This window comes from Balaenoptera borealis (assembly GCF_965194805.1).
Source record: "Balaenoptera borealis genome assembly, chromosome: 1".
In the NCBI taxonomy this organism is placed as follows: Eukaryota; Metazoa; Chordata; class Mammalia; order Artiodactyla; family Balaenopteridae; genus Balaenoptera; species Balaenoptera borealis.
The window spans coordinates 155,310,822-155,594,736 of record NC_138860.1 but is presented as its reverse complement, the minus strand read 5'-3'; the positions used below and the strand labels follow the sequence as shown (position 1 = coordinate 155,594,736).

The window sequence follows — 283,915 nt, the reverse complement described above, 5'->3', positions numbered from 1 at the left end:
GTGACTAACCCAGCCTAGAGGCTCCAACCCTCTGACTCTCATGCTGTTTATTAAAGGTTTAGGCGTGTTACAGATTAATGACCTGGTTGAACACGTTCATTCATTCATTCCGTAAATATTTATTGAGAGATTACCATATGCCAGGAGCAGTTCTACCGCTGAGGATACAGCAATAAACAAGATAACCACTATCCTTGCCTTCCTGCATAGGGTTGCCCAATTTAGCAAATAAAAATACAGGATACTCAGTAACGTTTGAATTTCAGGTAAACAACGAATATTTTTTTAGTATAAGTATATCCCATGCAACGTCTGGGACATCTTCATACTTTTTAAAGTTAATTCTATTTTACCTGAAATTACTTTTAACTGGGTGTCCTGTGTTTTATCTGCCAACTCTATTCCTGCAGCTTATACTCGAGTGGGAGGACAGCAATAACATATAAAATGTCAGGAGATGATAAATATTATGAGGAAAACTGAAACATGATAAGGGGACGGGGAGTGCCTCTGTGATAAGGGGACCTTTGGTTAGAGATCGGGAGGCAGTGAGGGAGTGAGTTGTGCAGTGGCCAAGAGGAAGGAGTGACCTGAAAGAACTGCTGTGGCTGGACTTGAAGAGCAAGAGGAGAGCGGTAGAAAATGAGGTCAGACAAGCATCAGGGGAAGATCTTGTAGGGCCTTATAGACCACTGTGAGGACTTTGGAAAACCCTTGGTGCTTTAAGCTCTGGCTTAGATTTTTAAAAGATCACTCTAGCCAATGTGTGGAAAAGAGAATCAGGGAACAGTGAGGGACAAATAAAGATGATGGCAGTTGTGGAGATGGTGAGCATTCTGGATGCTTCTTGACCACAGAGCTAACAATATTTGCTGATGGTTTACAGAGAAGGTGAGCAAAAAAAGAGGAGTAATAGATGACTCCAGGGTCTTAGGGTGCAACAGCTGGAAGAAAGGAATTGCTGTTTACTGAGATGGGCAAGAACAGATTTGGGGCAAACTTGAGAAGTCAATTCAGTATTCAGATGGACTGTTTGGTATACCTATTTGGAGTTCTGGGCAGAGGTTGGGGCCTGAAATGTAAATCTGAAAGTCATCAGATGTAGACGGTATTTAAAGCAAAGTGCTTTGAACTACTTGGAAAAGGGTCACTTAAAGTAATTTTTATACCCACATTCTTATTGTGGCAATCACACTGTCTTTGTCTAGGGATACCCACCCAAAGTCTGGGTCTGTCTCTTTTTTATCTTTATGTGTCTAGACCAGAGGTAGATGATCCGATATATATGTGATGCCTACATGAGTGGGCAGAGTTATACAGAGGTATAAGTGGAGTTTTGGAATCAAGAGATCTGCAATGAAATCATGCTTTGAATATTTGCTAACTCTGTCAACATGGAAGCCATATAAATTCTGAGCTTCAGTTTTCCTCTCTGCAAAATGAGGATTAATATCTATTTCACAGGACAGACAAATGAGAAGATGCTTGTGAAAGTGCTTTTGAAGCCCCCAAACATGGGCAGTTATTTTGGTTTTTTTTTTTTGTCTCCTTTTGTTTCTAGAGCTGCACTGCCCAATATAGTAAGTAGTCATTAGTCACATATGGCAATTTAAATTTACATTTAGCTTAATTAAAATTAAATTAAAAGTTTAAATTAGTTCCCCAGTCTCACTGGCCACTGTGCTCCACAACCATACGTGGCTAGTGGCTATTGCGCAGCACAGAACAGTACATTTCCATCATTATAGAAAGTTTTATTGGACAATTCTGCAGTAGCACCTCCCTGAAGGTCTGGGGATGGACAAGAAAAGGTCTTGACTTCAAGAACCATTTCACAAACAAACCCTATGGTCATAAGAAGACACAGGCAAAAGGGGTGACTGGCCCAGGATGGCCCTTCCCATGGCCCTCCTGTGCTGTAGATGTTACATGTTCACCAAGGGAACCAGGGGCTGAGGAACCCAAGGGAGTAAGGTGGAGCCAAGGATGTATCACCTAGTTACAATGACATCTGGTCAGCCAGGCCCTGCCCTTTCATGCAATGGACTGGTCATGGGCGGGGAGGCTGGAGGAGGGGAGTTGAGAGCTAATGGGATGCTTCTGCTGGACCTATCATTCAGTCCCTCTGTCTGACTGTTTGTCTATTGGTCTATAGATAACACACCCTTCTGTGTTGGGTAAACATCCCATGAGATGCTGAGTCATCCTTTGAAAACTGATGGCCAGAAGTTTTTTTCTCTCAGGAGCTCTTGGTACCTCTCTAGCCTCCTCCCTCATACCTGGGACCCTCAAGGCCTGCGATTAATCCAACCGTCTCAGAGCGAGGGCTCCTGCACTGAGGAGCCCATGGTGCCCTCCTACACCAGGACTCCTCAAGGTTGTAACCCATCTTTTCATTTGGGGATGTTCATATTATGATCTTGTGTCTAGGGAGGCCTGTTACCCATTCAAAACTTGCCTGAAACGCAATGTGATCTTGGGTAAGTCACTTTGCAGCTCTGGTACTCCAACTTTCCTGTCTGTAAAATGAGAATAAGAATATTCCCTGCCCAGCCTTCTGCTCTGTGCTTTTTGGGGGAGGGAGCAGCATGAAAGTGTTTTTATGCTGTGAAGTGTCATGTAGGGTGGGCAATGCCTGCTGAATCCTCCTAGCAGCTCTGTGGGGAGAGTGAGCAAGGATGACTTCCCTGTGCTCAAAATTCCATCCTGTGTGAGTGGCAAAGCCTCTTGAGATGCTGTGCTATCTTAGAAGACTCTACAGAGCACTTTCACTTGGGAAAACTGAGGCAGGGAGTGGGGGCAAACTTGCCTAGGGCCATGATCAGAAATGGGATCCAGGACTTCTGATTCCTGGGCTGAAGCTCTTTAAGATCTCAGAATCCTCTCTTCTCTGGGGTCGAAGTCCACATCTGAACTCTGCCACTTGGCAGCTGTGTGACCTTGGGCAAATGGCTGAGCCTCTCTGAGCCTCCACTTTTGTGAAATGGTGGTAATAAGAGTACCCAGGACCAGCCATATAATTTGTGGGGCCCAGTGCAAAAGAAAATGCAAGGCCCCTTGTTTAAAAATCAGGAAAAAAGCTTTTTTCCGTTCTCTCATGATTTCTTGTTCAGCACATCATGCTGTTTATTGCTCACTAGTTAATGTCGTGCTCCCTTGGGCATGGGGACCCTCACGGGGCAGGGGGGGCCCTTCCTCATGAGTTGGCATGCACCGCCAACCCAGCCCTCTTTGTGCCTGCACCCAGGCTTCTGTCTAGGATGACGCGGGGCAGGGGGACAGGCAGCTGAGAACCCATCCTGGGGATGCGGAGAGGGAGGTTAGGAGAGGCAGGACTATGTATGAGTGGAGCTTCCAAGTCCCCAGTGTATGCTCCATGTTCCATCAGACTTCACTTTCAAAACAGAAATTCAAAAATAAAATGATTAAGAATTTCAAGATGGCGACCACAGAGCATTAAACCCCAATTGTGGGGCAAACTTCTGAGTTACGGGTTCTGTGCAACTGCACTGGTCACATACCCACGAAGCTGGCCCTGACAATACCTAACTCACAGAATAGCTGTGAAGAAGTAATGTGCCTGACTCATAGTAAATGCTCAATAAATGTACCTGTTCCATTAATGTGATTATTAATTATTAAATGTGATTTATTACAGATTTATTAAGTGTGATTTTGATGATGACCCAGTTGTGGCAATACATCTTCATTTACCCAATAGAAAACGCTGCTTCCATCTGCTACAAGAACCCCCTTTGCCATCATCTTTCTTGGTGTTTTTCTGTGGTTAAAGTGGGGGGAAGGAACAGAAATGAACTTTTAAAAATACTCAGGTATTAGGCATTTTTGTGTTAATTGTGACTGCAATAAGCTAATCCTCACTAGGCAAGCATCTTATCCTTGCTCTAACTGAGAAGAAAATTGATGCTCAGAGATTGTAAGAGGCTTGCCCAGGGACACACAGCACATCAGTGGCAGATACTGGGGCTTGAATCTGGATCTGAGCCTCTGAAGCCTGAGTTCTGCACCTGGTGCCCAGCTCCATACTGGCGGAGTCTGCTGCCTGGGCCTTTGTCTGCAGCTCATCTAGGAAGGGACAACCAGCTGAAGCGTCTTACCTCTCCTGGGATGGCCTCATCTGCTCCCCCCAGCCCCTTCCCCATTCTTTTTGCTGCTGTGTCGGCAGCTGCTTCCTGTACCCTGATGAGAGGCCTAAAGACAATGGGAAGGGGAAGGATTGGGTGGTAGGAAAGGGGCCAAGCTCCAAGCTAAACAATGGTTTTTCTCCCGGTGGGTCCCAGGCAGCAGGAAGCAGCACTGGTTCCCAGCATTATTGTGGGCAGGGGTGAGGGCTGCCCCCGCCGGGTTTCTTCTTCTATTCCAGGCACAGTCTCCTCCGAGTTGCTGCAAGCTTTTGTCCCTTGGCTACGTAGTAGCCTCAGTTTCCCCATCTACTGACTGTGTCTTAGCACCCAGAACAGGGTCCAGTGTTGGAGGGACCTCAGGGACTGTTTGCTGAATTAAATTATTGGAAGAACAGAGGAGACTCTAAAGAGTTTCCAGGCATTGTCCTTCATCTTGGTGACTCCATCCATCCATTCATCTGACAATCCTGCCTTAAGGAAGCCCCTACCATGTGCGAAGCCTTGTGTGTGGCCCTGGAATACACCAGTAATATCCAGGTTCTGTTCTGTAAGAGTTCCCAGGAAGCAGGCAGTGGTCCCCAGGGTTTATATTGGGGCGGGGGGGGGGGGGAAAGAAAGTCTGGAGTGACTGGGTTTATTTTAGGATGAGAACAATAATCCCGGAAGGAAAGTATGTGCACCATGGTCTCCAGACCACCTGCTCCTGCCCTCTTCCCTGGGGGCTTGAGCTGGAGAGGGGATTGCAGCTGGACCAGAAGGAGCCCTGGACCAGTACAGTCTGCTGTTGAGTCTCAGCCTCTTCACCCACTAAACTGTGTGATCTTAGGTGAGTTCCTTTTCCTCTCTGAGTCTGTTTTCTCATCTGTAAATTGGAACTAACAATGCGCACCTCCTGGCAGTGCCTGTGGTAGGATTAAATTTAAATGGTAGACATTAAAGGACTTCAAGGGAATTGCTAAGTGCATTGAGTGGACAGGGAGGCCAGGAAACAGACCTCTGAGAAATCCTATTTGGAGCAGGGAACTTAAACAGCACAGGCTGGAAGAGAAGGTGATGGGATCGTGAAGGGAAGGCTCTTCTAATTGAGGAGGGGCTGTGTGTGTGTGTGTGTGTGTGTGTGTGTGTGCGCTCCATCCATCAATGCCGGGTGTGAATGAAGGCGTAAATGGCAGGAGATGCTGAATCAGCAAGGGGTGGGGGTAACCAGGAGAGGCTGCCTTTACTGAGGGAATAGCACTAGCTCTGTGTGTCTAAGTCAGCCTGAGACTACAGTCCAACTCCATCTGAGACCAGTCCCTACTTACCTGAGAAGACTGGCACTAGAAGACAATAGACATGCATGACCTCATGCTGCCCTCTGCTGGTTTCCTGCACAACTGCACCTCTTGGATGGGGACAATTTCCATTCAACACAAATGATAACTCTCCTGTGTCCAGCCCTGTGTAGGGAGATGGGGACACACAGATAGACATGATCACACTCCTGTTGTGTAAGAACTTCTGGGGTGTGTGTGTGCGTGTGTGTGTGTGTGTGTGTGTGTGTGTGTGTGTGTAAGAGAGAGAGAGACAGAGACAGAAACAGAGAGAAACAGACACATGAACAATAAAGATGTGATCAGCACCATGATACAAGATGCAGAATGGGTAGGGATGGCATTAGGGAAAGATTTTGAAAGGAGATAAGCTTTCCTCCATCCATTCATCTATCCATCATATATTCATTGAGCACTTAATGTATTCTAAGCCCTAATCTTTGTGCTAGAGCTATAACAGGGAACAAAATATACAGATATCCTTGCCTGCATGGAACCTACGTTCTAATGAAAGGAAACAATTCACAAATAAGATGGTAAATATATACAGTGTTGGATGATGAGTACTAAGGAGAAAAATTAAGCAAGAAAGGAGGACAGAGAGTATTGTTGGAGTGATTACAACTTTTGAAGTGAAATTTGAATAAAAAGACCCTAGGGAGAGGGATTTTAGCTTCTGAACATGATTAAGTTGTACTGGGCTTTCTGTCCTGCGTAAATAACTAGAAAACTGGACAAATATATGAAACAACTTTTCAGTCATTGGACAACTGTTAGCACAGAACTATGATCCTTGAGAGAAGGAAAACAAATAAGATGATTCTGATGATCACCCTAGCTTTATGCCTGAGGCACTTTCTGGCAGAGCAGGGAGAGAAAACCCAAGTAGACCACAGGGGTATTTTTGTGTTGATGAGAGGGATATTGGAGTTTGGAAAGGCTGACACATTAGAATTTGCAGGGTAAGAGTACCAGAGAGGAAGCAGCTACTCAGAAATGAGCTCAAGAAATATGTATAGGGGGTCTCACTTGAGTCTTTGTCTAAATGCTAAGTTGTGCATGCACAGGATGAAACTCCATGAGTGTGGGTAAATAACTACTGGGGAGCTATACTTTCCAGAATTCAGACTGGGCTGGGAGACATTCACGTTCCATCTGTATAGAGTGGAGAGAACTTGTTGAACCAGGGACATTCAGTAGAGACCTCAAAAGAATCATAATAGTAGGGCTAAAGTAGCCTTAAAGACTACTCTAGAGCTACCTTAATAAAGCTTGAAAAAGGATGGAACTGATCCACAAGTAACTTAATTGCCTGCCCAAACAAAACACACTTCAACATTCTTTAAAGAAAGGAAACAAAATTCAGACTCTCAACAATGAAACATTTACAATGTCCAACAACCAATAAAATGATTAGACATGAAAAGAAGCAGGAAAATATCATCCATAAACAGAAGAAATCTTAATTCACAGAAACAGATCCAGAAATGACAGAGATGATGGAATTAGCAGACATAGACTTTGAAGCAACAATTCTAAATATACATTAAGAGATTTGAATGGAAACATGAACATAATGATGAAAGAAGTTGAAGTTACCAAATGGAACCTCAAGAGTTTAAAAGTATAATATCTGAACTAAAGAATACATTGTATGTCTTTATAGCAGATTAGATACTGAAGAAGAAAATATCAGTGAATTTGAAAACACAGCCATAGAAAATATTCAAATTGTAGCATAGAAAGAAAAAAAGACTTAAAAAAATGAATAGAGCCTCAGTACCTATGAGCACTACAAGTAATCTAACATATTTGTAACTGGGGTCCCAGGAAGGGTAGGGGTGAAAAACATTCGAAGAAATAATAGCTCCATTTTTCCAAACTTGAAGACTATAAACAACAGACCCAAGAAACTCAACAAACCCTAAAAGGATAAGCACATAAAAAAAAACCATACCAAAGCACATCATAACCAATTTACTAAAAAACTAGTGATAAATAGGAAATATTAGAGGCAGACTGAAAAGAAGATCTGTATTATATACAGGGGAATAAAAAAAGAAGCATTACTGATTTCTCACTAGGAACAATGCAAGGCAAAACACAATGGAATAACCTCTTTAAAGAGGTGGGAGAGAGAGAAAGAGAGAAGAGAGACAGAGAGATCAAACTAGAATTATACACCAGTTAAAATGCTCTTCAAAATCAAAGGAAAATAAAGACATTTTTAGAAAAACAAAAGCTGAGAGAATTTACACAAACTACTTTGCACTAAAAGAAATGCTAAAGGAAATTCTGCAAGCTGAAGTAAGGTGATACCAGATGAAAATTTGGATCTATACAAAGAAATGACAAACACAGGCAATGTTAAATACAGAGTCCTTTTGTCTCAGTTTAAAAAAATTTAAATTAACTATTTAATGCAAAATAATAACAAGGTACTGTGGTGTTTATCACATATGTAGACGTAAAATGTATGGCAAAAAAGGATAGGAAGGAGAAATGGAAGCATATTATTATTTCCTTCAATATGTGTGAAGTGGTATAATATTGTTTGAAGGTAGAGTGTGATAAGTTATGGATGGATGCATATTTTAAACCTTAGAGAAAATAAAAGATGCATGACTGATAAGCCAATGGTGGAAACAAAATAGTAAAACAAACAAATAAACAAACAAAAACTCCTCTATCCAAAAGAAGGCAGGAAAAAAAAAAGACATCAAAATTTGAGGGTGGTGACTAAAATTACTTAAGATGAAATCTGTAATTTTAAATTCTTGCATTAGAAAGAAACAAAGGTTGAAAAGTAATTATATAAAAGTTTACCTTAACATAATAAGAGGGACTTCCCTGATGGCGCAGTGGCTAAGAATCTGCCTGCCAATGCAGGGGACACGGGTTTGAGCCCTGGTACAGGAAGATCCCACATGCTGTGGAGCAACTAAGCCCCTGCGCCACAACTACTGAGCCTGCGCTCTGGAGCCCGCTAGCTACAACTACTGAGCCCATGTGCCACAACTACTGAAGCCCCTGTGCCTAGAGCCTGTGCTCCGCAACAAGAGAAGCCACCACAATGAGAAGCCCATGCACCGCAACAAAGAGCAGTCCCTGCTCTCCGCAACTAGAGAAAGCTTGAGCATAGCAACGAAGACCCAACGCAGCTAAAAATAAATAAATAAATAAAAGGCTTTCCTTAAAAAAAAAAAGCATAAGAAATAATTTTAAAAAACATAATAGGAGGGGCTTCCCTGGTGGCGCAGTGGTTGAGAACCTGCCTGCCAATGCAAGGAACACGGGTTCGGGCCCTGGTCTGGGAAGATCCCGCATGCCGCGGAGCAACTGAGCCCGTGAGCCACAATTGCTGAGCCTGCGCGTCTAGAGCCTGTGCTCCGCGTAACAGGAGAGGCCGCGACAGTGAGAGGCCCGCGCACCGCGATGAAGAGTGGCCCCCGCTTGCCACAGCTGGAGAAAGCCCTCGCACAGAAACAAAGACCCAACACAGCCATAAATAAATAAATAAATAAATTAAAAAAAAAAAACAAACCACGTGCGCAAAAGGTTAAAAGGTTTTTCAGAAGATAGAATTTCAAAAAAAAAAAAAAACATAATAGGAAAAAAAAGGAGCAAATTAAGTTAAAAACAAATACGGTTGACCCTTGAACAATGTGAGGGTTAATCTGTGTATAACTTAGAGTGACCCTCTGAACCCGTGGTTTCTCTGCATCCACAGATTCAACCAACCACGTAGATCTGTGGTATTTACTATTGAAAAATATCCGCTTGTAAGTGGGTCCATGCAGTTCAAACTAACGTTGTTCAAGGGCCAACTGCAGAAGGAAGGAAATAATAAAGATATGAGTGGAAATCAATTAAGTAGAAAACAAACAATAGAAAAAAATTAAACCAAGCTTGATTCTTTGAAAATATCAATAAAACTGGTATATCTCTAGTCAGACTGATTAAGAGAAAAGAGAGAAGATGTGAATTATCAATAACAGAAATAGAAGAGGGAACATCACTACATATCCTTCAGATGTGAAAAGGATAATAAGGTAATATTTTGAAAAACTTTATGCCAATAAATCTGACAACTTAGATGAAATGGACAAATCCCTTGAAAAGTACAAACTGCCAAAACTTACTAGAGAAAAAAAACTCTGTATTGAATAGCCCTATATCTATTAAAGAAATTAAATTTGTAATTAAAATCTCTCCCCACTTCCCCCCAAAAATAATAAAGGAGAAGAAAATCCAGGACTAAATAGCTTCTCTGGTAAGTTTTATTAAACACTTGAGGAAGAAATAATACTAATTTAACACAAACTCATTAAAAAACATGGGAAGAGGGAAATTTCTCCAATTTATTTTTTGAGATGAATATTATCCTGATATTAAAACCAAACAAAGATATTACAAAGAAAATTACTAATTTTCTCTTATGAAAATAGGTACAAAAACATTTAACAATTGTTACCAAACTGTAACCAACTACAAATAAAAAGCATATATCATGACTAAGTGGGGTTCATCTTAGAAATGCAGGATTAGTTTAACATTTGAAAATCACCATGTTATAAAATGAAGGAGAAAAACAAAATTTATCACAATACATGCAAAAAAAAGAGCATTGATAACATTCACCAACTACTTACAAGAAAAGATCTAAGAAAATTAAGAGTAGAATGTGATAAAAAGCAACTATGAAAATCCTACAGCTAATATCATATGTAATGCTGAAAGAGAATACTTTTACTCTTAGATTAGGAACAAAACAAGGACGTCTGCTCTCACTATTTCTGTTCAACATTGTACTGAGATCCTATTCATTGCCATAGCCAAAAAAAAAAAAAAAAAAAAAAGGCACATAGTTAGATATGAAGAAGTAAACTGTATTTACAGATCAGATGATATGATCATATACTGTAAATAAAAAATCCTAAGGAATCTACAAAAGAGCTATTAAACTAATATATTAGTTTAGCAAAGTCACAAGATAAAAGGTCAATGTACAAAAGTTACTTGTATGTTTATATACTAGAAATGAACAACAGGAAAATAAAAAATTTAAAGTACCATTTACAATGACTTAAAAACATGAAATATTTATGGATAAGTTTAGCAAATTATGTGTAAAATCGGTACACTAAAACTACAAAATATTGCTGAGAGACTAAAGTAAGACCTAAATAAATGAAGACATGTACCATGTTCATGGATTGGAAGACAACATTGTTATGATGTCAGTTATTCCTAAATTGATCTATAGATTCAATGCAGCCTTAAGCAAAAAACCAGCAGGCTTTTTTTTTTTTTTGGATAAAAATTGACACGCTGATACTAAATATACATAAAAATGCCAAAAACTTATAATAGTAAAAAAAATTTTGAGAAAGAAGAACAAAGTTGGAAGATTTACAATATTTGATTCTAAGACTAGCCCCAAGGTGGGAGCATGTTTGCACGTTTGAGGAACAGTGAGGATACCGGTATGGCTGTAGCAGAATGATTGATGCAAAGAGATAATGGATTTCATTCTAAGTGAGTTAGGGAGCTATTAGAGGATTTGGTAAGAGGGATTATATGATCCCACTTAATGTTTTAATAGGATCACTTTGGCTGCCATGTTCAGAGCAGAATGAAAGGTGAAAGAGCAGAAGCAGAAAATCAGTTTAGAGGCTACTGCAATAATACAGAGGTGATGGTGATTTAGACCAAGTGGTAAGAAGTGGTTGGTTTATGGACACATTTTTGAAGGCAGAGCTGACTGAATTTCCTGATGAAGTGGATATAGGATATGAAAGAAAGAAAGAGAGAAGTTAAGGCCTGGGCAACTGGACAACAGAACAGCTGATTACTGAGATGGGGAAGCTGGTAGGAGGATGAGACCATGGGTTTTGTGTGGCTGAACCACACTGACTCCAACTTGTCAGCTTCATCTTACACCTGAAGTCCTACCCCCTCCCCTTTCTGCATGACTGAGCTTTAATCTACTCACAAGGACTGCGCCCAAGCCAGATAAGTTCTCTATCAACTTTTACCCTTGCCTCATTTCATATGAGAACTGGAAGAATGCTTTTTGCTGACACAGATGGTTAATGGTCATGAGAACCTGGGGGAAGAGGAAAAACGCCCAGTTCTATCTGGTGCTGACGTGCTTCTCACTTGGTAGTCGGGTTCTACTTTTAGCTTTGGCCCCTTTAAATCCTCCTGTACCCCTTCCGCAGTCCGGTGTGCAGCACCGCTACAAATGCCTCTGGATCATAGTCTGCCCAGTCCTGCCTGTATGTAAGTTACCCACAGTAAACTTCATTATTGCACTTTTTGGAGTTGCCTGCTGTGTTTTTCAATCTTAAAGTTCCTTCTCAATTCAGAGGATATTATTCCATATCCCTCCTCCCAACAATTTTGTTAGAGACGTAAATCTGAGATATCTATTCGTTACCCAAGTGGGGCTATCAAGTAGATAGATATATGAATCTGAAGTCTAAGGTAGAAGTCTAGGTTAGAGATGTATTTAAAGCCATGGGATTGGATAAGATGACTAATGGGATGAGTGGAAATAGAAGAAAAGTTCCAAAGACTGAGCCTTGTGGATCCTCCAATATTTAGCACTTGGGGGGATAGAGGGGTTCATCAGAGAAGTAGGAGGGAAAGCTTTGCTAGGAGCAAAGGTGTTAGGAAGAGAAGAGACTGATAATAGACATATGGGCAGTGGAAGTCATGAAGGGCCTTGAATGCCAGGATAGGGATATCACTGAAGGGTTTCTAAAAAGACAGAGTCATGATCCGATTCAAGACATAGAAAGATTGTTCTGGTAGCACTGTGGGGCTGGAATGGAGGTTAGGAAGGTGTGAGGCTGTAGACAGGAAGACCAGGGAAGAGGCAAAAGCAATCATAAGGTCATCCAATCAAGCCAAATCAGGACTGATGATCTCCTGATCTGGGATTTCCCTGTCCTTGAGCTCCTGGAGCCCAGGGATTTGTCTGCCAAAGATTCCAGCTGGGTGTTCCTGGCTTGACCTGAACCCTGAGAAGAAATGAATAGTCGAGGCCTCTGTCCGTGGTGCTGATTTGTAAGGTCCTCTCTCCACCTCTTGAAGGCACTTCTGTGTTCCTATCTCAGCTTTCGGGGCTGGCACAGAATCAACCAGCCCAGCATCACTCTGCATATAGCCAGAGGCTCAGAGCCTTGGGGTGTGATAAAAGATGTTTTTGGGTTGTGTGTCTGGCTCCACCTCTTTTCAGATCTCCCAGGGCATTGTTGCTTTGATAGAGTCTTGCTGGCCAGACAGATTGAGAAAGCCTTCATACCTAGGCAATGGAGGGCCCTGACCCAGTTACTTTTCTAGGCACCACCCCACCCATGTGTTTGAGGTTGTTGGACCTGCATAGTTCCTTAGACTTTTTTCTTATAGGGACAGTTCCTTAGCCTATTTCCCATTCTGCTCAGCAATTATCCTTAACAATGCAAGCCCAAACTTTCTGGCCTTTTATATTTGCATGTTGACTTTTCCTGAAAAGCCTTTTTATGCCTCCTTCATCTGAATCAATCCTAGGTGCTCTTCAATGCTCAGATTAGGGATACCTTATTCCAGAAAGCTTTCTCTGATATCCAGGGTGCTTAGGTGTCTCTTTCTTTTCCTACTCCTCCTCTTCTTCTTAATTGACACCAGTTGCACAAAATTGGCTTATCTATAATCTTGGCTCATGACATTGTCATCATTAGTCTTTGCATAGACCTCTTTTCCTTCCTCCTTCCGTCCTCTTCCCTCCTTCCTTCCTTTCTCCCTTTCTCCCTTTTTCCTTTCTTTCTCCCTCTCCCTCCTCCTTCCATTCCTCCCGCTCTCTCTCTCTCTCACACACACACAAACATACACACACACAGAGACATACAGAAGCTCACAACCCAACCCAGCAAGTAACATCAACAATAATTACAGAGATTGGTTCAAGATGGCAGAGTAGAAGGGTGGGTGACTCACAAATTGGAGAACAATTATACCACAGAAGTCCACCCATTGGAGTGAAGGTTCTGAGCCCAACGTCAGGCTTCCCAACCTGGGGGTCTGGCAATGGGAGGAGGAATTCCCAGAGAATCAGATTTTTAAGGCTAGCGGGATTTGATTGCAGGACTCTGACAGGACTGGGGGAAACAGAGACTCCACACTTGGAGGGCACATACAAAGTAGTGTGTGCATTAGGACCCAGGGGGAAGGAGCAGTGACCCCATAGGAGACTGAACCATACCTACCTGCTAGTGTTGGAAGGTCTCCTGAAGAAGCAGAGGAGCGGCTGTGGCTCACCAAGGGGACAAGGACACTGGCAGCAGGAGTTCTGGGAAGTACTCTTTGGTGTGAGCCCTCCTGAAGTCTACCATTAGCTCCACCAAAGAGCCTCTAGGCTCCAGTGCTGGGTCACCTCAGGCCAAACAACCAACAGGGAGGGAACTAAGCCCCACCCATCAGCAGACAAGCGGATTAAAGTTTTACTGAGCCCTGCCCACCAGAGCAACGCCCAGCTCTACCTACCCCCAGTCCCTCCCATCAGGAAGCTTGCACAAGTCTCTTAGATAGCCTCATCAACCAAAGGGCAGACAGCAGAAGTGAGAAGAACTACAGTCTTGCAGCTTCTGGAACGAAAACCACATTCACAGAAAGACAGGCAAAATGAAAAGGCAGAGGACTATGTACCAGATGAAGGAACAAGGTAAAACCCCAGAGAAACAACTAAATGAAGTGGAGATGGGCAACTTTCCAGAAAAAGAATTCAGAATGATGATAGCGAAGATGTTCCAGGACCTCAGAAAAAGAATGGAGGCAAAGATCAAGAAGATGCAAGAAATGTTTAACAGAGACCTAGAAGAATTAAAGAACAAACACCTAGAAGAATTAAAGAGCAAACAAACAGAGATGAACAATACAATAACTGAAATGAAAAATACACTAGAAGGAATCAATAGCAGAATAACTGAGGCAGAAGAACGGATAAGTGACCTGGAAGACAGAATGGTGGAATTCAAGGCTGTGGAACAGAAAAAAGAAAAAAGAATGAAAAGAAATGAAGACAGCCTAAGAGACCTCTGGGAGAACATTAAACACAACAACATTCGCATTATAGGGGTCCCAGAAGGAGTAGAGAGAGAGAAAGGACCTGAGAAAATATTTGAAGAGATAATAGTCGAAAACTTCCCTAACATGGGAAAGGAAATAGCCACCCAAGTCCAGGAAGTGCAGCGAGTCCCAGGCAAGATAAACCCAAGGAGAAACACACCGAGACACAGAGTAGTCAAACTGACAAAAATTTAAGACAAAGAAAAATTATTAAAAGCAACGAGGGAAAAACAACAAATAACATACAAGCAAACTCCCATAAAGTTAACAGGTGATTTCTCAGCAGAAACTCTACAAGCCAGAAGGGAGTGGCACGATATATTTAAAGTGATGAAAGGGAAGAACCTACAACCAAGATTACCCTAGCCGGCAAGGATCTCATTTAGATTCGGCAGAGAAATCAAAAGATTTACAGACAAGCAAAAGCTAAGAAAATTCAGCACCACCAAACCAGCTCTACAACAAATGCTAAAGAAACTTCTCTAAGTGGGAAACACAAAAGAAAAAGACCTACAAAAACAAACCCAAAACAATTAAGAAAATGGTAATAGGAACATACATATCGATAATTACCTTAAATGTGAATGGATTAAATGCTCCAACCAAAAGACACAGGCTCGCTGAATTGATACAAAAACAAGACCCACATATATGCTGTCTACAAGAGACCCACTTCAGACCTAGGGACACATACAGACTGAAACTGCAGGTATGGAAAAAGATATTCCATGCAAATGGAAATCAAAAGAAAGCTGGAGTGGCAATACTCATATCAGATAAAATAGACTTTAAAATAAGGAAATAAGGAACGTTACAAGAAACAAGGAAGGACACTACATAATGATCAAGGGATCAATCTAAGAAGAAGATATAACAATTATAAATATATTCACACACAACATAGGAGCACCTCAATATGTAAGGCAAATGCTAACAGCTCTAAAAGAGGAAATCGACAGTAACACAATAATAATGGGGGACTTTAACACCTCACTTACACCAATGGACAGATCATCCAGACAGAACATTAATAAGGAAACACAAGCTTTAAATGACACAATAGAGCAGACAGACTTAATTGATATTTATAGGACATTCCATCTGTAAACAGCAGATTACACTTTCTTCTCAAGTGCACATGGAACAATCTCCAGGATAGATCACATCTTGGGTCACAAATCAAGCCTCGGTAAATTTAAGAAAATTGAAATCATATCAGGTATCTTTTCTGACCACAACGCTATGAGATTAGAAATAAATTACAGGGAAAAAAACATAAAAAACACAAACACATGGAGGCTAAACAATACATTACTAAATAACCAAGATATCACTGAAGAAATCAAAGAGGAAATCAAAAAATACCTAGAGACAAATGACAACGAAAACACAACAATCCAAAACCTGTGGGATGCAGCAAAAGCAGTTCTAAGAAGGAAGTTTATAGCAGCACAATCCTACCTCAAGAAACAAGAAAAATCTCAAATAAACAATCTAACCTTACACCTAAAGGAACTAGAGAAAGAAGAACAAACAAAACCCAAAGTTAGTAGAGGGGAAGAAATCATAAAGATCAGAGCAGAAATAAATGAAATAGAAACAAAGAAAACAATAGCAAAGATCAATAAAACTAAAAGCTGATTCTTTGAGAGGATAAACAAAATTGAAAAACCTTTAGCCAGACTCATCAAGAAAAAGAGGGTGAGGACTCAAATCAATAAAATTAGAAATGAAAAAGGAGAAGTTACAATGGACACTGTAGAAATACAAAGCATCCTAAGAGACTACTACAAGCAACTCTATGCCAATAAAATGGACAACCTGGAAGAAATGGACAAATTCTTAGAAAGGTATAACCTTCCAAGACTGAACCAGGAAGAAACAGAAAATATGAACAGACCAATCACAAGTAATGAAATTGAACCTGTGATTAAAAATCTTCCAACAAACAAAAGTCCAGGACCAGATGGCTTCACAGGTGAATTCTATCAAACATTTAGAGAAGAGCTAACACCCATCCTCCTCAAACTCTCCCAAAAAATTGCAGAGGAAGGAACACTCCCAAACTCATTCTATGAGGCCACCATCACCCTGATACCCAAACCAGACAAAGATACTACAAAAAAAGAAAATTACAGACCAATATCACTGATGAATATAGATGCAAAAATCCTCAACAAAATACTAGCAAATAGAATCCAACAACACATTAAAAGGATCATACACCATGATCAAGTGGGATTTATCAGGGATGCAAGGATTCTTCAGTATACACAAATCAATCAATGTGATACACCATATTAACAAATTGAAGAGTAAAAACCATATGAGCCTCTTAATAGATGCAGAAAAAGCTTTTGACAAAACGCAACACCCATTTATGATAAAAATTCTCCAGAAAGTGGGCATAGAGGAAACCTACCTCAACATAATAAAGGCCATATACGACAAACCCACAGCAAACATCATTCTCAGTGGTGAAAAACTGAAAGCATTTCCTCTAAGATCAGAAACAAGACAAGGATGTCCACTCTTGCCACTATTTTTCAACATAGTTCTGGAAGTCCCAACCACGGCCATCAGAGAAGAAAAAGAAATAAAATGAATACAAATTGGAAAAGAAGAAGTAAAATTGTCACTGTTTGCAGATGACATGACACTATACATAGATAATTCTAACGATGCCAGCAGAAAACTACTAGAGCTAATCAGTGAATTTGGTAAAGTGGCAGGATACAAAATTAATGAACAGAAATCTCTTGCATTCCTATACACTAACAGTGAAATATCAGAAGGAGAAATTAAGGAAATAATCCCATTCACCATTGCAACAAAAAGAATAAAATACCTAGGAACAAACCTACCTAAGGAGGCAAAAGACCTGTACTAAGAAAACCATAAGACACTGAAGAAAGAAATCAAAGATGACACGAACAGATGGAGAGATATACCATGTTCTTGGATTAGAAGAATGAATATTGTGAAAATGACTACACTACCCAAAGCAATCTACAGATTCAATGCAATCCCTATCAAATTACCAATGGCATTTTTTACAGAACTAGAACAAAACTTAAAATTTGTATGGAGACATAAAAGACCCCAAATAGCAAAAGCAATCCTGAGGGAAAAAAACAGAGCTGGAGGAATCAGACTCCCTGACTTCAGACTATACTACAAAGCTACAGTAATCAAGATAATATGGTACTGACACAAAAACAGAAATATAGATTAATGGAACAGGATAAAAAGCCCAGAGACAAACCCATGTACCTATGGTCACCTAATCTATGACAAAGGAGGCAAGGATATAAAATGGAGAAAAGACAGCATCTTCAATAAGTTGTGTTGGGAAAACCGGACAGCTCCATGTAAAAGAATGAAATTAGATCACTCCCTAACACCATACATGAACATAAACTCAAAATGGATTAAGGACTTAAATATAAGACTGGACACTGTAAAACTCTTAGAGGAAAACATAGGCAGAACACTCTTTGACATAAATCACAGCAAGATCTTTTTTGACTCACCTCCTAGAGTAACGGAAATAAAAACAAAAATAAACAAATGGGACCTAATGAAACTTAAAAGCTTTTGCACAGCAAAGCAAACTATAAACAAGATGAAAAGAGAACCCTCAGAATGGGAGAAAATATTTGCAAATGAATCAACGGACAAAGGATTAATCTCCAAAATATATAAACAGCCCATGTAGCTCAATATTAAAAAAACAAACAACCCAATCCAAAAATGGGCAGAAGACCTAAATAGACATTTCTCCAAAGAAGACATACAGATGGCCAAGAAGCACAAGAAAAGCTGCTCGACATCACTAATTATTAGAGAAATGCAAATCAAAACTACAACTCACACCGGTTAGAATGGGCATCATCAGAAAATCGACAAACAACAAATGCTGGAGAGGGTGTGGAGAAAAGGGAACCCTCTTGCAGTGTTGGTGGGAATGTAAATTGATACAGCCACTATGGACAACAGTATGGAGGTTCCTTAAAAAACTAAGAATGGAATTACCATATGACCCAGCAATCCCACTACTGGGCATATACTCAGAGAAAACCATAATTCAAAAAGACACATGCACCCCAATGTTCATTGCAGCACTGTTTACAATAGCCAGGTCATGGAAGCAACCTAAATGCCCACTGATAGACCAATGGATAAAGAAGATGTGGTACATATATACAATGGACAATTACTCATTCATAAAAAAGAATGAAATTGGATCATTTGTAGAGACGTGGATGGACCTAGAGACTGTCATACAGAATGAAGTAAGTCAGAAAGAGAAAAACAAATATCGTATTTTAACACATATATGTGGAATCTAGAAAATGGTACAGATGAACCGGTTTGCAAGGCAGAAATAGAGACACAGATGTAGATAACAAACGTATGGACACCAAGCAGGGAAAGCGGGGGTGGGAGTGGGGGTGGTGGGATGAACTGGGCAATTGGGATTGACATGTATACACTAATATGTATAAAATGGATAACTTATAAGAACATGCTATATAAAAAAATAATAAAATAAAATTCACAAAAGAATAGCAAAAAACAAAAACGAAAACAATAATTACATTTAAGTGTCCATCCCCTTTCCCCATCCCATGTAAACACCATCCTGAAATTTCTGTTTGTCATTTCTTTGATTTTCAAAACAAACACACATACACACTTTTTGTAGTTCTAGCTTTTTTTTTTTTGAAATTTACGAAAAGAATATCATGCTGTAGGGCTTCCCTGGTGGCGCAGTGGTTGAGAATCTGCCTGCCAATGCAGGGGACACGGGTTCGAGCCCTGGTCTGGGAAGATCCCACATGCCGCGGAGCAACTGGGCCCGTGAGTCACAACTACTGAGCCTGCGCTCCGCAACAAGAGAGGCCGCGACAGTGAGAGGCCCGCGCACCGCTATGAAGAGTGGCCCCCACTTGCCGCAACTAGAGAAAGCCCACGCACAGAAACGAAGACCCAACACAGCCAAAAATAAATAAATAAATAAAGTGTAAAAGCGTTACTGCTAACTTTAGGAAAAAAAAAAAAAAGAATATCATGCTGTATACAATCTTCTGAGACTTGCTTTTTTCTTTCAATAAATATTACCAATATTCAACCAAAATTGTAATATGAGCTATAGTTCATTCAATTTTGCTGCTGCATATAAAATATCCTTTTCTGAAAATATATCACAATTTATCGATTTTCCTGTCAATGGATAGTAATGGAGTTGCCTCTATTATTTTGTTATTACAAACAGTACTGCTAAAAATATTATTGTACATGTATCCTGGTGCATCTCTCCTCATACACACCCACACTTACATACACACACATACATATCTTGAAGTGGAATTTCTGGGTTGTAGAATATCTGAAAATTTAAACTTATAAGATAATACTAAATTTTTAATCAAAATGGTTGTGTAAATTTACACTCCCACGAACAGTGTATAGTAGAATAGTTGACCAACATTCTTTCTAACATTTGCTATTGTCAGACTTCTTTGTTTATTTTTTATTTTTAACCATTTTTAATTGAAGTATAGTTAATTTACAATGTTGTGTTAGTTTCAGGTGTACAGCAAAGTGATTCAGTTATATCTATATGTCTATATCTCTCTCTATATATACATAAATATATTCCTTTTCAGATTCTTTTCCATTCTAGGTTATTACAAGATATTGAATATAGTTCCCTGTGCTATGCTGTCAGACTTCTTAATCTTTGTAAATTGAATGGGGTTTTTGGGATTTCATTGTAGTCTTTGTTTTCCTTTACCTGATTACTAATGAGGTTCAGCAAATGTTTATTAAAGATATGGTTTCCTTTTCTGTGAAATGCCTAATTGTGACTTTAGTTCATTTTTCTATTGTTTTTCCTTCTATGAATGACTTGAGGCATTTTATACATTCTTGATATAAGTCCTTTGTTGGTTTTCTGTTACAATTGTATTTTTTCCAGTTTGTAAATTATTGCTTATCTTTCTTTAAAATGTCTTTTAATGGACAGAAGTAATTATTTTAATATAGTTCGCTATTCTTTTTCTTTTATGATTAGCTCTTTTATTGTAAATTGTTTAAGAAATTATTTCCCAGGTCAAAGTTATAAAGATATTAACCTGTATTTTGTACTAAATGCTTCAAAGTTTTATATTTTCCGTTTTGGTCCTTAGTTCATCTTGAACGGATTTTTTGTGTATAGGGCAAAATATGGATCCAATTTCACATTTTTCATTTCTGTCATATTACATGATAGGTCTGTTTGGGGATTGTCTATTCTAATTCATATTGGCCAGTTTCTATCATCACACTGTCTTAATTACCGTGATTTTATAATATATTCTGATAACTGGTGGGGCAAGTCTTTCCTCCCTTTTCTTCTTCAGAAATATGTAGGATATTCTTGGCCCTTTCCTCTTCCATATTAATTTACAATCAGTTTGTTAGGTTGAATTTTAAAAAAGCTCTATGGAGATTTTGATTGAGGTTGAATTGAATCTAAAATTAACCGTATTAAATATTTCTATTTGGAGACATGGGATAGATATGTCTCTATTTATTTAGATCTTTTATATCTTTCAGTAAAGTTTTCCCCCCAGCTTTTAATTTGGGAACAATAATCAGGACTATATATATCCACAAGAGTAGTAAATCAATACCTGCGCACCCTTGCAATATTTGCTTTAGCTCTCTATATTTATATAAGTATTAATGTGTTCTTTTGTTCTGAACAATTTGAGGGTAACTTACTCTCAAATTATGAAATTGTACTCCCAAATATTTCTGCATATAACTCCCAAGTACATAGACGTTCTTCTGCATGAGTGCAGTGTAATGATCATATTCAGGAAATTTGACACTGATGCATTATTATTTTCTAATATAAAGTCCTTAATAAAAATTCTTCAATTGTGCCTTTAATGCCCTTCATAGCTGATTTAAAAACATCAGGATCAAATCAAAGATCTCACACCATATTCAATTGCTTTGTCTTTTTTTTCCTTTAATCTAGAGAAGTTTCCCACCTGTCACTGACCTGTGTGAATTTTTGTCTTTTGTGATATTTTTGAAAGTATAGGCCAGTTGTTTTGCAAAAATGTCCTTCAATTTAGATTCACAATGGTTGTCAAATATACACTCCCACCAAGAAGTGTTGTATGATTGTTTCCTCAAGGTTAGATTCAGGTTAAACACTTTTTGCAGGAATACTATAACACTGAGATGTCCATCTCAGTGTATCACATTTGAGGGTACAGTGTCATCTGTGTAATTATTGGTGAAGTTAGATTTGATCATTTGGTTGAGGAAGTATCTCTCAGTAATTTATTATAATTATTTACATGTAGATCTTACACAACTTTTAGTTACTATTATGCCTAAGTACTTTATAATTTTGTTGCTATTATAGTTGGACTCTTCTAAATATTGTTTTCTATGGCAATTGTTGGTTGCTGGTGTATAGAAATGCAATGACCTTTGTATATTGCCTTTATGTCCAATTGCCTTGCTCTCCTAATAATTCTAATAATTTGTGGATTTTTTGGTTTTGTTTCATTTTATGTGGACAATCATATTATCTGTGTTTAATGACAGCTTTATTTCTCCCTTTCCAGTCATTTATGCCTGAATGTCTTTTTCACTTATTAGGGTTGAAGTTTCTCCTTTGTGCTCTCTCAGCCCCAGTGCTTCCCTGTCATACAAAAATTTTTCTCTTCTGAACCTAAATTCTAAGGAAGAACCAAATATGTGTGTTTCCCTGCCAGTTGGCCCCTGTCTGTTGTCTTAACTTCTTTCTGTCCCTGTGAGTCTTTGTCAATATCCATGTCCTAAGAAATTTCTATAGGTTGTGGGAACCAGGATAAATTTCTCTGGTGGAAACCCACCCGTGGAGTCTAACAAGATTAGTGGGGTGAAGTTAAAACAAAGCTTTGAAGGTGAGGGCAACTCCTTCAGGAGTTGGTCCAGGAATTCCAGTGAGAAGGTATTACAATGTGTGGCAAGGTCTTGAGAGCCTTACCTGAATACAGGGTGGGCTTATACTCAGAGACAGCTGTGGCTTTGGCTGGTTGACTCTGTTGACCTCCTACCACACTTCCCTGTTCACTGCTTTGGGGGAGAGGGGATTGAGGAGCAGAAAGAAGGATTATGCCAAGAGATGCTCTGATTGGAGACCTGTAGGTCATCCTGGGCTTGGCTCTATCCTCTGTTGTTTTAGGGCTGAATAACTGGGTCCTTGGGACAGGCTGGCACAACGGCAGGTCTTTCCTTGACTCCTCCAGTCATGCACAGTCCTCATCCCACCCCATCAATACCTGCCTGAAGCACGGCTGCCTCTCCCACCAGATTGGAGCTCCTCAAGGGCAGGGCCAACTTCTTATATCTTCCTGTGGTCCCTAGCACCCAGCACATTGGGGAAGGGACATCAGAAAATGCTTGATCATTAACATTTGTGGGGTAGCTCAGATCATGTCTGTCCACAGGCATTATCCAGGCCTAATCTCTTTTCCCAAAAGTCACGACAATTCTGTGAAACATGGTAGGGATCATCACCCATTTTATAGCCAAGGAAACAGAGGTGCAGAGAGGTGAGCGATACATCCAATTTCACACCGCTGGTAAGTGGCTGGCAGTCTATATGCTGCTTCACATCTGCTGCCTCTGGAGGGATCCACATCTGGAGGGAGGCTGGTGTCCTCCCACTGGGGAATGCTCAGTGTAGGGAGATTCTTGCTGTGGGTGGGGAGATAGGGAGCTCTGTCTGGTTTCAGCCTCCTGTGATTCTTTCCCTGGTGGTGTCTGCTCCTTTTGGCCAGCAGAGGGAAGCACTGAAACACAGAACTTTCTAAAGCCCAGGACAGCTTTGGGTTCACCCTCCCTTTCCATGGTCAGAGCCTCGGCAGAGTTCTAGGCAACTAATAATGACTGCCGTTTACTGAACGCCTACTATGTGCCACAATTATTATCATATATATTATTTTTAATCTTTAAAACAACTGCACGTGGAAGTGAGGACAGTCTTCATTTTCCAGATGGGGAAACTGACTCAGAAATTAAGTCACTTTCCTGTGGCCGTGGAACTGGTAAATGGTATACCTGGGATGTGAACCAGGTCTGCTGGTTCCAAAGGATTGGTGTGTCTCCCTTAGCAAGTTCAGGACAAATGTCTGTTGAACAAACTTGTTGAATGAAGTCAAGGCAGGGTCCTCCTCCCTCCCAGACACCCTATTCCTTCAAGCCATCCTACTTCTTGGGGTTGACACCACACAGAGCTGAGTGCAGATCTCCAGCTTGAGGAGGAAATCATCCTGCTCCCTGCCTTCTACCTCCTGATTCTGTCACTGCCCAAAGTCTCCCATAATGTCTTTTTCTTCTTTCTGAAGCTGCCTCCAATGCTTCTTTTCCATCCAAAGCTGGGACAGGAAACAGGAGCTTGGCGCTAGAGTCTGGGACACTGGACTGGACTGGACTGCTGACCTCTGACCTCTGGTCTTGCTGCTGCTAGTCTTACACCCAGGTGATCCTCAGTGGCCACTGCCCTAGTATAAGCCTCCACCCTCTCTTGTCAGCCCTCCTCACTGCTCTCCTACCCTCTAGGCCTTTCTACCTCTCCACATTAATCCCCACATTAGCCAGAGTGGCTAATGCCTCAGTTCCCTTCAAATCTTTCAGCCCTCCCCATGGCCTCTAGGGTAAAGCTCCAGCTCCTCAGTCTGGCCTGCAAGGCTTGGTGTGATCTGGGTCTGGCCTGCCTCTGCAGCCTCTTCCCTCAGTCTGCCCCATCCTCATGCCCAGTGCCCCGGTATTACTCAACAACTGGCTGGCTGTCCCCTGCCTCTGTGGTCTTGGCCATCCACATTATTTTCTCTGCTAGGGAAGGCTTGCTTATCTTTCCAGACTCATTTCTAGTGACTCTCTTCTGGGCATGCTTCCATGACCTCTCTTTCCACCCCAGCTGGAACAAATTCCTCCTCCACTCCCTTCCCTGTGGTTTCAGTAATGGGAAGCACTTCACTGCCTTAATTCATTCTGTGCTTTTCTCTCCCACTCCTCTGTGAGTTCCTCCATGTCTGAGATAGTTCTGTGTCCCCAGCCCTCAGTACGGGGCCCAGCACATAGTAGTAGCTTAGTGGGTGTCTGTTGAAAGCATGATGGCTTTACTGCTCAGGCCTGTGGCTTCAGGCTCCTGCTGCTCCAATCTCCTCTGAAGTTACGGGAAAACTGAGCAAAGTTGTATGAAGAAAGAGCTGGCTTCAATGTCCCTGCTGGTCAGGCTCCCCCTTCCTCTGGATACCCTTCCACAATGAGTAAGCGTCCCCCACCATAGCCCGCCATGGCCAGAGGGAGATCCTGCCTTGGAGTTCTGCCTTGGCATAAGCCTTGAGGCACATTCCCTCCTTCCTTCTCTCCCAACCACTTCCCTCTCCAAAAGTCTGCCAAGAGTCTATAAAATGTGCAGCTCCTGGCATCCCCTGTTGCCTCCTGGCTTTACTCACCCTCTGTTGTCAACTGTCAGGAGAGAGGGAGAGGGAGCGGGTGGGGTTGGAGATAGGAGAGAGTGGAGGTGGGGAGGGTGAGTCATACCTTGATGTTCTAGGGCTTCCATCTTCTTGGTGAAGGGGCAAGGAGAAGTAACTCCTCCTCTTTGGCACTTTTTGCAGGGAAGGGGATGAATGATTTAATATCAGGAACCCCGACATCTTCCCTGAGGGAAGGTCCTCAGAGGCGCCTGGAGCCAGAAGGTGCCTGCCTTTTAGCAGAACCTGATTCACATTTTCTGCCCTTGTCTTGTCCTCTCCCACTCACAGACATGTTTGCAATACATAAGTTCTGATTTGCTTTACTATTAGACACTAACCATGTTGTGGAGGGATTCACTTTTCAATCCATCTATGCTGATTTTAACTGTCTAGTTTAGTCTGTGAGTTTTGATCGCTGGAGGAACCATCACCCACCTCTGGGTGTGTCCAGCAGAGTCCTGGTCAGTCCCAAAGTCAATTCCAGATACTCATTCCCAAGTCTGCAAATTGCTGTACCCTCTCTTGTAGCAATGCTTGTAGTGAGCGCCACAAATTTTACACATTTGTCAAATTTTAAGCAACCATGTGCATATTATGGAAACAAGCCCTGAACAGTTTCACTTGCTCTGGGTTACTCATTCACCAGTGCAGTCCAACGTCCAAGGCAGAGGGTAGTGAGTTTACTGCCTTTTGGGGGGGTGTCAGACAGGCAAACTGGCAGCAATTCCCTGGGTTCCCCAAAGTCCTCTAGCCTCTGGGGTCACACTGCCTTTTGCCACTCAAATAGAATCATCTGGGATGCATTTCCACACATGGTGGAAGATTAGCCTGGCCCTCACAATCAATATTTTCAGGGATTCTCAGGGCCTTGTGTTTCTCCTGGTGATTTCTTGGTCTTTGTGGTGATCTTAAACTTGTCTACAAATTCTTTCTATCAAGAAGTGACGTCTAGGGCTTCCCTGGTGGCGCACTGGTTGAGAATCTGCCTGCCAACGCAGGGGACACGGGTTTGAGCCCTGGTCTGGGAGGATCCCACATGCCGCGGAGCAACTAGGCCTGTGAGCCACAATTACTGAGCCTGCGCGTCTGGAGCCTGTGCTCCGCAACAAGAGAGGCCGCGATAGTGAGAGGCCCGCGCACCGCGATGAAGAGTGGCCCCCACTCACCACAACTAGAGAAAGCCCTCGCACAGAAACGAAGACCCAACACAGCCATAAAATAAATAAATAAATAAATAAATAAATAAGTTAAAAAAAAAAAAAAAGAAGTGACGTCTAATTCCCTTCCCCTTGCCTATGGGCTGTCCTCAGTGATCTGCTTCTCATAAACAGAAAGAGGCAAGGGAATTCCCTAGCGGTCTAAAGGTTAGGACTCCGTGCTGCCACTGTAGGGGGCATGGGTTTGATCCCTGGTTGGGGAACTAAGATCCCACATGCCACATGGCATGGCCAAACAAAACGAAACAAAACAACCGGAAAGAGGTGAAGGTGATGCTGCTTGATTCCTGAGTCTAGATTATACAAGATGATAGAGCTTCTGTCAGGCTCTCTTTCTGGATGCTTGCTTTTGGAACCCAGCCGCCATGCTGTGAGGAAGCCCAGGCCACACGGAGAGGCCATGTGCAGGTGTTCTGGCCAATAGCCTTAACTGAGGTCCCAGGTGACATGTGAGTGGTGAGTGAGGAAGCCTTTGAGAGGACTCCAGCTCCAGCCACTGTCTGACTGCCACCACGCTATATCCTGGCAGTGCTATCCTCTTTCTTTGCTGCTTGGGTCCACACACACCATTGCTCCTCCTCCTTCATCCTTGCAAAGCATTACTCATGCAAAGCTAGTATGTGCAGTGGATGATACTGAAGGTTTGGGGCCACAGAGGGGAGCTGCAGCAAAGACCAGGACAAATGAGAACTTGAATTTGAGTATATTAAACTCCCTTTAGGGAAAATTCACAGGCATTCCCTTCCACGGGGGATTTTTGCTGGTCCTGTCTACCCTTGGGTCAAGGCTTTCTGCCATCATCTTGGGCCTCTCTTTCTCCCTCCACCCTCAATCCTCCTCTCCCTCTGTAGCTGCATTAATTCTTGTTTTCACAGGCAGAGCCATCCAACTGTTACAGTCTTAGTCCATAAACATAAGGCTGCAAGAAATGAAAGATGATTTCTCTCCATGTAAACTTATTTCCTTTTCCCAGCACCCTTCCTATAGGTGGCAGAAACATATCTCAGTCACCTCTGGGTATCCTCACTCCTCTGCCAGGTGTGTGTCACATTCTGGGAGTCACTGCAAGACTAGTGCAGCTGGGGTGTGGTGTCTGTTCTTGGGGGGTGTGCCCTGAGTGTACAAGGCTCTGCCTCACTGTTATTGTCAATTAGCAAAGGTGGCCACTGTGTCTTCCTTTGTGTCCAGCCGCAAGGTCTCTCCAGGTCCATCTCCCTCTCAGCAGCCCCTGAATCCCACCTGGGTGCACAGAATACTCATTTGCTTCCATGCTGCGAGACTGTTAAGACCCATCAGCCTAGAAGCACCATGCAGCCCCTTCCTCACCACATTTCCAGAGCCACCTGGGCCGTGCTGCTTTCCTGGGCTTGACCTCGGGAGGGCGTGTGTCCCTTTTCTCTCTCTGAGTTCCCACATAGGTAACAAGAGGACTTTCTCAGGGACTCATCAGAGTCTCATCTCTTCCTCACCCCTGGCTCTTTCTCTGTCCCTGCTGCCCCCTTCAGTTCGGTTCCAGTCTCAGCTGCGGGAGGGTGGCACCGATTGTTCGTGTATTCCTTTAAATCTACTATATATGTTACAGAGCTTATGCTCCAAATGCTTCAGGGCTTAGGCTTTTGAAATTAGAAAGCCTGGGTTTTTGCAACTCCAGGCCTTGGCTTTTGAATCCCCAAATCAAGAATTTCACTCTGATTGCAAAGAATTGCAGGCCTAGCTGCCTGGGTGGGTACTGGGAAGGGGATGGGGAGAGCAGTGCATAGAGACAGAAGAGTCCTGGGAAGTAAACGTCTTACACGGTGGTTTTAAAAAAAAAAATTTTTAATTAAAGAATAGTTGATGTACAATATTATGTTACAGGTGTACAATATAGCGATTCACAATTTTTAAAGGTTATGCTCCATTTATAGTTATTATAAAATATTGGCTATATTCCCTGTGATGTACAATATATCCTTGTAGCTTATTTTATACATAATGGTTTGTACCTCTTAATCCCCTACACCTATATTGCCCCTCTCCCCTTCTCTTTTTCCACTGGTAACCACTAGTTTGTTCTCTGTATCTGTGAATCTGCTTCTTTTTTGTTATATTCACTAGTTTGTTGTATTTTTTAGATTCCACATGTAAGTGGTATCACACAGTATTTGTCTTTTTGTGAGTACATACTTTAGTTCACTATATGTGCTAATATGTTTATTCAGGTTATTTATATCAAGTTATTTAGATAGAAAGATTTTTAAAATAATTAAAATTAAATAATATATATTTATTTTCCAATAACCCTAAAGAATGGAGAAAAGGTAAGAAAATCTGATTCCCCAAAACTTTGTTACCCCTCATGTGCTTGTTTCGAAGGAGGTGAGGCATTTTGATGGCTGCAATCTTCAGTTATTTTCTAACTACACATTTTTCCTTAAAAAAAAATTCCAGGGCTTCCCTGGTGGTGCAGTGGTTGAGAATCTGCCTGCCAAGGCAGGGGACATGGGTTCAAGCCCTGGTCTGGGAAGATCCCACATGCCGCGGAGCGACTGGGCCCGTGAGCCACAACTACTGAGCCTGCGTGTCTGGAGCCTGTGCTCTGCAACAATAGAGGCCGCGATAGTGAGAGGCCTGCGCACCGCGATGAAGAGTGGTCCCCGCTCGCCGCAACTAGAGAAAGCCCTTGCACAGAAACGAAGACCCAACACAGCCAAAAATAAATAAATAAATTAAAAAAAAAAAAAGAAATGTTCTTGAGTACCAGGCGGGGTGTGCTGGTGATGCGGGGATGAAGCAGACCCTATTCCTGCCCTAAAGGGGCATATAGTTGGGGGCGGGGGGGACAGATCCATGCTCAGCTTGTTCTAATGCTGTGGCAAAGTGGAAAGGACGGGTTTTGTGGTCAGACTGACCTGGGCAAATCCTGGCTGAGTCATCTTGGGCAAATGTCTTTACCTCTCTGAGCCTCAGTGCCCCTTCAGTAAAATGAGGATGATAATTCCTGCATATAGAGGGTGGGTGATGAGGGTTAAATGAAAAGAAAAATCAATAATGCTCCAGGCATTATTTCAGAGATTATGATTATTAAGAGGGGCCTGTGGGGGGCTCTCAGGAGGGAGGGTTCTCTCAGCTTGGGGTGGAGGTGGACTGGGGAAGGTCGCCAGGCTGGGCCCTGAAGGATGAAGAGGAGCCCCTGGGGAGGAGTCAGCTGCGCAGGTCCTCAGCGCCCACCCTCACAGCACGTTCCTCATAGGCTCTGCCCACCCTGCTCCAGGCAGGGCCTGCCCTCCCTCAGCTCGCTGGGCCCCAGCTCACGCTCTGCCTGTGTCCTTTCTCTGCGACTGTCCCCGAGTTTCTCGGGCTGGCCACCACCTCCCACTCGACCCTCCTACTCAGGGCAGCCTCCCCTCTGCCCGAAACCTGTCTTCTCCAGCTCTGAGAAGGATTCTACGTCCCTCTAGGTCCCCTCAGAAGCTCACCTTCACCCCCACCCCATTCTCATGGTCCTTTGCCCCCTGGGTGTCATCAATCCTGCCCCACAGTTCTTATGTTTCCTGCCTGCTTGGGACCTGGATCCGTCTCTTATTCCCCCCTCTGTCCTGCATTCTCAACTGTGTTCTCTACCAGCACCTTCCCTTCAGCAGTAAAAAACACTCAGGTTTCTCCATCTTAAAAGTTAAGCACCCTTTGGTGTTCCTCAGCTGCCCCTCTTCACAGCCCTGCTCAGAAGGGTTTATTACTGACCCTTGCTGTCTACAGTCTTCCCTTCCCACTCACTCCTCCATCCACTCATTCTGATTTCTGGTCCAGGGTTGTTCCCCGACATAGCTCTGTCCTGGGTCATCGGCGCTCCCCACCCCTCCCTTCGCTAAACCTGCTCAGCTCGTATCAGCAGGGCTGAGGGCCAGCCAGTGTTTGCTGACCACAGAAAGGGGAGCTGTTCCCAGGGCAGGGCTGGAGACAAAGGTACTTAGCACATTCTCTCGGAGGTTTTAGAAGCCGTCCTAAGCCTAAGTATTGTTTAATTGCCTGAGCTGCTGCAGGGCAGGGGCAAGACCCACAGGATGGGGTTACCAAGTTACCTGAGGCAGGTAACTTGGTAACTTGGTCCCTTGCCTGACCTGCACCTGCCCCAGCGATCCTTGGTTGTCCTTGTTGGAGATTGGGCCACCATCCGGCCTGTTTTGCTGAAGTGGAGCCCTGTTTTTTGAATTAGAGAGAAAGGAGTTTCTGAGGGCACTGACTCAACCCCTCTTCCTCTCCCCCACCCACTAAACCTCAGCCCTGCTTGCCCACTTCCAGTGATGGGGAGCTCACCACTCATGGCTCAGAGGTACCTGCCTGGCAGGCTGGTTTTGTAATGGGTCTGGCATGGTAAGAGTTTTCTGTGAGTTCCTGTTCTCTTGTCCTTTTCCTGTCTCCAGGCAGTGCTACAGGTTGAAGAGTTTTTGCCCCATTGGGTCTGATACCAAGCCTGTTATCTTTTTGATGAGTCTCTACAGTTGGCTCAGCCCTGCCCTTTGGTTCAGGGGAAACCCAATGAAAGGCCCGCTAAACTGCATGGAACCCCTTCTTTCTACGCATGTGCAAATTAAATCTTATTATCTAACCTTCACAAGAACCCTGGTTGGAATGGGTGGTATGTTTTGGGGGTGGAGTGGGAAACATCTAGAGCACTTTTTTCTGCATTTTCATAACAAATGCTTTGCTTTTACTTAAATTGTTTTTCTGAGGGACACATTGGCAGGAGATTCTTGGAAATTATCGGAGATTGGGGGTTGGCTGAGACAACCAGATTGCTTCTTGGGCATGGTCACAGGACACCGGGCACGGGAAGCGGGCTCAGTGTGCATCTGTAGCACTTCCCTCACTCTCCCCTCTCTCAGCAGGGTGCAACATTGCCCCTCCCCCCTTCCCTCCCCCTTGGAGTCATAGCATCTTTCTTCCATTTTATTTTGTGCTTTCTCTTTTCTATTTCCATAAAAGGTGGCTTTCCCCTCCTTTTCTATATTTCTTTTTCTCCCCTTTCTTGCTTTCTTTTGGGCTGACTGAACATTTTTCTCTCATTCCATTTTCCATATTATACTCTTACATGGCTACTAGAAATGTTAACATGCATCAGGGCTACTAAGGCAGGCCTGTTCCTAGGAGACATGGAACTCCTCTGATGGCAGATTTTGGCTCAAGGGCTCTTTGCCAAACTTTCCTTAGACTATATGGCAGCCCAGGACACTCCTCCCCAACCCTGCTTCCCTCTCTCCTTCACTCGGTGTCAGACTTGCATCATTCTGATGGCTCTCCCAGCCTTTTCAGGCTTCCTCCCCATTTTCCCATATAGGCACTTCTCCAAATAAAATCCTTACATGTTTAAACCTGTCTTGGTATCTACTTTTTGGAGGACCTAGATTAACTTTCTCTCAGACTGTCTCTTTCTCTCTCTCTCTCTCTCTCTCACACACACACACACACACACACACACACACACTCTACATACATATATCATATGAATTATATGTGTGGTATATGCATTATTATGTATTATATACACATACATATATATTACATATACATATATATTTTTTTCTGAACCATTTGAAGGGAAATTACATTCAGCATGATACTTCACTCCTAAATACTTGGGCTTTCATCTGAAGTATGTATTGGAATGTTCCATAAATAAAAATTATAAATTTATCATAGACAAGGCATTTATTCAAAATTTCATTTTTCCATTTCATGACCACTGAGAAATTTCATATAGGATTACATAGTTCTGACTTAATGGTCCAAAAAGGGAGGACCTGGGCAGTCCTGAGGAGGAAGCATCCCTGGAGGTAGGTCCTGGAGGGGGAGTAAGATGTAAAGGGGAGCAAAAAGGGAAGGATGACACCATGAGTAGAGGCTCAGAGGCAGGTGAGATGGGGGCAAAGAAAGAAGGTAGCCCTGAGAGCAGATGGCCTAAATCACATCCTGGGAAACTTGTTTGGAAGGGAGATGGGGTTGGACTGTCAGGTAGAGGAGGCCACACTGGGTGAGGTGGTGATGGGGAGGTTTGGTTTTGTTTCGCTTGAGAAGATTTTGGTAGAGGCATTATTCTGGGGAGCACCATGTTCCGTGGCCTGACCTTGGACAAGTCCCTGCTGCTCCAGTGTTCTGACAGGCATCGGTGGCTATGCTCCTTGCTCCCTGGTCACCCGTGATGTTGAGAAGGAGTGGGAAAGACTGGGAGTGGTTCTTGCCACCAATGGGGAAGTGAGGCGTACAGCCAAGGACTATGGTAGAGGCAGGTGGCCTGAGGTGGGGCAGGTGGCCTTTCACCTGAGCTGTTGCAAGAGGAGTTGGAAGTCAGATTCTTCAACTTGTGTCCTGAAAGGTCAGGTAGGGATGCTGAACCCAAATAGTGGTCCATCAAAGAGGCACAGAAGCCAAAATGAGAGGGATGGAGGAATCAGGAAAGATGAGCAGGAGGGGAGCAGGCCAAGGAAGAGTGGGCCCCGGTGCACAGTCCTGATTGAGTGAGCAAGGTCCATTTAAAGAGATGATAATGGGATGGAGCAGATTGGGCTCAAGAAAGCTAATAAAGCCTGAGAAGGGTGAGAGGCTTTGAGGCTATGTTTGCATCAGGAAGGATTGGGTAAGATATGTCCTGAGCAGAGGATGGTAAGAGCAATGGCTTCATAAAGCAGAGGGATGAAGGTAAAAGATCCTCCTTGACTTCCATCTTCTCTGTCCAGAAGAAAGGTCTTAATTTGGAATGGATAGAATTGACTTCGCAGAGAGACTAGTCCAGAATTTGGATGAGCCAGGAGGTTGTCCCAGGTCTCTGTTCTCTGCCTTAAATGAGCACGTGGAAGACCAGCTCTATACATTGTCAATAATGCAAAGCTGGGAAGGAGAATTAATGTGATGGTTGATCAAATGTACCCTCAAAGAAGTTATGAGAAGCCAGAGAGAAGGACTAAACTTATTAAGATGATATTTACCAGGGACAGGAGCATGAGAGAGACATAGTTCATCAACAACACACATGAACAAGATTGAGGCAGGTTTAGCTCAACATAAGCCAAGGCATAATTCAGCCAGGGGCAGCATTTAAAGAAAGTTCTCAGCCCAGCACTGTGGTCGCTGTCAGGCTTGACAATCCTGTGAGCTTCTCACTTCTGTCTTCCACCTTCCCTACCCACCCGGTCATTCCCGTCAGGTTGCATGCTCAGCACTTAGCTGCCTGGTAAATCAAGCTATTTTGTCCCCTTCATCTCTTCCCTCACTTGCTTGAGACCTGGAGGGACTGGTTTGCCCTCTCATGAAGCTTCTGCCTGTAAGGGCTGTGCTTCCCTTGATTAGGTGTGTCTTCCGCTATCAGTGCGATGTGGGGCAAAGCAGTGTGGGTATAAATGCTCTGCTGATGAGATATGTATGTGTGTGTGACTGGAGATGGTTGGGGGTGACTAAAGGGGGCCTTGACATCTCCTGGGTGCTCAGCAGTTGCCTGAAAGGGAAAGGCATCAGACCCATTAAGATATAGGACAAAATCAGGTCCCCAGGTTGGTGGGCAGCTTCATAGAAGAATACCAGGCGATGCAAAATGATTGATGAAAACTAGACTCTTCTGAGGAAGCAACTGTGGCTGTGATTCTCAGTGTCCGCTTCAGCTTCTAGGGAGAAACAGGTTCCGAGGCTCCAAGTCCCAGAATCTGAGTGAGCTTGAAGGCAAGTGACCTCTGGTGAGCACAGGAAATATCAGGAAGTAGACCCTTTGTGCTCCTCTTCCTCTGTCTCTGTCTTCTCACTCTGCCTACACAATGCATGGGATCTTTCTCATCTCTACAGCTTCAATTGCCACATGATGGCCCCTGAATGAGACATCCTGGCTGTTTCTGACCAGCTTCCCTTCCCCCTTCTTCTGGTTTTCTATATGCATCACTCCTTCTCTGGTTGGATATAATCTTGGTGGAACCATTTGCCAAGATGCCTACCCTTCCCTGGTGAAGGGGTGAGCGCATGACTCCAGTTGGACAAATCTGAATTTTGAGATGTTTCATCTGGGCAACAGTATCCTGATGAGACTGACCGCTAGTTCTTGCTATCTGAATCCCCAGAGCTCCCTTGAGTCTTCTCATTTCTGAACTGATACAGCTTCCAAAACTTTACTGCTACTCCAGGCTCCCCACCCTGTGTTAAAACCTTGAGGAACGTACATCTCCATGGGGAGCCCAGAGGTACCTCATACTCATTGGTCAGTTCTGATCATATCATCTCTCATCCCTTTGCTGCTTCCTTGCCCCTCTTCCCCAAACTTACTTCTCTCTCAGCATTTCCATCTACCCAGATGCTCAGGTTAATGATCCGGGAAACATCCCTAATTCTTTCTCTTCATCACCTTCAGCCTCTAATCAGTCATTAAAACTAATGGTTTCTTCTTTCTTAATATGTAGTATGAGCTCTCTCAAAATCCTCTCTCTACCCTCAACTATAAACCTGTGAACATCACACCCATCCTTATCTCCTCTCCCCTAGTTTTAGAGAGTGAGGGGTCCCTCCTCCTGTTTAAGGTCACCCGTTACACGTGCCGTAGACTCCATCCTTCCTACCTCTCCCAGACTCTTTTCATTGGTCATCCCCTCTCTCCTCTATTTTCTCTCTTGTTTCTAGCCTATAAGCTTGCCCAAGTCCCTAAAACACCCTTACCTGACACTACATTGCTTCAAGAAACCATCCAAATCTCTGCTCTTTCCTTCCCTTCCATACGCCTTGAAAGAGTTGTCTGCACTCCCTGACTCCTCTTCCATACCAGCGTCCTGTAATCATGCTTCCAGCCCCATTATTCCACTGACATGGTGCTTGCCAAGGTCACCAGTGACTTTCTAAATTCCAAATCCCAAGGCTGCTTGTCATCCTTGTGGATTTCTTGGTGGCTTTGGACTCAGTTCTCTTCATCATTTCCTCTTCCAACCAACTAGTATTTACTAAGTGAGGGGAGATAACAGTGTGAGAAGACAGTCATGGTTTCTCCCTTTGTGGAGCTTAAATTGCACTCAGGAGACAGACATTGAACAGGCAAGTGAAGATATGCTGAGAGTCAGGAGACACAAGTGCAAGGCCCCATGGACGTATATAGAATAGCTACACCCAGTTTTGTGCAGAAATTCATAGAACGATTCCTGGCGGAAGTGATGTTTAAGCTGAAAGATGATTAAGACTTAGCAAAGAGAGGGGAAAGAGGATTCCTGGCTAAGGGAAGAGCATGTGTGAACGTCTGAAGGCAAGAGGGAGCAGAGTGCCCTGGCAGACCTAGAGGCAGGTAGGTGGGAGCTAATGGGAAGAGGACGTGGACAGAGGAAGAAGCTAGGTTGTGGGAACAGGAGCTGGATTGGCAGTTCCATGAGGGTTGCATTCCAGACTTTATCCTTTAGCTTAAGGGCAATGGGAAGCTGTAGAAGAGTTCTCTCTGGAGAACCCTGCCTAATACAGGCTGTACCTCTGCCGTCACATCAGGGCAACTAGATAGTGTTGGAGAAAAAGATAAAACCAAGGGTGGGACTTCCCTGGTGGTCCAGTGGTTAAGACTCCATGCGTCTGCTGCAGGGGGCGTGGGTTCGATCCCCGGTCAGGGAACTAAGATCCCGCGTGTGGCGTGGTGCGGCCATAAAAAAAAAAACAAAAAACAAAAAACCAAGAGAGTGGCCAGCCGCCGTGACCATCTCTGCTGTGACTCGGCCTCCTATCAGCTTGTGGAGTCAGCCATGTGAACTCTTGCTGGCTCAGGCCCTGTCCTCACCTCCCCACTGTCCTTGCCTCCCCATTGCTTTGTAGAAGCTAGAGACTTGTCTTTTCCCCTTTAGCCTCAGAGGTTGCACCCTCTGGGGAGACTAGAGAATTAGAGAAAGTCCTGGAGTTTGTCCCTAGGACCCCTGTCCTCTGGGCCACGGAGCTTAGGACCCTCTGGCTACTCCCGGTTGCCAAGGACTCTACCCAATGAACTCTATCTCCTGACTGGACTCCATCCCTGACAAGCTCTCCTCCCTTTTCTGGGAATTTACCCTCAGGGCTGTCCAGCTCTGCCAGAGACTTTCAGTGTCAGAGATTGCACAAATCTAGAGATGAAAGTTCTCCTCCCAGGTCTTTCAGTGATTTGCTGGCCAAGTCAGTCTCTTCTCTAGGACTTATCCAGAAACTGAAGAACTTATCGTTAAGGTTCCCAGCTCTGAACTCTGTAGTTCTGATGACAGGAAACCGATAAACTGACCAATAGCCAGAGAGCTGGGGGTAAGGATGGGGATGTTTTCTTGTGTTTTTCTGGAGACAGAGCAAATTTGAGGGAGGTATCTGAGATTCTCAAGGAACTTTAGGGGCTTCATGGCAGAGAGAACTGTCTTCATTCCTCAATGCTGTACCTGGTAACTCTAGGCAACAATCCCACCTCGCTGCCAAATTGGAACCTTCCATGATGCTGGGGACTGTGGGATGCTGGGCATTTGCTGAGCTGGCAGTAGTGGGTTAGCTGGGAGCCAGGACTCTGAGCTCTACTCCCAGGACCCTCTGGGTCATCTCAGTAAGAGAAAGTGCTTCTTAGCCTGGGGCCCCAAAGCCGAGAATGGGATCCTCTAGCACTTTCCATTCAGAAAGCAAAATGGAAGTGGCACTACTTTCTTTATATTCCCTTTTAATATTCCAGTGAAGTGGCTGGATTTTCCATCTCCCCAGAATCAGAGAATGCCCTTTGCTCCTCCCTGGCATTCTTGCTACTGTGACTATCTCAGGAAATCCCCAGGAGCTTGCTGGAGTCGGAAGACTACTTCTGGCTGTGTTTAGCTCAGACGGGTCCCCCTGGATCCAGGAGGACATCATAACTACCACCGGAACGCAAGAGACCACCTCCTCACTGCACTGCCACGCTGTTGCTGACACCCGTCATGGCATCACTTCCCGTCTGCAGCTGCTCCCCACACAACTCTAATCCCTGCCCCGAAGCTAGTGCATGCAGTACCCGTACCAAGGTAATGTTTCAAATTTAACTTTTAAATTATGAGACGATTTCAAACACACTGAAAATATAAAAAATGATATAACAGAAACCTATGAACCTAACTCCCAGGTCTAACTGATGTGAATATTTTGCCATATTTGTTTCAGATGCCTCTTTCTCCTTTAAAAACAATTAAATGCTAGAAACAGCTAAAATCCTACCCTGATCACTCCTCTTCCCTCCCTCTCTCCACAAAGTCTAACCTGAAATAAACATGTTTTCATACATATTTTATACTTTAAAAAATGTTATGTGTGTAATACATAGTATTGCTTTTTGTGTGCTAAGATTTTACATAAATGCTTACTTGCTTTTTCAACTTCCTGATCTCCCCCTGGCTTTGTTTTTGAGATTTATCCATACTCATATATGTAGACCTGGGTTATTCATTTTAACTGCTATACGGTTTTCCATTGTATGGATTATTCAGTTTGCATATCCATTTTCTTACCAAGGGAAAGTTGGAATGTTTCTACTTTTTTACCATTGTAAGCAGAGCTACAAGGAACATACTTGCATGGTCTCCAGGTACAAGTGTGGAAATTGGGTACATGTCTAAAGAATTGCTGGGTGATGAGGTGTGCACTTCTGCAACTTTGCCAAGCATTATCACATTGCTCTCAAACTTACACTCTTACTAGAAATATATGAGGGTTTCTGTTTCTCTGCATCCTCACCGATACCTGGTATTTTCAAACTTGAAAATTTTTGCTAATTTGATGGATGTGAAATGGAATCTCATTGTAAGAATAAATTTTCATTTCCCTGATTTCTAGTGAAGTTGAACGTTTTCCCATGCTTCTGGCCATTGAGGTTTTTTCTATGAATTGCCTTTTCATACCTTTTGTCAGTTATCCTTAGGATGTTTGTCTTTCACTTATTATTTGTAGATTTTTAAATATTTGGGAAGCTAATTTGTTGCTAGTTACATGTTTTGTAAATATCTGATTCAGTCTATGACCTGCCTTTTAATTTGCTTATTATATCTTTTGTATGCAAAAACTTCAAATTTTAATGTGGTCAAATTTATCATTTATCAAAGCTTTATGGTTTGATATTCTTCTATAAGTTTTAAAGTTTTTTTTTAAAGACTTAATGTTCAGGTCTTTGATCCATTTGGATTTTTGTGTATGATATAAGATGCAGATCTAATTTTCCCATTTCCATGGGGACAGTCAATAGTTACAGCACCATCTATTGAGTGTTTCATTTACCTTTACTGATTTGTAATGCTACTTTTGTCATATATAATGTTTTGATATTCTTAGTTTTTCTGTTCCATTATATGAGTACATTAAAAAAACATTACTAGAGCTTTAAAATGTCTTGATATCTTATGGAGGTAAATCTACTCTTATTCTTTTTCAGATTCCTCTGGCTATACTTAGCCTTTTATTCTTCCATAAGAATTTTAGGATCAGCTCATTAAGTGCTATGGAGATTCCTGTTGGGACTGTTTGGAATGGCATTGCTTTAGGAAGAACTGCCATTTTGTAATATTAAGTCTTCCCATCCATGAATTTGGTATATTTCTCCATGTATTACCTCTGTACCTCAGTGACTAGTGAGAAAAATATTAGGTTTCCTTCTTTAATGAGCTCACAGAGTTTTGTGAGAATCAGTGGATATTATGCTCAGGAAAATCTTTCCAAAGTCTGCAATTCTGAACATATTTGTTGCAGCCTTGGCATGTTATTAAGACCAAACAATTTCTGGCCCCTATCTCCCTGAGATGAAAATTCATAGAAATGGGTGACAGGAAGGGAAGCTCCACATTCACAGGCCTGCGAAGAGTAGCACACATTGCTGAAAGGAAACTCAGAGGAGGGAACCACAGAGGAAATTGGCCATGGACCAGATCCCAAGCTTTTCCATGGAAACCTGGGTTCTCCTGGCTACCAGCTTGGTGCTTCTCTGTCTACATGGGTCTTATTCACATGGGTCTTTTAAGAAGCTGAGGATTCCTGGGCCAACACCTCTGCCTTATTTTGGAAATATTCTGGCCCACCATAAGGGTATTTGGGATTTTAACAATAAAAGTTTTAAAAAGTATGGAAAAATGTGGGGAGTTTATGATGGTCGACAGCCTGTGTTGGCTATCGCAGATCCAGACATAATCTAAAATTTAAAAAAAAAAATCATAGAAATGGGCCACCCCTTTTTTTTTTTTTTTAAAGATTTATTTTTTTTTATTGATTAATTGATTGATTGATTGATTGCTATGTTGGGTCTTCGTTTCTGTGCTAGGGCCTTCTCCAGTTGTGGCAAGCGGGGGCCACCCTTCATCACGGTGCGCGGGCCTCTCACTGTCGCGGCCTCTCTTGTTGCGGAGCACAGGCTCCAGACGCGCAGGCTCAGTAGTTGTGGCTCACGGGCCCAGCTGCTCCGCGGCATGTGGGATCTTCCCAGACCAGGGCTCGAACCCGTGTCCCCTGCACTAGCAGGCAGACTCCCAACCACTGCGCCACCAGGGAAGCCCTGGGCCACCCCTTTTGCTGACAAATTTCCTGTGCTTTTAGTTTTTCTCTCTTAATTGAATCCAGTAAGCACTTATCTACCCAACTGTGGAGCAACTGGTGATCAAGCACTGCAGTATGCCCAGGACTTTCTTGATTTTATCACTGAAAGTTCTGTTCGCTGGGAAACCTCTCAGTCCTGGGCACCCTGGGATGGTTGGTCACCGGGTTCTGTGCTGAGCCATGGGCACCCAGAGAGGTGAATTGGATGTACCCCTGCCTTTGAGGAGGGGGGAGGGTTGGAGGGTGAGAGGAGGGAGACTTGTAAATAAACACACTTAGATACAACACTCTAAGTGCAGGAAGGGATCACTCACAGCCAAACACAGTAGTGTGGGGGTGGGGGTGGGCTCACGGAGGGCTTCCCGGAGGAAGTACACTGTGTACAGAGTGCCTGGAACTAGGTAGGCAAAGGTTGGGGGTTAGAGGAGAGAAAGAAACAGCCTTGTTTTTCTCCCAGCTGCCTCCAGACTCTCAGCCACAAGTTTAGGCTAACTCTGCTCTCTTTCCAGGCATCAGACTCTTTCAAATATGATGTCTTAGAGCGAGATGGGACCTTGTCCAACCCTCCCATTGAACAAACGGGCAGATTGAGGACCTGAGAAGGAACCCACTTACCCAGGATCACATAGTGAGTCCATGGTGGAGGTTGGCCCAGAATTCAGCTCCCAGCACAAAAGGCTGCCTGGCACACCCCAAACTGTTTATTCCGGAAACCCGATCCTGGCCCCTTAGCCAAAGGCCTTCGAGGCAGAATCCTGGCTTGCCTTATAGGTTGTGCCTGAATGGAACATGGCCAGCTTGCAGGCCTCCTGACCCTGCTCTGCCCTGCCCACAGCCCATAGCCCGAGCCATCTCCCTCCGCCTTGCACATACCTAGGCCTGGGCTCCAGCCAGGGGCGGCTGGGATTACTCTGAGGCAACTCTATCGCAGTGAGACAAGCTGTCTGGAAGACAGAGAAACCCCGGAATCCAAGCTAAAGGTTGTCTCACCCATTCTCCTTTTATTGATCACCACCCACCCCCAAACAACTACAAGAATATTAAGCTTAAATGTACTGAGCACTCAGCGTGAGAGGTGGGTGCTGTACACATATCCTCTCATTTAATCTTTCAAACAACCTGATGAGGAGGAGACTATAATAACCACTGTGTTACAGATTAGCAACCTGAGATTTAGAGAGGTTAAGGAACTTACCCAGGGTTGGACGTGCACCTCAGGCCAGTCAGAAACCCAAGATGGCGCTCTTAACTGGAGCTCTTGGCTGCCCCAGGCAGCTAGTGTGTCTGATGAGGAGGTAGTGGGGGCCAGGCAAGGCTTGGTCGGTGTGTGGCTTGAACACCAGGTGAGGGCTTGCCCTTCTCGTGGCTGCCTCAGCCAGACCCCTGAGAGCAGAAGGTATTGGGAACTTACATCTGGAAAATGCCAAGAGGGGTGGAGCTGGACAGGGCCTGAGGGGAGGGCTATAAGGGTCCACCCTCGTGCGCAAACATGCCCTCCTACCTGGGTTCCTCCAGAGGGGAACAGAAACCCTGTTTGCCTGAGGTCATACTGCCAATGGGTCTAGCTGAGGGAAGGCGCTGAGTCATCATCCCTAGTAGGAGAGGGAAGGGAAAAGTAGGAAAGAAGGGAAGGGAAAAGTAGGAAAGATGAGAAGGAAGGAGAGAGGGTGAGAGACAAGGAAATTGGTCTTTTTGGAATGTCAGATGGAGTTTTCTCTGATGTGCAAAACACACCCCTCCCCCCTATGTGTTCTAAAGCAATTGAGAACTACTCATATCTCTTTTCTTGGTACCTGGGAAACTGGGTATTTACGCAGGGTTCCCAATTTTCCTGACTCCCCAGGACCAAGCTGGTAGAGCTGACCATTGACTCGGGGTCCACTGAACTAATCAGGGCAATAAAATGGGAGTAGCACATACATTTATTATTTATTTATTTATTGGCTGTGTTGGGTCTTCGTTGCTGCATGTGGGCTTTCTCTAGCTGCAGTGAGCAGGGGCTACTTTTCCTTGCTATGCACAGGTTTCTCCCTGTGGTGGCTTCTCTTGCTGTGGAGCACAGGCTCTAGGCACGTAGGCCTCAGTAGCTGTGGCACGCGGGCTTCAGTAGTTGTGGCTCGCAGGCCCTAGAGCACAGGCTCAGTACTTGTGGCACACGGGCTTAATTGCTCCACGGCATGTGGGATCTTCCCTGACCAGGGCTCGAACCCATGTCCCCTGCATTGGCAGGCGGATTCTTTTTTTTTTTTTGCAGAGAAGGTAAACTTGTATTTTATTTTGCCCAAGGAGGGGAACAGAAATCACCTTAATATAACATTGCCTTTCCTGTTGCAGTCACAGTCACATCAGCAGGCCAGAAAAGCCATCCCATTCCTGTGGTAGGCACTTGTGAATGGGGAAAGGGGGCCAATCTTGTGGCCGTAGCATCGAACGGCCTCTCTGATGTGACAGGGCTGGATGGCATTGCTGTGAGCCTCAACACCACAGGCCGCGGTGCTCTTTTTTCTTTTCCTTTGTTTGGTTTTAGCTGGGTCTTGTCTAGCACTCCCATTCCCTAGGGATCCTGATGTGGTTCTCCCTGAGAGCTGTGAGCCAGATGATGGAACGTTTGGTGTAGGAGGAGGTGTGTTCTCAGGAGAGTCTGGGTAGGACCTCAGGCAAGATCCCTCAGCAGAGCTGTGATACTGAATGAAGGTGGCAGAAATGGCATGGCTGAAGGGGTCTCCTGCCTTGGTTACCACGTCCTGCCTCATGAGAAGAGCCAGATCCACTAACTGTGCCACAGTTTCGTACGCTGAAATTTCCATAGCGACAACATTGGGCTTTATCTCCATACTGCTGCGGTCCAACCAGTCTCAAAATTTGGAGGCTTTTCTGGAGGAACTTAATTGTCGACTTTCACAGAATTCTGCATATTGAGCTGAATCCATAATTCGAGTTTGTCTTTCTGCTCTCTCCATTCTTTCTTGTTTAACTTCATCAATTTCATCATCTTCAAACATTGCCAAGAGTTCTCCTGTTTGGTCAATAGAGTTGAGAAAGTCTTGAGCGATTTTTTGTCTTTTGTTCACATTATTACTGCCACTCAATTTGTCTTCCAGAAGATCATCCTTGTCGATGCCTTTGACAATCTTTGATTTGTAGTCTCGGAAAAACATGTACTTTAGCAGTCTTCTAAGTTTTGTCTTATCTTTGTGCATCAAAAACAGAAGATCTTCAGCAGAGATTACCCTTGCTCCCCGAAGCTGAGAAACCTCAGCAGCTTGCTGTAACAGGTTAATTAACTGAGTGTGTACTACACCTTCTACCAAAACTGCTGTTTCATGAAGAGGCCTCCTAGAATCACCTAAAGAAAACCCATATATTTTGGCAAGATGCACTTTCTCCAACCACAGCTAGATTCATCTAAATGCAGTGGCACTGGAGAGCCTCTGTCTCGCATCATACTCTGCAATTCTGCTGCAAAGCTTATAGACTTCCCTGTTCTTCTTCCACTACTTGAAGTGGCAGTAGATATTGGGCTGGCTGCAGTTATTCATCTGTCGCTTAAATGGACAGGTCACTTGCTGGCCTTATTCCAGATAGCTCATCTCTGTTCTAGGAACGCTTGTAGACCCGGCTGCGCGTCGCACGTGGAGAATGTGGGGTTAGAGATGGTTCGGTTTCGGCGGCAGCGGCCGGGGACACGCTTGCAAAAGGGCGGGGGGTGGCGGGGCTGAGCGTCTCTAAATGGAAAGGGTGGCTGGGCGCGGACGGGGGGACAAGATGGCGTGAGCCCGACTCTCTCTGTGGGGCGGGGGTGGCGGAGGTGGAGGAGGGAGGGCTACGAACGCCCCCACCACTCTCCGGCAGGCGGATTCTTAACCACTGCGCCACCAGGGATGTAGAATTAACATGTAGGCCCCACCCCCTGCCTTCTGACCCCTGTCATCTCAGCCCTGCCCACGCACTCAGTTACATAACCAGAAGGCACAGAGCCCTAGGTCTTAGCTTGGGTCCCCCCAGAATGCAGAGCAGATGACTCACCCCAGAAAATAGGAGTGGTGGGTGGCTGGGAAGAGTGACCAGGGGAGGAGGCAAAGCCAATCGGAGGTATATTATTGAGCTGGTTACCCCTGGGGCAAAGGGCTCAGCCCTGCCGGGGACCCTCTGAGGGACTGTTTACACCTCCGTATTGCTTGCCTGGGGCATGGGAGGGGAGGGTATTTGTTTATCCACTAGCTCCTGTTCTTCATTGGTCATGTTGGGGTCCAGGGCAGCCCACCCCAGAACATGCCTCAGTGGCATATTGATTATTTTGAATTGAAGTTATTTAAGAAACAGTCCGTATGTAAGGGGGCCACTTTGACTCTCCTCTCTGTTTCCCTGAGAGCGGGAAATAAATCTCCCATGTGAAACTTGCCCTCCCTGTACGAGGAGGTAGAAGGATGCCCTTTTCCCCAGAGATAGGGAATTCAGGGCTGAGCGTTCACCTCTTTACTGATTTGCTACCCAAGCCCAAACTTGGCTTAAATCCTTTGCTAATAAAGCACCCAAACCTAAGTTTCTTTGTCCTGTCAATTCCTCTCAAGTTCACTGTCTCTTTGTCTAAAAAGCATAAAAGCTTTGGCTTGCTTTGGCCACTTCTCAGGCCCTATTTCTATGAGACCTCTGTATGCACGCACGAATCATATTTGTTTCTTTTTCTCTTGTTAATCAGTCTTGCATCAATTTTATTATTAGTCTAGCCACAAGAACTCAAGATGGGTAGGCGGGGAAATTCCCCTCCGACAGTCAATGTTGCCTCAGAGGTGTCAGCTGTCTGGTCCAACCAGGTGTGTGCACCTGTGCTGGCGTGGCTGTGCACACCCCTCCGGGTGTCCCACATGGCAGCTGCAGGGACGTCCTAGGGCAGAAAACTGAGAGATACCAGAGAGGTGAGGTGCCAACAGGCTACACCTGTGTGCAACTGGCTGCTATAGAAATGGTCAGAGCACAAAGGCGGGCAGAGAGGCAGTGAGATGGGGCATAAATGCTGCTGGAGCCGAGGTACCATCATGTGCCCCCTGGAGAGCACAGAGCATTGCCATGATCTCAGGATCCTCACCAAAGCCCCGTGACACCATCTGATTCACTGACAGGGGACAAACGGAGGCACCAAGGGCAGCAGGGTTTCATCTGAGGTCACCCAGTGAACCACAGAATTGAAACCAGAACCCACGTTTCCTGACTCTCACCCAAGGGTCTTCAGTCTACTGGGCTTACACAGAAATGATCTTCCCAGGAACAGGGTCACCTGGCAGGCAGGGGAGTGCCTGAGTTCTGGACCCAGACTCCTGGGAATACTGGGAGAAGTCTTTTTTTGGGGCGGGGGCAGAACAATGTTAGAATGTGAGCTCCTTGTCTGTCTTGTTTATCATTTTATTTCAAGTACCCAGTGAAATATCCGGCACATAGTAGGTGCTCAATACATACATGTTGGTGAATGAATGAATCAGTTTGATGACTGATAGGAGAAAATTGGCACCAGTGCTGGCTCCTCTTCTCATGTACACAGATCTCCTCTTTGATGTTTATCTTCTCAGGCACTGACAGATCTTTGTTCACTTGCTGTATGTAACTTAGGTCTGCTGGGTTTTATCTGTTCTGCTCCCTCACCTCTTTTTCTCCTCCCATTTGCCAAGACTATACTCATATTTCCGAGGGATGCGTCTCTTACTCATTTCTTTCAGAGTGTTACACAGCTCGCTGTTTTACCCAGAACCTAAAGTACCACACCATCCCAGATGGAAGGGCTGGGGTCTGGCGTCCTTGGAAGATCAGGGATTCTAAGACAAGTCCTCCTCCATTATGCTGCATCCTTAGCTGTCCCTGTGGCAAAGCCATCCTTAGGGTGGATCAGAACACCTTGGAAGAAGACCCCTCCTCTCTCTGGTCAGAGCCTGCAGAATAACCAACTTCAGTCCAGCCTAGCGCCTTCGCATTCCTCCTGCCCTCCCCATCTACACACTCCATACTTCCCTCCCCTACTTCTCACACTTTCAGTACCAAGATACTCAGCCAAAGGACTGTGAGCAAATACAGCCCAGGTGGAAGGAGCGGGGCTGACAAAGATCAGGAAGCCCCGGATGCCAGGGTGAGGAACCATCTCCCCTGCCTCCCCCAACTCACTTTGGGCACTGACTGTAGTCCAAAGTGAGTAGCAGTGAAAACCGGCAACGTGCACAGAGCATTGCCATGCTCTCAGGAACCCTATCACCACCCCATGAAGAGGGCCATGTGAACAGGAGACAGAGGTGGGTGAGCTCAGAGGAAGGGATGCGTCGAGGACATCAGATGTTTCTGAAACTTACTCGGTGATTCCAGCGTGCAGCCAAGATGGAGAACTATGATTCTAGGGACAACTTTTCTTCCCATGAACGTAATCTGATCCCTCCTCTCCCCTGTCACGAATTCACACTTACCACTCACTCTATTTGCCTGACATCCCCGGGAAACTGAGGTAAGTGTCAGGTTGAGGATGGGGTGAGCTCTGGGCTCCCCACTAGGCAGCGGCCACTGGGACCCAGCCACAAGAGGGGCCAAATTCACTGTCCAGAGGGGCACCTGTATGGCATTTCCAATATATTTTGCCTTTGGTCAATCAACCTTTTCCCCCTTTCTCTTCCCCACATCCCCTACAATAATAGCCAATCCCTTCAAAGTCCATTCAACAAACAATTATTTATTAAGTGCCTACCGTATGCTGGGTGCTGGGGAAGAGCCTGATACAGAGCCTCCCTTGAAGATTTACAGAGCTATGGGTAAGAGTGGGGCAGTGAGGTGGGTGCACGTTGCCAATATTCTCCTAACTCCAGCAAAACTCGGTGCCTGCAGAACCCTGCAGGGTATCCATCCTTTCACTCATCCACCTGAGCATGGGTTCACTGAGTGCTTGGGTCTTGTCTGCCTCTGCTCAGCCATGCAAACAAGGGAAAAGACTAGCTCAGTCTCTGGCTTGCAGCAGAATGGGTAGATCTGAGGCTAAGGCAAGCATTCTTGATAAAACAAGACAACTGCTGCAAGGGAAAAAGTGAACAAATCCAAGAAGAGCTGCAGACTCAGTAAGAAGACTGGCTCTCATTTGTGTTTCTGAAGTGGAGGAAGGGTGTGGAGGAAGGCTTTCTGGCGGAGAAGAGCTATTGTAAAACATTTGGATAAAGGCAGAGGCTCAATGTCTCCATCCCCTTAACACACATACTACTGGATAGGGGGTTATCTCCAAGCTTTTCTTTACAGTTGACATTTTCTACTGGGCCCTTGAGGACAGAGCCAGTGGGAGCTCCACGGAGGCACATTTTGTCTTCCAAGAATCACACTGCCAAGGTAGCCTGAGGGGTAGCTGGTAGGAGCAGGGCTTGGGAATTGACTGCTGTCCAGTCTCTGATTCTGGCAACATGGTGACCTCTCTTTGGCTCTAGAAGTGTGGATGGCTGCCAGATTTCAGCCAGGGAGTGGACAGCAGGGTGTGTGACAAATAGACCATGAGTGCTGGGTCATGCTTCTAGCAAGAGAAGGTATGCAGCACCTCTAAGGCCATAATCAACATCCACCCTGCTGGTCCTCCCTCTGATTTCCTCCTCCTGATTGCCCACCCGGGCTGCAGGCCCCTTCCATGCCAGGCCGGCTCAGAGCCACTGCACACACACGGAGGGGGAGATCTTCCTGGAACACACCTCCAACCACCCTTTCTCCTCACCCACTCTGTGGCTTGGAGCACCTAACACAAAGTTCAGTCCACTTTCTCCTCTGTCCAAGGCTCCATGTTAACACTTGACATTCCGGTTTCCCAACATGCTCCTCTTTGTGGTTTCGGCTTCACAATACCCCTGATGTTTTCTTCTCCTCCAAGCCACGCCCTTCATCATAATCAGATTGTTTCTTGTTCCCTCTTATGGAGCTCTGCCCAAGCTCACCTCACTTGTAATTCCTTCATGAGCCCTGGCTTGGGGAAGTAAAAGCTGCTGCTGCCTTGCTATGAGCCTTTGGACAATTCCCTGCCCCTCTCTGGGACCAAGTGCCTCACTCCATCAGTCCAGGGGTCATTGAGCTTGATGATCTCTCCTCATCACCCTGAAAATAATGTTCCCAAGTTCAAGTTTGTACTATGATCTTGGGAGTGGGGTTGGCGTTTTTCTGACACAAGCTCTCCCTTCTGGGGCTAGAATCTTGCCCCTGAAGGTGCCTCACAAAAAAAGACTTAAGCATCATGAGCCTGGCATAAATGCAAGCTCTCCCAGCGGTCCATGTTGAAGGGGACAGTGGAAGCTCTCTTGCAAGAAAGCACAGGCAAGTTGAGCCTCAGTTTCATTATCTGGAAAATGAGTTTAAAGAGTGAGTACCTATGACCTCCTTGTTGGGGTTAAATGAGATAGTGTGTAGAGAGTGCCTGAAACATCCAAGGTAGCTTATATGAAAAGGTAGTCATTATTATGCTGATGATTACACCAAGAATTGCCTTCCGGTTGCTCCTCTAAGGAACCAAATAGGGAAACCCATTGCCTCATTTCTTTGAAGCCCACCATCTAGTTTTTCTTCTGTTGAGTTTTGGTAGAAATCAGCCAGGCTGTCTCCTCTGTTGTCTGTGAATTTGAGGGCTGTTGTCTCTGCCCTGTGGAGCTCAGACTAGCCTGGGCTGCTGCCGACAGCAGGGCGTGGTTGGAGTGGGAGCTGGCAGGGTGCCTGGGTTCACGGTATAAGGGAACTTGAGGGCATCAGGAGGCAGGTGGGAACCTGGGTGGCTGTGACTCAAGCCACGGTGCCTGTTTTGCTCTCCCCGAGCCTCTCCCAGCTGAGCCTGTGGGCTTTTGGACTCATCTTGGTCTTAGGCTTCCTCAAGCTCATTCGTCTGCTGCTGGGGAGGCAGATGCTGGCCAGGGCTATGGACAGCTTCCCAGGGCCTCCCACCCACTGGCTCTTCGGGCATGCCCTCGACGTAAGCGACCAGGAGGAGGAAGGAGGAAGAAAACAGCCTCCTTACCTTCAGGGAATCTGGCCTAACCCCCTGGGGGCTATGGAGGGAGGCCCTATGCTTGGGCAGAGGAATGGGGTCCTTGGAGCCATGGTTCCCATTCATCTTTCCCACTGGGTCTCCCCCTCGCTCTTGTATTCCAAGCTGGCATCAGGCAGGGGTGGAGGATGGGGACACTTAAAAGCTGGGACCCAAGCGGGCCATTATTCTGTCCCATCATTCTGAGGCTCAAGGTTCAGACAGAGCTCTGCTAAGGACTTGGGGATAACATGGGAAAAATACCCCTGGGTAGTCTGATACAACTAGGCAATCTTGTTTAGAGCTTAATCAGTGTTCTCTTTGTTCTGTGCAGTATAAAGATTCCTTTTTTTAGGGCAGAAAATGGAAGTGAAGGCAGGGACGAGTGGTCTCACCTGAGAGACCTCCGGACCATTTAAACAGTTGGTGACCCCAGAGGTGGTGTCCTCCCTGCCATGCCTATGGACTGGGTCGGGAGCCAGGCATCTTCCTGGGATCAGATTCTGACTCGTACTTCCCAGTTATCTCAGGGCAGTGGGGACCACTTTAGCACACATTGTCAGGAACAGCTCTTAGTTTCCTACCTTCATGGGGATGTAGACCAGAGTTTTCTGAACACAGGGCAAGGGACAGCTGCATTGGAATCAACTGTGAGAAGCAGATTCCTTGACCCCCAAGCTCTGAAGACCCTAATTAACATATTGGAAGTAGGAGTCTGAATTAAAAAACACCCCCAAGTGTTTTGATCTGCAGCCAGGGTTGGGAACTCAGGTATAGCTGCTAGAGATGAAGGTTCAGAGAGAGGAATAATGACTTCTACTACCTCCTGAGTACACTTTTCCCACAAGCAGTCTAGAGAATTGCCTTTCCTCCATGATTGACACTAGTGGTGAGCTTTACCGCTGGGTGAGGACTACCCAGGCTTATTTTTGCCCATACAAATAACTGCCCTCTCAGGATGGCCTAGTAATCTACCTGCATCCTGGAGACACCCTGAAAAGGACAGGATGGGTCTGGGCGATGAATCAGCCCCCGGCTCTGCTCTCAAGGAGCTTACTGTCTAGGGGGGAAAACAGACACCAGAGCCTTCCTTGCCCCCAGGCTGATGGGCTGCCTCACCAGCATTTTGCATCAGCCCCAGGCTTGGTATCTCAGCACTTGTCCCATAGGGTTGTCCTCTTCTGTTTACTTGTTCATTTTCCCCACTTGACCATGACCCCTGGAGGATGGAGATCCAGTCTGATTCTTCCCTGTCCCCTCAGGGTCCAGCACAGAGGCTGCCCAGAGTAGGCATCACTGGATGAACAGACAGCGAACACTAGAGAGTAGGGCGGGGTACCGATAGAGGAGACAGTGATGGAGAAGACAAGTGGAGGGGCCAGGAGGTGTTTGGGGTGACTGTGCTAAGTACAGGGAAGTCTCCTTCCTGGGAAGGTTGAGGTCTGACCCTAATGTGGGTATGAGAGGCATTTAGGAGACCTTCAATCCCTTTCCTCTCATGTCCCCTCCACTTCTCCTTGCCTCCATCAAAGTGGGATTTGCCATCAGCCTGTGGGCTTCCCTGGGACAGAGACCTTGCTCCCCCACCCTCATATCAGAGCCAGCTGCCCTCTTCCCCCCATATGCTCCTGTCCCCACCTTGAGAGTGCGCGGAGGACCTGGAACACAGCTTAGCTCTGGCTTCTTGGCTCTAACACAAGTTAGAGGGCCTTGGCACCAGGAAGGGTGGGCAAGTCCTGGAGGGGTGGTTTCTCTCAGACACTACAAAGGTTTCCTGGGGAACCATGGCAGGCCCAACACCCCTGCATTCCTCCGGGGATTGGCACCTCTGTTCTCAGCTGTATGGACTTGTGCCGTTTCATTCAGGACATGGTCAGTCCGTACAGAGTAACTGCAAGTTTGATTCTCAGGCCTAGTGGTGATGGAAATAGGAAAGGAAGGGCCCCAGGGGCCAGGAAGAACTGTCTATCAGGATTAACTTCTCCCTGCTTGGCCTCCAGTTACAGTCTGTCCTCTACCTGTCAGTCTCCTCAATTCTTAGAATGTGTCACCTTGAGGCAGGGTCATGTCCTAGTCTTCCAGGGCCCGCATCATTCCACTCTGGGGCCCAGGGAGGACCTTGCACATAGTAGGGGCTTAGCCATACTGTTGGCCAGAAGATGGGGCCCCTGGGAGGGGCCCGTGACTCTGGCCTGTGTTGGAAAGGGGGAAGGGAGAATGCCAACTTCAAGCCCAGGAAGGGTGATCCCCTGAGACTGTAAAGCCCTCTTCCCCGGCCCTGCTCATTGCTGGGACAATTCCCTTGACCTTGTGCTAGGTAGTGAAGAGCACTGGTCTGGGGTGTGGCTTATTTTCACTCAGCAGACATTGATCATGGGCCTTCACTGTGCTTCCTCTCTGTGTTTCCCTTTCCTTGTCAATAACATGGAGAAAAGCATTTTTACCTTGCTGGGTTAGAAAAGGATCAAAAGAGATAAAGTACAGGTACTTTGCAAACTGCTGGGCAGATAGACATCAGGTGCCAGTCATTGTAGAGGAATTCTTGCTGCAAAACACACTGAGGCGTTGCTTTCTTCATCTTCTTCCTTCCTCCCAAATCAACCTAGTTTTTGGGAGCTAGATAAGGTCCCTCTGTCCCCAAGCAACTAGTGTTGTCTGATCGATTACTCTGGGTCTGGCCCTATGTTGAGGCCAGAGGAGAAAGAAATAAGACTAGAGCGGGCCCTAGAGGAACCCTGTCTGGTAGAGACAGATAACCCAGCACAGTGTTCCCGATCCTTGGGCCCAGGGAAGGGTTGCTGAGGTGAGTTCTAGAAGATCTGGATGTAGCAGCCTGCGGAAGTGCAGAAGGAAGGGAGGAAGATGATACCTGTGCAAAGGGAGAGACTGGAAAAAGTGTTGGGTGTTTAAGAAATTAATTTGTTCAACAGATATTTGTTTCTCAAGGTCTAGTATGTGCCTGTGTTAGTAGCTCTGCGCTTCTGGAGGGGTGAGAGGGAGGGCAGAGTGGAGAGGGTAAAGCAGAAGTAGGAGGGGCAGATCACATGGGACCTCGTAGGCAAGGTCAAAGGCTTTACTTTATCCTGAGCACAACAGGGAACCAGGGATGGGATTCACGCAAGGGAGTGACAAGCTCAGATTTGTGTGGTAAAAAGATCACTTTGCCTTTGGGGTGAAGACTAGATTGGCAGAGACTAAATCGGAGGCAGGGAGAGCAGGGTGGAGGCTGAGGCAACGATCTAGGCAGATGCTGATGGAGTGAGCCAGTGAGATGGAGGGAAGTGAGAGGCAGAGCAGGTTGTCTTGGTGTCGTGGGTGTGTGTGGGAGTGGAGGTATTAAGGCCTCCATCGTAGCCACATGTGAGGGTATCAGTGAGGCCCCGCTTCATGCACTAGGAAAAGGGGGGCATAGGATTGCTCTGGGAGCTTTGTTAGACTGTGACATCAACATAGCTGGATCAGAGCAGAATCTGGCAAAGTCACTTAAAGAGAGAAAAGTACCCCTTGAGCGTCAAGACTGGGTTGTAACCTGGAGGAATCAATTTTTATGTCTAGGGGTAAAAATGTGGGGATCTGAGAGCCAGGAAGAGGAGGCTCTGGGCCTGGCAGCACCTGTCAGTGTCTGGGCACGGGAGCCTTGGATTCTGGATTTGGAGTGTTTCATGGCAGGACCCACGCCCCTGGGAACTGCTACATTGGGCTCTCTTTAGTTCCCGTTTGCTGATTCCAATGTAAAAGTCACTTGGTGGATCTGCAGGGGAGAGGGGCAGCTTCCACAGGGCATCCCCCTTAGTATTAGTATAAATCTTGGGGAAACCGTCATTTCATGTTTCTGGCTGGTATCAGCATGGATGGTGTTTCCGTTCCCAGGTAGGGGAGGAGGGGCAGATTTGGGGGGCAAACAGGCTGTGTTCACGTTCGGAAATGCTGGGTTTGAGGGGCCTGGAGGAAGTCACGCAGAGATGTCCAGGGGGTGGTTGGTCATGTTTCTGGAGCTCAGAGAAAGGTAAGCTGGGACGAGCAGTCCATTTAGGAACCAGTGTCAGGTAGATGGCAAAGGAAGCCCCGGGAGTAGGTGAGAGCCTGCAGGAAGAAGGTGCAGCGTGGGAGGAGGCCAGGGGCTGGATTTGGGGGAGCCTCAGTCTTTGATTAACAAATGACAGGTGAGGAGCTGCTGAGAGGGGGCATCAGGAGAGGTGGGAGGACATCCAGGAGACAGTTCCAGAAAGAGGGAGGAGTTGACTGTGTCCCAGCAGAGTTGGAGAGGTGGGGGCCGAGGCAGGAGCAAGTGGTAACAGGGAGGCAGCTCTTTTGAAAAGTTAGGTTGTGGAGGGAGGAGGGCAATGGGGTGTTAGCTAGAGGAGGAAGCAGAACCAAAGGAGGTTTTGTTTGGTTTTTGAAGTGTGAGAGACTTGGGCATGTTTTAAGTGCAGATCAGAAGGAGCTGGTAGAGAGGCTGGGGTCTGTGTTAGGAGAGAGAGGTGCTAATTGATGGGTGAGGTGCCTGATGGGAGGGTTGGAATCTAAAGGGATTGGCCTTGGGTAAGCCCTGGACGCCTCCTCTACTGGAACAGGAGGGAAGGTGGGGAGGCTGGGAGGAGGCAGGTGGTTCTTCAGGTCTGGTGGCTGACTTTAAAGGATCTCTTGTCTGATAGCTTCTATTTTCTCTGTGAAGTAGAGCAAGACTGATTTGCCGGGTGCAAGGAGCAGAGGGGTGGAGGGGACAGTTGAGGAAACAGAATTTTTTGAGGAGCAGATAGTGGCCAACGGTATGGGGTTTTCTAGAAGGTGTTTCTGCCAATCTCTGCTCAAATGTCACCTAAGAGAGGGCTTCCCTATATATACTACCAAATGTAAAATAAATAGCTAGTGGGAAGCAGCTGCATAGCACAGGGAGATCAGCTCGGTGCTTTGTGGCCACCTAGAGGGGTGGGATAGGGAGGGTGGGAGGGAGACGCAAGAGGGAGGAGATATAGGGACATATGTATATGTATAGCTGATTCACTTTGTTATAAAACAGAAACTGACACACCATTGTAAAGCAATTATACTCCAATAAAGATGTTAAAAAAATAAAATAAAAAATAAAATTCATTGTATAAACAGCAAAAAAAAAAAAAAAAAAGAGAGAGGGCTTCCCTGATCTCCCAACCTCCTGTCTATAGTAGCAGCCCTGACCCTTATTCTGCTTTATTTTTCTTCCTCGAGTTATCACTACCTGAAATTGTATGACTGATGTATTTGATTCTCGTTTATTTCCTTTCTCCCCACTTGGAATGTAAGTTTGGGGAGGGCACGGCTTTGTCCTGTTCACACTGTGTCCCCAGGAACAAGCACCATGCCTGGCATTGAGAGTGGGTGCTCCATGCCCATTTGTTGAATGTGTGAATGAATCCCTGGGGGACCCAACTCAGGGCAGTAAAGCCACTCACACAGAGTGAGGACTGATCTCTGCATCCCCCTGGGCTCTTGGGCGCTTCTTGGGCCCCTGCCCTTCTGTCTTCCTGGGTGTTTGGATACTTCCCTGTACTCCCCTCCAATCTGGTTATTCCTGGTGCTGGAGTTCATCTTCGGTGCTGAAGACAGGGAGGTGTTGGGGGCAGAGCATACACAGGCTTTGGAACTGAAAAACTTGGACTTGAAAGTTGTGTGACATTGGGCAAGGCCCACCATATTTCCCAGCCAATATGTGGTGGCTAGAAGAGTCGTGGTGGCCCATGTCAATCTCACCCAAAGTTTCTAGGGCTCCTTCTGTTGAGCCAGGGGTTGCTTCTGTGTGTTGTGCATTAACTTATGTTCTCATACACGTGTGTATTGGTACACTTGTCTCTGAAAGGGAAGATGGAGGATGAAGTCACCTATTTGTCACTAGAGTTGGGGGGAAATCATTTCTCTGCTTCTTGGGACATTATTCACGGATCCCCTTCCTCCAGGCTCGCCATGGTTCTCTGCTCAACCTCATAGTTGAATCTCCAAAGAGCTTGTGTAAACTGAGTCCATTTTTTTCCCACTGATTTTTATGGTTATTTCAGAGATGCTGCCTCATCTCAGTTTTTGTTGGTTCTTCTTGGCAGGCACTCCTAACGCTTTAGCTTTGATGACACAGATTTGCTGTCCTTGACACTGTCTGGGGCTCATGCACACACCGAGTGCTAACCAATCTGGTGTGTGTGGAGGCAGTGCCCACGGGGTGGGGGGGAGACTGAGAGGAGAGCACCCAAGGGCACCTAGAGATGTCCATCCTGGAGGAAATAGGACCCGGGAGGATCTGACCCCCAACTCCCAATGGGCAGTGGGAGCCTATGTGGCCCCAGAAAGCAGACCAGAGACCCATGGGGAAGGTCACAGGCAGGCTGCTTTCAGTTCGGTGACTGTCTTTTTTTTTTAAATTGGAGTATAATTGCTTTACAATGTTGTGTTAGTTTCTGCTGTACAATGAAGTGAATCAGCTATATGTATTTATATCTCCTCCCTCTTGGACCTCCTTCCTACCCCCATGCCCCCAATCCCACCCATCTAGGTCGTCACAGAGCACTGAGCTGAGCTCCCTGTGCTATACATCAGGTTCCCACTAGCTATCTGTTTTACACATGGCAGTGTTTTTATGTCAAACCTAATCTCCCAATTTGTCCCACCCGCCTCTTCCCCCCCGTGTCCACATGTCCGTTCTCTATGTCTACGTCTCTATTTCTGCCCTGCAAATAAGTTCATCTGTACCATTTTTCTAGATTCCACATATATGCATTAACACATAATATTTGTTTTTCTCTTTCTGGCTTACTTCACTCTGTATGACTGACTCTAGGTCCATCCACATCTCTACAAATTACCTAATTTCATTCCTTTTTATGGCTGAGTAATATTCCATTGTATATATGTACCACATCTTCTTTATCCATTCATCTGTCGTTGGACATTTAGGTTGTTTCAATGTCCTGGCTATTGTAAATAGTGTTGCAGTGAACACTGGGGTACATGTTGGTGTCCTTTTGAATTATGGTTTTCTCAGGGTATATGCCCAGTAGTGGGATTGCTGGGTCATATGGTAGTTCTATTTTTAATTTTTTAAGGAACCTCCATACTGTTCTCCATAGTGGCTGTATTAAGACAGTCCAAAGATGATTAGGCCATTTTGAAAAGTAGTAAGTTTCTTGTCACTAGAGATGTTCGAGCTCTTGCGGCGGGGATTCCCACAGCGTGAAGGAGTTGGGTCAGGCAACTCTGTGTCCTGGGATCGGAGATCAGCATGACCTGCCTCGAGGAAGCCCTGACATGCTGAGGAAGAGGGTAGCTCACCCTCTTCCCTCCCTATCAGTTTGTTTTTCTGAACTGCTATCCCCATTGTGTGGGCAGATTTATTTGTTCCCTGAGGGAGGGAGAGCTGTGGCTGCAGCAGACTGGCTTAGCAGGTATCTTGTTTCTTGAACACTTGCCCACTGAGCTTCAGCTCAACCAGCTGACGGCTTGGGCAGGCTTACTAACAGGAGGGGCAGCAGAAAGGGCCTCAGTCAGGATCCCAGTTGGCCTGACTCATGTGGAACAGTTCTCTTTGTCTTTGGGATGTCCTGTTCCCACCTATAAAGATTGGGTGAGGTTTGACAATGTTGAGGTCTCTTTCAGACCTACTCCTCCGAGCAAAACTTCCTCCGGTTCTGGGGACCAGAGGAGAGTGGGGTCTATGCTTGCTCTTCCCATTCCCTTCCGTTGTTTATTCTTGGCGAGGTCTACAAGGAGTGCAAATGTGAGGATGAGGGCCATGCGGCTGTGGAGCCAGGGCCAGTGAATTATCTCCATGACTTGCTCTTCCTGCTTCCTTCCTTCTGGAGAAAGACAAGCTGGCCTAGACCTCAGAGCCCTGTAGATGTCCCAGCTTGGGGCATCTGAGGATGGGTCTGAGACATCCAGTTGTGTAACCCAGAGAAGCTACCCAGGCAGCCATATGCCCCTAGAGAGAGGATGCCCCAGTCCTTTTGACGGAGCTGCAGCTCCACTAGTGGGGCCAGGTGCCGAGAGCTATCCTCACTCCTGCTAGGTTCCTGGGGCGATCAAGGGCATGGAGGAGAAAGCTGGGCATGGGGAGGCAGGGCTAGCTCAGGCTGGGAACGTGTCAGCCTGAGGTCAGGGTCTCCTGTCCTGGGTGGGGATGCTGCAGGCAGGGGACACACTCATGGCTGAGGAGAAGGAGAATGAGGCTCGATGAAACTGATCAGCCAAGGGTTCCTTCCAACCCTGAGATCCTGTGAGTCAGGCTGCTTTGTGACTTAAGCCTCTCCTTGTCCCCTGTCAGTTGGGCTCCCTGGACCTGAGAGGGATGGAGAGAAGGGGCACAGCCGTGGTGATCAGAAAGTTGGCAAGGAAGACCCAGGAGGGCAGATGGAAAAATAAGAGAGACACAAGGGGAAGGGGGTACTTCCAGGGACACCAAACAAGAAGGAAACAGGAAAGGGGTTAGGGACACCAGGAGGAAGTTTCCCTTTTACTGATGGGCAGAGATTATGTTGATCACTTGTAACCTTTTGGACATTGTGTGCACAAGGGCAATGAAATTCTTACAACACTGCTGGGTTGAACTCAGGATAATGAGTTCAGAGGCAGAGAGGGAAGGGCTCTATGGGGACATTCCACTGGACTCTACAGAACACCTGGAAGGAGAGGAATCCCAGAGAAGCCACAAATGGGTGGCTGGAGACCAAAGTAGCCAAGTCCAGGCCCAGGGACCTTGGGAGAAGTGGCTTGGGCTAGACAAGGATTCCCAGGGCTAAATTTTCAGATGTCCTGTGTCCTTCTTCAAGGTTGTTTCCTGGAAGATAGAATATGGATTAATCGAGTGGGTGAGGCTATGAAAGGGAACTTTACAGGGAGGAAAAGCTGGGCCAGCACTTGCACAGACCTCATCATGAAAGGCACACCCTAGGATTGTGCAGTGCACAGTTTATACAGCTGAACACAGCAACCCTGGCAGGCTTCAATATGCGGAAGAGCATGTGGCCCTCTAACCTGAATTAGAGCACTACTAACCTACAAGCAATGGGCAAGTCAGTTCACATCTCTGAGCCTCAGTTTTCTCATCTGTAAAATGAGAGTAATTGTCTGCTCTGTATTAGGTACATGAAACAATCTATGAATTCCTTCACATAGCACCTGACATATAGGAGATACTCAATACACATCTGTCCCCTTCCATTCCCTATGTCAAGAGAAAGAATGTGGAAAGGAGCAGTGATTCTGGACATTAGCCAGAGCAGGCAGGCTAGGGCCATCTGGGAAAAACAAAAAGAAATCTGCAATGCTGTTTATCATACAGGAAGTGCTGGTGGTGGCCTTTATTTGACTCCCCAGATTGAGTGAGACTTTGGGCTGGTTCCTCATGGGACTATCTCTGGCCAATGTTTTTTTAAATTTTTTAATTTTTGGCTGTGTTGGGTCCTCATTACTGTGTGAGGGCTTTCTCTAGTTGCGGCGAGCGGGGCCTACTCTTTGTTGCGGTGCGCGGGCTTCTCATTGCGGTGGCTTCTCTTGTTGCGGAGCACAAGCTCTAGGTGCGTGGGCTTAGGTAGTTGTGGCATGTGGGCTCAGTAGTTGTGGCTCGCGGGCTCTAGAGCGCAGACTCAGTAGTTGTGGCGCATGGGCTTAGTTGCTACACAGCATGTGGGATCTTCCTGGGCCAGGGCTCGAATCCGTGTCCCCTGCATTGGCAGGCAGATTCTTTTTTTTTTTTTTTTTTTTTAACATCTTTATTGGAGTATAATTGCTTTACAATGGTGTGTTAGTTTCTGCTTTATAACAAAGTGAATCAGTTATACATATACCTATACCCCCATATCTCTTCACTGTTGCGTCTCCCTCCGTCCCACCCTCCCTATCCCACCCCTCTGGGTGGCCACAAAGCACGGAGCTGATCTCCCTGTGCTATGTGGCTGCTTCCCACTAGCTTTCTATTTTACATTTGGTAGTGTATATATGTCCATAGGCAGGCAGATTCTTAACCACTGTGCCACCAGGGAAGCCCCACTGAAGGGTTTTAAGTATATCTCTAAAAGGTTCCCTCCACACAGGGAAAAATGGATAAATATATAATGGTACATCCCAGCAGTGGAATACTAGGCAGGTGTTAGAAATACTGAGGGACAGTTAAATGCACTAGTTTGGAAAGAAGGACAAAATATGTTAAATTTAAAAAGGCAGGTTTTGGAAAAGTATTTGTCATATACCCCATTTACATAAAACACCTTTAGGTGAGTAGATGTGGCTAGAAAAACCTCCAAAGAGCACACACCACCATCTGGACGATCTCTCCAACCACATTACAGGCCACTGTCCCACCTAGTGGCAGCTCCTGGGAGACACCATACTTTTTCCTACTCCAGACTCTGTGCTTGCTGTTCCCTCTACCTGGAATGCTGTTCCCTTACTCTTCACACGGTCAGCTCCTTATCATCCTTCCGGTTTGACCTTGAATGTCCTCTCCAGCAAGAGCCCGTCCTGGGTCACCCTACCTAAGCAGGGCCTCCTTGTTAGTCTCTCTCCCAGCGCTGTGTTTATTTCCTTCTTAGTACTCGCTACTTCCTGCAATCATTTTACTTCGTTGTTTACTTGCTTATTATCAGTCTTTCCCCCATAGAATGAAAGGGCAGGATCATGTTTAACTCATTTCCCTGAGACAGTGCTCTGCCCATAGCAGGTCCTCAGTAAAAAATGTGTTGCATAACTTAACAGGGGTGGAATCGAGGTGGTTTCTGTATTGAACAAGAAGCTGGAATTCTCTTTCTAATGAAAAACTTTGATGCTGAAAAGAAATCTCCTTTTGGCTGCAGTGGAGATAGGGGGTTGGTGGCAGGCACCAGATGGAAGTAGGTTGGTCGAGCTCACCCAGGGGCAATAAGAGGGTAGCTTGGACTTAGAGCAGTGGCTATGGGGCTGGAGAGGGGACTGAGCCCAAAGATGTGTAGGATGGGGTGACTGGGTGGGAGAGGGGGTGCAGGAGGAGGGAGTGGGCGCTCCCTGGGCCTTCCTGGGCAGCCTCCTCTCTTCCCCGCTGGCCTGGCTGCTGATGCTGGGTTCCCGAGTGGCCTGGCCTTCTGTTGCCATTTCAGATCTGGCAGATGGGAAGTCTGGACACGGTGGTGATCCTACGCCCACCCAGTCTTGTTGGGACAGTACCTTGAACTGTTCAGTTCCTGAACATCTATGATCCTGACTACACCAAAGCTGTGTACAGTCGAGGAGGTGAGGGCTCCTGGGAGAAGGTGGAGCTTCCTGAGAGCAAAGGAACCATGTGGGGAGGGGTCCTGGGCCTGTGCCCTAAGTCTAGGCAGCTGAGGTCCCCACCCTATTTATCACCAAGCATCCTCTGGAAATCCCCAGTTCCTGCTTGACCCAAGCTTCTCTTTGTCCTGCAGAGCCTAAGGCCCCAGATGTGTTTGACTTCTTCCTCCAGTGGATTGGTGAGTGGGCACCTGCCTTTTCTGCCCTTGGTGCTGGGTGAGCAGGCGCCTTCCCTGTCCGGACCTCCCTGCCCAGTGCCCACTCTGGTAGTTGTTCCATCCACTGGACCACCCGGCCCCCAACTGCCTATGCTAAGCTCAGCTGCTCAGTAGGAAATGCAGGAAGAAGCAGGAGAGCTCCAGGCTGCCAGGGAGGTGGGTCTCAGGCACCTTCTCCCGCCAGAGTGTCTCTCTCCTAGAGAGGCAGTGCAAAGGCTCTGGACAATGCGTTCCTGTGAGGAAAAGCTTCCTGGAGGAGGTGGCACTAGAGGTGATCCAGGAGATTTTATTGGTGGCGCTGGCTGGGGCCAGGGCCTGAGGAAAGGAGTGGTGGCAGGACCCAGGCTGGTGTCACCAGAGGCTGCGAGGCTGGGTGGCTGGAAGGCAGAGCTGGGTTGGGATGCAAGGCTGGGCAGGGAGGACGGGGGTGGGGTTGGGTGAGTTGGCTGTGCTTGGCCCCGGGGCTGCCAGGGGTGTGGCAGGATTGTGTGACTTGACCGGCCCGCCCTCTCCCATCCCTTCCCCAGGGAGAGGCTTGCTGGTCCTCCAGGGGCCCAAGTGGTTTCAGCATCACAAGCTGCTCACACCTGGCTTCCCTTATGACCTGCTGAAGCCCTACCTGGCCGTGTTCACAGAGTTCACACATGCCATGCTGTGATCTCCCTGTGCCAGGCTCCTGGAGGCTGTGCTGCAGGGCCAGTTTTCCCTGGGGGAGGACAGCGAGGAGAATTGCTGAGTTCCCGAGGCCCGTTTCTGTGTGCAGTAGCTGTGCGAGCCTTGCCCTGCCTGACACCTGCTGCGGGCCGGGTGCTGACCAGGTGCTGAGGCTCCAAGTGGCCAGGCAGCCCCGGCCCTTGTCTCCACCAGGAGACCCAGTCCTCCCTCTTCCCAGATCAAAGGGCCTCTGTGAGACCCCAGTAAAGCTCCTACTGTAGCAGATTTGAGGGCTGCCTGTACTTGAGAATATTAGGAAGACCTTCCATATCTAAAAAGTGTGTCCTCATTCTCGGCCTAGCACAACTGCCTGAAATAACGTCAAGTGCAACTCACCTCTAAAATGGATGCCAGGGGACGTCCCTGGCGGTCCAGTGGTTATGACTCCGTGCTCCCAATGCAGGGGGCACGGGTTTGATCCCTGGTCGGGGAACTAAGATCCCGCATGCCGCATGGCGTGGCCTAAAACATAAATAAAATTAAAAAACTAAAACAATAAAATAAAATTAAATTAAATTTAAAAACTAAACTAAACTAAACTAAAATAAAATAAAATAAAATAATAAAATGGATGCCGGGCGTCAGGGGTCCAGCTCAGAGTCTCAGGGCTGGATAACCCCAGACGTTACCCAGGCTGGTCTTTCCCTTTGCAGGAGGCTCCTCCCCGGTATCACTGCAGGCCTGACTTACACACAGGCTGTGCTGGCGAGCTCTCCACCCCTCGGCCCTGCTCTCCCCTTACACACAGCTGCCTGGCTGGGAGGAAGTGTCTGTGTGCGCTGGGCGAGGCTGCCTCCTGGTTCTGCCCTCTGAGCCTGAAGCCTCTCCCCTCCACCACCCCCATAACAGCAGGATGGAGGCCAGGCCAGGGACCAGGGGTGTGTGGGGGGAGGACAGCAGTGGGTCCTGGAGGGCAGGTGTCGGGCACCCAGCCTGGCTGGCCTCTCTCCCTCATCACCTTCCAGCTCTGGGTTCTAGGACAAGTGGGAGGAAAACTCTCGTGAGCATAAGAGCTTTGACATCTTCTGCGATGTGGGCCACATGGTGCTGGACTCGCTCATGAAGTGCACCTTTGGCAGAGGAAAGAGCAGCCTGGGCCACAGGTCAGGGCGCCCTCGGGGCTCAGCGCAGTCTCCACCCAGGCTGGCTTGGCGGGGCGACGTGGCAGGATTCCCGGGCCCTGGTCTGAGAGGAGATAGGGTCCTGCCCTACGGAGCTGAGCTCAGGTGGAGCTGGGCCTTTCCCATGGCTCTGGTGGGAGGCTAATGGCAGGGAGAGGACGGGCAGAGAGCGCAGCGGCTGGGGCTGGATTGTGGAATGGAGCCGCTCGGGGGCTCCGCTGGGGGTCAGTGTCTGAGCATCCCTCCCTCCCTCCGCTGTGCAGGGACAGGAGCTACTGCCTGGCGGTCAGCGATCTCTCGCTGCTGATGCAGCAGCGCTTCGAGTCCTTCCAGTACCACAAGGACTCCATCTACTGGCTCACCCCGCAGGGCCGCCACTTCCTGCAGGCCTGCCAGGTGGCCCACGACCACACAGTGGGACCTTCCTGCACGGCCCACCCACGGGAAGACCAGGGTCTAGTCTAGCTCCTCCCAGCCCCTGGGGGACCCGTCCCAGTGCAGGACATCCGTCCCCCTTCAGGTAGAGGGCGGGTCCCCAGGCAGTGACACCCTGTGCTCCCGGCCCAGACCAGGTCATCAGGGAACGGAAGGCAGCCTTGCAGGACAAGAAAGAGTGGGAGAAGATCCAGAGCCGGAGGCACCTGGACTTCCTGGACGTTCTCCTGGGGGCCCGGGTGAGTGCACAGTCGCCCGCCCCGACCTGAGAACTTGTCCCACACGGGTCTTCAAACTGTCCTCCTGGGACAGGGTTCACTGGACAGCAGCAGGGGCTAAGCATTTTCTTCCTCTTTCCCCAGCACATACGACCTGCTTCTTGTCCCATGATACATATCAGCAAAGGCTCAGAGGTGGGAAGGGGCTGGCTGTGGCACTGGGGAGAGATGTAGTGGCAGGGACGCTGGGTCACATGCCTGAAGTTCCATTCCAGACTTCTAAGACTCTGAAGAATCTTAGCACCCGCGAATCTTACAAGCTTAGGCTTTATACATTACTTATTCATTCATTCACTCATTCAGTTGGTCCTTTATTCACTCACTCCACAAACTCACTGAGCCCTACCCTGGCTTAGTGTCCGTGCTAGGGATGGAGATGCTGAGAAAGCCCTGGCTTTGGCCTCCAGATGCTGACGGTCTAGTGCAGGAGACAGGAGGTGGACATTGACAGACCTCTTCCTCCTCCGGGTGGTATTCTGTGTGTCAAGTGAGCCAAGATGACAGGACTGGTGAAGTCACAGGTCACTTGGCCAGAGGGGTCAAGTCAAAGAAGGCTTCCTGGAGTAGGAGGCATCCAAGCTGTGCTTGGGAGAACAGATAGGAATCTAGGGGAAGGTCCTCACTCCCAGTCTGAAAAGGAGCTTTCCCTCCCTCCCCCAGACCTTCATTTGACAGCTACTGTTATGAGGTCTTGTTGGAACCTACCTCAGATGCCTTGGGCGGTCCCATTGTGCATTTCTGACCCAGGATGAAGATGGGATCGAGCTGTCAGATGCAGACCTCTGGGCCGAGGTGGACACGTTCATGTCTAAAGGCCATGACACCACCACCAGTGGCATGTCCTGGTTTCTCTACTGCATGGCCCTGTACCCCGAGCGCCAGCATCATTGTCGGGAGGAGGTGCGAGAGATTCTTGGGGACCGGGACTCCATCCATGGGTGAGTGAGGCTGTGGGTGAGCCTCGTCTGTCCTGCTTCCCGGTCCCAGGGAAGAGCTGTGCTTACAGGGCCACCCTGGAAACCAGGTGATGGCAGATAGCCCTTGTCCTTTTCCCCTTCAGTGCTGTGGCTTTTGGGGGGAGCTATGCGTGGACACAGCCCTGAGCCCTTTCTCTCACAGCAGACCCTTTTCAGATGGGAGTCGTGGAGAGAAGGTGGTCAGCAGGAGGCTGACCTGTGTTCCGGCTCCCTCTGCTGGCAGAAGCTGAGTACCCTTCTGGGTTCCTGGACAGAGCAGGGAGCACGGGGAGAGAAAGGTTTGGAAACGGAGGATGCACACAGCTGGGGTAGCCGGGGGAGCGGATTCCCTCCCACCTGCCTTTGGAGGGCCGTGTGCAGCCTCTAGACTCCTCTGATGGAGAAAAGGCTTTTTCCAAACTCCATCACTTAAAACTTGCAACTGTTTTCCGTTTCTTGGTTCAAGCTTGAGCTCACTGACACGACACTGGTTGACGCTGACCTCTCGTGCAGAATGAGCTTTGGCGATCTCCTACGGGCCCCTCTCCCATCTGTGCCCTCTGCCCCCCTCCCTTCCTCCCCTCAGGGCTTTGAGTCCTGTCACCTTTCTCTCTTTCTCACAGGGCTAGGCATACAGCAGGGGCTCCGAAAATGCTCAGTGGAGGGGAGACACTTTAGATTCACTGAGGGAGACTGACTGAGAACTCCAGGATCCGGGTGAAGGATGTGTGGTTTTATTGGTCGGACGCTGGAAACCTCCCAGGGTGTCCGGCCGTGTGCCAGGCGCTCCCCGGGGTGTGGGTGAGGGGGGGAGGAGCCAAGATACTGCCCTTGGAGAGTTTTCAGAAAGACAGACTCACAGAACCAAAAAGCTAGAGAAAACCACAGAATGGGGTAAGACTGAGTGGCCCCGTGTTGAGAGCAGAGGAATCAAAAGGGGTGGGCCTGAGTTGGCTTCCTAAGGAGGCGTGAAACTCAGATAGGCAAAGGGGGAGAGCTGGGCCCTCCAGGTCGGGGAACAATGTGAACACAGCCTGGGGGCAGGGAGTTGAAACATTTATTTAATTTTCATTTCATTCCATTTCAAACTTGAAGCAACTTAAAGGCCACCTATTCAATGAGATGTAGAACACACATGAACAATGAGGACCAGGGGGTAAACCCTAGAGTTGGGGCTCTGTAACAAGGTGTTGCACAGTAGTTATACTTGGACCACATTTGGGTCTGAGCTTCCCAGTGGCAATCTATTCCTATATATAGAAAATTACTCACCCCCCTCTGAGCTTGTCACTGTTTATACATTTCTTGCTTCATTTGACCAGTGTATATCAGCTCCTGTTTCTCTCCATTCCAGCTCCCCAGGGAAACCAAGCAGAACCTAAAGAACTGTCCCTTGTGGGGTTTCTGTGGGGTCCTGAGAGACACAGGAGTGACCTTGTCTTTGATGGCCAGGAGCACATACACCCCTAGGGTCCTGTGCTTTCCCTTCCTAGCAGTGCAGGTGAGGGAGGGATGGAGAAAAGTGAAGCTAGACCCCTGGGTCCGAGTGGCCAGCCTATGTCCAGCCTGGCCTGGACACTTGCAGCACTCGTGTCCCTCTGACTCTCGGGTGTGTGATGGTGGTGAAGGGAGGAGCTGGGGCTGGGCCCACCTTCCCGCAGGACCGTGTTGCTCACAGCCCGGAAAGGCCTGGCTGTGTTGCTGGCAGCGATGATCTGAGGAAGATGACCTACCCGACCACGTGCCTCAAGGAGAGCTTCCGCCTCTACCCCGCCGTGCCCCAGGTGTACCACCAGTCAGCAAGCCCGTCACTTTGTGGATGGTCGCTCTCTACCTGCAGGTGGGATGGGGTGGATTCGGGGTGGAACCGGAGTCCTTGCGGGTGCTCTCTGTACCCTCGCACCAGTGGGGAAGCACCCAGGCTTTGTGTTTGGCTTGCGTCCAAGTCCTAGCTCCATAAGGTAGGGGTAAATCCCTGTACCTCTAAGCCTCTGCTCTCTCTTCTGTAACTGGGGATGAGAAGGGTCCCTGCCTTACTGGGTTGTTGTCAGGAGTAAAGAGACAATATTCGTCAGGGCTGTCATGTACCACCATGCAGGTTGGGCCCTGAACAACTTCAGGAGGCATCATTCACTTAGGGTATGATGCTGTGCAATGTACAACCTGTATAACCGTGTGTGGTAGCTTTGTAAGGAGTGTTTAATGCTGGATCTGACACATAGTAAGCACCAGTGAATGGTAGCTGTCACTGCTGATAGCATAATATCATGGACAAGTACTTCCCTTGAGAGTCAGTTAATGGAAAGCAGAAAGTGTGTGATAGTCCTTGCCTGTCCTACCTCGTGGCGGGGTGCATCAGTCCTTTTTTCCTTTTCCTTTCCACAAATGTCTGTGTCAAGTGTTGTGCTCAGTGAGGGGGCGACAGGAAGTAGGTGTGACGATGATCAGAAGCACTTTGATGTGTTGAGGGTGGTCACGGACTCTCTGTCACTGGCAGTGCTCAGGGAGGGGCTGGTACCCAGTTAGGGGGACGCTAGGGGATTCTGGCCCTGTGAGGAGGTGGGCCTGGCTGCCTCAGGACCATCTGGTCACCAGGCCTCTGCTCTGTCCACAGGTAGCCTGATTTCTCTGCACATCTATGCCCACCATAAGAATAGTGCAGTGTGGTTCGACCCTGAGGTACGCCATCCCAGGGCCCAGAGGTCAGATGGGGTGGGTGGCTATGGGGTCAGCCTGCCCTAGGACCTGGCAGGTATTTAAGCAAGGCCTGTCCCCTCAGGTCTTCGACACCCTGCCCTTTTCCCCTGAGAATGTGGTTGGATTCTTGCCTTCATTCTCTTCTCTGCTGGGCCCAGGTAAGGAGAGCCTAACATCCCTGGTCCTCTGGACCAGGGAGGTGAGGATGGAGGATGTCGTTGGGGAGGCATCCTTTGGGGGAACTCTGGGATGAGGTGGACCATGCTGGGTGTGCGGTGACCCTGATGCAGGGGAAGTTCCAGGGACCTTCCTCCTACCATTAGCATAGTCTTGTCCTTGGCAGGTGGGGTGGGTGAGTCGTTCCAAGAGAGATCCCCTAAGCCACAACCCACAATGTGAACCTACCGGGTCTGGGACCCTCACCATACTCCCAGGATCTGTTTCTTAAGCCCAGGTCAATCAATCATCCAAAAAGAGTTACTGATTTCTGCTGGTCACTTAGAGCACTGGTTTCCATCACTCTGGACACCCCGTCGCCTGATGTCTTTTCGTGCTGCTCATTGCAGGAACTGCCTCGCACAGCAGTTTGCCATGAACAAGATGAATGTGGTCACAGCCCTCTGCTTGCTCTGTTTTGAGTTTGCCCTGGACCCCTCAAGGCCACCCATCCAGATACCCTGCGCTCCAAGAATGGCATCCACCTCCACCTGAAGCCGCTGGGCCCCGGCTCTGAGAGTAGGGCCCCAGCCAGCCCAGGCTGTGGCCTCTCCCTGGGTGCTGCCGTCTCCAAGCTGGGTTGTAGAGTAGCTGTGTTCCCTTGTCTTCCGCAGGCTTGTGGATTAGAGGGGAATAGGCACCTGCGTAGACAGTCACCTCGAGGGCAGTGCCATGTAAACATGTGTGTCTATAAATGCTTACTATGCATGTGTTCCAGAGCTCACGCATTCATTCGGCAAACATATAGTGAACACCTACTTGCTTCTAGACTCTCCCTGTATCTCCCATAATTGTTCATCTTTCTAAAATTTACACAGCCTTTGCTGCAGAAGCTGTGCCTTGGGATTGGTGGTTATGACCAGGCACTCACCCACTTCACGTGATAGATGGATGGCTTTTGGGCCTGCCCCTTCACTGAGATCTGTTTCTTTGTTTAACTTTGTGTGTATGTTTTTGGAATATAACACACATAAGGAAAAATTGCTTAAACCAAAAATACACAAGACAATGAATTTTTTTAAAAAATTTATTTATTTTTGGCTGCATTGAGTCTGCTGCTGTGCGCGGGCTTTCCCTAGTTGCGAGGAGCGGGGGCTACACTTCGTCATGGTGTGAGGGCTTCTCATTGCAGTGGCTTTTCTTGTTGCAGAGCATAGGCTCTAGGCACGCAGGCTTCTGTAGTTGTGGCACGCAGGCTCAGTAGCTGTGGCTCGTGGGCTCTAGAGCACAGGCTCAGTAGTTGTGGTGCATGGGCTTAGTTGCTCCGTGGCATGTGGGATCCTCCCGGACCAAGGCTCAAACCATGTCCCCTGCATTGGCAGGTGGATTCTTAACCACCGCGCCACCAGGGAAGTCCCAAGACAATGAATTTTTTATCCCTGGTAACCACTGGTGAGGTCAAGGTGTATGGACTATGGTTTCATGGGTGTATCTTCTGCCCCTCCTGAGACTGGTCTGTGTGGCACTCCTGCTATCATCAGTGTCTGTGTCACAGTCATCTGGTGCACTGGGCATGTGGATTTTTGCTGGGGAAGGTGGCAGAGTGGCCTCAGAGGGCAGCTTCTGGGAAGAGATGGTGCCTGAATCAGGCCCTGAGGCAGGGTGAGGTATGAAGGTGCAAAGGAGGACTTTTGGAGAGGGACTCAGGCTGGGGCCGCATGGGGAATTAGCACTCCTTCCCCAGTAGTCCCTGCGGTAGCTGCCTGATGGCTGGGGTCATATACACCTCTAGAGTTCAAGTCTAAGGCCATTAGTGCGCTCCAATCCAGGAACTAGACAGGTGTGGAAGGGAGGGCACTGGACACTGGGGGGAGGGGCAAGAGAGAGAACTTCTGGCCCTGGGACTTGGGGTTGTCGTTATGTTACCCTGGGGATTGACCATCTGGAGACACATCCTTCCTGCTATTGATGCTTCCCCTCTGGGAAGAAGCTCACAGCCTTGGAAGTTGGGCCATGGGCCACATGTTCACTCCTGCAAAGCCCTGTCAAGACTCAGACCTCCTTGCTCCCAGAGGCTGGAATGCCGAGGCCTCAGCCAGAGTGTCCCCCATGCCACCCACTTTCCCCTCTGTCCTGGCCCTGGACAGACCTTTCTCTGCACAGTTGAAGAAACGGTTTCAATAGGCATCATCAGGGAGCAGAGCCCAGTGTCCCAACCATGCCTGGCCCACGGGTGGCACTCAAGTCTAAGATGTGTCTACTTCCCTGATCTCTGGATCCTCAGGAGGCCAGTGAGGCAGGACTGAGGCGGCTGTTATCCCGCTTAAATACTAAGGGAAGGAACCGGCCGAGATGCTCATCAAGGAGGAGCTTGAGGGGAGGCCTTCTGACTCTGACCTCTTTTGACTAAGCCTCCATGGGTAGAATTGCCTTTCTCTCTGAGGACACATGTCTGTGGGAGCTCTGGAGCCAGAGGGAAGGAGGAGGTTCCATGTGAGAGGGGAGCTGGGACCAGTGGGCACCAAAGATGAATTCCACATAATCCTACTCACTCGCAAAACAAACCCTGCTGCCTCCTAGGATCCAGAGATTGTGTGCATGTGTGTGAGCAGAGCGTGGAGTGTACGAGGGGCACATATAGGTGAGGCTGCCCAGGGGTGACTGTCTATGTATGTGTCCTCGGGGGTGTGCATAGGAGTGTGGACACAGCTGGGGTCCTTCTTACGGCATGGAGCGAACAGGGTCTCTTCTTAGTCACTCTCTTCAGCTCCTGTAAAATCCTGTGGTTAGAGCTCACGTCCATGGCTGGCACCCAGAAGACAAAGTTCCCATCGTCCCACGCTCTGAGAGTGACCAGCCCGAGCCCTTCTGCACCACCTGACGCCAGGGGACCTGCCAAGCTTCCTGTCCAGGATGCTCCCAGCTAACTCTCCTGCCCTGCCCCCGGTCAGGCACGGTGTGTCCTCCTGGCCCCTTCTTGGAGCAGAGTGAACTAGCCCTGTGACCTAGGAACGGGGAGGGGACTGGGCCAAAGGTCCCGGCTGCAGGCAGCAGCTGGGAGAGATGTCCCCTTCAGGAGGCACATGGTGGCATCACAGCACAGCACAAGGCTGTGGGGGGGTCTCCTCTGGCATCTGGGGCCCTGGGTCAGGAAGGGCAGGGGTGGGACGGGAGGAGGACTTGTGTGCAGAAGCAGCAAGAGAGCAGGGCTGGGTGCAGAGAAGCTGGTGGAAGAGTGCAAGGGTCCTGGCACTGGTCAGGGCCCAGGGTCAGGTGGACCAGTCCCCCCGAGGTCTCCAGGAGTGCCAGGGTTGAAGAAGCCCGTTCTTCCTCAGGGGCTGGGCAGACATGCTGGGGACTGCAAGGGGCTGTCCTGTGGGGGAGGTGCACGGGCTGGTCCTCTGCTCCAGGTCTGACATCCTCTCCCAGCAGCCAAGCCCCGTGCCCAGCTGGTCCTCCCAGACCCTCCTGCACGGCCGCCCGCTCGGGCCTCTGAGGAGCCTGCAGGCCCTGAGTGTGAGGAAGGGCTGCCGGGGGCTGGTGACATGGCCAGGCTGGGCTCTTCTCCAATCTCATTTGGGGTGAAGGATTGGGTTCCTGAGGCCCTTGTGCTGGGCCAAGTCTGTAAGGCTTCTTTGCTCAGGGCAGGATGGGCTCTGGCTGGGCCCCTCTAAGGATGTAGTGAGGAAGCTACCACACAACAGCAGGGAGGCTCCTTCCTCGACAGGTGCCCGGGGTGAACTTCTTCCCTCTGAGCCTTTGGAGACGAGCCCTTTCTCCTGACTCAGCTGCCGTGGGAGCCTCAGGTGACAGGCGGATTGTGGGGTGTGAGGGACCCCAGAGTGTGAGGCTGCAGGGGCGCTGGGACACGCTTGTCCTGCTGGGGTCCTGGGCCCACAGACCAGGGGTCATGTCCCCTCCTCGTCTCCTCTGCCTTCCCTCCCCTTCTTTCGCTCTTCCATTCCATCCAGCTCCCTTCGAGAGAAGACACACACACTCCATGTGACATTGTGAATTTATCCAGGGAGTGGGAAAGAGGGGAAGCCAGGTGAGTGACAAATGGGCAGACCCATAACACACGGGAGTGATCGGGGGCCCAAGGCGATGGTAGTCACACAGGACTTAGCAGCTACAGTAACGGCTGCCCAGGGTGTCTGTGTCCTAATCCCCAGAGCCAGAGAACAAGCCTGTTTTATCTGAGTGGGCCTGTGTAATCGCAAAGGTCTTATGAAAGAGAAGGAGATGTGAAGACAGAAGCAGGGGAACATTTGAAGAAGCTGCTGGATTTGAATATGGAGGAGGGCCCAGGAGCCAAGGAATGCAAGGATTGCAGCTCTAGATGTGGGAAAAGGCAAAGAGAGGGGTCCTCTCCTAGATCCCTGCACAGGGGACCCTGCCAACATCTTGGCTGTGTCCAGGGAAACCCACTTCCAACTTCTGACTCCAGAGCTGTCAGAGAATAACTCTGTGTTGTTCGAAGTCCAAAAGGCTGTGGCCAATTATTTTAGCAGCAAAAGGAAGTGAATTCAGGGACAGACAGGCAGGCAGAAGGGGCAAGAGACAAGGAGAGAGTAGACAGACTGGAGGAGGGCAGGCGATCAGGGTTTAGGTGGACAGTCAGAGACACAGGTGGGTCAGAGACAGATGGAGAGATAAGCAGATAGGGAGCCTGGAGAAAGGTGAGAGGAGGAGGGCAGAACGTTTGATGGGCAGGAGGCAGGAGATGAGGTAAGCCGGCAGGTGGGCAAAGAGAAGCAGGAAGTGGGCACAGAGGCAAGGACGGGAGAGAGTGACAGCGAGAAAAGTTGGTAGGCAGGGGCCCTCAGAGCTCGTCCTTGTCCCCAACAAGGATTACAGGAGCTTCCTGAGCTGCAAGTGGATCCCATTCTTGGGCTTCAGCACAACTTTTGGAATGGGAACAGGGACCCTGGAGGGATCCGGTGCCAGCTCAAAGCGAAGCAAGGTCAGGGCCACGGCCACCTTCATCTCATTCATGGCAAACTGCTTCCCGATGCAGTTCCTGGGTCAGGGAGGGAGAAGGAAGTGAGCAGAGGCTTCTAACCCCTGCCGGGCACAGGGCATTCAGGGCTCTCCTCCACGTGGCCCAGCCCCGATCCCTTCCTTACGGGTCACACTGAACGTGCCGCCCAAGCCTCGGTCCACCCTCTCCCCCTGACCTTTACAAAGCCCACCTCTCTCCAGGACTAGCTCCTAACTTCTACTTCTGCTCTCAGCAGGAGCAAGTCCTGTTGGGGAGGGTCGGCGCTCTGAGCCGCAGGGTCAAGTCACGTGAATCAGTAAATGTGAATTAGTACTTTGTTCACTTGTCCACAGGCAGTTTCTGGTTTCAGGCCAGGCCAGGGCACTGCAGGGGGCTGTGGCACACTCTCGGGCCCTCAGCACCCATGGCAGACAAGCAGGGGCCCCAGTCCCCAGACAGGACAGGACAGAGTTGTGTAAGGAAGTGAGGTTGGCAACAGGGAGGCTTCCTGGAGGGGCCACGGGTTAGCGACCCTCGACCTGCTGGACCACTTGCCTCCCAGTTAATGCTCCGGCCTCCTATCTCCCCTCAGCCCCTCAGTCAACCCGGCCCTGGAGCCTTCTCATTCTGCTCCAGCAAGGCCCCTCCTCCCATCCCGTGGGCTCCTCACAGGCCTTTTCAGTCTCCTTGCCTCCCCTCTCTCTACTGAAGCCCCAGCAGCTCGGGGCCTGCTGTGCCCTCCATCACAGGGAGGACATGTCGCAGAGCCGCAGCTGGCGTCACAGCCCTCTCTGGGCTGCTCCTCACTCACCTCACACCTGTCCAGCTCCTCTTCCTCACTCAGCTCCTGTTGAGGTCCCCTCCCCCCGCCTCTGCCGGCCACCTGCTCAAGACTCAGTTTAGTGACCGCCTGACCTCCCTCCTCTGCCGCCTGCACCTCTTTCTCCCCCATCCCCAAGCAGCTTTAGTGTTAACTCAAGGACACATCACCGTCCCGTGACCAGGACCGTGCCAGAAACATGGAACATTCCACAATCTGCCCAGTGAATGAATGAATGAGTGAAAGAGTGGATGAATGCATGATGTCTGTCTTGTAAGGCAAACGTACTGACCACTAAACTATGGAAACATCACATGTCTGTCTTGAATAGCTGTAGTTGTTTCTTGACTGTGAACTCTTGGAGCAAGGAAAGTTCCTTTTGTCTCTGTGTTCCCATCTTGTAATATATGACTTGGCACACAGAGGCCGGCTTAATAAATAGCTTTCTATTTGAACAAAGTTAATTGAATAGAAAAAAAAGGGCTGGAGTAAAATTAAATATTAATTCTGACCTAGGAATTGAGTTGCCAGGTACCCCCTGTCCTCTAGTGGCAGCCGCATGACCTGCAGCCAATGTCTACAAGGAAGAACAGGACCCTGGCACAGACCAAATCCTAGAGCAAATTCTGGGAGCGTGTTGCGTCAAGCCTGTTCTGTGAAGGTTGATTCACCAACTGAAAATTTCACAGAATTATAGACTCAGAAAAAACTTGGATTACTAAGTAGTTCCAAAGTTATGGAAGTTACTAGTTCAGGGGGGATATGTAGCCGTTGAAGATTTTCACAGCAGTCATTTTGGAGTGTATCATCCAGCTTAACAGCTATTTCATGTGTGCTTTATATTTTACACGGCAGGAACTTCTCAAATGCATGTGTCAAACACAAAATAGTGAGTTTTCTCTCAAAAGCACTTGATTGCCTTCAATTTCATCCTTTTCTGCCAAAGTTAGACTCTGTAGATTCTGGGACTATGGTATATAGTCCCCGCTACATATATAGAATTTTGGCAACCAGAAAAGGTGTCATGTTTATATGAATATGCAGTCACAACTGTTGGGTTTGACTACAGAAATAGAGAAGACACACATGGCTATGTAACTTTCTTCAAACGGCAACTGTAAGTGATCACATACATGGTTTGAAGCCTCAGGACAAGAAAAGCAGCTGGAAATCTAAATCCATGCAAACACGACTGCTGATACAGTGAGAGGTGGATTGGTGAATTAAGTAGAAAAGGCAGTGGGCTGGACTAGGAATGTGTGAAGAGAGAAAACCATCTTTAAAGATGACTAATAATTGTGGAAAGCAAACATCTGAAGTTTACCTTTCATGGAAAATTCTAATGCTGAAAAGTCATACTCCTAAAGTGAGGAAAAGCCTGGAATACTTTGGAGTGGCCATGACCATGGAAGTGTGGCTGGTCATTGCGGAAGTCAGGAGGTCAAGGTCTCTGTGGCGTGCCCTGAAGGCCTTCATGTATATGGGGACACACGCCTCCTTCCCAAAACGCCAACATACAGGGACATAACTGCATACACCACACATGAATGTAGACAGTCACACACATCAGGTAGCACCATGACACCCAGATGCCCCAGGTACAGAAGGCCTCACCTGGATCCTCCTGAGAAGGGCAGGAAAGCATGGCTGTGTTGAGAAGAACCCGGTGCAAACCGGGATGGGTCAAACACCTGCAGAGAGAGCACCAGGGCCAGGGCAGGTGGGGTCAAACTCCTTGCACCAATCCACCAGGGGACAAGAATCCCCGAGGGGGAGCAGGGGAGGCGCTGGTCTGGACAGAGCATCCCATCCCCTCCTCCATCATACCTCTGGGTTCGGCCACAGCTTCGGATTGTGGTGAAGCCCATAAAAGGAGAGGGAGAGCGGGATTCCTGTGAGGCAGGGAGGAGAGAAGGAAGACTGATGGTACCCGTGGCAACAGGGGCAATGTGCCGGCACAAAAGGTCTGGGAGCCACCATGAGAGCTACCCTCCATCACTCTGAATGAAATGATGCTATTGCAAGAGAGGTGGGCTGGAGGCGATGAAGCACAGGAGCACAGATTAGGAGTAGGTAACCATGGCCCAGGACTGAGAAGGAAAAGAATTGGAGGCTTACATTTAGGAGCAACTCAAGTGACAACTCTCATTTATCAAGGGCCATCATGAGCCCTCGGGGAATGTGCATTAACTCATTTAATCCTCATGGCAGGCCTCAAGGAAGGCACTCATATCCCCATGTGCAGATGACTCACCTAAGCTTCTGAGAGATTAAGGGACGTGACCATAATCCCACAGTTAGGAGGTGGCAGGGCTGGGATTCAGACCCACTGGGAGGTGAGCCAGTGGGTGGCCTCTAATAATGGCAGGGCTCTCACACCTGAGCATCAGCTGCTCTCTGCCGTCCACCTGAGGGCTCCCCAGAGACTGGACCATCTGACCCATGACAGTGGATTCTCTGAGCTCCCTCATTTACATAGACCCCTTATGGAAAGAACCACGTCTCCACCTGCTTCTCTCTTAAGCCTTGATGTCTCAAGGAATTAGAATTTTCGGGCTCTATTACAAGACCACCTTCAGGGGCTAGCATTTGTTTACTGAGCTTTTGCTGTGTTCAAGTTCTATGTCAAGCATTTTACAAAACTTGTCCAAACTACAGAGCAAACCTTAATTATCTTAAGGTGGAAACGAGTCAGAGCATCCCAGAACTGGGAAAGCACATGTGTATTTCTGATCTCCCGTGTGGTCTTGCAGAGTGCTTAGGTTAGTGGGTGTGGCGAAGCTCATACCTGCAGGTAAGGAGCGTCCATCAGGGAAGGTGATGGGCTTGCTCAGATCTCTGAAAATGAACGGCACTGGTGGATAGAGTCGTAGTGCCTCCTTGATGCACATGGTGGTGTAGGGCATCTGTTCCAGGTGGTCCCTGAAAGGAAGCCCATTTGAGAGCGGCAGAGCCAGACAATCAGGGGTTCTCCACTAGCTGAGGGGCAAGGTTCTCCCATCTGTTGGGCACTCACCAGGTGATGGAGGCGCCATCCCCCAGGAGACTCTGGATCTCTTCCCGGCACCTCTGCTGATGCTCAGGGTGGGAGGCCAGAGCATAGAGGGTCCAGGAGATGCCAGTGGCTGTTGTGTCGTGACCCTCAAACATGAACGTATCCACTTCGGCACGGAGGTCCACGTCAGACAAGCTGCTCCCATTCTCCATCTGCGGAGGCGGGGAGAGTGCAGGGTTTGCCCTTCCTCTGTGCTTCTGGGCAAAGCCTTAGACCTCTCCTGCCCACACTCACTCTGGCAAAGAGGAGGATGTCCAGGAAATCCAAGTGCCTCTTGCTCCTCACCTTCTCCAGCTCTCCCTCCTTCTGCAGGTGAGCTTTCCTCAGCTTGATCACTGCATCTGTCCCAGAACAGTGGTTCCCAAACAGAGCTGAGGGCTCCTGGGGGCTCAGATGCACCACCCACCGTACCCCTATCTGCCCCTCAGGCCCAATCTGGGTACCAGGTGGATGAGGACGAGGGTGGGAATGGGTGCACATGTCAGGGCAGAGAGCTCCAGCATCGTCTCATCCAGGTCGGGAATCCCGTCAATAACACAGCCCATGGAGGCTCTGCCTGAATGCTGCTGGGAGGGGGTCTCATTCCACCGTCACCAACGTGGTGACACCTGTATCTCCCTGCACCTCACCTGACACCCTGACGTCTCGGTTCCCAACCCCTGCACCAGGGAAGTACCCAGCGTGGGTGTGTGCCAGCTCCTGAAAGGGAAGCAGGAGTCTGGGCTCTGCCTGAGGGGTCAAGGCCAGGCCCTTTTACATGTGCATGATGGGGGTGGGTGGGCAGGAGCAGCCCAGAAGAATCAGAAGAACCTGTGTGTTGATGGGTGAGCTGGCAGGCCCGGTGGCTCCAGCGGCCTTCAGGGGTCAGCCTGTAGATGAAGTCGTTCTGGTAGAAGAGATTCCTCACCCGGGAAAAACTCAGATTGCTGAGGTCCTTGATGGCCTGGATGTAGGACTGGATGTTCCTGAAGGGAGAGGATGCAGAGGAGACTGGAGTGGAGGGAGCCTCTGACCTGGAGATGGAGTGGGGCTCCGGGTGGGGATTCCTCAGTCAGCGGGGACAGGCAGCACTGAGGCTTTGTCATTTCTGCCTTACAGCCTGGGAGACCCTCTGTCTTTTCCAAGTGGCCTGAGCAGCCAGGCTTCTCCCTGTGCAGGAATCAGGGCCTGTGACTGAGTCAAGGTTGGTCTGGGTGGGATTTGGCTCTGGCCCATGGCTCTGTGCAGAATGTTGCTTTCTGTGCTGATAAGCATCCGCGCTGCCCTAACTGCCTCTCAGGTAAGTCCTCCCCAGCTGGTGAGAACAAGGATCCTGCCATTGAAAGGTTGTCACTGACCTGTCTGTCTGGATGCTTCCCTGGTGGCTGAAGGCGCACTTCATGATGGTGTCCAGGGCCATCAAGGAGACGTGTCCAAGGACCTCCAGATGTGAGTCCAGGCTGACGAGCTCCTCCCACTTGTCCTGTGGTGGGAGGGGGACATTGACCCTGCTCTGCTCCCCCAGAAGGCCTGTGCTGACAAGGCCAGGCTCTCTCTCCTTCTCTCTAAATCTTTGGATGAGATTTCCTCACTTTCTAAGCAGATGTGTTTTAGCAATTTAAGACTGTATCACACACGTGTAATGTGACGCCTATTTTCTCAGAATCTTTTATTATATAGTTAATCATGTTCTCTCATAATATTCTGTATTACTTCCAAATTTTAGGAGCAATGTTTGATGATAACCACCTTGTGGGAGGCCAGAAAGCATAGTTTCTCAGGGAACAAACGTGGAGTCTTTTGTGTCCGGAGACTGGAACTGGACAGGTGATGTCCAACACTAGTATGCAAATATTTCAAGGCAAGGAAAAGCTTATGGGGCTCTATTGGGGCTCCTAGGAAGGGACATGAGGTACTTCAATTCATTTTATTCATTCAATGTTAGCTGAGACCAGGTGGTGCCCAGTCCGGATAGGAGGTGATGCTTGTGAAGACCCAGCTCTCTGAGTGTAGACCTGGCCTCATTTCCTCCCATGAGTGGCTCAATTCCATGCAGAGGCCCTGGACTCCATGCCAGTGCCTATCTGAGTGACATCCTGGGATGCCCACTCTGCCACTGAAGCTGCCATTGTCCAGGGAAGCCAGGGGCAGTTTGCACTGCTGTCCAGGGGAATGACCCTTGCTCTTTCCTTTGTGTTGAAGATGTGGAGATGAGAGGAGAGTGGACCCTGAATACACCATGGCCCTGCTTCCCTTTGCCTCGGATACAAGCTGGTGCTGGGGTACCCCTCTGTCCCATCCGGTTTGGGTGAGCACTGTCTCAGAGTACGTTCTGAATGCATCATTCTGGAGGCTGTGTCTGATGGATGCCTTAGGGACACAAGTGTCTGAGAGTGGACTTTGTCAGCTGTGCTGGATGAGAGTGGGTCCAGGCGACAAAGGATGGACTCACCAGCATCACTCGGACAGAGTCGGCCATGAGACCTACGTAGGGCTTCAGGATGTCATAGTGGAAGGCTGGGGTCAGCATCCGCCGGTGCTGGAACCACGTCTGCCCCTCCAACACGAGCAAACCATTCCCTGGGCCACAGATGGGTGTGTGTGTGGGCCGGAGAGACTGGACCAGAGGGATGACTGGGCACAACTTGGGAGGAACCAAGGGTGTCAGAAAAAGACACATCATGCGCAAAGGTAGGAAAGGCCAGTACAGTTCAGGAATGTGAATTTCCAAAATGGCTGGTCCATAGGATGTGATTATGACAGCTGTGAGACAGAGGCTGAAAAAGAGTAGGGGTGCAGGTGATAGAAGAATGAATAATCAGGCTGAGAATATCGCAGAGGACTGAGAAGTGATGAAGAAGAGGCTGAGCTTCAGGAGGGCTGTCAGCACCATTACAAAGGGTGAGAGTTTTACTGGAAGGGGAGAAATGAGGCTTGACTGAGAGATGAGGGTGGTGACAGGGTGCCTGGCACCTGTTGTTCTCCATTAACCAAAGAGGTAGCTCTTGGTAAACCTAACTGGTGGGTGGACTGCAGTTGTATTTAAATGTACTTACCAATCCAGGGAATCAGCAATCTGTAGGAATCATGAGACTTTGGGTCTGAAAGGTAAGGAAGGAAAGTGGAGGGCACCAAACAAGACAGGCAGCCCCCAGAGCAACTGTGGTACCTTCCATTCCTGATGCTTGCCAGCTGGCAGTCTGTCTCAAGCCACCTCCCTCTCGCTTCCCATCCCTGACTCTCTCTGTCCTGATGGTCACTGTGGGCCCAGGAAGGCAGACTCAGTGTCCCAGCAGCAGAACACCCACAGGACTAAGATGGTGAATCAGCAAGAAAGATAGGCTCTGCTCAGTGCCACAGAGTAAGACAGAAGCCTGTGGTTTTCCTACAGCTTGTGGTGGTTTGGCCATTTCATGACCCAGGACAGGCAACAGTGAGAGGTGCCAAACCTAAATCAGTGTGGACAGGGAATTGTCTTCCAGACCTGGGATCATCTCAATTGGGTTAAAACAAGAAAGAAAGTAAGACAGAAAAGAGAAGTCAGCCCCACCCAGGTGTTTAAGCATTCACTATAAGTGAATAATGTTGGCCTTAGTCTGGCTTGTGGGCTGCAAGGATGGCTGGTGGAGAGTCAGGTGTTGATGGCTGAAGTGCCAGTTTCTTCTGGAATTTCACAGATCCAGGGGCATGTACCCAAGGGGAAGATTTTCTCCCGCTGGGATGTGGGTTTCCCTCTCACCTGATCTCCCCAGGACCACCTTCATGTAGTCAGGGTCATAGATCAACACCAGGGCTTTCGTCCCCCACAGCCAGCGAGCACAGGCACTTGGGTATTTCTCTACCCTTTTCAGTAGGGGTCGCAGCTCGGTCTCCTCTTGGAACTGTCACCAAGGGAAAGGTAAATCAATAAAACCCTTCTCTGTGTTCCAGTGCTGGAGTGGGGATGAAGGGCAGGATGGGTACAGGGAGATCGTTCTTGATCGATCAGCAGAACTAGGAATTTGGAACTATTTCTTATGACCTGGGCTCTGGTCCAGACCTTGCTGGCTGTCCAGCTTTGTCCTAAGACCACATTCTGTCCCCTTGTCGGGTAGATTTATGGGCCACCACTACAAACTGCCTACAGAAACTTCCATCAGGGATTGACTCCCTGGTGTACAAAACTTTTGAAGTCATTCGTGCAATATTTGCATGAGCAATTTATGCTAATTCGTATCACTTGGTAAGTAGTTTTGTCATATAATTTTGTTTATTTAGAGAATAAAATAGATTATATTAAAAAAATTAAATTTATATATTAATTTCATTTTGCCATACTGGTTGTTATATATTTTCAATAGTATCCCAGCATACATATAAATGTTTGTTAATTTGAAAGTGTCGGATGTATATGGACAAGTGAGAAAAATTATATACTAAATTGTGTGTGTATCATATTATTTTACAAATTGAGTGTGTACACAGATTCTGGATGTATATATGAAAATGGTATTGAACTAAGGTTTTGATATGTGGATTATTTTATCTAATTTTCATTTACCAGTGTCCAGAAACTTGTGTGCACTTTCCACCGCCTAGAGGAATCTCTTGAAACTCCTCAGTGTGGACCACAAAGGCCCTTGCTTTCTGGCTTTACCTTCTCTATTCTTGCCTCCTGCCCGGCTGGTGAGTCCACAGGACCCATTGCTCTGCCTCCAAAGATGCTGCTGCCAATGGTCCTTGCACGGGCCCCACCTGCTCACACTTCTAGGCCTCTGCCCAGGTTCTTTCCTCTACCTGGTGTGCCCCTCCTCTTTGCCACAGAGCAACCGCCTCTCCTTAACCTTGGAGATCCAGCTTCGTTTTGTCACCTCTGGATTTCTCGTCAACATTTGGTCCTAGGCACGTTCCATGCAGTCACCTCGTCTTTAATTCAATGGCTTCTGTGTAACTCAAAGCATCCCTCCGCCACTTTAGTATCTAATCTCTGCCTGCATCCTTCTACCATCAGGACTCACCAGCTCTGAGGCAACTTGCCTACTGGAGGACGGGTTCCTTCACTGAGCACGTATTTACTGAGCATTTACTATGTGCCAGGCACTGGTTTAAGGCACTGAATTAGGATGCGGCTGTAGATGCTTGTCTGTTTGGAGCCTCCAGGAAGAGACAGCGAGATTGAGGACATGACAACCATAGGGCCTCATGAATGTGTGATGGAGGGAAGACCAAACCTCTGGGGAAGCCTTGGGGAAGGACCCTAACTCAGACCTGGACGTTAGAAAGCTCTTCGTCATGCATGTGCTCATTCATCGAGTCACCATTTACCAAGACGCTCTCGGGTTACAAAGATGAACCAGAGACGGGCTCTCCCAGAAGGAGCTCACAACTATGACACTGCAGACAAAACTAGCTGAATCCGGTTAGCACTGCCTTATGAGAAGGACAGCCGAGGGAAAAAGGGTTGTCCCCTCCGCTCCTGGGAGACCCAGAAAGACATCTTGGAGGAGGTGGCTTGGGGTTGGGCCTTGGTAGACAGGCATATGAGGGCCAAGATCATTCCAGGTAGAGGGCACATGGGAGCAGAGTCCCAGAGGCCAGAATGCCCAGGCAGGCGGGGAGGACGCTGAGTAACCTGGGGTGCAGGAGGTTAGGAAGGAGAGGGGAGAGAGGTACTGGGCCAGCCCACGTGGGGCTCGGGCTGTTTCCGGTTCCCGTCTTTGGCTCCACTCTACTCTAATCACGCTGCAGAGAAAGGGAGGCCTCAGCTCTCCGCAACCCCTGATTTTCTCCCAACGTTTGTTCAGTCCACAAACCCTTGATGAGCCCCTCTCCACGTGGCCCCTGACTTTGCTCTGAGCCCCCCGCCACCCAGGCTAGTGCTGCCAGGGCTGGGTGGGCCGGTGCTGCCCCTCCCCAGCCTGCGAGCTGCTCCGTCCCTCCTTCCTGTCCCTCCACACATTGGGCTGACATCCCTCCGCGCAGGCTCTGTGCAGGGCGCTGGCGGTGAGGGGGATGTCACGCTCGGTCCCAAGAGCTCATAGTCCAGTGAGGGAGGATACCAGGCGGGCGACGTCACCCTGTGGATGGTGCAACTCAAACGTCAGTTCTCCTTACCTGGCACCATCCTGGGAACCTCGCTCATGTGTGCCAGCAACTTGTCAGTGTTTAAGCACTGAAATCAGGAGACTGGAAAATTCCTCATTCTTAACAAACTGAGCCACTTTGTCCCTACAGCTGACATAACCCCCCACCCAGCAGGTGGGTCTCTTTTCCTGTCACCTGACACCTTCCTAGATTCCTGTCTGTCATCTCCACGGACAGTGAGCCCACAGGGCTGCATCCGTCAGACTGATGTCTGTGCTCCCAGGCAAGCTCAGGGCCAGGCAGAGAGGATGGGATTGAGGGATGGGGCAGGGAAGCATCTAGAAGCCTGTTCTATGAGAACAGCTGAAGCTGCTCAGCCTGGAGGCGGGGCAGACTCAGGAAGGAACAGCCACTGTCCTCAAAGTGCAGGGCTGCTAGGACAGCCTGCAGATCCAACTAAGGAAGGAGTGTCTGACAGACCCGAGGACACCAGCACAGGGTCCTGGGAGGGAGGGAGCTCCCCGGACTGGGATGAGGAGCCAAGACCTGAGAGGTAAGCTGGGTCCTTTGGTGAGGCCACGTGCTCGTCCCACAACAAGGCTTTGTCCCATGGGCTTGCTGACCAGGACCATGGTCTGAGAGCCCCGGCCCTCCCTGCCCTCCCACTCCCCCGTCCCACTCCATCCTACCTCCTGCATGTGCCCATAGAGCCAGTGGGAAGGAGGAGACGGGAACTGCTGGAGGGCTTTGAGCAGCCACTGTCTGTGCAGGTAGAGCTGTGCTGCCTTGAACAGAAGCAGAACCAGGCCCAGCAGGGAGACCACCTGCAGGAGCCCAGAGACACCGCCCAGGGCTCTGGTGGGGCTCAGCACAGAGACACTCATGGTGCAGTGGCTCCTGGATTGCTGACTGTCCCTGAAGGTGGCTGACCTCCCCTGAGCACCCAGCCTGGTCAGGGAGGCTTGCCCCGCCCACCTGGGGGAGGGTGAAGGTGAGGGCAGAGGTTAGACTTGGGCCTCCAGAGTTGATTTTTTTTGGTTTGTTTTTAATTTAAACCAATATCTCTTTTGTTACAAAATGTAAGTAATATAAAGAGAAGATAATATTTATAAATAGAAATGGGAGTTTGGGTTTTAGCAGGATCCTGCAAACTATCACGTGCTTACATTTTTAAAGACTTATACAAATGGAAATAAAACAGAAAAATGAATGTTTTTTAAAACTTCCTTGAATAACGCATCACTGTGGTATCTTGTTTAACACTGTGATATTGTACAGAACCAGAGTTTAAGTCTGTAGTATCATCTAGCCGTGGACTACCCTGCATGACCACATGAATCATTTTCATTTGTCCAATGCAACTGAAAATTCCATCTCCCCCGCTTTTTTTTAAACTAACCAGTAAGTTAATGAACACTGAGGGTATGGATGCTTAATATTTTCTTAAGTTTGCAGTGATATGTCTGTGTCAATACCCCTGCCTTCCTTCTTAAGAAATGAGAGAATACAAATTTGAAATGTAGTAAAAGATGGCTACTACTGAAATATGATAGTCTTAGTTTTAAAAAAGGTTTAGGATTATGTACTTAATATTTAAATAAATTTTATTCAGATTTCTTGCTTTAGTCACCTTTTGAGGCTTAAAGATTCTTAAAGCAAGATTCCTTTCAGAGTCATTGTTTTCACCTTGCTATTTATTAATTATTGACTTAATCTGTGTTTTTCTGCATCTCCCATTCTTTCTCTCTGTACGATCATGCCTTCATCTCTCAGCAAATGTTTATGGAGGCTCTACCTCGTACCAGACACTTTACTAGAAGCTGGAGATACAGTCACAGATAAACAGATACAGTCGCTGTCCTTGTGCAGCTGGGTCCAGGCGATGCAGGAGGGAACGTCTACCCTTCTGGGGTTGGCACCTCACCATTCTGCCACCATCATATCTGAGTGGCACTGCTGAATCCTATTCCAAGAATCTGATTCTAATCTCATGACCGAGGCGTCCACCTGCTACAGTCAGCTGTGGTTGGTGGTGAATAGGGCTTTCGAAGGCCCACCCTTTGTGAGGGAAGAGATCTCAGAGCAGACATCCAACATGTTTCCACTACAGTGAATGTCAAATACAAGAATAAGTAGATGGGTAGAAGGACTCATTTGTTTATCTGGTAACTATGTGTTGAGTACTTACTTTGGGTCAATTGCCATCCTAGGAGCTAGAGATTCAGCAGTGAACAACAAAACTCCCTGCTATTGTGGAGCTCCTGGTCTAGTGGGGGTGTGGGCGGGGCTGACAATCCTGCCCTGAACTGAGACATGTCCTGCTTGAATTCATTCTGGGGGTGCTCTGTGTTCCCAGGTCACGTCCATCACTGGGACTGCCCTGCTCTGTTGATGCAGTGCAGGGACTGAATGGTGGGAACCTCTTACCACCCCAGCTGTGTTACCTAGTTTTCTTGGATCTCCTCTTGTTGGCCCAGAGGACCTGGGGGTCTCTGTTTCCACACAGGAGCATGCCTCCTTTCTGATTGCTTGGTGCCCAAGCCAGCCAGCTGCCTGCACATCCTTCTTCATTGGCGCTGCCTCTGTTCTACCCAATTATGTGTGGCATTCTAATTCCTGACTCTGCCAATATTAGAGGTGTTGAAAGAAATCTCAGTATTATAAGAGCTAGAAATATTTGTTTGTGATTGCTATATTAAGCCAGTAGAAATTGAGAGGTGATTAAGCACCACGAGTAATATAATTTATGTAAGAGAAATTATCTACTTATTGAGTCTATATATTATCTGATGGCCATCAGTATAATGGGAACATCACTGGAGGTGTTTTAGTGGTTCCATCGGTCCACTCTTAAATCAGAAAAGTGGCAACTGCATCAAAAAAAGACCACAATTTCTCAAAATCAAAATAATCTGGAAATCGAATACAACAATTTTCATGAACAATCTGGGCTTTGGCTGACTCTCTGTGGCTGATTCCAATAGGAGCCATCTTAGCTCCACTCTGCTGATAATTGCTTGGCCTCCTTCTCTTGAGAAAAGACTGGCTCTCACTGTGTGCCCTCACCCCCTGCATCCCCCCAGGGCTGAGTGCTGGCTCACTCAGTGGGTAGGCACTGCCCTTCCCCAGCCTGCAAGCTGTTCCTTTCTCTCCGTCCTCTCTCACTCCACACACTGGGCGGAGCATCTCTCCAGGTCAGGCTCTGTGCTGGGTACTGGCATACAGGAAGGGGATGATATCTCAGCCCCAGGAAGCTTGCAGTACGGGGTATGAGGGAAGAGAGCCCAGAGATGAACAGACCCTATTTAATGGCACAGTCAAGTGTCAATACCCTTTGCCTAGAGGTCATCCTTGAGGCCTGATTGATCAGTTTGCCTGGGAATATCACAGTTTTAAGCACTCAGAGTCCTGCATTCCACCAGACCGAGCCAGTTGGCCCCCCTCTGGCTGACATAACCCCCCACCCAGCAGGTGGGCCTCTTTTCCTGTCACCTGACACCTTCCTAGATTCCTGTCTGTCATCTCCACGGACTGTGAACCCACAGGGCAGCATCCATCAGACTGATGTATGTGCTCCCAGGCAAGCTCAGGGCTAGGCAGAGAGGACGGGATTGAGGGATGGGGCAGGGAAGCATCTAGAAACCTGTTCTGTGAGAACAGCTGAAGCTGCTCAGCTTAGAGACGGGGGAGACTCAGGAAGGAACAGCCACTGTCCTCAAAGTGCAGGGCTGCTAGGACAGCCTGCAGATCCACCTAAGGGAGAAGCGTCTGACAGACCTGAGGACACCAGGAACACAGGTTCCTGGGAGGGAGTGAGCTCACCGAACTAGGATGAAGGGCCAAGACCTGAGAGGTAAGCTGGGTTTTCCCCAGGATCCATGTGCTTGTTACACAGCAAGACTTTGTCCTGTGGACTTGCTGACCATGACCATGATCTGAGAGCCCTGGCCCTCCCTGCCCTCCACTCCCCCTGTCCCACCCCTTCCTACCTCCTGGTTGTGCCCATGGCTAATTAGAAGCCCTTCAAGAACATTTTTATAATCACATTGGAGAGATCGGTTTTGCAATATCAATAGCAAAATCATTTCTCCATTCAAATACATGAGAATTTCAAGATTAAATTTTATCCTTAATCTAAATTATGATATTTTCCTACTAATAAGTTTACTTTGAATTGCAACCAGAAAATGTGCTCAACTGGGACTACATCCCTCACTTCCATCATCCATAGAGGGTCCACCAGTTTCAGTCCTACTTCACTGAAGTACTACAGTTGTAGCAGGAGTAGTTTTACTAATTCCCTTTTATCCTATGTTAGAATGGATATTTATTACGTTGAGGTAGGTTGCCTCTATGCCCACTGTCTGGAGAGTTTTTATCATAAATGGGTGCTGAATTTTGTCAAAAGCTTTTTCTGCATCTACTGAGATGACCACATGGTTTTTATTCTTCAGTTTGTTAATATGGTGTATCACACTGATTGTTTCGCGTATATTGAAGAATCCTTGCATCCCTGGGATAAAGCTCACTTGATCATGTTGTATGATCTTTTTAATGTGTTGTTGGTTTCTGTTTGCTACTATTTTGTTGAGGATTTTTGTGTCTATAATCCAGGAGCATGGTATATTTCTCCATCTGTTTATGTTTATGAAGATATTGGTCTGTAATTTTCTTTTTTTGTGATATGCTTGTCTGGTTTTGGTATCAGGGTTATGGTGGCCTTGTAGAACTAATTTGGGAGTGTTTCTCCTCTGCAGTTTTTTGGAAAAGTTTGAGAAGGATAGTTGTTAACTCTTCTCTAAATATTTGATAGAATTAGCCTGTGAAGCCATCTGGTCCTGGGCTTTTGTTTGTTGGAAGATTTTTAATTACAGTTTCAATTTCATTACCTGTGATTGGTCTGTTTATGTTTTCTAATTCCTGGTTCAATCTTGGAAAGTTGTACTTTTCCAAGAATTTGTCCCTTTCTTCCAGGTTGTCCATTTTATTGGCATATAGTTGCTTATAGTAGTCCCTTATGATGCTTTGTGTTTCTGCAGTGTCAGTTGTAATCTCTCCATTTTCATTTATAATTTTATCGATTTGAGTCCTCTCCCTTTTTTCTTGATGAGTCTGGCTAAAGGTTTATCAATTTTGTTTATCTTCTCAAAGAACCAACTTTTAATTTTATTGATCTTTGCTATTGTTTTCTTCATTTCTATTTCATTTAGTTCTGCTCTGATCTTTATGATTTCTTTCCTTCTACTAGGGTTTTCTTTGTTCTTTCTTTTTTTAGTTGCTTTGGGTGTAAGGTTAGATTGTTTTGACATTTTTCTTGTTTCTTGAGGTGAGCTTGGATTGCTATAAACTTTCCTCTTAGAACTGCTTTTGCTGCATCCCATATGTTTTGGGTTGTCATGTTTTCATTGTCATTTGTTTCTAGGTTTATTTTTTTATTTCTTCTTTGATTTCTTCAGTGATCTCCTGGTTATTTAGCAGTGCACTGTTTAGCCTCCATGTGTTTGTGTTTTTTACAGTTTTTTTCCTGTAATTACATTCTAATCTCATAGCATTGTGGTCAGAAAAGATGCTTGCTACAATCTTAATTTTCTTAAATTTTCCAAGGCTTGATTTGTGACCCAAGATGTGATCTATTCTGGAGAATGTTCCATGTGCACTTGAGAAGAAAGTGTATTCTTCTGCTTCCAGCTGGAATGTCCTAAACATATCAATTAAGTCTATCTGGTCTATTGTGTCATTTAAAGCTTGTGTTTCCTTATTAATTTTCTGTCTGGATGATCTGTCCATTGGTGTAAGTGAGATGTTAAAGTCCCCCGCTATTATTGTGTTACTGTCGATTTCTCCTTTTATGGCTGTTAGCATTTGCCTTATGTATTGAGGTGCTCCTATGTTGGGTGCATAAATATTTACAATTGTTATATCTTCTTCTTGGATTGATCCCTTGATCATTATGTAGTGTCCTTCCTTATCTCTTGTAACAGACTTTATTTTAAAGTCTATTCTATCTAATATGAGTATTGCTACTCTAGCTTTCTTCAGATTTCCATTTGCATGGAATATCTTTTTCCATCCTCTCACTTTCAGTCTGTATGTATCCCTAGGTCTGAAGTGGGTTTCTTGTAGACAGCATATATAAGGGTCTTGCTTTTGTATCCATTCAGCCAGTCTGTGTCTTTTGGTTGGAGCATTTAATCCATTTACATTTAAGGTAATTATCAATATGTATGTTTCTATTACCATTTTCTTAATTGATTTGGGTTTGTTTTTGTGGGTTTTTTTCTTGAGTTTCCCACTTAGAGAAGTTCCTTTAGCATTTGTTGTAAGGCTGGTTTGGTGGTGCTGAATTCTCTTAGCTTTTGCTTGTCTGTAAACTTTTGATGTCTCCATTGAATCTGAATGAGATCTTTGCTGGGTAGAGTAATCTTGGTTGTAGGTTTTTCTCCTTCATCACTTTAAATATGTCCTGCCACTCCCTTCTGGCCTGTAGAGTTTCTGCTGAGAAATCAGCTGATAACCTTATGGGGATTCCCTTGGATGTTATTTTTTGCTTTTCCCTTGCTGCTTTTAATATATTTTTCTTTGAATTTAATTTTTGTTAGTTTGATTAATATGTGTCTTGGAGTGTTTCTCCTAGGGTTTATCCTGTATGGGACTCTCTGTGCTTCCTGGACTTGAGTGGTTATTTTCTTTCCCATGTTAGGGAAGTTTTCAGCTATAATCTCTTCACATATTTTCTCAGACTCTTTCTCTTTCTATTCTTCTTCTGGGACCCCTATAATTCAAATGTTGGTGCATTTAATGTTGTCCCAGAGAATTCTGAGACCGTCCTCAATTCTTTTCATTCTTTTTTCTTTATTTTGCTCTGCAGCAGTTATTTCCACCATTTTATCTTTCAGCTCACTTATCCGTTCTTCTGCCTCAGTTATTCTGCTATTGATTCCTTCTAGAGTATTTTTAATTTCAGTTATTGTGTTGTTAATCACTGTTTGCTCTTCAGTTCTTCTAGGTCCTTGTTAAACATTTCTTGTATTTTCTCCATTCTGTTTCTGAAATTTTGGATCATCTTTAGAATCTTTACTCTGAACTCTTTTTCAGGTAGGTTGCCTATCTCATCTTCATTTATTTGGTCTTGTAGGTTTTTACCTTGCTCCTTCATCTGTAACATAATTTTTTGTCATTTCATTGGTTTTTTTTTTTTTTTTTTTGATGGATGGGGTTGTATTCCTGTCTTACTGGTTGTTTGGCCTGAGGTGTGTAGCACTGGAGTTTGCAGGTGGTTGGTTAGAGCCGGGTCTTGGTGCTGAGATGAGGACCTCCAGGAGGCCTCACTCTGATTAATATTTCCTGAGGTCTGAGGTTCTCTGTTAGTCCAGTGGTTTGGACTCAGTGCTCCCACCACAGGAGCTCAGGCCTGACCTCCGGCCTGGGAACCAAGATCCCACAAGCCATGCAAGTACAGCAAAAAAAAAAAAAAAAAAAAAAAGGAGCTGTACAATAACAAAGAATAAAAAATAAAATAAAATTAGAAAGGTAAAAAAATACATTAAGAAAAATAAAAATATGATTGAAATGACTGCAACAAAGTAAAACAAAACCACAACAGAAAAAAGAAAAAAAAAGCTGGGTGGGGGACAAGCCAAAAGGAGCAGAAAAAAAACAAAGAATAAAATTAGAAAAATAAAAGATTTATTACAAAAATAAAAATATAAATGAATCAACAACAAGGTAAGACAGAACCCCAACCTAAAAGAAGAATAAAAAAGAAAGAAGAAGAAAAAAAAAAAGGCCCTGGCTATCGGGGGTGGAGCTTATGCAGGGGTGGGACTTAGGCAGGGGTGGGGTTTAGGTGAGGTGGGGCCTAGGCATGGTGGGGGCGGTTACTTTTAAGCATGGGGCGGGGCCTAGTCTTAGGGCCTGTGTGGAAGGGGAGAGGCAGCACGTCCACAGGGTGGCCTCCGGAGTGTGGAGTTCTGGAGTTTGGAGGTAGGGCCCTCAGTGAGGGTATGTGTGTGAGGTTTAGGCCCAGAGCAGTTGGAGGGGGTCTCAGAGGGGGTCTCCGAGTGTAGAGGTAGGGCCCTGGGTGGGGGTGTAGGTGCGGACCTTGGGCTCTTTGTGGCAAGAGGGAGGTTCTGAGGGCAGAGGATTATGCCTGGGAACCCAACAGCCTCCCCAGTGCCCATGTGGGCAAGGAAAGCACTGGCCACATTCCCTTCTGTTCCTCTGCCTCCCCTGAGGGTCTCCCCCATCGCTGCTGGACCCCTAACCATGGGTGGGTCCTGCTGGGTGTAGGAGCTCCTCCTCTCCCCCAGCCGCCCCTCAGGGGTGCCGGTCCCATAGGTCCGGCCTTTACTTTTGCTCCCCCTGCCCTCCCTCCCACTCCCTCAGGACCCACGCAGCTGGAGGGGGGCTCTGTGGGCAGAGAATCAGGCCCGGCATCTCAGCAGGCTCCCAGGGGCCAAGTGGGCAGGGGAAACCCTGGCCATACTCCCTTTTGATCCTGTGCCCAACCAATGGTGCCCCCCTTTCCCCCTCCAGGCATGGGATCCCTTCCCCTCCCCCACCCACCCCTAAGGGGCATGGGTCCCGTCCCACCTCCACTTCTCCTCCCCCCTCACTCCCCCCAAAACCTCATGTCCTATGGGTCGCTGGGGTTCCTCCCATCCCCTTAGGTGTCCGTTGTCCCCTTAGGTGTCTGTGGTCCCCTACCAGTGCCTGGTAGGTGTCCTAGTTGTACAGAGACACGAATTCCACGTCCTCCTAGTCCGCCATTTTGACTCCGCCCAGCAGGCGGATTCTTAACCACTGTGCCACCAGGGAAGTCCTGCAACTCTTCTTCTTAACAATACATTCATTATTAATCACTTGTTACAAGCTATTCCTATTTAATTAGCCATAGCATTCCTAATGTTAATTGTACAAAAAGTTTTAGGGTATACATAACTTCAAAAAGGACCTAGTATTATTGTCTTCTATGGGCTACTGTAACTAGTCGCCAAAGCTGTAAAATTATTAAAGAATCATTATAACCATGAACTTCCTCTATGTTAATATTTATCATTATATCAGTTCTGTTGCTTGCCTGAATGTTAACAAATTGAATGCCCTTACCCATACCATATCCTTTAATTAATATAGAATTAGGGATATGATTTATTATACCAATAGCAAGTTAGCTGTGTACTCCATCCTAAGATCAGGATAGGCTTCAAATTCAAAATACGCCTAAAATTGGTACATAGGAGCAGTTGCACAATTTCATATGAGGTAATTTCAGCAATCATTTTATTATCAGTTATATTAATAAGTGGGTCATGTATACTATGTACTCTTATGATTACTCAAGAATATTTATGATTAAATTTCCCCTCATGGCCACTTACCATAATAGGATTATTTCAACTTTAAAAGAAATGACTTGAGCTCCATTTGACTCAACTGAGGGAGAATCAGAACCTGTACCTGGCTTTCATGTTAAATATGCAGTTGGACCATTTCCCTATTCTTCTTAGCTGAGTATTAGCTGAGTATGCTAATACCATCATGATCAATACTCCTATAAAAATTCAGTTTTTAAAGTTGAAGTATAGTTGATCCACTATGTTGTGTTAGTTTCAGGTATACAGCAACATGATTTAGTTATACATACATATATATATACATGTATATATATTATTTTTTAGATTCTTTTCCATTATAGGTTATTTAAAGATACTGAATATAGTTCCCTGTGCTATACAGTAGGATCTTGTTGTTTATCTATTTTCTATATAGTAGTGTGTGTCTGTTAAACCCAAACTCCTAATTTATCCCCCCCCTCAAAATTCAATTTTTAGGAGCATTTCATAACCTCTGTATTCCAGAAATCTACACATTTGATTTTATTTTTAAGACTTTAACAATTTTATTTCTCTGAGTGCAAGCATCTTACCCACTATTTTGTTATGGCCAACTATTCATTTCCTGTGAAAGAATTTCCTGCCACTAACCTTAGCCCTATTCATGTGACATGTTTCAATCTCCATTATATTATCACTATTCCACCACAAACATAAAAAAAAAGAAAGAGATACTGTAGTTTTAAGCCAATGATATTTGAGAAGATTTTGGACTGGAGTTACTGTTGTAATGGGTTGAGGCTTTTGGAATGTTAGGATGGGGTGAACGTGTTTTGCAAAGGGGATGAACAAGAATGTTTGAGAGCCAGAGGGCAGACTGCAGTAGGCTGAAAAATGACCCCCAAAGATATCAGGTTCTCATCCTGAGAACCTGTGGATGTGATATGATTTGGGAAAAGAGTCTTTGTAGATGTGATAACTTAAGAATCTCAAGCTGTGGAAATTATCATGGGTTATCAAGGTGGGCCCTGAAAGCAGGGAGAGATTTGGCACACACAGAGGAGAAGATCATGCATGCCAAGATGCAGAAGAGAAAGACTTGAAGATGTTGGCCTTGGAGAGTGGGGTGATGCAGCCACAGCCAAGGAATGCTGGCAGCATCAGGGAACGGATTCTCCACTAGAGCCTTCGGAGGAAGCACAGCCCTGCTGACACTTTGGCTTTGGTCCAGGATGCTGATTTTGGACTTCAGGCCTCCAGAACTGTGAGAGATTAAATTTCTGTTGTTTTCAGTGACCATGGTTGTGGTAATTTGTTACAGCAGCCCTAGGGTTTTTGTACCAGAGGTGGGGGTGTTGTAACAAATACCTAAAACTGAAAGTGGCTTTGGAATTGAGTAATAGGTAGAGGCTGGAAGAATTTTGAAGCGTATGATAGAAAAAGCCTAGACTGCCTTAAACAGATTATTAGTAGGCATATGGACATGAAAGAAGCTTTGGTGAAAATTCAGAATGAAATGGAAGCATGGAAGGAAATGCTTATAGTCTTAGAGAATACACATTTCATCATAACAGAATGTTGGGAGAAATATAAACATTAAAGGCGCTTCTGATGATGGCTCAGAAGGAAATGAGGAACACGTTATTGGAAACTAGAGAAAAGCAAATCTTGTTATATAGTGGCAGGAAATTTAGCCGAATTATATCCTACAGTTGTGTGGAATGCAGGACTTCTAAGAAATGACCTTGGATATTTAGCTGACAAGATTTCCAAGCAAAATATTGAAAATATAGCCTGGTTTCTTCTTGCTGCTTATAATAAGAAGTGAGAATAAAGAAATAAATTGAGGGAAGAACTGTTAAACAAAAAGAAACTAGTTCTTTATGATTTGGGAAATTGCCAGCCTATCCAGATTGCAAAAATTATGCTAAAATGAAGAGAATCCCTCTTAGGAAATCATGCCGTGCAGAGAAGTCCAAGGGTGTCCTTTGTTGGTTCTGAAGAGGTCAAATGTGTGACACATAGATTCTCTCAAGAAACTCAGAAGGCAGGAATAGAGGTGGGATTATTCAGGAAAGACCTTTGGAGGACCTTCTTGTCTAATGGTGTGAAGCCCTGTGACATACAGGGGAGATCCACAAGATTTATGAGAATGTTTTGTTAGCTGAGCTAGCTTGTACTGAAAGGGATCAAGAGAGGACAAAATGAAGGAAGGCTGCTGTACTCCAAATTCTACAGGAAAGAAACAAGCTAACAAAACTACTCAGCTGCAAATATGTGCTATCCTTCAAGAGAAAGGGAGAATGACTCCAAGACAAAACCTTAGTGTCAGAGGGTACAGTCATGAGCCCAGAGGATGGAACCTCAAGCCACAAAGGATTATTCCCAGGCCTGAAATATAATGACATTTGCCCTGCTGAATTTTGAAATTGCTACAAACCAGACTCCTTTCTTCTCTTGTTTTCCTTTTGGAATAAGCATGTCTATAACTCTTATACTAGGCTTTGTTGCCAATTTACTTTGGGAACAGATAAATTGTTTTTTACTTTCACAGGGCCAAATATTTAGGGGTATTTTGTTCAATGATGGCTTATACCCAGGCTCACACCCATACCAAAGTGAGATGATTTAAGTAATAAGATTGAGACTTTTGAGCCGATGATATTTCCATGAGACTTTGGACTTGAGTTGATAGTATAAAGGACTGAGGTTCTGGGGATTATAGGATGGAGTGAATGTATTTTGCAAGTGGAATGGACATGAATCTTTGGGAGACAGAGGGCAGACATTCGTAGGCTGAATAATGACTCCCAAATATATCAGATTCTATTGATAATTCTAGGACTGTGTAAATATTACCTTATTAGAAAAAATGGTCTGGGAAGATGTGATTACATTCAGAATTTTGAGACTGGGAGATTATCCTGGATTATCAAGGTGGCTCCCAGATTAAATCATTTGTATCCTGATAAGAGGGAGGCAGAGGTACATGTAACACACATGGGAGATGAGCATGTGAAGACAGAGTGAAAAGAGATTTGAAGATGCTGACTTTGAAGAATGGAGATATGTGGCCATAAGCCAAGGAATTCCAACAGCCACCAGAAGCTGGAAAAGAAAGGGAATGAATTCACCCTAGAGATTCCAGAGAGAGTGTGGCCCTGCCAATATCTTGATTTTGGCCCAGGGATACTGATTTCACACTATGGCCCCAAGAATGATGACATATTAAATTCATATTGTTTTAAGCCACCAAGTTTCTGGTAAATTGCTACAGTTGCCCCCGGAGACTAATATAGGTAGGATAGTAATCCTTTCTCTGAATACCTCATAGAATTATTCATTCATTCAGTCATTCATTCACTCAAAAATTACTACCTTTTGAGTTCACAGTTTAGTGCCTAAAGGCAGAAAAAAAAATTAGTACAATAAATTATGATAAAGGATGTCCTGAAGGAATGAATAGTAGGCATAGACCACCTAGAGAAAGAGAAAATTAAAAAATAAAGAGATCTTGGAGGATGGATAGGAGAATACCAGTTGGCGAACGCTAGAAAAGATTTTAAAGTATTAGCAAATCCATGGATATCATACATAAAAAAGCCAGGGATGAGGACACTTTTCTTCAACCCAACACTTCTCTCACTTTTCTCATGATTATCGCCTTCGAGGTCATATCCAAGACCCAAAACACAGAAAGTAAAAAAATATGCATTTCAGGAAGAATTCCTTGGAAGGCATCCTCCAAGGGGCCCCATTTCCTACAGACCTGCTCTTCCAACTACTTACCTCTTACTCCCAGCACCCTCCTCCTTTGCCCGTCCTCATGACAGCTGATTCATTACACAACCCATGAGGCCAGACTTCTTTTCTTTCTCCCTTAAATCCTGGGCTGAGTCCAAACTCCAGGGCATGTAACCACTTACATTTATTCCTCTCCACTTTCCCCAGCTCTGTGGTTGCTCTCCATCCCCCTCTGGGCCCCCCTCCTCCCCCCACCCCCACAGGGACTCTTGGACTCTGACTCTTTCCCTTACTTGGCTCAGCACCAGCTTTTCGCCCACAGCATAGGTTCAGTAAGGGAAAGACCTTTGAAGTGGGAGACACTGGGTTTGAATTCTGGTTGTACCTCTTTCTTTCCCTCCCTCAGTCCTCGGCTTCTTCTATATAGTTGGGCTCACAGTGCTCGGTAATAGTGAACACTAGTGAGCACTTCCTATGTTCTAGGCACTGAGCAAAGCCCAGTATATGGTTTCTCCCACAACAACCCTACAAAACCGATTTTTTTAAAAAAAATCCCCATACTCTAGAGGAGAAAACTAAGGCACAAAGAGGTTAGCTGCTTGCTCAGGGTCACTCTCTTGGTAAGAAGTAGAGCCAGGATTCAAACCCAGGGAGTCTAGCTCCAGAGACTTTGCTGTTAACCATGAATGTAGAGAGATGACTAATGGGTTGAGCCTCTGTTCCATATATGAGAGCCGCCTAATTTTCCACGGGCGTTTCATGCTTGATCGGTTTTCCAGTGTTTCCACGTAGCAGGAGAGTGTTTCAGGTTATCAACTCCATGTACTGGTATAAATGCAAGCCTCACTATCCAGGGCTGCTTTTGTGAGAAAGGGTTAGGCAAACCATGTGCTTAGATGGAGCAGTCATTGAAAATGATGTTTATGGAGACTTTTCAATGAGCTTATAACAAAGTGATCAAAGCAGACTGTACATCTCTCTGTAGCGTATGAGCTAAACTCAAAATAACTGTGTCATCTGTGGTCAATATTTATTAACCAGTAAATATTTTTCCCATTCATTTGATACCCACACAACCCAACCAAGGACTCCTTGAAAGTTGTCACTAGGCGTTCTATGTCCTTATGCTTTCTATAGCCTGGACCAGAGGACTGTGCCTACTGATGGTGCCCAATAAATACTTACTGATTTGATGAACAGATGAAGGAGGGAGGAAGCACAACTTTGCACTGGTTAAATCATCATCTTCAACAGACTGGGGTCAGTTTTGGGTGTCATATTTTAAAAAGGAAATTAATATTTTTATTCCAGGATGCCTCCTGATCCAGTTTATAGGCAACAGAAAGGCAGAAGAGGGGATGTAGTCATTTCCCAAGGCAGCAGCTTGAAGCGATTACTGCTGTGGGGAGATCACTCCAGGCACTTCTTGTTTTCTGTGTTTGAAAAAGTTGGTTTTGATGCTGATGCAATTTACCATATCTTGATTACTTTTACTCTCCTACAAAGACTGTAACTTCCAGGCAAAAGTTTTTTAAACCTAAATATTTGCTTGCTTTCCCCATCCAGTGGAAGGCACAGAACTATTCTGTTTATTTTCACCTGGGTCAATCTATATCATCACTTTTTACCTGGAATGAGATACAGAAGTGATTCTGAGAAAGTGAGGTATCTTACTCCGTACCCTGCACGACGCAGGCAGTATAAGCAGGAAAGGGTTAAAACTATCTCCTCAACGTTTGCATAGTGCTTATACTTTCCAAAGCACAATCACAATGACTCCTCAATTTACCAGGTGTTATTAACCTTCGTTTACGGATAAGAAAACAGGGCCAGGGATGTCAGTTGACTTTCAAGGCACAAAGTAAGTAAGTGTCAGAGTTAAGACCATCACCTCAAATTTCTAACTCCAGGTTTGCTAATACATGGCTCTCACTCATTTTGTAGCTACTTGCTATGTGCTGGCATGGTGCCAAGTGCTTTCTCTATGATGTCCCTTCATCCTTTCAATACTCTGTCCTAGAGCACACACCACCCTCCGGACGATCTCTCCAACCTTATCTCAGGCCACTGTCCCACCTAGTGGCAGCTCCTGGGAGACACCATACTTTTTCCTACTCCAGACTCTGTGCTTGCTGTTCCCTCTACCTGGAATGCTCTTCCCTTACTCTTCACACAGTCAGCTCCTTATTATCCTTCCGGTTTGACCTTGAATGTCCTCTCCAGCAAGAGCCCGTCCTGGGTCACTCTATCTAAGCAGGGCCTCCCGTTAGTCTCTCTCCCAGTGCTGCGTTTATTTCCTTCTTAGTACTCACTACTTTCTGCAATCTTTTTACTTTGTTGTTTACTTGTTTATTATCAGTCTTCCCCCCATAGAAGGAAAGGGCAGGATCATGTTTCTCTCATTCCCCTGAGACAGGGCTCTGCACATAGCAGGTCCTCAATAAAAATGTGTTGCACGACATAACAGGGCTGGAATCAAGGTGATTTCTGTATTGAACAAGAAGCTAGAATTCTCTTTCTAATGAAAAACTTTGATGCTGAAAAGAAATCTCTTTCTGGCTGCAGTGGAGATAGGGCATTTGTGGCAGGCAACAGATGGAAGTAGGTTGGCCAGTTTGGGGTTGCTGTGCTCACCCAGGGGCAATAAGACGGTGGCTTGGACTTAGAGCAGTGGCTATGGGGCTGGAGAGGGGACTGAGCCCAGAGATGTGTAGGACAGGGTGACTGGCTGGGAGAGGGGGTGCAGGAGGAGGGAGGGGCGCTCCCTGGGCCTTCCTGGGCAGCCTCCTCTCTTCCCCGTTGGCCTGGCTGGTGACACTGGGTTCCTGAGTGGCCTGGCCTTCTGTTGCCATTTCAGATCCAGCAGATGGGGAGTCTGGACAAGGTGGTGCCCTGGGCCCACCAGTTCCCCTACGCCCACCCACTGTGGCTGGGACAGTTCCTTGGCTTCTTGAACATCTATGACACTGACTCTGCCAAAGCTGTGTACAGTCGAGGAGATGAGGGTTCCTGGGAGAAGGTGCAGCTTCCTGAGAGCAACAGGCTCAGGGCACCATGTGTGGAGGGGTCCTGGGCCTGTGCCCTAAGTCTGGGCAGGTGAGGTCCCCATCCTATTTATCACCAAGCCTCATCTGGGAACCCCTCAGTCCCTGCCTGACTCAATCTTCTCTTTCTCCTGCAGATCCTAAGGCCCCATTTGTGTATAACTGCTTCCTCCAGTGGATTGGTGAGTGGGCACCTGCCTTTCCTGCCCTTCCCACTCCACTTCGGTGCTGGGGGAGCAGCCTGCTTCCCTGGCCTGTCTCTCCCTGCCCTGTTCCCACTCAGTCAGTTATCCCATCCATCAGACTGCCTGGTCCCCATGTTCCCCTCTTAAGCTCAGCTGCTCAGTGGGATTACAGGGAAGGAGGCAGGAGAGCTCCGGGCTGGCCAGGGAAGTAGCCTTCAGGTACCTTCTCCTGCAGGGTTTGTCTCTTTCCCTGCATGGACATCTATTCTACTGGTTCTATTTCTCTGTTAGAACTCTGACCAATACAGATTTTGGTACCCAGAATGGTTGTAGAGGAACAGAATCTTTGGATGAGTTTCCTGAATTGGCTTCTGGGTTTTCCAGAACTGGTTCTCTAATAGAAGTAGTTGGAAAGATACTAATGACTCTGTGGTCAATGGTAAAGAGGACACAGGCAGTCCAGGGCATGAGGTAGCAACAGAGATACACAAAACATCATCACTGGATGCTACTAACCAAATTTTTATAAAAGGCAAGATTCTGATGACCATATATTTGATATCTTATGACATTTTAGTCAAACTAAAGGGTATAATAAGATTGGCTGGTTGCTCCTGGCTGCACTGGAGAAAGTGCGGAAAGAAACGGATGAGATGGGGGATTCGAATTCCCAGCCCAAACTACAGGTAAACGATCAGAAAGCTTCTTTGTCTGACCTGAAAGAAATCTTTGTTTCCTGTAGCCAAAGACCTCAGCTAGGGCTGAGATTTGTGAAAATTAAACCCAGGATCTCATCCTGTCAGTGTCTGAATTATGATGCAAATTGATTTCCCAATCTTCTGCCAAAGTGTGAGCATTTATTGGGAAGTAATGGGAACCAGAAATTGGAATGGGGACATACGGGAAGATCCCAGTGAAGCCGGAGACATTAAACCCCTAAATTCAGCTGAGTCTTCTTTGCCAATTGCTGAATATATGTATTCCAATTATGCATTCCAGAACCAGAAAAATAACCTTAGAATAGGTTTGGGTATATAGCACCAGCTAGGTGGCAATAACTTCCATGTCTGAGGTAAGGTTCTCCAAGAGGTTGTATATGTTATAAATCGATGCCGAATATATGGTGCTGTTTCTTTTTTTTATTGACTTACAGTTGATTTGCAATATTGTGTTAGTTTCAGATGCACAGCAAAGTGACTCAGATATATGCCTATATATAATCTTTTGGGTTTGTTATTGTAGGTCTTTTCCTTCTCTTGTGTTTCTTGCCTAGAGAAGTTCCTTTAGCATTTGTTGTAAAGCTGGTTTGGTGGTGCTGAATTCTCTTAGCTTTTGCTTGTCTGTAAAGGTTTTAATTTCTCCATCAAATCTGAATGAGATCCTTGCTGGGTAGAGTAATCTTGGTTGTAGGTTTTTCTCCTTCATCACTTTAAATATGTCCTGCCACTCCCTTCTGGCTTGCAGAGTTTCTGCTGAAAGATCAGCTGTTAACCTTATGGGGATTCCCTTGTATGTTATTTGTCATTTTTCCCTTGCAGCTTTTAATATGTTTTCTTTGTATTTAATTTTTGATAGTTTGATTAATATGTGTCTTGGCGTGTTTCTCCTAGGGTTTATCCTGTATGGGACTCTCTGTGCTTCCTGGACTTGATTAACTATTTCCTTTCCCATATTAGGGAAGTTTTCAACCAAAATCTCTTCAAATATTTTCTCAGTCCCTTTCTTTTTCTCTTCTTCTTCTGGGACCCCTATAATTTGAATGTTGGTGCGTTTAATGTTGTCCCAGAGGTCTCTGAGACTGTCCTCAGTTCTTTTCATTCTTTTTTCTTTATTCTGCTCTGCAGTAGTTACTTCCACTATTTTATCTTCCAAGTCACTTATCCTTTCTTCTGCCTCAGTTATTCTGCTATTGATTCCTTCTAGAGTATTTTTAATTTTATTTATTGTGTTGTTCATCGTTGCTTGTTTCCTCTTTAGTTCTTCTAGGTCCTTGTTAAATGTTTCTTGCATTTTCTCTATTCTATTTCCAAGATTTTGGATCATCTTTACTATCATTATTCTGAATTCTTTTTCAGGTAGACTGCCTATTTCCTCTTCATTTGTTAGGTCTGGTGGGTTTTTACCTTGCTCCTTCATCTGCTGTGTGTTTTTCTGTCTTCCCATTTTGCTTATCTTACTGTGTTTGGGGTCTCCTTTTCGCAGGCTGCAGGTTCGTAGTTCCCGTTGTTTTTGGTGTCTGTCCCCAGTGGCTAAGGTTGGTTCAGTGGGTTGTGTAGGCTTCCTGGTGGAGGGGACTAGTGCATGTGTTCTGGTGGATGAGGCTGGATCTTGTCTTTCTGGTGGGCAGGACCACGTCTGGTGGTGTTTTTTGGGGTGTCTGTGGCCTTATTATGATTTTAGGCAGCCTCTCTGCTAATGGATAGGATGGTGTTCCTGTCTTGCTAGTTGTTTGGCATGGGGTGTTCAGCACTGTAGCTTGCTGGTCATTGAGTGGAGCTGGGTCTTGGCATTGAGATGGAGATCTCTGGGAAATTTTCACCGTTTGATATTACGTGGAGCTGGGAGGTCTTTTGTGGACCAGTGTCCTGAAGTTGGCTCTCCCACCTCGGAGGCACAGCCCTGACGCCTGGCTGGAGCACCAAGAGCCGTTCATCCACACGGCTCAGAATAAAAGGGAGAAAAAATAGAAAGAAAGAAAGAAAGAGGATAAAATAAAATAAAATAAGGTAAGATAAAATAAAATAAAGTTATTAAAATAAAAATTAAGAAAAAAAACTTTTTTAAAGTTAAAAAAAAAACAAGGAAAAAAAAACGGACGTACAGAACCCTAGGACAAATGGTGAAAGCAAAGCTATACAGACAAAATCTCACACAGAAGCATACACATACACACTCACAAAAAGAGGAAAAGGGAAAAAAATAATATATTTTGCTCCCAAAGTCCACTTTCTCAATTTGGGATGATTCGTTGTCTATTCAGGTATTCCACAGATGCAGGTACATCAAGTTGATTGTGGAGCTTTAATCCGCTGCTTCTGAGGCTGCTGGGAGAGATTTCCCTTTCTCTTCTTTGTTCGCACAGCTCCTGGGGTTCAGCTTTGGATTTGGACCCGCCTCTGCGTGTAGGTCGCCTCAGGGCGTCTGTTCCCCGCCCAGACAGGACGGGGTTAAAGGAGCAGCTGCTTCGGGGGCTCTGGCTCACTCAGGCCGGGGGGAGGGAGGGGTACGGAGGAGGCGGGGCGAGCCTGCGGCGGCAGAGGCCGGCATGAAGTTGCACCAGCCTGAGGTGCTCCATGCGTTCTCCCAGGGAAGTTGTCCCTGGATCACGGGAGCCTGGCCGTGGCGGGCTGCACAGGCTCCCGGGAGGGGCAGTGTGGAGAGTGACCTGTGCTTGCACACAGGCTTCTTGGTGGCGGCAGCAGCAGGCTTAGCGTCTCATGCCCGTCTCTGGGGTCCACGCTGATAGCCGCGGCTCGTGCCCGTCTCTGGAGCTCCTTTAAGCGGCGCTCTGAATCCCCTCTCCTCGCGCACCAGGAAACAAAGAGGCAAGAAAAAGTCTCTTGCCTCTTCAGCAGCTCCAGACTTTTTCCTGGACTCCCTCCTGGCTAGCTGTGGCGCACTAGCCCCCTTCAGGCTGTGTTCATGCCGCCAACCCCAGTCCTCTCCCTGAGATCCGACCGAAGCCCGAGCCTCAGCTCCCAGCCCCTGCCCGCCCCGGCGGGTGAGCAGACAAGCCTCTCGGGCTGGTGAGTGCTGGTCGGCACCGATCCTCTGTGTGGGAATCTCCGCTTTGCCCTCCGCACCTCTGTGGCTGCGCTCTCCTCCGTGGCTCCGAAGCTTCCCCCCTCCGCCCCCCGCAGTCCCCGCCCGCGAAGGGGCTCCTAGTGTGTGCAAACCTTTCCTCCTTCACAGCTCCCTCCCACTGGTGCAGGTCCCGTCCCTCTTCTTTTGTCTCTGTTTTTTCTTTTTTCTTTTGCCCTACCCAAGTACGTGGGGAGTTTCTTGCCTTTTGGGAGGTCTGAGGTCTTCTGCCAGCGTTCAGTTGGTGTTCTATAGGAGCAGTTCCACGTGTAGATGTACTTCTGATGTATCTGTGGGGAGGAAGGTGATCTCCGCATCTTACTCTTCTGCCACCTTCTCCAATAGTTATATATATAATCTTTTTCAGATTCTTTTCCATTATAGGTTACTACAAGATACTGAACATAGTTCCCTGTGCTATACAGTAAATTCTTGTTGTTAACCAGTATATATATAGTAGTGTGTATCTGTTAATCCCATACTCCTAATTTATTCCACCCCTGCCTTCTCCTTGGTAACCATAAGTTTGTTTCTATGTCTGTGAGTCTGTTTTGTAAATAAGTTCATTTGTATTATATTTTTAGATTCCACATATAAGTGATATCATATAATATTTACTTTCTCTGTCTGACTTACTTCACTTAGTATGATAATCTCTAGGTCCATCCATGTTGCTGCAAATGGCATTCTTTCATTCTTTTTTATGGCTGAGTAGTATTCCATTGTATATATACCACATCTTTATCCATTCATCTGTTGATGGACATAGGTTGCTTCCATGTCTTGGCTATTGTAAACAGTGCTGCTATAAACATGGTGCTGTTTCTTCCACTGCCAAGATTCACATGCCCAGGAATCAAGGGATGGAAATATGAGTGGCACCACTCATTATTATTATAACGCCAAGTGATCCTATTAGCAAAATGTTTGCTTCTTGTCCCTGCAACCTTATGCTCTGTTAGCCTAGAGCTCCCTTAGTTCCAAAGGGAGGCAGGCTTCCACCCAGAAACACAACAAAGATGACACTGAACTGAAAGTTAAGGCTGCCACCTGGCCACTTTCGGCTCCTCATGCCTTTGTATCAAAGGCAGTTTCTGTACTGGAATAATCCTGAATACTGAAATGAAATTGGTAGGTTCCTTACCAGTGAAGGTCAGGAGGGGTATGCCCAGAATAGAGGCGATACTTTGGGTGACTCTTAGAACTACCATGCCCAGTCATTAAAATAAATGGAAAAATGCCACAGTGCAGTTCAGGCAGGCTAGTAATGGCCCAGATCCTTCAAGAATGAAGTTTTGAATCATCCCACCAGGCAAAGAACCATGACCAGATGAGGTGCTTTCTGAGGGCAAAGAGAACATAGAGTGGGTGATGGGAGAAGGTAGTTATCATAGCTAGTTATGACCATGTGATCAGTTGCAGAAACAAGGACAGTAATTATTATGAGTATTTCTTCCTTATTTTGTTATGAATATGACTGTGTGTGCATGTTTGTGTGTATCAGATTTTTTTCTTCCTTCTCTCATTCCCTTCACATATAACATAAGGTATATTAATAATAGTTAACTTAACCTCACAGCATTAAAATTCCAGGATATCAGGGAGAAGAGTGACCACTATCCAATGACTTTCTGTTGTCTTGAGGCGAAAGGGCTAGAGTTTTTCAATTATACGTCAGATAGTTGGCAGAGTATGACTTTATAAAGTCTTCATTTGCAAATTAAGTATGGTTTAAGGGGATTTGTAGGGATGCCAAGTTGAAGGGGGTGGACTTTAATGTTTAGTTTTTTGTGTAAACTTGGATAAGCTGTAGATGCAGTTAATCAATTAAACAGAAGTCTAGCTGTTGCTCTGAAGATTTTGTAGATATGGTTAACATCTACAATCCACTGAATTTAAGAAGAGATTTCCTTGATACTCTGAGAGGGCCTAATCCACTCACTGAAAAGCACTGCAAAGTTCTAGAAGCTGGGAATGCAAGAAAAGAGATTCTTCCTTAGAGCTTCTGCAACACCTTGGTTGTGGCCCAGTTAAATCAATTTCAGATTTGTGATCTCCTAAACTGTAAGATTAAAATTTTGTGTTGTTGTACGTCACTAAATTCCTGGTAATTTTTTGTGGCGGGAAGAGGAAACTAATACAGGACAGACAAGCAGGCAGGAAGGAAAAAAGGCAGGGAGAGGGCAGACAGGCTGGAGTAGGGCAGGTGATGAGGAGTTTGGTGGACAGAGATACAGGTGGGTAGGAGAAAGGTAACAGAAAAAGAAGTAGGAAGCCTGAGAAAGGGTGAGAGAGTCTCATGGGCAGGAGGCAGGAGATGAGGTAGGCCGGCAGGTGGGCAGATAGAAGCAGGAAGTGGGCACAGAGGCAAGGACAGGAGAGAGTGACAGCAAGAAAGGATGGTAGGCAGGGGCCCTCAGAGCTCGTCCTTGTCCCCAACAAGGATTATAGGAGCTTCCTGAGCTGCAAGTGGATCCCATTCTTGGGCTTCAGCACAACTTTTGGAATGGGAACAGGGACCCTGGAGGGATCCGGTGCCAGCTCAAAGCGAAGCAAGGTCAGGGCCACGGCCACCTTCATCTCATTCATGGCAAACTGCTTCCCGATGCAGTTCCTGGGTCAGGGAGGGAGAAGGAAGTGAGCAGAGGCTTCTAACCCCTGCCGGGCACAGGGCATTCAGGGCTCTCCTCCACGTGGCCCAGCCCCAATCCCTTCCTTACGGGTCACACTGAACGTGCCGCCCAAGCCTCGGTCCACGCTCTCCCCTTGACCTTTGCAAAGCCCACCTCTCTCCAGGACTAGCTCCTAACTCCTACTTCTGCTCTCAGCAGTAGCAAGTCCTGTTGGGGAGGGTCGGTGCTCTAAGCTGCAGGGTCAAGTCACGTGAATCAGTAAATGTGAATTAGTACTTTGTTCACTTGTCCACAGGCAGTTTCTGGTTTCAGGCCAGGCCGGGGCACTGTAGGGGAGTGTGGGCAACTCTCGGGCCCTCCGCACCCATGGCAGACAAGCAGGGACCCCAGTCCCCAGACAGAACAGGACAGAGTTGTGTAAGGAAGTCAGGATGGCAACAGGGAGGCTTCCTGGAGGGGCCACGGGTTAGCGACCCTCGACCTGCTGGACCACTTGCCTCCCAGTTAATGCTCCGGCCTCCTGTCTCCCCTCAGCCCCTCAGTCAACCCGGCCCTGGAGCCTTCCCATTCTACCCCAGCAAGGCCCCTCCTCCCATCCCGTGGGCTCCTCACTGGCCTTTTCAGCTCCTTGCCTCCCCTCTCTCTACTGAAGCCCCGGCAGCTCGGGGCCTGCTTTGCCCTGCATCACAGGGAGGACACGTCGCAGGGCCGCAGCTGGCGTCACAGCCCTCTCTGGGCTGCTCCTCACTCACCTCACACCTGCCCGGCTCCTCTTCCTCACTCAGCTCCTGTTGAGGTCCCCTCCCCCCACTGCCTGCTACACCTCTTCCTCCCTGGACCCCCAAGATACCATTAGTGTTAACTCAAGGACACATCTCAGTCCAGTGACCAGGACAGTGCCAGAAACATGGAACATTCAACAACCTGCTCAATGAATGAATGAGTGAGTGAAAGAAAGAAGGAATGATATCTGTCTTGAGTAGAGGTATTTGTTATTTTTTTTGTTTGTTTTTTTGGCCGTGCCACGAGGCTTGCGGGATTTTAGTTCCCCGACCAGAGATTGGACCCGGGCCACGGCAGTGAAAGCACAGAGTCCTAACCCCTGGACCGCCAGGGAATTGCCGAGGTATTTGTTTCTTGACTGTGTACTGTAGGAGGCAGGGACAGTGTCTTTCATCTCTGCCTTCCCATCTCCTAGCACAGAACTTGGCACACAGAGACAGCTTAATAAATAGTTTTATATTTAAATAAAGTTAATTGAATTGAAAAATAAAACCAGAATGGAATAAAAGTAAATATTAATTCTGACTTAGGAATTGAGCTGCCTAGTACATACCCCCATCCTCTAGTGGCAGCCGCATGATGTGCAGCCAATAGCTACAAGAAAGAACAGGACCCTGGCAGAAACCAAAACCTAGAGCATATTCTGGAAGCATGTTTGTGTCAAGCCTGTTCTGTGAAGGTTGATTCACCAACTGAAAATTTCACAGAATTATAGATTCAGAAAAAAACTTATTTCTACTAAGTAATTACAAAGTTTATGGAAGTTACTATTACAGGGGAGGATTCTAGCAGCCTGGGAGGATTTTCCCAGCAGCCGTTATGGAGTATTCTTGTTCAGCTCAGCAGCTATTTCAAGTATGCTCGATATTTTACATGCCAGAAACCTTTCAAATGTATGTATCATATACAAATTAGTAGATTTTTCTCTCAAAGGCACTTGATTGTCTCAATTCTATACTTTTGCCTGCTTGGACTATTGGACTCTGTATAATATCATGGAAAAAGATCTCAGATCACAGGAAAAGTTTTGACAACTGGGGAAATTGTCATGTGTATCAGACATTAATATGCTGTCAAAATGTCTTTTGGATAGACCCCAAGTACAAACTGACACACATTGATAACAAACTTTCTTAAAACGCTGCTATAACTTTTCCAGTATATGGCTTCAACAGTTTCATGCAGGGCATCTGAAAATGGAAGCATATGTAAACTACTCATGATGCAACAGGATGCATAATGGGGAAGTAAATAGAAAGGTGGGACTGAGAAGATGTAGAATAAAAAATCCACCCTTTAAAATTATGACAATTGAAACAGAGGACAGTTGAAATTTAACACACAGTGAGTAATTTTAATTAGGTAGAGTCATCATCTTACAGTAAGGAAAAACACTACAATACACTAAACTTGGAACAGCCATCAACACTGAAATGTGGCCAGCCATTGAGAAAGAGCTGTGGGTTAGTCTGTGGCCTGCCCTAAAGGCCACTTGTATGTTGAACATACAGAAACATGCTTCCATCCCAATACACCAACATAAAAGGCATAACTGCATACACCACATATGAATATAGGAGGTCACAGACATGGGGTAGCACCCAGTGACACCCAGCTGCACCAAGCACAGAAAGCCTCACCTGGATCCTCCTGAGAAGGGCAAGAAAGCATGGCTGTGTCGAGCAGAACCTGGTGCAAACCGGGATGGGTCAAACACCTGCAGAGAGAGCACCGGGGCCAGGGCAGGTGGGGTCAAACTCCTTGCACCAATCCACCAGGGGACAAGAATCCCCGAGGGGGAGCAGGAGGAGGTGCTGGTCTGGAGAGAGCATCCCATCCCCTCCTCCCATGGTCATCATACCTCTGGGTTCGGCCACAGCTTCGGATTGTGGTGAAGCCCATAAAAGGAGAGGGAGAGCGGGATTCCTGTGAGGCAGGGAGGAGAGAAGGAAGACTGATGGTACCCGTGGCAGCAGGGGCAATGTGCCAGCACAAGAGGCCTGGGAGCCACCATGAGATCTACCCTCCATCACTCTGAATGAAATGGTGCTCTCGCAAGAGAGGTGGGCTGGAGGTGACAAAGCACATGAGCACAGATTAGGAGTAGGTAACCATGGCCCAGGATTGAGAAGGAAAAGAATTGGAGGCTTACATTTAGGAACAACTCAAGTGACAACTCTCATTTATCAAGTGCCATCATGAGCCCTTGGGGAATGTGCATTAACTCATTTAATCCTCACGGTAGCACTCAAACAAGGCACTCATATCCCCATGTGCAGATGAGGCACCTGAGCCTCCGAGAAGCTGAGGGATGTGCCTGTGATCCCACAGAGAGGAGGTGGCTGGGCTGGGATTCAGACCCACTGGGAGGTGAGCCAATGGGTGGCCCCCAACCATGACAGGGCTCTCAGACCTGAGCATCAGCTGCTCTCTGCCATCCACCTGAGGGCTCCCCAGAGACTGGACCATCTGACCCATGACAGTGGATTCTCTGAGCTCCCTCATTTACTTAGACCCCATATGGAAAGAACCACATCTCCCACTGTTTCTGTCTGCTTCTCCCTCAAGCCTTCACATCTCAGGGAAATGGCATTTTAGGGCTCCATTACAAGACCACATTCAGGGTCTAGCATTTGTTTATTGAGCTTTTGCTGTGTTCAAGTTCTGTGTCAAGCATTTCATACACCTTATCCTAACTACAGAGTAAATAATTATCTTGAGGTGTAAACAATAGTCAGAATATCCTGGAAGTGGGCAAGCCCATGTGGATTTCTGATCTCCCATGTGGTCTTGCAGAGTGCTTAGGTTAGTTAGTGGGGTGAAGTTCATACCTGCAGGTAAGGAGCACCCATCAGGGAACGTGATGGGCTTGCTCAGATCTCTACCGATGACTGCCACTGGTGAATAGAGTCGCAGTGTCTCCTTGATGCACGTGGTGGTGTTGGGCATCTGGTTCAGGGGGTCCCTGAAAGGAAGCCCATCTGAGGGTGGGCAGGGCTGGACAACAAGGGGTTCTCCTCTAGCTGAGGGGCAGGGTTCCCCCATCTGTTGGGCACTCACCAGGTGATGGAGGCGCCATCCCCCAGGAGGCTCTGGATCTCTTCCCGGCACCTCTGTTGATGCTTGGGGTAGGAGGTCAGAGCATGGAAGATCCAGGAGTGCCACTGGCTGTGGTGTCTTGATCCTCGAACATGAACGTGTCCACTTTGGCACGGAGGTCCGTGTCAGACAAGCTGCTCCCATTCTCCATCTGCGGAGGCAGGGAGAGTGCAGGGTTTGCCTTTCCTCTGTGCTTCTGGGCAAAGCCTCAGGCCTCTCCTGCCCACACTCACTCTGGCAAAGAGGAGGATGTCCAGGAAATCCAAGTGCCTCTTGCTCTTCACCTTCTCCATCTCTCCCTCCTTCTGCAGGTGAGCCTTCCTCAGTTTGATCCCTTCATCTGTACCAGAACAGTGGTTCCCAGGCAGAGCTGAGGGCTCCTGGGGGCTCAGATGCACCACCCACCGTACCCCTATCTGCCCCTCAGGCCCAATCTGGGTACCAGGTGGATGAGGACGAGGGTGGGAATGGGTGCACATGTCAGGGCAGAGAGCTCCAGCATCGTCTCATCCAGGTCGGGAATCCCCTCAATAACACAGCCCATGGAGGCTCTGCCTGAATGCTGCTGGGAGGGGGTCTCATTCCACCATCACCAACGTGGTGACACATGTATCTCCCTGCACCTCACCTGACACCCTGACGTCTCGGTTCCCAACCCCTGCACCAGGGAAGTACCCAGCGTGGGTGTGTGCCAGCTCCTGAAAGGGAAGCAGGAGTCTGGGCTCTGCCTGAGGGGTCAAGGCCAGGCCCTTTTACATGTGCATGATGGGGGTGGGTGGGCAGGAGCCGCCCAGAAGAATCAGAAGAACCTGTGTGTTGATGGGTGAGCTGGCAGGCCCGGTGGCTCCAGCGGCCTTCAGGGGTCAGCCTGTAGATGATGTCGTTCTGGTGGAAGACATTCCTCACCTGGGAAAAAACCAGATTATTGAGGTCCCTGATGGCCTGGATGTAGGACTGGATTTTCCTGAAGGGAGAGGATGCAGAGGAGACTGGAGTGGAGGGAGCCTCTGACCTGGAGATGGAGTGGGGCTCCGGGTGGGGATTCCTCAGTCAGCGGGGACAGGCAGCACTGAGGCTTTGTCATTTCTGCCTTACAGCCTGGGAGACCCTCTGTCCTTTCCAAGTGGCCTGAGCAGCCAGGTTTCTCCCTGTGCAGGAATCAGGGCCTGTGACTGAGTCAAGGTTGGTCTGGGTGGAATTTGGCTCTGGTCCATGGCTCTGTGCAGAATGTTGCTTTCTGTGCTGATAAGCATCCGCGCTGCCCTAACTGCCTCTCAGGTAAGTCCTCCCCAGCTGGTGACAACAAGGACCCTACTGTTGAAGGGTCGTCACTGACCTGTCTGTCTGGACATTGATCTGGAGGCTGAAGGCGCATTCATGATGGTGTCCAGGGCCATCAAGGAGACGTGTCCAAGGACCTCCAGATGTGAGTCCAGGCTGATGAGCTCCTCCCACTTGTCCTGTGGTGGGAGGGGGACATTGACCCTGCTCTGCTCCCCCTGAAGGCCTGTGCTGACAAGGCCAGGCTCTCTCTCCGTCTCCCTAAATCTTTGGATGAGTTTTCCTCACTTTCTAAGCAGATGTGTTTTAGCAATTTAAGGCTGTAACACACATGTGTAATGTGATGCCTATTTTCTCAGAAAGTTTTATAACTTTTATATTTCTGGTCTTTTGGAAGGCCAGAAAGCATAGTTTCTCAGGAGACAAGGGGGAATCTTTTGTATCCTGAGATCAGACCTGGATAGGCGATGGCCAACACTGGTAAGCAAATTTGTCAAGGCAAGAGATAGCGTAAGATTCCAGTACTAGGGTCCCTAAGAAAGGGACATCAGAGACTTCCTTTCCTTTCATTCATTAAACATTAACTGAGACCAGTTGGTGAGAAATCAAAATCCTGCAGGACCCAGCTCTGTGAATGTATGATAGACCTGCTCCCATTTCCTCCCATGAGGAGCTCAATTCCATGCAGAAGCCCTGGGCCCCAAGCCAGAGTCCACCTGAGTGATATCCTGGGATGTCCACCCTTCCCCGAAGGTGTCATTGCCCAGGCCAGCCAGGGGCAGCTTGCCCTGCTGTCAAGGGGAATAACCCTTGATCTAGTCCACTGCATTGAAGACAGGGAGTTGGGAGGAGAGTGGACCCTGAATACACCATGGCCCGCCTTTCCCTTATCGATGACTAAAGTGCGGATCCAAGGTGGTGCCTGGGTCCCATCCGTTCTTGGAGAGCCCTGTATCCTAGTAAGTTCTGAATGCATCATTCTGGAGGCTGTGTCTGATGGACATCTGAGGGACACAAGTGTCTGAGAGTGGACTTTGTCAGCTGTGCTGGATGAGAGTGGGTCCAGGTGATGAGAGATGGACTCACCAGCATCAGTGGGACAGAGTTGGCCATGAGACCCATGTAGGGCTTCAGGATGTCATAGTGGAAGGCTGGGGTCAGCATCCGCCGGTGCTGGAACCATGTCTGCCCCTCCAACACGAGCAAACCATTCCCTGGGCCACAGATGGGTGTGTGTGTGGGTCGGAGAGACTGGGTCAGAGGGACGACTGGGGACAACTTGGGAGGAACCAAGGGTGTCAGGAGAGAGCACATCATGGGCAAAGGTAGGAAAGGCCAGTACAGTTCAGGAATGTGAATTTCCAAAATGGCTGGTCCATAGGATGTAATTATGACAGCTGCGAGAGACAGAGGTTGAAAAAGAGTAGGGGGGCAGGTGATAGAAGGAATTAGTTAATAGTCAGGCTGAGAATATCGCAGAAGTGATGAAGAAGAGGCTGAGCTTCAGGTGGTCTCTCAGCACCTGTACAAAGGGGTGAGGGTTTTATTAGAAGAAGGGAAATGAGGCTTGATTCAGAGATGAGGGTGGTGACAGGGTGGCAGGCACCTGTTGTTCTCTGTGAGTCAGCAAGGCAGCTCCTGGTAAACCTAACTGGGAGTGTACCATAGTTTACTAGTTTACTAGTGTACCAGAGTACTAGTTTTGATGTACTTACCAATCCAGGGGGCCAAGAATCTGTAGGTACCTGCAAACTTAGGGTTTGAAAAAGTAAGGAAGGCATTACAGGAAAGCGGACAGGACCAAACAAGGCAGGCAGCCTGCAGAGCAGCTGTGGTCCAGACCATGGGCTGCCAGCCCTTCCTGATGGTTGTCAGCTGGCAGTCTGTCTCAAGCCACCTCCCACTTGCCTCCCATCCCTGATTCTCTCTGTCCTGATAGTCACTGTGGGCCCAGGAAGGCAGACTCAGTGTCCCAGAAGCAGAACATCCATGGGGCTAAGACAGTGAATCGACAAGAAATATAGGTTAAGACAGAAGCCTGTGGTTTTCCTCCAATTTGTGATGGTTTAGCCATCCAATGACCCAGGATAGGCAAATGCAAGTCAGTGTGCATAAGAAATATTCTTTCAGATCTGGGGCTATTTACATAAAAATCATCTCAATAGGGTTCAAGAAGAAAGAATGAAAATATGCAGCTCCACACAGCTGTTTAGCATTCAGTTTAAGTGAACAATGCTGTTCTTCGACTGGGATGTGGACTGGGGTTTGGATGGTAGAGAGTCAGGTATTGATGACTGAACTGTCAGTCTCTTCTGGAATTTCACAGACCCAGGGGGCATGTACCCAAGAGGGAAAATAGCTGGGATCATGTTTTGTACTCACCAGATCTCCCCAGGACTACCTTCATGTAGTCAGGGTCATAGACCACCAGGTGAACCTTGTTCCCCCACAGCCAGTGAGGACAGAAACATGGGAATTTCTCTACCTTTTCAGTACCTCTTGCAGCTCCTGGTCCTTTGGGTACTGTAACAGAGGGAAAGACACATCAGTAAAATATTCTCTTTAGGACCAGTGCTTGGAGGGGTTCTGGAGGTTAGGACAGCAACCAGGAGATAGTTCTGGGTCTATCAGCAGCAATTTAGGAGTTTGGAACTGTTTCTGATAAGCTGGGCTCTGATCTGGCTTCTTGCTCTCTTGCAGAGACTTGGCCTAAGGCCCTATTCTGGCTTCCAGATGGACCATTTATGGGCCTTCATCCAGAACAGCCTTTAGAATGTTACACATAGTGGGTGCTCGATAAATGTTTAGTAATGGACTCCATGGTGTACCAGTGTTTTTCACAGACTTATATTAGAGTTATTTGTTCAGTTGTGTCCCCTCAAATCAAGTTTAAGTGAGATCATTAGGGTAGGCCCGAATCCAATGTGACTGGTGTCTTTATAAAAGAGGGAAAATGTGGACACAGAGACAGACACTCATAGAGAGAAGATGAAATAAAGAGATATATGGAGCTTGTGATTCACCAGCCAAGGAGAGAGGCCGGGAATAGATGCTTCCTGCACAGCCTGCAGAAGGAACCAGCCCCGCCAACACCTTGATTTTGGGCTCTAGTCTCTAGAACTCTGAGACACTAAATTGTGTTGTTTCAGCCATCCAGTTTGTGGAACTTTGTGGCAGGCCTTACACACTATTACAAGTATGTAATGCTCAAGGCAAACCTGTATAAGGGAGGGATTATTACTTGACCCTGTCTTACTGAAAAATGAGGCAACCCATATTAAAGGATATGCCCAGGTGAGCTGCATCTAAAGCCAAACCTGCTGACTCCAAGGTGTCCTTCCCTAGGGTTCCCAAGGCTCCCTGGGTGCCTCTATTATCAGGTTTCAACTCAATGTTCTAATTGCGGGGCACCGTGTTGACAAGCTTACCTTTCATACCTGTCAGCCCTGTATTCTTAGAGCCAACATAGAGCATCGTTCATAGGGATTGAGCCTCACTTTTAAAAGCATCAATAATGTTCATGAAGAAGGAATGAGTACATGCAGGAGTGTGAATGAATGAGTCTTGATTAAAATTGCTGTTGCAAGTGACAGATAGAATCAGAGCTAACGGAAGAGAGAGGAAAAGGACGAAAAGAAAGCTGGGGGCCCAGGGGCGTCTCATGGAGCCCAAGGGCAGGGGGCAGCCAGGCTGTGGAAGGGCAGAACCAGGGACTGGAGGGCTGCCAGGACTGTGTCTCCCATTCTTTCTCTCTGTATGTCCATGCATTCATCTCTCAGCAAGTGTTTATGGAGGCTCCACCTCGTACAGACACTATTCTAGAAGCTGGTGATACAGTTACGAACAAACAGATACAGTCCCTGTCCTTGCGCAGCTGGGTCCTGGTGGTGGAGGAGGGAACGTCTACCCTTCTGGGGTTGGCACCTCACCATTCTGCCACCATCATGTCTGAGTGGCACTGCTGAATCCTATTCCAAGAATCTGATTCTAATCTCATGGCCAAGGCGTCCACCTGCTACAATCAACTGTGGCTGGGGGTGAATAGGGTTTTCGAAGGCCACCCTGTGCGAGGGAAGAGATCTCAGAACAGACATCCCCAAATGTTTCCACTACAGTGAATGTCAAATATAAGAATAAGTAGATGGGTAGAAGGACTCATTCGTTTATTTGGTAAGTATGTGTTGAGTACTTACTTTGGGTCAATTGCCATCCTAGGAGCTAGAGATTCAACAGTGAACAACAAAATCCCTGCTATTGTGGAACTCCTGTTCTGGGGGTGTGAGTGGGGCTGACAATCCTGAACTGAGATGTGTCCTGCTTGAATTCATTCTGGGGGTGCTCTGTGCTCCCAGGTCATGTCCGCACTGGGACTGCCCTGCTCTGTTGAGCCAGTGCAGGGACTGACTGGTGGGAGCCTCTTACCTCCCCAGATGTGTTACCTAGTTTTCTTGGATCTCCTCTTGTTGGCCCGGAGGACCTGGGGGTCTCTGTTTCCGCACAGGAGCATGCCTCCTTTCTGATTGCCTGTCAGCTCCCCCAAATCCTGCTCCTGGGTAAGGAGCTAAACTATGTTCTACCTGTCCATTCTCCTCTTGGGGTCACCCTGAGGTCCACTGGTCCGTGAGCCCACCAGTCACCTGGCTGGGGCTGCCATCTGTCTTGAGCATGTCTGTCCAGAGCCAGTTGAGACTCTCATAGAGGTCATGGTGCCCATGGTGGCAGTGGTGTTGACCCTGTAGGCAAAAACCCAGTGCCATCTGGCCTCCAGGCTGCAACCACTCAATGCAGTCAGGGCTCCAGTGGAATGTCCTCTCCTGGTTACTTCTGGGAACTGTAGCCACAAAGGAATTTCCCCAAAGGGAGACACAAAGTGAGTAGGTGGACAGGTAATAATGCCATCTGACAATGCAATTGTCAGACGTGTGGGTTCTGTTGGCATGGCAGGTACAGATGAGATAGGAGGGAGGACATGGGGAAAGATGGGGCAGTTTGGGGCTGTTTGAATCCCAAAGTTGTGAGTTCCCCTTTTCATATTTCTTGTTGGATTTCACCCCTATTTAATTCAGTGAGTTTGTTAAGCCTCCAAAATGTCTGTCCTTCACAGACATTAATATTATTTTAAATTCATACAAATTAGAGTGAGTGTAACTGTGGCCTTTGCTCTGTGCCATGCACCATTCTAAGATTATAATACCTCACTTGAGTACTATAATTATTATCATCATCCCATATTACAGATGAGGAAACTGAGGTATCGAGCAGGTATTTAAAGTACGTGTCAAGAGGTGATATATGAATCTAGGCAACTTGGCAACAGAGCCCATCTGCTTAACTGCCCCACCTTGTCACTTGTCATCTGGCCTGAAAGATTAGCTTCAATCTACATGTGGCATTCTAATTCCCGACTTAGCCAAAAACAGAGATATTGAATAAGTGGAAACCTCAGACATATTAAAAGAGTAAGAAAAAATTGGCTGCAATATCTGTTAGGCCAGCAGAATTTGAGAGATGATTCAGCACCATGAGGAATATTAGTTATGTAAATAGAAATCATGTACTTACTGAAACTACATATCATCTAATGGCCATCACTATAATGAGAAAGTCACCGGAGGAATTTTTAGTTGTTCCTTATGTCAAATCCTAGCTGAGAAAGGTGACAACTGCATCAAAACAAAGGTCATAATTTCTCTAAATCAACAAATAATCGGGAAGTCATTAGTACAACAATTTGCATGAACAAGATGGGTTTTGGCTGTCTCTCTGTGGCTGATATTAATAGTTTCCTCTGTCTTTGGCTCTACTCTGCTGCTAATCGCTTGGCCTCTTTCTTTGAGAAATAGAAGCCTCAGCTCTCTGCAACACCCCATCTCCTTAGGCTTGTTCAATCCACACACCATTAATGAGCCCCTCCCCATGTGGCCCCTCACCTTGCTCTGCACTGTCCTCGCCAGGATCAGAGCTAACAGAGCTGCCTGGGTAGGCACTGTCCCTCACCAACATGCGAGCTGCTCCTTTCTCAGTCACTCCACACGCCTGGGCCAAGCATTCCTTTGTGTCAGGCTCTGTGCTGGGTATTGGGATACAGGAAGGGGATGATACCTCAGCCCCATGGAGCTCACAGTTCAGGGGTTTGGGGGATGGGATGTGGGAGGTAAACAGATTCTGTTTAATGTCTCAACTCAATTGCCAGTACTCCTTACCTGGTGCCATCTGGAAACCTCGCTCATGTGTGCCAGCTACTAGTTTTAGCACTGAAATAATCAGCCTTGAAAAATCCCTCAATCTCAAGCAAACCAAGCCAGTTTGTCCCTACACCCTATTACACCCTCATCCAGCAGGTGGGCCTCTTTTCCTGTCACCTGACACCTTCCTAGATTCCTGTCTGTCATCTCCACGGACAGCAAGCCCACAGGGCAGCATCCATCAGACTGATGTCTGTGCTCCCAGGCAAGCTCAGGGCCAGGCAGAGAGGATGGGATTGAGGGATGGGGCAGGGAAGCATCTAGAAGCCTGTTCTATGAGAACAGCTGAAGCCGCTCAGCCTGGAGACGGGGCAGACTCAGGAAGGAACAGGCACTGTCCTCAAAGTGCAGGGCTGCTAGGACAGCCTGCAGATCCAACTAAGGAAGGAGTGTCTGACAGACCCGAGGACACCAGCACAGGGTCCTGGGAGGGAGGGAGCCCCCCGGCCTGGGATGAGGAACCAAGACCTGAGAGGTAAGCTGGGTCCTTTGGTGAGGCCACGTGCTCGTCCCACAACAAGGCTTTGTCCCATGGGCTTGTTGACCAGGACCATGGTCTGAGAGCCCCGGCCCTCCCTGCCCTCCCACTCCCCTGTCTCACTCCATCCTACCTCCTGCATGTGCCCATAGAGCCAGTGGGAAGGAGGAGGCGGGAACTGCTGGAGGGCTTTGAGCAGCCACTGTCTGTGCAGGTAGAGCTGTGCTGCCTTGAGCAGAAGCAGAACCAGGCCGAGCAGGGAGGCCACCTGCAGGAGCCCAGAGACACCGCCCAGGGCTCTGGTGGGGCTCAGCACAGAGACACTCATGGTGCAGCGGCTTCTGGATTGCTGACTGTCCCTGAAGGTGGCTGACCTCCCCTGAGCACCCAGCCTGGTCAGGGAGGCTTGCCCCGCCCACCTGGGGGAGGGTGAAGGTGAGGGCAGAGCTCAGACCTGGGTCTCCAGGGTTGATTAACTGTGGAGGATCCACCTTGGGGTGGGCACCAAAAAAGTCATGGAGATCAGATATAGAAGAGCAAGGATGAGAACAAGTTTATCCTCAAGTCTCTCACCCTCACTTTTTTCATGTTTATCTCCATCAAGGCAGTCTGGCTCCAGAGACTTTGCTGTTAACCATGAACTTAAAGAGATGATTATTGGGTTGAGACTCCAGTCCATACATGGCAGCCCCTAAACTTTCCTGGGGATGTTTCATGTTTGGTCTGTTTTCTAGTGTTTCCAAGTAGCAGGAGACTGTTTCAGGTTATCAACTCCATGTACTGGCATACGTGCAAGCTTCACTATCCAGGGCAGCTTTTGTGAAAAAGTGTTGGGCAAACCATATGGTTAGATGTAACAGTCATTGAAAATGATGTTCATGAAGATTTTCAATGATCTGAGAAAAGCTTACAACAAAGTGATCAAAGCAAAATGTACAGCTGTCTGCTAAATTCTTAAAAAAACTGTGTCATCTGTGGTCAACATTTATTAACCAGTAAATATTTTTCCCATTCATTTAGTACCCACACAACCCAACCAAGGACTCCTTGAAGGTTGTCACTAGGCGTTCTGTGTCCTTATGCTTTCCATAGCCTGGACCAGAGGACTGTGCCTACTGATGATGCCCAAAAATACTTACAGATTCAATGAATGAATGAAGGATGGAATGAGGATAACTTTGGATTGATTAGATCACCACCTTGAAAAGACTAGATTCAGTTTTGGGTGCCATGTTTTAAAAAAGAAATTAAAATTTTTTATTCCAGGATGCTTCCTGGTTCATCTTACAGGCAACAGAAAGGCAGAAGAGGGGGGCAGTCTATCCCTAAGGCGGCAGCTTGAAGTAATTACTCCTGTGGGCAAGTCACCCCAGGCACTTCTTCTGGGTTTGATAAATTTAGGTTTGATGCTGCTGCAATTTATCATATTGTGTTTACTTTTACTCCTCTACAAAAAATGAATCTGCCAGGTAGAGGCCTTTCATTAAAAACAAAAAAAAAAACAAAAAAAAAAACAACAGGGAGGAGCTTCAAGATGGCGGAAGAGTAAGATGCGGAGATCACCTTCCTTCCCACAAATACATCAGAAATACATCTACACGTGGAACAACTCCTACAGAACACCCACTGAATGCTGGCAGAAGATCTCAGACCTCCCAAAAGGCAAGAAGCTCCCCACGTACCTGGGTAGGGCAAAAGAAAAAAGAAATAACAGAGACAAAAGAATAGGGACGGGACCTGCACCAGTGCGAGGGAGCTGTGAAGGAGGAAAGGTTTCCACACACTAGGAAGCCCCTTCGTGGGCGGAGACGGGGGGGTGGCAGAGGGGGGAAGCTTCAGAGCCACGGAGGAGAGCGCAGCCACAGGGGTGCGGAGGGCAAAGCAGAGAGATTCCCGCACAGAGGATCGGTGCCGACCAGCACTCACCAGCCCGAGAGGCTTGTCTGCTCACCCGCCGGGGCGGGCGGGGGCTGGGAGCTGAGGCTCAGGCTTCAGTCGGATCGCAGGGAGAGGACTGGGGTTGGCGGAGTGAACGCAGCCTGAAGGGGTTAGTGCACCACAGCTAGCCGGGAGGGAGTCCGGGAAAAAGTCTGGAGCTGCCGAAGAGGCAAGAGACTTTTTCTTGCCTCTTTGTTTCCTGGTGCGCAAGGAGAGGGGATTCAGAGCACCGCTTAAAGGAGCTCCAGAGACGGGCACGAGCCGCGGCGATCAGCGTGGACCCCAGAGACGGGCATGAGACGCTAAGGCTGCTGCTGCCGCCACCAAGAAGCCCGTGTGCAAGCACAGGTCACTCTCCACACCGCCCCTCCCGGGAGCCTGTGCAGCCCGCCACGGCCAGGCTCCCGTGATCCAGGGACAGCTTCCCTGGGAGAACGCACTGCGTGCCTCAGGCTGCTGCAACGTCACGCTGGCCTCTGCCGCCGCAGGCTCGCCCCACATCCGTACCCCTCCCTCCCCCCCGCCCGAGTGAGCCAGAGCCCCCGAAGCAGCTGCTCCTTTAACCCCGTTCTGTCTGGGCGGGGAACAGACGCCCTCAGGCGACCTACATGCAGAGGCGGGTCCAAATCCAAAGCTGAACCCCCGGAGCTGTGCAAACAAAGAAGAGAAAGGGAAATTTCTCCCGGCAGCATCAAGAGCAGCGGATTAAAACTCCACGATCAACTTGATGTACCTGCATCTGTGGAATACCTGAATAGACAACGAATCATCCCAAATTCAGGAGGTGGACTTTGGGAGCAACGATATATATATATTTTTCCCTTTTTCTCTTTTTGTGAGTGTGTATGTGTATGCTTCTGTGTGAGATTTTGTCTGTATAGCTTTGCTTTTACCATTTGTCCTAGGGTTCTGTCTGTCCGTTGTTTTTCTTTTTTATTACTTAAAAATTTTTTTTTCTTAATAATTATTCTTTATTTTTTATTTTAATAACTTTATTTTATTTTATTTTATCTACTTCTTCCTTTCTTTCTTTTTTCTTTTCCCTTATATTCTGAGCCATGTGGATGACAGGCTCTTGTTGCTCCAGCCAGGTGTCAGGGCTGTGCCTCTGAGGTGGGAGAGCCAAGTTCAGGACACTGGTCCACAAGAGACCTCCCAGCTCCACGTAATATCAAATGGCGAAAATCTCCCAGAGATCTCCATCTCAATGCCAAGACCCAGCTCCACTCAACAACCAGCAAGCTACAGTGCTGGACACCTGATGCCAAACAACTAGCAAGACAGGAACACCATCCCATCCATTAGCAGAGAGGCTGCCTAAAATCATAATAAGGCCACAGACACCCCAAAACACACCACCAGACGTGGTCCTGCCCACCAGAAAGACAAGATCCAGCCCCATCCACCAGAACACAGGCACTAGTCCCCTCCACCAGGAAGCCTACACAACCCACTGAAACAACCTTAGCCACTGGGGACACACACCAAAAACAATGGGAACTACGAACCTGCAGCCTGCAAAAAGGAGACCCCAAACACAGTAAGTTAAGCAAAATGAGAAGACAGAGAAACACACAGCAGATGAAGGAGCAAGGCAAAAAACCCATCAGACCCAACAAATGAAGAGGAAATAGGCAGTCTACCTGAAAAAGAATTCAGAATAATGATAGTAAAGATGATCCAAAATCTTAGAAATAGAATGGAGAAAATACAAGAAACGTTTAAAAAGGACCTAGAAGAACTAAAGAGCAAACAAACAGTGATGAACAACACAATAAATGAAATTAACAATTCTCTAGAAGGTATCAATAGCAGAATAACTGAGGCAGAAGAACGGATAAGTGACCTGGAAGATAAAATAGTGGAAATAACTACTGCAGAGCAGAATAAAGAAAAAAGAATAAAAACAATTGAGGACAGTCTCAGAGACCTCTGGGACAACATTAAACGTACCAACATTCGAATTATAGGGGTCCCAGAAGAAGAAGAGAAAAAGAAAGGGACTGAGAAAACATTTGAAGAGATTATAGTTGAAAACTTCCCTAATATGGGAAAGGAAATAGTTAATCAAGTCCAGGAAGCACAGAGAGTCCCATACAGGATAAATCCAATGAGAAACACGCCAAGACACATATTAATCAAACTATCAAAAATTAAATACAAAGAAAAAATATTGAAAGCAGCAAGGGAAAAACAAATAACACACAAGGGAATCCCCATAAGGTTAACAGCTGATCTTTCAGCAGAAACTCTGCAAGCCAGAAGGGAGTGGCAGGACATATTTAAAGTGATGAAGGGGAAAAACCTACAACCAAGATTACTCTACCAAGCAAGGATCTCATTCAGATTTGACAGAGAAATTAAAACCTTTACAGACAAGCAAAAGCTAAGAGAATTCAGCACCACCAAACCAGCTTTACAACAAATGCTAAAGGAACTTCTCTAGGCGAGAAACACAAGAGAAGGAAAAGACCTACAATAACAAACCCAAAACAATTAAGAAAATGGTAATAGGAACATACATATCGATAATTACCTTAAATGTAAATGGATTAAATGCTCCCACCAAAAGACATAGACTGCCTGAATGGATACATAAACAAGACCTGTATACTGTGTACAAGAGACCCACTTCAGACCTAGGGACACATACAGGCTTAAAGTGAGGGGATGGAAAAAGATATTCCATGCAAATGAAAGTCAAAAGAAAGCTGGAGTAGCAATTCTCATATCAGACAAAATAGACTTTAAAACAAAGACTATTACAAGAGACAAAGAAGGACACTACATAATGATCAAGGGATCAATCCAAGAAGAAGATATAACAATGGTAAATATTTATGCATCCAACATAGGAGCACCTCAATACATAAGGCAAATACTAACAGCCATAAAAGGGGAAATCGACAGTAACACAGTCATAGTAGGGGACTTTAACACTCCACTTTCACCAATGGACAGATCATCCAAAATGAAAATAAATAAGGAAACACAAGCTTTAAATGATACATTAAACAAGATAGACTTAATTGATATTTATAGGACATTCCATCAAAAAACAACAGAATACACATTTTTCTCAAGTGCTCATGGAACATTCTCCAGGATAGATCATATCTTGGGTCACAAATCAAGCCTTGGTAAATTTAAGAAAATTGAAATCGTATCAAGTATCTTTTCTGACCACAATGCTATGAGACTAGATATCAATTACAGGAAAAAATCTGTAAAAAGTACAAGCACATGGAGGCTAAACAATACACTACTTAATAACCAAGAGATCACTGAAGAAATCAAAGAGAAAATAAAAAAATACATAGAAAGAAACGACAATGAAGACACGACGACCCACAACCTATGGGATGCAGCAAAAGCAGTTCTAAGAGGGAAGTTTATAGCAATACAATCCTACCTTAAGAAACAAGAAGCATCTCAAATAAACAACCTAACCTTACACCTAAAGCAATTAGAGAAAGAAGAACAATAAAACCCCAAAGTTAGCAGAAGGAAAGAAACCATAAAGATCAGATCAGAAATAAATGAAAAAGAAATGAAGGAAACGATAGCAAAGATCAATAAAACTAAAAGCTTGTTCTTTGAGAAGATAAACAAAATTGATAAACCATTAGCCAGACTTATCAAGAAAAAAAGGGAGAAGACTCAAATCAATAGAATTAGAAATGAAAAAGGAGAAGTAACAACTGACACTGCAGAAATACAAAGGATCATGAGAGATAACTACAAGCAACTACTTGCCAATAAAATGGGCAACCTGGAAGAAATGGACAAATTCTTAGAAATACACAACCTGTCGAGACAGCCAGGAAGAAATAGAAAATATGAACGACCAATCACAAGCACTGAAATTGAAACTGTGATTAAAAATCTTCCAACAAAGAAAAGCCCAGGAACAGATGGCTTCACAGGAGAATTCTATCAAACATTTAGAGAAGAGCTAATACCTATCCTTCTCAAACTCTTCCAAAATATAGCAGAGGGAGGAAGACTCCCAAACTCATTCTACGATGCCACCATCACCCTGATACCAAAACCAAAGATGTCACAAAGAAAGAAAACTACAGGCCAATATCACTGATGAATATAGATGCAAAAATCCTCAACAAAATACTAGCAAACAGAATCCAACAGCACATTAAAAGGATCATACACCATGATCAAGTGGAGTTTATTCCAGGAATGCAAGGATTCTTCAATATACGCAAATCAATGTGATACACCATATTAACAAATTGAAGGAGAGAAACCATATGATCATCTCAATAGATGCAGAGAAAGCTTTTGACAAAATTCAATACCCATTTATGATAAAAACCCTCCAGAAAGTAGGCATAGAGGGAACTTACCTCAACGTAATAAAGGCCATATATGACAAACCCACAGCCAACATCATCCTCAATGGTGAAAAACTGAAACCATTTCCACTAAGATCAGGAACAAGACAAGGTTGCCCACTCTCACCACTCTTATTCAACATACTTTTGGAAGTTTTAGCCACAGCAATCAGAGAAGAAAAAGAAATAAACGGAATCCAAATTGGAAAAGAAGAAGTAAAGCTGTCACTGTTTGCAGATGACATGATACTATACATAGAGAATCCTAAAGATGCTACCAGAAAACTACTAGAGCTAATCAATGAATTTGGTAAAGTAGCAGGATACAAAATTGATGCACAGAAATCTCTTGCATTCCTATACACTAATGATGAAAAATCTGAAAATGAAATTAAGAAAACACTCCCATTTATGATTGCAACAAAAAGAATAAAATATCTAGGAATAAACCTACCTAAAGAGACAAAAGACCTGTATGCAGAAAACTATAAGACACTGATGAAAGAAATTAAAGATGATACCAACAGGTGGAGAGATATACCATGTTCTTGGATTGGAAAAATCAATATTGTGAAAATGACTATACTACCCGAAGCAATCTACAGATTCAATGCAATCCCTATCAAACTACTGCTGGCATTTTTCACAGAACTAGAACAAAAGATTTCATAATTTGTATGGAAACACAGAAGACCCTGAATAGCCAAAGCAAACTTGAGAAAGAAAAACGGAGCTGGAGGAATCAGGCTCCCTGACTTCAGACTATACTACAAAGCTACAGTAATCAAGACAGTATGGTACTGGCACAAAACAGAAATATAGATCAATGGAACAGGATAGGAAGCCCAGAGATAAACCTACGCACATATGGTCACCTTATCTTTGATAAAGGAGGCAAGAATATACAGTGGAGAAAAGACAGCCTCTTCAATAAGTGGTGCTGGGAAAACTGGACAGCTACATGTAAAAGAAAAATTAGAACACTCCCTAACACCATACACAAAAATAAACTCAAAATGGATTAAAGACCTAAATGTAAGGCCAGACACTATCAAACTTAGGGGAGAACAGGTAGAACACTCTATGACATAAATCACAGCAAGATCTTTTTTGACCCACCTCCTAGAGAAATGGAAATAAAAACAAAAATAAACAAATGGCTCCTGATGAAACTTACAAGCTTTTGCATAGCAAAGGACACCATAAACAAGACGAAAAGACAACCCTCAGAATGGGAGAAAATATTTGCAAACGAAGCAACTGACAAAAGATTAATCTCCAAAATATACAAGCAGTTCATGCAGCTCAATATCAAAAAAACAAACAATCGAGTTTAAAAAAGGGCGAAAGACTTAAATAGACATTTCTCTAAAGAAGATATACAGATTGTCAACAAACACATGAAAGGATGCTCAACATCACTAATCATCAGAAGAATGCAAATCAAAATTACAATGAGGTATCACCTCAAACAAGTCAGAATGGCCATCATCAAAAAATCTACAAACAATAAATGCTGGAGAGGGTGTGGATAATAGGGAACCCTCTTGCACTGTTGGCGGGAATGTAAATTGATACAGCCACTATGGAGAACAGTATAGAAGTTCCTTAAAAACCTAAAAATAGAACTACCATATGACCCAGCAATCCCACTACTGGGCATATACCCTGAGAAAACCATAATTCAAAAAGAGTCATGTACCAAAATATTCACTGCAGCTCTATTTACAATAGCCAGGACATGGAAGCAACCTAAGTGTCCATCAACAGATGAATGAATAAAGAAGATGTGACACATATATACAATGGAATGTTACTCAGCTATAAAAAGAAACGAAATTGAGTTATTTGTAGTGAGGTGGATGGACCTAGTGTCTGTCATACAGAATGAAGTCAGAAAGAGAAAAACAAACACCGTTTGCTAACACATATATATGGAATCTAAAAAAAAGAAAGGTCATGAAGAACCTAGTGGTGAGATGGGAATAAAGGCACAGATCTACTAGAGAATGGACTTGAGGATACGGGGAGGGGGAAGGGTAAGCTGGGACAAAGTGAGAGAGTGGCATGGACATATATACACTACCAAACGTAAAATAGATAGCTAGTGGGAAGTAGCCGCATAGCACAGGAAGGTCAGCTCGTTGCTTTGTGACCACCTAGAGGGGTGGGTTAGGGGGGGTTGGTGGGAGGGAGATGCAAGAGGAAGAGATATGGGGACATATGTATATGTATAACTGCTTCACTTTGTTATAACACAGAAACTAACACACCATTTTAAAGCAATTATACTCCAATAAAGATGTTAAAAAAAATAGTTAAAAAAAACCCCCAAAAAACAGCCTTATTGATATATAATTTACATACTATACAATTCATCCATTTACCATCAATGATTTTTGGTATATTACATTCTTATTTTTTTAATTAGTAATATATATATATAATATAAAGTTTGCCACTTCAACCATTTTAAAGTATACAATTCAGTGGCATTAATTACATTCACTTTTGTGTAGCCATTACAACTGCATATTTCCAAAATTTTTGCATCACGACAAACAAACCGTGTAGCCATTAAGGATTAACTTCCCATTCTGCCTTCCCACAACCCCTGGTAATCTCAATCCACTTTCTGTCTCTATGAATTCGACTATACTAAATTCCACATATAAGTGGAATCATACAATATTTTTCTTTTTGTGTCTGGCTTCTTTTACTTAGCATAATGTTGTCAAACTTCATCCATGTAGTAGTGTATATCAGAACACCATTCCTTTTCATGACCGAATAATATTTCTTTGTATGTATATACCACATTTTGTGTATGCATTCATCTATCGATGGGCACTTATGTTCTTTCTACCTTTTGTCAGTTGTTAGTATGCTGCAACGAACATTGCCTTACCAGTATCTGTTTGAGTCCTTGCTTTCGATCCCTTTGGGTATATACCTAGGAGTAGAATTCTATTTTTAGCTTTTTGAGAAATTGTCAAGCTGTTTTTGATGGTGGCTGCACCCTTTCACATTTGCCAGTGATGCACAAAAGTCCCAATTTTCCCACATCCTGTCCATTTGTTATTTTTTATTTGCTTTTTTAAAAAAATAATTATAGCCATCCTCGAGGGTGTGAGATGGTATCTCATTGGTTTTGATTTACATTTCTGTAATGACTAATGATGTTGAGCATCTTTTCATGTACTTTTTGGTCACTTGCATATCTTCTTTGGGGATGTGTCTATTGAAGTCCCTTGCCTATTTTTGAATGAGTTGCTGTTTTTTTGTTGTTGAGTTGTAGGAGTTCTTTTTCATTCTGATATATGTGAATATTTTCTGCCATTCTGCAAGCTATATTTTAACTCTTTGATCCATTTTGTGTTATTTTTTTGTATATGGTGTAAGGTAAGAGTTCACCTTCATTCTTTTGCATGTGGATATCCAGTTTTCCCAGCATCACTTGCTGAAAAGGTTGTCTTTTCCCCCATTGAATTGTCTTGACACCCTTGTTGAATATCAATAAGCCATATATGGTAGGGTTTACTTCTGAGTACTCTATTTTTCCCTTTTGTCTATACATCTATCCTTATGCCAGTACCACAGTGGTTTGATTATTGTAGCTTTGTAGTAAGTTCTGAAATCAGGAAGTATAAGGCCTCCAACTTTGTTCTTTTTTTGTAGCTAGTTTTGGCTGTTTGGTGTCCCTTGAGATTCTATATAAATTTTAGGATGAGTTTTTCTATTTCTGTAAAAAAAAATCATTGGAGTTTTGATAGGGATTGTATTGAATCTATTGATTGCTTTTGGTAGTGTTTTCACCTTAACAACACTAAGTGTTTCAATCCATTAACATAGGACGTCTTTCCATTTATTTGTGTCTTCTTTAATTTCTTTCAGTAATGTTTTATAGTTTTCAGTGTACAAGTCTTTCACCTTTTTGGTTAAATTTATTCCTAAGTATTTTATCCTTTTTGATGCTGTTGTAAATGGATTTTTAAAAGTTTCTTTTTTAGATGTTCATTGCAAGCATATAGAAATACAACTGATTTTATGTGTTGATTTTATATCCTGCAACTTTGATGAATTAGTTATTAGCTCTAACAATTTTTTTTTTGTTGATTCTTCAGGGTCTTTTACATATAAAATCTTATCATATGCAAAGAGATAATTTTACTACTTTCTTTCCAATTTGAATGCTTTTTATTTCTTTTTCTTACCTAATTGCCCCAGCTGAAACTTCCAGTACTGTGTTGAATAGAAGTGATGAAAGTGGGCATCCTTATTTTTCCTGATATCAGCAGAAAATCTTTCTGTCTTTCACTATTGAGTATGTTGTTACCTGTGGGTTTTTCATATGTAACCTTTATTATTTTGAGGAAGTTTCCTTCTGTTTCTAATTTATTAAGTGTTTTTATCATAAAAGGGTGTTGAATATTGTCAAATACTTTTTCTGCATCAACTGAGATGATCATGTCGTTTTTTTTCCCCCTTCATTCTATTAACGTGGTGTATTATATTTATTGATTTTTGTATCTTGAATCACCCTTGTAATTCCTGGAATACATGTCATTTGGTCAAGATGTATAATCCTTTTAATATACTATTGAATTTGCAATTATTTTGTTAAGGATTTTTGCTTCTATAATCATAAGAAATATTGACCTGCAGCTTTCTTTTGTTGTGGTGTCTTTGGTTTTTGTATCAAGGTAATGTTGACCTTATAGAATGAGAAAGGAAATGTTTCCTCCTCTTCAACTTTCTGGAAGAGTTAGAGAAGAATTGGTGTTATTTCTTCTTTAAACATTTGATACAGTTCACCAGTGAAGCCATCTGATCTGGGCTTTTCTTACGTGGGAGGTTTTTGATTACTGATTTGATCTCCTTACTAGTTACACTTCTATTTGGATCTTCTATTTCTTCTTAAATCAGTTTGGTAGATTATGTGTTTCTAGGAACTTGTCAATTTCACCTAAGTTACCTAATTTGTTAGTATACGACTGTTCATAGTATTCTTTTATAATCCTTTTTATTTCTGTAAAATCAGTAGTAATATCCCCACTTTCATTTCTGATTTTTAAACTTGAGTCATCTCTCTTTTTTTCTTTAGTCGATCTCGCTAAAGGTTTGTCATCTTATTGATCTTTTCAAAGAGCCGTCTTTCGGTTTTGTTGATTTTCTCTATTGCTTTTTTATTCTCTACTTTATTTATCTCCATTCTAACCTTTATTATTTCTTCCTTTCTGTCAGCTTTAGGTTTAGTTTGCTCTTCTTTTTCTAAGTCCTTAAGGTATGCAGTTAAGTTATCATTTGAGACCTTTCTTTTTTTTCAATATATGTGATTGCAGCTATAAGTTTCCCTCCTAACATTGCTTACACTGTATCTCATAAGTTTTGACATATTATGCTTTTGTTTTCATTTGTCTTATGGTATTTTCTAATTCTCCTGTGGTTTTGACCTATTGATTGTTTAAGTGTACTGTTTAATTTCCACAAATTTGTGAATTTTTCAGTTTTCTTTTGTTATTGATTTCTAGTTTCATTCCATGTAATCAGAAAATGTACTTTTCATTATTTCTTTTTAAAAAATATTTATGTATGTATGTATGTATGTATGTATGTATGTATTTATTTTTGACTGCATCGGGCCTTAGTTGTGGCATGCAGGATGTTTCATTGTGGTGCGCAGGCTTCTCTCTAGTTGTGGCATGCTGGCTCAGTAGTTGTGGCATGTGGGCTTAGTTGCCCCGTGGCATGTGGGATCTTAGTTCCCCAGTGAGGGATTGAACCCACGTCCACTGCACTGGAAGGCAGATTCTTAACCAGTGGACCACCAGAGAAGTCCCTGTATTATTTCAATCTTTTATAATTATTCAGACTTTTTTGTGGCCTAACATATGGTCTATCCCAAAGAATGTTCCATGTGCACTTGAAAAGAATATATTATTGGGTGGGGTATTGAAGTCGCCAACTTATCTATCTCTCTCTTCAATGCTGTCAACTTTTGTTTCATATATTCTGAGGCCCCTTTGTTGGGTGTGTATATATTTAAAATTGTTATATTTTCTTGCTGTATTGAACTTTTTATCAATATATCATGTTCTTTATTATCTCTTATAAATTTTTGAGTTCAAAATCCATTTTTCTGATAGTAATATAGCCACCCAAGCTCTCTTATGGGTACTGTTTGCATGGGATATATTTTTATCCTTTTACTTTACTTTTTATCCTTTTACTTTCAACCATTTGTGTCCTTATATCTAGAGTGTGTCTCTTCTAGAAGCATATAGATGGATCCTGGTTTTTTTCTTTTAATCTAATTTGCCAACTTCTGTCTTTCAATAGAAGAGTCTAATGCATTTATATTTAACATGATTACTTATAAAGAAGGATTTACTTCTGTCATTCAGCTATTTGTTTTCTGTGTGTCTTATATGTTTTGTGTTCATTTCCTCCATTAATGCCTTTTGTTTTGCATTTTATTTATCTTTTGTAGTATGCCTTTTCAATTCCCTTCATCTTGCCTTTTATGTATATTTTAAATTTATTTTCTTAGTGGTCATCTTGGAGATTACAATTACCACCTTAAATTTATACGAATCTTATTGAATAATACTTAGTAGTATATAAACATGTGTTCCTATACATCTCTGTCCCAACCTCTTTATATTATTATTGTCAAAGATTATGTCTTTATATATTGTATGCTTATTAACATAGCTATATAATTTTAATGAATTTTCCTTTTCATTTATGTAGAAAAAAGAAATTACAAACCAAAAGAAAACTACAATAATACTGGCTTTTATATTTACCTATGAAGTTACCTTTACTAGTGTTCTTTAACATATGTTTTATATCTTCAAGTTACTGTTTAGTGTCCTTTATTTGAGGCTGAAGAATTTTCTTTAGCATTTTTATTTATATTTTTATTTATTTATTTGGCTGCATTGGGTCTTTGTTGCTGCACGCAGGCTTTTCTCTAGCTGCAGCAAGTGGGGGCTACTCTTTGTTGTGGTGCACAGGCTTCTCATTACAGTGACTTCTCTTGTTGCAGAGTATGGACTCCAGGGCACATGGGCTTCAGTAGTTGTGGTGCACAGGTTTAGATGCTCCATGGCATGTGGGATCTTCCCAGGCCAGAGCTCAAACCGGTGTCCCCTGCATTGGCAGGCAGATTCTTAACCACTGTGCCACCAGGGAAGTCCCTCTTTAGCACTTTTTGTGGGGCAGGTGCACTGGTATTAAATTCCCTCAGCTTCTGTTTATCTTGGAATGTCTTAATTTCTCCTTCATTCTTTAAAGATAATTTTGCCAGATATAGAATTCTTAATTGACATTTTCTTTCAGGACTTCACATATATCATTCCACTGTCTTCTGGCCCTCATGATTTCTGGTGAGAAATCAGCTGTTAATCTTATCAAGGATCCCTTGTATGTGATGAGTCACTTATCTCCTGCTGCTTTCAGAATTCTCTTTCTGCCTCTAGGTTTTTATAATTTGGCTATAATGTGTCTCAGTGTGGATCTTTTCAAGTTTATACTGCTTGGAGTTCATTGAGATTCTTAGATGTGTGTATTCATATCTTTCATCAGATTTGGGAAGTTTTAGACCATTATTTCTTCAAATATTTTTTCTTCCTCTTTCTCTTTCTTCTTGTGAGATTCTTAAAATGCATGTATTGGTATGCTTGATGGGTCCCACAGGTCTCAGGCTCTGTTTGTTTTCCTTCATTCCTTTTTCTTCTGTTCCTCCAACTGGCTAATTTCAAATGTCTTATCTTCAAGTTGACTGATCATTTCTTCTGCTTGCTTAAATCTGCTGTCAGATCTCTTTAGTGAGTTTTTCTTTTCAGTTATTGTACTTTTCAGAGCCAGTTATTGTACTTTTCTGTTTTGTTTATTTTTATAATTTCTATCTTTTTATTGATAATCTCATTTTGTTCAAACACGATTTTCCTAATTTCCTTTAGTTCTTTGTCCATGGTTTCTTTTAACTCATTGAACATATTTAACACTGTTGGTTAACATCTTTGACAAACAATTCCAATGTCTAGGCTCCCTCAGGAATAGTTTATGTCATATTCTTTATTTCCTTTGAGTGGGTCATATTTTTCTGTTTCTTTGCATGTTTTGTAATTTTTTTGATTATTGGACATTCTGACTATTATGTTGTAGTAATTTGGAAGTCTAATTCTGTCACTCTTCAGTCATTACTTGTATTTTACTTGTTGAAGATGGGAGCCATCCCTTGTGACTCTTCCAAACTATTTTTGCAAAGTGTGTATTCCTTGTTGTGTGTGGCCAACCAGTTGTTTTCCATTGTCTCTGTTGTCAGTCAGTGACCTGGAAAATATTTCTTTAAATGTCTGGCTCACAGGATGGGGTGAGGAGATCCTGTCACTTAAAATTCCCTCTTAGTTGGGAAGCCATTTCAGCCTGTGGGGGCTAAAACATATTGTGCTGGTCCCTTAGTGATGAAAAGCAGCAAATCAGCAACTGAATCACTCAACTCCAGCCTTGGGAGGACAGGGCCTTATTGCCAACCCTGGCTCCAGCAAGTTGCACTGGAAACACATGCCACTGTCCCCACAGCTGCCTGCCCTGGAGATAGTAGCCACTAATGCAAGAAAGCTGAAACTGACTGAAATTTACCTGTCCCTTCAGCAAGCTTTTCCTTAGATGTTATGAGTGTCCTACTAGACTCAGAGTTCCAAAATAGTTGCTTAAGACAGCTCCTGCTAGCTCAAGTGTTTTGATGGAGATATGGATTCCTGGGTCTTCCGACTTTGCCATCTTTCCTAATGTCACTCTGGCAGAGGGCCTTCTAATATTCAAATATTTAAATATTTGCCTACTTTTCCCATCCAAGGCGAAGCACAGAACTGTCAAGTTTCTCTTCAGATGGGAACATTGTGTATCACCACTTCCTATCTGGAATGAGAGTCAGAGGCAAGTTCTAAGATAGTGAGATTTTCTTTCCTTAGCACCTAACACAGTGCTGGTAGAAGTAGAGCAGCAAAAAAAAAAAAAAAAAAAAAAGTCTGCTCTACCTTTGTCTAGTGCTTAACCTTTCCAAAGCACATTCATATCTACTCCTCAATTTATCAGGTGTTGTTAACCTTATTTTACAGATAAGAAAACTAAGGCCCAGAGGTATCAATTGACTTTCTCAAGGTTGCAAAGCAAGTACGTGTTGGAGTCAGGACCCACACCTCAGATCTCTAACTCCAGTTTTGCTACTACTGGCCTATCATTTATTTGGCACAATACTATATTCTCAGCATTGTACTAAATTAGCTTCCTTAATACTTATACTACCCTATAAGGTAATTTTTAGGAAATGCTCTATGGAACAACACCTGTGAGGAAGCAAGGAGAGCAGGAATTAGGCGGGGGGAGAATATGAACTTGATACACGTGAAATAGTTGGCTCAGGCAATCTCATGGTAAGCACTGAATCTGGGGTGTCCTTTAGAGTTGTTCTGAAAAGGGGTAGGGGAATAACCGTTGTACCTCTACACTGACCAGTCATTGATTGCAGGCTGCCCCTAAAGGAGGAATGTTACCTTGGGCAAGGCAGGCTCATGTGGCCTAGGGAATTTCCCAGAGAGGAACATAGATGTGAGCCATCAGCAGCTAATACTCCTAGCAGCTGGGGGAATATGTACCTCATTCCTAAAGGGGGAACTCAGTGGTGCACCATAATCTCCTTTATAATCCACACTGTTCACTGCTTGGATCCACTTGCTTCATGTAGTAAATTCCTTGGGAAACTTAGAAGGCAAATGAGATGACCATTTGTGCTCTCAAGGTCACAAATGATACTCATCATCTCCCTCCTCTACTCCTTCTAAATTTTCCTCATCTTCAGCTAGCATCTCTGCTGGTCTAGATGGGGTGACTCAGCTCCTTATCCCTTAGGGATGAGCCCTTGATCACACATGATCATCTCAGGATACACTTGTCTGTCTACTGTCATAATTGGGTAGGGAAATACCAGAAGATTTCCTAATTGGTCATTTGGACGTCAAAGTAATTTACCCTGCTCCCATCATGAATAGTAGCCATACCTCCTCCTAATGATCAGGGTTAATTACCCTTTACAGGATGGGACTCCTTGTCTTGCCTGCTTGTCTCTTGGTAAAAAGAACCTGAAGTAACTGGGTGGAAGCATAGATTAATGTTTAATGGGACTTTTGCTGTGCCCCTGGTAGAAATATCTCCCCCTTGGGAAAAAAGTCTTTAGATCCACAGAGGCTATATTTGGGCATAAAGGGAGCATTAATTCCCCAAAGTGAATCACTGAGAGTGATGGTGAGTAGAGTCAATTTTTCTTCCACTCTTTGGTTTCTAGACCGATGTAATCTATGCATTGAAAATACAGAACCATTAGGTCAGTGAGTAGGTTGTATATTATGTCCATGGGACCCCATCCTCACAAGGTATTATCTCTAAGTTGGAGCCTCAGCTGTGCTTTCAAAAGGCCATTTCATCACCTTTTCAGGACAAACTTTTTGGTGGGCAGTATATGATGGATCCCATGGTTCTATGTTCACCACCATACCTCCTTCCCTGTAAAGCAGGTCTCATAGTCGAAGATGATGTTGTGTGAGATCTTGTGTTAAGCCAAACCCTGTGTAAGCCCTTGAACAATGGTGTTAGCTGAAGCCCTGCAGGCAAGAATGGTAAACCAATAACTGGAACTTGGCCAAATCCAGTTAAGATTAATCCTGTCTCTTTCAGGATGCAAGATATCCAATGTGTTTATCTTCTCAGGGGATGTCCTGTTTCAGGGACTTAGCATTGGTCTCTTTGGTTGGTAGGTTGAATGTTTCACAGTGGCAGTAGCTAGGTAAAACTTCATGAGTAGGAGGGAGTCCATGTTATTGGACCCATTCATAGCCTCCTTCCTTGCCACTATGGCTACCCTGCTCATGTACCCTTTGTGCCAATACTGGAACACATGATGACAGAGGCTGATGTTAACTGATTGAGTCACTTTGTCTACCAGGTTTTTTATGCCTCTTTTGTGATAGAAACTCTTGGGTGGGTATTAGGATGCAATACAAAGATCTTCACACTTCGTGCCCATTGCCATTTTTCCATCCACACAACTGTTTCCCAGACCTTCTTCTCTCCTATTTTCTAATCTTTCTCCCTCTAGGTCCCAGTCAAACCAGCCAAGCCACTCACCACTGCTCATGAGTCTGTACATATTCTTATTCTATTTCTCATTGAAAGTATGATCAGATGCACTTCCTAAAGCTCTGTGCGTTGGGAAGATGTCCTCTCACTGCTGCCCTTCAGAACCGCCCCTGAATGGGGCTGTAGAGCAGTAGCAGTCCATTAACAACTTGCACTCACAGACTGAACCAACCCACGTGGGCACCACGCTCAGCCTTTTTTCTCTTCCGTAAGTGAGTCATAAAGGACCACACCTGCAGCTATTGGTATGAACTGAGGGAAAGTGTCCCAAGCAACAGTGGTGGACAACATAAAAGTTTGAGCCACTTAGCTCATGCATAACATAAAGCTCATGCAGCTTATTTGTGTTCTCTGGTCCTAGCTGCACCGGATCCCGGGTGTACCACTTCTATCTTATGATCTATTGCTGCTGGGCTTGCCCAAACTTATGACTTAGCAGGTCTGACAGACCCAGCTCAAACAAATGTTTGTGACTACATGGTCATTCGTGCTCCATGGTTAGGTACCTTATCTCTACTGGGGCCCAGGAGCATGACAAGAGTTGATTTTCAAATGGCTGGAATCGTTCAAGGGGGATTGGGGACCCAAGATTTTTTTTTTTAAAGAGGGGGGGAAGTGTCATCAGCTGTAGAAGCAAAAGACAAGACAAAGGCATACAGACCCCAGGGAAACACCCAGTTCCCACACTACTATGGGAGATACTGTCCAGCCCAGGTCCAGGCCCTAGGTTCTTTCTTCTAGCCACCCCCTATTTCTTTGGTATTGTCAGGAGACAAGATTCAGTTCCTGGGTGCTGGTGGAGGAGGGAGAGTAGTTCCAGGGCTTCCTATAAGTACTGAATGAACAATCTGAGCTTAAAATTTTCCCTTTTTCAAATATTTAACAATAAACAAATCAAACTCCATCCTGCGCTGTACACAGCCCTTTTGACTCCCTGACATTGATTTGTGGAAAGAGAGGGAGTGTCGATGTTGGAAGGGCCTCCTCACTTTCTTCCCCCACTTCGGTTTGGCTTCTCCTTTGGGTACTGTGCTGTTGGGCTTGGAGGCTGCAGTGGCCCCAGGGCCCTGCTGAGGAGCTGCAAAGAAGTTCCCGTTGGACACTTGGCCTGGGAGTACTTGGAAGATCTGGCTCAAGAAATCCTGAAGGTCAGCAGGAGGGGCATCTGGGGTAGCTCTCTGCCGCTTACTGGTGCCTGGCATCCGTGAACCAAATGAGACGTGATAGGGGACTCTGTGGGTATCTGGGGAGATTCCCACATGCTGGCATCCAGCCCACTCTATGATGTCATACACCTTTCTATCCATCAGAGCAAAGTAGGTGATCTTGAGGTCCAACATGCTTGACTCTGCCCAAAATTCTCCTTGCTCAGCAGGATGCAGCCTATGACACTCAGCACAGTATCTGGCACTCTTAGGTTCCCAGTCCATTTCAAACCTCCTATGCTTTCCCTGGCATCGGCTGCACATCATAGTGTTCATTGCTTCTTTGAGGTCATCCTGCAGCTTGGACAGAAACTCATTCACTGACCGGCTCAGCTCATTCTCTGCCATTCGATTCATCTCATATTCCTTCCGTCTTTCAGGGTTGCTGACAATGTCCCAAGCTGCCCGCAAAACCTTGAAGGCCTCCTCAGCCCGGGGATGATTATTTTTGTCAGGGTGAACCATCACTGCCAGCTGCCTATAGGCCTTCTTCAGTTCAACATCCGATGCTGTGCTCCAACCCCTAACACATGAAAAGGGTTTAGCTCATCCTCAGGAACCCCAGCCATGGTCAACAGTTGAGCCACTTCCTCTTCAGGCTGGCAGTAGCAACCACTAGCTACAGGTGCATTCCCCTGCCTATTGGTCCTCTGCTTGACCCAAGGCCAACTCCAGCCAACCCCACTGAACTATTCTTACCAGCTGCTGCCACGGCCTGCTCTCTCTCAGCAGAATCAGGCACCGCTGCCAGGTGGGAGAAGCCAGCCAAGAGAAGAGCCAGGTGGCTTTACCCCTCCGGCCTAACCGGTCACTCAGTGCTACCAGAAACCTCCAGCCCAACTGTAGACAGCCCAACAAAAGGGCCAGAGCCGGGAGCAGCAAAGCACCCAGTAGCCTAAGAAAACGGGTGAACAACCCTACCCCATAGCAAAACCCTTGGCTCAGAAACTGGAACATCACCTGGGCCCTGCCCCCCAGCCGCCCTGCCCAGACTCCCACCCAGACACAAAAAAGGTCCAGATCACTGCCTTTCAGCTGCCCGCGTGCATGGATGAGATGGCCATAAGTTTCCACGTACTCCCCCACTAATACCAGCAGTTCGATCAGCCACCAGAAACCTGCCTGTCCAAGCTGACACAGTTCCTCTGTCCCCCACAATTCCAGTCCTCTGAGCTGATCTGCCTGACTCCGTTTCCAACCCAGCCGATGTAGACCAGGGGATCTGGGATCTCTGCGTCCACCCTCCCAAGTATCCTTGGCTGGAACGCGGTGCCGTTGTCTCCGGGGTGCAGGTTTCTTTCCACTGGGCACACGTGAAAAATCACTGGGAAACTTAAGAGGTTCCTCCTCATCATATTCCTCTTCTAACTCTTCATCTTCCCCCAAAGCGAAGAGCTGTGGTAACTCCTCCCTGGCAGAGGGCCAGGAGGAGCTACGAGAGCAGCTCCCCCGGCTCCGCCTCCTGTTCACTCTCTGCTCGGGACCCAAGGTTTTTAAGTGCATTGACTCAGATGTCCTATCTCATGTTTAAGGGTCCCATTCTTCCCAAGTGGTACCCTGACTTTGTTGTGGCAATCCTGCCGAGGTTGAAAGTTTAATCTCCTCTGGAGCTTTGTTCTTCTTGGAATTAAGTTCTGGAGCTGATCTTCAGTCCTTTCTGCCCTTTGGCTGCAGCAGGGCAATCCCCGGAGAAGGATGCGTCTTTGAGCCATTAGCAGCCAACACACCAGGGAGCTAGAGGAATGAATGCCTTGGTTCTGCAGGGGGATCTTGAAGGTGAACAAGGGCTTCCGCTGCAAGCCCTATGAATAAGTACTGAAAAAAATGCCTATTTTACAACAGAGGAAACTGAATCTCCAAAGCTGCAAAGTAACTTGCTCAAGGCTACACAGATAGCAAATAGTGCCCCATTATTTGAAACTGGTTTGTTCTGAATATTGAACCAAGAATCTTAACCAATATGTTATATTCCATGAGTGTGTTTGCCAAATATCTCAGCTTCAAAAACCTGCTTAGTTACTTGGACAACCCTCAGTTAACTTTTGGGTTACTTTCTGTGATAGGCAGAATAACAGCCCTTCCAAATATGCCCATGTTCTTATCCTTAGAACCTGTGTATATGTCACTAACATGACAAAAGGGACTTTGCAGATGTGATTAAGTTAAAGACTTTGAGATGGGGGAGATTTTCCTGTATTATTTGGATGGGTCCAAACTGAATCACATGGGTCCTTAAAGCAGAGAACCTTTCCAGGCTGTGGTCAGAGGGAGATGTGACTACAGAAGGGTCAGAGATCCAGTGTTGCTGACTTTGGAGATGGTGGAAGGAGTCTATGAACCAAGGAATGTGGATGGTCTCTAGAAGCTGGAAAAAACAATGAAATGGATTCTCCCCTTGAGCCTCCAGAAAGAAATGCAGCCTTGCTGACACCTTGATTTTAGCTCAGTGAGACCCATGTCAGACTTCTGGCCTACAGAACTGTAAGATAATAAATTAGTGTTATTTTAAGCTACTAAGTTTGTGGCACTTTGTTTGTGGCAGCAGTAGAAAATGAATACACCTTCCTTTGAAATTATTCCTGCTTCCCTCCATTTGTGTAGCTATAAGAGTTGCACAGTCTCAACTGAAAAAAAAATTTTTTAATAAAATTATTTATTTATTTTTTGGCTGTGTTGGGTCTTCTTTGCTGCACGTGGGCTTTCTCTAGTTGCGCGAGTGGAGCCTACTCTTCATTGAGGTGCGCGGGCTTCTCATTGCAGTGGCCTCTCTTGTTGTGGAACACAGGCTTCAGTAGCTGCAGCACGCGGGCTCAGTAGCTGTGGCGCACGGGCTTAGTTGCTCCACAGCATGTGGGATCTTCCCAGACCAGGGCTCGAACCCATGTCCCCTGCATTGGCAGGCGGATTCTTAACCACTGCGCCACCAGGGAAGTCCGAAAAAAATTTTTTTTATGGTGGTGATGGTTGTACACCTTGGGAATATACTAAAAACCACTGAATTGTGCACCTTAAAATGGTGAATTTTGTAGTTTGTGAATTATGTCTCATTTTTTAAAGAAAATACATGTGCTTCTTAACAGGGTTATCATTAAGAGGCAGAGAGAAAGGGTACACAAAACCTTTATAAAACTACAACGTGCCATTTTTAATGAGGATCAGATATATTAGTTGGGAGTTTCATTGTTGTTGTTTGTTTGTTTATGTTTTAGTGGAAAGTAACAGAAACCTAACCTGAGACTTTACTGATTCACATAACCAAATCACAGGATGCCATAGGCCTGGAATTAGAGATTCCGAGGGGGTCACATTCTCTCCACCTCTCATCTTGGCTTTTCTTTTTTTTTAATTTAATTAACTAATTAATCAATTTTATTGAGGTATAGTTGATCTACAATATTATATAAGTTTCAGATGTACAGCATAGTGATTCACAATTTTTAAACACTATACTCCATTTATAGTTATTATAAAATATTGGCTATATTCCCTGTGCTGTACAATATATCCTTGCAGTTTATTTATTTTATACATAGTAGTTTGCACCTCTTAATCTCCTACCCCAATCTCGTCCCTCCCCACTTCCCTCTCCCCACTGATAACCACTAGTTTCTTCTCTATATATGTGAGTCTGTTTCTTTTTGTTATATTTGCTAGTTGTTTTATTTTTTAGATTCCTCATATAAGTGATAACATACAGTATTTGTCTTCATCTATCTGACTTATTTCAGTAAGCATAATACCCTCCAGGTCCAACCATGTTGTTGCAAATGGCAAAATTTCATTTTTTAAAATGGTTGATTAGTATTCCATTGTGTATATACATACCGCATCTTCTTTATCCATTCCTCTATTGATAGACACTTAGGTTGCTTCCATATCTTGGCAATTGTAAGTAATGCTGCTATGAACATTGAAGTGCATGTATCTTTTCAAATTAGTTTTCATTTTCTTCAGATATATACCCAGGATTAGAATTGCTGGATCATATGGTAGTTCTATTTTTATTTTCTTGAGGAACTTCCATACTATTTTCCACAGTGGCTGCATTGAGTTACATTCCCACCAACAGTGTGTGAGGGTTCCCTTTTCTCCACGTCCTCACTGATATTTATTATTTGTGTTCTATTTGATGATAGTCATCCTGACAAGTGTGAGGTGATATCTCATTGTGGTTTTGATTTCATGCCTCTGATGATTAGTGATGTTGAGCATTTTTTCATGTGCCTGTTGGCCATCTGTATGTCTTCCTTGGAAAAATGTCTATTCAGGTCTTCTGCCCATTTTTAATCAGGTTGTTTTTTTGATATTGAGTTGTATGAGCTACTTATATATTTTGGATATTAACCTAGAAGTAGAATCAGATGTATACCTTGAATCTGGCTCTCTTTGTCCTATGAGAGTCCCTTGAGTTGTAGGGAGAATAGATATCCATTTTCTGGGACAACTCAGGGTGTAATAGGACCTTCTGTTGTGGGATTTGGCAAAAACTGGGTCTCTGAGTCAAAGTTCTCTACACAGACAGGTACAGAGGGACAAACACTCCTTCCTCAGCTGCATAATTGGAAGTGAGGGAGATTTGGGAGGACCAACAACATGGTCCTGATAATCTCAGTGGCAGGGAAGGGCAGTGATTCCATTTAAATAAAATTACCTTATGCAAAGGGATATTCTAGACTGGGCACCACATTCAACGTAAGGCCCTAGGAGTTTTTAGGGGAAGGAATGATTTTTGCCTTGGTTTGTGGCTCGTTCTAGTAGCTTTTTCTGGTGCAGTGATTTGAGGCACAGTGGCTGAAATGGGAGAGGGTGTCAGCTAAAAAGAATTGTGACATTAGCAATCCCCTAGGTGGGTAGCCCTGACTGAAGCTTGGGCAACATCAGTGGTACCTCAGCATCACTCCCAGGTGGCTTTACAGAGCAAAACCAGTTTCCAACAGTGCCACCTCATGGCAGTAAGAACAATGACAGTGGCCGGGCTAGTAGACTCTGCTCTTGGTCTGGACTTGACTACCTCCTTTGGGGCCTGGAGTAAGTCCCTGGGGGGGAGCTGTGTGGAAAGAAAGGCCTCAAGAGGAAGCTGGCTGAAACTCTGTGCCCGTTGGCATTCCTGATATGAAATGAATCCCTTGCTTTATCCTCTCTAATCTTCTACTGGCTGTGAATTTTCTGCTGGGATCTTCAGAGCCCATCCAATTGAGGAGGAGGTGAATTGAGAAGGAATCAGAAGGAAGGAACAGCAAAGGCAAAGGTCTGGAAGCATGGTGCTTTTAGGGAATGATGAGGTGAGTGTGGCTGAGGGGGAAAAAGGGCCGTGGAAGATGGAGATGGAAGTAAGAGTAGGGGTATAACTTGTGATGGGCCTTGCATGCCATCACAAGAAAGAAGACCTTTTCCAAAACCCATGATGGTTTTGAAGCAAAACATTGACTTCGTCTAGGTCTGACCTACAACCATGGCAGCAGCAAGTCTGGACAGATCAGATTTGAAAGATGTTTGTAAGGTAGAGTCAGCAGTTTGTGAGGCAGAACAGGAAGAGAAAGGATCTGTCAGACTTCAGAGAGGTCTCCATTCACCCCCTCAGGGACCAAAGTGTCAGTTTACCCCCCAGGGTCCCCCACTAGGCTCATTAAGAAGTCTGAGTGGGACCCCGTGCAGAGCCTATGTTTCTTTAAAAATACCAAGCACAGATAGGAAGCATCCATTCTGAGGTGGGGAAGGGGGAGGACAAAGGCTTCCTGAGCTCCCAGAATAAGAACTGACTTAGGGCTTCTACCCTGACTCTCAAAATATGGGCTAAGGAAGGGTCTTTGGAACGGGGGGGTAAGCCATCTGTTCTACCCTGGAATCTGGGGGATCTGAATCTATCCTCATCACTACACCCCAACTTTCTGCACTGTGTTTTGATCAACACCCTGACCACGACTTCCTCATCTGGGCCCAGACATTAGTATCCCTTGTAGATCATCAGGTGGGTCTCTCTGACTTATATAAGTTGCCCCTACCCTAGGCATTGCATTTTTTCTACCTCCCCAGCTCAGTTTCTTCAAGACTGACTGATTGACCTCCACTCTCTCCTTTCCTACATCCTCCTTCCTTGGCAACACATGCATGCCCTCCTACCAGTTCTGGAAAATCCTGGCCAGAAAGAGATGACACAAATGTGAAACAATACACATGCCAGTCCCTTTTGCAACGGCTGCTGAGAGCCCAAGCTGGGACCAGCGACCCAGATTTAGTCTCAGTTGTACATCCGGCTCACCCTGGGAGCTCTCTGTGTTTCCGCATCCTTATCTGTGAAATGAATCTTATGTTGCCCTACCTTTCACAGAGCAATCGGGAGAATCAAGCAAGGGAATATTTCTGAAAGTGACATATTTCTGTAAGCTCTTGTTATTTCCACTTCCTTGTGTTCCAGGTATGGATTCTTTTAAATTACAAGAGTCTAAAAGTCCATTTGTCTCTAAAGTAAGTCCCTTTTTCTGTAACAAAAAATACTTAAAGTCCTTTACCTAACCTTAGTACTTAACTCATTTCTGCCCATTTGAGCATCTTTCTGTTTAAAAGGTTTTGGCTGTGCTTTTCAGTTCCTTAGCAGCACATAAAGTAATTTCCAGCTTTCAGCTTCATTCTAGGGGCAAAGCCACCCCACCATTTCCTCAATAGTGGTAGCTGTTGTAGCTGGTTCACTCAGAATTTTTGAAAATGTAGGGATGAAAGCATTGAAAAAGAGGCTTGAACCATGGTTCATTCATTCACTTAATAAACATTCACTTGGTGGGAAATATGTGGTAGATGGTAAACTGCATGACAGTGTCTTTGCATATTTGTTTATTGATGGGATATGTTTGTTTAGTATACATATTTGTTGTTTAATTTATGTTTGTTTAATGGCTGAATGGCTGAATGGCTGAATGACATACCCCTTCCTTCACTTCCTTAGGTTTCCCTGGCTGGAGCCCTGGTTTCTCTGATAATCACAGTGTATAAAAACACGTGTGCACTCGCTGCTCCGGCACAGTGCTCAGTGCTGTGCATTTAATTCTCACAGTAACTGACCGTGGTAGGTGCTATTGTCACTGCCATGTTTTACAGTTGGGGAAACTGAGGCTTAGTTTGCCACTGGCTTAAGTACCACGTGAGTCCAGGAGTTATGTTCCATCCACAGAACGGCACATTGCAGGAAGCTGGTCAGCGGTTTGATCTGTAAGTAGATCTGACACAAAGCAGGATAATTTTTGGAGACATTAATCCTCATTTCCCTCTTTCCTGCTCCCATTTACTGGCTCAGTTATTTCTTGTCCTGGGGAAAGTTTAACGTAGGGCAGACAGGGCAGAAAGACTGGTTTCTTCTCTTGCTTTGTTTTCCACTGGCTGAGATCCAGATGGTGTGCTCCCAACTCTGACCAGAGTTTCAGGCAAAAGGGCTGTAAAGTATCATTTTTGTTATGCACTTGATAGAGTGATTACTTAGCAATTTTAATATTTCAAGAACTGACCTACTGATGCCGACATACTTGCATTTTTTCCCCCTCCAACCCCATTATTTCAAGTGGAGGAAAATCTATTGTAAAAAATATAAAGGTTGCAAAAAAACAAAAAATGAAGTGACCCATCAGAGCTATTACCAATACAATGAAGGCTTTGAATAAAATCATTAAAAATGAAATTGAAAAAACACTTCTGCAGATCTGCTGAGATCATTATCATAAATACAATATACATGCAAGTTTTGCAAAATAGGTTCTTCATTAATTTTATTTTGACAATTCCCATCTTTGTCTCTATGGTACAATGTCTTTCTGCATATTAAAAATTAAAAGCCATTTAAGTAACACAATGGGATAGCCATGATTAATAGAGCTAGTGCTGTTAACCACGGAAGCTAAAGCAATTGAAAAAAATGGAAGTAGTGACACATTTATAATTTTGCTAATGTCACATTACAAAGAAGAATAGTTTAAGTTTAAAATATTTTTAAAATTTGCTTGTAAAGGCAACATCTTTAGTCTTTGTCAAGTTTTCCTTAAAGTTTAAGATTTCATATTTGTATATATAGTTTTTGTTTATCAAAATGGGTACCATTTTATGAATAAAGTTATGTGGTATTTACTTATAGAAAAATAATCTCTTTCTGTTTTCCATAGAAAAGTTTGGATCCTGTTCTACAAGAATATAGGAACCTGGATATATTTTTCTAATTCTGAATAACGCTCAGAGTTCATCATAATTGGAGTAGGTAACTCTAAGTTTCAGGAATTTAAGTAATTTAAGGAAATGTGAATAGTGGTCACGTTGGAAAATACTTAGATGATTTGAATTTGGTAATATTGAACACTTCAAAATGTATAATTCAGGCTGATTTTCCTTTTTATTTCTTTTACCAGGGTAAAATGTTATTATTTAGTCAATAATGAATGCAGGTTGATATTAGAAAATGTTGGTCCGGGCTTCCCTGGTGGCGCTGTGGTTGAGAGTCTGCCTGCCAATGCAGGGGACACGGGTTCGAGCCCTGGTCTGGGAAGATCCCACATGCCGCGGAGCAACTGGGCCCGTGAGCCACAATTACTGAGCCTGCGCGTCTGGAGCTTGTGCTCCGCAACAAGAGAGGCCGCGATAGTGAGAGGCCCGCGCAACGCGATGAAGAGTGGCCCCCGCTTGCCACAACCGGAGAAAGCCCTCGCACAGAAACGAAGACCCAACACAGCCATAAGTAAGTAAATAAATAAATAAATAAATAAATAAATAAATAAAATTTTAAAAAAAATTAAAAAAAAAAATGTAACTATTAAAAAAAAAAAAAAAAAGAAAATGTTGGTCCATTTATGGCTCACTATATGTGTCTGTGTAATGAGAAGAACTGGCAGGGGAGGGGTCTTATGAGGCACCATGTGATACAGAGGACAGATCAAGGTCACGTGACTTAGCTTCTCTAGCCTTCAATGTGCTCATCTGTAAAGAGGGGATGGTAAGTAAGGCCTACCTAGAAGAATGGAGACAGTGCATGCAAAGTCCCTGGCATGTAGTATGGGTTCAATATTATTTTGATGTTATTATTATTCTGGATGAGAGTCTATCTTAGCATAGGCTGTCATGCCCTATAGTTATGTTACTTATGTGATAGCTCAAATAAAATTATTATTTTTTGAATTGCACCCAATTCAAACAAACGTGAAGGATTGCTGAAGGCATTTGTTTAACTTACTGTTGAGAATAACAATTTATTTAACTCGATATTATGCAAGTATACTTTTGATCAGATGACTTCAATGTACTCTTACATTCAAGTATTTTGAATTTGAAATAGTTTTGAGACTATTTTAACATGTATATTTTTAAAAAAGAAGATAAGAGACTAGCTCTTGAAATTGTAAAATTGAGTGATATGCATATAATTCAAAACTATGATCTGGAGATTTTTTTATGAGATTTTTATGAGATTTACATTTTGTGCTCTTCTCTATTGTGGTTTCAAATACCACAAAATGTGAAACTTTGCATCTACCCCTAACCTTTCCTTCTTCCTTCTAGCTCAAGACTAGTGACTGCACCAAGGATCCCAACCCCTCTCTCTTCTAAGAACCAGGGTAGCGGGGAGACCTTTACTTCCACTCTCAAATCCCCGTCTGGGTAACATCCTAATTTTCTCTTTCTCAGAGCCAAACTTTTCAGGGTGGTTAATACTTTCTCCACAGTCTCAACAAATTGCCATCATGTTCACTTCTCAACCCACTTTATTTTGGCTTCTATATCTATCATTTCAACAACTCTTCTAACAGTTACCACTGACTTCCATGACACTAATTCCAAGAAACACATTTTATACTTGGTCCTTGTTGTCTCAGGAGCGCTTAACATCCATCTTTCTTTTCACGTGTTTCGACACTCCTTGTAGGCCATAACCCTTGGTGCTCCTGGTTTCCCTCATACCTCTCTGCTGGCTCCTTTTCCTCCTCTGGAGCCTCACACTTCTCTACCCAGTTTTTAAAATATTGGAATTACTCAAGGTAACAGAGCAACACTATTAGACACATTCACTCAAAAGTCTCCCCGATTCACTGGTTGTGTCATTCAAAGGGACTGTGGAGAACAGTGTAACTGCTGTGTCATACAGGTGGCAAGGAGGAAAGGAGAAAGGACCTTGAAATTCTCAGTCTGGTGATAAGGGGCTTAGGGCAAGCCCCTTCCCTTTTTTCGGTTTAATTTCCTTATTCGGAAGACAGGACAAGGTCTAGATAATCCATGTGGGTCCTTCCAGTTGTAGCATTTATCCTTTATACTGTATCTCTTTGCTTATCAATCTGTCCCCTCCACCAGATTGTGAGCTGTCCCAGGGAAAGGCTTCCCCTTTATTTACCTTTGTATCCTGGCATTGCTCAGCACTAGCTGGTATACAGGAGGCAGCAGTGAGTGTGGGGACTGAGTCTATACCTCCTTCCTGAACATTTCCATTCTCTTACCTTCAGGCTCTTGCGGGAGAAAATAATGGAACTCTGAGTCCTTGGCCCTCTGTATGGAACCTGCTATGTAAATTCTATTGGTTCCTGTCTTTTAACAACTTGCTTGCCCATGCCCACAACATTAGCTATAGCAGCTGTTCCAAATTGCCACTCTGCTCAGGCACTCAATCCTCCCTGCCCCTGCCAGGGCAGATGATGCCTCTGAATCCTCTAAGAAAATTGAGGTTATTTGGCATCAGAAATCTAATCTGCCCACTCACTCCCCCTTTCTTGTCTCTTATACTTCTAACGTGTTGGTCTTCCCAGTTGGACCCCTTCAAAAACTATGACTACTGTGTTAAATTAAGAGCAGAACAAAGTGATTTCTACCTAGCCTCAATACTTTCATAAAAATGTCCATCTATGAAGTTTCTGAGCCCCATCCCATCCAGCTCATCCATTCTATTCAATGCCCATTCATCCCCGGCCCCATTTTTTCTCTCTTATTGCCCCTCTCTCAGCACTTTTCAGCACCATCTCCCTTATGAACAAACACCAGGCTCCCTGTCATGAAAACAGCCGTCATTTTAATTTATTCTTCCTCTTCTCAGCTCCTTTCCCCACTCCCTGCCCTATGTTTATTCTCGTAGTATACAAACTCCTTGACCTGCAGTGTCTCCATTTCTTTGTTGCCCCCTTGCTTTGGAGATCGTTTCTATATTCCTCATTCTGCTCTTTCCTAAGTCTCCCCCTCCTCCCATATGTCTTCTTAGTTCAAGTAAATTAAATAAATATAAAACATCTACTGTGTGCCAAGACCAAATCTGAGCTCCAAGGGAATCCAAGAGATGAAAAAAAAAAAAGTTTGAATCACCATAGAGTTTCAAAACCTAATTAGGAAGACAAGTTGTATATACAAAGAGATACATAAAGCGGCTGCATAGGATTGCTGATTGTGGAATGAATAATAAATGAAAACATGAACAAAGTGTCAAATGAGAGCTATAAAAGTTAATGCTTTAATTGTTCGCAGGATAGATTCCCAAGTTCGGGTGGTGGTTAGAGAAGCGTTTATAGAGGAGGTGAGTCATGAAGATGGTTTTGAGAAGAGCACGAGACACACAGGACAAGGGTTGGGGGGTGTTGGGGAGGGTGGTGTTAGGAATATTGATTCTTCTTCCTTTGTCTATCTCAATGAATAGAAACATAGGGATCGTCCTAGATTTCTTCCCTACTGTGCCCACATCCAGTCAGTTACCAATTCCCATCAAAAATACACTCCAATATTTCTCCCACTCATTCTGCCTCTCTGTCCCATGAAATTCCCTGTCCAGGCCATTATCACATCTTATCTGAATACTACAATAGCATTTGAACTGGTCTCTTAGTTCAGGTCTTATACCCCCTATACACACACATAATTTGCTCCCATAAGTGTTAAGATCCTGGGACGTGGATTCCTGAAACTGCCTCCTTACCCTCTGATGTCCTTGAGCAAATTGCATAATCTCTCTGTGTTCCAGTTTCCATATATGTAAAATGAGGATAAGTAAAATGCTAATACCAACCTCAAATTTTTAATATGAGAATTAAATGAGCTACTACATATAAATCACTTTAGAACAGTACTTGGCACTTAGTTGGCACACAGTGAATATTTACCTGCTATTATTATCCAAATAGTCATCAGAGTGCTCTACTATCTAACCATGTAACTTTCCGTCTTAAATCCCTTCAGTGGCCTAAGTAAAGTCTGAAATCCTTACCTGGACCTGCCAAGCATCATTATCTGTGTTGCTGGGGGCTTTTTCAATGGCCCCTGTCCCCTGTACTGCAGCTGAGGAAATTTAATTCAGTGGACATTTGCATAGGAATGCCGAGAGAAGGAAGGGATGGCTTCCCCAAAATGGGATTTTTGAGTCGCAGTAAGTATGGTAAGCCATTCTTTGGCCAGAATAAATAATTTTCTAAATTCCTGTATCTCCCACTGTTGGAGTGGGTTGTAGATCTTCGCTCTCAATTAGAGGTAGAGAGAACACAGGCAATATCATAAGGAAAGTTTCTACTACATGAAATGGAGGCTGTGGAAAATCCACCTCTTCCAGCCTGGTGGGCTGAGGCAAAAATGGGCAGAGACCAGGAAGCCAGTGTTCAGGAGAGTAACTGATTTCTCCCATTGAGGTGAAAATCCGGGGATGGGGAGTTTTGGATAGATGAGGGAAAAGTTGAGAGCACAGAGTTCCTTTTTGGGAGGAACCAGAGTGAAAATGGCAGTGAAGCAGGAAGAAGGCCTGAGCTAGCACCCTCAAGCCTCTTTTAGGTTCCAGGGTATAGTGTAAAAAGCCCCAAAGTTCCTTTGTTTTCCAAGGAAGGACATGAAATGCAGCTGATGGACTGGCCAGGTCTCAGAGGGATAACACCTCCAGCAAGAGCCTGGGTATGACTGGGTCAGCTAAGGTGTCCTCAGGCCCTGACCTTGCCGAGAGAATAACTAGAAGTTCACCAACCCAGGGACCAGACCAGACTAGATCTCACGAAGCTTAGACTAGCCAGGACCCTAGGCATGGATCTGAGGTCTTCAGGCCGACCACCATGATGCAGTCTTATAAAGGCCACTATACACTCATCATGATTTGGGGAAAGAGCAGGGCACAGAGAAAGAATCTGAAAAACGAAAATGCCATGAGTCTCCCAGGAGAGACTGTATAAACCAGAAGATTCTGAGACACTGTCAAATAGCAACTTCTAGCTGAGGGATGGAGGTAGGCAGGAGGTGGGAAGATCTGGAGAAGAGGGAGCTGAAACACTTCATGTGTGGTGCACGATGGATTCAAAGGGCCAGCACTCGGTCCAGATGAAGTCATCCTCACTGGAGTGTGTCTTAACTATTACCCTGCCAAGTAAAATCTGGCTCCAGAGACTGGGGTTCCCAACCTGAGGAGTGCAAGGCAGTGAGGAGAGGAGAGCAGGGAGTTGTAGCAGAGACTGGGTTTATTGTTCTGGGCTGTAAATCCAACGCCTTACGTGTGCCTGTTTTAGCATAAATAAATGAATGAATAAAAGAATTGTGGGCAATGTATAAAAAGCAGGCTGGGAGTGGGGGACAGCAGCTTGGGAAGTTAGTTCTGTTGGGTCCTAGTTTACCACCTGATATGTAATAAGTACTAAAAACTCATCACTTTCTAATTATTTTACTATGTTTTACCATTATCAATAATAATAGATAAGTTTGAGATTAATTATGTCTCTTGTATCCAGGGCTGGCTTCATGGGCCCGGGACCTGAGCAGTCACACGGGGCTCTGCACTCAAAAGGGTGCTTGGTTTAATGCTCTGCTGTCATCATCTTGAAATTGTTAATACATTTTTAACAAGGAGCCCCACATTTTCATTTTGCGCTGGAATCCACAAATCTTGCAGCGGGCACTTCTTGTGTCTGCGTGGTGGAAATACTGTATGATGGTAGCTACTCTGCATCTCTTCCCAGCTGAGTGTTCTGGGTCCTCTGCTGGCAGGCTTGAAATAGGACACGGTGGACATTGGCAAGCACCAGAAATCAGAGTGAGAACCAGTTGTAAAACATTTACCAGCGCACCACTGGACAGGCCACGCTCTTCAAGTCTAGTGATCATACACACCCACTATCAGCCCCCAGACACCTGTGGGGTTTGATAGCATTTCAGTGGGAAAGAAGTTCTTTTTTCAGAGCAGTTTACTAGTTCTTTGTGGCAAAGAAGAAAAACAATGACCTCAGCTTTGGCATTATTTCAAAACTTAAATTCAGACCTTCCGTGATTGAAAACCGTCACAGTTGAATTATGACACTCCATGAGAAGAAAGTGTCCTGAAGGAAGGTCGGCACCAATTGATAAAGGGCTAGAAATCCAGGAACTCGCGCCTGCCTTCTCCGGCCAAGCCAGAGCTGCCCCTCCCACCGCTTCTGCTTTCTCCGGGAGAAGCGGGGATCTTGCCCGAGGGCTCAGAGATGCGGTGGGCTGGCTTTGCCCTGGAGTGAGTGGATGGATCCTTCCCCGAGAGCCGGGCTACAGAAAGCTCCCCCGCAATCCGCGTAGCGCAGAGCTGTGGAATCCTCCCGGCGCCGAGCGCACTGGGCAAGGCCCGTTGACCTGGAGTCGGTGTTCCGCTTGGCCCCGGGGCTGCTGCAGGCCGTCAAGCTCTACCTGCAGAGGCAGCGGCTGCTTCGAGACCTGCGCCCCCTACCCACTGGTTCTACGGGCATCACAAGGTAGATAGAGGGAAGGGAGGGGTGAAGGAGGATGCTGGAAACTGGGCGGGCAGAGAAGTGGTTGCTTCCTTCCCTTACTCCCATCCCTCCCATCCCTCCATCCTGCACAGACCTCTCCTGCCCCGCCTGTGGCTCTAGGCATTTTCATTACTCCAGACTTGTTCTCTCACAGCCCTCCAGGGAAATGGAAACACCCTAGAGCCACTAGAAAGGAAGTTTCTTTCCTCCCTGGGGGCTGGGAGGGGGCTATTTAAAGACACAACACGAAAAAAGAGAGCTGTGGTGTAATTCAGGTCTCATTGCTTCACCCATCTCTTGCATTTATGTACTGTGTTTTAAAAAGCCTTCCGCATATACTGCTAAAAAATAGTCTGTTATCCTAAATAATACTTATTAAGTGCAGAAGATACACAAAATTGGACACAATAGTTACCACCCTTAGTCCTTTCCAACCAGAGATTCTTGTGAAGTAGGGAGCAGCCCCAGCCAATCACACAAAAAATATTGACTAATTGGAATTTGTAAAGTAGAGAGAGACCCCTTACATTTTGTTCTCTCCTGTTCTCTAAATCCACTCCCCACCCCATTCCTTGTTTTATTCATTCAACCAACTTTGAGTGGCAGTTGTGTGATAGGTGCTAAGATTACAAAGAGAAAACAGGTGCCTGCCCTCAAGGGGCCCAAGTCAGATGTATACTTAGACCACAAAGGGAAAATGAAAATACAGGGTAATGAGTGCTTTGGCAGAGGCCTAGGGACAAGGCAATCTTGGAGGGAAGTATATATCTCTACCTAGAGGAGAAAAAGTTCTATGAAAGTCTGAGCAGAATCTTAAAGGATGGGTGGGTGGGGAGGGTGTTCCCAGCAGACCTATTGTGTGATCTTTTGGCTCCCCCACTCCTAGTCCCTCTTCCCTAAAGCAACCACTTTCCCTTCTTTTATCTGTTTATTTAAATCCTTACCTGTAAGATAATACTGGGTTGGCCAAAATGTTCGTTTTGGTTTTTATACACGCTCTTACAGAAAAACCTGAATGAACTTTTTGGCCAACCCAATATTACTACATTGCATTTCTTAATTTAATAATTTTAGTTATCCATCTATTAACTACCTTATGATGAGTAATCACTTACACCCATCTTTTACTGTCCCAATATAGTTATATTGTAATTTTTATTAGATAAAAAATTATTATTTATATTCTTTTGATTATGTAAATGTTATTTATCACTGACCTAATGGTTGATTTTGTTCCTTTTCTCATAGAGCTTTTTTTCCCCTCATGGTGTTGTTAACTTCCTCCTTTTCTCACTTGCTTAGTTTTTCAATATCTATCACTATTTTTTCCCCAAATGCTTTAATAGGTCTGTCAAACACATCGCAATAATATTTCCAAATATTGGAACATATCAAACAATCTATCCGTCCATATGTTTTTCTGGAGGCATTTCTCCCACAGACCTCTCCTCCTGTTCCAATCTGGACTGGTTGCTCTCTAGACCTGGTACACAGATGTTGTGCTGTCCTGTGTCATATCTCCTGTCTCCTGGACATTATGTCTTTTTTCTTCCTAATTTATTTAATCATTTTTATGGGTGACTTCTTGAGAATGAGTGAAGGAACGCCAGATGAATTTTTTGAGCTCCTGAATCATTGTAAATGTCTTTATTATAATTTTGAACTTGAGTGATAATTTGGTTGGATATAGAATTACACTTTGGAAATAAATTTCTTTCATAATTTTGAAAACATGTTCCATTGTCTTCTAGCTTTCAGGATGACTTGAAAATTTCTTATTTTTTTCCAACTTTTTTATTGTGGTCAAATACACCTAAAATAAAACTTATCATCTTAACCATTTTTAAAGTGTACAGTTCAGTGATGTTAAATACATTCATAATGTTGTGAAACTATCAACTCATCCATCTCTGTAACTCTTTCATCTTGTAAAACTGAAACTCTTTACCCATTAAGCAGTAACTCCCCACTTCTACCTTTCCCCAGCTCCTGACAACCCCCATTCTATTTTCTGTCTCTCTGATTTTGACTACTCTTAAGTATCTCATACAAGTGGAATAGCGTAGTATTTACCTTTCTGTGATTAGCTTATTTCACTTAGCATAATGTCCTCAAAGTTCATCCATATTGTAGCATATGTCAGAATTTCCTGCTTTTTTAAGGCTGAATAATATTCCATCGTATGTATATACCACATTTTGCTTATCCATTCACTTAATGGAGTTGGTGGACTCTTGGGTTGTTTCTACATTTTAGCTGTTGTGAACATGGGTGTACAAATATCTCTTTGAGACTTTGCTTTCAATTCTTTTGGGTAAATACCCAGAAATGAAATTGCTGGATCATATGGTAATTCTATTTTTAATTTTTTGAGGAACCACTGTACTGTTTTCCACAGTGGCTATACCATTTTGCATTTCCACCAGAAGTGCACAGGGGTTCCAGTTTCTCAGCATTCTTGCCAAAACTTGTTATTTTCTGTGCTTTTTTTTTTTTTAATAGCGGCCATCCTAATGGGTGTGAGGTAGTATCTCATAGTTTGATGTGCATTTCCCTAGTGATCTGTGATGCTGAGCATCTTTTCATGAGCTTATTGCCATTTGTATATCTTACTTGGAGAAATGTCTATTTAACTCTTTTGTTCATTTTTTTGAAATTAAAAAAATTTTAATTAAATGTTTTTTATTGAATGAAAATTCATTATTTTTTAATAAATTTATTTATTTTATTTATTTATTTTTGGCTGCGTTGGGTCCTTGTTGCACGCAGGCTTCCTCTAGTTGCGGCAAACAGGGGCTACTCTTCATTGCTATGTGTGGGCTTCTCATTGCAGTGGCTTCTCTTGTTGTGGAGCACAGGCTCTAGGCACACAGGCTTCAGTAGCTGTGGCACGCGGGCTTAGTAGTTGTAGCTCGCGGGCTCTAGAGCGCAGGCTCAGTAGTTGTGGTGCACGGGCTTAGTTGCTTTGCGGCATGTGGAATCTTCCCGGACCAGGGATCGAACCCGTGTCCCCTGCATTGGCAGGCAGATTCTTAACCACTGCGCCACCAAGGAAGTCCCTGAATGAAAATTCTTTAAATTCTGTAGTGCTTTACAATTTTCAAAAGTTTCACACACGATTTCATATGATCCCCTAATAACCCTTTTTCCCCCTACCCCTATATTGCCCACCCCCCTCCCCACTGGTAACCACTAATTTCTTCTCTATATCTGTGTCTGCTTCTTTTTTGTTTTATTCACTAGTTTGTTGTATTTTTTATATTCCACATATAAGTGATATCATACAGTAGTTTTCTTTCTCTGTCTGACTTATTTCACTTAGCATAATGCCCTCCAAGTCCATCCATATTGTTGCAAATGGCAAAATTTCATCTTTTATGGCTGAGAGAAGTATTCCACTGTGTGTGTATATATATATATATATATACCACAATTTCTTTATCCATTCAGCTGTTGATGGACACTTAGGTTGCTTCCATACCTTGGCTATTGCAAACAATGCTGCTGTGAACATTGGAGTGCATGTATCTTTTCGAATTAGTGTTTTTGGTTTTTTTAGGATATATACTCAGGAGTGGAACTGCTGAGGCATATGATAGTTCTATTTTTAGTTCTTTGAGAAACCTTCATACTTTCCACAACGGCTGTACCAATTTACAATTCCCACCAACAGTGTACGAGGACCCCCTTTTCTCCATATCCTCGCTAACATTTGTTATTTGTTGTCCTTTTGATGATAGCCATTCTGACAGGTATGTGGTGATATCTCCTTGTGGTTTTGATTTGCATTTCCCTGATGATTAGTGACGTTGAGCACCTTTTAAAGTGCCTGTTGGCATCTGCATTTCCTTTTTGGAAAAATGTCTATTCAGTCCTTTGTTCATTTTGAATCAGGTGGTTTTTTGTTGTTGAGTTTTAGGAGTTCTCTATATATTCTGGATATTGATCTCAGATGTATGATTTGCTAATATCTCCTCTCAATCTGTGGATTGTCCTTTTACTCTGTTGATACTGTCTTTTCATGTATAAAAATTTTTTAATTTCATGAATTTGTCTATTTTTTCTTTTGTTGCTTGTGCCTTTGGTGTCGTATCCAAGAAATCATTGCCAAATCCAATGCTGTGAAGCTTTTGTCCTATGTTTTCTTTTAAGAGTTTTAAAGTTTTAGGTCTTTGATCTCTTTTGGGTTATATTTTGTATTTTTGGTAAGGGTACAACTTCATTCTGTTGCATGTGAACATCCAATTTTCCCAGCACATTTGTTGAAAGTCTGACCTTTCCCCATTTAATGGTCCTGGCACCTTTGCCATAAATCATTTAACCATATATTAAAGGGTTTACTTCTGAGCTTTCTATCCTATTCCATTTGTCTATATGTCTGTTTTTAAGCCAGAACCATACTATTTTGATTACTGTACTTTTGTAGTAAGTTTTGAAATCAGGAAAAATGAGTCATCCAGCTTTGTTTTTATTGAAGATTGTTTGGGCTATTCAAGGTCCTTTGCTATGCCACATGAGTTTTAGAATGCATTTTTCTATTTCTGCAAAAGCATAATTGGGATTTTGATAGGGATTGCATTGAATCTGTAGATTGCTTTGGGTAGAATTCACATCTTAACATTAAATCTTCCAATCCATGAACATGGGATGTGTTTCCACCTATTTATGCCTTTTAAAATTTCTTTCAGCAGTGTTTTATAATTTTCAATGAATAAGTCTTTCACTTCGTTGTTTGGAAATACATAGTTTTCCAATACTTGGAAAGGAGGAAGTTTCACTTCCTAAGTATTTTATTTTTTCTTTTTGATATGTAGGCAGCAAAGCAGGCTCCAATGTCCACTAAAAAACCCTAGGTTAATAAATGCAGTTGCTGATTATGGCATATATTAAGGTGGTAAGGATGAAGAGTTAGGGACAGGACATTAACAGTGAATACTACAATTTCTTTGATACGTCCCCTACCTCTATCAATTTCTCTTTTCTCTCTTTCTGGAACTCCTATTGGTTGGATATAAACCTTCTAGATCCATTTTAAAATCTTTCCTTCTTGATTTTATCTTCCTAGAATTTCTACTAAAACATTGAAAAATTTTGACTGTCATAATTTTGATTTCCAAGAGCTCTGTCCTATTCTTCATCTATTCTTGCATCAGTTTCCTTATGATGCATTAAAAAAACACCCTAAAACTTAGTGGCTTAAGTCACAGCCAGCTATTTAGCTCATGATTCTGTGGGTCAGCAATTTGAGCTGGACTAGGCTATGAGGTTCTGCCGTTATGATCCAGGCTCAGTTGACCTCAGTTTGGCTCACTGATGCATCTGCAGTCAGCTGCTGGGGCAGGTAAAGGCTGGCTGTCACCTTGGGTGCCTTCGTTCTCTTCCATCTAGTTTATTATCCTTCAGCTGGTTAGCCCAGCCTTGCTCACATGGTATCGGGGTCTCAAGAATAGCAAGAGACCAAGCTTCAATGTGCAAGTGCTTTTTAAGTCTCTGAGTCATGTTTGCTACCCTCCCAAAGCAAGACACATGGCCGAGTCAGTGTGGGAGAACAGTATCAAAGTGTATGAATACAGGGAGGCATTAACAAATTGAGGCCATTACTACAGTCAATTTAACACATTCCTCTTTGGTATAGAATCCTTATCTTGTTTCATGAAATGCTATATCATGTCTTTTTTGAAGTATTAATAACTTTTTTCAGTGTTTTTTCTGTTTGTGTATTAGTTATCTATTGCAGCTTAGCAAATTACCCCCAAGCTTAGCAACTTAACCCATGGTGATTATCTCACACAGTTTGTGAAGGTCAAGAATTTAGGAGTGGCATTGATTAGGTGGGTGAGTCTGTGAGAGACTCAGCGTCTCTCCTAAGGTTGCATGGGTTGGCTGGGGCTGCAGTCATCGCAGGGCTCCACTGGAGCTGGATAATCCACTTTCAAGCTCACTTACATTGCTGTTAACAGGCTATTGGCCAGGACGCTTCAGTTCTTCCCACATGGACCTTTCCATAGGGCTGCTCACAACTAGGGTGACCCACTCATCCCAGGTTACCTGGTTGTATCCTGATTTTAGTTCTGAAGGTTTTACCTCCTGGGAACCCCTTCAGTCAGGCAAGGTGGAAGGGTTAGTCACCCTGCTCTCAACAAGGCAGCTTGTTTCCCTCAGAGTAAGATGTGAGAGAGCAAGAGTGAGAGAGAGAGAATCTAAGATGGAAATTGCAATCATTTGTAACCTCATCTTGGAATGTTTATACCATCACTTGTACTGTATACAATCAGTCACACTGACAAATCCGTGTACAGTGTGGGAGGGGACAATATAAAAAGCTCGGAGATGAGTGGAGGCTATTTTGGAGGCTGGCTACTGCAGTTTGTTTTGCTTTATGCCTTTCTTCTTGGAGGCTATCCTCAAATGTCAGATGCTCTTTGGCTGTCATTTCATTTTCTAGAGTGAGGCACTAAAGATGTTTGAAGTCTTGTGTACAGAGTGGGAACTTTCCCTGAGAGCAAACCTGTTGGAACACCCAAACTGCCAGTATCTGTGGTTTTGTTTTTATTTTATTTTTTTCAGTTTCTTAGAGATGAATCTGCCTTTTACTTAGGAGATTGCAGATGACTTCTGGCATTCTGGGAGCAGAAAAAGGGAGTTAGGGATCTAATTATTTGTTATGCAGTCTTTCATTTAACTCCTCTATTTTTAGTCCAATGATTCATCCCTGCCCTCCACAATGCCTGATTTCTTCCAGTCTTAGAGCCTCTCTGGTTTAGTTTTTCTAGAAAATAAAACCTCTGATCTGTTGTGGGACTTAAAGGGGATATTGCATGGGGAGAGGGTGGAAATCTGGGGTTGAACCAGCCCTTTGTTTAATCTACTTCTCCTTTAAGTTACTGCTCTCAATGTAACTTTTTTAAAAAATTTAACCTGATTAACTTTTTCTAAACTTCTCATTCCTCAACTTCCACTTACTCTGTTTCTCAGTAGAGTTTGATTTTTACCTTCCAGAAACTGGAGTTGAGAAGGAGCTATCAATCAGAAGTTGGGAATACTGAAAATGGCCCAAGAGATCTGTTCTACCAGCTATTGAGAATGATGTATTAATGTAGTGCTTCTCAAAGTATTTGTAGTGAAGAACCAGTTTTTTTCCAATCTCTTGTAGATGTTTACTTTCATTAAAAAAAAAAACCAGAAATTGCAACAATGTCAAATTACTATAAAAATTTCTAAATGCTATGCTCAGTTTCTATACTTATCTCATCATGGACTGGTTTATGGACCATGCTTTGAGTAACATTGTGTTAAAGTCTTCCACTCTTATTGTGAATTTCTTTATTTCTTTTTTTAGTTTTGATGTCCATTTTTGTTTTATCAATTTTCAAGATATAGTATGTGTGCATACAGATTTTGAATTATTATATCTTCTTGGTAGACTAATCCTTTTTATATATGAACCATTCCTTTTTATATCTAGTAAGACTTCTTGCCTTAAATTCTACTTTATCTGATATTAGTGTAACTACACAAACTTTTTTGTTAGTATTTAAATGATACTTTTAATCCTTTATTTTTAACCTTTTGGACTTTTTGTCTTGTGTCTTTTGTAAGCAGTATATAGGTAAGCTTTTAAAATATATAATCTGACACGCTTTGTCTTCTACTTGAAATAATTAGGCTATTTACATGTAATATAATTACTGATATGTTATTGACTTTTCCAGAGGATAAATTTATTTGTTATTTGAAAAGAACTGAGACGATTTCTGGCACTTTGTAAGTGCTATGTGTTTGTTAAATGAAACATAAGTTCCACCACCAGACTGTGACCACTATAGGGTAAGACACTAACCTGTCTTAATTCCATGTCTTCAGCACCTGGTACTTTGTATCTTCCATGTTCTTGTTCCCTCTGTGCTATTTGGTTTGGCTTGTCTATTACATACCCACTAGTCCATTGTTAAAGCAAATCCCATTCTTCACTGACACCATTACTATATTCTATCAGCTGGTAGTTGAATTGCTTCATTGTAGTTTTCTGTAAAGCTTTATTGAGATATAACTCACATACCACAAACTTTTACCCACTTAAAGTGTATAATTAGATAGTTTTTAGTGTAGTCACAGAGTTGTGTAATCATAACCACAATCAATTTTAGAATATTTTTATCATCTAAAAAAACCTCACAAAACCTATACCCTTTAGCTATCAGTCCCAAAGCACCCCATCCACTCATCCCTGGGCAATCATTAATCTACTTTCCATCTTTATATATTTGCCTCTTAAGAATATTTCATATAAATGAAATTAAATAACATGATCTTTTGCAACTTGCTTCTTTCATTCAGTGTAATGTTTTTAAGGTTCATCCATGGTGTAGCATATATCTATGCTTCATTCCTTTTTGTGGCTGAATAATATTCCATTGTTTATCCATTTGTCAGTTGATGGGCATTTGAGTTGTTTCCAATTTGGGGCTATTATTTGAACATTTTTTTACATATTTTTGTGTGGGTGTATGTTTTCATTTCTATTGGGTATATATACCTAGGATTGGAATTGCTGGGTAACTCTGTGTTTAACTTTTTGAGGAGCTACCAGAGTTTTTTTCCAAAGTGACTACACCATTTTACATTCCCATCAGCAGTATGAAAGTTCCAATTTTTTCACATCCTCACCAACACTTGTTATTATCTGTCTTTTTTATTATAGCCATTCTAGTAGGTATGAAGTGGTCTCTCATGGTTTTGATTTGCATTTCCCTGATGACTAATGATATTGAGCACCTTCTCATGTTCTTCATTGGCCATTTGTGTATCTTCTTTGGAGAAATGTCTATTCAGATTATTTGTCAATTTTTAATTGGGTTATGTGTCTTTATTACTGAGTTGTAAGAGAGTTTTTAAAGATATAAATTAGCTACAATTTTCTTATTAGATATACGATTTGCAAATATTTTCTCCCATTCTGTAGTGTCTTTTAAAGCACAAAAGTTTTTAATTTTAAAGAAATCTAATTTATCTGTTTTTTCTTTTATTGCTTGTGCTTTTGGTGTCATAGCTAAGAAACAACTGCCAAATCCGAGACTAAGTCCTTATGTTTTCTTCTAAGAGTTTTATGTTTTTAGCTCTTTTATTTAGAACTTTGATCCATATTGAGTTAATTTTTGTGTATTGTGTGAAGTAGGGGTCCAAGTTCATTCTTTTGCATGTGGATTCCGGTTATCCGAGCACCATTTGTTGAGAAGACTATTCTTTCTCCCAGTTGAATTGTTGTGGTACCTGAGTAGGAAGATTCCAGTCTTCCTTCTGTGTTTCTCCTTTGCTCTCACATTACTACCACACTCACAGCACTTCTGATGCCAGATGTGTGGGGGTTTTCCCCACATCAGGCAATTCGGTGACACTAACTGCGTGTCCTACAATTTACCTCAACTGTACTCAGTTAACATTATCTACCTGGAGATAGCATCAGATCCCACAGATTAAGAGAACATTCAGCCCCATAAGACTACCTCCACCCCACTTCAGATGCCAATTGCAAGTCCAGGTTGTTACCTATGCTTTTGACCCATCAGCTGCAAACCTGAGGTTCCCACGACCATCTCCTCAGTTTTGATTAATTTGCTAGAACAGCTCCAGAACTCAGGAAAACAGTTTACTTACTGTTTACTGGTTTATTGTAAAAGGATATGATAAAAGATACATATGAACATCCAGATGGAAGAGGTGCATAGACAAGGTGTGTGGGAAGGAGCACAGAGCTTCCATGCCCTCTCCAGGTGTGCCACTGTCCCAGCACCACCACCTGTTCATCAACCCAGAAGGTCTTTGGACCCTGTACTTTGGGGATTCTTATGAAGTCTTCATCATGTAGGCGTGAATGATCATTAATTCCATTTCTAGCCCTTCTTCCATCTCTGGATAATGGGAGGAGGGACTGAAGATTCCAAGTTTCTAATCATGGTTTGGTCTTTCTGGTGGCCATCCCCCATCCAGGAGCCCACCAAGAGTCATCTCGTTAGGACAAAAGACACTGGTATCACCCAGGAAATTCTAAGGAATTTAAGAACTCTGTCAGGAACTGGGGTCAAAGATCAAATATTGGAACAAAAGATGTTCCCAGTGCTCTTATCACTTAAGAATTACAAGGGTTTTAGGAGCTCTGTGCCAGGAACCAGGAGCAGATATATATATAATTATAATAATATGTACAATTATTTTTGTATTATCTCACAGCACTTTTGTCAAAAATCAGTTGACTGTACATGTGAAGTTTTATTTCTGGATTCTCAGTTCTATTCCATTGAGCTATATGTCTATCTTTATGCCAATACCACTGTCTTAATTACTGTTGCTTTATAGTAAGTTTTGAAATCAAGAAGTGTGAGTCCTCCTACTTTGTTCTTTTTCAAGAATAAGGCTGTTCTGGATACCTCTGGTTTCCATATAAATTTTAGGATCATCTTGTCAATTTCTACAAAGAATCCAGCTGTGATTCTGATAGGAACTGTATTGAATCTGCAGATCAATTTGGGAAGTATTGCCATCTTAACATTGAGTCTTCTGATCCATGAACATGGCTGTCCTTCATTTTATTTAAGTTTTTAGAAATTTCTTTCAGCAATGGTTTGTAGCTTTTGCTGTATGAGTTTTACATTTCTTCTGTTAAATTTATTTCTGAATGTTTTATTTTCAGATTTTTAATTGTATTCATAGTGTTTTAAAGTCCATATCCCTCTTGACTGTCACTAGATTATTTTTTGAATATTTTAGAGATGCCTCTATCAGAGTTTTGAAGATTAGAGGTGGCTGATATATCAAGCTGGCTAATATCCCCAACCCTGCCTATTTACCTTTTTTTTACTTTTTATGTTCCTTTTGATGATTCATCACTTAGTGGATTCATCACTTAGTGGATTCATCACTTAGCAAGGAAAGGATGGAACTACTTCACATAGACAGTAACATTTTAGGTATAGTCATAAGGTTCCAGAAGGAAAATGTGTGTGTAGTGAAAATTCCCTATAAGACCAGAAATTTCATTCCTTGCTCTGTTCCAGTCATACTGGTCTTCCCACTATTCCTCAAACATGGCAAGCAAATTCCCTCAGGGCTCCCTCAGGGCTTTGGATATGCTCTTCTCTGGTTGGAATGCTCCATGCACTATTTTCAGGCCTTTGAACAAATGTCACTCAAGCTAAAATAGGGCCTCCAGTACTCTCTATCCCTAACTTTGTTTTTATTATCTTAGCACTTATCACTCTCTGACATCATATTATATACTCTGGTACTATACACTCCTGTTGACTGAAAAAAAAATGCACAACCTAAAAGTTGAGAATTATATTTTATTCGGTGGACTTTCTGAGGACTTCAAGCCTGGGAGGTAGCCTCTCTGGTAGCTCTGAGGGACTGCTCCAAAGAGGTAAGGGAGGAGCCAAGATATGTAGGAGTTTTGCAACAAAGATCAGGTAGTTGGAACATCAAAAGATTACTGGTAATTAAAGAAAACCAGGGGAGGGCTTCCCTGGTGGTACAGTGGTTAGGAATCCACCTGACAATGCAGGGGACATGGGTTCGAGCCCTGGTCCGGGAAGATCCCACATGCCGTGGAGCAACTGAGTCCACGAGCCACAACTACTGAAGCCCGTGCACCTAGAGCCGGTGCTCTGCAACAGAGAGAAGCTACCTCAGTGAGAAGCCCGCACACAGCAACGAAGACCCAATGCAGCCCAAAATAAATAAATAAAATAAATTAATTAAAAAAAAAAAAGAAAACCAGGGGAATTCCCTGGCTGTCCAGTGGTTAGGACGCCGAGCTTCCGCTGCAGGGGGCACGGGTTCGATCTCTGGTCAGGGAACTAAGATCCCACAAGCTGCACATGTGACCAAAAATAATATTAATAATAATAAAATGAAGAAAACCAGATATCTCAACTTAAGGAGTTTAGCACTTTTCTATGTATGGGAAGATGCAAGAGTCTGGGCTCATTGAAATCATTCCTTTGATGTGCACTTTAGCTATCCAGGTGCAGCATCCTGTTCTTTCCCATTCTGCGTTCCCTCAGGCTCACTGTTGGGGGGCAGTGGTAGTGGCTGATGGCTTGATGGCTTCAACATCCTTTGTTTGCTGATATGGCAGGCAACATTTTTCATCCACACTCCCCTTCTCCGCACTAGAATATAGCATCTGTGAGAGGAGAGTCTTTGTTCACCACTATAAAGCTAGTGCTTGCCTCATAGTAGGTGTTCAATAACTACTTTGTTGCTGGAGAGGATGTGCAGAAAAGGGAACTCTCGCACACGGTTGGTGGGAATGTAAGTTGGTGCAGCCACTATGGAGAACAGTATGGGGGTTCCTCAAAAAACTAAAAATAGAATTATCATATGATCCAGCAATCCCACTCCTGGGCATATATCCAGACAAAACTATAATCCAAAAAGATAATGCATGCCTATGTTCATAGCAGCACTATTCACAATAGCCAAGAAACAGCCTAGATGTCCACCAACGGATGAATGGATAAAGAAGATGTGATACCTGTATACAATGGAATAGTACTCAGCCATAAAAAAGAATGAAATAATGCCTTTGCAGCAACATGGATACAACTAGAGATTATCATACAAAGTGAAGTAAGTCAGAAAGAGAAAGACAAATACCATATAGTATCACTTATATGTGGAATCTAAAATATGACACAAATGAACCTATCTACAAAACAGAAACAGACTCACAGACATAGAGAACAGACTTGTGGTTGCCAAGGAGGAGTGGGGGTGGGGGAGGGATGGACTGGGAGTTTTGGGTTAGCAGATGCAAGCTATTACATGTAGAATGGATAAACAAGGTCCTACTCTATAGCACAGGGAACTATATTCAATATCCTGAGAAACCATAATGGAAAAGAATATAAAAAAGAAAGTATATATGTATAACTGAATCACTTTGCTGTACAGCAGAAATTAACACAGTATTGTAAATCAACTATACTTCAATAAAAAGACTACTTTGTTGAATGCTCACATATATTGGATGCTAAATAAATTCATTCATTCAAAGATTTATTGACTACAAAGAATAGACCAGGTAGACTGACATTTATTCAGTAGGCCAGTGTATCCCAGCCAGTGTGGGGGACCTAGTGTGTGTTTATGCAGGGTATGTGTGTGTGTGTGTGTATGCTTGTAAGTAATTCAGGGAAAGTCTGTGTAGAGAAGTAGCACTTGGGCTCCATAGTTCAACCCAGGTTTGAATCCTTACTACTAGTTGCTGGCTACATAATCTGGGAGAGATTACTTAACCTCTCTAAGGTTCAATTTCCTCATCTGTAAAATGGAGATTGCAATCCTATCTGCTTCATAGGGTTCCTGATGTAAAGATTAAATAATATAAAGCATGGAAAGCACTTGGCAGTGTGAGTAAAAAAATGTGGCCCACCATGTCAGCAAACAGAGGAGGTTAGAGCCATCAAGCCACTACAGCCACCCCGGTTAGCCCTGAAGGAACTCAGGATGGAGACAAATGGGCTGCCGGCTGCCAAGTCCTCAACAGCTGCAACCACCCCCAGTGGGACTCAGGATGGAGAAAATCAGGATACTGTTCCCAGACAGCTGACGTGCATACCAAATGAATGATCTCAAGGAACCCAGACTCTTGCATCTTCTGATACATAGAAAAGTGCCAAATTCCTTAACTTGAGATCTGGTTTTCTTTAATTAACAGTAATCTTTTGAAGTTTCAACTACCTGATCTTTCTTACAAAAACTCCTACATATCCTGGTTCCTCCTTTACCTCTTGGGAGCAGTTTCTCAGAGCTATCTGAGAGGCTGAGTTCTGGGCTTAAGTCCTCAGTTTTGTCTGCCAACTAAAACATAATTCTCAGCTTTTAGGTTGTGCATTTTTTTTCGGTCAACAGCAGCGCCTAGCTCATCGTAGTGCTTGGTAAATGTTAGCTATTACTATTTTTCAGGGGCTAAGCATTTTTCGAATGTTTCTGGACAGTGTTTCCTAAATATGTGTGATACTTATTTTCAAATGTATTTATATTTGTGGATGAAGAAATATAAATTCATCTATTACAAGATTCACGATAGCTTTCTGTCCTTTTTGTCCAGGCAAGAGTTACTAAAAGTGTAACCAAATGCTTATGGCTGAGGGCATCTATGACAATTTCAAACCTAAAGAAATACTCCTCATATTAAGTTACACTTTCCATGAGGGCAAAGACCTCGCCTGTCTTATATTTCTCTGCATCTCTATTCGCCTGGCACATATAATAGGCACTTAATAAATACTCATCTGTTTATTGTTTGCAAATGTATAAGTATTTACGTTGTTGGAAAACACCGTTTGCACTGTTGGTGGGCCCTTGTCACTGGCTTGATTGTGGGAATGTTAGCAAAACAGAGTGTGCAGCATTTCAGGAACTAGATTTCAATAGTCTCAATGTTTTAGGGGCCCTAAACTATCCAGAGAACACTTCATGGGTTAGAGCTGCTAGCTGGTAAAAGAGGAAATTAGGAACTGAAGTTTTCCACCTTTTCTGAGGGAAAGAACAAACAATCACGTGGCAAATTCTGTGATTGGTCACACAAGGAAGAACTTGCCAGCTTTAAGATTTCTTTGCAAGTCAGGCCCCCCACAATTGTGCTCAAATGCATAGCTAGGCACAACCAGACACACACACACAGGTGCCCCTCCACCTACCCACTTTATACAACAAGCAGATGTAAATGGATCTTACTGTCAGTGATTTAGAAGTGATCTGGGGTGGGGGGGCTGCGTCAGCTTGAAACGGAATTTTAGTTCCCCAACCAGGGATCGTACCCAGGTCACGTTGGTTAGAGTGCCAAATCCTTAACCAGTAGACCACGAGGGTCAGCAGGCTTGAAATGGGACCTTGGTCCTTGTCTTCTTTGAAGAAAGAATTCAGCAAAGAGATGAAGATAGTAAAGTGGGTAAAGCATTTATTAGAAGCAGAGTACATGTGAAAAGGACACATGGGTGGGCTCAGAGAGAGAGTTGTGCTTTGGGGGTGGCTTAAATTGCTTATATGGGGGCAGTTTTCCAGGTTCCCTCTGGCCAATCATCTTGCAGGATTCCTCTGGCCAATCATCTTGCTCATTGCTCATATCTGGTCTGACTCAGTGCCCTACCCGATGTGCACACACATCTTTTAGCCAAGATGGATTCCAGCGCAAGAGTCTCTGGGAGGTTGGCAGGACATATTATGGGTTGGTGCCCCCTCCCTTCCCTGACCCCTGAGGATCTTTTCTGCACATGTGTGGTCTGGGAAGTCTCCTTTATTCCAAAAAATGTGGTCATCTTATTTTTTTACTCTAGCAGAACTCAGCTCCTCTCTCCTCCTGTCTTTTCTTTGAAATGTCAGCAGGAGACAAGCTCCAACTGCTCAGCCTGAGGCCCATCTACCTCCTACTCAGAAGGAGCCATAGTAATCTGCTTATCTACTATTTAAATGAGCCATAGTAATCTGCTTATCAAGGCAAAAAGTTCATCTCTGATGGCAGTGTTTATACACTAATTTATAAATGTTGGAAGCTCAGAGTTTTGTTTTTTGAGTTTGCTTCTAGCTTTACACACCTGTGAAAAAGAGCCTTCTGCTGTTATAATGGAAAAGAATTAGGTTTTTTTGTAGATGGAATTGGCAGGTTTTTAGAGAAGCACTTACTATTAAGTCATGAGAAAGAATCAGTCATCAGTAATTACAGAGAGGGAATGGTGAGCTGGATGGTGGGTCATGTTCAGTCTACTAACATTTTTTCCTTCCCACGTAAAAACATTTTTTTCAGCTTCCAGACTCCACTCCTAACCTATGTGACATTGGCAGGTGAGGCAGAGTGTGTGACTTTCCTAACTTCACCTTCTCACTTGGAAAAGCAGCTCACAGTATATGTCATTCAACAGTGATGTGGTCTGGGGATACAACAAATATTTACATTGAAAAGATGAATACACTAACCTTGTTTAGAAAATTATACCCCAGGCTTGGAAATCCCAAGGAATGTGTGTTCACTCACTTCCAGAAAAAGGGTCAAGGCCCTCTACCTGTGGGACCTCATCCAGGCCTTGAGCTGAACTTGCGGCTGTAAACGGGATGAGTCCAGACTGGCTGGCTTCTCTAATTTCTTTCACTTTTTTCACTGCAGATATTTCAGAATGGTAAAATGGAGAAGCTTGAGGAGATTATAGAAAAATACCCTTGTGCCTTTCCTCACTGGGTTGGGCCCTTTCAGGCATTTTTCTATATCTATGACCCAGACTATGCAAAGACATTTCTGAGCAGAATGGGTAAGAAAAGGGATGAATCTCAGGATCCTAATCCTCCTAGGAGTGACATGCACAACCCACAAGCAGGATTCTGAAGGAATTCTGAAGCAAAGATTGGTACTGGCCCTTTAAGAGACACTGGGGGAAGTGTGGAGAGGTTTCCCACCAATCCTGAAGGGGATTCCCACATCCCCCAGTCCCTTGTCTAGTTCAGACTCCCGTGGGCCCTTTTAGGTCAGTGTATCTTAAAGCCCATCTGGCACCACCAGACCTCCAGGGCCTTCCTTTGCCTCTCTTGGTTTTGTGACTTCAGCATCAGCAATACTCCCCACGCCCACCCCCTTTCTTGAACATAAAGTCTCCTTATTCTCCTGAAGGAGAATTCAGAAGTAGTGCTGCCTCTGCTGGTTCAGTATGTAAACCTGAATGTAGATCATCCATTTGCCAGTCTAACCTCTTGATTGTGGTCTAAAATGTTTTTGTTTTCTGCATGTTTCTCAGCTGTGTTCCCTTGTGGGGCATGAGGCATCTAACCTTCCCATGAGTCCTTTCTCAATGCTTCCAGGGTAGATTATCTCATACCACAAAATTTAAATGTCCAGTTTTTGCTCCCTCAACTTTGTAAAACTAAGATCTGATATGCTCACCTTTCTTCTTTGTGCTATTACCTCTGTTACACTTAGTAAAACCTGATAAAAGAAAGCAGCCTTTCCTTGAAAGCCTCCATGTCTCCCAGTCCCCCAGCTCTGATTCGTCTCATGTTCACCTTGTAAAGGACACGAGCTGTAAGACACCCTCATGGTAGAGATCACGAGAACCCTGGGAGGGTTCTCACTCTCTGGGGTCTGCTGGTCCCTGCTCTAATAGTTAATTTGCTTTCCAAAAAGGATGTGATATATTGTCCCAACTCCTGTTCTGGACACTTTGCAATCTCTGTTTCTGTTGGGAGAAGTGGAAACAAGGAAAGAATCTGGGTTTGTGTACCTGTCTGCCTTCTAGGGCTGCTGTTGTCAGCTTTGTGAACCAAGATTTGTATGTTTCCCCAGGCGGCCAAGGCTATAAGGAATGCACCCTGGGCTCCCTTTTGCTCACTACTTATGGCTAGTGCAGGCAAAGGAAGAGAACCTTCACCAACTTCGGTAATTTTCCTCTAATGTTGTCTTTTGTTTCCTCTGCTTGACTCTGCAGATCCCAAGTCCAAGTTCCTGTATGAGTTCATGGTTCCATGCCTTGGTATGTATGTGCAAATGAAGGGGGTGACTGACCCACTCTCTCTTGAAGTCCCCTTTCTATAGTACAGCATGCCAAGAAAACTCAAAATTTCTTCTCTCTCTCTCTAGTTGAGGCGTGCAAGCTCAGTAGTTGTGGTGCGCAGGCTTAGTTGCCCTGTGGCATTTGGGATCTTTGCTCCCCGACCAGGGATGGAACCCGAGTCCCCTGCATTGGAAGGTGGATTCTCTACCGCTGGACCACCAGGGAAGTCCCAACAATACTGTACTGTGCACTTAAAAACTTAAGTGGGTAGATTTCAAGTTAAGTATTCTTACCACAATTTTAAAAAATAAAAGAAGCTTGGTCCAAAAATAAATCGTTTTAACAAAACATAAACATAAAAGTTGAAATCAATTAAGCTTTAAAAATTCTTATTTTATTTTATTCTTTAACATCTTTATTGGAGTATAATTGCTTTACAATGGTGTGTTAGTTTCTGCTTTATAACAAAGTGAATCAACTATACATATACATTATATCCCCATATCTCTTCCCTCTTGTGTCTCCCTCCCTCCCACCCTCCCTATCCCACCCCTCTAGGTGGTCACAAAGCACCAAGCTGATCTCCCTGTGCTATGTGGCTGCTTCCCACTAGCTATCTATTTTACATTTGGTAGTGTATATATGTCCATGCCACTCTCTCACTTCGTCCCAGCTTACCCTTCTCCCTCCCTGTGTCCTCAAATCCATTCTCTACGTCTGCATCTTTATTCCTGTCCTGCCCCTAGGTTCTTCAGAGTGAAATAAGTCAGAAAGAGAAAAAGAAATACCGTATGCCAACACATATATGTGGAATCAATTAAGCTTTTTAAGCAGTTCAACATCACTTTTCTTGAACACCATAATAGAGAATATTTATCAGGCAGTTAATTAATCCTTCCTCAGCTCCACCACTAAGTAGCAGTATGACTTTGGGCAAGTGACTGCTTTGTCTCAGTGTCATCTGTAAAATGGAGATAAAAAAGAACCTATCTCCTAGGTTTGTGGTGATGATTAAATATGTTAATATATGTAAAGCACTTAGGACAGTGCCTGGAACTGAATAAATGTTAAATATAAAATATATTTGCCCCAGGAAACCTGCAAGACACACCTACACATGCATACATATAGACACACACAAACATAGATATTATAAGGAGGACACTCAGATAAGCAGATTAGAAATTATTTAAGACACAAATGGACGTTATGTATAGCAGTAGTTCTCAAAATTGTTCTCATCATGGCCCACACAGAAAATGTTAATATTTGTATGGCTCATTGTAGGAAACAAGAGTGGATTTGGGGGCATCTACACAGAACTTAGTGAAAAAAACTCTTCACATTTTCTTTCTATTACATAATTATGATGAAAAAACAAAATGCAGAATATTAGGGGGAAATTAAATATTAAATTTGTTAAAAATAAAAACTTCTCAAATTAAAAAATTTTTATTAGTCAAATTCATCAATATTTTTACTGCATCTAGATTTTGAGTGATAGTCAGAAGCCTTTCCCTATTCCAGAATATCTCAACTGGCATTGATGACATTTTGGGCTGGATAAGTCTTTGTTATCCAGGCAGTGAGGAGCTGTCCTGTGCACTGTAGGATGTTTAGCTGCATCCCTAACATCTACTCACTTGATGATAGTAGGACTCTAACAGTTGTGGCAACCAAAATGTCTTCAGACGTTGCTGAATGTCTCCTGGGGTCAAAATTGTCCCTGGTTGAGAACCACTGCCCTGTAACCAAATTGTAAAGATATTCATTCATATTTTCTTCTAGTGCTTGCATGGTTTTGTTCTTCTTGGATTTAGTTCTCTGATCCATTTAAAGTTTATTCTTATGTATGATATGAGGAGTTGCTCTAATATTTCTGAATGGTTACCCAGTTGTCCCATCACCATTTATTAAAAAGTTCCATCTTTTCCAGTGATTTGAGATAACCACTTTTATCATATTCTAAATTGGCATATGTACTTGGACCTATTTCTTGACTTTCTTTTCTATTCCATTAATCTCTCTATTTGTGTGCTAGAATCACACTGACTCACTTAAAGATACTTTGTAGTACGTTTTTTTAATTAATAAGGTATTTTTCAGAGGGTTTTAGGTTTACAGAAAAATTGAGCAGAAAGCACAGAGTTCCCATATATTGATACTTCTTCACCCCCCCCCATATACACAGTTTCCCTTATTATTAACATCTTGCATTAGTATGGTACATGTCTTGTAATTGGTGAGCCATTATTATTAACCAAAGTCCATAATTTAGGGTTCATTCTCTATGTTGTACACTCCATGGGTTTTGACAAATATATAATGATATGTTTCCACCATTACAGTATCACACAGCATAGTTTCACTGCCCTAAAAACTCCCCTGTGCTCCAGCCACTTATCCCTCCTTTCTTTGCCCTGAACCCCTGGCAACCACTAATTTTTTTACTGTCTTTATAGTTTTGCTTCTTCCATGTCATTAGTTGGAATCATACTGTATGTAGCCTTTTTAGATTGGTTTCTTTCACTTAGCAACATGCATTTAAACTTCCTCCGTGTATTTTCATGGCTTGATAGCTCATTTATTTTTATTGTTAAATTATATTTATTGTATGGGTGTACCACAGTTTGTTTACCCATTCAACTATTGAAGGATGTCTTAGTTGCTTTCAAAAAGCAAAGTTTTGGCAATTTTGAATAAAGCTGCTATAAACATTTGCATGCAGGTTTTTGTGTGAACTTAAGTTTTCAGCTCCTTTGGATAAATACCAGGGAGGATGATTGGAGATTGTATGGTAAGAATAAGTTTACTCTTGTAAGAATCCACCAAATTGTCCTCCAAAATCGCTGTACCATTTTTCATTAACACCAGCAATGAATGAGAGTTTCTGTTGCTCCACATCCTTGCCAACATTCGGTGTTGTCACTCTTCTGGATTTTGACCATTCTAGTAGATGGGTAGTGGTACCTGATTATTTTTATTTATTTATTTATTTAATTTTAATTTTTTTTCTTTTGCACTTGGTGGGATTTTATTTTATTTTATTTTTTTAACATCTTTATTGGAGTATAATTGCTTTACAATGGTGTGTTAGTTTCTGCTTTATAACAAAGTGAATCAGTTATACATATACATATGTCCCCATATCTCTTCCCTCTTGCGTCTCCCTCCTTCCCACCCTCCCTATCCCACCCCTCTAGGTGGTCGCAAAGCATGGAGCTGATCTCACTGTGCTATGTGGCTGCTTCCCACTAGCTATCTATTTTACATTTGGTGGCGTATATACGTCCATACCACTCTCTCACTTTGTCCCAGCTTACCCTTCCCCCTCTCCATATCCTCAAGTCCATTCTCTAGTACGTCTGCGTCTTTATTCCCGTCTTGCCCCTAGGTTCTTCATGACCTTTATTTTTTTTTTTTTTGATTCCATATATATGTGTTAGCATACGGTATTTGTTTTTCTCTTTCTGACTTACTTCACTCTGTATGACAGTCTCTAGGTCCAACCACCTCACTACAAATAACTCAATGTCATTTCTTCTTATGGCTGAGTAATATTCGATTGTATATATGTGCCACATCTTCTTTATCCATTCATCTGTTGATGGACACTTAGGTTGCTTCCATGTCCTGGCTATTGTAAATAGAGCTGCAATGAACATTTTGGTACATGACTCTTTTTGACTTATGGTTTTCTCAGGGTATATGCCCAGTAGTGGGATTCCTGGGTTGTATGGTAGTTCTATTTTTAGTTTTTTAAGGAACCTCCATACTGTTCTCCATAGTGGCTGTATCAATTTACATTCCCACCAACAGTGCAAGAGGGTTCCCTATTATCCACACCCTCTCCAGCATTTATTGTTTCTAGATTTTTTGATGATGGCCATTCTGACCGGTGTGAGATGATATCTCATTGTAGTTTTGATTTGCATTTCTCTAATGATTAATGACGTTGAGCATTCTTTCATATGTTTGTTGGCAATCTGTATATCTTCTTTGGAGAAATGTCTATTTAGGTCTTCTGCCCATTTTTGGATTGGGTTGTTTGTTTTTTTTATATTGAGCTGCCTGAGCTGCTTCTAAATTTTGGAGATTAATCCTTTGTTAGTTGCTTCATTTGCAAATATTTTCTCCCATTCTGAGGGTTGTCTTTTCGTTTTGTTTATGGTTTCCTTTGCTGTGCAAAAGTTTTTAAGTTTCATTAGGTCCCATTTGTTTATTTTTGTTTTTATTTCCATTTCTCTAGGAGGTGAGTCAAAAAAGATCTTGCTGTGATTTATGTCATAGAGTGTTCTACCTGTTTTCCCCTAAGTTTGATAGTGTCTGGCCTTACACTTAGGTCTTTAATCCATTTTGAGTTTATTTTTGTGTATGGTGTTAGGGAGTGTTCTAATTTCATTCTTTTACATGTACTTGTCCAGTTTCCCCAGCACCACTTGTTGAAGAGGTTGTCTTCTCTCCATTGTATATTCTTGCCTCCTTTATCAAAGATAAGGTGACCATATGTGCGTGGATTTTTCTCAGATTTTTCACACTCTGATGCCACTCTGCCACCTTCTCCACCAAAAATCCACATGCCCAGTGCACCAGATGACTGTGACACAGACACTGATGATGGCAGGAGTGCCACACAGACCAGTCTCAGGAGGGGCAGAAGATACACCCATGAAACCATCGTCCATATTCCTTGACCTCAGCAGTGGTTACCAGGGAGTTTTCTTTAAAAATTCATTGTCTTGTGTATTTTTGATTTAAGCAATTTTTCCTTATGTCTGTTATATTCCAAACACATACACACAAAGTTAAACAAAGACACAGATATCAGTGAAGGAGCAAGCCCTGAAAGCCATCCATCTATCAGGTGGAATGGGTGAGTGCCTGGTCATAACCACCAATCCCAAGGCACAGCTTCCGCTGTGAACGCTGTGTAAACTTTAGAAAGATGGACAATTACGGGAGATGAATGCAGAGTCTAGAGGCAAGTAGGTGTTCACTATATGTTTGCCGAATGAATGCGTGAGCTCTGGAACACATGCATAGTAAGCATTTATAGACACACATGTTTACATGGCACTGCCCTCGAGGTGACTGTCTACGCAGGTGCCTATTCCCCTCTAATCCACAAGCCTGCGGAAGACAAGGGAACACAGCTACTCTACAAACCAGCTTGGAGACGGCAGCACCCAGGGAGAGGCCACAGCCTGGGCTGGCTGGGGCCCTACTCTCAGAGCCGGGGCCCAGCGGCTTCAGGTGGAAGTGGATGCCATTCTTGGAGCGCAGGGTATCTGGATGGGTGGCCTTGAGGGGTCCAGGGCAAACTCAAAACAGAGCAAGCAGAGGGCTGTGACCACATTCATCTTGTTCATGGCAAACTGCTGTGCGAGGCAGTTCCTGTGATGAGCAGCACAAAATGACATCAGGCGACGGGGTGTCCAGAGTGATGGAAACCAGTGCTCTAAGTGACCAGCAGAAATCAGTAACTCTTTTTGGATGAATAATTGGCTGATTGATTGATTGACCTGGGCTTAAGAAACAGATCCTGGGAGTATGGTGAGGGTCCCAGACCAGGTAGGTTCACATTGTGGGTTGTGGCTTAGGGGATCTCTCTTGGAACGACTCACCCACCCCACCTGCCAAGGACAAGACTATGCTAATGGTAGGAGGAAGGTCCCTGGAACTTCTCCTGCATCAGGGTCACCACACACCCAGTATGGTCCCCCTCATCCCAGAGTTCCCCCAAAGGATGCCTCCCCAACGACATCCTCCATCCTCACCTCCCTAGTGCAGAGGACCAGGGATGTTAGGCTCTCCTTACCTGGGCCCAGCAGAGAAGAGAATGAAGGCAAAAATCCAACCACATTCTCAGGGGAAAAAGACAGGGGTTCGAAGACCTGAGGGGACAGGCCTTGCTTAAATACCTACCAGGTCCTAGGGTAGGCTGACCCCATAGCCACCCAGCCCATCCGACCTCTGGGCCCTGGGATGTCGTACCTCAGGGTCGAACCACACTGCACTATTTCTATGGTGGGCATAGATGTGCAGAGAAATCAGGCTACCTGTGGGCAGAGCAGAGGCCTGGTGACCAGCTGGTCCTGAGGTAGCCATGCCCACCTCCTCACAGGGCCAGAATCCCCTAGCATCCCCCTAACTGGGTACCAGCCCCTCCCTGAGCACTGCCAGTGACAGAGAGTCCGTGACCACCCTCAACACATCAAAGTGCTTCTGATCATTGTCACACCTACTTCCTGTCGCCCCCTCACTGAACACAACACTTGCCACAGACATTTGTAGAATGGAAAAGGAAAAAAGGACTGATGCACCCGCCACGAGGTAGGACAGGCAAGGACTATCACACACTTTCTGCTTTCCATTAACTGACTCTCAAGGGAAGTACTTGTCCATGATATTATGCTATCAGCAGTAACAGCTACCATTCACTGGTGCTTACTATGTGTCAGATCCAGCATTAAACACTCCTTACAAAGCTACCACACACGGTTATACAGGTTGTACATTGCACAGCATAATACCCTAAGTGAATGATGCCTCCTGAAGTTGTTCAGGACCCAACCTGCAGGGTGGTACATGACAGCCCTGACGAGTATTGTCTCTTTACTCCTGACAACAACCCGGTAAGGCAGGGACCCTTCTCATCCCCAGTTACAGAAGAGAGAGCAGAGGCTTAGAGGTACAGGGATTTACCCCTACCTTATGGAGCTAGGACTTGGACGCAGGCCAAACACAAAGCCTGGGTGCTTCCCCACTGGAGCGAGGGTACAGAGAGCACCCGCAAGGACTCCGGTTCCACCCCGAATCCACCCCATCCCACCTGCAGGTAGAGAGCGACCATCCACAAAGTGACGGGCTTGCTGAGCTGGCGGTACACCTGGGGCACGGCGGGGTAGAGGCGGAAGCTCTCCTTGAGGCACGTGGTCGGGAAGGTCATCTTCCTCAGATCATCGCTGCCAGCAACACAGCCAGGCCTTTCCGGGCTGTGAGCAACACGGTCCTGCGGGAAGGTGGGCCCAGCCCCAGCTCCTCCCTTCACCACCATCACACACCCGTGAGTCAGAGGGACACGAGTGCTGCAAGTGTCCAGGCCAGGCTGGACATAGCTGGCCACTCGGACCCAGGGGTCTAGCTTCACTTTTCTCCATCCCTCCCTCACCTGCACTGCTAGGAAGGGAAAGCACAGGACTCTAGGTGTGTATGTGCTCCCGGCCATCAAGGACAAGGTCACTCCTGTGTCTCTCAGGACCCCACAGAAACCCCACAAGGGACAGTTCTTTAGGTTCTGCTTGGTTTCCCTGGGGAGCTGGAATGGAGAGGAACAGGAGCTGATATACACTGGTCAAATGAAGCAAGAAATGCATAAACAGTGACAAGCTCAGAGGGGAGTGAGTAATTTTCTATATATAGGAATATATTGCCACTGGGAAGCTCAGACCCAAATGTGGTCCAAGTATAACTACTGTGCAACACCTTATTACAGAGCCCCAGCTCTAGGGTTTACCCCCTGGTCCTCATTGTTCATGTGTGTTCTACATTTCATTGAATAGGTGTCCTTTAAGTTGCTTCAAGTTTGAAATGGAATGAAATGAAAATTAAATAAATGTTTCAACTCCCTGCCCCCAGGCTGTGTTCACATTGTTCCCCGACCTGGAGGGCCCAGCTCTCCCCCTTTGCCTATCTGAGTTTCACGCCTCCCTAGGAAGCCAGCTCAGGCCGACCCCTTTTGATTCCTCTGCTCTCAACACGGGGCCACTCAGTCTTACCCCATTCTGTGGTTTTCTCTAGCTTTTTGGTTCTGTGAGTCTGTCTTTCTAAAAACTCCCCGAGGGCAGTATCCTGGCTCCTCCCACCCCCTCATCCACACCCCGGGGAGCGCCTGGCACACGGCCAGACACCCTGGGAGGTTTCCAGCGTCCGACCAATAAAACCACACATACTTCACCCGGATCCTGGAGTTCTCAGTCAGTCTCCCTCAGTGAATCTAAAGTGTCTCCCCTCCACTGAGCATTTTCGGAGCCCCTGCTGTGTGCCTAGCCCTGTGAGAAAGAGAGAAAGGTGACAGGACTCAAAGCCCTGAGGGGAGGAAGGGAGAGGGGGCAGAGGGCACAGATGGGAGAGGGACCCGTGGGAGATCGCCAAAGCTCATTCTGCACGAGAGGTCAGCGTCAACCAGTGTCGTGTCAGTGAGCTCAAGCTTGAACCGAGAAACGGAAAACAGTTGCAAGTTTTTAAGTGATGGAGTTTGGGAAACAGCCTTTTCTCCTCATCAGAGGAGTCTAGAGGCTGCACACGGTCCTCCAAAGGCAGGTGGGAGGGAATCCGCTCCCCCGGCTACCCCAGCTGTGTGCATCCTCTGTTTCCAAACCTTTCTCTCCCCGTGCTCCCTGCTCTGTCCAGGAACCAGAAGGGTACTCAGCTTCTGCCAGCAGAGGGAGCCGGAACACAGGTCAGCCTCCTGCTGCCCACCTTCTCTCCAGGACTCCCATCTGAAAAGGGTCCGTTGTGAGAGAAAGGGCTCAGGACTGTGTCCACGCATAGCTCCCCCAAAAGCCACAGCACTGAAGGGGAAAAGGACAAGGGCTACCTGCCGTCACCTGGTTTCCAGGGTGGCCCTTTAAGCACAGCTCTTCCCTGGGACCAGGAAGCAGGACAGACGAGGCTCACCCACAGCCTCACTCACCCCTGGATGGAGTCCCGGTCCCCAAGAATCTCTCGCACCTCCTCCCGACAACGATGCTGGCGCTCGGGGTACAGGGCCATGCAGTAGAGAAACCAGGACATGCCACTGGTGGTGGTGTCATGGCCTTCAGACATGAACGTGTCCACCTCGGCCCAGAGGTCTGCATCTGACAGCTCGATTCCATCTTCATCCTGGGTCAGAAAGGCACAATGCGACCGCCCAAGGCATCTGAGGTAGGTTCCAACAAGACCTCATAAGAGTAGCTGTCAAATGAAGGTCTGAGGGAGGGAGGGAAAGCTCCTTTTCAGACTGGGGGTGAGGACCTTCCCCTAGATTCCTATCTGTTCTCCCAAGCACAGCTTGGATGCCTCCTACTCCAGGAAGCCTTCTTTGACCCCTCTGGCCAAGTGACCTGTGACTTCACCAGTCCTGTTATCTTGGCTCACTTGACACACAGAATACCACCCGGAGGAGGAAGAGGTCTGTCAATGTCCACCTCCTGTCTCCTGCACTAGACTGTGAGCGTCTGGAGGCCAAGGCCAGGGCTTACTCAGCGTCTGCATCCCTAGCATGGACACTAAGCCAGGGTAGGGCTCAGTGAGTTTGTGGAGTGAGTGAATAAAGGACCAACTGAATGAGTGAATGAATGAATAAGTAATGTATAAAGCCTAAGCTTGTAAGATTCGCGGGTGCTAAGATTCTTCAGAGTCTTAGAAGTCTGGAATGGGACTTCAGGCATGTGACCCAGCGTCCCTGCCACTACATCTCTCCCCAGTGCCACGGCCAGCCACAGCCAGCCCCTTCCCACCTCTGAGCCTTTGCTGATATGTATCATGGGACGAGAAGCAGGTCGTATGTGCTGGGGAAAGAGGAAGAAAATGCTTAGCCCCTGCTGCTGTCCAGTGAGCCCTGTCCCAGGAGGACGGTCTGAAGACCCGTGTGGGACAAGTTCTCAGGTCGGAGAGGGCGACTGTTCACTCACCCGGGCCCCCAGGAGAACGTCCAGGAAGTCCAGGTGCCTCCGGCTCTGGATCTTCTCCAACTCTTTCTTGTCCTGCAGGGCTGCCTTCTGTTCCCTGATGACCTGGTCTGGGCCGGGAGCACAGGGTGTCACTGCCTGGGGACCCGCCCTCTACCTGAAGGGGGAACGGATGTCCTGCACTGGGACGGGTCCCCCAGGGGCTGGGAGGAGCTAGACTAGACCCTGGTCTTCCCGTGGGTGGGCCGTGCAGGAAGGTCCCACTGTGTGGTCGTGGGCCACCTGGCAGGCCTGCAGGAAGTGGCGGCCCTGCGGGGTGAGCCAGTAGACGGAGTCCTTGTGGTACTGGAAGGACTCGAAGCGCTGCTGCATCAGCAGCGAGAGATCGCTGACCGCCAGGCAGTAGCTCCTGTCCCTGCACAGCGGAGGGAGGGAGGGATGCTCAGACACTGACCCCCAGCGGAGCCCCCGAGCGGCTCCATTCCACAATCCAGCCCCAGCCGCTGCGCTCTCTGCCCGTCCTCTCCCTGCCATTAGCCTCCCACCAGAGCCATGGGAAAGGCCTGGCTCCACCTGAGCTCAGCTCCGTAGGGCAGGACCCTATCTCCTCTCAGACCAGGGCCCGGGAATCCTGCCACGTCGCCCCGCCAAGCCAGCCTGGGTGGAGACTGCGCTGAGCCCCGAGGGCGCCCTGACCTGTGGCCCAGGCTGCTCTTTCCTCTGCCAAAGGTGCACTTCATGAGCGAGTCCAGCACCATGTGGCCCACATCGCAGAAGATGTCAAAGCTCTTATGCTCACGAGAGTTTTCCTCCCACTTGTCCTAGAACCCAGAGCTGGAAGGTGATGAGGGAGAGAGGCCAGCCAGGCTGCGTGCCCGACACCTGCCCTCCAGGACCCACTGCTGTCCTCCCCCCACACACCCCTGGTCCCTGGCCTGGCCTCCATCCTGCTGTTATGGGGGTGGTGGAGGGGAGAGGCTTCAGGCTCAGAGGGCAGAACCAGGAGGCAGCCTCGCCCAGCGCACACAGACACTTCCTCCCAGCCAGGCAGCTGTGTGTAAGGGGAGAGCAGGGCCGAGGGGTGGAGAGCTCGCCAGCACAGCCTGTGTGTAAGTCAGGCCTGCAGTGATACCGGGGAGGAGCCTCCTGCAAAGGGAAAGACCAGCCTGGGTAACGTCTGGGGTTATCCAGCCCTGAGACTCTGAGCTGGACCCCTGACGCCCGGCATCCATTTTGTTTTATTTTATTTTATTTTATTTTATTTTATTTTATTTATTTATTTTTTAAATTTTATTTATGTTTTAGGCCACGCCATGCGGCATGCGGGATCTTAGTTCCCCGACCAGGGATCAAACCCGTGCCCCCTGCATTGGGAGCACGGAGTCATAACCACTGGACCGCCAGGGACGTCCCCTGGCATCCATTTTAGAGGTGAGTTGCACTTGACGTTATTTCAGGCAGTTGTGCTAGGCCGAGAATGAGGACACACTTTTTAGATATGGAAGGTCTTCCTAATATTCTCAAGTACAGGCAGCCCTCAAATCTGCTACAGTAGGAGCTTTACTGGGGTCTCACAGAGGCCCTTTGATCTGGGAAGAGGGAGGACTGGGTCTCCTGGTGGAGACAAGGGCCGGGGCTGCCTGGCCACTTGGAGCCTCAGCACCTGGTCAGCACCCGGCCCGCAGCAGGTGTCAGGCAGGGCAAGGCTCGCACAGCTACTGCACACAGAAACGGGACTCAGGGCCTCAGCAATTCTCCTCGCTGTCCTCCCCCAGGGAAAACTGGCCCTGCAGCACAGCCTCCAGGAGCCTGGCACGGGGAGATCACAGCATGGCATGTGTGAACTCTGTGAACACGGCCAGGTAGGGCTTCAGCAGGTCATAAGGGAAGCCAGGTGTGAGCAGCTTGTGATGCTGAAACCACTTGGGCCCCTGGAGGACCAGCAAGCCTCTCCCTGGGGAAGGGATGGGAGAGGGCGGGCCGGTCAGGTCACACAATCCTGCCACACCCCTGGCAGCCCCGGGGCCAAGCACAGCCAACTCACCCAACCCCACCCCCGTCCTCCCTGCCCAGCCTTGCATCCCAACCCAGCTCTGCCTTCCAGCCACCCAGCCTCGCAGCCTCTGGTGACACCAGCCTGGGTCCTGCCACCACTCCTTTCCTCAGGCCCTGGCCCCAGCCAGCGCCACCAATAAAATCTCCTGGATCACCTCTAGTGCCACCTCCTCCAGGAAGCTGTTCCTCACAGGGACGCATTGTCCAGAGCCTTTGCCCTGCCTCTCTAGGGAAGAGACACTCTGGCAGGAGAAGGTGCCTGAGACCCACGCCCCTGGCAGCCTGGACCTCTCCTGCTTCCTCCCGCATTTCCTACTGAGCAGCTGAGCTTAGCATAGGCAGTTGGGGGCCGGGTGGTCCAGTGGATGGAACAACTACCAGAGTGGACACTGGGCAGGGAGGTCCGGACAGGGAAGGCGCCTGCTCACCCAGCACCAAGGGCAGGAAAGGCAGGTGCCCACTCACCAATCCACTGGAGGAAGAAGTCAAACACATCTGGGGCCTTAGGGTCTGCAGGACAAGAGAAGCTTGGGTCAGGCGGGGACTGGGGATTTCCAGAGGATGCTTGGTGATAAATAGGGTGGGGACCTCAGCTGCCTAGACTTAAGGCACAGGCCCAGGACCCCTCCCCACATCATTCCTTTGCTCTCAGGAAGCTCCACCTTCTCCCAGGAGCCCTCACCTCCTCGACTGTACACAGCTTTGGTGTAGTCAGGGTCATAGATGTTCAGGAAGCCAAAGAACTGTCCCAAAAAGAATGGGTGGGCGTAGGGACACCACCTTGTCCAGACTCCCCATCTGCTGGATCTGAAATGGCAACAGAAGGCCAGGCCACTTGGGAACCCAGCGTCACCAGCCAGGCCAACAGGGAAGAGAGGAGGCTGCCCAGGAAGGCCCAGGGAGCGCCCACTCCCTCCTCCTGCACCCCCCCTCCCACCCTGTCACCCTGTCCTACACATCTCTGGGCTCAGTCCCCTCTCCAGCCCCATAGCCACTGCTCTAAGTCCAAGCCGCCTTCTTATTGCTCCTGGGTGAGCCCAGCAACCCCAAACTGGTCAACCTACTTCCATCTGGTGCCTGCCATCAACCCCCTATCTCCACTGTAGCCAGAAAGAGATTTCTTTTCAGCCTCAAAGTTTTTCATTGGAAAGAGAATTCCAGCTTCTTGTTCAATACAGAAACCACCTTGATTCCAGCCCTGTTATGTCATGCAACACATTTTTATTGAGGACCTGCTATGTGCAGAGCCCTGTCTCAGGGGAATGAGAGAAACATGATCCTGCCCTTTCCTTCTATGGGGGGAAGACTGATAATAAACAAGTAAACAGCAAAGTAAAAAGATTGCAGAAAGTAGTGAGTACTAAGAAGGAAATAAACACAGCACTGGGAGAGAGACTAACGGGAGGCCCTGCTTAGGTAGGGTGACCCAGGACAGGCTCTTGCTGGAGAGGACATTCAAGGTCAAACCGGAAGGATGATAAGGAGCTGACTGTGTGAAGAGCAAGGGAAGAGCATTCCGGGTAGAGGGAAGAGCAAGCACAGTCTGGAGTAGGAAAAAGTATGGTGTCTCCCAGGAGCTGCCACTAGGGGGACAGTGGCCTGAGATAAGGTTGGAGAGATTGTCCAGAAGGTGGTGTGTGCTCTAGGACAGAGTATTGAAAGGATGAAGGGACATCATAGAGAAAGCACTTGGCACCATACCAGCACATAGCAAGCAGCTACAAAATGAGTGAGAGCCATGTATTAGCAAACCTGGAGTTAGAAATTTGAGGTGATGGTCTTAACTCTGACACTTACTTGCTTTGTGCCTTGAAAAGTCAACCGACATCCCTGGCCCTGTTTTCTTGTCCATAAACCAAGGTAAATAACACCTGGTAAATTGAAGAGTCATTGTGATTGTGCTTTGGAAAGTATAAGCACTATGCAAACGTTGAGGAGATAGTTTTAACCCTTTCCTGCTTATACTGCCTGCGTCGTGTAGGGTACGGAGTATGATACCTCACTTTCTCAGAAACACTTCTGTATCTCATTCCAGGTAAAAAGTGATGATATAGATTGACCCAGGTGAAAATAAACAGAATAGTTCTGTGCCTTCCACTGGATGGGGAAAGCAAGCAAATATTTAGGTTTAAAAAACTTTTGCCTGGAAGTTACAGTCTTTGTAGGAGAGTAAAAGTAATCCAAGATATGATAAATTGCATCAGCATCAAACCCAACTTTTTCAAGCACAGAAAACAAGTGCCTGTAGTGATCTCCCCACAGCAGTAATCGTTTCAAGCTGCTGCCTTGGGAATTGACTACATCCCCTCTTCTGCCTTTCTGTTGCTTATAAACTGAATCAGGAAGCATCCTGGAATAAAAACATTAATCTCCTTTTTAAAATATGACACCCAAAACTGACCCTAGTCTGTTGAAGATGATGATCTAACCAGTGCAAAGCTGTCCTTGTCCCTCCTTCATCTGTTCATCGAATCAGTAAGTATTTATTGGGCATCATCAGTAGGCACAGTCCTCTGGTCCAGGCTATAGAAAGTATAAGGACGTAGAACGCCTAGTGACAACCTTCAAGGAGTCCTTGGTTGGGTTGTGTGGGTACCAAATGAATGGGAAAAATATTTATTGGTTAATAAATATTGACCACAGATGACACAGTTTTTTTGAGTTTAGCTCATACGCTACAGAGTTGTACAGTCTGCTTTGATCACTTTGTTATAAGCTCATTGAAAAGTCTCCATAAACATCATTTTCCATGACTGCTCCATCTAAGCACATGGTTTGCCTAACCCTTTCTCACAAAAGCAGCCCTGGATAGTGAGGCTTGCATTTATACCAGTACATGGAGTTGATAACCTGAAGCACTCTCCTGCCACGTGGAAACACTGGAAAACAGATCAAGCATGAAACGCCCGTGGAAAATTAGGGGGCTCTCATGTATGGAACAGAGGCTCGACCCACTAGTCATCTCTCTACGTTCATGGTTAACAGCAAAGTCTCTGGAGCTAGACTCCCTGGGTTTGAATCCTGGCTCTACTTCTTACCAAGAGAGTGACCCTGAGCAAGCAGCTAACCTCTTTGTGCCTTAGTTTTCTCCTCTAGAGTATGGGGATTTTTTTTTTTTTTAATCAGTTTTGTAGGGTTGTTGTGGGAGAAACCATATACTGGGCTTTGCTCAGTGCCTAGAACATAGGAAGTGCTCACTAGTGTTCACTATTACCGAGCACTGTGAGCCCAACTATATAGAAGAAGCCGAGGACTGAGGGAGGGAAAGAAAGAGGTACAACCAGAATTCAAACCCAGGCTCTCCTACTTCAAAGGTCTTTCCCTTACTGCCCCTGTGCTGTGGGTGAAAAGCTGGTGCTGAGCCAAGTAAGGGAAAGAGTCAGAGTCCAAGAGTCCCTGTGGGGGTGGGGGGAGGAGGGGGGCCCAGAGGGGGATGGAGAGCAACCACAGAGCTGGGGAAAGTGGAGAGGAATAAATGTAAGTGGTTACATGCCCTGGAGTTTGGACCTAGCCCAGGATTTAGGGGAGAAAGGAAAGAACTCTGCCCTCATGGGTTGTGTAATGAATCAGCTGTCACGAGGACGGGCAAAGGAAGAGGGTGCTGGGAGTAAGAGGTAAATAGGTGGAAGAGCAGGTCTGTAGGAAATGGGGCCCCTTGGAGGATGCCTTCCAAGGAATTCTTCCTGAAATGCATATTTTTTTTACTTTCTGTGTTTTGGGTCTTGGATATGACCTCGAAGGAGATAATCATGAGGAAAGTGAGAGAAGTGTTGGGTTGAAGATGGTGTCCTCATCCCTGGCTTTTTGATGGATGATATCCATGGATTTGCTAATACATTAAAATTTTTCTAGCGTTGCCAACTGGTATTCTCCTATCCATCCTCCAAGACCTCTTTATTTTATTTTTATTTTTTAATTTTTTTATTACCCACAAAACTGGGAAAAGCCTTGACCTTTATTTTTATATTATTTGTTTATTTATTTATGTATTTTTAACATCTTTACTGGATTATAATTGCTTTACAATGGTGTGTTAGTTTCTGCTGTATGACAAAGTGAATCAGCTATACATATACATATATCCCCGTATCTCTTCCCTCTTCTGTCTCCCTCCCACCCTCCCTATCCCACCCCTCTAGGTGGACACAAGCACCAACCTGATCTCCCTGTGCTATGCTGCTGCTTCCCACTAGCTATCTGTTTTACATTTGGTAGTGTATATATGTCCATGCCACTCTCTCACTTCGTCCCAGCTTACCCTTCCCTCTCGCTGTGTCCTCAAGTCCATTCTCTATGTCCGCGTCTTTATTCCTGTCTTGCCCCTCGGTTCTTCAGAACCATTTTCTTTACTTTTTTTTTTAGATTCCATATATATGTGTTAGCATACAGTATTTGTTTTTCTCTTTCTGACTTACTTCACTCTGTATGACAATGTCTAGGTCCATCCACCTCACTACAAATAACTCAATTTCGTTTCTTTTTATGGTTGAGTAATATTCCATTGTATATATGTGCCACATCTTCTTTATCCATTCCTCTGTTGATGGACACTTAGGTTCCTTCCATGTCCTGGCTATTGTAAATAGTGCTGCAATGAACATTGTGGCACATGACTCTTTCTGAATATGGTTTTCTCAAGGTATATGCCCAGTAGTGGGATTCCTGGGTCGTATGGTAGTTCTATTTTTCGTTTTTTAAGGAACTTCCATACTGTTCTCCATAGTGGCTGTATCAATTTACATTCCCACCAATAGTGCAAGAGGGTTCCCTATTATCCACACCCTCTCCAGCATTTATTGTTTGTAGATTTTTTGATGATGGCCATTCTGACCTGTTTGAGGTGATACCTCATTGTAGTTTTGATTTGCATTCCTCTAATGATTAGTGATGTTGAACATCCTTTCATATGTTTGTTGGCAATCTGTATATCTTCTTTAGAGAAATGTCTATTTAGGTCTTTTGCCCATTTTTTAACTGGATTGTTTGTTTTTTTGATATTGAGCTGCATGAACTGCTTGTATATTTTGGAGATTAATCTTTTGTCAGTTTCTTCATTTGCAAATATTTTCTCCCATTCTGAGGGTTGTCTTTTCATCTTGTTTATGGTTTCCTTTGCTGTGTAAAAGCTTTTAAGTTTCATCAGGTGCCATTTGTTTATTTTTGTTTTAATTTCCATTTCTCTAGGAGGTGAGTCAAAAAAGATCTTGCTGTGATTTATGTCATAGAGTGTTCTACCTGTTTTCCTCTAAGTTTTATAGTGTCTGGCCTTACATTTAGGTCTTTAATCCATTTTGAGTTTATTTTTGTGTATGGTGTTAGGGAGTGTTCTAATTTCATTGTTTTACATGTAGCTGTCCAGTTTTCCCAGCACCACTTGTTGAAGAGGTTGTCTTCTCTCCATTGTATATTCTTGCCTCCTTTATCAAAGATAAGGTGACCATATGTGCGTGGATTTTTCTCTGGGTTTTCTATCCTGTTCCATTGATCTATATTTCTGTTTTTGTGCCAGTACAATACTGTCTTGATTACTGTAGCTTTGTAGTATAATCTGAAAACAGAGAGCCTGATTCCTCCTGCTCCGTTTTTCTTTCTCAAGTTTGCTTTGGCTATTCTGGGCCTTTTGTGTTTCCATACAAATTGTGAAATGTTTTGTTCTAGTTCTGTGAAAAATGCCAGTGGTAGTTTGATAGGGATTGCATTGAATCTGTAGATTGCTTTGGGTAGTATAGTCATTTTCACAATGTTGAATCTTCTAATACAAGAACATGGTGTATATCTCCATCTGTTTGTATCATCTTTAATTCCTTTCATCAGTGTCTTATAGTTTTCTGCATACAGGTCTTTTGTCTTCTTAGGTAGGTTTATTCCTAGGTATTTTATTCGTGATATATGGGAGTGTTTCCTTAATTTCTCTTTCAGGTTTTTCATCATTAGTGTATAGGAATGCAAAGGATTTCTGTGCATTAATTTTGTATCCTGCTACTTTACCAAATTCATTGATTAGCTCTAGTAGTTTTCTGGTAGCATCTTTAGGATTCTCTATGTATAGTATCATGTCATCTGCAAACAGTGACACTTTTACTTCTTCCTTTCCAATTTGGCTTCCTTTTATTTCTTTTTCTTCTCTGATTGCTGTGGCTAAAACTTCCAAAACTATGTTGAATAATAGTGGTGAGAATGGGCAACCTTGTCTTATTCCTGATCTTAGTGGAAATGGTTTCAGTTTTTCACCATTGAGAACAATGTTGGCTGTGGGTTTGTCATATATGGCCTTTATTATGCTGAGGTAAGTTCCCTCTATGCCTACTTTCTGGAGGGTTTTTATCATAAATGCGTGTTGAATTTTGTCAAAAGATTGTCCTGAATCTATTGAGATGATCATATGGTTTTTCTCCTTCAATTTGTTAATATGGTGTATCACATTGATTGATTTGCATATTTTGAAGAATCCTTGCATTCCTGGGATAAACCCAACTTGATCATGGTGTATGATCCTTTTAATATGCTGTTGGATTCTGGTTGCTAGTATTTTGTTGAGGATTTTTGCATCTGTGTTCATCAGTGATATTGGCCTGTAGTTTTCTTTTTTTGTGACATCTTTGTCTGGTTTTGGTATCAGGGTGATGGTGGCCTCGTAGAATGAGTTTGGGAGTGTTCCTCCCTTTGCTATATTTTGGAAGAGTTTGAGAAGGATAGGTGTTAGCTCTTCTCTAAATGTCTGATAGAATTTGCCTGTGAAGCTATCTGGTCCTGGACTTTTGTTTGTTGGAAGATTTTTAATCACAGTTTCAATTACAGTGCTTGTGATTGGTCTGTTCATATTTTCTATTTCTTCCTGGTTCAGTCTTGGAAGGTTGTGCTTTTCTAAGAATTTGTCCATTTTTTCCAGGTTGTCCATTTTATTGGCATAGAGTTGCTTGTAGTAATCTCTCATGATGCTTTGTATTTCTGCAGTGTCAGTTGTTACTTCTCTTTTTTCATTTCTAATTCTATTGATTTGAGTCTTCTCCCTTTTTTTGTGTGTTGAACCTGGCTAATGGTTTATCAATTTTGTTTATCTTCTCAAAGAACCAGCTTTTAGTTTTATTGATCTTTGCTATCATTTCCTTCATTTCTTTTTCATTTATTTCTGATCTGATCTTTATGATTTCTTTAGTTCTACTAACTTTGGAGTTTTTTTGTTCTTCTTTCTCTAATTGCTTTAGGTGTAAGGTTAGGTTGTTTATTTGAGATGTTTCTTGTTTCTTGAGGTAGGATTGTATTGCTATAAACTTCCCTCTTGGAGCTGCTTTTGCTGCATCCCATAGGTTTTGGGTTGTCGTGTTTTCATTGTCATTTGTTTGTAGGTATTTTTTGATTTCCTCTTTGATTTCTTCAGTGATGTCTTGGTTATTTAGTAGTGTAGTGTTTAGCCTCCGTGTGTTTGTATTTTTTACAGATTTTTTCCTGTAATTGATATCTAGTCTCATAGCATTGTGGTCAGAAAAGATACTTGATATGATTTCAATTTTCTTAAATTTTCCAAGGCTTGAATTTTGACCCAAGATATGATCTGTCCTGGAGAATGTTCCATGAACATTTGAGAAGGAAGTGTATTCTGTTGTTTTTGGATGGAATGTCCTATAAATATCAATTAAGTCCATCTTGTCTAATGTGTCATTTAAAGCTTGTGTTTCCTTATTTATATTCATTTTGGATGATCTGTCCATTGGTGAAAGTGGGGTGTTAAAGTCCCCTCCTATTATTGTGTTACTGTCAATTTCCCCTTTTATGGCTGTTAGCATTTGCCTTATGTATTGAGGTGCTTCTATGTTGGGTGCATAAATATTTACAATATATCTTCTTCTTGGATTGATCCCTTGATCATTATGTAGTGTCCTTCTTTGTCTCTTGTAATAGTCTTTATTTTAAAGTCTATTTTGTCTGATATGATAATTGCTACTCCAGCTTTCTTTTGATTTCCATTTGCATGGAATATCTTTTTCCATCCCCTCACTTTCAGTCTGTATGTGTCCTTAGTTATGAAGTGGGTCTCTTGTAGACAGCATATATATGGGTCCTGTTTTTGTGTCCATTCAGCTAGTAAGACCCTTTATCTTTTAATTATCTCTTTCCCTAGGTTGCCTACACCTACTATTCATTCCTTCAGGAAATCCTTTATCATATTTTATTGTACTAATTTATTTCTCTGCCTATAGGCACTAAACTGTGAACTCAAAAAATAGTATTTTTTGGGTGAATTAATGACTGACTGAATGAATAATTCTATGAAGTATTCAGAGAAAGGATTACTATCCTACCTATATTAGTCTCCTGGGGCAACTGTAGCAATTTACCAGAAACTTGGTGGCTTAAAACAATATAAATTTAATATGTCAACATCCTTGGGGCCATAGTGTGAAATCAGTATCCCTGGGCCAAAATCAAGATATTGGCAGGGTCACACTCTCTCTGGAATCTCTAGGGTGAATTCATTCCCTTTCTTTTCCAGCTTCTGGTGGCTGCTGGAATTCTTTGGCTTATGGCCACATATCTCCATTCTTCAAAGTCAGCATCTTCAAATCTCTTTTCACTCTGTCTTCGCATGATCATCTCCCATGTGTGTTACAACTACCTCTGCCTCCCTCTTATCGGGATACAAATGATTTAATCTGGGAGCCACCTTGATAATCCAGGACAATCTCCCAGTCTCAAAATTCTGAATGTAATCACATTTTCCCAGACCATTTTTTCCAATAAGGTAATATTTATTGGAAAATAAATTCAGATTTAGGGTCCTAGATTTAGAATCTGATATCTTTGGGTGTCATTATTCAGCCTACCAATGTCTGCCCTCTGTCTCCCAAAGATTCATGTCCATTCCACTTGCAAAATACATTTACTCCATCCTATAATCCCCAAAACCTCAATCCTTTATAGCATCAACTCAAGTCCAAAGTCTCATGAAAATATCATGGGCTCAAAAGTCTCAGTCTAATTACCTAAATCATCTCACTTTGGTATGGGTGAGACCCTGGGTATAAGCCATCCTTGAACAAAATTCCCCTAAATATCTGGCTCTGTGAAAGTAAAAAACAATTTATCTGTTCCCAAAGTAAATTGGGGACAAAGCCCGGTATAAGAGTTATAGACATGCCTATTCCATAAGGAAGACAAGAGAAGAAAGGAGTCTCTGGTTTGTAGCAATTTCAAAATTCAGCAGGGCAAATGTCATTATATTTCAGGCCTGGGAGTAATCCTTTGTAGTTTGAGGTTCCATCTTCTGAGCTCATGATTGTACCCTCTGACATTAAGGTTTTGTCTTGGAGTCATTCTCCCTTTCTCTTGAAGGATAGCACATATTTGCAGCTGAGTAGTTTTGTTAGCTTGTTTCTTTCCTGTAGAATTTGGAGTCCAGCAGCCTTCCTTCATTTTGTCCTCTCTTGATCCCTTTCAGTACAAGCTAGCTCAGCTAACAAAACATTCTCATAAATCTTGTGGATCTCCCCTGTATGTCACAGGGATTCATACCATTAGACAGGAAGATCCTCCAAAGGTCTTTTCTGAATAATCCCACCTCTATTCCTGCCTTCTGAGTTTCTTGAGAGAATCTATGAGTCACACTCTGACCTCTTCAGAACAAGCAAAGGACACCCTTGGACTTCTCTGCATGACATGATTTCCTAAGAGTGATTCTCTTCATTTTAGCATAATTTTTGCATTCTGGATAGGCTGGCAACTTCCTAGATCATAAAGAACTAGTTTCCTTTTGTTTAACAGTTCTTCTCTCAATTTATTTCTTTATTCTCACTTCTTATTATAAGCAGCAAGAAGAAACCAGGCCATATTTTCAACATTTTGCTTGGAAATCTTGTCAGCTAAATATCCAAGGTGTTTTCGTAGAAGTCCTGCTTTCCACACAACTGTAGCATATAATTCGGCTAAATTTCCTGCCACTATATAACAAGTTTGCTTTTCTCTAGTTTCCAATAACATGTTCCTCATTTCCTTCTGAGCCATCATCAGAAATGCCTTAAATGTTTATATTTCTACCAACATTCTGTTATGATGAAATGTGTATTCTCTAAGACTATAAGCATTTCCCTCCATGCTTCCACTTCATTCTGAATTTTCACCACTTATTAAAGAAACTGTTCTTTTCCCATTGTATATTCCTGGCTCCTTTGTCATAAATTAACTAACCATATACATGTGGGTTTATTTCTGGGATCTCTATTCTGTTCCAGTGATCTATGTGTCTGTTTTTACAACAATACTTTATTGTTTTGATTACTATAACTGTATAGTATAGTCTGAAGTCTGGGAGCATGATACCTCCAGATTTGTTCTGTTTTTCTCAAGATTGCTTTTGCTATTTAGGGTCTTCTGTGCTTCCATGTTTTAAATTATTATTGAATTCAGTTTGCATTTTGTTGAAGATTTTTGTATCTATGTTCATCAGAGATATTGGCCTGTAATTTTCTTTTCTTGTGGTCTCCTTGTCTGCATTTGATATCAGGGTAATGCTGGCCTTATAAAATGAGTTTGGAAGTGTTCTCGCTTCTTCTGTTTTGGGAAGAGTTTGAAAAGGATTGGTAATAATTCTTCTTCAAATGTTTGATAGAATTCACCAGTGAAGCTGTCTGGTCCTAGACTTTTGTTTGTTAAAGGTTTTTGATTACTGATTCAATCTCCTCACTAGTAATCAGCCAGTTCAGATTTTCTATTTTCTTCATGATTCAGTCTTGGTAGGTTGTATGTTTCTAGAAATTTATCCATTTCTTCTAAGTTAGCAAATTTGTTGGCATTTAATTATTCATAGTAGTCTTATGTTCCTTTGTATTTCTATGGTATCAGTTGTAACATATCCTCTTTTTTTTCTTCGTGAACATAGCTAAAGTTTTATCAGAAGAAAGGAACAATTTTTAAAATACCATTTTTCGTTTAAGAACAGATTGCCATAAACGATGTATTAAAGGCTCCTAAGCAGAGTATAAAATATTTAATTGTATAATTATTTTCTAACATAGGATAAAAAGGAATTAGTAAAACTGCTCCTGCTACAACTGTAGTACTTCAGTGAAGTAGGACTGAAACTGGTGGACCCTCTATGGATGATGGAAGTGAGGGATGTAGTCCCAGTTGAGCACATTTTCTGGTTGCAGTTCGAAGTAAACCTATTAGTAGGAAAATATCATAATTAAGATTAAGTATAAAACTTAATCTTGAAATTCTCATGTATTTGAATGGAGAAATGATTATGCTATTGATATTGCAAAACCTATCTCTCCAATGTGATTATAAAAATGTTCTTGAAGGGCTTCTAATTAGCCACGGGCACAACCAGGAGGTAGGAAGGGGTGGGACGGGAGGAGTGGGAGGGCAGGGAGGGCCAGGGCTCTCAGAGCATGGTTATGGTCAGCAAGTCCACAGGACAAAGTCTTGTTGTGTAACAAGCACATGGTTCCTGGGGAAAACCCAGCGTACCTCTCAGGTCTTGGCTCCTCATCCCAGTCCAAGGAGCTCACTCCCTCCCAGGACTCTGTGCTGGTGTCCTCAGGTCTGTCAGACGCTCCTCCTTAGGTAGATCTGCAGGCTGTCCTAGCAGCCCTGCACTTTGAGGACAGTGGCTGTTCCTTCCTGAGTCTGCCCCGTCTCCAGGCTGAGCAGCTTCAGCTGTTCTCATAGAACAGGCTTCTAGATGCTTCCCTGCCCCATCCCTCAATCCCGTCCTCTCTGCCTGGCCCTGAGCTTGCCTGGGAGCACAGACGTCAGTCTGATGGATGCTGCCCTGTGGGTTCACAGTCCATGGAGATGACAGACAGTAATCTAAGAAGGTGTCACGTGACAGGAAAAGAGACCCACCTGCTGGGTGGGAGGTTATGTCAGCCAGGGGGGGCCAACTGGCTCGGTTTGGTGGAATGCAGGCCTCTGAGTACTTAAAACTGTGATATTCCCAGGCAAACTGATCAATCAGGCCTCAAGGATGGCCTCTAAGCAAAGGGTACTGACGTTTGACTTGTGCCATTAAATAGGGTCCGTTCATCTCTGGGCTCTCTTCCCTCATACCCCGTACTGCAAGCTTCCTGGGGCTGAGATATCATCCCCTTCCTGTATCCCAGTACCCAGCACAGAGCCTGACCTGGAGAGATGCTCCGCCCAGTGTGTGGAGTGAGAGAGGACGAAGAGAAAGGAACAGCTTGCAGGCTGGGGAAGGGCAGTGCCTACCCACTGAGTGAGCCAGCACTCAGCCCTGGGGGGATGCAGGGGGTGAGGGCACACAGTGAGAACCAGTCTTTTCTCAAGGGAAGGAGGCCGAGCAATTATCAGCAGAGTGGAACTAAGGTGGCAACTATTAGAATCAGCCACAGAGAGTCAGCCAAAGCCCAGTTTGTTCATGAAAGTTGTTGTATTCGATTTCCAGATTATTTTGATTTTGAGAAATTGTGGTCTTTTTTTGATGCAGTTGTCACTTTTCTGATTTAAGAGTTGACCAATGGAACCACTAAAACACCTCCAGTGATGTGTCTATTACACTGATGGCCATCAGAGAATATATAGATTCAATAAGTAGTTAATTTCTCTTACATAAATTATATTACTCATGGTGCTTAATCTCTCAATTTCTACTGGCCTAATATAGCAATCACAACCAAATATTTCTAGCTCTTATAATACTGAGATTTCTTTCAACACCTCTAATATTGGCAGAGTCAGGAATTAGAATGCCATACATAATTGGGCAGAACAGAGGCAGTGCCAATGAAGAAGGATTTGCAGGCAGCTGGCTGGCTTGGGCACCAAGCAATCAGAAAGGAGGCATACTCCTGTGCGGAAACAGAGACCCCCAGGTCCTCTGGGCCAACAAGAGGCGATCCAAGAAAACTAGGTAACACAGCTGGGGTGGTAAGAGGCTCCCACCAGTTAGTCCCTGCACTGCATCAACAGAGCAGGGCAGTCCCAGTGATGGACGTGACCTGGGAACACAGAGCACTCCCAGAATGAATTCAAGCAGGACACGTCTCAGTTCAGGGCAGGACTGTCAGCCCCGCCCACACCCCCACTAGAACAGGAGCTCCACAATAGCAGGGAGTTTGTTGTTCACTGCTGAATCTCTAGCTCCTAGGATGGCAATTGACCCAAAGTAAGTACTCAATACAGTTACCAGATAAATGAATGAGTCCTTCTAACCATCTACTCATTCATGTATTTGACATTCACTGTAGTGGAAACATTTTGGATGTCTGCTCTGAGATCTTTTCCCTCACAAAGGGTGGGTCTTCAAAAACCCTATTCACCCCCAGCCACAGTTGATTGTAGCAGGTGGACGCCTTGGTCGTGAGATTAGAATCAGATACTTGGAATAGGATTCAGCAGTGCCACTCAGACATGATGGTGGCAAAATGGTGAGGTGCCAACCCCAGAAGGGTAGACGTTGCCTCCTCCACTGCCTGGACCCAGCTGCACAAGGACAGGGACTGTATCTGTTTGTTCATAACTGTATCTCCAGCTCCTAGAAAAGTGCCTGTAAGAGGTGGAGCCTCCATAAACACTTGCTGAGAGATGAATGCATGGATGTACAGAGAGAAAGAATGGGAGACACAGTCCTGGCAGCCCTTCAGTCCCTGGTTCTGCCCTTCCACAGCCTGGCTGCCCCCTGCCCCTGGGCCCCCAGCTTTCTTTTCGTCCTTTTCCTCTCTCTTCCTTTAGCTCTGATTCTATCTGTCACTTGCAACAACAATTTTAATCAAAACTCATTCATTCACACTCCTGCATGTACTCATTCCTTCACGCTCCTGCATGTACTCATTCCTTCTTCATGAACATTATTGATTCTTTTAAAAGTAAGGAGGCACAGTCCCTATGAACCATGCTCTATGCTGGCTCTAAGAACACAGGGATGACAGATATGAAAAGTAAGCTTGTCAACACGGTGCCCCGCAATTAGGACATTGAGTTGAAACCTGATAATAGAGGCACCCAGGGAGCCTTGGGAACCCTAGGGAAGGACGCCTAGGAGTCAACAGGTTCGGCTTTAGATGCATCTCACCTGGGCATATCCTTTGATATGGGTTGCCTCATTCTTCAGTGAGATGGATCAAGTAATAATCCCTCCCTTATACAGGTTTGTCTTGAGCATTACAGAAGTCTATGAAAATGTTTTATACACCATGGAGTTAATCCCTGAACATTTATCAAGCATGAACTATGTGTAAACTTATAATGGCAATTCTGAGTGAGAAACAAACAAGGAGACAGAATCCGATCTTAGGCCAAGTTCTGGAGAGATATCAAGAATCTGGATCAGAGCCCAGCTCATCAGTGCTAATCTTTGATCTCTGCGGATAGTTTCTGAACAATCTCCCCATGCCTGTCCAAATATTCACCCCCACCCCAAGCACTTGACCTTAAAACGAGGTTTTTTTATTTTGTTACTTCATTATAGTTCCAAAGGAACAGAAACAGCAACAACCGCTGAAGAGGATAGAGAAATTCCCATGTGTCTGTCCTCACTGACCAGGGGAGAGCAAGGTTAGCCCTGTGATCTCTGACCCTGACTACATGAAGGTGGTCCTGGGGAGATCAGGTAGAGCAAAACCCACATCCCAGCTGGAGCAAATCTTCCCTCTTGGGTACGTGCCTGTGGGTCTGTGAAATTCCAGAAGAGACTGGCAGTTCAGCCATCAATACCTGACCCTCTACCAGCCATCCTTACAGCCCACAAGCCAGCTTAAGAGAGTCAGGGATGGGAGGCAAGTGGGAGGTGGCTTGAGATGGACTGCCAGCTGACAAGCATCAGGAAGGGAAGGCAGCCCATAGTATTATTATTATTAAAAGTATTAATGATAGTAGCAACAACACTTTTTTTTAAATAAATTATTTATTTTTGGCTGCGTTGGGTCTTCATTTCTGCATGCAGGCTTTCTCTAGTTGAGGTGAGCGGGGGCTACTCTTTGATGCGGTGCGTGGGCTTCTCATTGCAGTGGCTTCTCTTGTTGCGGAGCACAGGCTCTAGGAGCGTGGGCTTCAGTAGTTGTGGCATGTGGGCTCAGAAGTTGTGACTCGCGAGATCTAGATCGCAGGCTCAGTAGTTGTGGCGCACGGGCTTAGTTGCTCCGCGGCATGTGGGATCTTCCCGGTCCAGAGCTCAAACCCGTGTCCCCTGCATTGGCAGGCGGATTCTTAACCACTGTGCCACCAGGGAAGTCCCAACAACGCTTTAAAGTGTTTTTCCAGGTCTAAAGAATAAGGGGTAACAAGAACTCTTTATTAACATGAACTCTTCTTATTAAAGTGTCAGATGTGGACAAAGGATTAATCTCCAAAATTTATAAGCGGCTCATGCAGCTCAATATCAAGAAAACAAACAACCCAATCCAAAAATGGGAAGAAGACCTAAATAGACATTTCTCCAAAGAAGATACACAGATTGCCAACAAACACATGGCAAAGAATGCTCAACATCATTAATCATTAGAGAAATGCATATCAAAACTACAATGCGGGCTTCCCTGGTGGTGCAGTGGTTGAGAATCTGCCTGCCAATGCAGGGGACACGGGTTCGAGTCCTGGTCTGGGAGGATCGCACATGCCGCGGAGCAACTAGGCCCGTGAGCCACAGCTACTGAGCCTGCGCGTCTGGAGCCTGTGCTCCGCAACAAGAGAGGCCGTGATAGTGAGAGGCCCGCGCACCGCGATGAAGAGTGGCCCCCGCTCGCCGCAACTAGAGAAAGCCCTCGCACAGAAAAGAAGACCCAACACAGCCAAAAATAAATAAATAAATAAATAAATTTTAAGAAAAACCAAAACTACAATGCGATATCATCTCACACCAGTCAGAATGGCCATCATCAAAAAATCTACAAACAATAAATGCTGGAGAGGGTGTGGAGAAAAGGGAACCCTCATACACTGTTGGCGGTAATGTAAATTGATACAGCCAGTATGGAGAACAGTATGGAGGTTCCTTAAAAATCTAAAAATAGAACTACCATACGACCCAGCAATCCCACTACTGGGCATATACCCTGAGAAAACCATAATTCAAAAAGAGTCATGTACCACAATGTTCATTGCAGCTCTATTTACAATAGCCAGGACATGGAAGCAACCTAAGTGTCCATCGACAGATGAATGGATAAAGAAGATGTGGCACATATATACAATGGAATATTACTCAGCCATAAAAAGGAAATGCAATTGAGTTATTTGGAGTGAGGTGGATGGACCTAGAGTCTGTCATACAGAGTGAAGTAAGTCAGAAAGAGAAAAACAAATACCGTATGCTAACACATATATATGGAATCTAAAAAAAAAAAAATAGTCATGAAGAACCTAAGGGCAAGATGGGAATAAAGACACAGACGTACTAGAGAATGGACTTGAGGATACGGGGAGGGAGAAAGGTAAGCTGGGATGAAGTGAGAGAGTGGCATGGACATGGACATATACACACTACCAAATGTAAAATAGATAGCTAGTGGAGGCACCTTGCCCCTTCAGCGAGTGGAGAACTCCTGGTTGTCCGGCCCTGCCCCCCCTCAGATGGGCTTCTTTTCAGAGACCAACTGGACCAGATGCCCTACACCACCATGTGCATCAAGAAGGCACTGCGACTCTATCCACCAGTGCCAGTCATCGGCAGAGATCTGAGCAAACTCATCACCTTCCTTGATGGACGCTCCTTACCTGCAGGTATGAACTTCACCACACCCACTAACCTAAGCAACACCACATGGAAGATAAAAAATACACATGTGCTTTCCAGCTCCGGGATGCTCTGTCGGTTGTTTCCGCTTCAAGATAATTAATATTTATTCTGCAGTTTGGATGTTTTGTAAAATGCCTGACACCAAACTTGAACCAACGAAAGCTCAATAAGCAAATGCTAGCTCCTGAATGTGGTATTGTAATGGAGCCCTAAAATTCTAATACCTTGAGACGTGAAGGCTTAAGAGAAAAGCAGAAATAAGCAAGGGGAGATGTGGTTCTTTCCATATGGGGTCTAAGTAAATGAGGGAGCTCAGAGAATCCACTGTCATGGGTCAGATGGTCCAGTCTCTGGGGAGCCCTCAGGTGGACGGCAGAGAGCAGCTGATGCTCAGGTCTGAGAGCCCTGCCATGGTTGGAAGCTACCCAAATCCTCACTGCCCAGTGGGTCTGAATCCTAGCCCTGCCACCTCTTCTCTGTGGGATCACAGACACGTGCCTTAACCTCTAGGAGGCTCAGGTGCCTCATCTGCATGTGGGGATAGGAGTGTCTTCCTTGAGGGCTGCTGCGAGGACTAGATGAGTTAATGCACATTCCCCAAGGGCTCATGATGGCACCTGATAAATGTGAGTTTTCACGTGAGGTGATCCTAATAGTAAGTCTCCAATTCTTTTCCTTCTCAATCCTGGGCCATGGTTACCTACTCCTAATCTGTGCTCATGTGCTTTGTCACCTCCAGCCCACCTGTCTTGCAAGAGCACCATTTCATTCAGAGTGATGGAGGGTGGCTCCCAGGCCTTTTGTGCACATTGCCCCTATTGCCATGGGTACCATCAGTCTTCTCTCTCTCCTCCTTGCCCCACAGGAATCCCACTCTCCCTCTCCTTTTATGGGCTTCACCACAACCCAAAGGTGTGGCTGAACCCAGAGGTATGATGACCATGGGAGGAGGGGATGGGATGCTCTCTCCAGACCAGCACCTCCCCTGCTCCCCCTCGGGGATTCTTGTCCCCTGGTAGATTGGCGCAAGGAATTTGACCCCACCTGCCCTGGCCCCGGTGCTCTCTCTGCAGGTGTTTGACCCATCCCGATTTGCACCGGGTTCTTCTCAACACAGCCATGCTTTCCTGCCCTTCTCAGGAGGATCCAGGTGAGGCCTTCTGTACCTGGGGCATCTGGGTGTCATGGTGCTACCTGATGTGTGTGACTGTCAACATTCATGTGTGGTGTATGCAGTTATGTCCCTGTATGTTGGCGTTTTGGGAAGGAGGCGTGTGTCCCCATATACATGAAGGCCTTCAGGGCACGCCACAGTGACCTTGACCTCCTGACTTCCTCAACGACCAGCCACATTGCCATGGCCGTGGCCGCTCCAAAGTATTCCAGGGTTTTCCTTGCTTTAGGAGTATGATTTTTCAGCGTTAGAATTTTCCATGAAAGGTAAACTTCAGATGTTTGGTTTCTGCAATTTTCAGTCATCGTAGAAGGTGGTTTTCCCTCTTCACACATTCCTAGTCCAGCCCACTGCCTTTTCTACTTAATTCAGCAACCAGCATCTAACTGTACCAGTCATGTTTAAATGGGTTTGGATTTCCAGCTGCCTTCCTTGTCCTGATGGTTCAAGCCATGTATGTGATCATTTACAGTTGCCGTGTGAAGAAAGTTACACAGCCTTGTGTGTGTTCTCTATTTCCGTAGTCGACCCCAACAAAGTCGTGACTGTGTATTAATATAAACAAGACACCTTTTCTAGTTACCATAAGTCTTTATATATAACGGAGGTTATATACCATAGTCTGAGAGTCCAGAGTTTCTCATTGGCGAAAAGGAATATAATGAAGGACAACCAAGTGCTTTTGATAATAAAAAACTCATTGTTTTGTATCTGACACATGCATTTGAGAAGTTCCTGGCATGTAAAATATAAAGCACATCTGAAATAGATGCTAAGCTGGATGATACACTCCACAATGACGGCTATGAAAATCTTCAAAGGCTACATACAGATCCTTCCCTGAAAGAGTAACTTCCATAACGTTGGGACTACTTAGTAATACAAGATTTTTCTGAGTCTATACTTCCGTGAAGTTTTCAGTTGGTGAATCAACCTTCACAGAACAGGCTTCACGCAAACATTCTTCCAGAATTTGCTCTAGGACTTGTTTTCTGCCATGGACCTGTTCTTCCTGGCAGATACAGGCTGCACATCATGTGTCTGCCACTAGAGGACGGGGGGTACCTGGCAACTCAATTCCTAGGTCAGAATTAATATTTAATTTTACTCCAGTCCCTTTTTTTTTCAATTCAATTAACTTTGTTCAAAGAGAAAGCTATTTATTAATCTTACCTCTGTGTGCCAAGTCCTGTATTACCAGATGGGAACACAGAGATGAAAGGAATTTTCCTTGTTCCAAGAGTTCACAGTTAAGAAACAACTACCACTATTTAAGACAGACATGCGACGTTTCCATAGTGTAGTGGTCAGTACGTTTGCCTTACAAGACAGACATCATGCATTCATCCACTCTTTCACTCATTCACTCATTCACTGAGCAGATTGTGGAACGTTCCATGTTTCTGGCACTGTCCTGGTCACGGGGTGGTGATGTGTCCTTGAGTTAACACTAAAGCTGCTTGGGGATGGGGGAGAAAGAGGTGCAGGAGGCAGAGGTGGGAGGCCAGGCGGTCACTAGACTGAGTCTTGAGCAGGTGGCCGGCAGAGGCAGGGGGAGGGGACCTCAACAGGAGCTGAGTGAAGAAGAGGAGCCGGACAGGTGTGAGGTGAGTGAGGAGCAGCCCAGAGAGGGCTGTGACGCCAGCTGTGGCCCTGCGACGTGTCCTCCCTGTGATGGAGGGCACAGCAGGCCTCGAGCTGCTGGGGCTTCAGTAGAGAGAGGGGAGGCAAGGAGCTGAAAAGGCCAGTGAGGAGCCCACGGGATGGGAGGAGGGGCCTTGCTGGAGCAGAATGGGAAGGCTCCAGGGCCGGGTTGACTGAGGGGCTGAGGGGAGATAGGAGGCCGGAGCATTAACTGGGAGGCAAGTGGTCCAGCAGGTTGAGGGTCGCTAACCCGTGGTCCCTCCAGGAAGCCTCCCTGTTGCCATCCTGACTTCCTTACACAACTCTGTCCTGTCCTGTCTGGGGACTGGGGCCCCTGCTTGTCTGCCATGGGTGGTGAGGGCCCGAGAGTGTGCCCACACCCCCCAGCAGTGCCCTGGTCTGGCCTGAAACCAGAAACTGCCTGTGGACGAGTGAACAAAGTACTAATTCATATTTACTGATTCACGTGACTTGACCCTGCGGCTTAGAGCGCCGACCCTCCCCAACAGGACTTGCTCCTGCTGAGAGCAGAAGTAGGAGTTAGGAGCTAGTCCTGGAGAGAGGTGGGCTTTGTAAAGGTCAGGGGGAGAGGGTGGACCGAGGCTTGGGCGGCATGTTCAGTGTGACCCGTAAGGAAGGGATCGGGGCTGGGCCACGTGGAGGAGAGCCCTGAATGCCCTGTGCCCGGCAGGGGTTAGAAGCCTCTGCTCACTTCCTTCTCCCTCCCTGACCCAGGAACTGCATCGGGAAGCAGTTTGCCATGAATGAGATGAAGGTGGCCGTGGCCCTGACCTTGCTTCGCTTTGAGCTGGCACCGGATCCCTCCAGGGTCCCTGTTCCCATTCCAAAAGTTGTGCTGAAGCCCAAGAATGGGATCCACTTGCAGCTCAGGAAGCTCCTATAATCCTTGTTGGGGACAAGGACGAGCTCTGAGGGCCCCTGCCTACCATCCTTTCTTGCTGTCACTCTCTCCTGTCCTTGCCTCTGTGCCCACTTCCTGCTTCTATCTGCCCACCTGCCAGCTTACCTCATCTCCTGCCTCCTGCCCATCAGACGTTCTGCCCTCCTCCTCTCACCTTTCTCCAGGCTCCCTATCTGCTTATCTCTCCATCTGTCTCTGACCCACCTGTGTCTCTGACTGTCCACCTAAACCCTGATCGCCTGCCCTCCTCCAGTCTGTCTACTCTCTCCCTGTCTTTCTCCCCTTCTGCCTGCCTGTCTGTCCCTGAATTCACTTCCTTTTGCTGATAAAACAATTGACCACAGGCTTAGGGACTTCAAACAACACAGAGTTATTCTCTGACAGCTCTGGAGTCAGAAGTTGGAAGTGGGTTTCCCTGGACACAGCCAAGATGTTGGCAGGGACCCCTGTGCAGGGATCTAGGAGAGGACCCCTCTCTTTGCCTTTTCCCACATCTAGAGCTGCAATCCTTGCATTCCTTGGCTCCTGGGCCCTCCTCCATATTCAAATCCATCAGCTTCTTCAAATGTTCCCCTGCTTCTGTCTTCACATCGCCTTCTCTTTCATAAGGCCCTTTGTGATTACACAGGCCCACTCAGATAAAACAGGCTTGCTCTGAGTTCCAGGGATTAGGACACCGACACCCTGGGCAGCCGTTACTGTAGCTGCTAAGTCCTGTGTGACTACCATCGCCTTGGGCCCCCGATCACTCCCGTGTCTTATGGGTCTGCCCATTTGTCACTCACCTGGCTTCCCCTCTTTCCCACTCCCTGGATAAATTCACAATGTCATATGGAGTGTGTGTGTCTTCCCTTGAAAGGAGCTGGATGGAATGGAAGAGAGAGAGAAGGGGAGGGAAGGCAGAGGAGACGAGGAGGGGACATGACCCCTGGTCTGTGGGCCCAGGACCCCAGCAGGACAAGCGTGTCCCAGCGCCCCTGCAGCCTCACACTCTGGAGTCCCTCACACCCCACAACCCGCCTGTCACCTGAGGCTCCCACGGCAGCTGAGTCAGGAGAAAGGGCTCGTCTCCAAAGGCTCAGAGGGAAGAAGTTCACCCCGGGCACCTGTCGAGGAAGGAGCCTCCCTGCTGTTGTGTGGTAGCTTCCTCGCTACATCCTTAGAGGGGCCCAGCCAGAGCCCATCCTGCCCTGAGCAAAGAAGCCTCACAGACTTGGCCCGGCACAAGGGCCTCAGGAACCCAATCCTTCACCCCAAATGAGATTGGAGAAGAGCCCAGCCTGGCCATGTCACCAGCCCCCGGCAGCCCTTCCTCACACGCAGGGCCTGCAGGCTCCTCAGAGGCCCGATCGGGCGGCTGTGCAGGAGGGTCTGGGAGGACCAGCTGGGCACGGGGCTTGGCTGCTGGGAGAGGATGTCAGACCTGGAGCAGAGGACCAGCCCGTGCACCTCCCCCACAGGACAGCCCCTTGCAGTCCCCGGCATGTCTGCCCAGCCCCTGAGGAAGAACGGGCTTCTTCAACCCTGGCACTCCTGGAGGCCTTGGGGGGACTGGTCCTCCTGACCCTGGGCCCTGACCAGTGCCAGGACCCTTGCACTCTTCCACCAGCTTCTCTGCACCCAGCCCTGCTCTCTTGCTGCTTCTGCACACAAGTCCTCCTCCCGTCCCACCCCTGCTCTTCCTGACCCACGGCCCCGGATGCCAGAGGAGACCCCCCACAGCCCTGTGCTGTGCTGTGATGCCGCCATGTGCCTCCTGAAGGGGACATATCTCCCAGCCACTGCCTGTAGCTGGAACCTTCGGCCCAGTCCACTTCCCGTTCCTAGGTCACAGGGCTAGTTCACTCTGCTCCAAGAAGGGGCCAGGTGGATATATATACACTCCCAAATGTAAAATAGATAGCTAGTGGGAAGCAGCCACATAGCACAGGGAGATAAGCTCGGTGCTTTGTGACCACCTAGAGGGGTGGGATAGGGAGGGTGGGAGGGAGACACGAGAGGGAGGAGATATGGGGATATATGTATATGTATAGCTGATTCACTTTGTTATACAGCAGAAACTAACACGCCATTGTAAAACAATTATACCCCAATAAAGATGTTAAAAAAAAAAGTTGGGACCAGGAGGACACTCTGTGCTTGACCGGGGGTGGGGCAGGAGAGTTAGCTGGGAGCATCCTGGACAGAAAGCTTGGCAGGTCCCCTGGCGTCAGGTGGTGCAGAAGAGCTCGGGCTGGTCACTCTCAGAGCATGGGCTGATGGGCACTCACTCTCTTTACTGTTCCTTGTGCTGAACCGAGTTGCTGAACCAACAAAGGAAAGTCTATTCGCTCAGAGTCTCAGGGGCAGCAGAGGCAGAGACCTGAGAGGATCCTGAGAGGGGGTGAAGGGTTGGGCTGCGAGGACGTGTGTGTAGGTGGTTAGTCACCCCGACCTTTAGTTTGAACAGGAGCCCAGAATGTGGCCCCATAGGTTATGTGTGAAGCACCTGTCATGAGGTCAGGCAAAGGAAGAGGCTATTGGGACAGAAGTTAAACTTGGTGGGGGCGCAGGTCAGGAGGAAACTCAAGGCTCCTAAGAGAGCTTGCTTCCAAGTAATTCTTCATGGAAATCTTTGGTGTTTTACTTTCTGAATTATGGGCACTGGATTTCATCTTGGGGAAGAGAATCATGAAACAGGGATGTAAGAGACAGAAAACGAAGGTTTCCCCATCCCTTGCTCTTTCACATATGACCTCCATGACTTTTTCAGTGCCCATCCCTCTAGAAGCACGCTCTACCTGGTGAACTCCTATTCACCCTTCAAAGCCCCATTCTTTTTTTTAGTTTTCTCCTTTCCTGATCGGTCTGGACACTGTTCATTCCTCCAGCACAAGCCTACAATTTTTCTTAACTAATATAGTTTTATACCTTTACCTATAGCCTGTGAGCTCAAGAAATATTTGCTGAGTGAATGAATGACTGAATGAGCATTCCTAGGATGTAAATAGGAAATGAATTATTATCCCACCTTTCAAAGGAGAAGCTGAGGCTCAGAGAGGACAAGTCTCCAGCTTCATATGTAGTGAAACTGCCCTAGGGCTGGACCTCCTGAATCCAAGGCCAGTGCTCTGTCCACTGGCACAGTCACCCAGGACACACTGCATAGTGGATAGGTACAAGCCTTGGGGAACATTTCAAAGGCAGCTGAGGCAGGCAGCTTTGAAGTCCAACAGAGAAGGATTTCAGTTTCAACTGGAACAAGCAGAGGCTGTTTTCCTCTGGCCACATCATTTTTCTTCTCTGAAGTCAGTTTTCCCCTCTGAAATGGGATGATAATAAAACCAACCAAATCTACTGAATGTTGGTAAACTAGACTGTGACTGTCTTGAAGTCAGCAAGGTTCATGTCTGCTTTGCTTGCGGCTGTGTCCCAGCACCTAGTAGACTGCCCGACACGTTGTAGGTGCTCATTTAAATATTTGGTAGGTAATATGGAGAAGGAAAGTGGGGTTGCGCTTGGTCATTGTCACTGTCAGCTGAGAAAGCTTTTCTCCCACTGTTTCCAGAAGTGCATCCTCCACAGTTAATTAACTCTGGAGGCCCAGGTCTAACCTCTGCCCTCATCCTCACCCTCCCCCAGGTGGGCGGGGCAAGCCTCCCTGGCCAGGCTGGGTGCTCAGGGGAGGTCAGCCACCTTCAGGGACAGTCAGTAATCCAGAAGCCGCTGCACCATGAGTATCTCTGTGCTGAGCCCCACCAGAGCCCTGGGCGGTGTCTCTGGGCTCCTGCAGGTGGTCTCCCTGCTCGGCCTGGTTCTGCTTCTACTCAAGGCAGCACAGCTCTACCTGCGCAGACAGTGGCTGCTCAAAGCCCTCCAGCAGTTCCCGTCTCCTCCTTCCCATTGGCTCTATGGGCACATGCAGGAGGTAGGATGGAGTGGGACGGGGGAGTGGGAGGGCAGGGAGGGCCGGAGCTCTCAGACCATGGTCCTGGTCAGCAAGCCCATGGGACAAAGCCTTGCTGTGGGACGAGCACGTGGCCTCACCAAAGGACCCAGCTTACCTCTCAGGTCTTGGCTCCTCATCCCAGTCCAGGGAGCTCCCTCCCTCCCAGGACCCTGTGCTGGTGTCCTCGGGTCTGTCAGACACTCCTTCCTTAGTTGGATCTGCAGGCTGTCCTAGCAGCCCTGCACTTTGAGGACAGTGGCTGTTCCTTCCTGAGTCTGCCCCGTCTCCAGGCTGAGCAGCTTCAGCTCTTTACATAGAACAGGCTTCTAGATGCTTCCCTGCCCCATCCCTCAATCCCATCCTCTCTGCCTGGCCCTGAGCTTGCCTGGGAGCACAGACATCAGTCTGATGGATGCTGCCCTGTGGGCTTGCTGTCCGTGGAGATGACAGACAGGAATCTAGGAAGGTGTCAGGTGACAGGAAAAGAGGCCCACCTGCTGGGTGGGGGGTTACGTCAGCTATAGGGACAAAGTGGCTCGGTTTGTTAAGACTGAGGAATTTTCCAGTCTCCTGATTTCAGTGCTTAAACCCTGACAAGTTGCTGGCACACATGAGCGAGGTTCCCAGGATGGTGCCAGGTAAGGAGAACTGGCGTTTGAGTTGCACCATCCACAGGGTGACGTCGCCCGCCTGGTGTCCTCCCTCACTGGACTATGAGCTCTTGGGACCGAGCGTGACATCCCCCGCACCGCCAGCGCCCTGCACAGAGCCTGCGCGGAGGGATGTCAGCCCAATGTGTGGAGGGACAGGAAGGAGGGACGGAGCAGCTCGCAGGCTGGGGAGGGGCAGCACCGGCCCACCCAGCCCTGGCAGCACTAGCCTGGGTGGCGGGGGGCTCAGAGCAAAGTCAGGGGCCACGTGGAGAGGGGCTCATCAAGGGTTTGTGGACTGAACAAACGTTGGGAGAAAATCAGGGGTTGTGGAGAGCTGAGGCCTCTCTTTCTCTGCAGCGTGATTAGAGTAGAGTGGAGCCAAAGACGGGAACCGGAAACAGCCCGAGCCCCACGTGGGCTGGCCCAGTACCTCTCTCCCCTCTCCTTCCTAACCTCCTGCACCCCAGGTTACTCAGCGTCCTCCCCGCCTGCCTGGGCATTCTGGCCTCTGGGACTCTGCTCCCATGTGCCCTCTACCTGGAATGATCTTGGCCCTCATATGCCTGTCTACCAAGGCCCAACCCCAAGCCACCTCCTCCAAGATGTCTTTCTGGGTCTCCCAGGAGCGGAGGGGACAACACTTTTTCCCTCGGCTGTCCTTCTCATAAGGCAGTGCTAACCGGATTCAGCTAGTTTTGTCTGCAGTGTCATAGTTGTGAGCTCCTTCTGGGAGAGCCCGTCTCTGGTTCATCTTTGTAACCCGAGAGCATCTTGGTAAATGGTGACTCGATGACTGAGCACGTGCATGACGAAGAGCTTTCTAACGTCCAGGTCTGAGTTAGGGCCCCTGCCCCAAGGCTTCCCCAGAGGCTTGGTCTTCCCTCCATCACACATTCATGAGGCCCTACGGTTGTCATGTCCTCAATCTCGCTGTCTCCTCCTGGAGGCTCCAAACAGACAAGCATCTACAGCCGCATCCTAATTCAGTGCCTTAAACCAGTGCCTGGCACATAGTAAGTGCTCAGTAAATACGTGCTCAGTGAAGGAACCCGTCCTCCAGTAGGCAAGTTGCCTCAGAGCTGGTGAGTCCTGATGGTAGAAGGATGCAGGCAGAGATTAGATACTAAAGTGGCGGAGGGATGCTTTGAGTTACACAGAAGCCATTGAATTAAAGACGAGGTGACTGCATGGAACGTGCCTAGGACCAAATGTTGACGAGAAATCCAGAGGTGACAAAACGAAGCTGGATCTCCAAGGTTAAGGAGAGGCGGTTGCTCTGTGGCAAAGAGGAGGGGCACACCAGGTAGAGGAAAGAACCTGGGCAGAGGCCTAGAAGTGTGAGCAGGTGGGGCCCGTGCAAGGACCACTGGCAGCAGCATCTTTGGAGGCAGAGCAATGGGTCCTGTGGACTCGCCAGCCTGGCAACAGGCAAGAATAGAGAAGGTAAAGCCAGAAAGCAAGAGCCTTTGTGGTCCACGCTGAGGAGTTTCAAGAGATTCCTCTAGGCGGTGGGAAGTGCACACAAGTTTCTGGTTATCGGTAAGTGAAAGTAAGATTTAAAAATCCACATATAAGAACCTTAGTTCAATACTATTTTCATATGTATACATCCAGAATCTATCCTATCACTGTGTATCAATATGTAAAATAATATATACACATACAATTTAGTACTAGTTTTTTTCACTTAGCCATATACATCCTAACACTCTTTCATATTAACAAACATTTACATGTATGCTGGGAAAATATTGATGATAAATAGCAGTCAGTAAGCAAAAGGAAATTAATATATAAATTTATTTTTTTAAATATAATCTATTTTATTCTCTAAATAAACAAAATTATATGACAAAACTGCTTACCAAGTGATATGAATTAGCATAAATTGCTCATGTAAATGTTGCACGAATGACTTCCAAAAGTTTTGTACACCAGGGAGTCAATCCCTGATGGAAGTTTCTGTAGGCAGTTTGTAGTGGTGGCCCATAAATCTACCCGACAAGGGGACAGAATGTGGTCTTAGGACAAAGCTGGACATCCAGCAAGGTCTGGATCAGAGCCCAGGTCATAAGAAATAGTTCCAAACTCCTAGTTCTGCTGATCGATCAAGAACGATCTCCCTGTACCCATCCTGCCCTTCACCCCCACTCCGGCACTGGAATGCAGACAAGGGTTTTATTGATTTATCTTTCCCTTGGTGACAGTTCCAAGAGGAGACCGAGCTGCGACCCCTACTGAAAAGGGTAGAGAAATACCCAAGTGCCTGTGCTCGCTGGCTGTGGGGGACGAAAGCCCTAGTGTTGGTCTATGACCCTGACTACATGAAGGTGGTCCTGGGGAGATCAGGTGAGAGGGAAACCCACATCCCAGCAGGAGAAAATCTTCCCTCTTGGGTACATGCCCCTGGATCTGTGAAATTCCAGAAGAAACTGGCACTTCAGCCATCAACACCTGACTCTCTACCAGCCATCCTTGCAGCCCACAAGCCAGACTAAGGCCAACATTATTCACTTATAGTGAATGCTTAAACACCTGGGTGGGGCTGACTTCTCTTTTCTGTCTTACTTTCTTTCTTGTTTTAACCCAATTGAGATGATCCCAGGTCTGGAAGACAATTCCCTGTCCACACTGATTTAGGTTTGGCACCTCTCACTGTTGCCTGTCCTGGGTCATGAAATGGCCAAACCACCACAAACTGTAGGAAAACCACAGGCTTCTGTCTTACTCTGTGGCACTGAGCAGAGCCCATCTTTCTTGCCGATTCACCATGTTAGTCCCGTGGGTGTTCTGCCGCTGGGACACTGAGTCTGCCTTCCTGGGCCCACAGTGACCATCAGGACAGAGAGAGTCAGGGATGGGAAGCGAGAGGGAGGTGGCTTGAGACAGACTGCCAGCTGGCAAGCATCAGGAATGGAAGGTACCACAGCTGCTCTGGGGGCTGCCTGTCTTGTTCGGTGCCCTCCACTTTCCTTCCTTACCTTTCAGACCCAAAGTCTCATGATTCCTACAGATTGCTGGTCCCCTGGATTGGTAAGTACATTTAAATACAACTGCAGCCCACCCACCAGTTAGGTTTACCAAGAGCTACCTCTTTGGTTAACGGAGAACAACAGGTGCCAGGCATACTGACCCCACCCTCATCTCTCAGTCAAGCCTCATTTCTCTCCTTCCAGTAAAACTCTCACCCTTTGTAATGGTGCTGACAGCCCTCCTGAAGCTCAGCCTCATCTTCATCACTTCTCAGTCCTCTGCGATATTCTCAGCCTGACTATTAATTCTTCTATCACCTGCACTCCTACTCTTTTTCAGCCTCTGTCTCACAGCTGTCATAATCACATCCTATGGACCAGCCATTTTGGAAATTCACATTCCTGAACTGTACTGGCCTTTCCTACCTTTGCCCATGATGTGCCTTCTCCTGACACCCTTGGTTCCTCCCAAGTTGTCCCTAGTCGTCCCTCTGATCCAGTCTTTCTGACCCACACACACACCCATCTGTGGCCCAGGGAATGGTTTGCTTTTGTTGGAGCGGCAGACGTGGTTCCAGCACCGGCGGATGCTGACCCCAGCCTTCCACTATGACATCCTGAAGCCCTACATAGGTCTCATGGCCGACTCTGTCCGAGTGATGCTGGTGAGTCCATCCCTTGTCACCTGGACCCACTCACATCCAGCACAGCTGACAAAGTCCACTCTCAGACCCTTGTGTCCCTCAGACATCCATCAGACACAGCCTCCAGAATGATGCATTCAGAACGTACTCTGAGACAGAGCTCACCAAAACTGGATGGGACAGAGGGGTACCCAGGCAGTAGCTTGGATCCACAATTTGCTCCGAGGCAAGGGAAAGAAGGGCCATAGTGTATTCAGGGTCCACTCTCCTCTCATCTCCACATCTTCAACACAGAGGATTAGAGCAAGGGTCATTCCCTTGGACAGCGGTGCAAGCCGCCCCCGGATGCCCTGGGCAATGGCAGCTTCAGTGGCAGAGTGGACATCCCAGGGTGTCACTCAACTAGTCTCTGGCCTGGGGCCCAGGGCCTCTGCATGGAATTGAGCCACTCATGGGAGGAAATGAGGCCAAGTCTACACTCACAGAGCCAGGTCTTGACAAACCTCACCTCTGATCCAGACTGAGCACCAGCTGGTCTCAGTTAACAATGGATGAATGAAAGGAATCGCCCCTTCATAGGAGCCTAAATAGAGTCCCTTAACCTTTTCCTTGCCTTGAAATATTTGCTTACTAGTGTTGGCCTGTCCAGCTCCGATCTCAGGACACAAAAGATTTCCCCTTTGTCTCTTGAGAAACAATGTTTTCTGGTCTGCCACAAGGTGATTATCATCATAAATTGTTCCTAGAATTCAGAATGAATTCAGAATATTATGAGAGAGTATAATTAATTATATAATAAAAGATTCCGAGAAAATAGACATCACATTACACACATGTGTTACAGCTTCAAACTGCTAAAACACATCTGCTTAGAAAGTGAGGAAATCTCATCTGAAGATTTAGAGAGACGGAGAGAGCCTGGCCTTGTCAGCACAGGCCTTCTGGGGGAGCAGAGCAGGGTCAATGTCCCCCACCCACCACAGGACAAGTGGGAGGAGCTCGTCAGCCTGGACTCACATCTGGAGGTCCTTGGACACGTCTCCTTGATGACCCTGGACACCATCATGAAGTGCGCTTTCAGCCACCAGGGAAGCATCCAGACAGACAGGTCAGTGACAACCTTTCAGTGGCAGGATCCTTGTTCTCACCAGCTGGGGAGGACTTACCTGAGAGGCAGTTAGGGCAGCGCGGATGCTTATCAGCACAGAAAGCAACATTCTGCACAGAGCCATGGACCAGAGCCAAATCCCACCCAGACCAACCTTGACTCAGTCACAGGTTCCTGATTCCTGCACAGGGAGAAGCCTGGCTGCTCAGGCCACTTGGAAAGGACAGAGGGTCTCCCAGGCTGTAAGGCAGAAATGACAAAGCCTCAGTGCTGCCTGTCCCCGCTGACTGAGGAATCCCCACCCGGAGCCCCACTCCGTCTGCAGGTCAGAGGCTCCCTCCACTCCAGTCTCCTCTGCATCTTCTCCTTTCAGGAAAATCCAGTCCTACATCCAGGCCATCAGGGACCTCGGCAATCTGACTTTTTCCCGAATAAGAAATGCTTTCCACCAGAACGACTTCATCTACAGGCTGACCCCTGAAGGCCGCTGGAGCCACCGGGCCTGCCAGCTGGCCCATCAACACACAGGTTCTGCTCCTCCTTCTGGGCGGCTCCCCCACCCACCCCCATCATGCACATGTAAAAGGGCCTGGCCTTGACCCCTCAGGCAGAGCCCAGACTCCTGCTTCCTCTTCAGGGGCTGGCACACACCCACACTGGGTACTTCCTGGTGCAGGGATTGGGAACCGAGACGTCAGGGTGTCAGGTGAGGTGCAGGGAGATACATGTGTCACCACGTTGGTGATGGTGGAATGAGACCCCCTCCCAGCAGCATTCAGGCAGAGCCTCCATGGGCTGTGTTATTGAGGGGATTCCGACCTGGATCAGACGATGCTGGAGCTCTCTGTCCTGACATGTGCACCCATTCCCACCCTCGTCCTCATCCACCTGGTACCCAGAATGGGCCTGAGGGGAAGATGGGGCTATGGTGGGCGCTGCATCTGAACTCCCAGGAGCCCTCAGCTCTGCCTGGGAACCACTGTTCTGGGACAGATGCAGTGATCAAGCTGAGGAAAGCTCACCTGCAGAAGGAGGGAGAGCTGGAGAAGGTGAGGAGCAAGAGGCACTTGGATTTCCTGGACATCCTCCTCTTTGCCAGAGTGAGTGTGGGCAGGAGAGGCCTGAGGCTTTGCCCAGAAGCACAGAGGAAGGGCAAACCCTGCACTCTCCCTGCCTCCGCAGATGGAGAATGGGAGCAGCTTGTCTGACGTGGATCTCCGTGCCGAAGTGGATACGTTCATGTTCGAGGGTCACGACACCACAGCCAGTGGCATCTCCTGGATCCTCTATGCTCTGGCCTCCCACCCTGAGCATCAGCAGAGGTGCCGGGAAGAGATACAGAGCCTCCTGGGGGATGGCGCCTCCATCACCTGGTGAGTGCCCAACAGGTGGGAGAACCTTGTCCCTCTGCGAGTGGAGGACTCCTGGTTGCCCGCCCTTAGATGGGCTTCCTTTCAGGGACCACCTGGACAAGATGCCCTACACCACCATGTGCATCAAGGAGGCACTGCGACTCTATCCACCAGTGCCAGTCATTAGCAGAGATATGAGCAAGCCCATCACCTTTCCTGATGGACGCTCCTTACCTGCAGGTATGAACTTCACCACACCCACTAACCTAAGCAACACCACATGGAAGATAAAAAATACACATGTGCTTTCCAGCTCCGGGATGCTCTGTCGGTTGTTTCTGCTTCAAGATAATTAATATTTACTCTGCAGTTTGGACGTTTTGTAAAACGCCTGACAAAGAACTTGAACCAACGAAAGCTCAATAAGCAAATGCTAGCCCTTGAATGTGGTCTTGTAATGGAGCCCTTAAATTCTAATTCCTTGAGATGTGAAGGCTTAAGAGAAAAGCAGAAAGAAGTAGGGGGAGATGTGGTTCTTTCATATGGGGTCTAGGTAAATGAGGGAGCTCAGAGAATCCACTGTCATGGGTCAGATGGTCCAGTCTCTGGGGAGCCCTCAGGTGGACGGCAGAGAGCAGCTGATGCTCAGGTCTGAGAGCCCTGCCATGATTGGAAGCTACCCAATGGTTCACTGCCCAGTGGGTCTGAATCCTAGCCCTGCCACCTCCTCTCTGTGGGATCACAGGCACATCCCTTAACCTCTTGAAGGCTCAGGTGCCTCATCTGCACATGGGGATAGGAGTGCCTTCCTTGAGGGCTGCTGCGAGGACTAGATGAGTTAATGCACATTTTCCAAGGGCTCATGATGACATCTGATAAATGTGAGTTTTCACGTGAGGTGATCCTAATAGTAAGCCTCCAATTCTTTTCCTTCTCAGTCCTGGGCCATGGTTACCTACTCCTAATCTGTGCTCATGTGCTTTGTCACCTCCAGCCCACCTGTCTTGCAAGAGCACCATTTCATTCAGAGTGATGGAGGGTGGCTCTCATAGTGGCTCCCAGACCTTTTGTGCACATTGCCCCTGTTGCCACGGGTACCATCAGTCTTCCTTCTCTCCTCCCTGCCCCACAGGAATCCCGCTCTCCCTCTCCTTTTATGGGCTTCACCACAACCCGAAGGTGTGGCCAAACCCAGAGGTATGATGACCATGGGAGGAGGGGATGGGATGCTCTCTCCAGACCAGCGCCTCCCCTGCTCCCCCTCGGGGATTCTTGTCCCCTGGTGGATTGGCGCAAGGAGTTTGACCCCACCTGCCCTGGCCCCGGTGCTCTCTCTGCAGGTGTTTGACCCATCCCGGTTTGCACCAGGTTCTGATCGACACAGCCATGCTTTCCTGCCCTTCTCAGGAGGATCCAGGTGAGGCCTTCTGTACCTGGGGCAGCCGGGTGTCACTGGGTGCTACCTGATGTGTGTGACTGTCTACATTCATGGGTGGTGTATGCAGTTATGTCCCTGTATGTTGGCATGTTGAGAAGGAGGCATGTATTCCCATGTACAAAAAGGCCTTCAGGGCACGCCACGAAGACCTTGACCTCCTGACTTCCTCAACGACCAGCCACATTTCCATGGCCGTGGCCGCTCCAAAGTATTCCAGGGTTTTCCTCATTTTAGGTGTATGACTTTTCAGCATTAGAATTTTCCATGAAACTTAAACTTCAGATGTTTGCTTTTCCCAATTATCAGTCATCTTAGAAGCTGGTTTTCTCTCTTGGCACATTTCTAGTCCAGCCCACTGTCTTTTTTACTTAATTCACCAATCCACCTCTCACTGTATCAGTAGTCGTGTTTTCATGGGTTTGGATTTCCAGCTGCCTTCCTTGTCCTGAGGCTTCAAGCTATGTATGTGATCAGTTACAGTTGCCATTTGAAGAAAGTTACACAGCCTTGTGTGTCTTCTCTATTTCTGTAGTTGAACCCAACAAAGTTGTGACTGCGTATTAACACCTTTTCTAGTTGCCAAATGTCTTTGTATATAGCGGGGCTTATATACCACAGTTCCAGAGTCCAGAGTCTAACATTGGAGAAAAGGATTAAAATGGAGGGCTATCAAGTGCTTTTGATTAAAAAAACTCACTAGTTTGTATTTGACACATGCATTTGAAAAGTTCCTGGCATGTAAAATATAAAGCACACTTGAAATAGCTGTTAAGCTGGATGATACACTCCAAAATGACTGCTGTGAAAATCTTCAACGGCTACATATCCCCCCTGAAATAGTAACTTCCATAACTTTGGAACTACTTAGTAATCCAAGTTTTTTCTGAGTCTATAATTCTGTGAAATTTTCAGTTGGTGAATCAACCTTCACAGAACAGGCTTGACGCAACACATTCCCAGAATTTGCTCTAGCATTTCATCTGTGCCAGGGTCCTGTTCTTCCTTGTAGACATTGGCTGCAGGTCATGCGGCTGCCACTAGAGGACAGGGGGTACCTGGCAACTCAATTCCTAGGTCAGAATTAATATTTAATTTTACTCCAGTCCCTTTTTTTTCAATTCAATTAACTTTGTTCAAATAGAAAGCTATTTATTAAGCCTGCCTCTGTGTGCCAAGTCATGTATTACAGGATGGGAACACAGAGATGAAAGGAATTTTCCTTGCTCCAAGAGTTCACAGTCAAGGAACAACTGCAGCTATTCAAGGCAGACATGCAACGTTTCCATAGTGTAGTGGTCAGTACGTTTACCTTACAAGACAGACATCATGCATTCATCCACTCTTTCACTCATTCATTCATTCACTGAGCAGATTGTGGGATGTTCCATGTTTCTGGCACTGTCCTGGTCACGGGACGGTGATGTGTCCTTGAGTTAACACTAAAGCTGCTTGGGGATGGGGGAGAAAGAGGTGCAGGCGGCAGAGGCGGGAGGCCAGGCGGTCACTAGACTGAGTCTTGAGCAGGTGGCCGGCAGAGGCGGGGGGAGGGGACCTCAACAGGAGCTGAGTGAGGAAGAGGAGCCGGACAGGTGTGAGGTGAGTGAGGAGCAGCCCAGAGAGGGCTGTGACGCCAGCTGTGGCCCTGCGACGTGTCCTCCCTGTGATGGAGGGCACAGCAGGCCCCGAGCTGCCGGGGCTTCAGTAGAGAGAGGGGAGGCAAGGAGCTGAAAAGGCCAGTGAGGAGCCCACGGGATGGGAGGAGGGGCCTTGCTGGAGCAGAATGGGAAGGCTCCAGGGCCGGGTTGACTGAGGGGCTGGGGGAGACAGGAGGCCGGAGCATTAACTGGGAAGCAAGTGGTCCAGCAGGTTGAGGGTTGCTAACCCGTGGCCCCTCCAAGAAGCCTCCCTGTTGCCATCCTGACTTCCTTACACAACTCTGTCCTGTCCTGTCTGGGGACTGGGGCCCCTGCTTGTCTGCCATGGGTGGTGAGGGCCCGAGAGTGTGCCCACACCCCCCAGCAGTGCCCTGGCCTGGCCTGAAACCAGAAACTGCCTGTGGACGAGTGAACAAAGTACTAATTCACATTTACTGATTCACGTGACTTGACCCTGTGGCTCAGAGCGCCGACCCTCCCCAACAGGACTTGCTCCTGCTGAGAGCAGAAGTAGGAGTTAGGAGCTAGTCCTGGAGAGAGGTGGGCTTTGTAAAGGTCAGGGGGAGAGGGTGGACTGAGGCTTGGGCGGCACGTTCAGTGTGACCCGTAAGGAAGGGACCGGGGCTGGGCCACGTGGAGGAGAGCCCGGAATGCCCTGTGCCCGGCAGGGTTAGAAGCCTCTGCTCACTTCCTTCTCCCTCCCTGACCCAGGAACTGCATCGGGAAGCAGTTTGCCATGAATGAGATGAAGGTGGCCGTGGCCCTGACCTTGCTTCGCTTTGAGCTGGCACCGGATCCCTCCAGGGTCCCTGTTCCCATTCCAAGAGTTGTGCTGAAGTCCAAGAATGGGATCCACTTGCAGCTCAGGAAGCTCCTGTAATCCTTGTTGGGGACAAGGACGAGCTCTGAGGGCCCCTGACTGCCATCCTGTCTCGCTGTCACTCTCTCCCGTCCTTGCCTCTGTGCCCACTTCCTGCTTCTATCTGCCCACCTGCCGGCTTACCTCATCTCCTGCCTCCTGCCCATCAGACGTTCTGCCCTCCTCCTCTCACTTTTCTCCAGGCTCCCTATCTGCTTATCTCTCCATCTGTCTCTGATCTACCCGTGTCTCTGACTGTCCACCTAAACCCTGATCGCCTGCCCTCCTCCAGTCTGTCTACTCTCTCCCTGTCTTTCTCCCCTTCTGCCTGCCTGTCTGTCCCTGAATTCACTTCCTTTTGCTGATAAAATAATTGTCCACAGCCTTTTGGACTTAGAACAACACAGAGTTATTTTCTGACAGCTCTGAAGTCAGAAGTCGGAAATGGGTTTCCCTGGACACAGCCAAAATGTTGGCAGGACCCCCTGTGCAGGGATCTAGGAGAGGATCCCTCTCTTTGCCTTTTCCCACATCTAGAGCTGCAATCCTTGCATTCCTTGGCTCCTGGGCCCTCCTCCATATTCAAATCCATCAGCTTCTTCAAATGCTCCCCTGTTTCTGTCTTCACATCGCCTTCTCTTTCATAAGGCCCTTTGTGATTACACGGGCCCACTCAGATAAAACAGTCTTGCTCTGAGTTCCGTGGATTAGGAGGAGAACACCTTGGGCAGCCGTTACTGTAGCTGCTAAGTCCTGTGTGCCTACCATCACCTTGGGCCCCCGATCACTCCCGTGTGTTACAGGTCTACCCGTTTGTCACTCACCTGGCTTCCCCTCTTTGCCACTCCCTGGATAAATTCACAATGTCATATGGAGTGTGTGTGTCTTCCCTTGAAAGGAGCTGGATGGAATGGAAGAGAGAGAGAAGGGGAGGGAAGGCAGAGGAGGCGAGGAGGAGACATGACCCCTGGTCTGTTGGCCCAGGACCCCAGCAGGACAAGCGTGTCCCAGCGCCCCTGCAGCCTCACACTCTGGGGTCCCTCACGCCCCAGAACCCGCCTGTCACCTGAGGCTCCCATCACAGCTGAGTCAGGAGAAAGGGCTCGTCTCCAAAGGCTCAGAGGGAAGAAGTTCACCCCGGGCACCTGTCGGGGAAGGAGCCTCCCAGCTATTTTGTCGTAGCTTCCTCAACTACATCTTTAGAGGGTCCCAGCAGAGACAGGCTGGGCCTGGGACCCTTTGCTGCAGCACTGCAATGCTTGCCCCTGGTCACACCTCTCTTCGAGCAACAAAATACAAAGAAAGGGTATGGGGCTAAAAATAACTATGTCCATGCGCAGTTGGGGCAAATTCTGAACAAAACATAAAGAGACCAAAAAACCCAACTGTCACTTTTTTTTTCTTTTTTCATCTTTATTGGAGTATAATTGCTTTACAGTGTTGTGTTAGTTTCTGCTGTACAACAAAGTGAATCAGTTATATGTATACGTATATCCCTATATCCCCTCCCTCTTGAGCCTCCCTCCCACTGTCCCTAACCCACTGAGGGTAGCTGTACACAAAGACTCTTAAAAAGAGAGGGCAAAATCCCTTGCTGAAGCAGTTTTGATAGTTTCTAATATTTGTGGTTTTTTTAATAGATGTTTATTGGAGTATAATTGCTTCGCAGTACTGTGTTAGTTTCTGTTGCACAACAAAGCGAATCAGCCATATGCATACACATGTCCCCATATCCCCTCCCTCTTGAGCCTCCCTCCCATCCTCCCTATCCCACCCCTCTAGGTCATCGCAAAGCACCGAGCCGATCTTCCTGTGCTATGCTGCTGCTTCCCACCAGCCAAGTATTTTACATTTGTAGTGTATATATGTTGATGCTACTCTCACTTCGCCCCAGCTTACCCCTCCCACCCCATGTCCTCAAGTCCATTCTCTATGCCTACCTCTTTATTCCTGCCCTGCAACTATGTTCAACAGTACTATTTTTTTTTTTTAGGTTTCATATATATATGCGTTAGCATACGGTATTTATTTTTCTCTTTCTGACTTATTTCACTCTGTATGACAGACTCTAGGTCCATCCACCTCACTACAAATAACTCAATTTCATTCCCTTTTATGGCTGAGTAATATTCCATTGTATATATGTGCCACATCTTCTTTATCCATTCATCTGTTGATGGGCATTTAGGTTGCTTCCATGACCTGGCTATTGTAAATTTTGCTGCAATGAACATTGGGGTGCATGTGTCTTTTTGAATTATGGTTTCCTCAGGGTATATGCCCAGTAGTGGGATAGCTGGGTCATATGGTAGTTCTATTTTTAGTTTTTTAAGGAACCTCCATACTGTTTTCCATAGTGGCTGTATCAATTTACATTCCCACCAACAGTGCAGGAGGGTTCCCTTTTCACCACACCCTTTCCAACATTTATTTTTTCTAGATTTTTTGATAATGGCCATTCTGACCAGTGTGAGGTGATACCTCATTGTAGTTTTGATTTGCATTTCTCTAATAATTAGTGATGTTGAGCATCTTTTCATGTGTCTCTTGGCCATGTGTATGTCTTCCTTTGTGAAATGTCTGTTTAGGTCTTCGGCCCATTTTTTAACTGGATAGTTTGTTTTTTTGGTATTGAGCTCCATGAGCTGTTTGTATATTTTGGAGATTAATCCTTTGTCGTTGTTTCATTTGCAAATATTTTCTCCCATTCTGAGGGTTGTCTTTTTGTCTTGTTTATGGTTTCCTTTGCTGTGCAAAAGTTTTTAAGTTTAATTAAGTCCCATTTGTTTATTTTTAGTTTTATTTCCATTACTCTAAGAGGTGGGTCAAAAAAGATCTTGTTGTGGTTTATGTCAAAGAGTGTTTTTCCTATGTTTTCCTCTAAGAGTTTGATAGTGTCTGGTCTTACATTTAAGTCTTTAATCCATTTGGAGTTTATTTTTGTGTAGGGTGTTAGGGAGTGTGCTAATTTCATTCTTTTACATGTAGCTGTCCAGTCCTCCCAGCACCACTTATTGCCCACCCCTTAGGTGCTGTCGTGTGCAGGGGGCATGGGCAGCACCCTGCTTTTGCTTCTGACCCCCAACTGCCACTTTTGAAGAGCCTAGAGCAAAAGCAGGGGGTCAGGAGCAAAAACAGGGTGTCGGGAGCAAAAGCAGGGTGCTGCGCATGCCCCCTGCACACGACACCACCTAAGGGGTGGGAAAAACACCTAAGCTACCCTCTGGCCCGACCCCGGGACACACCCCTACACTCACCCCATATAAGGAAAAAGCTCCCCCCGCCCCCTGCCCAAGGAGCGAGCAAGCAAGGGAACCTGTTGTTTGTTCTCGCTCCCCCACTGCAGCAGGGGCCCCAATAAAGCCTTGCCTGCATTTTTTATCTGGCCTCTGATCAATTTCTATTGATTGAGGAGGCCAAGAGCCCTGGTCGGTTACATATTTTGTGGCACCAAACGTTGGGCCCTTGTGCCTATCGGGGAGGAGGATCTGGGCACCTCTGGGACCACCAAACGCAGCTTCACAGTGGGTGACAAGCGGCCACCTGAACCTCTTGTTTCAGTGTCACCACGTTTGGTAAGTCTGCCTTCCTGGCCCCTGGGGGCTTCAGTACCCTCATTCAGGCAACACTTTCCCCGTTCCCTTCGTCCTTTTTCCCTCACCATTTTCCCTTTCCCCTTAGTCCCTTTCCCTCTCCTGAAATCTCTCTATTTCTCTTTCTGTCCTCTCCTCTCTCTGTCCTCTCCTCCTTCTGTCCTGTCCTTCCGAGAGAGTGGACGTCAGGCAGCTACAGCATCACTCCTCTCAGCTTGTGAGACCTGCTCCCTCTGGCCGGCAACGGCTCACCTTGACGGGTGACAGGCAGAGGTGGGAGAGGCTCGCCTCACGCCGTGCAGACCGTGGTCCAGAGGGCTCTCCCTGACCAGAGATTTATGAGAGTGATAGATGTTCAAACCTCATATCATGGAATGGCTGGAAGCCCTATCATCCCAATATTCTCACCTTTATTTTCCTGCCGCCAAGAAAAGTCCCACTGGGAACGGGCTGAAGGGGCAGATTTCTATATACTGGTGTACATGTGGGTGAGAGTCCCACAGACAACATACAACTGGCTGGTTTCCGGGCTTAATCACCCCCGTGGGCTCCCTCCTTCACTGGCCTTTTCTGGAAGAGCACTGTTTGGTGCCTGAATAGACACCCACGGGGCAGGTTGAAAGGGCAATCTCTCTCTTTCTGTCTCTTTCTCTTTTTCTGGCATTCTTTTCTGTCCCTCCTCTCTTTACCTCTCCCTTGGTCCTCACCCCTACACTCCGTCCACTTTATCTTGAAACTTCTTGTTTGTGTCTTTAAGCTTTGTGATTGCCATCTTTGTTTGTGATGTAGTTTTTTCTGTCCAACTGCTCCTGCAAGTCTCTGCTGCCATTGTGGCCACGGTGGAGCACTTAAGCCTTGAAATACAAACACAGCCCACATAGCCTGAGACTCTAGCCTTGGGTTACTTAGTGGGATTTTAAAGAACAAAAAAAAAAAGACAGGAGCTTGCATTTTTCCCTCCTCTGCCTTTGCAATGTAACTATTCTTTCCTGGGATCAAGGGGCTTGCATCTTCGCCTCTGCCTTTGCAATGTAACTATTCTGCCTGGGCTCTGAGGAAGTACCTGATCCATCTGTAGTCCCCCAGACTGAGGGAAAAAAGAAAAAGAGGGCCATTTTAAATTCAAGCAGGAAAACTATGAAATCTCTGGTTCTGTAGAAATTAACTTGTCTAACTTAAGCTTGTGAGTTTAATTAATACAGACCTGTCTTTAAAGCCATCAACATTAAGTACAATACTTTCATTGTACCTAAGGTTCCTGGAAGTCTATAAGTGCATATTGTTTCTGTTATAAAACGTGTCAACAGGGAAAGTAACCTGATATCATTAAATTTTAAAGTAAAAGTACTGGGATAAGAAGTTTTTGATAACCTCTATAGGAATAATTACGTTTTGGAAACATCCATCTAAAACAAGTCTCTCCAAATTTTGGTAAATTTGAAACTAAATTAAATCATAGGAACTAATTGAATATTCAGGACATTTCAAATAAGGTAAAATATTGGAACATTAATTGCTAAACAAGTCTAAATTTACGTACTTTTGCCTTCTTGTGAGAGAGAAATTAAGCTATTTGATACTGCCTTGAAATGTTCTCTACCAATATACGGAATGCTTACGTAAAAGTTCATGGGGGACTTCGCTGGTGGCTCAGTGGTTAAGAATCCGCCTGCCAATGGGATTTAGGGCACACAGGTTCAAGCCCTGGTCCAGGAAGATCCCACATGCTGTGGAGCAGCTAAGCCCGTGAGCCACAGCTACTGAAGCTTGTGCACCTAGATCCCGTGCTTTGCAACAAGAGAGGCCACAGCAATGAGAAGCCCGCACACCGCAAGGAAGAGTAACCCATGTTCATCACAACTAGAGAAAGCCACGCACAGCAATGAAGACCCAAAGCAGCCAAAAATAAATAAATAAATAAGACAGTTCATGGTTGCTTAAGGAAAGTAGGATGCGTGTTTTCAGAAAAGAAGGTATGAGGAATGGAAATATATTTTGTCGAAAGGAAAAAGGGTGGTCTTGTCCTAGAGCAGGATATTTCTCAATGGGGAAAGAATGAGGGACAAATTATGGCTACAGAAATTTGCAGAAGGTTTGCAGAAGAGGAACACTGCACTGAGGAAACAATTTTGTATGTGGTCAGGATTTTCTAAGGTTGGATTAAATTTAATTAGGTAAATGGATTTTATTAAGAGTAGGCTGATGCAAGACTGGATTTGGTTTCTCTCTCTCATAAGAGAACAAAGTTGTCCTGGAATGCTGCTTTTGATAACAGCTTGTGTGAGTTTCTGTGCCTTTAAGTGATCTCTCACCTGGCAGGCCATCATGGTTATTCTGGCCCACTGTTGCACCCCAGATGACAAGGAGCATATACTGAGAAAGGCCAGGGAACACGCAGGTGGCTTACTGGCCACCAGTCCATACCACCAAATTTATCAGGTGGGTGGGGATGCAATCCCAGATCATGACCCACACTGGGACTGTGAAGATCGTGTAGGCCAGGCTAGGATGAGACATTATATTACTTGTCTATCAGAAGGAATGAAAAGGTGTATGGTGAAGCCTGTAAATGATGATAAGGTCCAAGAGGTTACACAGGAAAAAGATGAGAACCCGGCTGTCTTCCTGAGCCGGGTGACAGAAGCATTCATGAAGTCCACCAATACAGACCCTGAGTCCACAGAAGGGAGGACACTATTGGCCATGCATTTTATCACCCAGCCTACTCCTAATATCCGGAGAAAATTACAAAAGCTTGAGGCTGGGCCCCAAACCCCACTGTCAAACTTGGTAGAGGAGGCCTTCAAGGTCTATAACAACGGAGACTTAAAGGAGGAGGCCAATAAGGATGAGAGGCTAATAAAGAAAAGGCAGCTTTTGGCTGCTCTGATCCACCCACCACCTCGAGGAGACCCTGGAGGGCCAAGAAGGCTGGACAGACCATTAAGAAGCCGCCTGGGCCCAAACCAGTGTGCCTTTGCCAGAAAGAGGGGTACTGGAAGAGGGAATGTCCTGAGCACTGTCCTGTGGGATGCCCGAGAGGCAACCCCGACCGGCCCCAGTTCCTTGCAAATCTCTTGGATGATAGATTCCTGCACACCGACTGACAGGGCCCAAGCGCCTGCTGGGCTGCAGATCCCACTCAGTCCATCCTCATCACTCCAGCGGAGCCTCGGGTCACCCTTGACATGGCAGGTAGGGGAACTGAATTTCTTGTAGACACCGGAGCCACCTGCTCTGTTCTGACTTGGCCAGCCAGCCCCCTCTCCAGCCATGACTGTACAGTGATGGGAGTTGATGGAAAGCCAAAGGTAAGGCAATTTATGTTTCCCCTTGCCTGCGGAATTGGGTCCATTATTATTGCTCACTCATTTTTGTATATGCCAGAATGCCCTGTCCCTCTCCTCAGAAGAGACTTGCTGAATAAGTTAGGAGCTAGTATATTCTTAGGACATGGTGAAGTCCAAGGAGGTAAAGAATTCAAACAGAGAATGCATCTATTAGTAGCCCCAAATGACCCACCTGTTGGGCATCAAAATATTCCCCAAGACATCCACCAAGAAATTAGAGTGGCATGGACATATATACACTACCAAATGTAAAAAAGATAGCTAGTTGGAAGCAGCTGCATAGCACAGGGAGATCAGCTCGGTGCTTTGCGACCACCTAGAGGGGTGGGATAGGGAGGGTGGGAGGGAGAAGCAAGAGGGAGGGGATATGGGGATATATGTATACGTATAGCTGATTCACTTTGTCATACAGCAGAAACTAACACGCCATTGTAAAGCAATTATACTCCAATAAAGATGTTAAAAAAAAAAAAAAAGAGGAAAAGAAATTAGAGAACAAGTAGATCCTGCAGTTTGGGATACCTCAAGCAAAATGTGTTCCCCCAATAAAAATAAGGTTAAGGCCTGGGAAAAAATACCCCTGGAAGAGACAATATCCTTTAAAGCCTGAGGCCCTGAGGGGAATCCACCCGCTGCTCAGCAAATTCCTAAAACACGTCTCATTAGGCCCTGCCAATCCCCTTGCAACACCCCTATCCTCCCTGTTCAGAAGCCTAACGGGGAGTATCAGTTTGTGCAAGACTTACGAGCAGTGAATGAGGCAGTCATCCCTATTCACCCACTGGTGCCAAATCCATAGACCCGTCTCACCCAAGTGCCGGGGAGCGCTCAGTATTTTTCTGTTTTAAACCTCAAGGATGCATTTTCCTATATTCCCCTGCATCCAGACTCTCAATATGTTTTTGCCTTTGAATGGAGAGTCCCTGACACCCTGGGGGCTAATCAATATGCAGGGACTGTGCTTCCACAGGGTTTGCAGGGCAACCTCCATCTTTCTGAAAATGCGTTAGCAAGGGAACTGAGCCTTGAGAAGGGTGTTGATGATTTATTGATAAATAGTGAGACCAAACAAGATTCAGATCAAAATACTATTAGGGTCCTAAATTTTCTGGCAAGAAAGGTATATAAAGTCTCTCCAACCAAGGCTCAGATCTCACAGCAACGGGTTCAATATTTAGGATTTGTTTTGACCCCAGGGGCATGAGCCCTAGCCATAGATCAAAAAACAGCAATTAGTGCATTACCATCTCCAACCTCAAAGAGGCAACTCCAAGGCTTTCTCGGGATGTCGGGATGGCTGGATTCTGTCGTATCTGGATCCAAATTATGGCCTTATAGCAAGACCCCTATATGAGGCTCTAAAGGGAGGAGAAAGGGAACTCCTTCAATGGAATAAAGACCCCCAGCGGGCCTTTGAGACTCTAAAGACTGAATTGAGTAGCACTGGGGCTTCCAAATTTGGACAAGCCCTTTACCCTATTTGTTCACGAGAGGTCAGAGGTAGCACTAGGAGTCCTGACCCAAAAGCTGGGACCGGATCAGAGGCCAGTGGCTTACTTTTCAAAACAACTGGACTCAGTGGGGCTGGGATGGCCAAACTGCCTGCGGGCAGTAGCAGCCACAGCCCTGTTGGTTAATGAGGCTTCCAAGCTCACCCTGGGACAACACTTTGATGTGTCAGCCCCTCATCAGGTACAATCTGTGCTGGAAGTCAAAGGACATCATTGGTTGACTGGAGAAAGGTTAACAAGATATCAGGCCCTCCTAATGGACATCCCTGACATTACCTTAAAGGTGTGCCTAACTCTGAACCCAGCAACTCTGCTTCCAGAGGCCGAGAGTGGAGACTTACTGCATCAGTGTATAGAGACCAGAGAATGAACTTACTCCAGCAGCTCCGATCTTCTAGGTGAGCCTCTTTACAGCCCTGAGGTCGAATGGTTTACTGATGGGAGCAGTTTTGTAGAAATGGGAACCCGAAAGGTGGGTTATGCCATAGTTAGTCCAGATGACATCATAGAAACCAAGACCCTGCCACACCAAACATCAGCCCAGACGGCTGAACTAATTGCATTAATGATAGCTTTGAAATTAGGGAAGGAAAAGAAATATTTTTACTGACTCTAAATATGGGTTCCACGTGCTATGTGCTCATGCTGCCATTCAGAAAGAAAGAAGAATATTAACTGCTAGAAATTCCCCCATAAAACAAAATAAAGGACTCCCCTGGTAGCACAGTGGTTAAGCATTCACCTGCCACTGCAGGGGACAAGGGTTCGATCCCTGGTCAGGGAAGATCCCACATGCCGCAGAGCAACTAAACCCGTGAGCCACAACTACTGAGCCTGCGCTCTAGAGTCAGCGAGCCACAACTACTGAGCCCGTGAGCCACAACTACTGAGCCCACATGCCACAACTACTGAAGCCCACGCGCCTAGAGCCTGTGCTCCGCAACAAGAGAAGCCACCGCAATGAGAAGCCCGCACACCACAACGAAGAGTAGCCCCTGCTTGGCACAACTAGAGAAAGCCCGCACGCAGCAACGAAGACCCAACACAGCCAAAACAACAACAACAAAACAAACAAAAACAAACAAACAAACAAAAAACATAATAAAGATTTGATCCTGGCTCTTTTAGAAGCAGTGCAGCTTCCTACTCAGGTGGCAGTAATCCACTGTAGGGGCCATCAGAGGGAGCAGTCTTCTGTGAGCCAAGGGAACAGCAAAGCTGATCAAATTGCAAAACAGGCAGCTCGACTGCAGGAAGCTGAGCAAGTTATGGCTCTAGTGATTGGCTCCTCCGAACTCCCTAGCCTTCGCCAGTATTCCCCACAGGAACAAGAAAATGCTGAGAAATGGGGCTATGAGAAGGGACGCACAGGCTGGTATATAAAGGAGGATAAGGTTCTAATCCCTGAAGCCCAACAATGGAAACTCACCAAGAGCTTACATGATGCCACCCACTATGGGAGGGATGCACTATGGAACTTGATGCAAAAGGCTTTTTCAGGAAAGGGGCTTAAAAGAACAGTAAAACAAGTAACATTTGCCTGTGATTTATGTGCCCGTAATAACCCACAGGCCCATCCAATCCCCCCTTCATTACTCAGGCCACTTCAACACCGAGGGACATATCCGGGGGAAGACTGGCAGTTAGATTTCACCCAAATGCCCCCACGATCAGGATATAAATACCTTCTGGTATTTGTTGATACTTTCACAGGATGGGTTGAAGCCTTCCCCACTCTATCTGAAAAGTCTATGGAAGTCTGTAAGTCCCTTTTAAAAGAAATAATTCCCCGGTTTGGACTTCCAAAGTCCCTCCAGAGCAATTAACGTGTCCTCTTTTAGAGCCAAAATCACACAGGGGCTCACAACGGCCCTAAGGATAGGATCTATGAGCTACACTCCTCTTGGCACCCCCAGTCTTCAGGGAAGGTAGAGGAAATGAACCATCCTTTAAAGAAAACCTTAGCAAAGCTCTGCCAGGACACTCATGACCCTGGACCAACTTGCTCCCTATTGCACTCCTCAGGGCCCGTGTAGCCCCCAGGGGTGGTCTGAGACTTAGCCCATTTGAAATGACCTACGGGAGGCCCTTTCTTACTACTGCCATTCTACTGGATGAGGAAGTGAACCAGGCCCTGAGATATATTATTAAACTAGGACAGGTTCAGAAAGCACTCCAGGACTAGGCCCACAAGACACTGCCAGCTCCCACTAAAACTGCAGAGGAAGGAGCAGTTCCTTCACAAATAAACCCTGGGGACCAAGTTCTTCTTAAAACCTGGAAAGAGGGGGTCCTGCCAAGACCAACTATTGCCAAAATGGACGGGCCCCAATAAAGTAATTTTAGCCACCCCTACTGCTGTCAAATGGCAAGGGATATCTAGTTGGGTACATCTGTCCAGACTAAAGCTTTTACCTCCAGAAACCCCGCAGGTCACAACAGAAGAACAGGTCACTGGCTTTAGAATCAGAATCATGTTTGATTTCAAATCCTGGCTCCCTTTCCTAATAGCTGAGTGAATTCCTCCATCAGCTTCAGTTTTTTCCTGTCGAACTGAGCATAACAAAACATCCTTCAGAAGGTTGTTGAGAAGAAGAAATGACAGAATGCAGGCAAAGACATATCACAGTGCCAGACATAGAGTGGGCAATCAATTGTTTCATTTCCTATGGGAGCCTGAGACATTTACTGGCTTTATTTTCAGAATTTGTGGTTGCCTGTGTTTTTTTCTCCTTGAAAATAGCATTCTTATTGCTGCATGGCCTATTCTGACCTCTTTTGGAAACAGGGAAGAAAGTACCTTTCTACCTGTGCAGTAAGAATAGTTGACAATTATACCCTTTCTCCATTCATGGGAACAAGATGGTATCCCTTGCCAGAAGGTTTTCCCCTTAATGTACTCTTTTTCTCTATTTTTCCAATTCCGGAAAGGAGTTTTTTAAGCCTCTAGATTAGCATGTATTTTTATGCTTGGTATAATATCATAAAACTATTTTCTATGAAAATACTTCAATAGGGAAAGAAAGTCATTCTGGAAAGAGTGTGTCAGTCAGTGGGAAATCAATACTTAATTTGCAAAGATTCCATTTGTGTGCATTTCAGAAGTTCGGGGCTGAATGCGGGAAGGAAATAGGGAGAGCTGCTTGTGATTGTTAGAAACATGTTGTTTAATGTATTTTTTCAAAAGAGAAAATGAATTTTCTTTTATTTACATGATGCACACAGTAGGGTCTCATCAGTTGTGCATTTAGCTTACAAGAATGCAACTGTAACATTTAAGGACCAGTCAGGATAACAGAAATCACACTAGGTATTTCAGACAGAAAAAAGAAATACAGGTAGTTGTTAATACAGGTTTTGCAAGACTGAAAGAGGGAAAAAAAGAGTACAGTGAGGTAACCCAGGGGAAGCGGTTACCACCCTTAGGGCTGAGGTAACAAAGGGCAGAGATGAGATTATCAGAAAGTAAGAGCTCAGGGGAGGGGCCCGCAGGGCTGGTGCTCAGACCTCCAGCAGGGAAGCTCTGTGCAGCTGTGTTCAGATGTCTCAGGAGAGGACGTTGCATGGCTGGTGCAGGGAGTGCTCAAAGAAGCTGGAGGCTGGGGTGATGCTGAGAGAACCTGAAAAACAGATAGGAAGTCTCTTCTCTCTTCCTCCTTATTGTCAGGACCTATCAGGAAGCCAGCTGGAAAAGGAGTATTAAAACATGGTAGTGGGAGGGAGGGAGATGCAAGAGGGAAGAGATGTGGGAGCATATGTATATGTATAACTGATTCATTTTGTTATAGAGCAGAAACTAACACACCATTGTGGAGCAATTATACTCCAATAAAGATGTTAAAAAAATAAAATAAAATAAAACATGGTAGGCAGAGACCCAGCCCCAGCATTAGAGAGCAGAGTATATACAAGAGTGAACTTGGAGCTCAAAGGCCAAAGATAAAGAACCAGCCATGCATTCGCTTAGTCCTGAGACAGTATCATCTTTGATTCCCCTCTCTCCTTTACCTTATTATATGAATCCATTTACTTTTCTCCATCCTATTGCAAGAACCTAAGTAAGTTCAAGCCTTTTCCTTCCTGGTCTCTTCCTAACTGGTCTTCTGCATCCACTCTCACCATGATCCAATCTATGCTTTGCTTGACCGCCAAAGCGTCTTCCCCTAGGTTCCCCTGAAAGCAGAGACTGAGGCAAGCCATATGTGTTGCTGTTTCATTTAGAGAGCACAATCCACGGTAGGAGGAATAAGGGGGAAAGGAATTGGGGCAGCGTGCCGAGGAAAACCGGTCAAGAGTGTGTGACTGATCTGATCAGTGCTTAGCATCAAGGTTGACTGATTGTTTGATGTTATGGGACCATCTTTGGAGAGGACTTATAAGTTTTAAAGCTTCTTAGGGCTACCTATGTAGGCAAGGAAGGGAGATGGATTTATTTACCAACTCTCAGTTCTGATTGCTCAAGGGTTTGTGTCTTAATGAGTTAATTTCCTTGTACCCGGTTATACCTGCATAGACACTGAGCAGGTCTCAAGCATCTCACACCCCGGCATCAACAACAACACAGCTCACCAGTAGTGTGGGCACCAGCAGAGGGCTGTGCAGCTGTGCCCAAGTGAAACTGGCCCACACGGAGTTGATACCACAGCAGTGGCCAGAGCTAAAGGGGCAAAGAAGGGGAAACTGTACAGTGATCTTTTAAAAGTGCAACTCTCATAAGTTTTGTTTTAATCATGACTATTTCAATTATAAGTGAGAAAAACACAACTTAAACTAGGCAAAAAGATAATCTATTGGCTTATGGAATCTACGGAACAGTCAAACCGTGGGAAGGGAAAGCATGTGCACGAGCCTCAGAAGCCACTGTCACTTGCTGCAATAAAGTCAGGTTGTTCAAAGAACAAGGGTCTGAAGAGAGGCGCCACTGTTCCAGGTCCCACGGTGCATTTAGAGAAGGAGATGCCACCCTGGTTTTGAGCAGCAGCTCAGAGTCCAGCTGAATAAAATGACTAAGATGTGAAATTACTAGTTAATTGAACATGGTTTGGACCTAACTCCCAAAATGTAAGGTCTACTCACCCTCATTCACTCTTTCGAGCTCTGTTCACTCTGACTTCTCCCCTCCAGGGCCATAGACAGAGGATTGTTGCCTGGGCACCAGTCTCTCCTCATTTCCCTCGGCTGCAATCTGAGTATTTGCCCTTCTCATTTCATAAGGTCGAGGACTGGTGACCCTGCATAGTTCTAAGTGGCTACAGTACCGCCAGATTGTAAGACCTGGCTTCAACATCACATTCTGAAAATTTTCATCACCATGATATCTGATAAAATACAGATGAAGCTGGTAAGAGGAGGAGACAGCATTCCTACCAGGCCTCTGGACTGAGGTGCTACCAAGCACATGGTACAAGAGACTCTGAGCTCCCTCAGAACTATGCTCACAGCTATTTGTATGGGGTTATATGATTCTTGGGCCATGAGCATCACGAAGGCAAGGCCCTTGTCTTACCATGTTTATATACCCAGCACCTATTCCAGGGATGCGTTTGGGGTAGGTGCTCAGTGAGAGTTACTTGAATGAAGGAGTGACGGAGTCCAGCAGACTCACCACACTGGGAGAAAACAAGGCAGAAGAGCAAAGCATCACATCTATGGCTCAGACAAAATAGGAGTAGGAATGCCCACATGGCGGGGAGTCCTTGCTCAGGAGCAATCAGGAAAGACTTCATAAGCAACTGGAGCTAGGGCTTGGAGAATGGAAAGGATTTATAGATATGGCATGTCAGACAGAGGACAGCCCTGTGGTCAGGCTAAAGGGGAGCTTTAGCTTCAGCTGAGTCAGGAGAAGATTCACAGGCCTTCGAGAGGACCCATAGAGAAGACAGTTTTAAGTCTCCAAGCCCCTCCTCTTGGAGTTTCGATCTGTTTAGCTGTCCTGAATGAGGTGACTGTGAGAACTTAAAGCCTAAGTGATTTACAAATTGTTAATGTCTCAGGTAGCCCAGAGAAGCAACAAAACTCATTCACTCCCAGGAAAGATCTTGTGATTTCCAAAGGCTGAATTCTGTGTACTGTAGGCTGGGTCCAGTGAAGCACTGAAGGAGACAGAAGCTTCCAAGCTTTCATGCAGTTTGCCACCAACTTACAGGGTTCAAACACTGAGGAAACAACAGCAGTTGTTGGTCCTTATTGGTCACCCACCCATTAGATGCCAGGCACTGGGTGAGGTAATTCCACACACAGGACCTCAGCTGTAGTCGCAAAGACGTATTAATGAGGCAGGGACTCAGAGGCATGAGATCACCTAAATATGTCTTGTTTCAGTATATGACAAAACTTGGATTTAAGCCAGTTCTGACTGGCCCCCTGGTTTCCAGTGCACCACAGCCCCATCATTTCTGACACTTGTCACCATGCCCACCTCCTATTCTAAAATTAAAATCAAAGCAAAATACAGATACACATACAGATACAGTGATTGCAAATACTTTACTAAGCACTTACTACATGTCAGGCTCATTTTATCCTTTCATACTATTGGGTTGGCCAAAAAGTGCCTTTGGTTTTTAAGTAAAAATAAAAGCCACATTTCTCATTTTCGCCAAGAACTTTATTGAACAATGTATTCACCCTTTTGTTCCACTACCTTCTGCCATTTTTCAGGCAACTTCATAATTCCATCTTCCCCAAACTTTTTGTCTTTGTGAGCAAAGAACTGTTCCAGGTGCCTTTTACAGTCTTCCAGGGAATTGAAATTTTTTCCACTAAGAGAATTTTTTGTAAAGACTGAAATAAAAGGAACTCCAAAGGTGCAATGTCTGGTGAATACAGCAGATGAATCAGAACTTCCCAGCCAAGCTGTAACAGTTTTTGCCTGGTCATCAAAGAAACATGCGATCTTGCATTATCCTGATGGAAGATTATGCGTTTTCTGTTGACTAAATCTGGATGCTTTTCGTCAAGTGCTGCTTTCAGTTGGTCTAATTGGGAGCAGTACTTGTTGGAATTAACCGTTTTGTTTTCCAGAAGGAGCTCATAATAGAGGACACCCTTCCAATCCCACCATATACACAACATCAGCTTGTTTGGATGAAGACCGGCCTTTGGTGTGGTTGGTGGTGGTTCATTTCACTTGCCCCACGGTCTCTTCTGTTCCACATTATTGTACAGTATCCACTATTCATCGCCTGTCACAATTTGTTTTAAAAATGGAACGTTTTCATTACGTTTCAGTAGAGAATCACATGTGGAAATATGGTCAAGAAGGTTTTTTTTGCTTAACTTAGGTGGAACCCAAATATCAAAGCAATGAACATAACCAAGCTGGTGCAAATGACTTTCAATGCTTGATTTGGATAGTTTGAGTATGTTGGCTATCTCCCGCGTGGTATAACATTGACTGTTCTCAATTATTGTTTTGATTTGATCGCTATCGACTTCAGCTGGTCTACCCGACCATGGAGCATCGTCCAGCGAGAAATCTCCAGCACCAAACTTCGCAAACCACTTTTGACACATTCGACCAGTCACAGTACCTTCTCCATACACTGCACAAATCTTTTTGCATTTTTACCGTTCTTGAAATAATAAAGCATAAAATGTTGCTTTTTTTCTTCCACTTTCAATATTAAAATGGCTACACAAAAATTCACCAATTTTGAAAAGTCTTTTTTTAAATGCACGCTGAAAAGACAGCTGTCACATACAATCTAACAAAATTGTTTCGAATGAAGTTAAAGACAACTAAGTGCTACTAGAGCCATCTTACAGAAAAAAAAGAACGAATCTTTTGGCCCACCCAATACTACAGTCTTACGACTTTGGTATTATTATCCCCATTTTACTGGTAAGGACATTGAGATGTAGAGATTAAGCAGTTTGTTTACGGTTGTAAGACAGATTAGAAGCAGAGCTGGGTTCAAACTCAAGCCTCCATAACTTGGAAGAGCACATCCTGAACCAAGGGACACAAAAGAACTTAGAAATTAGGAGCAGATGGGCATGTATATAATCATGATCTTCATCTCCAGCCCCAGGACAAATGGGAAGGATCATTGCCCAAGACCCACACCTGGAGATCTTTGAACAAGTCTCCTTGAAGGCCCTGGACACCATTGTGAAGTGTGCCTTCAGCCAGCAGGGCAACATCCAGACTGACAAGTCAGTGGCCAAAGGAAAGTACTTGTCACCCACTAATATGTTGTCCCATCTTGCCTCTTCCAGGGCCTTCCAATTCTACCTGGAAGCAGTGTTCAACCTTACCAAACTCACCCACCAACACATGTACAGCCTTTTGTATCACAACGACCTGATTTTCAAATTCAGCTCTCAAGGCCACATCTTTTCTAAATCTAGCCAAGTGGTCCATCAGTACACAGGTTAGTCCTGGGCTTCGTATCGCCTGAGTTCTCTGTGAGGCATTCCATTGTCTGAGACACAGACTCTGTGTCTGCCATGGACCTATGGCATGGTCATCATTCAGAAAGGCTTATTTGTACCCTTTGAATGAACATGCTACATAAATTGTAGGTAGAGAGATTGTATTATTGAGTATGTATCTGCATTGTAATATTTAGAGTTAGAACTAATAAGCAAACATCCCTATATTTTGCTTCATTTGTTATGCAGCAGCTTCAGCTGTGAACAACAACTGAAGTGAAGGGAAGCAAATTTCTGTAGGAAGACAAAGCAGGACCTCCGAATAAGTCCTGGGCATGCATGTGTGGTTCATCATTTATTATTTGTAGACTTTTTAATGATGGCTATTCTTCATCAAAAAATCTACAAACAATAAATGCTGGAGAGGGTGTGGAGAAAAGGGAACCCTCTAGCACTGTTGGTGGGAATGTAAATTGATACAGACGGTATGGAGAACAGTATGGAGGTTCCTTAAAAAACTAAAAATAGAACTACCATACGACCCAGCAATCCCACTACTGGGCATATACCCTGAGAAAACCATAATTCAAAAAGAGTCATGTACCGCAATGTTCATTGCAGCTCTATTTACAATAGCCAGGACATGGAAGCAACCTAAGTGTCCATCAACAGGTGAATGGATAAAGAAGATGTGGCACATATATACAATGGAATATTACTCAGCCATAAAAAGGAATGAAATTGAGTTATTTGTAGTGAGGTGGATGGACCTAGAGTCTGTCATACAGAGTGAAGTAAGTCAGAAAGAGAAAAACAAATACCATATGCTAACACATATATATGGAATCTAAAAAACAAAAAGGTTCTGAAGAACCTAGGGGCAGGACAGGAATAAAGACGCAGACGTAGAGAATGGACCTGAGGACACGGTGAGGGGGAAGGGTAAGCTGGGTCGAAGTGAGAGAGTGGCATGGACATATATACATACCAAATGTAAAATAGATAACTAGTGGGAAGCAGCCGCATAGCACAGGGAGATCAGCTCAGTGCTTTGTGTCCACCTAGAGGGGTGAGAGGGAGACGCAAGAGGGAGGAGATATGGCAATGTGTGTGTATGTATAGCTGATTTACTTTGTTATATGGCAGAGGCTAACACACCATTGTGAAGCAATTATACTCCAATAAAGATGTTAAAAAAATAATAATAATGGTCATTCTGACCAGTGTGAGGTGGTACCTCATTGTAGTCTTGATTTGTATTTCTCTAATAATTAGCGATGTTGAGCATCTTTTCATGTGCCTATTGGCCATCTGTATGTCTTCTTTGGAGAAATGTCTATTTAGATCTTCTGCTCATTTTCTTTTTAACATCTTTATTGGAGTATAATTGCTTCACAATGGTGTGTTAGTTTCTGCCATATAACAAAGTGAATCAGCTATACATTTACCCATATCCCCATATCTCCTCCCTCTTGCATCTCCCTCCCACCCTCCCTATCCCACCCCTCTAGATGGACACAAAGCACCGAGCTGATCTCCCTGTGCCATGCAGCTGCTTCCCACTAGCTATCTATTTTACATTTGGTATGTATATATGTCCATGCCACTCTCTCACTTCGTCCCAGCTTATCCTTCCCCCTCACCGTGTCCTCAGGTCCATTCTCTACGTCTGCATCTTTATTCCTGTCCTGCCCCTAGGTTCTTCAGAACCTTTTTTTTTTAGATTCCATATATATGTGTTAGCATATGGTATTTGTTTTTCTCTTTCTGACTTACTTCACTCTGTATGACAGACTCTAGGTCCATCCACCTCACTACAAATAACTCAATTTCATTCCTTTTTATGGCTGAGTAATATTCCATTGTATATATGTGCCACATCTTCTTTATCCATTCACCTGTTGATGGACACTTAGGTTGCTTCCATGTCCTGGCTATTGTAAATAGTTCTGCTCATTTTTGGATTGGGTTGTGGGTTTTTTTGTTATTGAGTTGTACGAGCTGTTTGTATATTTTGGAAATTAAGCCCTCGTTGGTCACATCATTTGCAAGTATTTTCTCCCAGTCCATAGGTTGTCTTTTCGTTTTGTTTATGGTTTCCTTTACTGTGCAAAAGCTTATAAGTTTGATTAGGTCCAATTTGTTTATTTTTACTTTTATTTTTATTGTCAAGGGATACTGACCTAAGAAAACGTTGCTATGGTTTATGTGAGAGAATGTTTTGCCTATATTCTCTTCTAGGAGTTTTATGGTATCATGTCTTATATTTAAGTCTTTAAGCCATTTTGAGTTTATTTTTGTGTATGGTGTGAGGGAGTGTTCTAACTTCATTGATTTACATGTGGCTGTCCAACTTTCCCAGCACCACTTGCTGCAGAGACTGTCTTTTCTCCATTGTATAGTCTTGTCTCCTTTGTCAAAGATTAATTGACCTTAGGTGTGAGAGTTTATAAGATTTACCATCTTAACCATTTTCAAGTGTACAGCAATGGTATTAAATACCTTCACATTGCTGTGTAACCATTACCACCATCCATCCCATAACCTTTCATCTTGTAAATCTGAAATTCTACATCCATTAAACATTAACTCCCCATTTCTGCCTTTCCCCAGCCCCTGGCAACTACCATTATATTTCCTGTCTTTATGATTTTGGCTACCCTAAATACCTCATACAAGTGAAATCATAATGTATTTGTATTTTTGTGACTGGTTTATTTTACTTAGCATAATGTCCTCAAGGTTTATCCATGTTGTAGCAACTGTAAGAATTTCCTTGCTTTTTAAGGCTGGCTGATATCCCACTGTATATATATACCACAGTTTGCTTATCCCTTCATCCACAAATGGACTCTTAGATTGCTTCTATTGTGAATAATGTCGCAATGAACATGGGTATACAAATACCTCTTCTAGACTCTGAGTAGATATGTCTCAGGGCAAGACCCTTATATATGAGAGAGGAAAGAAAAAAAAAAAAACCTTCCAGTCACACGTGTGAAAATTGGATCATGCTCACATTTATCTTTTCCTTAAAAAAAAGAGGTATTTGGTACATCAGAAGTCCACTTTGGGTAAAGAAAAAAATCGTTTCCAGTTACAGAAGTGGAATAAGCCTGGGCTTTCAATACAATGGCTAACTGCCTACCTTTCCTCCGTCTTCCCTCTGTGCTTCCACCTAGAGAACAGCTGAGCCAGACGCCCTTCACCACACTGTGCGGCAAGGAATGCTTCCACCTCGACCCGCCCTCCCCAGTCCTGTCCCATGTTCTCAACAGATGCATAACCTCTCCAGATGGACGCTCCTGAACTGCAGGTCCTGAAACGTCTTAACTCACTCATGTCTCTCACTGACATTTGTCCTTAGAATCTGTGGTGCCTCAGGCCACAGGAGTTTTTATTTCTCAGAAAGAGAGAAAAAGGAGAGAGCTCTCAGAACCCCCAAACTGGCACTGGATTATCAAGGTGCAAAGGTGCAAAATCCTCAGAATTCCGCCACACAGACTGAGGGGTAGGCCAGGGGGACTTAATGAAGCATCACGGCTTCAGTGTTGAACCTTGACAGACTAGGAGATTTGTAAAGATGAAAGAGGTAGCATCAGAGGCAGATTGAAGAACAGATATGAAGCTGCAGGCAGCCTGCCTTCTCCCCTCCCTATACGCACCCGCCAGCGTGTCACTAGAGCAGCTCCTACAACCCACCAGTCTCCAGGAGCCACAGAGGGAAGCTATGGGACTACACCTGGAGCCCTGGCATAGCCAGATCACAGAGCTCTCTGAAGGCCCAGCTAGTGTTCAGCCTTTCTTGATCAAGCAAGAGACTGATATATAAGACACCTCAGATGGGTGGCATGATTATAGTTCATTTTTTAGAAAAATGAATCTGCTGGTGGAATGCAAGACAGATTGGAAAAGATGATGCTACAGACATATAAAGGAATAGGCCAAAATTTATCTTTGACTATGTTGGGTGTTTTATCTACAGCTTCCTCTAATCTTAATGCTCTTTCAAGTGCTGGCTTTGATTTGGGCAGCTGTAGTAGTCCAATTAAACTGTAGCAGTATTTTATTGCAGCTGTGCTACTATAGTTGCCCAACAGCAATTAATTGTTTCCTACAAAATCAGCTTTATTTCTGTAATAAAAAAGCAAACAGTTATATAGCACTTTCTAGGTGGTAAGCACTGTTCTATATGTTTTTCATGTATTAACTCATTTAATCCTTTCAATCCTTTCAGTTCTGCCATGAAGGTCATAGTATTATGTACATTTTAGAGAAACTGAGGCACAAAGAGGTGAAATTTTACCACAGGTAAATGGTGGAGCCAGGATTTGAACCCAAGTAGTTAAACTCCAGGGTCTGTGCTCTTAACCACTATATTGAAGCAATAACTCCAGTTTTCTCTGAGATCTCTCCCATTACTTGTTCATGAGGATCTGCGCTATTACCTAGTATATAGAAGTTTCCTCTTTTTAATTCAGAGCAATGGTATTTTTCACACACTATTCATTGTAATGTTTATTACCTACATAATATTCCATGTGCCTAGTTGCTCAAACTAGACAACTCAGAGTCAACTTTTACTCTCTTTTTCCCTATCTTTCTGTTTCAATTATACCTACATCTGGTCGGTGTTTTAGCTTTTCCAGCATCATAAAGTGATTTATTGCTGCCTTCCAACTGGAGAAAATTCTTTTCTCTACCTCTATTCTAGATCCCCTAAGGCCCATAATCCATGCAATTTTACCATCCCTATGCTCACACAAAAGCTACATGTACAAAATACGGGAATCAACATGTCTTTTAATTTTTCCCATCCAGGCGCTTTCTGTTTCATTTTCCTTTTACTTTCTTGTCACTTTCTTTTTACTACTGTGGGTAACTTTCTTCGCTTCAGGTCAATCTGTTGAGCTCCTGATGGATTGGGGCTGAAGAACTGCCCTTACACACAACGCCCTGACGTCCAGCCAGGGATCTCTCCATTTCGGCCACCTCCACATCTCCCCAGGGATCCTATCAACGGCCACTACACTCAGACCCCCAGCCTGGGCACACTCCCCTATACACACAGGAAAAGGGGTTTGCTGGTACAGGAGGGAGCATCCCAGGGACTGTGTGAGCTCTGCCATCTGGTGGCTGTTCAGGATATTGCAAGGAATAGGGAGAAAGGATAAAAGGACAGAAGAGACGTCCGGCAAAAAGAAAGCGCTGTACTTCGTGAACAGCCTTTTAGAAAGTGTTTGGCCTCAAAGCAAACTGAAATCTTCCCCCACCCCACCCCCACTGTCTACAGTGAACTGATTAAATGTAAAATGGATTCAGCTCTTAAGGAAACCACTATTGAGCACGTACCTTACGAGAGCCTCAGAAATGCTCATATTCTTTGATGGAGACATCCCACTCCTGGGAGTTTGTGCTAAGGAAGGGCCATTGCTTCAGTGGTTTGATGGGAGAGGCACAATGACTAGGGTCATCCAGACAGAGGCAGTATAAGAGTGCAGAGGTCCAGGAACCAGACCTTCTGCCGAACCCCAGCCAGTGTTGGGACATCAAGAACTGGGGTGAAGAAAAGGAGGCCCAGGAGGGCCTCATTCAGGAGGACAGTGGGGCTTTCAGGGACAGGGAGGCTGAGCCTGTGCTTTCCAGGCAAATGGGGGCCCACTGGGCTCTGCTGAACCATCAGCTAAGCCTAGGCCCACCAAGCCCAGCCAGCTTGCAGATTAATTTCAGACCATACTTCGTAAAGAAGGACCTTTGGGAAGAGGTAAAACCTTTTTTAAATTAATTAATTAATTAATTTATTTATTTACTTGGCTGTGTCGGGTCTTAGTTGCTACACACGGGATCGTCATTGCAACACACGGGATCGTCATTGCAGCACGCGGGATCTTTCATTGCGGCGTGTGGTCCTCTAGAGCATGCCAGCTCAGTAGTTGTGGTGTACAGGCTTAGCTGCCCTGCGGCATGTAGGATCTTAGTTCCCCGACTGGGGATCGAACCCGTGTCCCCTGCATTGGAAGGTGGATTCTTAACCACTGGACCACCAGGGAAGTCCCGGTAAAACCATTTTTAATACCCTCAACTGGGACAGGGGAAAGGTGTAAGCACAAGTGGGCAATAGCTGGTGGGCGATGAGAATGAGCCATGGTTGGTAGGTGTCTGTGCATGCTGGCCCTGGGGCTACAGCATGCCAGATCTTATGCTAGGGCTTTACACCGGACTCTCCACAAATACGACATAGAGCCTCTTTTTGATGTCCATTTAAGGAAAAGAAAACTGAGAGGTTAAGTGATTTGCCCAAGATCATGCAAATTATTTAAGTCGCTGAGCTGGGACTGGCTGACACATGTTCATTCATCTGACAAACACTGAGCACTTTTTCTATGCAGGGACTCTGCCAGGTGTCCTGGAGAGCATGAGCATGGAGTGGGAAAGATGTATCAGAAAGCTGTCTTGAAGGAGGTGAGGCTGACAGAAGGGAAAACATAAGCCCGGAACATGAACAAATCGGCACTGAGATGTGAAACGTTGTGGGAGGGGAGGAAGGAGAGCTTGGCGTGAGAAATCACAGAGAGCCTGCAGTGTGGCCATCTAGTGGCTGCTTAAGACATTGCAGGCAAAACAGGAAGGAAAATTCAGATGTCTGTTGCTAACACTTATTGAGCATTTATTTACTCTATGCTTCCTGTACATACATTAACTCATTTACTCTTCACTGCAGCCCAATAATATGGGCATCATTTTACCCCTAATTTTCGGATTCAGGCGCTGAGTCGCCTTTATTACTAACTTGCCAAATGTCACACTAACATAAAATTGGCAGGGCAGGATTTGCCCAGGGAGGTCTGGCTTCAAGCCCAGGCCTGCAGCCACTAAGCTACACCTGCCTGGAGGAGGAAGGCTCACCTCCCAGGTGTGAAGGGATGGGTCCTGGTTGACTCTGTGTTTGGGAAAGGTCTCCCTAGTGACTGTGTGGAGGACAGTTTGAGCATGCAACGAGCGTGAAAACAAGGAGGAGAGCGGAGGGTAGCTGCAAACATCCAGGCAAGCCGCAGACCTGAAGCAGGGGAGGTGGGGTGGCGTGAGGGAGGGGAATTCAGGGTGCATCCCGCCTCTGGCCTGGGTGGATGAGTGGTGGTGCCACTAACAGCACAGGGGACTCAGGTGGGTCAGAGATCAGGAATTCCACCTTGGCCTGAGGTGCCCGTGGGGTTGTGCAGGAGGCAACTGGGTCCTGGAGGGGACGGGGCTGAAGGTGCTGATTCGGAAGCTGATACTTCATGGGAAGTGATGTAAATGAATGGAGTGGATAAGGTCCCTGTGTCATTCATTCAACCACCATTGACCGGGGACTGCCTGTATTCCGGACCTGTGCTGGATACTTGGACATCACGACCAACAAGACAGTTGTGGTCTCTGCCTCATGGAGATCAGCGTTCACAACCTTGTTCAGAGAGCAACGCTCTGACCAACATGAGGCTGTGAGTCCAGGGGCCTCTGGGAGCCTGGTGAGCTGAGGGCGGCTGGTCAGGAAGAGCTCCCCAGAGAAAACGGCCACCATCCTACTATGCTGAGAGCAGAAGGATCAGACAGGCCACCGTATCTTGCAGCAAGAAGACGGGGCTCTGGTGCTCCTGGTGAGAGCAGTCTCGGCATCGTGTTGCGGGTGGAAGACTTGGAGGAGCTAGTGGAAAGGATGGAGGCAGAAGCAGCCGATGCAGACCACTCCGCTTAGATGCTGCGAGGACCGCTCTCAGACACTTTCCCAGATGCTTCTTTCCAAAGGGACTGAGTGCTGCAGTGGCAAACACTCTATTTTCCTCTTCAGCTCCCCATTTCTGTCTCTCTCTGGCTCTCTTTCTCTCTCTCTCTCTCACAAACACACACACACACACACAGAACCCTATGCTGGGGTAGAATTAGCAATGAATTTAAAGTCAAAAGACCAGGTCCAGGGGTAGAATTAGACCAGGTCCAGTGCCACTACCAGGCTGTGTGACCTTGGGCAAGTCACCTCCCTCTCTGAGTCTGCATTTTTTTCCTCAAGAAAATAGGATCAGAATGAGTCTCCAAACAGAAGACATCCTACACACCATAGAGTAGCCATCAGCTTCAACGTGCAAACCACCACTACCATTACCACAACCATCACTGCGTTTGGGTTTGAGGGAAGGCCCTTCCCGGTCTCTTGTTCCAACTTCTTAGCTCTTGGCACCTGGAAGATTCTTCCATTGGCTTCTTCCCATCCCTCTCTCTCCCCTTCCCCTCTGCTGCCCAGAGCTCCCTCTCCTCCCACACCACTCTCCCACTTTGCCAGCACCCATCCTCACCACCACCCCCATCCCATACCCCCAGCTCACAGCCAGAACCAGCCAGGAGCCTGGTTATTCTTTTGCAAAGTCCATGTACGGAACTGTACCAGCCTCAGCAATGCAGAACGAACTAGCCCCATTACGTTGGTGCCTCCAGAGGTCCAGGGGAGCAGCTGTGCTCAGCATGTTCTGTACCCACCAGCCATGCAGAGCCTCTAGCTTGCCTCTCACCCGGACTTGTTACATGACCTTGGGCAGGTGCCATCCCTTCCTTGGGCTTCAGATTCCACAGTGCAATATTAGTAAACTGGGCTAAATGATTCTAAGGATTTTGCTAGCTCTGACACAGTATGGTCTTGCATCCAACAGAGTTCATCCTGTAATAATAACAATAGTAATAAAAAACAAAAGCTAACATTTATTGTGTGCACTAACTGTATATCTGGCACTATTTTATATGTTTTGTGTGCACCGTTTCTTTGAACCTTCACAACACCTCTTATTAAATAGACACCATGAATAAGGACTTACTGTATAGCACAGGGAACTCTACTCGATTCTCTGTAATGGCCTATATGGGAAAAGAATCTAAAAAAAGAGCGGATAGGGGACTTCCCTGGTGGTCCAGTGGTTAAGACTCCATGCTACCAATGCAGGGGGCGTGGGTTCAATCCCTGGTCAGGGAACTAAGATCCCACATGCCGCGTGGTATGGCCAAAAAATAAAAATAAATAAAATAACAATAAGAATAATAAACTAATTTTTAAAAATAAAAAAATTAAAAAGAGTGGATATATGTATATGTATAACAGATTCATTTTGTTGTACATCTGAAACTAATACAACATTGTAAATCAACTATACCCCAATAAAAATTATAAAATTAAAAAAAAGAAAACAGCAGAAAGTGGATAACACTGTGCTGATGTGTTAGAATTGCAAAATGAATAAATAAATAAAATCATGAGTGCATTTTCTCATTAAAATAAATAAATAAATAGGCACCACGTACCGCCCCCAATTTACAGATGAGTAACCTGGAGCTTGGTTGAGTTGATTTATCCAAGGTCACATGGTATTAGTGTCAGAGCGGTGCTGTGTCCAGGCTGCCTGGCCCAGACCTGGCCTCTTAGCCTCCTAGTGGTCACCCAACTAGAAGGCAAAATCTCTGGCTCAACTACAAACTGCTCAACTGTACTTCAGACATGCCCTGTGCATCCAACTGTGCCACCCCCAGTCCACTCCCTGTAGACGTCCCACCAGCTCCTAAACTCCATATGTCCAAGTGCATCCTCACCCCACATGCTCCTGCCTGTCCCCTGGCACCTGCCATTCTCAGGGCCAACCACCAGCCTGTGCAGTACCTTTGTGAGAAGCAGAAATAGGCACCCCTCCCTGCAGGCGGATGCAGGCCCACCAGGTTGCAGGTAGAGGTGCAGTCCACACAACCCAGTGCGGTGTCCCCCCAGCTCCAGCTTGCTCACAAAAGTACTGAGACTCGTCCTTGAACTTTCTCTCACTCTCTCTCATCAAACTCTCTCTATTCTGCTTCTCCAGGGGGCCAGGGTCTCTAGGGAACAGGGCACCACAAACACTGTCATTCCTTACTCTCTGGAATAGCAACTCAGGACAGAGGCCATTGGGCTCTCAGACCATTTCTGAGAGAAAGGGAGGTGTGTCATAAGTCCCCCAGAGCCTGGCCCCACCAGTAATGCACGGAACCTGAGGTTTTCATGGAGTTGGCCTCTAGCCACACAAGGAGGAGACACTGGAGGCCCGGCTGCCCTTGAAGCCTGCAGGGCAAGGTGCTGGCACAATCTATGGGGTCCCTGGGGCCGTGCCGTGGAAAGGCCTTTGGTCCCAGTGCTTAAGGGGGAAGAGCCCCCTGAAGGTCAAGTTCAAAGGTTCTGCTGAATCTGCCTGTCCCATTGAGTGTACAGCCACCAGGTGGCAGCAGAGGCTACAGGCAGATGGGGGAGAGCAGCCCTTCCCCTCAGCTGAAGACCAGATGGAGGAACAGTGTTCACTGACCCCAGGACCTTCAGCCAGAGAGAGCTTGAGAGAGCACGTGCAGGTGTGTGTCCGTGTGAGGCTGAGGGGCACAGACAGACATACAGCTGGACAGACGACTGGGGTTTAGTCCACCTTCTGGGTCTCTTCACCATCCCTTGGGCTTCCCTTCCCGGGGCCCAGCCCTGTCCTGGGTGCTGGTGACTCAGAGAGGAAAGTCACCCACTGCCTGCCCTTGAGGAGCTCCCAGACCTGGGGCTGGAGCTGGACACAGACAAGGAAACAGACAACGCGGGGCAGTGAGTGTAGAGATGGCTGGTGTGGCTCAGAGGAAGCCCCTAACCCAGGGGCTGGGGACAAGCTTCCCAGAAGAAGTAACTTCTAAGCCGAGCCTAGACAGACTTCTGGCGAGTCTCAGGTGCAATGATAACACATACATTATCTCTGTGTCCTCCCAGCAGCCCTGCAGGGAAGCCAAGACAGAACCGATTTTACTGGCAAGTGAAAGGAGCATCTGAAAGGCCAGGCGGTCCCACAGGCAGTGAGGAGAAGAGCTGGAATTTGAACCAGAGTCTTCACGATTCTTAGGCTCAAGCTCCTGGCCGCTGTGTGTACTGCTAGGGAGGGAGGAGAGCTGAGCTGGGGGCTCCAGGCCCCGGGCCAGATCTGGAGGGCAGGCAGATGCCTCCCACCCGCATCCCAGAGCAAGTTCTGCCGGCTCCAGCCATCTGACTCACTTGTGAGGTTGGTCCAAGGGGATACGGTAGGATAAGGAGGAAGTCACACACACTCTGCACCTCTCCCCACACCCACTCCTCTACCCTGGACTGGGGGAGGAGACTCTGGCCAGCAGTAGTTCCCATCTGATGGCTCCCTGAAACACAATAAGCAAGTAGTATTCCTGCTCATGTCACTCTGAGCATAAGGGAAGTCATCTTGAAAATCATCCCAACGCCCTGTCACTCTGTCTTAACAACAGGTGACACTCAAGCTAGAACTCTGCAGCCTTTTTTCAAAACCATCTCCAGGCTGGAAGTTCCTCTTCAAGTCTAACTGAAGTAAGCAGTGTTGCAATCTACCTTCACCTCTTCATTTCCTGGGTGGAGCTTTTAGTGCATGAGTTTGGGTGTAACCTGTAACATAACCCTGTGAAATCCACACGTTTTAGGTAGGGGAAGAATAAGAAAGGTGCAAGCCCTGTTCCAGGAAGCTGGAAGAGCAAGACGTCTTGTGTGGGTAAGAGAACCTCGGGGTCCTACAGCCAGGGCCTGGGCGGCCTGTGCATTCTGCCCAGAGAGCAGGTGGCGGGATAAGCAGGAGGTCATGCGACATCACACAGGGCACAAAGAGTGCGACTCCAGTGAGGGCACCGGAGTCCGCCCGCCAAGAGGAGGCATCAGGGAAGCGCGGGCACGTCGGGGAGAGCTAGGGAGGGGCCAACAGGGAGAGCCAGCTGGAAAGAGAGGTTGGATGCGAGGTGAGAGAGAGGCCGGTGAGCACTGAGTTCAGGTGGAGGGAGAAGGGAGAGACGCGACAGACACAAGAAGATGGAGGTAAAAACAGGGCGAGAGATACGCTCAGAAAAAGACAGAAGCACAGAGAAGGAGATGAGTAAAGGCTGGGAGAGCCGAAGAGGAGGCCGGGCCTGGGCGGGGGAGGTCCTGCTTGGGGAGAAAGGGGTGGGGAGGGAGCAGGAGGGCGTTGAAGGAGCGTCCTCCCCCTTGTCTGCCAATCAAGGAGTTCCGAATCCGCTTCCCCCAGGGCCTGGGGCGGAGAGCTTCCCCCACCTCCCCTGCCGCCCCGCCCGAGCCCAGAGGCTCCCCCTCCCAGCGCCGCCCCCTAGGGACTGGCTGTGCAGCCCCGATAGATGGTGGGGGGCCCAGCTGGTGTGTTATCAGCCTTCTCCAGGAGCCAGCCAGAGCCACTCAGCGGCTGCCAGTCTGCGATTAGGCCCCCGGAGGGTCATTAAGCACCGCCCTGGCCCGGGCCCAGCCTCCTATCCCTCCCTCCTCTGGCCAGGCTGGCAGGTGGGAACTGGCGATAAGGACTGGGGGCTCTGGCAGTTCTGGGGTCGGCAGCTCCATGCCCCCTGCCCCCTGTCAGGGCAGGAACATGGGGATGGAGGGAAGGTCAGTGCTAGCCCAGCACGGCAAGGACCCCGGGATGGAGTTCCCACCATCCTGGTCCTGCCCGTGGGGAGGGGGCTGAGGAGGTCCCTGGAGAGGCCCAGGCAGCCTGCTGGGGGTTCTGCCTCCCCACCCGACCCCAGCTCCCCACTCCCCACCCTCAGCGCCAGGGCAGGGCAGCAGCTGCCACAGCCCCTGCTGGTAAAACCTCGCAAGTGTGAGGGGCTGGAGGGAAAACAGAGGGATGGTATCTCTGTCTTCGGGCCCTGGCAGGCCAGTGAGGGGTCAGACTGGAACCCCCCAGGGACAACAGGGGGCAGAGGTGGGAGAGAATGTAGCTTCATGCAAGGAGGATCAGATCCAAGGCAGCCAAAGGCTGGCTGGCTGGTCAGCTGACTCCGCCCTCTGGTCTAATCAAGGAAGACTTCCTAGAGGAAGAGGAACCTACGCAGGGCCAAGGAAAAGGAATATGCAGAGTTTCACCTGGCAGAGATGGGTGAAAAGGCATCCAGCCATGTGCACAAAAGCCTAGAGTGGGAATCACAAGAGCTCCAGCCACAATTCACTGAGCTGAAGCCCAGAGAGGGGAGGCAAGTCACACAGCAGGGCAAAGACCCAGCCAGCCCTCTGCTCAGGGATCTTCCCTCTGCTGCAGGCTGCCAACTAGACCCCAGTGAGGTGAGAAGGATAATTCGGATTTCAGATGGGTCTCCCCAGGGATATTTGGGTGAAGCCCTGAAACAGCAAAGGAGCAGCTGTAATGGAGAAACGAGGGGCTGTGACAGGTTGGGACAGGTGACAGAGGGAGACCGTTGGGACAACGTGGGCTGCCTCCTGCCTTCCAGCCCCTCTCCTCTGGATCTGGGAGTGCTCCTGGGGAAGCCAGCCTCCAGTTGTCACCCCAGACAGAGAGACAGAGGCTGTTCCCATAAGAATGACAGTCACAGAGGTGAGGGGCCTCCAGGGTCAGCCAGCCCGGCTGAGTCAAGCCTCCTGTGTCCTCTCCCTCCTGCTTCATTCCCCTGGGGGCCCAGTTCCTTGGCCCCGGCCCCCCCAGGACTGGGAGTCAGTGGCATTAGGGAGGATGATTCTACCCGAGCTGTGTGGTGGGACTGGCCAAATCCTCCACAGAGGGTTAGCAGAGCTCAGAGACGACAGTGACTCTCCAGAGTCACACAGCAAGTCAGCAGAGGACCGCAGGCTCCAATCTGGCCTTCCTGAGTCCTAGCCCAAGACTCTTTCCTGGGGCTTCCTATGCCCAAAGCCCAGCCCAGAAGGCCTACGGGCAGGAGGACAGAGCTGGATGGACGAGAGATGAGTGAGCCCACTTCAGTGCCCGGCAGCATGGAGACAGGGGGTCAGGATGTTGGTGCTGCATGAATCGCCCAGAATCGCCCAGAATTGTAGTTGTGAAAGGCAGGTCAAGAGAGGGGGCCGTGTAGGAGGGTCTCTGCCTGGAGTAAGGGGTGTGCTCCCTGGCCCCAGGGGTTCTCCCAGAGAGGGCTTCCTGGGAAATCCTCCAGAATCACCATGACAGAGGCTTTGGAAGATGATTTCGGAAAGCAAGATCAGGCCTTGCTGGTAGCCTGAGGAGCTATTTCTGAGCCCTGGGAGCCTCAGACCCAGCAGTACAAAACGTTTTTATTTCACAGAAATTAGAGCCATTTCCAGAGTTGGAGGGAGGGAGATGTGAGGCAGGATGGGAGGTGCTGAGCTGATTGTCCTTTTCAGAAAGGTCTTCTGAACTGAATTGGGTGGGAGACCCCCTAGGACCCCAGAGGCACGGCTGAGCCCCAACGTGGACATAGTCTGAGCTCCGAGCTTGGCTGGAGGGTGGGGCAGGTGTGAGGGCTGGAGGAGTCAGCCCCTTACTGCAGATTCCTGTATAGAGAAGGAGGGGCCTGGACATCGGGCACAAGGAAGCAGGGGTCACATTGGGGTGCTGCGGACCTTGCCCTCCTCCTCCGGGTTGTTCTCATAGGCATTCTCATGCTCACTGGACCTGAAAGAGGATGACAGGGGTCATTGCTCCTTCTGTCCCATCGCCTTCTCCCTGCCCCATCCTGCATTTGTGAGGGCAGTGTCTTCCAGAATAAATGTCTGAGCCCCAGAAGGGGGTTCCCCTGACCACATCTGGTCTTCGGCACCTGAGACCGGAGGCCTCTCACCACCACCCCTGAACCACATCTCTCTCTTCCACCTAGTCCCTCCCCCACTGGGCCCCCATTGAACCCACCTCCCCACTGAGCTCCCTCCGCTACAGATCCTCCCCACACACACTGAGTCCCCCAACTCATCCCTTCAGAGTCCCCTCCCCGCACTGAGCCTCTTTTCCCCACTGCACCCCTACGAGTCCCAATCCACCCCCTGAGCCCCTCCCCCCACCAAGTCCCCATCCCCTTACTGAACCCTCTCCCCAAACTGAGGCTGCATGTCCCCATGGAGCCCTGCAGTGCTCTCAAAGCCCCCATCACTCACCATCTCCCCACACGGAACCCCCTCTCTTCACTGAGCCCTTCCCCATATGAGCCCCCATCCTCTGAGCCCTCTCCCCTTCAGAAGCACCTGGTCCTGAGGTCCCCAGGGCACCCTGGAGCACAGGGTGGTCAGCCCTATACTAGCACCTCACCTGAAACTGGCCTCCATCGAGGAGTACTTGCCGTCCGTTCCTACCAGGATCCCATCTGCTTTGTTTCCAACGGTCAGGACCATGTTCACAGGCTCCCTGGGGACAGAGCTCATCATTAGGGCTCTCTGGGTCCCCTTTCCCTCTGTTCCCCCTCCTCCCTCTAGTTCTATAGGCTCTAGGGCAGAAGCTCCTCTCTCCAGCAGGGCCCTGTCAGCAGCCTGATTCTGGCCATGGGGCCGCACACCTATCTCCCTGCTCCACCGTGGGGCCCTCAGGTCCCAGCCTGAGATCTACTAAAGATGTCCCCCAGGCCTTGCACCGGCCACCTCCTAGCCTCCCTCTGCTGTTTTCCTCTGGCCCCAGCTCTGCTCCAGAGCAGACCCAGCAGGACTCAGTGTCTGCCCTAGATTTCCACAAGGTTCTCCTAGGCGGTAGGGGCAGTCACTGAAGACAGAGCTGGGGCCAGTGGAGAAAAGAAATATTTCCGACAAAAATCTCCTCGCCTCTTACTCAAGTGTGGCCTCTGTCCCCAGCTCCCCAAACACCACTCTTATGAGGGTTACAGGGACCCTAACCACTGCTCATCTTTCCTCGGACATCCCATGGGCACCTCAGACTTAATATGTCCCAAACTGCCCCAGATCTGCCTCCTGTGGTCTGTGTCTCAGTAGGTGGTCCCATCAGAAGCCTGGATGTTATCCCTGTCCTTCCTCCCTCCTGTCCTCAGTGTCCCCACCCCCTCCTAGAAAGCTCTTAGACCTGTCCTCTCTCTCCATCCCCTCTGCCGCCTCCACAGCTCAGACTCTATCCTGACCTCATCCTCATCGCTCACCTCACCTGCAGACTGGCCCTACCCATAGCATCCGCCACGGGGCAGCCAGTGGTTCTGCTCCGGCCGCATCTCATCCCAAGACTGGCTTACAAACTCGCACTGGATTCCTATCACACTAAGGATAAAGCCCAAAGTTCGGGGCTTTGGTGCCCAAGGGTCTGCTTGGCCTGGGCCCTGCCGACCTCACCAGCCTCTCTCGGGCCTCTCCATCCATGAGCTGCTCCTCTTCCCTCAGTGGGTCCTGCACGGCTGCTGCTGGTACCCAGGCACCAGGTCGCCTGTGTGAGAGCTGGGGCAGATGCAGCCTTGCCCCAGAGTCAGCAGGTGCGGAGTGAGCTGGATTTCAGCCCAACACCTTCTACCTTTGTGCTCTGCTCCGAACTCAGGACCCCCAGTGACTCTTCCCTCAACGGCAGGGCTCTCCCACCCCACTCTGTGCTGTGACTGGCTCCTGCCTGGGCTTCAGGATAAACATGCAGTAGGAAGACTTCTCTGACCGCACCCTCGCCCCCCGGCTCAGACCCACACTGCATTCTGCCTGCTCCTTTAGCCTCAGCACTCACACTGCGATCACCCCTTCCACGTTTGCCTTCCCTTCTGGTCTGGGAGTCTGTGAGCACAAGAGTAGTGTCTGTCCCATTGCCCCTCTGTGGCCCCTGCATGTGACACAGCAGCAGACCCTGAAGAAGGGCAGAACATTCCTGTCCAGGGGTTTTCACAGCGTCCCTCACAGAAGGGTCACTGTCCCAACCATACAGATAGAAACACTGAGACTCCAAGAAGAGAAGACGGCTCCCCAAAGCGCAGCAAGTGCGCTCGCAGGGCTGGGCTCCAGCAAGCCTCAGCTCTGGTCCCTGAGACCTCGGGCCTCAGTGCCCCTTCCGCACAGTGAGAAGAATGGGCTCAGGGTTTCTGCGGCCCTTCTCACTGCTACCAGAGCAGTGGCCGTGGTCCTGGGACCTCCCGGCTTGCGCCGGTCCAGCTCCCAGGGCCCCCGCACAGCACTCACTGTTCTTCCTGGCACCAGAAGTGGTTGACAGCAAAGGCGATTGCGACGAGGACCAGGAACACAGCCACGGCAATAAGGCCCTGCATCCAGGGCTGCAGTTTCCCCAGGCCTGGAAAGGGAGGAGTGGGGGGCGGGTGCTGCGGCGGGCTGGGCACAGTGGGGCTGCCAGTGCAGGTGGGGTCTCACGCCCCCCGGGGCTGGGGCCTGTTAGAGGCTACCAGCCTGCTGCCTGGACCAGTGGAGACCTTCTAGGGAACGAGGACCCATCTGACCACTGGGCTTATAAAAGGGACCGTGGTTTGGCGGAAGACAGGATTGGGAAGAAGGAACGGAGCTGAGGAGGCAACAAGCCTGAGAGAGCAGCATCTGAGGTCCAGGCAGCCCAGAGCGTCCCCTCACCCCACCCCCCACTCCTCCCCCCGCCCCTTCCCCCTTCCCCACCCCCCACCCCTCCTCCGCTGCAGTGGGTCACGCGTGCAGGGCCCCCAGGGAGTGCCTAGGCCCCAGGGACCAAAGGGCAGCCCCCTGAACAGAAGGCCTAGGCCTTTCCAGTGAGGGTGGCTCCCCTCCTCCCCGCTCCCAGGCTGAGGCAGCCCAGAACTAATAGGACTAGGCTGGCATCCGGAAGATCCTGTTTTGTAACAGAGGTTTCTGTGGGGTTGGGTAGGCGTGGGAGTGCCAGGCGGATGGGGCTGCTTGGCTCAGGGTGCCAGGAGTGCCCAGAGAAAGGAGTGGGACAGAACGTCTTTGGAAAGTCAAGACAGAGGGACAAGCTCTCCTCTGGGTCTTGGGGGCCGGGAGGGGAGCTTCAAACCTGAGCCCCTTTTGCCTTCTCTGGCTCAGTGCCCCAGGGACTGGGCCAGAGACCAGTTTGAGGTCCCTTCCAGGCACCTTCTCTGCCTTTTGCCCCTTGACCCTTGACACCACCTCTAACCCTCAGGTTTCCCAGAAGTCTCTGCCCTCAGCCACTGGCAGCCCCAAAGGGCTCTCCTCTCCCCAGATATCACTGTGCTCTGTGAGCCCGAGGGGGCCCGGCCCCGCAGAGGACAGACACACAGTAGCAGTTAGAGGTGTCAGGAGGGGACAGAGGCCAACAGGAGACTTTTGAAGAGTCCTGCCTCCAGGCCAAAACACCTGTATCCCTAGTGCCATCCTGTATCTTGAGGGGCCCAGGCTGAACATCAAAAATCTCATTCTGCCTCACTCCCGCTCAGAAGTCCTTCCTTGAGTCTACCTGAAAGCTCTCCTGCTCAGGGAGGCCCTGCCTCTTCTCCAAGCGCTCTCTGAGCCTGGCAGGTGTTGGGAAGGAGGGAGGGCTCTGGGAACTCTGTCCTGCGGCCAGGTCAGCCCTTGCTTATCTCCTTGAGTAACAGAAGATACGCAGTATGGTTACTGTTAAGTTCCATACTTGCCAAAAAGCTGTATTTTGGACTCATTGTTTCCCCAAAAAACAATGGTTCAGACCCATTGTCTCCTCAGGTCAGTGGTTACTCAAGGACTGGGAGTTAGGGCTCAAGCCCTGGGAGGCTTGTCCTTGCTTCTTCCAGACCCTGCAGCCAATTCCTTCCAGACACACCAGGGACACTGCTCCTCCTTCCAGGTGGCTCTGGGATGAACATATAGCATAAGGGGCAGAGCCTGGGGCAGGAGAGAGGTTATCTGAGCCCTGTCCCTTCTTGCTCTGCTGTGTGACCCACACAAGTTACTCCACCCCTCTGATCTTCGGTTCCCAAAGAGGGCTTCTAAGACCTGAGAGACAGAGTTGAAGCAGACATGCATGAGAACTCAGGGCATCTGCAAAGGAGGGGTGCATTGGGAGCGTCTCTGCCAACCCGCTCTGGATCCAAATCCCACCTGCAGAGTCCCCAGACTTTGGCTGCAAATGCAGCCTCACAGCGCAGGGCTGACACCGGATGGTGGGTGTGGTGCTTTACCAATGTGAAGCCCTTTCCCACCCCTGAGTGGTAGCTGCCCAGGGAGGTGGGTGGGACAGGTTTATTGTCCTCATTTTATGGATGAGAAAACTGAGTCTCAGAGAGGGACAGTGATTTGCTCAAGGCCACACAGCAAGACAGAGGCAGAGCTGGACAAAGAGCTCAGGCACATGGTGGGGGCCACACTGGGACACTGTCTTCTGGGTAGGAAGCTGAAACAACTTAGGCCAAAGCCATGGGCAAACGCCTGACAGCACTGCCCGCCCCTGAAACAATCCTGCCGTTGAGGGGTGGCTCACACACTACTCCCACCCTCCTTATAGCCCCCGACGCTCTGTCCTCAGCAACCAGCCACCTCTAGGGCAATTCCTGCTCCTGGAACGTGGGTCTCAACTCCCCTCCCCGACCCTAGACCCTAGATCCAATATTTCCCCTGCTACCCCCATTTCTCAGTCGTGGGAAACAAGTCACAGACAGAAGCCTGTGTCTGCCTTTGGAGGTTCCTCTGGCTAAGCCTGTCCCTGCTCCCCCTTCAAAGTATAGGTGCCAAGGGTGATGAGAGGGGCCAGAAGGCCACCCCTTCCACCCCGGCACTCCCAGCACCCAGGCCGGCCCTCTCCGTACTGCAGCCCCTCTCCCCACCCCAGTCTGGCCCAGGCCTGCGCTACCTTGTTGACCGCTGGCGGGTGGCACTGCCGTGAGCAGGCCCAGGATGACCAGGCCGAGGGCAGACATGGCTGCAGGCGGCTCCTGGGCCTTCTCTCCGGCCGCTGGAATCTGGGCTCCTGGAGCTGCCGTGGGGCCTGTCGGTGTCTGCTGAGATCAGCCTTGTCTCCGTCTGACCCTGGAGGACAGGTGCTAATAAGGAAGGAGGAGAGGGAGGACGAAGGAGGAGAGGGAGGACGGAGGAGGGAAGGTGGAGGGAACCTGCCCTCCCTCCCATGGTAATGTGCCAGGCCTGGCCTCCCCTGGCTGGAGCCCAGCCCACTCAGGCTGGCTTTCGAGGTCATCTTCCAGAGACCATGGGTCTGAGGTCCTGGGAGATGTGGGGAGAATCGGGGCCTCACCTCCAAGCCTCAGGCCTCCTGGAGTCTTGCATCAGCTCCCCCTTCCTGGCAGTGGGGCTGGGCTCTGGGGAAAGGACTGACACATTCTTGCTCCTGCCTTGAATGAGCCCAGTGGGCGGGGCCTCTGGGAAGGCTGAAGGTGGGATTAATAAATTTGCTGGCTGGCTCAGGGACACGGGGAAAATCCCGGAGGCTAGGGAAAGGTCAAAGCTGCCCCCTCCCCGAGAGCCTGGCCTATTTCCTGTCCTTCCCCTCACCTGCCCCCACTCAGCCAAGCCAGACCCTGGAGCCCCAGTCCTGGGGCACAGCCCTGGCTTCTGTCCCTGCACTCCCTGCCCAGCTCAGTAACTCTCTAAATACATCCTCTCCCATGGGGATCACAACAGAGGGCCTGAGGGTCCCAGTCCCAGGCTTCCCCACCCAGCCCAGCTGACCTGACCCAGTTCAGCTCCTCCTCTTGGCCCCAGAGGTGGTCCCTGGAAGCTGGGACAGGATCTGGGCTTGGTCAGAGGCCTCTGCACACACCTTCTGATCCCTCTCCACCCATCGCAGGGAGAGAAGTAAGTGAATACAGCACTGCTCTAGAGGACAAAAGAACAACACCCCAGGTGGAAGGTCCTAGTCTGGGGCCCTGAACCCCTGGGCCCTCAACTCCCAAGATCCCATGGAGCCCATGAGACCCTCCAGCTCAGGAACTGAGAATGACCCAAGTACCTGTTGAGACCCCGGGGCCAAGGGCCATACTGGGTTTCCTTTCTCCCCACCCGCTACCCTCCCCCAGGAGTACAGGAAGCTAGGGATGCTGGAGTTTGGCTCCACAGGTGTCAAGAAAGAAGGAGCCAGAAGACTGGGGCAAAGTCTCAGAGGTGGAGGGTCCCCAGAAGCCAGGGCGTGAGCTGGAAGCCCCTCCACAGCGTCCCCGCCCAGAAGCCACCAGACGGCTGCTCACAAGACCTCCTGGGAGGCCCTTTCGATTGCCAGTGGTAGCACCCAGACATCACGCCTCGTCCCTGCTTCCTGTGTGTGTATGTGTGTGCCCACTACCATGGGTGGCACACACAGCTGTGCAACGATGGGGTCTCAAGATGATGTAGGGGAACGTGGCTTGGAGGTGAGTGATGCCTCCTATACCTAGACAGTTGTTGTCTGTCCTACCCCAACTTGGTGTCTTCAGAGTGTGCTGGCACAAAGTTTGGCTAGAGTAGGCACCCTGTGTGTTAATGAACAGCCAGGGAATCACTGATTAGAATGCAGGGAACTGGGTTGAATGTAACAAACAACCACTGACGCCTTCTTCTAAGCAGGGGAGTCACAGGGTCAGATTTGCATTCAAGAAAACACCTCTGGACAGCATGGAGAATGAAAGGGGAGCACAAAGACCGGAGAAAGGGAGGTCATGGGGAAGCTGCTATAACAGCTGGGGACGCGGGCTGCAGCAGGGCAGGGCACAGGGAATGGGCTTGAGTCATATTTAGGAGGATTAAATGGATGGGACATGGTCACTAGAACACTGACTGGCTGGGCGTGGGGAGTGAGGGACAGGGAGGAGCTGAGGGTCACTCCCAGTTGCAGGCTTGGTGGTGCCTCCGGAGGGGCCAGACCAAGTTTCAGGAGGTAGGGCGGGATGATGAGCTACAGGTTTAGATGTACTGTGCTTGTGGACGCCCCAGAGGGAAGCATCCAGAAGGCAGTGGGATCCCTGGGTCTGGAGTAGAGAGGCGCATTTTGGGAGCCGCCTGCATGGCGTTGGTAGCTGAGGCAGGGCGCACATGGTCTCCCCAGGGGGTGTCTGTGTGGGTGTGCGCACGCGCACGTGGCAAGGAGAGAGCCAGGGCAAGGAGGGAAGCAGTGAGGGACCGGGACACAGCCGAACGCATAGGGTCTTTCAAAGGAAGAGGAGTCAGTGTGGAGCAGGAGGGGAAACTCCAAGAGAGTGGGTGTCCCAGAAAGTGTGGAAGGCGAGATCCAAGAAGAGACGACAGGCAGGGACCGCCCTCCAGCCAGTGCCCCCCCAGAGCAGCCCAGCCTCTCCCATCAGTCCCCAAGTCCCAGCACCTGCCTCTCTCATCCAAGCACCCCCCCTTCCCTATAGAACCCGGGGAAGGACAAGAATTCCCTGGGACATGCTTTGGGGACCCTGCGTGAGGGGGGTGAGCAGGAAGGACATCAGGTGACCAAGAGGAGGAAAACACACCTCCCAGGTCAAAGTCCCAAGCTTTAGAGCAAAACAAGTTGTTCCGGAAAAGGGGGGGTGTGGGTGGACACTTGGCTTTGAGGCTGGTCCCTTCTCTCTAGGTGTCCTCATCCAGCTGAGGGGGGCGGTCATCTCCCCAGCTATATGGACACAGCCCTGGGTCCCCATGGTAACAAGTTGGAGCCCCTGCTGGTCTGGCTTGGGTCCAAGATCTGGACTCAGGCCTCAGCAGCCCCACGGGGCTGGACCCTGTGTCCTCATCTCTGAACCACTGTTCCATCAACGCTCAGTTCCTCCCTCCTGTTCCCAGCCCAGCTCTGCCACCCCGTGTCATCAGGCCCCCTTAGGCCCTCCACACAGCTAGGTCTTGTGTGATTACCCTTCAGAAAAGCCAAAGCGGCCCTCACTGCTTCTAGGAGTCCCCTTTCTCCGCGCCCCATCCAGCCTGCCATTCCACTCGCTGCCAGCAGGTGGCAGAATCTAGCCCCGATCCCAGACTAGTTGGGGAGGGCATAGAGGGGAGCCAGTTTGCAGCTGAAGGTTCTGCAACTTCCTCTCTCCAGCCCCCGACTTCCGACCCCTTCCAGGGGTAGTTTGAAGGAAGGGAGGGTGGACGCTGACAAATAAACAGTCAGTGATGCTGTGAACAGCGCACCTGGCATGCTCAGGGCTATGCTCTAGGGAAGCACTAACAGCTAAATCGTTAGGGATGGCGTCCTGGCAGGGCTGATGCTAGGAAAAGTTTAGCTGAATTGTTGGACCTAGCAGAGAGACAGCTTGGGGGAAGGCATCCAGGCAGAGAGCTCAGTCTGAGGAAAAGCACAGAGGCACATTCTCGTTGGGGCTCAGAGCACAGAAGTAAAATGTTTGTTAACTCATTCTTATATTTCATCTTGCTAATGTCTTTGCTGCAAGCCTGAGAGCTCCTGGAGACTTCGTTTTATTCATTCAAACAGATCCTACTTACATCCCTTCAGGGCTGCCAGTTACTCTTCAGATAATACGCAGACTTCTTAGCATCGGCTTGAAGACCCCACCACCTGCCCTTACCCTCCTCTCCAGCTTCATCTGGCCCCAGGGCCTTTGTCACTTCCTAACAGCAGCCAAGCTCTCTCCTGCATCAGGGCCTCCACCACACTTGCTCTTCCCCTCTGTTTGCCTGGCGGATTCTAACCAATCCTCCAAGTCTTGCATTAGGTGTCACTTTCTCCAAAGGGCTTTCTTTGATCTCCCTTCTCCCCCATCTGAAGTCACTCCTGTGAGTCCCCTGCTCATCTCTTCACAGCCGTTATCACAAATTGCAATGACATGTTGATATGTGTGTTTACTCATTAGTGTCTGTCTCCCTGGAGAGAAGACATCGTGTCCATTTCAGCCCCAGCACACTAGTACTGAGCACACGTGCAACAAATGTAAGTCTCAGCGTATCCAGCGCCTACCTCTGGCCTGGCAGAGAGCAGCTCAGAGAATGATTGTTGAATAAGGTATTTTAGCTCTAGTCAGGGCCTTATCTTTCTTTGTCCTCTAGCTGTGGGCGCAGAGCGTGGATCTGCTTCATCTCTGGGTGAGAGGAGACAGGGTCACGGCTGTTCAGAGAAGCTGGACCTGGCCAGCTCAGGATGAGCATGAGTTTCCATCCCTAGAGGTGCACAAGCCAAGGCTGGGAACCAGGTCCCTCAGTGAGGGCAACTACAGAAGGGGTTCTGGCCCTTCCATCTCTGGAAACCTGTCATTCTGTGACTCCGTTAAAAGACTATGGTAGATTTTTGTATTTTAATCAGGTTCTGAGGAAGTGGGCTGGTTAGGGGTGAGTCTCTCTCCTCTCAGACTCAGCATTTGGTTCACCCAGCTCACTTCACTTAGCAATCCCTCCACAAGAGCCCATGGGCAGTACTTGGGTTCATGAACTTGCATGGGAAAAACATTACATCTGTATCTCACTAACCTCTAACTGAAATTCACCATATTCTGCCATTAGGAATGAAGGCATCAAACCACAGTCCCTCTGTGACCTTTACCTGTCACCATACAATTGTTGCAGATATCTGGATGGATTATTTCTGCTCATCACTATGGAAATATAACAGTCATTGGGACTAGACTTCCACTAGATCTTATCATAAAGTACATATAGTTACTATATTGCAAACTTGTATTTTTAATATTTTAATAACTGTATTTCAATGTAATTGGTTTCCTTGCAATGCCACGCATTTTATTTTATGCATTTAAAAACATTACTGGGCTCCCCTGGTTGCTCAGTGGTTAAGAATCCACCTGCCAGGGACTTCCCTGGTGGCGCAGTGGTTAAGAGTCCGCCTGCCGGGACTTCCCTGGTGGCGCAATGGTTAAGAATCCACCTGCCAATGCAAGGGACACAGGTTCAAGCCCTGGTCCGGGAAGATCCCACATGCCTTGGAGCAACTAAGCCCGTGTGCCACAACTACTGAAGCCCTCATGCCTAGAGCCCGTGCTCCACAACAAGAGAAGCCACGGAAATGAGAAGCCCGCGCACCGCAACGAAGTGTAGCCCCTGCTCTCCGCAACCAGAGAAAAGCCTGCGCGCAGCAACAAAGACCCAACGCAGCCAAAAATAAATAAATAAATAAATAAATTAATTAATTAAAAAAAAAAAAAAAAGAGTCCTCCTGCCAATGCAGGGGACACAGGTTCGAGCCCTGGTCCGGGAGGATCCCACATGCCACGGAGCAACTAGGCCCGTGCACCACAACTACTGAGCCTGAGTGCCACAACTACTGAGCCCACATGCCTGGAGCCTGTGCTGCACAACAAGAGAGGCCACCGTAGTGAGAGGCCCACGCACCGCAACGAGGAGCGGACCCTGCTCGCCACAGCTAGAGAAAGCCCGCATGCAGCAACAAAGACCCAACGCAACCAAAAATAAATAAATAAATTAAAAAAAAAAAAAAAGAATCCGCCTGCCAATGCAGGGGACACGGGTTCGAGCCCTGATCCGGGAAGATTCCACATGCTGCAGAGCAACTAAGCCCATGTGCCACAACTACTGAGCCTGCGCTCTAGAACCTGTGAGCCACAACTACTGAAGCCCACATGCCACAACTACTGAAGCCCGTGCACCGAGAGCCTGTGCTCCACAACAAGAGAAGCCATTGCAAAGAGAAGCCTGTGCACCACAACGAAGTGTAGCCCCCGCTCACCGCAACTAGAGAAAGCCTGTGCACAGCAACAAAGACCCAACGCAGGCAAAAATAAATAAATAAATAAAATTTATTCAAAACTAAATAAATGAATAAATAAGAGCATTACTCTGAGAAGGGGTCCATAGACTGCCCAAGGTTTCCATGGCACAAAGAGTTAGGAAGCCCTGACACAGGGAGCCTGGGGCAGGTCTGCTCAAAGCAAAGCCACATGATCTCAAGGTCAGACCTGGAGAAAGATTGGCACTCTCTGGACAGAGGCTTTCTGGGGCTCAGAGCTGCGGGCTACGGTCAGATTGCCCATTGAGGGCCCCAGTGCCCGGGGGGCTGCAAGGAGCAGAAAGCAGAAAGGAATGTACTGGCTGGACTCCTGGGTCCTAGGGGACCCCACTGGGCTGGTGAGATTTATGGCCAGGACTCCCCAGTGGGGGAAGATCAATCACCTCCTGCTGCCCACTCACTCTGCCAAGAAACTAAAGGGCTGGCCCTGGGCCAAGAACCCAGCCTGCCAGCAGAGGTCCCAAGACCTAATTTTTGCCCAGTGGTTCCAGCACAGCCCTGCTCCCCTGCCCCAGGCTGTAGGTCAGCAGTGGAATCCCATGGTGGGTGCTGGTTTCTAGAATCACGGTCTCTCCTGGCCTAAAGGCTCATCCTGAGTAGTGTGATCTTGCGCCTCATTTTTCAGCTGGGGAAATTGTGACCCAGAAAGAGACAGTCACTAACTGGAGGTCACACTGTAAGTTATCAATAGTAGGCAAGATAGGGCTAAACCCCAAGCATTCCTATGTCTAGCCCAGTCCCACTGTGAAGGACCTACTTGTTGGTCAGTTTCCCAAACAGCAATCGGCTTGCTTTCATTCATTCACTCAGCACACATGTACTGTCTCCCATGGGACTGGAGACACAGTAGTGAACAAGGTAGAGCTTACGTTATACTATTATCTAATTACCATTGCACCAAATATTTCAAAGGAGATGGAAGGGCGCGAAGAGTATATACATGGGTATACCCTCTAGTTTACGAAATCAAGAAAAGGTAGTATTAAGTCTAAAATTCACTTCTTCATTCATTCTGCAAATGTTTATTGAATGCCTTCTGTGGACCAGGCACTCTTCAAGATGCCAGGGATACAGCAGTGAACAAAACAAAGTTCCTGCCCTCACAGAGCTTTTATTCTAGAGAGGTTAGCCAGGAAGCAAACAAATAAACGGATAAAATAGGTCACATGGCAGTAGGGGAAAGACCAGATAGGATCAGGAAGATCAGGAAGATGCGGTCCTGGCAGGGAGGGCTGTGCTGTTTTACACAGACACTTCAGGGAAGGCTCCTCTAGAGGTGACATTTGAGGAGAGCTGAAAGTGGGGAAACAAGATATTCAGCTGTCAGAGGGGAGAGGATTGCAGGCAAGGAGAGCAAATAGCACATACAAAGTCCCTGGGAAGGAGCACGGAGGGAGGTGTCATTGTGGCTGAGGGAAGTGAGTGCAGGGAGAGGGCAGGAGAGGAGGTTTGAAAGGCTGCAAGAGGCCACTCCTCTGGGGCCTGTGGGCGCCATAAGGACTTCGGCTTTTAGTCAGACTGAGACAAGAAGCTCTTCGAGGACTTTGAGGACAGAAGATGTGATCTGGCTGCTGTGTTGAGAAAAGGCCACAGGGAGCAAGAGGACCAGAAGCAGGGAGGCCAGTTAGGAGGCTACTGAACACTCCAGGCAAGAGATGTCAGTGGGGCTTCCCTGGTGGCGCAGTGGTTGAGAGTCTGCCTGCCAATGCAGAGGACACGGGTTCGAGCCCTGGTCTGGGAAGATCCCACATGCCGCGGAGAAACTAGGCCCGTGAGCCACAACTACTGAGCCTGCGCGTCTGGAGCCTGTGCTCTGCAACAAGAGAGGCCACGACAGTGAGAGGCCCGCGCACCGCAATGAAGAGTGGCCCCCACTCGCCGCAACTAGAGAAAGCCCTCGCACAGAAACGAAGACCCAACACAGCCAAAAATAAATAAATAAATAAAATAAAAATTTAAAAAAAGAGATGTCAGTGGCTTAGGTCAAGGTAGCAGCCATGAACTGGGGATACGCGATCTGAATCTAGGTGTCTTTTGAGGGTAAAGTGACATGACTTGGAATGTGAGGAAAAGAGGATGGCATCAAGGTTTTGAGTCTGCTCAGCGCACTAGGCTGAGGGAAGGTTCAGGAGCACCGGGCCATTCTTGCTCAGAAGGGGCAGGATTTGCGAGTTTGGTTTGGAGACGGGTACGTGACTCTGGAGTTAAGAGGAAAGGTCCAGGCTGGAGATGTACATTTGGGAGATGTGGGGCAGCGATGCAAGGCCCCCCTGGGTCCCAGGGAGAGAAGATCTGAAGTGCTGGGCTTGAGCAGTGGTAGGGAGGAGCCCTTCCAGGCTGGGTAAAAGCCTATGGGAAGGAGCCCCAGCAGGAGGAACTGATCGGAGATGGGCTTGGCCAGAGAGCAGAGGGTAGTTGGGAAAGGGGTCTTGAGGGCCTTGCAGGACCTGTTAAGAGGTTTGGTCTTTACCTTACAGAGGATACCGAGCCATTATGGGGTTTTAGGCGAGGAAGTGCCATAGGCAGTCTTGCATTTCAGCAAGATCTCTCCAACCACAGCTTGAAGAATGGGTTAGATAAGGCAGGAAGCTGTAAGCAGGCTGTGTATGGGGGTAGGGGAGTAGGGGGGCGGGAATCCAGGAGAGAGATGGTGTGGCAAGGCTTAGAGCAGTGCATGGAGAAAAGTGGGAGGATCAAAGGTCAGTTTAAGGGGTACAATTGGCAGGCTGCGGTGACCGCATGGATGCAGGGAGGAAGGGCCTCCAGAGAGAAGGGTCAAGGCGGCACCCGTGTCCCCACCTTGGACAGTGCTTGGATGTTGGTGCTGTTTTTTAAACCAGAGAATACTAGAAGAGCAGCAGTTTAGGAGTGAGGAGAGAGCATGTATTCCTTCATTTAACAAGACGTTCAAAGTGTCCGTTCTGTGCCAAGCACTGTTCTAGGCACTACAGCTACGCAGCCCTGCCCTGGGGGAACTCACATGTTAGTGGGTAAGACAAGCAATGAGCAATGAAACATGTCTGGGCTTCTAGTGCAGACAGGCTGAGTTCGCAGGGCCTGGGGGACATCTCAGGATGCAGCTAGGGGTGTCGGTCTGGCGTTCCTGAGAGAGATCTGAGCTGGACTTAGAGGCTTAGAATGTAGCAGCTCATGGGTGGTGGCTGAGGCCTTAGGCAGAGATGATATGGCCATGATAGGGAAGGATGAGACATCGGGCTGGGACCCAGCCTTAAGAAATGCCCTAATTAATATGGGGACATGTGTATGAATATGGCTGATTCGCTTTGTTGTGCAACAGAAACTAACACGGTATTGTGAAGCAATTATACTCCAATAAAGATCTATTAAACAAAGTAATTAATTAATTTTTTTAAAAAAAGAAATGCCCTAATTACATGGATGGAGAGTGGGTCCCCATCTGAACTGAAGGGACGATAAAGAAGCAGCACATACGGCCTTTATAACCTTACGATCTACAAGCATCAGGCATGCCTCACATTTCAGGGCCTTTTAGAGTCATGTAACTGATTTTATTTCATCCTAACTAAAACTGTTTTCTTCCCTTGTTACTAATTTTGCCATTGGTCTATTAAATATTTGGAGAAGCTGAGCTTTCAGCCTGAAAAGGAGCAGCCTCAGAGGGCTCTGTCTCCAGATCAGAGAGCGAAATTGTGCTCTGTGCCCTCTGAGCGCCGAGCTGGGGATGATGAGAGCAGACACACAGAGGCTGGGTTTGGTTCAGTGAGAGAAAGGCTTGTCTAAAAGAGCAGTCTAGTGATAGCAGAGATGACTCTGAAAGGTGCTCAGCTCCCCGTCACTAGAGGTGTGCAAGCAGGAGCTGTGAGCTTGCAGGGGGGAGGTAGAGCACAGCAAGGGGCAGGGGAGGGATGAAGAGACTCAATGCCTAGTCCCTGGGGACCAGGAAGTGTGAGCTGAGGGTCAAGATGATCACCCACCAGTAGTTTTGTGATCTGAACAAGTCTCTTCATTTCTCTGAGCCTTCGTCTCCCAGTAATGCTGCACCAGATTGGTTGGAGCATAAAGCATCTGAATACCTTGTAGCTTTAGATACTTGATAAGTGTTAGGAGCTCCCAGATCTGAACAAGGTGTCAAGTGTTTGAGCTGTACTGCCCTGTCCCAAACCGCTCCTTTTTCAGAACGGAAGCACCAGCAGGGTGGAGAGGGGTATGTTCTGCTGGCCACATGTTCACCACCTCTAACTCGGTCTAGAAGGAGCCACACCCAAACCATCGGGCCATTTCAGGCTTGGAGCTTTTATCTGAAAGGTCAGACTTTGACCTTCAATATGAAAATAACTTTCAAAGGCTGCACGCAAAAGTTAAACAAAATGCAATTGCAATTTCACAGTTGGGAAAAGAAAAACATGGGGTTTTTTTGCGGGGGGTGGTTTAAGGGAGGAAATACATCAAAGCATTCATTGGTGACCTGGGCTGAGTTTGTGATTTTTTTTTTTTTTCTTCTCTTTCTGTTCTTTCCAGATTTTCTATAACAAGGAATGTTTGTTTGGGGTGGAGGGTAGGGGGCAGTGGGGAGAGACCTTGTAGTTTAAAAATAAAATAAAATGTGCATTAAAAAGGCAAAATCAAGTTACTTTTCCAAATTTTTACTGATGCCCTTAAATAGCCCAAAAGTTAACCCGGAGCCTTTCTTTGCCAAAGAATCCATCCCTGGCCAGGCAGGGCCACTAGGGCTCTGTGGAAGAGCCCAGTCTGTCTATTATCTGGCTAACGGGGGGCTTCCCCCACCATAATCTTCTACAGAGGTCTCTCAGGTGCCAGGACACACACAGCAAGCACCTGGGTCCTGCCCTCCAGCTCAGTCCATGGTGACAGAGAGGCATGTCCCATCAGTGATGCTGCCACTTCTGGAAGGAATGCTTACTGGGGGCCAGGCACTGTACCAGGCGCCTCAGATCCATTGCTCATCCAATCCTCACAACAGTATGAGGTGAGTGCTATATCCCTATTTTACTGACAAGAACACTGAGGTTCAGAGAAGTTAAACTCGTTAAGTAAATGGATCCAGAACTTGAATCCACATCTATTTGATTCTAAAGCTCTTAAGTATACATTACAATGCCTCCTCACATAAACAAAACAAAACCAAACAATACTAAAAAGCAATGACTTCTGTGAAGGAGGTATACAATTAGAACCCCACAGAAGGAGCCATTAAACACCCCTGGGGAAAGGAAGAATCAGGGAAGACTTCCAAGAAGAGGTGACATTTGAGTTGGGCTTTGAAAGATGAATAGGAATTTACCAGAATGACGTAGCACGCAACCAGACAGAATGGATGTTCAGTAGATATTAATTTAATCAACTAACAGAGATTTTAACTGAATTTACAGATGAAATAACATGATGTCTGGGATTTGCTTCATAATAATCCTTTTCAAGGACAGGGAGTGTGGGGAGGGATGAAGGTATAAATGAGACAAGATTACCCATGTGGGGGCTTCCCTGGTGGCGCAGTGGTTGAGAATCTGCCTGCTAATGCAGGGGACACGGGTTCGAGCCCTGGTCTGGGAAGATCCCACATGCCACGGAGCAACTAGGCCTGTGAGCCACAACTACTGAGCCTGCGCGTCTGGAGCCTGTGCTCCTCAACAAGAGAGGCCACGATAGTGAGAGGCCCGTGCACCGCGATGAAGAGTGGCCCCCACTTGCCGCAACTAGAGAAAGCCCTCGCACAGAAACGAAGACCCAACACAGCCAAAAATAAATAAATAAATAATAAATAAATTAACTAAAAAAAAAAAAAAGATTACCCATGTGGACAACCGTTGAAGTTGGTGATGGATTCCTGTCATTCATTATATGATCCTCTCTATTTTCATGTATATTTGAAAATGCCCACAATAAAATGACGGTAATGATCCATTTGTGCCCACTCACCCCAAGGATCTTATGAAATAACTCAGTAAACATTTACTGAGCACCTGTGTACCCCACACACACACGGGGCCTGACGGAGGCACCAGTGACACACTGTCCCAGCAATGACCGGCTCACAGACAAATAGGGAGATGAGGCCAGGATTCAAACATGGGCAGATGGCAGGCAGCACCCAGATATGGTTCAAGGGGCTCTGTGAGTTCAGAAATAGGAGAGACCCCAGTCCGGGGCGGGCCGGGCGGTGGACCAGCAGATGCAGCCTCAGATAAAGTTTAACACACAGAAGTGTTACTGGTGGTGGGAGTCTACAGGGAGGGCATCTCGGGTTTATACAAAGGCTTAGGGGAGGGAAAGTAAGGATGGATGTGGAACACTTGGGGAGCTCAACAGGCCCTTAAGAGAGGTTGGAGGAGAGAGAATGGGGCCACATTTTTCGCTCGGATCTTAAACTAGCCTATTTTTTAGGATACTCCCTGGAAAACATGGGGGTGGGGGCGGGTGGGCACAGGACCATACTTGCTCCCTCTTCCCTCCCTGAAACTCTGTCCACACCCCCAGAGCACGGGGAGCCATCAAAGTGAGTGACGGCAGGCTAATCACGGCCACTTGGGTGTGAGGAGGGTCCCTTGTCTCTCTCTGAGGACCCCAGCATGGACAAGTGCAAGACAAAAGCAGTGCCTCCCCCTCCTCGCCTGCCACCGCCTTCATTAGCATCAGACAGAAAGCCTGCCAGCCAGGCTCCCCGCTCAGCCGCAGCCGGGCAACTGGACCGGCAGCCCAGCTTTGGCCGAGCCCCAACCGAGCAGATGTGAACCCTGAAGGGGCCTGTGGCCAACCCTGGCCCCCCTCCTCAAAAAATAACCAAGCCAGGCAATCCCCACCCGGCTCTGCCTACCCCATAAGCCTCTCCTTGCATTGCCCCACGGAACCTGCTGCGGCCGCCAAAAAGCCAAAGGGAGTCCAGTAAGCGTATGATCCCTGAATGACAACTCCTAGGGCGATAGAACCTGAGGATCGTAGAGACATCAACTGCTACCTGTCATTAGACTCACGGAGTCGAATCTTAGCTCAGTTCAGGACCATCACATCATGTCGCCCCTTGTTTGGACCGCTGCTCTAGAATGCGTCATTGCTCAACAACAGAATTGCAGCCTCAGGACCTAGAGTCTTGAGCATGGAAGGCAGGTAGCAGGCATCATAGCTGTGAGGTCCCAGGAGGTCCTGGGAGAGATTGCCTGGGGGCTTGGGGCTGGGAGTGCCAGTGTCTGTCTGGATCCCACCTATTCAGGGGCAGTGGGGAGGGGGCGTGAGAGTGATGAGGAAGCCTGATAGCCCATTGAAGGCGGCAGCTCGCGGGGGACTGATGGAGAAGGGGCGGAGCGCCGAGAGAAGGAACTGGGGGCTGCCGGTGTGGGAACGGCCAGAGGGCAGAAGGCCTGGCCCCCGCCCCCCTCCCCCCGCCGAGATCCCGCAGAGCCTGGGACCCGGGAGCACCATAGGTCCCAGGCTGCTGGGGGTGAGCTGGGGAGGGCTGAGGACCCTGGGCTCCCGGGTCTCAGCTGGCTGGGCTGTCACCAGGAATGGGGTGGGAAAGGGTTTTCTACCCTGGTCCCGTAGCTCCACTGGGTCTCAGAAACGCAAGGGTCTTGCAGGGGGCAGGGGGTGGTGGCAGTTATGGGATAAGAAGGGGGTGGGGGCCAATTGGGGGAGGGGGTGTTATCTTCAGATCACCATCTGCAGAACTGAGACTGAGTCAGGAGAGATTGTGTCTCCCCCGTAACAGGGACTCACAAAATAACATATAATAAAACCTCCCCCCACCAATGTATGGGGGGGGCAGCCCTCCTCTGATTGCTCCTCTGAGTAGTCTTACACTAACAGCCAGGGACTGGGGGGTGCCCCTCTCAGTAATCCCGGCAGTATTCAGGGGCTCATCTGCATTGGGGTGAGGGAACGGGTTCCCCAAACAGCCCGGGTCAGAATCCCAGCTGGGCTTCTCTCTCAGCCACTCGACCTTGGCCAAATCGCTTAACCTCTCTGACCTCGGAATTTCCTCATCTGGGAAAGGGGGGGGGTTGTCCTCTCACACCGGGTTCTTGGGAGGAGTCAGTGAGATGGCAGAGCTGAAAGCACAGCCCTTCGGTATAAACTGCAGACACTGAGCACAGGTGAGGCTAACCTTGGCGACCAACATCTTCTTCCCAAGCTCCCCAGGTCTGGGGCCAGGGGACCCTTGGCCTCGCTCTACCAAAACCGGCTCTTCCCTGAGGAGATGGCAATTTAACAGGTCTACATTAAGGTTAATTCAAATTAAACATAATTAAATATTCAGTTATGCAGTTGCACTAGCCACATTTCAAGTGCCAGAGAGCTGCACGCTCTGATCGAGCGGCTTCCGTACTGGACAGGGCAGATAGAACATGCCCACCACCACGGAGTTCTGCTGGACCGCACTGGCCTAAGGGGGTGAGACAGCTCCAGGTTGGGGGTCAGGACAGCTGGGTTCTAGCTCCAGCTTAGCTCCTAGTTCATGCTGAGTTTAGACATTCCCTTTGCCTCTCGGAGCCTCAGTTTCCCCATATGGCAGCCTATCCCACACTCTGTGCAAGGCAGAGCAGAGTCAGTGCTTGATGAGGACCTCTTGGTTGATCCTATTGCCCCGCTGCCTTGGATCAGGCCCACGTGGAAATAGGCGGTGGGTGAAGCCCTGCTCATGTGGATGCTGAGGGAACCACCTGCCCACCCACAGGCTCTGGAGACTCCAGAAAACACCCTGGAGTCCCGAGCTTGTCAGGTCAGTCTCCCTGAGTCTCAGCGTCTCAGACAGTTGTCTCCAGGCCAGCAAAGCCAGAGCCAGGAGGCAGGCCACGCAGAGGGCCAGTGTGTATCTCTCCGTGGGCTTACACAGGCCTGAGTCAAGCCTGAAGACCCCAAACTCATCCCTCCCAATGCAGAGAGAGGCCCAGGCAGGCAGGGCCTTGGACAGGAGGCGGCCTCAGGGGCTGGTCCAAAGGGGAGGGGAGGGGAGGCACGGAGAGCCGAGAGTCAGAACCTCGCTATCAGCACTGCCCGTCCTCCCCACTTCCTCTCTTCGAACGGATCACATCCTGTTATTGTGTGGACAGAGAAGGCCAGGGGCTGGGGAGGGAGGCAGGGCTCGGACCAAGCGAATGGGGAGAGAAAGGAGGAGCCAGAGGGAATATCCTGGTGGGCATGGGTAGCTCCAGCAGCCCAGCCCTGCCCCAGGTGGCCTGGACAAGAGCGGGGCCTCCAGGACGGAGGACCAGCATCCCTGGAGCAGCTTGCAACTGCCATTGAGAGAAGATGCTGGGGCTCGGGACAGGCTGTGCAAACCTGCAAAGGCACCTAGAAGGATGGAAATGACACCGTCTCTAGGAAGCCTTCCCCAGCCTCCTCCCAGGCTCCTTCAATTCAGCAAACATTTACTCTGGGCCTCCACTGCCAGAGCCAGGTCTCCCACACCCACTGGGCCTCTCTCTCTCCCAGCGCTTGCCTCCAGGGTTGTCATGCTCTGGATCTCTTCCCCTACATCCCACTTCCACCCAGCCTGCAAGCCCCCTGAGGACAGGGACAAGGAAGATCCCTTGCTGGCTCCCCAGCATTGCCCAGCATGGGGCAGGTCCAGAGGAATTCCTGCTGCTGTGAATGATTAATGTTCCCACCTCCCCTCTGCCCTCTTTCTCTCTTCTGCCATTCCAAATACAGCCCTATCCCAAACCCATTTCCAGCGATAGTAATAGTTCTTTCTACAAAACACAAGCACTTACATATATTATTGAAGTCCCATGACAGTCCTGTAAGATACGTGTTAATAACTTCATTTAACAGATGAGGAAACTGAGACTAAGAGAGATTAAGTGATTTACCCTAAGTCACACAGCAGGCGCAAGAAGCGGCAGCCCTGGAACTTAACCCCAAAGGCCAGGCTCTTTCTGTGGCCCTGCTGCCTTTCCCGCTCAGTCCCATTCATGTCCTGGCCTCTCCCTCCCTGAGCTGACACCACATCAACTGTCCTCACTGCCCGCGAGCCTGTCCTCAAGCCGAGCGTGTAGCTATCGGCAAGCTCTCCAGGGCCCACACTGATTGCTCATGGTCCTGGGCAGATTGCTGGACAAACCGAGCTGCTATCTGCCCCCAGCCTGGCACAGGCCCACCTGCTCTAAGAGCACGAACTACCTATTGGCTATTTCTTCTTCCTCTCCTGAGGGGCCCTGAGCACTGGCTCTGGATCAGACCTGAATTCAAATCCTGTGTAAACTTGGTGAAGCCCATACCCTCTCTGGGCCTCATTTCCTCCTCTGGACGATAGAGAGGGTGCCTGGGTGATCCTGACTGACTCCTGTCCTTACAGTCATGATGGCTGCGCCTCTACTGCTGGACACTGTGCCCAGCACCATGGCCTGTCCCCAGCAGTCTGGCCACACAGCCAGAGGGGGAGAGCTGGTTGCTGGGGAACAGTTAGTTGTTTTGCAAGCTGGGGAAAGGGGAGTGGGCAGCGTGGGGAGGTAAGGCTGCTATGAGCGGACCAGATCATCAGCCTCCTGATCTTCATTATCCCCACCTCACCCCAACCCGGATCCAGTACGAGAACCAGGCTAGGGGGGCCCAACCCAAGAAAACACATACCCCACCTCCCTATCCACCAACCAAAGCAGCCCAAGGTCCTCTGCCAGCCCAAGGGGGCAGAGCTGTCCGTCTGCCCCTGACCAGCCCAGGACCATGGTTTTAGGCAGAGGGCATCTTTGCAGGATTGACCCAGCCCCCCACCCATCCATCCCTCTACCCTTTCATTCCACACTGGCCTCAACACCGAGCTGAGAGATTCCATGCAGGGGAAACTCTTCATTCAGCAAATGTTGAAAGGGCCCCATACCGGGTCTGACACAGGGCGCTGGAGGCGAGGAGACAAATCAGGCACGGCCTCACCTTCAAGGAGCTCGTGTTTTAGTGGGAAAGCAGATAAGTGGACAAGCAGACAGAGAGTGAAGGAAGGCCTGTGGGGACACAAAGGAGGCAGCTGACCCCAGTGAGTCAGGACAGTCTCCTGATGCTGAAGACAACTTAACTAGATGAAAGGAGGGTGGGAACAGAGGATGGATAGAAACCAAAAGTGCAAAAACTGGACAGTTAAAAAAAATTGTAGCAGGTGCAGAAAGGCTAGTGCAATAGGAGCAGAGAGAACGAAGGGTCGGGTGGTGAGAAATGAGGCCGGAGAGACCATTTGGGTGAGGCCCCGTGGCTGCCCTTCCCCCTCACAGGCACAGCCTGTCCTGGGGGGGCAGGAGGCCCGGCCCTGCCCTGCCTGCCACTGTCCATGGGATGTGTGGCCCTGGGAAGATCCCTCTCCTCTCTGGCCTCAGTCTCCCCATCTGGAGATGGGGCACCAGCCAGCCTGGGCAGTTGATAGCCTCGTAGTTTCTGCCTGGTGGCCACAGAGCTGACGGGCTCTTCCTGAGCTCTCTGGACATGGACTGCCTCGCTCTCTCCTGAGAAAGGTCCTTCTGGAAATGGGTGCTCCTTCCTTCTGATTCTGTGTCCATGACAGTCAGACTGTTGCCTCCACCCCTCCCCTGCTGCTGTTCTCACCAATGCCACCAGCGACTTCCACGTTGCCAAATCCAGTCAGCACTCTCAGACCTTTTCTTGCTTGCCCTCTCGGCTGCCTTGGGCTTGGCTAACCACTTCCCCAAACACCCTTTGGCCTTAGCCTCTGACACACCACACTCACACTCTCCCAGGAGTTCTCCTACTCCTCTGACTGCCCTGCCCTGTCTCTCATGTCCCTTCACCATGCTGCTCCCACCACCAGCGCCAAGACCTGCAGCCCACTCCCACTGGTCTCCCCATCCCATGACTGAGTTTCACCATCTCTCTGCCCAGGGACCTCCTTGCTCTGGGCTGGCGAGAGGCACACTTGGCGTCTTTCAAAAGCCGAGGAGCTTCCCTACAGGCCAGAGCAGTATCCCCATGCCCTGTTGTGCCTTTGCCCTCCTAGCAACGGTTGGAAGCACCTCCAGAACAGGGGCGGCCAAGATCAGAGCCTGGCAGGATGAGCAAGGCTCACCCCAAAAGAGCCAAAGTTATCTGTGGGCCCCTTGAGCTCCCCCCTTGGCACATCTTTTTCCCTTAATACTAACCACCTTCTAACCTACTATACAATCAACATATTCATATGGCTGTGTGTGTCTGTGGGTTACTGTCTCCCTCCTAGAATTTAAGTGACACAAAAACAGGGATCTTGGTTTTCTTCACTGCTAGATCCTAGTACCTAGAACAATACCTGGCCCAATAGGAGCTCAATAAATATTTGCTAAATGAACGAAAGAAAGAAGGATTGGTACTTCGTTGGAAGCGCCTACCTGACCTACTGAGGTTCCCGAAGATCCAACAGTCTGCATGCAGAGGCCTCACCGGCATCCAGAGTCCCTGCCTCTGAACGGTGGCTCTCTGCCTGAGCCTCCACTCACTGCTCCCAAAGCCTCAGCCTCTGTCGCTGAGCCCCACGTAAGACCCGCACCCCCAGTCCTCAAGAGCAGCCTCCATTGAGTCACTGGGGAGCCTGGGACCATCCTCTGGTGAGAACTTAATCTGTCCTGAACCTATAATAAAAGCCACTGCCCCAGCCACGGAGCTGAACCCAACACGCAAAGAAGACTCTCCGGCCTGAGGTCCCGTGCCCGAAGTGTGCGTGCACAGCACTAAGAAGAGGCACCCCCTCCGTGAGGCCTGGCAGAGGGAAAAGAATGGAAACCCTAAGGGGGGGAGCCTCAGGGTAGAAGGTGGGAGCCCACCCCGGGAGAACCCATTATCAGGGGAGACAGGTTCGTGCCACGCCTTTCCTTTAAAGTCCCAACTCTCAGTCCTAGGGGTGCAACATGCAAGCACAGAGTCTAGGCCCCTTTGTAAAATTTTTATTTAGAAATCTTCCCAATATATCCTTATATATATACACACATCATCACCACATGGGTTTTGTCGCTAAAGAGTCACACGCCCACAGTGTTGGCCTCTGGGCTGTACAAAGGTCAAGGTACCTGGAGCGGTTACTCCTCTTCTGCAGAAAAATGCAGAGACCAACGCAATGCATCACGTACAGTACAACATTGACGGAAAGTGCTGGGCCCGCCCGCAGGAACGATGCGCTATGTACATGGGCTGGGGGGCAAGCCTTCGGCGGGGGCCACGTACCATTGACATCACAAGTACGACACGACCACCCCCAAAGGCCGAGACAGGTGTCGGCTGACTACCGATGCTGTGCCCTTTGTTTTGCTTTCGGAAAAGGATAAAGGTTGTACCATCTTGTCGTTTGCCACTACAAATAAAAGAATACGAATTTGTCTTAAAAGACGTGATTCCCTCCAGTCATTAACAATCATCTTTGTCCTCCTCCTGTTTTTTTACCTTTACATTTTTTCCTTTTTGTACAGATATTATTCTTGGATGGAGAATGTTCATGGGTGAAGAGGAGGCAGAGGAAGGAGAAGACTATGGTGGGGGGAGGTGCTGGAAAGGAAAGTGAAAATTATGGATCTTTTCTAGTTCTTAACAAAGACACGAAGCTTTGCCCACCCCTACCCAGGCCTGTCTTGGGTAGCTGTTGTACTTTTTACATATTCTGCCTCTGTTCCCATCTCTTTTCTAGTCTCTCTCCTGTGCCTTGCTTTGGAATGAGACTGAAATGAGGTCAATCTGGAGAGATAAGGATAACCTAGATAACTCAGGCTCAAGTGGTTTAGAACCTAAATTACCCAAATGCTATGGAGACAGGTAGATTGGCCCACTGCCTAGGTCCCGGACTCAGGGTGGGAAACCCCACTGCAGGAATGATAGTGAGGGGGACAGAGTTCCGTACAGCCTCAAAATGCTTCTACTTTCATGATTCCATTCAGTCCACACCACCGCCCTAGGACACAGGCCAAGCCAGGGTATTTACGAGAAATTGACCTTCAGAGAGAGAACTTTTCCAGGTCACACTGCAAGTCTGAGAGAAGAGGAAGCCAGAAGCTGGAGTTCCTCATGGAATGTGTGATCCATCTCCTAAAACCCATCCACCTATGCTCACCGTGGCCACTTTTCACTCCCAGGTCAAATTAATCCACCGGAAGCAAACACAGCCTTAGGACCTAGAATAGGTGCTCCATCTTTAGACAGATGGGATTTTTCACAGGAGCTTCCAAGTATCAGAAAGGAATGAATCCTAATGTTCATCAAAATATGACTGGGGGGGGGGGGGGCAGCGCTGAAATGGGACAGAGAGAGTGCTACAAGGGTTAACCATGTTGCTCCCACCCCCACAAACTGGACCTCTCACAACTTAAAAGGAAGGGGAGGAGAGCAGGGATCATTCCCCATGGGCATGTGGCTGTCCCCAAGGTCCTGCCATGGTGAGGGCGAGCCCCCAGGCTGGAGCCCATAAGGTGTGAGGGTCTTTCCCGACAGCGGCAGCGCTGGTTCTTCCACATTGCTATGGACAGGGCAAAGTCAGAGCATTGTTTTCCCTCTGACCTCAAAGGCAGAGCCTGGTCAGAGCCGGCTGGGGTGACGTGAGGGCACAATGACAGGTATGTAGGACTTGTGTGCAGTTTGTTCCAGGGGCTTGGGATGTGGGTCACAGGCAGGCCTCACCTTAAGAAAACCATGTTCCACCATCTGGATTGACACGGGAGGTCAATGAGGGAGCAGCAGTCCACTCTACAAAAGGATTCTCCACTTTACCAAGGGACTTGTGGCAGTATTTCTTTAAAAGGTGAAGATAAGGATTTGATTTACAAAAATGTCATGTACAACTTTTGGCGGGGAGCACTCCTACTGCGTCACGCCAGCCTCCCATACACACCCTTGAGGACCAAAATTTGTGCACTCAGGGATGCCGAAGGTTCTGCTAAGTGAATGTCAATGTGTTTGGGTCTCCGCCAGGGCCTGGTCTCTCACTGGGCTCCCCGGGCCCTAGAAGTGGGGCTAGATCCTGGGTCATATCAAGACCTAGAGATCCCACAAATACCTGAAGTCAAGCAAAATCCCACATGCCAGGAATTCATAGGACAGAGTTTGTTGTCGATTCAGTTTCAGGACACAGACCAGACCGTCAGCAAACAGACATCCTGCAGCAGGGAGGCCCCTCTGAGGAGCTAGAACGCGAGACGGGGCCGCACGTCTACTCTCAGCACCCACACACACCGATCAGCACACTGGCATCTGCTCCCTGCATGAACCGCGACGTGTCGCTGAGGACGCAAGGCAGGTAGCTCTGAGACACCACCACGATTTGAAGCCCACGTGCCCCAAATAGCTCTTGCTCAATTTCACTCTCATCATTTCTCCTTTGTCTGCCTTCGAACAAAGCTCACAGGGCACGCTCACAGCCGCAGACTCAGTCCCCACAGCCACAAGGATGAGGAAGGCAAGTCTCAGTGGGGAGAAAGCAGAGCTTCGATCCCCAGGGCAAGAAGTAAGGGCTTCTGGGTTTCTGACCCTCTGGCCCAGCTAGTCGAGAGCAGGCTGTCCACTGGCTGTCTTCTTCAACCAGGCCCTGAAGAAGGCACCTCGAGGCTTGTGACTCTCTGCAGCACTGGCAAGCTGGATGGACCAACAGGGGCCTGGGTGAAGATGGGGCTCGAGAAATGGGCAGCTATTGGGTACCTATATATTTGGACAGTGTGGCCACAAAAGCCACCCCAGCCAGCTTGGGAGGGGCTAAAGGCAAGGCAGAGGCTGCCGGACGCCTCAGGAGAGAGCTGACAACCCCAGGTCTCAGCCAAGACAGGCTCCCATGCGCCAGGCCAAAAGCAATGCCACTCCAGCCTCTTACTTGAGAAGTCTTAGGGATTTGGAAAAGGGGGAAGACCGTGCCATCTTCATAAAAAGTACCTACCACTTTGCTCCATTTTTCTGTTCTCCTACTGAGGCAGGAAACAGGAAAGCCAGCCCCAGAGGCAGCTGGGACTTCCCACAGTTCAGACATCAAGGAAAGCTCATCAAAAGTCCATGCCCTGCTTCAGAGCTGCCCAATCCTCACCCCACCTGCCCTAAAGCCCATGGTGCCCGTGGCCTGAGGGCACCCTCCTGGCTGGTCCTGGGTGGCCCCAGACCCATCACCGAGGGCCGGCTCCATCCGCGGCGGGCAGCATGGCAGGATGGAGGCTGCGGGCCGTGTGCTTGGGTGCCGGCTCTTCGGTGTAGCTGTCCGGGCTGGCTGCCCCGTCCAGGGAGCTGCCACAGCTGGAGTTCGGGGACAGCACGTCCTGCAGTAGGTCATCTGGAGGTGCAGCGCCCCCTCCGCCACCACCCCCTCCACCAGCCCCCACCGCAGGGTCCTTGCCAGGTTTGGCCCGCTGGCTGCCCTCCTCCTCCTGGTCATTGAGCAGCTTGGCCAGGAAGTTGATGTACTTCATGGCCAGGCGGAGGATCTCATTCTTGCTGAGCTTCTTGTCTGGGGGATGCGTGGGGATCAGCTTGCGGAGCTCAGCGAAGGCCCCGTTCACATTCTGCTGCCGCCATCGCTCCCGGCTGTTGGTGAAGATGCGCCGCACGACTTTGGTGTGGGGACCTGGAGGTAGGAGGACAAGGGTTAGGACAGTGGGTCGGGGATCCCCCAGGGCGTCTTCTCCTGTGGGGAAGCAGAGAAGCCATCCACCTGGAAATTTGGAAAACCCAGAATGCCCTCTTTCCTTTTACTCAGAAAACTCTTTACTTGTCCTTCAAAACCCTGTTTATCTGTTTCCTCCTCTCTGAGAACTTCCCTCAACCCCTCCAGACAGATCTAACCAACCACCACGGCCCTATAATCCTGTAATCTCCATCACTCTTGATCATCACTGTATGTTTCCATGTTTGCCCCCCTCTCTGAGCTGTGAGACATTTGAGGACAGGAACCATATATTATTCATTCATTCATTCATTCACTTGTGCTAAGAAGCCATATGGCACTAGTTAGAAAGATTAAACTCTGGAGCCAGACTTTCTGGGTTCAATTCCTGACTATTACTCCCTAGATAGTAACTCTGGGCAATTTACCTGAACTCTCTGTGCCTTAGCTTCATCACCTGTAAAATGGAGATAATACTAGTAACTCAAGTCATAAGATTGTCTTGTGGATCTAACAACTAATACAGTTAAAGTACTTAAGATAATACCTGGCTCTGATGAAACATTCAATAAATGTTAGCTATTATTATCCATTCATCAATTATTTACTGACAACCGGCACTGTGCTAGGCATTAAGGAATAAGGGTACACAGAGTCCCTGCCCTCGTGGAGCTTACATGTTAATGGGGATGACAGATAATGAACAATCAGCAAACAAATAAGAAACAAACAGGAAGCTGAATGTAAATGAAAGATGGAAAGGAGCTGCCATGTTTACCTGAGGTGGTTGGGGACAGCCTTTCGGAGGAGATGACATCTATAAGGGAAGAACTTAAGGCTAAAGAAGAGCCAGCCAGACACAGGAAGGGAAGTTGGAAGGGCATGTGCACATGCCCTGAGCTGGAAAATGGCTGAAGCCAGCCCGGCTAGATTAGTGTGGGTAAGATCAGAGTAGGCTGAGTCCAGATCCCATAGGGCCCTGCGGTAAGATGTGGGGATTTTATTCTAAGGGTGATGGAAGCACAGAGTAGGTAGGAGCTTAATAAATATTTGCTGACTAACTGATCATGCTGGCAGGTGCGGAATGGAGGAGAGAGCAGAGAGTGGTGGGGAAATGACCTACCCTGCGGGCTCTCTCCCCCAGGAGAGGAGTGGAGAGACAGCCACGCACAGGCATGGCCTGAGGCTCTAGGCAGGCGTCTGAGGGCTGCCTCCGTCTCCCCATGTCTACAGTGCACTGATCACAGACTAGAACAGTATTCACTAGCGCTCGTGTACTAAGACTTGCAGAGCAGGGGCAGAAACCAGCGTGCATGTATCGAGCACCTACAGTATACAAAGCACTGCACTAAATGTCCAAGCGTGACCTGGGATTCCCAAAGCCAGGAAAGGCAGAGGAGCGCCCCGCTAGCGCTCCCAGGCTCCTGGGCTGAGGCGGCCGCTTCCTTCCGCAACCCTGAGGCACAGAGCCAGCTCCTGGCAGTCCTCAGGAAGCTCTGAGCACTGAAGGAACTGCCAGTACTGGGATGGTTGCTTGCCCTCTTCTGATGACCCTGGAACCGGATCTCAGAACGTGGAAAGCTGGGTAGGAGAGAAGACATCACCTAAGACCCATTGCTCATTTCACAGCTAGGGAGACTGCGGCCAGGACGGAGGCAGACCTTGCCTCTGCAACCCAGCTCATCTGTGCCGACACTTCCCACTTGATCATCTCTGTCTTACAAATACACACACCAGTCTTACACACACATACACACACACCACGTTTCCCCCAGGGAGAATCACTCATCCTCTGCCCACAGTGCCTCAGAGCTATCTTTCCAAACCCCAGCAGGCCCCAGCCCAGCTGACTCTTTGCCAAAGGCCAGACCCAGGCTGGGAAAAACACAGCACACCTGCTGGGCAGTCCTACCCTGGGCGCCTCAGAGGAAATAACTTGCTGTTCTCCGGCCTCCAGGACAGACAGAGGGGAGTCCCTCAGCTGTGCCATCAGGAGGACCACTGCTCTGTGGCTGAAGCTGGCTGATCTTGAGGGAGCTCCTAGGTGGGGAGAGAGGCATTATGGCTGCTGTCACAGCTAGAGCTACACAGACTCCAGAAGCCGCGCCTACCCCAAGCCAGGCCCTAAAAGCACTTTACCCCACTGTGCTCCTTCAACAACCTGTGAGGAAGCTATTATTCTCCCTACGTTACAAATGAGAAAAACGAGGCCCAGAAAAGTTCAGCAACAGGAATGCACATCAAGTCCTGGCTTTAGACCTTGTGTTAGCTCCACTTTTATGGACTCCTTTCGGTTAAATCTCTGATTTCAAAATCCTGTGGACATATCCTGCACCCCTCCACCCTTCCCTTCACCTCCATTTCTGTCTATTCCTCTCTGGTCTTTTCCAGAGAACCACCCACCTCTCCACACCTTCCTCTTTCCTGAGTCTGTACCTCCCACCAGGTCCTCTGTCTCATGCTGGCAGGGCACAGAGTAGGTGCTTGGTAAATATTGGCATCATTTATGGGTAATCGCCTCTCTACACTCCTGCACTCCCCCCAAACCCTCACCCCTTGCCCCTTCCTCTGTGCCTGATTTCTGTTGTCTCTGACCTTTGTAGAAAATGCCTCTTCCCTGGGGAACTTCAGGGCTGGTCTTGCCTACTTCCTGTTTGGTACACCCACCTCCTGTCTCTAACCTAGCAGCACTGACACTCCAACACCCTTCCCTCCTGGCCCTACACCCCTGTGCCCCAGGCTGGCTGGGTCTTTTGAGATCTGTTCCTTGTCCAGATGCTAGCTTGCCTCCTCTCCAGAACACCACAGAGGGATCCCCTCCAGAAGCCCCAGCTCAATATACATCCCTCCCACCAGCAACTTGCAGAAATCCCAGTCTGGCTCCAAGGCCTCCGGTGTGCACCAGGAGCTCCAGGAAGTCCCTCAGCTCTGAAGAGCCTGCTCTCCTGGCCCCCTGGTGCTGGGCCCCATCTACTACATCTAGTCAACCTTGGGAAGAGGGAGGGGGTCCTCCAAATTTCCCACTCATCCAACTCCTTCCCCCAAGTTCGGGACCAAAGACTACTCAGGTAGTTCACATTAAAAGTGCTGAGGCCTTTGGGGTTGGGGGGGGAGGGAGGGAGCAGGGTAGAATCTATGATGTCAGGAAGGGAGCTCTGAGTCTGAGCTCAAAGTGTGGAAAAGGGGACAAGAGGGCCCCACTTTGCAGGGACCTGGGACAAGACCCTAAAAGGTGCAATTCCAGGCAGGGAGAAGACTTCAGACTCCAAAGAGGACTTGGGAGGAGATACAGAGAATCCCTGGAGGCTGGTGCTTAGAAACACTGTGTGTTTCTGCCCTCCCGGGGGATCCTTACCAACTGTAGGAATGGAGCTAGAGTGGGGACTACAATTGACGTGAGGTTTGGGCTAAGCGCCACAGCGTGTCCTCACTCCCATGCACTCTCTTCCCAGGACTATGAGTGTGGCAACCCCCAGCCCCACCCATGACCTCCCCTAGTCCCAGGTCAATAGGGCGAGGACTTCGACAGCTTCTCTTGGCTCCAAGAGAGCTGCCCATCTATGTGAGACACCTAGGGAGTAGTCCCCGATGATCCCTCCTTCAGGGTTCTAACAGCTTGAGGGAGTGAGTACACAAGTGGGGCGGGGGGTAGACTCACCATCAGTAATCTCCATCTCATAAGGGGAGGGTCTCCTCTTCACTCGGTTGTTGGTGGCAAACATAGGGAAGGCATCTGGCTCCCCAAAGAACCCACTGTGGGAGGGAGCAGGCAGATCACAAGATCACATGTGGGTGGAGGGGAGAGAGAGGCTCCACACAGATCCTCCCCACATGTTCTTGAGCCCCCGCCCCAAAAAACAAGGGCAGGGCTTCCCTGGTGGCGCAGTGGTTGCGAGTCTGCCTGCCGATACAGGAGACACGGGTTCGAGCCCTGGTCTGGGAGGATCCCACATGCCGCGGAGCGACTGGGCCCGTGAGCCACAACTGCTGAGCCTGCGCGTCTGGAGCCTGTGCTCCGCAACAAAGAGAGGCCGCGACAGTGAAAGGCCCGCGCACCGCGATGAAGAGTGGCCCCCGCTCGCCGCAACTGGAGAAGGCCCTCGCACAGAAACGAAGACCCAACACAGCCAAAAAATAAATAAATAAAAATAATAATAATAAATAAATTAAAAAAAAAAAAAGAAAAAAAATAGCAATTGTCCTTAAAAAAAAAAAAAAAAAAAAAACAAGGGCAACCCTGGTCCCTTCACATCGGAACTGGGGATAGAAGGAGCATGAAACACACACACACACACACACACACACACACACAACACCCACGGCCTCTCTCTGTGGTGAGACAAACAAGGGGAGGGTGGCCACACACCCCTACACACACACACTCAGACACACACAAACACACACACACAGAATTAATGGTGAACACAGGGAGCAAACAAAAGTGAACATACACCCCCCACATACAAGTGCACAATCCATAGACACCTCCGCTCCCAAACAGGTGCTCACACAGGCAGACACGGCCTTCACACCTGGGAGTGTGCAATTCCTGCACCACATAAGGGCACCCTGTCCCTTACCCCCAACTTCACCCCACCTTCACTCCAGCCCCATGGGGCCCATGGACAGACAACAGACAGGAAACCCTGACTCAGCCCCACTGACATGCCCCCCCATCACCCACTCGACTCTCCGTAGCTTCTTCCTCCAGTGTCCCACAGACTCACAGACTGCCCCCCACTGTCTCTCCCTGCCTCATCTTCCTGTCCCCACCCCAACCGTGCCTCCTGCTCTCCACCACCTCAGTGGCCCCAGCAGGGAAATGGATACCCTCACACCAAAGGGAGCACAGGTCCTGCCCAGAGATCGCAGCTAGGGGCAGAGGAGCTCCGGAGAGGAGGGAGGGATCCATTCCCCAGGCGGGCCCTGGCGGGGAGATTCAGAGGAGGGAGCCCTCTTGCAAGCACCCTCAGATGCACATCTCTTACCTGTCCACAGAGGGCTGCAGCTTCCAGAAGAATTTCACAGCGGAGCGCATTCAGACACACTCCTTCCTGGTACTCACACTCAGACTCCTCCTGTCCACCCCACCACCACCACCACCACCACCGGGCAGCGCCCCGCGCTTCTGCTCACAGCCAGCCGCGTGCCGGTACTCCCCCTCTTCGGCTTCCAAGCTCCCAGCACGCCGCGTTAACAAGGCACCTGCACATTGCCCCCCGCGTGCGCACACATACACACACACACTAGCAGAGGGCTCGTTCCTCACTTGCACGGGGTCTCCAGCCAGACTTTTCCGACCCCGGGTGTAAAACGTCCCCCTCTCCCCTTCTCTCCGAGCGCTCAGCCGCACTGCACCGCCGGGAGGAGGGCAGCCGGCTCCCGACGTGCGGAAGGGGAGCCCCGGCGCCCATGCCTCCTGCCCACCCGCCCCTCCCGCCGGCCCTGACCTGCCGAGAGAAGCCAGCGGCTGGCTGAGGCTGTAGAGCAGCGCGCGGCCGGGGGCGGCGGGGGCCGCCAGCGCGGGCGGGCTCAACTGCACCATGCGGCCGTCACCGGGCAGCTCTGCGGGGGCCGAGGCGGGCGCGGGCCCAGGAGGTCTGCACAGCTCGGTGGTGGGTACCCGATGGCGCGCTTCGGCAGCCGCCGCGTCGCGGCCCTTTAAGTCTCGCGCGGCGCCGCCCCCACCGGCGGGGCCGCCCCCCGGGCCGCCGCCGCGCGCGCCCAGCTCGATGACCGGGGGCTCCGCCGGGGCCGCGCGGCTCGTCTCCTTGGCGACGCCGTTCAGCAGGACCAGGTGCGGGGGGGCCATGCGGGCCTCGGCCGCGTCCCGTCCCTCTAGCGCGGGGTCACTGCGTGCCGCCTCGCTCGGCGGCCGCTCCGTCATCCTGCGGGCAGACAGACAAGCGGACACTCGCTCTGACCACCGCCCCCAGCCCATCCACGTGGGGTGGGATCGGAGCGGGGGGTGGGGGAGGGGGTGAAAGGCAGAGAGAAACTCACGCACCGAAACGTGAGAAGAAGCGGACAAACTTAGCGCCACGTGGACACACACCCGCCCGCAGTGCTGGGGCGGGAGGGAAAGGGGGCCTCTGGTTTGGGAGAAGGGAGGAGGGTGCCCGGGAGACAGAGACTGAGGGCCAAAAGGACAGAGGTGGAGAAGGACCACAAAGACATTGGATGAAAAGGAATACAGCCAGCGAAAGAAAAACAGAGGGGGGAAAAGGAGGAAGGAAATGTAGAAAGAGGCGAGAAAGAAATATCACCCCGTGCCCCTTCTCAGGCCGCAAGGGAAGAGGAGGGAACAAATCCCCGACCGTGTTCTTCCCGCCCCCCTTTTGGTTTTGGCGGGGAACCTGTCGCGCGGAGGTGGGGTGCTTTTCGAACCTCCCTTGCCTTTCGGCAATACCTGCCCCCAGCCTACCGCCACACACATACACCCAGAAACCTGGTGCGGGGGTGGGGGTGCAAGAGGGATCAGAGCTGGCAGAGAATTATCCGGAGGAGCCAGCTCTCCCTTTCAACACATATTCACCCCTGCGGGGGCGTCCGCCTACACTCAGCGAATCCACCTGTATTCTGTGTAGCCGCCGGAAACCCCAGTGGCCCTTTACTTTTACTCCTCCCGGGACTGGAGATGGGACATAAGGAAGGGAAGAAGATGATCCAGGCCATACCTTCTCGCACACTATACCCTCTTCTGCTCAGCTGGACTCAAAAGTGAGGTGGGGTCTAGAAGGGAAGCCTGCCTGAGGCAGTGTGAAGCCCCGACGTTCAAAGGGTGCTCCTGAGGCCACTGGGGTCTGGGCTCCCATCCAGGAGTGTGGGGCGAAGGGGTGTCATGATGGCTGCTGAACTCCTCCAGCACTCCCCCATCCCCCTCTCCTACCTCGGTGTTGTCCTCTGGGAAATGGGAGGAGTACCTCATATATGCATTTAAAAGCACTGTGCAAATGCTCAAGTAAACATTATTATGGACTGGGAGACTGGGCCCGCAAGGAGACTACCTTGCCCAAGGTCACACTCGCCTGTTTGCCACAGAGCAGGACTAGCACTCCAGTCTCGCTCTGTCTTTGTTATCCTCCCATATACACCCTCTCATATATCCTGCCCCCCCCCCCCACCAGCCAAGGACAGTCCTCTCCTCCTCAACCATACTCCTGGGTGACCGCAGGCCGAGGCTCCACTCCCCACTACCGCTCCCTCCAGTTCTTCCATAACCCGCCACACACACACCCCCCACCCCCGCAAGAATGAAAACAGAAAAACTATGAGACTCTGGGTCCAGAGTGTGGAAATGCTTGTGAGTTTTAATACAACAATAAAAATATAACCAACTCAACAGGCTTCATAAGATGTTCAAAATAAGGCTTCTGCTGTCGGAATTATATAATTGGGGTATTTTGTAGCAGAAAACAAATACACAAAAATCCAACTCAGCACCAAGCAGAGTCCATCTGATCATTCCTGGCAGCCATTCTGCCACTGCACCACTCTGGGCTGGAGTCGGCCTGGGAACCATCCTCCCACCCCAGAAGAGAGACCAGACCTTCTGAAACCTCCTCAGTAGCTCAGCTCAATTGCCACCGGACACACAGCTGATGGAGAATCACCATTCAGATTAAGCTACTGCCCTAGCTCTGCCAGCCCCATGGGCAGCGCCCCAAAACGACAAAATTCCCCCAGACCTGGTGTACCCTGGCTGCAAAGGCAGTAGGTCCGCAACACTTCACTGGAAACGAGTTTATGATCATGGTGGAAACAATAGGTCTGTATCCACAGAATGGGACCGACCGTCAAGACACTGCAGCCACTAGAAATGCACCGGAGGTATACCATTGGAGACTTCCTGGCTCCCCTGCGACAGTGAAATGCATTAGAAATATACTGTCCTCTGGCAAAACATACAAGCCCCAGGGAGCTGGCTCCCTACCTTACTGTCCCCAGGCACCGTTGTGCGCCCAGTGACATGTGCTTAAGTCCCAGCTTCTAACCGAGTGACAAACGGTTCACTCAGCAATTGCCAGAATGAGCTCAAGCTCTCCATATGACACATTTGTACCTTCTGATTAATTCCGAGACTCTGAGTAGGAGCAGATCCCAGAGGGGCAAGGGGAGCACGTATTTCAGATGAGTTGACTCTGGCCCCAAATGCCCTCTCCAGACGCCTATAAATATCTATATCTCTGAGCCCCCCCAAAAACCTATGATTGGTCCCCAGGGGTCTGTGGTCAGCCTCTCCCCGCCCCTCCCAGGACCTCAGGAAAACCCTGCCAGTTCGTCTGCAACCAGGATCACCCAGGCCAGAGGTCCAGGCTCTCGAGGAAGCTGCCAGAGAACTCACAAGCACTTTCGGTGGTCGGTGACTAAACCCCATCACTTGGCTTTGGTTAAGATTATTAAAAGGAAAGCCTGAGTGACGTTTATTTGTTTTTATTAGGGAAAATGAAGAAGGAGGTGAGAAGATTTCAGATTTCGAACCGAACAGCACTAGACTATTGGACCATTACAACTCCTCTTTGTGCAACCAAGACCCAGCTCGAAGCCCCCTACACCGGCTCATCTCCTGTTGCCAGACAGCCAGCCCGATCACTTCCATGTGTGTCTGAACAAGACAGGGGAACCCGAGAGCTCCTGGGGGGGCAGGCACCTGGTCTCCCGCAGCTCCCACTTCCCAGCAAGGAAAATTTCTTATGTGAAAACAGCCTCCGCCATGCCCCGGCTAGAGCCACCGCCTTAAACACAGCCTCTGGTCCCTGATACTACATCCACACCCGCATGACCCCCTGGGGGAGCCCCAAGCCTGCACACAAACCAAAATCGCCCATGAACAGCACCACTTTCCCGCTGCTACTGGAGTGGAGGGGTGTTTGAACGCGGCCCCACCCTAGGCCTTAGGCCCCAGCCTGGGCCCACCCGAGTTGGGACTGCGTTAGCCAGGATGGCTGCGGCCTTCTTCCTGCCAGAGCCCCGGGCGCACACAGCTTGCGCTATCCGGATATAGCCGTCCCAGAGTTATGAGCCTTGTGAAACGTCCACAGAACCAGGACAGAGGGGGACTTTGGGGTGGGGGTGGGGGGACTAAGTCCAACTAGCTGTTTTCACCCAGGGTCAGGAAAGGGCCCTGCTGGAAGCCACAGTGGCACAGAGGCCACAGTCAATGGCAGAGTCAGATCCCGGATTCCCAGCTCTGGGTTCTTCCTCCCCTACTCCTCCCCAATCTGAAACTGGACTGTCCTCTGTCCCAAGCTTTCCCCACCTCAGGCCAGATCCCAAGGCCTTCCTGGTGACTGTTTCCACCAGTACTATTCCCCAAAAACTCACCTGGGGCATATTTAGAGAGAGCGGCCCCTCTGAATAGGATCTCCACTCCTCCTCCGGCAGGAGAGTGGCGGGAGCCGAGGTCCAGGTTGTGGAAAGGGGTCTTTGCTTTCCCCCTCTCTCACTGAGAGACCAGCAGTTAGGCCGCGGTGTGGTCCTGGGCGGTCTGCCGCGCCCAAAGCGAGTTTCCAGGAAAGATGGGGGTGGAGAGAAAGAGGGAGGGCGAGAGGGAGGGAGAGAGAGAAATGGGGGTCAATGGCTGGGAATTACCTCATGTCCTCGCCAACCCGCCCCGGGAATCGCCAGCAGCTTTCCGCCCCCAACCTGCAGGTGTTTGAAGCCTCCCCCGCACCCCCATAAAAAAGAACCCTACACCTGACCAATCAGGAATAACTATCTAGTCCAACAACAACAACCCCGCCGCAGACTGCCCGGAACGTTATCGGACCCTCCAACCGGGATGTCTGGTTCAGTGTGGCCGTTTGTTTTCTAAGCAGACTCGTCTACGCCGTTGGCTCGGGAACCGAAGTCAGGCCGGAGCTGTGGCCACAGCGCGGAGTCGTCCGCAGCCTGGCATGGGTGGGTAGCGGGGTGTGTGTCCGGAAAGGGGGATCCAATCTTCAGACCCTGGTCAGTGGGACAGAACCTCTGAGAACCCCATTCTCTTCATGACTCTCACCTGCCCACCTCCAACCCAAAGCGAAACCAGAACCCAATTCCAAAGGCTACTTTCCCGAAGGGATACAGTCTGAACGGCGCAGATCTGAGAGAAAGGGGTGGGTTGGGGGATATCTGATGTATCCCGGTCCCTTTTTTTCTTCCTATAGATTAAGGGGGGGAAAAAAAGAAGAGGGAGAGGAGGAAAAGAAAGAACAGAAAGAAAGAAAGGAAAAGAAAAGAAAGGGAAAAAGAAAGAAAGGCCCTCGCCTTTCCCTCAACGATCCCTACACAAGATTTTCGATTTATCGGTATTCAGATCGCCAGAGAAGGGGAGAATTTTAGTAATTCTTTTCAGCAATAAACAAGGAAAGGAGGGAGGGTAAAAATAAATCCAGTACTGCTTCCCAGGGTGTAGCGGTAGTGAAATTTAGTTCACCTTTTTCCCCCTCCCTCCGGAAGGTTTGTTTAATTTGTTTTGCCTAAATTGTCCAGTTTATGGTCACACATTGAAGTCTTGGATTAATTGCTAAGGCCACCTCCTTTTTGCCCCGGCTTTAGTGGAAATACAGTAATAATTATTCTCTGCGGTTTCAGTTCAATGCGGGAGATTTTCTTTCTCCTCTTCTAATCCAAATGAGGGGGGAGGTGTGGGAACAAGGAGGAATCCAGTCATGCCCGGTGTCTGAGGTCGGGGTTAATTTTTGCTTTAGGACGGAGTCTCTGTGTTCGTCCCTCTCTCCATTTTCTCTCCCTACCACAAACCCAGCAATTTAAAAAACAGCGCTGGTGGGAGGAAACCCGCGCTGCTTTGTTATCGCCCCGAAGAAGCTAAAAGGGACAAGCCGCTTCGCTCCTGGACGATTATTTTAATTAAAATATGATGATGATGATGATGATGATGATGGTGATGGTGGTGGTGGTAGTGGTGGTGGTGGTGGTGATGATGATGACATTAGCAACCACAATAACTGGCAAAACAAAATCCTTTCTTTCGGAGCTAGGGCAGCACTGACCCCGTCCCTCCATGAAGCCCGGTCCCGGTCATCGATGTGACGGGTACCTGACCCACGCGGGAATGTCGCTCACCCGGGGAGGGGGTAGAAAAATGTTCCTTGGAGATGATCCCGAAGGTCCCCACCCGAGGCGCGAGGCCTGGAGAATGCGCCCATTGTCTTTTCCGGGCCTCTCCCGCAGACCCCGGCGGCCGTACCCGCGAAACTGACCAGAAATGGACGAAGCCTGAATGCGGCGGGAACCGAAGCCGGCGGCTACCGGCCTGAAGGCGCTGGCCTCCGCGAGCGC

The 283,915-nt window shown here is 47.2% G+C and overlaps 7 protein-coding genes, 2 long non-coding RNA genes and 4 pseudogenes across 27 annotated transcripts; 6 read left to right on the top strand and 7 right to left on the bottom strand.

Moving 5' to 3' along the window:
• Positions 1–41,479: 41,479 nt before the first annotated feature.
• On the bottom strand, positions 41,480–43,201 carry LOC309606434 (transcription initiation protein SPT3 homolog pseudogene; annotated as a pseudogene). Its single transcript has one exon. The product of its transcript is annotated as a transcription initiation protein SPT3 homolog pseudogene (transcript).
• A 4,911-nt stretch (positions 43,202–48,112) lies between these two features.
• Positions 48,113–67,788, top strand: LOC309620559 (cytochrome P450 4B1-like; annotated as a pseudogene). Its single transcript, XR_014249793.1, has 13 exons — positions 48,113–48,155; positions 48,515–48,801; positions 59,949–60,081; positions 60,255–60,299; positions 60,866–60,992; positions 62,031–62,155; positions 62,437–62,588; positions 62,741–62,847; positions 63,634–63,824; positions 65,551–65,682; positions 66,457–66,521; positions 66,622–66,697; positions 67,106–67,788. The product of XR_014249793.1 is annotated as a cytochrome P450 4B1-like (transcript).
• Positions 67,789–70,698: 2,910 nt separating this feature from the next.
• On the bottom strand, positions 70,699–85,089 carry LOC309606420 (taurochenodeoxycholic 6 alpha-hydroxylase-like). Its single transcript, XM_082343509.1, has 12 exons — positions 82,283–85,089; positions 79,270–79,411; positions 78,587–78,631; positions 77,983–78,110; positions 76,889–77,013; positions 76,362–76,516; positions 75,786–75,892; positions 75,513–75,703; positions 75,285–75,418; positions 74,324–74,388; positions 74,111–74,187; positions 70,699–71,715 (listed from the first exon to the last, which is right to left on the bottom strand). The coding sequence occupies exons 1-12, from the start codon at positions 82,475–82,477 to the stop codon at positions 71,547–71,549; spliced, it is 1,533 nt and encodes a 510-aa protein (XP_082199635.1). The 5' UTR covers positions 82,478–85,089; the 3' UTR covers positions 70,699–71,546.
• Positions 85,090–103,192: 18,103 nt separating this feature from the next.
• LOC309620528 (taurochenodeoxycholic 6 alpha-hydroxylase-like) lies at positions 103,193–117,946 on the bottom strand. The gene is given in 12 exon segments (XM_082377118.1): positions 103,193–104,316; positions 106,759–106,835; positions 106,980–107,044; positions 107,950–108,151; positions 108,184–108,278; positions 108,281–108,368; positions 108,451–108,722; positions 109,027–109,206; positions 109,554–109,677; positions 110,585–110,947; positions 114,136–114,231; positions 116,355–117,946. Coding segments are annotated over 12 exon segments (1,926 nt in total). The 5' UTR covers positions 116,550–117,946; the 3' UTR covers positions 103,193–104,147.
• A 6,769-nt stretch (positions 117,947–124,715) lies between these two features.
• On the bottom strand, positions 124,716–135,700 carry LOC309606424 (dnaJ homolog subfamily C member 14 pseudogene; annotated as a pseudogene). Its single transcript has one exon. The product of its transcript is annotated as a dnaJ homolog subfamily C member 14 pseudogene (transcript).
• A 25,692-nt stretch (positions 135,701–161,392) lies between these two features.
• On the top strand, positions 161,393–170,325 carry LOC309606454. Its single transcript, XR_014231835.1, has 2 exons — positions 161,393–167,133; positions 167,241–170,325. It is a non-coding gene; the product is annotated as an uncharacterized lncRNA (long non-coding RNA).
• Positions 170,326–171,577: 1,252 nt separating this feature from the next.
• On the bottom strand, positions 171,578–179,953 carry LOC309620491 (cytochrome P450 4B1-like; annotated as a pseudogene). The gene is made up of 12 exons (XR_014249782.1): positions 179,948–179,953; positions 179,566–179,690; positions 179,349–179,393; positions 178,656–178,782; positions 177,525–177,649; positions 177,095–177,243; positions 176,832–176,941; positions 175,850–176,040; positions 173,987–174,119; positions 173,149–173,213; positions 172,973–173,048; positions 171,578–172,548 (listed from the first exon to the last, which is right to left on the bottom strand). The product of XR_014249782.1 is annotated as a cytochrome P450 4B1-like (transcript).
• Positions 179,954–194,111: 14,158 nt separating this feature from the next.
• On the top strand, positions 194,112–200,149 carry LOC309606428 (taurochenodeoxycholic 6 alpha-hydroxylase-like). Its single transcript, XM_082343524.1, has 4 exons — positions 194,112–195,557; positions 196,439–196,503; positions 196,647–196,723; positions 199,127–200,149. Exons 1-4 carry the CDS (start codon positions 195,440–195,442, stop codon positions 199,293–199,295), a joined length of 429 nt encoding a protein of 142 aa, XP_082199650.1. The 5' UTR covers positions 194,112–195,439; the 3' UTR covers positions 199,296–200,149.
• A 2,833-nt stretch (positions 200,150–202,982) lies between these two features.
• On the top strand, positions 202,983–214,053 carry LOC309606414 (taurochenodeoxycholic 6 alpha-hydroxylase-like). Of its 2 annotated transcripts, none has more exons than XM_082343488.1 (12): positions 202,983–203,220; positions 206,102–206,243; positions 206,883–206,927; positions 207,404–207,531; positions 208,494–208,618; positions 208,992–209,146; positions 209,612–209,667; positions 209,801–209,991; positions 210,077–210,210; positions 211,103–211,167; positions 211,311–211,387; positions 213,775–214,053. In XM_082343488.1, exons 1-12 carry the CDS (start codon positions 203,026–203,028, stop codon positions 213,941–213,943), a joined length of 1,482 nt encoding a protein of 493 aa, XP_082199614.1. In that variant the 5' UTR covers positions 202,983–203,025; the 3' UTR covers positions 213,944–214,053. The 2 variants fall into 2 exon arrangements, with proteins under 2 accessions (XP_082199614.1, XP_082199613.1); XM_082343487.1 differs by having other exon boundaries at positions 202,984–203,220; positions 209,612–209,718.
• A 107-nt stretch (positions 214,054–214,160) lies between these two features.
• LOC309606445 (putative inactive cytochrome P450 family member 4Z2) lies at positions 214,161–236,073 on the top strand. Its single transcript, XM_082343571.1, has 5 exons — positions 214,161–217,497; positions 220,735–220,826; positions 222,697–222,774; positions 230,597–230,751; positions 233,935–236,073. Exons 2-5 carry the CDS (start codon positions 220,813–220,815, stop codon positions 233,943–233,945), a joined length of 258 nt encoding a protein of 85 aa, XP_082199697.1. The 5' UTR covers positions 214,161–217,497; positions 220,735–220,812; the 3' UTR covers positions 233,946–236,073.
• A 6,116-nt stretch (positions 236,074–242,189) lies between these two features.
• Positions 242,190–258,068, top strand: LOC309606450. The gene is made up of 3 exons (XR_014231831.1): positions 242,190–242,310; positions 251,453–251,782; positions 254,844–258,068. It is a non-coding gene; the product is annotated as an uncharacterized lncRNA (long non-coding RNA).
• On the bottom strand, positions 244,822–250,776 carry PDZK1IP1 (PDZK1 interacting protein 1). 2 transcript variants are annotated; one of them, XM_082343547.1, is made up of 5 exons: positions 250,672–250,776; positions 250,273–250,448; positions 247,671–247,779; positions 245,830–245,925; positions 244,822–245,202 (listed from the first exon to the last, which is right to left on the bottom strand). In XM_082343547.1, the coding sequence occupies exons 2-5, from the start codon at positions 250,337–250,339 to the stop codon at positions 245,130–245,132; spliced, it is 345 nt and encodes a 114-aa protein (XP_082199673.1). In that variant the 5' UTR covers positions 250,340–250,448; positions 250,672–250,776; the 3' UTR covers positions 244,822–245,129. The 2 variants fall into 2 exon arrangements, with proteins under 2 accessions (XP_082199673.1, XP_082199674.1); XM_082343548.1 differs by having other exon boundaries at positions 250,273–250,462; positions 250,672–250,759.
• A 5,702-nt stretch (positions 258,069–263,770) lies between the features above and the next one.
• Positions 263,771–282,541, bottom strand: TAL1 (TAL bHLH transcription factor 1, erythroid differentiation factor). Of its 13 annotated transcripts, none has more exons than XR_014238330.1 (6): positions 282,402–282,541; positions 281,957–282,119; positions 278,083–278,520; positions 276,291–276,385; positions 269,233–272,593; positions 263,771–269,098 (listed from the first exon to the last, which is right to left on the bottom strand). XR_014238330.1 is itself a non-coding variant. In XM_082371497.1 (5 exons), exons 3-5 carry the CDS (start codon positions 278,517–278,519, stop codon positions 272,139–272,141), a joined length of 987 nt encoding a protein of 328 aa, XP_082227623.1. In that variant the 5' UTR covers position 278,520; positions 281,957–282,119; positions 282,402–282,541; the 3' UTR covers positions 263,772–272,138. The 13 variants fall into 13 exon arrangements, 4 of the variants coding, with proteins under 4 accessions (XP_082227623.1, XP_082227625.1, XP_082227624.1 ...); XR_014238331.1 differs by having other exon boundaries at positions 263,771–269,359; positions 269,449–272,593; XR_014238332.1 differs by having other exon boundaries at positions 263,771–269,550; positions 270,673–272,593.
• Positions 282,542–283,915: the final 1,374 nt, after the last annotated feature.

Excerpts from the sequence above, each read along its gene's own strand:
- LOC309606420 (XM_082343509.1), bottom strand. The coding sequence starts at position 82,477 with ATGAGTGTCTCTGTGCTGAGCCCCACCAGAGCCCTGGGCGGTGTCTCT. Across the intron at positions 78,111-78,586 it reads ATTGCTGATTCCCTGGATTG|GGAATGGTTTGCTCGTGTTG; the intron begins GTAAGTACATTT and ends TCTGTGGCCCAG. Across the intron at positions 74,389-75,284 it reads TGGACGCTCCTTACCTGCAG|GAATCCCGCTCTCCCTCTCC; the intron begins GTATGAGCTTCG and ends CCTGCCTCACAG.
- LOC309606428 (XM_082343524.1), top strand. The coding sequence starts at position 195,440 with ATGCCCTACACCACCATGTGCATCAAGAAGGCACTGCGACTCTATCCA. Across the intron at positions 195,558-196,438 it reads TGGACGCTCCTTACCTGCAG|GAATCCCACTCTCCCTCTCC; the intron begins GTATGAACTTCA and ends CTTGCCCCACAG. Across the intron at positions 196,504-196,646 it reads AGGTGTGGCTGAACCCAGAG|GTGTTTGACCCATCCCGATT; the intron begins GTATGATGACCA and ends CTCTCTCTGCAG.
- LOC309606414 (XM_082343487.1), top strand. The coding sequence starts at position 203,026 with ATGAGTATCTCTGTGCTGAGCCCCACCAGAGCCCTGGGCGGTGTCTCT. Across the intron at positions 206,928-207,403 it reads ATTGCTGGTCCCCTGGATTG|GGAATGGTTTGCTTTTGTTG; the intron begins GTAAGTACATTT and ends TCTGTGGCCCAG. Across the intron at positions 207,532-208,493 it reads ACTCTGTCCGAGTGATGCTG|GACAAGTGGGAGGAGCTCGT; the intron begins GTGAGTCCATCC and ends CACCCACCACAG.
- LOC309606445 (XM_082343571.1), top strand. Across the intron at positions 222,775-230,596 it reads CAGCAGCTCCGATCTTCTAG|GGCCTTCCAATTCTACCTGG; the intron begins GTGAGCCTCTTT and ends TGCCTCTTCCAG.
- PDZK1IP1 (XM_082343547.1), bottom strand. The coding sequence starts at position 250,339 with ATGTCTGCCCTCGGCCTGGTCATCCTGGGCCTGCTCACGGCAGTGCCA. Across the intron at positions 247,780-250,272 it reads ACCCGCCAGCGGTCAACAAG|GCCTGGGGAAACTGCAGCCC; the intron begins GTAGCGCAGGCC and ends CTCCCTTTCCAG. Across the intron at positions 245,203-245,829 it reads TCGATGGAGGCCAGTTTCAG|GTCCAGTGAGCATGAGAATG; the intron begins GTGAGGTGCTAG and ends ATCCTCTTTCAG.
- TAL1 (XM_082371497.1), bottom strand. The coding sequence starts at position 278,519 with ATGACGGAGCGGCCGCCGAGCGAGGCGGCACGCAGTGACCCCGCGCTA. Across the intron at positions 276,386-278,082 it reads CCGCTGGCTTCTCTCGGCAG|TGGGTTCTTTGGGGAGCCAG; the intron begins GTCAGGGCCGGC and ends TCCCTCCCACAG. Across the intron at positions 272,594-276,290 it reads TGAGATGGAGATTACTGATG|GTCCCCACACCAAAGTCGTG; the intron begins GTGAGTCTACCC and ends TCCTACCTCCAG.